Source organism: Mirounga angustirostris, unplaced genomic scaffold, assembly GCF_029215605.1.
Source record: "Mirounga angustirostris isolate CCGP_5_RB_7025 unplaced genomic scaffold, mMirAng1.0.hap1 SCAF_15, whole genome shotgun sequence".
NCBI classification, from domain to species: domain Eukaryota; kingdom Metazoa; phylum Chordata; class Mammalia; order Carnivora; family Phocidae; genus Mirounga; species Mirounga angustirostris.
The window spans coordinates 25,030,024-25,318,381 of NW_026991723.1; the positions used below are offsets into that span (position 1 = coordinate 25,030,024).

General features: G+C 39.1%; 4 protein-coding genes, 2 long non-coding RNA genes, 1 other non-coding gene and 3 pseudogenes across 25 annotated transcripts; 3 read left to right on the forward strand and 7 right to left on the reverse strand.

The window, feature by feature from the left end:
* Positions 1-10,639: 10,639 nt before the first annotated feature.
* On the reverse strand, positions 10,640-93,382 carry KIF27 (kinesin family member 27). 6 transcript variants are annotated; one of them, XM_054509195.2, is made up of 18 exons: positions 93,222-93,382; positions 87,063-87,447; positions 76,549-76,749; positions 72,583-73,541; positions 67,082-67,225; positions 63,417-63,623; positions 57,810-57,979; positions 57,107-57,210; positions 54,864-55,019; positions 51,885-52,090; positions 44,566-44,763; positions 37,224-37,337; positions 33,506-33,682; positions 26,739-26,954; positions 21,563-21,769; positions 19,953-20,151; positions 16,896-17,060; positions 10,640-12,567 (listed from the first exon to the last, which is right to left on the reverse strand). In XM_054509195.2, exons 2-18 carry the CDS (start codon positions 87,358-87,360, stop codon positions 12,083-12,085), a joined length of 4,206 nt encoding a protein of 1,401 aa, XP_054365170.1. In that variant the 5' UTR covers positions 87,361-87,447; positions 93,222-93,382; the 3' UTR covers positions 10,640-12,082. The 6 variants fall into 6 exon arrangements, with proteins under 6 accessions (XP_054365170.1, XP_045738263.1, XP_054365171.1 ...); XM_045882307.3 differs by lacking the exon at positions 93,222-93,382 and adding an exon at positions 92,988-93,068; XM_054509196.2 differs by lacking the exon at positions 87,063-87,447.
* A 164-nt stretch (positions 93,383-93,546) lies between these two features.
* On the reverse strand, positions 93,547-119,253 carry QNG1 (Q-nucleotide N-glycosylase 1). 2 transcript variants are annotated; one of them, XM_045882309.3, is made up of 4 exons: positions 118,348-118,698; positions 117,939-118,198; positions 109,814-110,009; positions 93,547-105,717 (listed from the first exon to the last, which is right to left on the reverse strand). In XM_045882309.3, the coding sequence occupies exons 1-4, from the start codon at positions 118,352-118,354 to the stop codon at positions 105,485-105,487; spliced, it is 696 nt and encodes a 231-aa protein (XP_045738265.1). In that variant the 5' UTR covers positions 118,355-118,698; the 3' UTR covers positions 93,547-105,484. The 2 variants fall into 2 exon arrangements, with proteins under 2 accessions (XP_045738265.1, XP_045738264.1); XM_045882308.3 differs by lacking the exon at positions 118,348-118,698 and adding an exon at positions 118,718-119,253 and having other exon boundaries at positions 93,553-105,717.
* A 24-nt stretch (positions 119,254-119,277) lies between these two features.
* Positions 119,278-124,037, forward strand: LOC129046037 (uncharacterized). Of its 3 annotated transcripts, XR_010407883.1 has the most exons (4): positions 119,278-120,466; positions 121,151-121,267; positions 122,906-123,023; positions 123,194-124,037. It is a non-coding gene; the product is annotated as an uncharacterized LOC129046037 (long non-coding RNA). The 3 variants fall into 3 exon arrangements; XR_010407882.1 differs by having other exon boundaries at positions 119,288-120,466; positions 122,906-124,037; XR_008506703.2 differs by lacking the exon at positions 122,906-123,023 and having other exon boundaries at positions 119,298-120,466.
* Positions 124,038-124,950: 913 nt separating this feature from the next.
* Positions 124,951-131,065, reverse strand: LOC135362637 (uncharacterized). The gene is made up of 2 exons (XR_010407559.1): positions 127,465-131,065; positions 124,951-125,528 (listed from the first exon to the last, which is right to left on the reverse strand). It is a non-coding gene; the product is annotated as an uncharacterized LOC135362637 (long non-coding RNA).
* LOC135362741 (phosphoserine aminotransferase-like) lies at positions 126,539-127,376 on the reverse strand (annotated as a pseudogene).
* A 2,703-nt stretch (positions 131,066-133,768) lies between the features above and the next one.
* HNRNPK (heterogeneous nuclear ribonucleoprotein K) lies at positions 133,769-145,279 on the reverse strand. 9 transcript variants are annotated; one of them, XM_045882317.2, is made up of 17 exons: positions 145,122-145,279; positions 143,045-143,121; positions 142,851-142,935; positions 142,347-142,444; positions 141,626-141,682; positions 140,142-140,185; positions 139,191-139,263; positions 138,569-138,640; positions 137,956-138,069; positions 137,495-137,623; positions 136,589-136,896; positions 136,404-136,458; positions 136,019-136,102; positions 135,732-135,747; positions 135,572-135,654; positions 135,027-135,196; positions 133,769-134,247 (listed from the first exon to the last, which is right to left on the reverse strand). In XM_045882317.2, the coding sequence occupies exons 3-17, from the start codon at positions 142,906-142,908 to the stop codon at positions 134,217-134,219; spliced, it is 1,392 nt and encodes a 463-aa protein (XP_045738273.1). In that variant the 5' UTR covers positions 142,909-142,935; positions 143,045-143,121; positions 145,122-145,279; the 3' UTR covers positions 133,769-134,216. The 9 variants fall into 9 exon arrangements, with proteins under 9 accessions (XP_045738273.1, XP_045738271.1, XP_064435842.1 ...); XM_045882315.2 differs by having other exon boundaries at positions 133,769-134,307; XM_064579772.1 differs by lacking the exon at positions 145,122-145,279 and adding an exon at positions 144,767-144,903.
* A 57-nt stretch (positions 145,280-145,336) lies between these two features.
* On the forward strand, positions 145,337-165,881 carry RMI1 (RecQ mediated genome instability 1). Of its 3 annotated transcripts, none has more exons than XM_064579770.1 (4): positions 145,337-145,617; positions 151,663-151,719; positions 162,405-162,494; positions 163,293-165,881. In XM_064579770.1, the coding sequence occupies exons 1-4, from the start codon at positions 145,530-145,532 to the stop codon at positions 165,215-165,217; spliced, it is 2,160 nt and encodes a 719-aa protein (XP_064435840.1). In that variant the 5' UTR covers positions 145,337-145,529; the 3' UTR covers positions 165,218-165,881. The 3 variants fall into 3 exon arrangements, with proteins under 3 accessions (XP_064435840.1, XP_045738268.1, XP_045738267.1); XM_045882312.3 differs by having other exon boundaries at positions 145,337-145,508; XM_045882311.3 differs by lacking the exon at positions 145,337-145,617 and adding an exon at positions 145,651-146,746.
* Positions 157,088-157,197, reverse strand: LOC123850293 (U6 spliceosomal RNA). The gene has a single exon (XR_006792260.1). It is a non-coding gene; the product is annotated as a U6 spliceosomal RNA (small nuclear RNA).
* A 42,982-nt stretch (positions 165,882-208,863) lies between the features above and the next one.
* On the reverse strand, positions 208,864-209,173 carry LOC123849599 (ATP synthase subunit g, mitochondrial-like; annotated as a pseudogene).
* Positions 209,174-267,667: 58,494 nt separating this feature from the next.
* Positions 267,668-267,734, forward strand: LOC129046072 (U4 spliceosomal RNA; annotated as a pseudogene).
* The last annotated feature ends 20,624 nt before the right edge of the window (positions 267,735-288,358 follow it).

The window sequence follows — 288,358 nt, forward strand, 5'->3', positions numbered from 1 at the left end:
ACATTTATTTTTAAAAAATGAATTGGTAAGTGAAAGGAGGAAATGTTGTATTATTGTTTTTGGTTCAGCCAGCTTAATAGACTGACCATTAATCATCCCACTGTAATACTAAGATTGTAAGTAGAACCTAATTCTTGATTAGCTTTAAAAATACCTTTTTTCAAGAATATTGAATAAATTGAAGCACCAAAAGCTAAACTTTTTCATTGTACCTTCACACTGTCCACTGCAAAATAGAAATGTTCATGCTGCTTTCCTAGTATTTTGACTCAGCTACCTCCTTCCTGCACCCTTACTGTGGTGTTATTTATAGTGTACTATTTATGAAGTCAAATGTCACTACCTTGAATTTAAAAAATGACCTACATGCATATGGAATTATCTTGTGAAAAACTATTTTATACTTTCAAAAATGATTATTTTTAAAAATACCCTTTGGTCTTACATTAGACCAAAAAAAATTTTTTCCTCAGATGCCTTGCAGTGATTAAAATTGATGTTATGTATAGTTACAGATATGTATATAGAGATCAATATCCTGCATATATATATATAAATATATGAGGTTCAGATATATATCCATTATTCACGTATAAATTATTTGTAAACAATTTGTTCTACTTAATGGGTTTTTAACTCTCTTCTGATATCTTGTACACCATTTGTCTATGTCTAAAGGATCTGGAGCAGCAAAAGTAGACTCGTCCAATTGCCATATAATAAATGCAGCAGGCTTTCCATAGCCTTTGGACTCTTTAGTGTGGCCCCTTTCTGATATGAGCTCTCTTCCTATCCTCATTCCCAGCCATCCCCTATACCCAGCACTAATTCAGTCATTCAACAGATACTTATTTGGGGTCCCCAGTGTACTAGCATGCAGTTCCCTGAGTATATGATGTCTCCCACTTCTTAGCCTTTGCAAAGGAGTTTCCTGATCTAAAATGCTATTCCTCCCATTCCTATACCTTCTAAAAGCCAACCTGTCCATTAAGACACAAGGGGCACCTTCCTGGGGAAGCCTTCCCTTAACTCTTAAAGTTAAAAGCCCTTCCTCTATACTCCTATCGTACCCTCTATATTTTTACCAGAGCCATTATATTCTCCTTTATATTGTGAGACCCATTAAAGCAAGAACCTGGCCTGTTTTACTCACTGGTATGTCACTACAGTGCCAGACTCACTGTACACATTCAAATGGGCAAAATGTTATTGTCTGTCTTTTCTCAATGGACTATATGCTCCTTGATGGATGGGTCTGTGATTTAGTCACTTTTGTTTCCTTTAGTATTTAGCACTCGGCACAAGACCTAGCACACAGAAATTTGTTGAATAAATTAGCTCTCTCTGCATTATCATTAATCTTTAAAATATATGCGTTGAGGGGGGTGCCTCAGTGGCTCAGTCGGTAAAGCATCTGCTTCTGGCTCAGGTCATGATCTTGGGGTCCTGGAATCGAGCCCCACATCAGGCTCCCTGCTTGGCGGGGAGCCTGCTTCTCCCTCTCTGCCCCTATCCCTGCTTGTGTGCTCTCTCTCTCAAATAAAATCTTTAAAAAACAAATATATATATGTATACATATATATATGCATTGAAGAATATATACAAAGTATCCTCATGATACAGAGAGACCATGTGCTGAGGATTATTCCTTTTGTGTTTTACTTAAATAGGAAAAGTACATGTGGAAGACCCAAGACTGGAGACCACAAATGCCAAATTACCCAGCTGTGCTCTATGATCTTACCACCCATAACCTAGATTAAAAAAAAAAATGAAATTCTTAAAGGAATAATCTTAAAATAACCAGCTAAAAATTTATCAACAACAGCAACAACAAGTTGGAGTTTCTGCTCATTTAGTCAGTTTGTATGGGTAAACATTACCTACATTCCTTGATTCGTGGTATGGTATATTTCTAACCCAATTTACTATCAATCAAAACCAAATTATTATCAATATACAAAAATCAGTTATATTTCTATCCACTGGCAATGAACAATCTGAAAATGAAATTAAGAAAACAAGTCCACATATAATATCAAAAGGAATAAAATATTAAGGATCAAATTTAACCAAAGAAACATAAGACTTACAACTATAAAACATAGTTGAAAGAAAGTAAACAAGACCTAAAGAAATGGAAAGTCAGCCCATGTCCATGGATTGGAAGACATAATATTGTTGAGATGGCAGTACTCCCCAAATGCAGCTACAGATTCAAAGCAATTCCTATCAAAATTCCAGCAGCCTTTTTTTTTTTTTTTTTGCAGAAATGCATAAGCTGTTCCCAAAATTCATATGGAAACTCAAGGGAACCCCAAATAGCCAAAACAATATTGAAAGAGAACAAAGCTGGTGAATTGACACTTCAAAATTTACTAAATAATTAAAGTAATCAAGACAGTGTGGTATTAGCATAAGGAAAGACATAAGCCAAAGGAAAAGAACCAAGAGTCCAAAAAAAACCCCAAACATTCATGATCAGTTAGTTTTCAACAAAAATGCCAAGACAACTCAATAAGCAAAAAATAGTTTTTCTCAACAAATGGTACTGGGACACCTGGATATTCAGATACAAAAGAATGAAGTTGGATCCCTACCTCACATCATACACAAATATTAATTCAAAATATACCCAAGACATAGCCATAAGAGCTAAAAACTCTAAAACTCTTAGAAGAAACCATACATGTAAATCTACACAATTTTGGATTAGGCAATGGTTTCTTAGATATGACAACTAAATCCCAAACAACCAAAGGAAAAAAAATAAATTGGATTTCATCAAAAGTAAAAACTTTGTAATGCAAAGACCACCATCATGAAAGTGAAGACAACCCACAGAGTCAGAGAAAATATTTGCAAATCATATATTTGATAAGAGACTTATATCTAGAAGATATAAAGAACTCTTACAACTCAACATTGAAAAGACAAGTAATTTTATTTTTTTTAATTTTTTTATTTTTTTTAAAGATTTTACTTATTTATTTGACAGAGAGAGACACAGTGAAAGAAGGAACACAAGCAGGGGGAGTGGGAGAGGGAGAAGCAGGCTTCCCGTAGAGCAGGGAGCTGGATGCGGGGCTCGATCCCAGGACCCTGGGATCATGACCTGAGCCGAAGGCAGACGCTTAATGACTGAGCCACTTAGGTGCCCTGAAAAGACAAATAATTTTAAATGGGCAAAGAATTTGAATGGCCATTTCTCCAAAGATGATGCACAAATGGCCAATAAACACATGAAAAAATACTCAATGTCATTAGTCATTAGGGAAATGTGACCTAAAACTGCAATGAGAGGGGCACCTGGGTGGCTCAGTCAGTTAAGCATCTGCCTTTGGCTCAGGCCATGATTCTGGATTCTGGGGATTAAGCCCCACATCAGGCTCCCTGCTCAGTGGGGAGTCTGCTTCTCCCTCTGACTCTCCCCGGTCTTGTGCTCTCTCTCTTTCACTCTCTTATTCTCAAATAAATAAAATCTTTAAAAAAAAACTGCAATGAGATACTACCTCATCTGCTAGGATGGCTATAATCCAAAAAGAGACAGACAATAACAAATGTTGATGAGCTGACGCTCACACACTCCTGATGGGAATGTAAGATGATATAGCTGCTGTTAAAAGTTAAACAGAATTATCATGTGACCTTGAAATTCCACTCGTAGGCATGTACCCAAGAGAATTGAAAACATTCACACAAAAACTTATACACAGATGTTCATAATAGCCAAAAAGTGGAAATAACCCACATGTCCATCAATTCATGAATGGATAAACAAAATGTGGCATATCCATACAATGGATTGCTATTCAGCCATAAAAAGGAATGATATACTGTTACATGCTGCATTAGTGAATCTTGGAAACATTATCCTAAAAACGAAAAGAAACAAAACAAAATAAAACAAAAAAAGAAAACATTATCCTAAGAAGGCAAACACCAAAGGATACATACTATATGATATCATTGATATGAAATGTCAAGAATAGGCACTGCCAAAGACAGACAGTAGATTGGAAGTTGCCAGGGGATGAGAGAAAGGGGAAATTGGGACTGATTGCTGATAAGGACAGATTTTCTTTTCCAGGGTGGGGGGGTTCATGAAAATGCTCTGGAATTAGTATGATTGCACAACATAGTGGGTATACTAAAAACTACTGAACTGTGCACTTTAAGATGATAAATTTTGGTAAATTTTATGTGAATTATATCTCAATTTAAAAATTTTTTATTAAAAAAAAAGGGGAGGAATGAAGGGGGGTAAATCGGAGGGGGAGACGAACCATGAGAGACTATGGACTCTGAGAAACAAACTGAGGCACATACCGCATGGAGCACTGGGTGTTGTATGCAAACAATGAATCACGGAACACTACATCAAAAACTAATGATGTAATGTATGGTGATTAACATAATAAAAAAATTTTAAGATTTTTATTTATTTATCTGAGAGAGAGAGGGAGAATGCACACAAGCGCACAAGCAGGGGGAGAGGGAGAAGCAGGCTCCCCGCTGAGCAGGGAGCCTGATGTGGGGCTCGATCCCAGGACCCTGAGATCATGACCTAAGCCAAAGGCAGATGCTTAACCATCTGAGCCACCCAGACATCCCAGTGATAGGGCTTTTAGTTCTCGGCTCTATCCTCAGTAATAAGAGGTTAATAGATAACACTAAGCAGGAAGAAAACTTTATTTATAAAATAAATATCTATAGAAATTTTCAATCTGTTGTATATAGATGCCCTTTTTGTTATGTTATCAGAATACAAGTAAGTTAGCAGCTCACCCTTTGCGAGAGGCACAGATTCTTCCCCACGTAAGAGCTAAATCCTAGGGCACTGGCGCTGGCTCTGAAGGGTGTTTTGGTTTGCTGTGGCCTGGCCAGTTAAACTCACACAATCAGGTCCTTATGTCTAGTTTCCCTTCTCTTTACTGGGAGAGAGTAAACTTCGTAATAAAGCTTACTGAGAAGACCTCAGTAACCCTGAAGATAACTCTTCCAGGAGAAGAACCCATTAGTATTCTTCCTTTCTGATTTATTTGTTCACAGTCCACTAGAATACTTCTGATTGTAGGTTCCATTACTCTTGAAGTCTTGGCCTGTTCTTTGATTACTTGGCTGTGCAGATCATGGGTGCTCTGATCTAAATAGAGACAAAATATTCTTTAACACTGACAGATGCTTGCAAACTGAGGGGAATGAGCCTCCCTCAAAATGCCTATGAAGGAAAGACCACCATGGTAATGTCAGATTTCATTCTAATATGTTTCTTGTATATAGTAGCTAGGAATATCAAATACCAAAGAATGAATGACTTTGCTGTTAATTTGATCACATACTTATACATGTCCCCCAAATTAACTTAACTTGAGGGGAAAAATTAAGTTTAAAACATCTTTGTGACTACCAAATGGAAACCATTCTTCTCAGTTTTAAGAAGTTGTTTTCTACAGAATTCATCAATAACTCACAAATGTAATTGTTATTAAAGAAATAAGGAACAAATAGGCAAAAACCGGTGGTTAAAAACCCAGTAAAAACATACTCTTTAGGGGAACCTGTGTGGCTCAGATGGTTAAGTGTCTGCCTTTGGCTGGGGTCATGATCACAGGTCCTGGGATCGAGCCCCATGTCAGGCTCCCAGCGCAGCAGATAGTCTGCTTCTCCCTCTCCCTCTCTCTCCCGCTGCTTATGCTCTCTGTCTCTGTCTCAAACGAATAAATAAAACCTTAAAAAAAACCACCATGCTCTTTAATTCATAACTCAAATAGTCATGAAACATTTCTTATGCCTATAAAATACTCAGCCAAGTCTTTATTTTCTTAGGAGTATAGATTTCACATGAAACTTTTCCAGAGAGTACTATTATTCCCACTGTTGCTAACAAATATAACTAAAACTCAGAATTTGTTTAAAAATATTTTAGGATATATGTATAAAATAAGCAACCACATTTGTGCTAAAATGTTATCCCATTTTGACAGCCAACTCTATGGAAAATCTACTTAAAATTCCATCATAAACATATATGTTTTAGTTTTCAAAGTGTTTTCATGCATTTATTTGATAAAGTAACAGACTATTTGCCTTATAGAAAAATTAGCAATTTCCCTCCCAATTAATTTATTAAATAATTACTTTTAGTTGCATTTGAAAGATTAGATTTTTATATAAAATGCCAGGGAGTGGGGGCACCTGGATGGCTGAGTTGGTTAAGCACCCAACTCTTTTTTTTTTTTTAAAGATTTCTTTGAGAGAAAGAGAGATAGAAAGCACGACTGAGCACAAGCTGGGGGAGGATCAGAGGGAGAAGCAGACTCCCCCACTGAGCAGGGAACCCAGGACCTTGGAATCATGACCTGAGCCAAAGACAGACGCTTAAATGACTGAGCCACCCAGACGCCCCAGCATCCGACTCTTGATCTCAGTTCAGGTCTTGATCTCAGGGCTGTGAGTTTAAGTCCTGCCATGCCCAGTGTAGAACCTACTTGAAAAGAAAGTGGGCGGGGGGGGGGAGGGGGAGGTGCCTGGGTGGCTCAGTCAGTTAAGCATCTGACTCTTGATCTTAGCTCAGGTCATGATCTCAGGGTCTGAGATGGAGCCTCATGTGGGGCTCCAGGCTGGGCATGGAGCCTGCTTAATCTCTCTCCCTCCCCCTCCCCTAAATTAAAAAAAAAAAAAAAGTCCTATAAAATGCAAGCGAGTGACTCATAAATTGCTCCTTTTTTTTTTTTTTAAGGAAAGGCTCGTGTTTCAGAAAAATATAATTATTTAATGTACTCCCATTAAGATTATAACCTGGGTAATTCTGGTTGTGTTGTGGGCATGTTTTACAACTGGTGACACCTGGTGCTAGCTGGGAAAATGTCCAATGAAACAGACAGGCTTAGTTCCATTCCAGGCTTCAACTGGAACAATTCAGATGCTGCCCAACCCCCAGGTGATGGGCATTTCAAAAGGAGATTGGCCTCTCGGTATACAAATATGTTGCCCTGTTCCCGCTCTTTCCATCTAGAATAAAAAAATCCATGCTAGAGAGTAAAAACAAAACTTTGACCATTTTAATACTTATGCATCATTACATAAATCAGCCAAATTCAGATTAACTCCTCACTCCTTTTTATGGTGGACAGTGAAGTACCACTGCAGACAACAAACAAAAATGAATAACATCAATTCAGCCTCTCAGGCAGGCCAATCACTGCTGGTTTGTAATCATGAATGGAAGTCTTTTATCCAGGGGTCTTTCAGTAGAAAAATTCGGGGATATTTTAGCAGAGAGAAAAATTAAGCAAAATGGTTACGTATTGTATAAAGATAAATCCCAGTAAATTTGCCTACAGTGTTCGTTTTGGCATACTATTCATGGCTCTTCAATGGTAAAATCGCTTAAGTTTTATTTTCTTTGGTTTATTTATTGGTTGTTGGAATTTATCCAAAACTACTGTTTCTTGTAATTCTCTCTTGAATAGCTCCACAATTTCCATTCAAATTCTATCTAGGGTGGCTTCTTTTCATATAATTCTGAATTTTAGCAATCATAGGAAAAGGACCCGGTATAAAAACTAAGATGTATATTTTCAAATGGCAAATCCAGTCATAAGTAGGAGTGTTCTTCCGGGTTTAGAGATAGCCAAAGATTGAGGTTAAGTTTTAATGTTGTTGCCAAAGAAATAAAATATATTCTCTCAAAATATTTTTGAAAATCCTTTGCTGGTCTACAGAATGCTTTAAAATAAACCTTCTTATCTTCTGTTCTTATCAGAGCTATTTGAATCCCAGAACATGTGGGAAATGAGAGGTAAGTAAGCCATAACTGTCATATAATTTGTTGTTGGTAATTGGGGAGGAGTGGGGAAGGTCCAAGAAGTGGTTCTTTTAAAAGACCTGTCAGATCAATTAAATTCTAACAGCATTTACCACTTTGGACTTGAACAGTTATACGTCCCTTTGTATATACTGTAGTAAACTTGAAAACACATTAATACAGTATACAAACATTGTTTTTAAAATACATTTCTTTTGTGCTACTTTAATTACACAAGTATTAATTAAAAAATGGAGTTTTAAATTTCCAACAATCATAAATATGAATTTTTAAAAAATGTTTAAATAGTTTTCTACTCTTCTGCATGAATGATCTCGTTCTTTGGTCTATAAGGATCTTGCTCAACAGTCTATGAGATTGTTGTATTTTTCTTTTAAAGTAATGTAGAGATAATTCAGTAGAAGTGTGTGTAATAATTTACTCATAGAACCTAAGAGTTATACATTTAGGTTCAATCATATTATACTGCTAGCATTTCACATACTGGCTGTCCTCTTGATTCATTTTGGAAATTCCTAGGGAAAAAATATTTAATGGAAAAAGAACTATGGAAAATACCAAAAGTCAATATTATAACATCAAGTTTCTCTGAGCTTTCTTTTCATAATTTCTCTTGTTCTAATTACTTCCATGTTGGGGTATTGTTGGAGTCATTATAAAAATCAACTGCCATTCTCGTATTTGGTGCCATGTATGCCCTGCATCCCAACAGCAAGGAAGCAGTCACTCCTAGTGCAGGTGATGAAGGGGTGCATTGTTTGTAGAGGATTTAAAACATCAAAACTTATCAAAAGTCAGTTTGCTTTTTATTGTCAGCATCAAGGTAAACAATGACAGTGACCAAATATTCCTCCCCCTTGGGCAGATGTTTCTACTACTTTGAAAACACTACTGTCCATACAAGCTCAAAAATATTACAAATCCAATGCATTTGAGATGGTTACTGTGGAAGGATCTCATTCCCACCTTCATTTCCAATTGTCGAAAATATAAACGTAGAAGAATGTAGGCAACCTGAGGCCTGTTATAAATTTAAATGTAAAATATACATAATTAATATTTCTTAATATTCCAGCGAAGTTGAGAGAAGAATGGTGGACAAGTGGACACTGAACTTTCAGATACTGAAAGATACTCCAGTGTTTTAAATAGTCACAGATATGTGCCTAAGGAAATAACTGAAAGAGCAAAACATGTCATTCTTGCATTTGGTACATGAGAATTTATGTTGACTATAGAATCAAACTCCCAAAAAGGATCTGACTCCCTAGCAATTCACTCTAAGACTTAGTATAAGACTTCTATTAACTTCTTTCATATAAGACACTTATTCTTTTTTTTTTTTTAAAGATTTTATTTATTTATTTGAGAGAGAGAGCACATGAGAGGGGGGAGGGTCGGGAGGGTCAGAGGGAGAAGCAGACTCCCTGCCAAGCAGGGAGCCCGATGCGGGACTCGATCCAGGGACTCGATCCAGGGACTCGATCCAGGGACTCGATCCAGGGACTCCAGGATCATGACCTGAGCCGAAGGCAGTTGCTTAACCAACTGAGCCACCCAGGCGCCCCTAAGACACTTATTCTTAAATGAGCACTTATCACTCCATTGACCTGAAAAAAACCATTAGCAGAAGAAAACAAACATTAAAGCACAAAATCACCTTCATTGATATTCTTGCCACCCATAGTTCCCATATTTATATAATTCTCCAACCCTGTTATCTTTAACACTCTGAAGTTAGGGAAGGAACCAGTACTTCACAGAGGCAAATATGTTTCCTTCCAAATGCTCCGTTATAAGTGGGGGAAAAAACCCATAATGAACAACAACAAAAAAAACCCACAGACATATTTTATGTGCATACAAAAAGGCAAACAGTGACAAAATGATTAGACTAAGAAAAGCACATGAAACAGAGGAAAATTTATTACTAGTATATGTAAAAAAAATAATTTTACTTGCCTTGAGGGAGGTGCCTTAATTTTTCTTTCCTTTGTGAGGGCACTAAACCAGAATGATAAGAGATTCACTTCCAGAATGTATTTATTATTCAGGACATTATTTATATGTGTGTGTTTCTGTATGTACATGCAATCCATCATAGCCTATGGATATATGTTTAACCCAAAGGAAGAAAAAAATTGTACCTTTCTTATTTAGCAGTCAGTTCACATTTGCATTATCAAATCTAATCACTGTTGATTTGACATAAATTTTCTTGCTTTGTGAGTAGTGCTTTGGCTTTTAGAAAATTTATTTCTATTTCCACAGGTAAAACAAGTATGTGTCAATTTCTTAGGCAAACTAAGAATCCAGGGTTACAATATATTCTCTTTCTAAATTATTACTTAATTTTATAAGGAATTTATAATTAGGACCTTCATTAATAAATATGTATTCATTAATAAATATATCATTGTTGTGCTTTGTTAAGATACTGGCCTTTGCCATATCTATATATAGTATATACACACGCATATTACATATGATATATACTAAGTATGTATCATACAAACTAGAGGCAAAAAGAAGAAACTAGCTTAAAACCAGAATCTGACCCTAAATAGTCTCTGCTAAAAACACATTTTCTGAATTAGTTTGTAAATTCCTTGTCTAAAGCAGTTTCTCATTGGGCCAATGCTTTACACTGTGGTTCAATTCCCAGCTAAGTCCATGGCAGTCTATTTAACCCACAATTTAAATAAATTTCAGTACCATGCTTAAGAGATACAGAAACTATTGACTGATTTAGAAGTTTGTTTTGGTTTGGTTTTCTTCTCCTCTAGGAACTGGTTTTTAGCAATGGGAACCAAGGAACCCTACTCCCTAGGCACTAGAAACCAGAAAAAGGAAACCAGAAGTATTTGAGCACAGAGTGGCAGTTGGGGTCTTAGGTAAGATGGGCAGGGTCAATAACAACAAAGGACAAGGACAAAAGAAAAATATTAGTAGCAGCATCACCTAAGAAAACCTGGAGTCTGCAAGAATTGAGTAGCATCTGTAAGTCAGGGCAGCTTTACTACTGCCCCACCCAAACAGTAGTTAGTTTAAGAAACAACTTTATTTTACAAGTGAAAATTTGGAAAAGTGACAAAAATAATAACACAAGTAACAAAAAGTAACAGAATACCTCTGGTCATTATAAGGGGATGTTTTCTATGATTAAAAAGTATGATGAAAAAGTAAAAACTATTTGTTGGGCAAATCAGTGTTTTAGTTCTTAATTCCAAACTGAAGTTTATATTATATAATAAGATTTAGACTGAAAAAATCTTGAAGAAAAATTTCATTTACATATTTACAGCCCCAATGCAGTCTGGCCTGCCTTTGTGCAAGACCCAAGTAAGCAGGCTTTAGAGAAAAATCTCCGATTAGGCCCATCAGATTGTTAGCTAAAGAGCCTCTGGCAAGACTTCAAGCTTTACAGGCGTACTCCATGTGACCAGATCTCTCTTCCTTGAAACGCTAGAATGCGTTACCATTATTCTGTTTCCCTGTGGCATGGAACCGCATCCTTTTCCCCTAGTCTAGTAGCCTAGGGAGAGACACATTGAATAGACAGGGTAGGGGTGAGATGAAAACTTATATTCCATAAAATTAGCAAACCAACAACATGACATTCTAAAAGCAATCCCAGAAAAAGAGCAGAGAACCGTGTTTAAAAAGTCAAGACTGATCACTCAAGCTCTGTGGACTCTGAGGACCATAAATTAACTTCAACCCATAAATCTAGTTAGTTGCCTTAAACCCACAGACTGCATTTTGGCACAGATTTTCAGCTGTACCAAAAGATATGCAGCAGGTAACTCCCCCTCTCATACAAGCAATATTTAACTGGACCTCTTCAAAATAACAAATATATTTGATAACAGTATTATAAACTTATAAGGTATAATTAATGTATTATAACATACTTCTATATTATATAGCAATATTACTATTCCACTCTTTGTTTTCTTCTTTATAAAATGCCTGGATTTTAAGCAAATTTGTAAGTGGAAATATTTAAATGTTCTATTACTTGACAGTATTAGAATACATGTTCATTTGGTTATAATGGAAATATCTGCAAACAATTAAAACTCCCCAAATACACCGTAGAAGATATACACATCTACAGTATACAAAATGATTCCTTCCTCCTCTTCTTCATCCTGAAGGAAGAGCTAGTGAGCATAAACTTTCATTTCTAACAGGTTAGACAAAGGAATCTTACACCTCTACCAAATTAAAAGTTCTATTATTAAAGGTCTAAGTTTTTAAGTCACTCGGTTTCCTCGCTACTTCAATGGAATCAGCAGTCATAGATCCAACCCCAACTCCAAGACTGGAACGTCGTAATGACAGTTCCAAAGCAGAAATCTGACGTAACTCTTTACGACACAACTTTACAGACGTGACACCATGAAGCTTCCCCACATTTCCCGCTGGCTGGATTTGGGGTGATAGTCGACCGTGAGATTTTGTAAAATGATTTTCATCTATTTCTACTTTATCCTCGTTGTTTAACAAATGCCCACTAGTGGGTGCTAAAGAGCTACAGATAGAAGGTAATTCTGGGCCATCTTCCCAGAGCTTCTGAGGATGTGGTTGTGTTCTTAAACTGCTTGTTGAATTGTCCAAATCTCTTTCTCTTCCACTTAATTTCATACTTTCAGTTCTGGATGCCCATTTTAATTTTTCTGGAACCATGCCTGCTTCTTCAGGGGTCAGAACTCTATCCCCAGCATCATGATCTAAAAATAATACAAAAAGAAAAAAATTAGAGATTTCCTCAAAAACAGGTATTTTGATCATGATATCCTAACATAACTATATTATTATCACTCAATATAAATGATGTCTTTCAGCTTTTTTTCTTCGTTAGGTGACTTAGACAAACAGAAGTTTCACTTACAGGCATTTTGCATGTGAATAACTGAGAACTTTTAATTCAAAGAACAAAGTTGAGAAAACAGTCATCTAGTGATTTTGTTTTTCCCTGGAAATGCAGGAGTGCTTTGGGCCTCTGGTGCCCTTCCACACCTGCCCCCCACTGCCTTGCCACTGGTGAACCATGGTCCACACCTTGGCTAAGTGAAGCCAGCACCGGAGAACACTGGCTCTATGTCTGGGTGATCTTTCGGGATGTGGCGTCGTGTATGTGAAACTCTAGTCTTGGTTAGAACTCCCAGCATGACGGCAGGGTTCTGCTCCTTGAAGGTACTCTGGGGATCCACCATCAAAATGGAGATGACAGCCAACCCCCTCAGTGGGGATACCCTGCTGGAATGCTGGAATGAGTGAAGGAGGGAGTGAAGAGATCAAAGCTTGAGGTCTTTAAATCATAGAATTATCTAATATCAAAATTTACTTGAGAGGAGTCCATATAGGCCCGAGACCTAATATGATGAAAAATGCCAACTTTAACATACATTAGTTAATTAGATTAACTAGTAATTAGTTAGATTAGTACACTTCTAGTCCTATGAATACCAAGTTTAAAAAACAGAAGTTGCACACTGGCAATCCCTAGCCAAATCTGGCCTACAGACACGTTTTATTTAGCCTATGAAATAACATGTGACCCCCAATTTTTTAATTGGAAAGTTTCATATAAAAATATAGATTTCCATTTTTTCTAGAAAAAAAAAGAGAACTGACAATTTCTGCCTGGCCACAGCAGCTGGAGCAGAGCTGGCCCTGCCTGTTTAGACAATTGCTACCTTCCCTCCGCTCACTCTGGCTCCCTGGTTCCTGAAGGCATTTCAGTTTGTGACCCCTGGTTGAAAACATAACTGGTTTTCTAACTTTTAACATACTCTCACAAACAAACCAGCAGAACTAACAAATGACACAGATTCTCACATGGAACTAGCAGACATTCACAAAGTTGACCATAGACAGTGGCTCCCAAACTTTGTCGCACATTAGTCACCGGAAGCTTTTAAGAATTGATGCTCAGGTCCCAGTGTCTGGGGAAGGGAGCCAGGCATCTAATTTTTGAAAGATCATATGCGAAAGAGCGGAGATGGGCTCACTGGAGAAGCTTACTCCCTACCCGACTTGGATATTTCACAGTGGAAAGTTTCCCTCTTCCAGAATTTTCCATTAGGGAACAAACCAGAGAAAGATTAATTCACCTGAGGTCACAGAGTGAGGAAAAGAAGTTAGGATCCCTACTCAACTCTTCTGACTCAAGTATCCTCACAGAGTTTTATAGTGATTTAAATTGATACAAGGATAGAGTTTTAAATATTTAATAAGTACATCGACTGCATGTCCATATAAACTGATTTTATCCTTACATATTTTATCCTCACACCCTAATATATTTGTTAGAAAACAGATTCACTGTAACAGAGGCATGGCTAAGAGGTAACCAAGATATTTTAGTCCAAAGATTAATTTTTCTGCATTTGAAAATGCTAAAAATACTCAAGGTAAATATAAGTGTGGTATGCAGACAATGAAAAGACTACTATCAAAAACTAACGAACTGAATACCAAGACAGTTAAGTTTTAAGATCACTGATTATGAAGTGTATAATACTTTTTAGGGAACTCAGAATTTGATATATGTAAATTGCTATATTTATAAGTCAAAGAAGTCTTGTTTAATGTCATTATATTAGAACAGCATTTTCAGATAGTATATATATCGTACAAGCTATATCTCCAATATGATTCCAACTGTAATTTTTTAAAGCATGGGGACAATAATGAAAAGAATTATGCTAAATGTTAATAGTTGTGGTAGAATTATGGGTGATTTTTTTCCAGCTCTTTTCTATATTTTCAAATTTTTCTACAATGACTATTACTTTTATTACTTTTTATAGATGTTTCTAGGTGGGATTGCAAGTTAGCTGAAATAGTATCTTCAACATTAGTATCAAGACTAGATTTCCTGGGGACACCTGGCTGCCTTAGTCGGTAGAACATGCAACTCTTGATCTCAGGGTTGTGAGTTCGAGGCCCACGCTGGTGGTAGAGTTTACTTAAAAACAAACAAGGCTAGATTCCCAAGTAAGTTGGTCAGACAGGTGTCCTCATTTTACATAACTCCAAGATTACTTAACTTTTTCAGTTTTTTGCATTTGTCTCATTAAAGAGCAGGATGAAGATGCAGGACGAGGATGAAACCTCACCATCCCACACTGGCATTTTAAAAGATGTCTAGTTAACTCGTAATATAAACATGGGCCATTTAAACACTAGATATCTAATTTCGGATGTCTCAAGTTTGAAAGTGGGGTTTTTTTACAGCTAAAATGGTCTTATGCTGATTGTTCTGTTTGCTACTTAACGCCTGTTTACTTTTTAATTTTTTCTAAGTCGTGTTTCAAGTAAAAGGTTCAGCTATATAGTGCGGGCAGTATTTCAAGTATATGTTTTAATTACATTAGCACCTCTGCATTACTACATTGAAAATCAGAAAATTTAGTGTCTCTGGCAGGATCTGTCTGTGTCACATCTCTGTCCTAAGACAAATTTTATCCTAGAATATTAAACCAGGAATCATAAGATGAAGGACCTTAGACCATGTTCTAATTACTGTTGTGTTTGTAAGTTACTTGACCTAACTTTCAATTCTCTTTTCTAAAAATGGCATTAGCAGACACTGACCCACCTTGAGTTTGAGGGTTAAATAGAACTACTTGTGAAAATGTCTATAAATTATAAATATCATAAGTATAAGGTAGCATTAGAACCACTTTTCTAAGATATTACTGTTTTAAACTTCAAAGCTATGTTAATTCTGCTTACATTTTATATTCAGCATGTATCTTTTCATTATGCATACATATAGTTTTCACTAGTCTCTTTACAATTTTGTTCTACCCATCTTTAAATGGTCTTCTTTATAGGTACAGAATAGGTCTGTGCTCCTAAAAGGTTGTAAAGTCAACTTTGCATAAGCCATACTTGACTTAGTAGAAGAATACCTTCTCTAAAGGCAGGCGCCTTTAAATATAAATACATTAGGGCATCTGGGTGGCTCAGTCGGTTACGTAAGTGTGTGCTTTCAGCTCATGTCATGATCCCAGGGTCCTAGGATCGAGCCCCGCTTTGGGTTCCCTGCTCAGCAGGGAGCCTGCTTCTCCCTCTCCCTTTACCCCTCCTCCCTGCTTGTGTTCTCTCTCTCCTTTGCTCTCTCTCTCTCTCAAATAAATAAAATCTTTGAAAAAATGTAAAATATATTATTTTAGAAATATTGATTCTTCTCTAATTGGAAGACTTAAAGAGGGTATATTTTAACCATGGCACTTTCTAGTTTTAGTTATGTCATGTTTTAGGGTGAGGGTCAGGCAGACAACTATTTTTGTTTATAGAGACAAATACAAGTTCAATATCTAATTCTAAATAACCAAATCAAAACATTTGTTTTGTTTCTTACATTCCACTTGGGGGTGAGATCATATGGTATTTGTCTTTCTCTGACTTATTTCACTTAGCATTATACCCTCTAGATCCATCCATGACCTTGCAAATGGCAAGGTTCCGTTCTTTTTATGGCTGAATTAATATTCCATTGTATGTATACACCACATCTTCTTTATCTATTCATCTATCAGACACTTGGGTTGATTCCATAATTTGGCTGTTGTAAATAATGCTACAATAAACATAGGGATGCTCATATCTTTTCGAATTAGTGTTTTCACATTCTTTGGGTAAATACCCTGTAGTGGAATTACTGGATCATATAGTAATCCTGTTTTTAATTTGAGGACCCTCCATACTGTTTTCCACAGTAGCTGCACCAGTTTGCATTCCCACCAACAGTGCACGAGGGTTCCTTTTTCTCCGCATCCCCGCCAACGCTTGTTGTTTCTTGTGTTGTTGGTTTTAGCCATTCTGACAGGTGGGAGGTGATGTCACATTGTGGTTTGATTTGCATTTCCCTGATGATTAGGACTAGACAACTATTTTTGTTTACAGAGACAAATACAAGTCCAATATCTTATTCTAAATAACCGAATCAATTGGGAAAGGCTAAACTATTAAGTCAGGCACAACTTCACCCAATACTAGATACATCAAATACTGTTAGCATGACAAGTAACACTAAAGGTCTTACGTCCAGATGGTATTAGTTGCTGCCGAACTGCTTCCCCTACCAATTCCTTAAGTTTCTTCTTAAGATCTCTGCTGGTTTTCTTATAGAAATAAAGATCTTTTTCCAGCTGCTGGATTTTATCTTCATATGTTTTCAACATTTCCATAAGGCCTTCGCCATCTTGCTCTATGAAACAGAGATTTGCATTTAAGATCGGTTTCAATTAAATGACTAAAAACTATGTTCTAACACAGTCTCCAGATTATGTTTAAAGGGTCAGAAGTATGTTACATGTATCTGTTACCTGAATGGATTTGCTTTCAGCTACAGTTTGGATTCTTCTGCCCTAAGTCACCTTCTCTGCTCAACCCCCTATCAACTACCGCATCTTCATGATTCATAAGCACTTTTTGAGTAACATTAACTAGATTTATCCTTAGAACAGCAGAAATAAGGTGTTTTCTATAAAAAATTCACATTTGGAACTGTATCCATCAGTTGTATCAATATCTTATTTAAAGTTCATATCAGGGGGTGCCTGGGTGGCTCAGTCCATTAAGCGTCTGCCTTCAGCTCAGGTCATGATCCCAGGGTCCTGGGATCGAGCCCCACGTCAGGCTTCCTGCTCAGTGGGGAGTCTGCTTCTCCCTCTCCCTCTGCGGCTCCCCCCCTCTTTGTGCTCATGTGCTCTCTCTCTCTGTCAAATAAATAAATAAAATCTTTTAAAAAAATAAAAAATAAAGTTCACATCAGGAACTGTGGATATATGGAAAGTCATAGGCCCAGGTTTATAGGCCCAAGAAATCTACAGCCAAAAAACCCCAAATCCAAAAACCTGCCAAAAGAGGCTACAGAGATTAAATTACAAAAGAAAACACTCATACAAAAAGAGGGGAAATAGCAATAAATTGTAGCTTATGCTACCATATACCTTAAAGCTTCTAATTAATATTTATAAATGTATAAAACTGTCCCTATTGGGTGTTTTAGAACCAGTAAAACCTAGTTTATTGACCTTCTGCAAATACATACTCTCAGACCTACTCTTTCCTATTGGTATATTTATAAAATGATCCTACTGGGTTTTTTAATTTTTTAAATTTATTTAAATTCAATTAGCCAACATATAGTACATCCTTAGTTTCTGATGTAGTGTTTAGTGATTCATTAGTTGTGTATAACATGATCCTACTGGTTTTAATGTTGTTTTGTTGTAATTGGCTGTTTTTCCTGAAAAATTTGATCTAAGTATATTGGATATTTTATTTTATTTATTTATTTTTAAAGATTTTATTTATTTATTTGACAGAGAGAGAGAGAGAACACAAGTAGGCAGAGCAGCAGGCAGAGGGAGAGGCAGAAGCAGGCTCTCCACTGAGCAGGGAGCCCCTTTTGGGCTCAATCCCAGGATCCTGGGATCATGACCTGAGCCGAAGGCAGACACTTAACTGACTGAGCCACCCAGGCACTTCTGGATATTTTAAATTAACCCATTGTCTTGTATTTAAAAATACTTTAAGGGGTGCCTGGTGGCTCAGTCGGTTAAGCATTGGGCTCTTGATTTTGGCTCAGGTCATGATCTCAGGGTTGTGGGATCAAGCCCCATGTTGGGCTCCATGCTCAGTGGGGAGTCTTCTTGAGATTCTTTCTCTCTCCCTCTCCCCCTCCCCACCATACTGTCTCTCTCTCTAAAATAAATAAATAAATCTTTAAAAAATAAATACTTTAATAACACAGTAAATTAGAATCCCCATAAAGAATATCATATATGTCAACTGAATTTTATACAACATATTCAGTTGAAATTAGAAAATTCATAATCGGGGCGCCTGGGTGGCTCAGTCGGTTGAGCGACTGCCTTCGGCTCAGGTCATGATCCCAGAGTCCTGGGATCGAGTCCCGCATCGGGCTCCCGGCTTGGCGGGGAACCTGCTTCTCCCTCTGACCCTCCCCCCTCTCATGCTGTTTCTCTCTCGCTCGTTCTCTAATAAATAAATAAATAAAATCTAAAAAAAAAAAAAGAGAAAATTCATAATTATTTTCAGCTGTAACTTTGTTATGAAAAACTTATCCCAGGTATAGAAATGATTTTTAAAATGTTCTCATTTGGCTGTAGCATGAGCTTTTGTGGTGCAACGCCAATCACTTGAAAAATACATTAAAAATTCTATGAAAATATCACTTTATAGAGACATAAGGCAGAACTAAAAATAAGGAAAGGAGAGCATGTTTGAATGAAGTGATGTATAGGATCCTGTCAAGGAAATCCTGTCATCAGGCAACTGGTTGTTAATTGACTGGTTATAGAATTAACTTAGAGGCAAATTGCCTCAACACTCAAATTTATATATTTTCTGATTTTCTGCTTACTCAGGTTGTTTCTCCAGCTATAGATTCACAAGAATCAAGACTAAGCAGCTAAGCAGCCTAGATTGAAGCATTCCCAGCACTGCCAGGCAGTGATTTTGTTGCCATAGCAACTCTTTGTGTACTGGCCAAATGCCCAGGTAACATGAGGACCAACTGCTCTGACAGCTCTTTCCACACCAGAGTTGACGGCTGAACTACTGTGCACTGATAACAGTATGTGTCCATCGGTGGTAGACTAATTTTGACCTAAGCTATAACCTTAATGCATAAAATTTACAATCAACGGAAAATTATAACAAGAAATATAACTAGAAATCTGACAGGGCCTATCACTTTACTTATGTGAAGGGAAAGTAATTTAAATATCAAAGTACTCCATCCTTGAGAGAGAGACACTTTTCACCTGTACACCAGGAAGCCAGAAATCCCGCATTTGTACATAAAAAATAGACCAACAACCAACGGGTGGGAGTTCTTACGTGTGGCACTGGGGACAGGCAGAGGGCTGGCATTTCAAGCACCAAGAGCCCTACATCACAGTCAGCTATCCCCACGTGTGGCAACCCAGACACGTAAAGCACAAAACCAAATATAAGTAGGAACTATTTATTCATGCTGGGCTTTTCTGTGATCAGATTCTGTCCTGTGTTCCTCTCCCAGCCCCTCCGACACATCACCTTTCTACAGCTGACCAGAAGGGGCAGGTACCTTGAAAATGATGTAACAGCAGCTGCATTTTTTGCTCATGTTCCTTTTGCTGAAGGGTCAGTCTCCGGTCGCACTGCAATTTCAGATGCTCCAGTGCAGACTCCAATTCACGAACCATATTATCCTGTTCCAGAACCTTCATTTTAATTTCTTCATTCTGTAACTGTAGCTTCCGTTCGGTTTCTCGCAAATTGACCACCTAGCAAAGACATTTTTTGACCTTTTAAGTGTGTCTTAAGATAGCCTAATGTAATAACCTACTTCTCTTAGGCTACAGGAACAACTTCCTTAGTCACCATGGTATAACTAAGCAAATGCTTTCTAACATACCCAACAAAATAACCTAACAGCCTTTTGAGTTTGTTGGGATTCTGAATTGGTAACAACTTCACTTTAAATATAATGTGGCTCTAACTATCACCCCTCCATCAGCTCTTAGACATGGTCGCTGCAATTTAATTTACAATCCTCTAACTCCATTTCTCTAGTCTAAGAAGAGAACGGGAACCTACAGACTCTTGTAACATCTAGCTACCTCCCAGTTTTAACTCCAAAATGGATGTTATAAATAAGTAACAGACTTTTTAAAACTATACAGAGTTCAGTCTCAGATTGTGCATTTAGTCCAATGGGTTCTTCTCGGCACTGCTATGAAGTGAATATACTTCCAGGTATGAGTCACACAACTTGCTAATGTAATGCCCTTCTCTCTAGAAAAATACTTATTTCTACAAAGGGTACCCAGGGCCAGAAAATCCACTGACCTTGGCCCGTGTGGTTTAGGTTAAGAAACCTTTCTCTAAGAACACCAGAAAAGAATTCTATCAAAGCTTCCGACAGCACCACACCATTTTTCTGCCATCCACACATGCAGTGATAGGATGCACTCTTATCAATAATAGTAGCTTACTACCACATTCATTACCCAAGAGGGCTGTGTACAACATTTCCATTAAGTTTTTCATCTATATTTCACTTGTCTAACAGAATTGGGACTTCATTTTAAAACTCCAGTGTTTGATTTTTCATTAATTGTCTGATAGTCCCTTAAACTGAAGATATCTTTCAGAGAGAAGAGTTATTCCTTACTTACCACTTCATAATATAGACCTTAAGAGAAGACATTATTCACGCTTATGCTAAAATTTATTGTTATCTTTGTCACTGAGGCACCAGTTCATCTTCATTTAAATTCCTAGGTATGATGATAAAGAACTGGTACCCCGACCTTATAGCAATGAAGGAAAGGGAGCCCGAACCTGGAAGGCCCTTGATTTTTCATGAATGCTGAGCAGCAACAACCAAATCTTGAAAGTATCCAAGAAATAGTGATTGAGGAATATAACTTGAATCCTTGGGTTTTTAAAACTATTTCAAAAAGCCCTTCTTTCAAAAGGTCCTTCCAACTTTAAGAACCTCCCAAAGGGAGGCGTACATACTTGGAAAGCACACAGCTTTCAGATGACCACATTCAGTAGTGTAAGGAGAAATCATGCTTAAATCTGTAGTTACAACATCAAAGTTTTAGGCTTTTCAATTTCTGAAACGTGACATGTATAAGCATCTTGGCCCCCCTGTATAAGAAAATCCTCTGTCCCTCCGAAACAAACCTTATTGAAATATCTGAAAAGAATAGCTCTAATCTCAACAGGACTCAGGCAAATGAGTTTTTCCAAGACATTTGCTTCACTATGAGAGAGGTTTTGGAGTGAAGCTCTGAGCGAGTTCTGGCGACTCTGGATACTTTCATTCTTGTATTCAATTGCAGCTTCCAAAGCTTCAATCCCTTCTTCAAGTTGGAAAAGAACATGTTCTTCCTAGATATAATATAATAGAAATCATTCATTTCAAATGAAATAATATTACTTGGACTTTGTCATACACTAGGATCTCACTATGCTATCTAAGTCTAATGGACGTTACCATTCGTCTACTAAATTTTAAGAAAATGATGTTTACTGAGTGCTTGCAATGCTACACAGTACAACATGTGTATACACACATATATAAAACATACACTCACTGAATCCTCGCACTAAACCTCATGTACGAAACGTCCCAAGGTCATACAGCAAATGCTGATAACCAAGGAATACACTTGAACAAAGCCTCGCCTCCAGGACCAGCACTATAGCCATGTATCTCCCTCCACAGCTCCTGAAATTCACAGTATGTGTTAGAGAGATCTGGAGACTCCCTGGTGTCCCTTCAGGGATCTATTGAAACAATATACTGCCGGGAGGGAAAGAAGAAATAGATTTAGAATAAATTATTAAGAACTAGTCATCAGAAGAGGGTCTCTAGGGAAAAAAGTATGGCATAAAAAAAGTAGGGAAGATTTAAGGACATGAAACATTTCATAAAATTCCTATGAGATATCATTAAAGAGCAAACAAAGGCATTAAAAATGTCGATGATCTAACATTTTTTTCATAAGCTAGAGGAGATTTTCTTTGTAGGGAGAAAAAAAAAAAAAAACTTGATGAATCCCTGTCAGAAAACCTAGCAGTTCGTTGAACTATCCAAACATCTTGAGAGTGTCCAAATTTCTCGTAAGAAATTATTTCAACCTGGTGAGACTTCGATAGACATTTCTCTATACCTGTATGTGTGGTGGTGGCTACCACAACTTTAGGTTCCTTGAAGGCAGACCATCTTGTCCATACTCATGTCCTTATTGCCTAGTACAGTACATATCACATAGTTTAAAGTCAGTAAGTATCTGCTGAATGGGTTAATGAGGGAAAAGGAGAAAAAAATATTTTCATATGTCTGATTAGATGACCCAAATACTTCTCTCCACTCCTTCCCCCAGCATTTCAAAGGAAAATTATGTTAATATATCTGATCTACCTAAAGAATAGTTAAAGTGACTTCCAGAATTCCTGTTTTGGAATTCAGGGAAAAGGTATGTAATAACCTATTCCAGTGGGAGGTTGAATAATACTTATTTTTAAAAGCTACTTTATATAAAAATCTCCTGAAAGAGCCATTTTGAAAAAAAAATATTTAACAGCCATTTTGTTAGTGCAATCACTAACCATCAAAAATTTGATGATTTGATCATCACTCCATCTGGAAGAAAATAATCACCTTTTTAAGAAAAACAAACTGGGGTACCTGGGTGGCTCAGTTGGTTGGGCAACTGCCTTCGGCTCAGGTCATGATCCCAGGGTCCTGGGATCGAGCCCCACATTGGGCTCCCTGCTCCGTGGGAAACCTGCTTCTCCCTCTCCCACTCCCCCTGCTTGTGTTCCCTCTCTTGCTGTCTCTCTCTTTCTGTCAAATAAATAAATAAAATCTTTAAAAAAAAAAAAAGAAAAACAAACAAAAGGTACATCAGTGAATGGATAAGAGGGACCAGAAAATAAAAGTGGATTATCCAAAGAACATATTTGACTTCTGAATAATGCATACTATGATATTTTACCAAAAACAAATGTGGAAGGAGTTTGCCTTTATATATGTGTGAGAACAATTTGGCAGAAATTTAGTTTCTATAGTTTTGGACCGAAGTTAGGGAAGTACTGCGATAGTATAAGGCAGTATGACTCCAGAACCCTGAAGATGGCCCACTCCAGTGAGGCTGCAGCATGCAAATAATCCTGACGCCCTCTAATCAAGCAACAGCTGCGAGAAGATGAATGGCAATGAGAAACTGGTCCAGCATGAAAAATTTGCCACATGGCAAACAACAGATTATCGAGTTGACTATGCTTTATCAGAGAGCACTGCTTTTCACACATGCACCAGGGGTCTTGTTAAAATGCAGATTTCTCGGGCGCCTGGGTGGCTCAGTCATTAAGCGTCTGCCTTCGGCTCAGTCATGATCCCAGGGTCCTGGGATCGAGTCCCACATCAGGCTCCTTGCTTGGTGGGAAGCCTGCTTCTCCCTCTCCCTCTCCCGCTGCTTGTGTTCCTGCTCTCGCTATCTCTGTCTCTGTCAAATAAATAAATAAAATCTTTAAAAAAAAAAAAGAAGAAGAAGAAAGAAAAGAAAAACTGAGGTGCTAGACTATCCAATTAAAAAAAAAAGAGGCAGATTTCTCATTCAGCAGGTCTGGGTGGGGGGGCCTGAGGCTCTGCATTTCTAACAGGCTCCCAGGTGATAGTTCTGTTGATCCAGAGACCTCACACTGTGAGCAACAAGGACCTAAAGCAGTTTAGGTCATACATCCCTATCAGTAAAACAAACAAGCAAACAAAGCAAAAAATTTTAAGTAAGCACTGCATATATGCATATTTCTCCATAAATTATATGCATGTTCTAACGATAAAACATGAAATCGAAAGTGTAAAAGATGAAATAAACATAGATATAATAGTCTCATATTTTCTTCCTATATCCCACTTACTGAGCAACTGCTCTGTATTATTAGAAAAATGGAGTCGGGAGTATTTTTTTTAAATTTGTTTATGGAGTTTTCCAAAAAAAAGGAAGTATTTGTCTATATTGTTGGGTAATCCTGTACTAGTATAGTGATCTAAAAATCAGTCACTTCCCATTAAGTAGTATGATTATGAAACAGATTTTAATTTATTGTAGAAAGAGAAAATAATCCTAAACTAGTTTAAAGAGATCGAAGCAGCAGACTGTTCCACCTAGATGTTACTGATGTCTTGTGTCACATCAGAATCTCATGTTGCTGATCATCTGCTATTGGCAGATCTATCTGGTAAGAGTAATCTTGGCTTTAAGACAGTGGAGAGAGCAGAGCCCACTGCAGAGTGAACTAAGAAGAACCAATCTTGTGGAAGAAGGCTGCAAGAAACTCACATGGCTAATGGAACCCCACCAGTGGTAGGAGGCTCCCTCATTCCTCAAACCAATCCAGCCTGGCTGCTAAACAGGTATTACGCACGGTTTTCACCACAAACTACATCATGATTTGTAGTTACAGAATTCCACATGAAACAGAAAAGTCAATGTTTCTTGATGATAACGGGCCCTCTACCCTTCTGCAAACATCATTTGCTCATTCACGTCTTCATGCCTTATATAATGGTGTTCTAGCTACAAAGGCCTTCTTTCTTATATCTACCAATATCATGGTTTTCATAATTCAGCTTGAGACTCCAATCCACCAAAGCTGCCTTGATGAATCTTCCCCCCCAAATGACCACTGCATTGTTTTTTATAAATAATGTAACAAGTATAGTTTTAGTATATTATTATAACTTGTTTTTTTAAATGTTCTTCAGGGTTTAGAGTTTTCTTGTATCTGTCTCTTTTCCCCTGGTAGAGTATGAATTTCTCAAAAGAAGCATAATGCTTTTTACTTTTTTTTGTTTCTTCCATAGGGCCTAGTGACAGTCCTGGGCAGGGAAGAATTCCTTAAATACTCCTCTATTTTGCGGTATTTTAGGCTCTCATACCCTCAAATCTACAAGGCCAGGCTCTAATTTAACACCCTCGGGAGGACAGTCTGATTCTGTGATCCTCTGCACAGCACTCAGGCTATGAAATGGGGCAGTGAGACTTATAATGCCACAGAGCCCCCAATCCAGTCAGTCTTCAGTTCCTTTCATCCACACAGTGAACAACAATCTAATTTTATGAAATCCTTGCTCCTGTTCTTTCTTAACCAGCCCCCTTAACTTTCTCTCCCACTTGCTCCATTCTAAAACTATACAAGATTCAGCAAGGTGCATGATTCCCAACTACTCACTTTCTCTTAGCAGTTTTCTCTTGCTTTGGTCATGACAGGACATCCACAATAAATGTTTGCAGAGAAAATTCAGGCTCAAAAATTCATACTTGTCTGATAAAGTAAGGGACGGGATTGCCAACTGATGTAAAATTTTGAAAAAAGACAAAAGTCTGGGGGAATTTGACAATGATAAATGTACTATCTGTTACATAGTTTTAAAAAAGAAAGGTAAGGGCGCCTGGGTGGCTCAGTTGGTTGAGCGACTGCCTTCGGCTCAGGTCATGATCCTGGAATCCCTGGATTGAGTCCCGCATCGGGCTCCCTGCTCAGTGGGGAGTCTGCTTCTCCCTCTGACCCTCTTCCCTCTCGTGCTATCTCTCATTCACTCTCACTTAAGTAAATAAATAAAATTAAAAAAAAAAAAAGAAAGAAAGGTAAGATGAGTCATATGCTCCTCATAAATGAGGACTCAAACTCTGAGGTATTTTTTTTATTTTTATATTGTTTTTATATTTTTTCTTTTTTTCAATTTAAATTCAATTAGCCAACTTATAGTGCATCATTAGTTTCAGATGTAGTGTTCAATAATTTATCAGTAACTGATAAATTATCAAAGGTATTTTTATTGGGATTTGAATTCCATGTATCTACTTGGCTGGAACATGCTCTCAAAGGCTGGGATTTTCTGAAAGAACTAACCGTGAATGCCCTAGCCATCCATAGTATGTGACAGATTACCTACAATTGTTCGAGAAAGAAGCAGAGAGAAGGTAGGTGCTCTCTTTGAAAGAACTGAGGAAGAGTCCCTTCAAATCATCTTCTGTATTCTGTGATGTCAGGTGAGAAACCCCAGCTGAGAAAGGCCCTATTCAAGGGAAGTGTTAGTTTCCCAATTCCTGGCAATGCCAGCAAGGGGCCACGTTCATGGACCTGTGTGTGAGGATATCACAGTTCAGAGTCAAGCATGGCTTATGGCACCTAATAGGAGCCAGGTAAACTCAATACATCGGACAAAGCCTCAAGGAAACAAAGCTTACCAGATTTCTCATTTTTATGTGTAAGTTAACAAAGACAGAGGAAATCATTCAAGTGACCCATCATAGAGCACTTCCAGTTCTAAGGAATACTGACTTACTTCAGGTGATAACACACTACCATTTTTAAGTTTCTCATCCACACTGTTCCTTCGTCTCTGTAGCTGATCCTTTTCTTTCTGGAGGGCTTGAACTCGTTCTGAAATCTTTACTTGGTCCTCAGCTGTGCTGCGTTGAAGCTCTACATTCTTTTCAGACAACTCTTGGTCCAACAAGTTCAGACGAGTTGATATTTTCAAACTATCTGTGTTTAAGACCTAAAAGACACAATCAACCAAACACCCCCAAAACAGTTACTTGAAATCCAGACGGCATATACATTAGAAAAATAGAGAAAATTACTAACTGAATATATTTTTAGCTTCCACATTGTTGTTTTCTCGTGGGGTTTTTGTTGGGGGTGGGGTTCATTTTCTAAAATCTTAGGTTGAATGTCTTTTTTTAAAAAATGGAGATTCAAGGGGCACCTGGGTGGCATAGTCGGTTAAGTGTCTGACTCTTGATTTCGGCTCAGGTCATGATCTCAGGGTGGTGAGATCAAGCCCTGTGTCAGGCTCTGCGCTGGGCGTGAAGCCTGCTTAAGATTCTCTCTCTCCTTCTCCTCTCCCTCCCCCACCCCACTCATACTCTCTCGCAAAAAAAAAAAAAAAAAAAATGGAGATTTGAATGTTGAATTTATTGCCAAGTATTGCTTGGCCACACCAGACTAAAGAATATTGGTTTTGAGAGGTGGTATTTTTCTTTTTTATTATTTCCTAAATTAAACTTTCCTTCCTTGGCCTGGTACATGGTTATATGGCTTGTAACTAACTATATTATAATTTCCCTAAAGATTGAGATTTGGTTTGTTGCTGTTTAAATATATAATTTGTTTCCACCCTTATTTCATTCTGGTCAGAAAATATGGCCACTTAAAGTAATGGAGATCCTCATTATGGTCTAACCTAAGAGAATTTTTATTTTTTTATTTATTTTTTATTTATTTTTGAAAGATTTTATTTATTCATTTGAGACACAGAGATACAGAGAGAGAGAGAGCATGAGCAGTGGGAGAGGCAGAGGGAGAGGGAGAAGCAGACTCCCTGCTGAGCCAGGAGCCCGATGTGGGGCTCGATCCCAGGACCCTGGGATCATGACCTGAGCTGAAGGCAGACGCTTAACCATCTGAACCACCCAGGCGCCCCTAACCTAAGAGAATTTTTAAAATAGTTTTGCATCTAAGTTAATTATATGTATATATATTATATGTATATATATTTTTAAAGCAGCCCCCTACCTCACCCTTTGACCTGAGTCCCACTCCCCAGAAACAATCATCTTCAACGTTTCTAGCCATTTCTCCTGGTGTTAATGTCCATGTTTCTAAATAACATGACCAATTTCAGATATTACCTACGGACTGACTATTATGGAAGACAAAGACTTGGCACCATTATGCCTCCTCTACTTCCCTTCCTCTAGTCTCCCAATATAAGGTATATTGCAATTTTATGTTAAATCAATACTCTGTTGGGGCGCCTGGGTGATTCAGTAGGCTAAGTGTCTGCCTTCGGCTCAGGTCATGATCTCAGTTCCTGGGATGGATCCCTGCATTGGCAGGGAGCCTGCTTCTCTCTCTCACTCTGCCCCTCCCCTGGCTTGTGCTCTATCTCGCTCACTCACTCTCTCAAATAAATGAATAAAATCTTTAAAAATCAATCAATCAATCAATACTCAGTTTGCATGGCTTTGTGACTATTATTCACAGCTGAACTATCTAGTATAAAATGACCCTTTTCCATAGGATATAACTTTTGGTACCATCTACTAATTCTTCCCCCACAGAACGATACAATTCCTCTCAATACTGTTTTTTTCACTTGACCAAACTTAAATCAGGGGGTCTTTTTTTTATTGTTATGTTAATCACCATACATTACATTATTAGTTTTTGATGTAGCGTTCCATGATTCATTGTTTGCATATAACACCCAGTGCTCCATGCAGTACGTGCCCTCTTTAAGACCCATCACCAGGCTAACCCATCCCCCACCCCCCTCTCCTCTAGAACCCTCAGTTTGTTTCTCAGAGTTCAGGGAGTCTTTTTGTTTCATTCTTTTCTGGAAACATTTTGCCTGAAGCCTCCATCCTCCTGCTCCAAACTAGTTGTTCTGGGACCTCCTTTTGGTGTTATCCTGGGAACTTCCATGTTGGATCACACTTTCAGGACCCTGAGTCTTCTTTCTTCATAGCTGATGCCCTCATGTTTATGGAGCACATCCTCTAGTACTTTTCTGAGACAGACTAGGTCAGAAACCATTTTTTCACCTGAAAATGTCCTTATTCTGCTTTCCTATTTATTCAGAATTAGGCTCAAAAGAGAAGTCTTGATTGGAAATCACTTTCCTTCTGAGTTGGAAGACTGCTGCAGGTCTCTTAGTTTCTACTGAAGAAGGTAGAGAAGTCCAATGTCATTCTGATTATTGAGATTTGCAAGCAACTCATCTCTTCTGTCCGGTAGCTTTCGGGATCTTTCTTTCCCCTTAGTGTACTCAAAACTTCACAATGATAAGCTTTTGGCACTCATTTTGCTGGGCCCTTGATGACCTATTTCAATCTAGAGTCTCATGTCCTCAGTGCTGGGAAAATTTTGTATATTGTCTTCGATAATCCCCTCTCCCGTTTTCTCTTTCTGAAATTCTTATTTCTTGGATGTTGGACTTCCTGGATTATAATCTGCCAACCAAAATTTTTTTCTCCTATTTTCTATTTATCCTTTTATTTACTTTCTGGGATATTTCCTTAATGTTCTCCTCCAACCCTTAAAATTTCCAGCAGTTCCCATTTTATGGATAGAGCATCATCTTTCACCACCTTAAGGATATTAAAGTTTTGTTGGAAGTTTTTTCAGCTCCTTCCCCTATCTCTAATGTCTCTGGGCTTCTTTTCTTCTCAGTCTCTTTCATGTTAGTAGCATTCCTGAAATGGCCATCCCGTGTAAGAGTCAGGTATGAAAATGCTGATATGCTGTGTGGTGGGTATGCTTTGTTACCATAGAATATATCTGGGGTCTGGCCACTTAGTTGGGGGTGCCCAAGGATGTTTTTAGGCCTTTTTTCAGGGACTGTTTCAGAAAATCTGCCAATGTCCTGCTGGGAGGTGTAAATCTGGCTGCCAGCATTCTGGGATCCAAGTAGGAGTTAGGAAATGGCTATCTCGGGATTCGTATGTAGACTGGACTTTCATTCATTCCCTGTTGTGAGTATTCTGACTTACCCCAACCCTCTGTTGTACCTGGTTCAACCTTCAGAAAATAAATTATCTAGTCTCAGAGTGGGAAAAGGATGGTTTCCTGATAATTCCCTGTTTTCATCCTTCTGTCTCACTCCTGCTTTCTGAAAATCTTGGTCCGTTCATTTCTGAGTCTTTTTTAAAAAAATTTTTACTTATTTATTTATTTAGACAGAGAGAATGCATGCATGAGCAGGGGGAGGGGCAGAGGAAGAGGGAGAGAGAATCCTAGGCAGACTCTACGCTGAGCGTGGGGCCCCACATAGGGCTCGATCTCACGACTTTGAGATCATGACCTGAGCAGAAACCAAGAGTCAAACGCTTAATGAACTGAGCCACCAGGTGCCTCTCTGAGTCTTTTTTAATTTTATCTATGTGAATTCTATCTCATAAAGCTGTTATTACATTAAAAAAAAAAAAAGGCTAATACTACAGCCATGGCTCTCATTCATGTCCCTCTCAAGGCGCTTGGATTTCAGCCTCTTCTACGTGAGGCAATTCCAGAGACAGAAAGTAGAATAGTGGTTACTTAAGGCTGGGTTGGAGATTGGGGAAGATTGCTTTCCATTTTACATTTTACATTTTACATTTCCTGGTAATCTTTTGTCTTCTGTTGTCTTATCTTTTTTTTTTCCCTTTATGGATATATAGCTTTTTTTGAGTAATAGCTTTATTGAGAGATAATTCACATACCATACAGTTCACCTATTTATTTTATTGATTGATCAAGATTTTATTTTTTAAGTAATCTCTACACCCTGTGTGGGGCTCAAGCTCACAACCCCAAGATCAAGAGTCATATACTCCACCAACAGAGCCAGCCAGGAGCCCCTAAGTCACCTATTTAAAGTGTATAATTCAATGGTTTTTAGTATAGTCACAGAGTTGTGCAACCATCACCACAATCAGTTTTAGAACATTTTCATCGCCCCCCAAAATGAAACCCCATGCCCATTCGCAGTCATTCCTTTCTTCCCCAATCTCCAACCCAGCCTTAAGTAACCACTATTCTACTTTCTGTCTCTGGAATTGCCTCATCTGCACATTGATATAAATGGAGCCATACAATACATGTTCTTTCGTGGCTGGCTTCTTTCCCTTAACACAATGTTTTGGGGTTTATCCATGTGGTAGCATGGATCAGAACTTCATTCCTTTCTATTGCTGAGTAATATTCCACAGTATGGATATACCACTTTCTGTTTATCCGTTTATCAGCTGATGGACATTTGAGTCTCCTGGATGTGTCCTACGAGTGGCATTGCTGAGTGATGCAGTAACTCTGTTTAACCTTTCGAGGACCTGCAAGATAGTTATCCAAGGCAACTGCACCACTTTACAATCCCATAAGTAGTGTATGAAAATTCCAATTCCTTCATATCATCACCAACACTTCTTACCTATTTTTCTGACCACAGCCATCTTAGTAAGTGTAAAGTAGGAGCTCATCTATGTTTTGATTTGCATTTCCCTGCTGGCTAGTGATGTTGAGCATCATTTCATGTTTATTGGCCATTTGTATATCTTCTTTGAGAAATGTCTATTAGATTCTTTGTCTATTTTTAAATTGAGTTGTCTTTTTATTATTGAGTTAAGACTTCTTTATATATTCTAGATACTAGTCCTTTCTCAGGTATATGATTTGCAAATATTTTTCCCCCATTCTGTGGGTTCAACACCCACTTTTTTGATGGGCCTTTGCATAACAAATGTTTTTAATTATGATTAAGACCAATTTATCTAATATTTTTTTGTTGCTTGTGCTTCAGGTGTAATATCAAAGAAACCATTGCTTAACCCAAGGTCACAAAGATTTACACCTTTGTTTTCTTTTAAGAGTTTTATAGTTTTATTTCTATATTTAGGTCTTTGACTTATTTTGAGTTGAAATCATATATGGTATGAAAATAGTTTTTTTTAATATCACGTTCCTTGTCCGAAATGCATAGGATCGAACCTTGTATATTTCTTAAACACTGAAAAAAGATGTAATCTATTTATACTTTGTTCAGAAAAGAACCCAGCAATGTAACAGTCTCAAGTTTCTCTTCTGTTTCATTAAAACGATCTTCAAAGAATCCATTTTGCTTTGCTCTACTGGGGGTTTTATTTATTTGTACTCTCTCCTTATCTCAGTATGTTCTTGCTCCTAAATTTTACATTGTGTTGAAAGTGGAAAACTTCCTTCTTTTTTTTTTGCCTGGATCATGAAGTAAACTTATTTCAGGAAACAGATTTTCCTCCTTATTCCTTTTTCTTTTTTTTTTTTTTCTTTTGTGATACACAACATATAATAAGGGTCCCAGTTTATTTTCTTCTATTTACTCACTTGATATTTTAATTTGTTCATCTCCTTTGCTGTTATTGATGTGTTCTGAGGGATAGCTTTTAAAACTTGACCCTGACAGCCAGCAACTAGGCTGGTTGGAGGGGCTGCACCTACCCCTGTGTCCCACAGCCTGGTGCTAATAGCTATTCAACACGACTGGGGAATGGAGGACAGGGCAGAGGTAAGTACAGGTCTCCATGCTTGCCTACCTGCTATACTCAGGAGGAGAGGGTAAGAACACGCCACCATCATCTCAGATCCTACTGGTCTAGACACTGGCTGAAAGACAGGTCTAATAAAGAGGCAGGTCACTGATCCTCTCTGTTCCATTACTCAGTGTGTCCTTGGCTTGCTGGGTAAAAAGTCCTCTTCAAGTGTGGGGCAAGCCAGCTTCATTTTCAGATGCTGTTGGTGCTATTGTTGAAAATATCTATAGCTACATCCAAAAAAGCTATCTCCTGGTTCTTCTACTCCCACCACAATCATTCCTTTTTCAGAACTTGAAATTAAGGCAAACTCCTTCATAAAATCACTTTTTTTTTTGGCTCACAAAACACGAGTTCTCCAGCAAAAGTTTTTGTAAAGGTCCCCATGTCATTATAATTTGAAAAATGAACAAATCTTCATTACATAAAATCTTTCTTCTAAAGATACCCTGCAAACCCCTAACTTTGGGTAGTAGTAGATCATTTTTAAGTCTATTTTTCCAAATTACCAGTGTTCTCTATACAGCATCAAACAGTACAATTTATTTCTTAAATATCCACCTATGTTATAATAGAGTTTGCCAGAGGAAATGAAGAGTTACGGCTTCATGGTTACAGACTTTCTGTCTGGGGTAATAAAACGGTTTGGAAATAGGATGATGGTTGTGTAATACTGTGCATGTGATTAAGGCCACTGAATCATACACTTAAAAATGGTCAAAATGGCAAGTTTTATGTTACATATATTTTACCATAGTTTTTTAAATGCCAAAAAAAGTTAATAATAAATCATACTTGGCAGAACATTGAACATTTGATGTCAAAATTGCGATAGATTTTAGTGGTGGTCATTAAATAAGCCCTAACATGCAAAATACACTGAAAACCAGAAGAGTTTTTCTTTGGGTTTTGAAGTTCACAGTGGTCTGATTTACTTCTTAGGGGAAAAAATCCTCATTCATTGGCTTACAACCACAATCAAAGAGCATAACAAAGAGAATACCTGACTTGATCTCAACTTCTTATTTTCTAGGTGGCTCTTCTCCTGTAACAGGGCCTCCTTCTTACAAACTATGGCCTCTCGCTTCTTTAAGTCTTCTTCCAGCTCCTCCAATTCTTGGCGTTGGTTCAGGACTTTCTCGACTTCTTCATCTAACCATTTCTTTTGCTCATCCAATTTCTACATTAAAATTCCAAAGAAATGTTACATCATTTGTTTTTCTTCTGCCATAAGACATATATGGTAATAGAACTTCTGATTGGCTAACACACCCTAAATGAACATTTTTAAACTCTCTGGAATACCTTAAGTGAACTTTTTTTTTTTTAAGATTTTATTTATTTGGCAGAGAGAGAGAGAGCACAAGCAGGGGGAGTGGCAGGCAGAGGGAGAAGCAGACTTCCTGCAGAGTGGGGAGCCTGATGTGGGACTCGATCCCAGGACTCTGGGATCATGACCTGAGCTGAAGGCAGATGCTTAACCGACTGAGCCACCCAGGCGCCCTTAAGTGAACTTTTAAAAACTCTCAGTGAAAATAATAAAACAGTGTTCCTGTCTAAACCCACCAAGAAGTGGTTCCAGTTAACATCTTGCTGTGTTTTATAAGGAATTAAGATGTCTTCCCCAAATATGTTGGAGTCTGGGATTTTCTAGGCTGACAAAGAAAGAGCTGACAATTTTCCACATATATATTAAGAGTTAGTTCTGAGAACATGCTGGGATCTTCTCTGACATAGAGGAGCGTACCTTCATCACAGCAGTCAGACTGCTGGCTACCCTACAGTCTGCCTCCACTTCTTGAGCCCTTGATGGACTGCAGAGACTGTCTCTTCTTCCTCTCTATCCCCAGTGCCTGGTATACTTCCTAGCCTGTGACCGGCCTTCAATAAAATGTTAGATGACTAACTGAATGAATGCCTGAATCTGTCAATTAATTAACAAAGTGAATAAATGAATCCATACAGTGGACGGCACATATGATGGAGCATGGGAATGCACTCTGCACTGTAGCCTGTCAACATCAAGTAATTATAAAATAAACGGAGCTGGAAAGATTTCCAAAAGAAGCATCTTAGTATTCTCTTGAATTGAGGACACCCAGAAACAAAGAAAACAAAAATATGAATGGAATATGACTGTCCAAGATGAGCTCTACCAAGCGCCCATCTGCGCTGTGGACATAGTAATGAAGCAACGCCAGCTAACCAACAAGTAATAGGAAAACAAGTCAATACAGTACTATTTCCCAGTTCTTCTCCAGCTTGATAAAAATGGTGCCTAGAAATCTATATTAAAACAATGAGATAGAGTCGGTTGAGCGTCTGCTTTTGGCTCAGGTCATGATCCCAGAGTCCAGGGATGGAGCCCCACGTCAGGCTCCCTGCTCAGCAGGGAGTCTGCTTCTGCCTCTCCCTCTGCTCCTCTCCCCCACCCTGCTCACTCTCTCCCTCTCTCTCTTATTCTTCCTCTCAAATAAATACATAAAATCTTAAAAAAAAAAACCCTAGTTAAAAAAAAAATGAGATAGTGAATACGCATGAGAAAAAGAGAGCAAAATGGCCAAACCAAAGAAGATCCAGAGCTATGCAGTCCTCCATCCAGACCTACATAGCATGGTCCTATAAGCACTATCACATCCAAATAATACTGAAGCCTAAAATAGTAGCTCTACAATCAAAGGAACAGGAAGATATCCCAGAACAACTACAGAAATACTTCAGTTTTGTTATATCCAACTCTACCTTAGAAACTCCATATATGAGACCCTATGAAGTCTACCAATCAGCTGAAACACTCTACAGACACTCCTTGACTGTGAGTGGGGTTTGAAAGATGAGTAACAGATCTTTTGTAAGGTCCGTTCCAATAGGAGGGAAACCCGAAAAACTATGGTTATTGATAATAAATGCTATATACACCTAACTCCTAGGTACTGTGTCAGCAAAAATGGAGGGAGAGATTGGCTCTGTCTGGGAAATGGAAGAAATGTCAGTGCTGGCCTCACAGAGTAAGTAATATTTTAGTAGTGCTTTAAAGAATGCTACGGTAGGAGTACACATAATACAAGTTTTTTAGGGAAACTAATAAATGAGTAGATTTTTCTGCATTTGACATAATAAAGGTTATGATTTGTCTAATTCACTGTATCTTAGTAAGTTTTCTGAAAATTTCTTGATTTGTTTTTTCTCTTTTAATAGCAAAGGTTCCTATCACACAGTTCCAATTTTAAATGCTTTCTTATAAAGGAGCTTCATTACAAATCAATGTCCTATTCTAAGCTCTTTGGATATTCATATGGATTACCTTATAATTTTGTTCTTATTTAGAATCAAATTCTGGAAAGCGGGTTTTTGTTTTGCAGTATTGAAAAACATGAAGTTCTGTTTTTGTTTTATTAATATGTTTAACCCAACATAGTGCAAGCTGTGGGAATCTTTTTGTTATCATATTCATTTAAAATTTAGATCCTTAACATTTTGAAAAACAGGTCTCACTATTCTTTGCATTCCTACCTCTCCTACTCCCCGGCATACCCTTTCTGCCCAGAAATATTATTACCAAGCAGCACAGAATGTCAGAGTGACAGCACTTTAACCAATGTCTAAAACACACTAGTAAAATAAATAACTGGAGGGGTGCCTGAGTGGCTTGGTCGGTTGAGCATCATCTCTGCCTTCGGCTCAGATCATGATCCTAGGGTCCTGGGATCATGCCCCCCCATCGGGCTCCTACATCAGTGGGGAGCCTGCTTCTCCCTCTCCCTGTGCTCTCCTTCCTCTGGTGCTCACTCTCCCTCTCAGGTAAATAAATAAAAAATAATAAATAAATAACTAAATAAATAACTGGGAATACATTCATGTACTAAATTTTACTATTAAGATACATAAAATCTAAGGGCAAATAAATTTTTCAGAATTAAAGTCATGTATTAGCTTTTGAGTGTAATTACAGTTTTCAGTGCTTGTTTTTCTTTCAGTAAGATTTTTAGAATGGCCATTTTGAATTTACATAAAACTAAGAGGTTGTTTCTTTGAAGAGATTAATTTATAGTTTTCTTTCTTTCTTTCTTTCTTTCTTTTTTTTTTTTTTTTAGAGAAAGAGAGAGAGAGAGAGCAGGGGAGGGACGAGGCGGGGGGGAGAGAGAACGAATCCCAAGTAGGCTCCATACTCAGCACAGAGCCTGACATGGGGCTCAATCTCACGACCCTGAGATCATGACCTGAGCCGAAATGAGTCAGATGTTTAACTGACTGAGCCACCCAGGTGCCCCTGGATTTCATTGTTTTAAATGTGGCACTAATACAATAACTTTTTAATTCATCTTATATGGTGCATATATAATTTGGTTATGTAGGAATGGGGGGGCGGGGGCTCTGATTCTTAGACATATATTGTTTCCATGGGAATAAGCCAGCCTTTATTCCCATATCAAGACTGGTTTAGTCCCATGGAAACAATCTAGTGAAAACGGATTTCATGTTTACATTCTACAACATTCAAATAAATCCATTTCTACTGAAATAAGAACACAGCACATTTCTGGAGGAGAGAGTAATTTTTTAATGAGAGAACTGTTTTGGGAGAAATACTAGAAAATTTGTACTCAAGTGGCAAAGTCTAGTGTTTGCAGATTTTATTCAGAGTCCACCACTTTATACCTCTATTTAGACCATCATCAGAGCAAAGAGAAAGCAGGAAACACTGAATAGAACAGACAAACCTGGAGCTGGTCTGTTCTTCCAAACGAATCTTTTCTCTTTTTCATCTTAAATGCATCGAGGTCCTCAGCTCTCAATTTCAGAGCTTCTTCCTGTTCTGTTTTTAACTTTAGTTCCTGCAGAGAACAGAAATTGAAAACACCTTATTGCTTTTACTACCTGGCCATCATTAAATATTTATTTAATATCTTCTTAAATATTTTTGCAAAAAGAAAGAAAATAAGTAGATGAAGGCTGGGGCTATTTGACAAAAAAATAATGTCAGCCCCTCACTGAAGCAAAAATCAGGGTTTATTAACAAAACTAGGGGTTTTTTTCCCCCCTGGTTTGCCAGTGTTACAAATCAGCATAACAGGGATAAGAGTCTGAAAATTACAAATGTGCTTTTCTAGTCTGCCTTTCTGAGCTCATGACCTTTAGTCGGGCTACCCAAGGCACCCATCTGCCATGGGGATATTAGAATTTATGACAGTAGAAATATGAAAAGTATTATTCCGTTTCTGGCATTCAGAAATAGGATTTTGCTGCATGAGAATAGCCTTTCAAGATAGATCATGGTCCTATGAAGAGTATCTTCTAAATTCCTTCCGTTTCCATCCACATCTTAAGAGGCCCCAGGTGCTCTCCTAGGGGTTCAGAGAAGATGCTGCTGTCTACCACCAATGCTTAGCAGGACTAAGGAAGGAGGCCATGAACCAAAGTGGGCTGGTCCACATTACTGTCTCTTACTGGTCCGTGATGAAAGTGTTTAGAAACCTTTAAAACAACTGGACAGAATAATTTTATGTCTGTTGAATATTAATAGTTATAATAATGAAAAGATGGACTTTTTTTTTTAAAGATTTTATTTATTTATTTGACAGAGAGAGACGCAGTGAGAGAGGGAACACAAGCAGGGGGAGTGGGAGAGGGAGAAGCAGGCTTCCCGCTGAGCAGGGAGCCCGATGCGGGGCTCGATCCCAGGACCCTGGGATCATGACCTGAGCCGAAGGCAGACGCTTAATGACTGAGCCACCCAGGCGCCCCTGGCCTTTTATTATATATTTTATTATTTCACTTTACGACTAGTTCATGTTTTACAAAAGTATTGGGCTGTGATGAACTAATAACAAGATTGAAAACTGCACCTTCTCCACAAGTAATTTCAGAAGTACCGATACAAAGAAAGCAGAAGGAAACTCTACCATTTCCAGCCGTGGGAAGGGCAGAAAGGAGAAAAGAGATGGTAAGAAAGATGTGGGTCCCAATTTTCCTGAGATCTGGCCTTGTGAGTTTTGGCCCCGAAATGGGGTGATAAGGTATCACTGAGGACAGAGGGGTAGAAAGCAGACTGCAGTGCAGAGGTCCCACACCCATATGGGACTGCCTGGCCTTGCTGACAGAGCAGGGAAGTACAATCAATTAATTACAGACTCCTTGGCCTCAAGTGAGGTGGATCCTGACAGCCAATGGGAGTCCGTTATCGTGGGGCACTGACCCCAAAACTGAAGATGAGGACAGGCCACTGGGCTAGCAAGCTAGACAGAAGACCTAGTAGCCTCCACGAGGATTTATAATGCCACTGGGAGACGAGATGAAATCAAAGCACCTCCGTGCTCTAAACTGAAAGTGAGACCGGACTACAGGTTATACCAACTCGGGGCTTCATCATCAGGGCCCAACAAAGAAAGGTAGACGAAGGACAGTAGTCACATCCAAAAGACCAACTGAAATTCAGGAGGTCCCTTTCCCTATAACACCATACAATGTAGTAAAAGCTATATACCCAACCATGACATACACTGGACTCAACCTTAGGGAGAGAAGCACAGGGTGGAAGATGGAAGAGGCAAAGAAACTGAATATTCTTACTCAAGAGAGCCGGGAATTACTTAAAGAAAATGGTGAAATTACCAGGACAAGGTCTGAACAGATTGAGCATATGGTTAGTTCCTATATTTCCAGCAATTCTCATGAGATGGGCTGGACAGGGCAAGAGGGGTGGTGGTGTCATAAAGAACATAGGTCTGCTATAGACTAAATAAAGACATTTTCTCTGCTCACCTGCATTGTATTACAAGTGAATTTGACCCCATTATATTGACCCATTAGTTCTTTCATGCTGCCCAGGCTCTGGTCCGTAGTTATAACTTAGCCCCTCTCACAGTCACAGCAACTCCAAGATGCAGAAATAAAGACACCTTATAGTTACTGGGAGCAGACTCTCTGCTATTCCTCTCCCTCCACAAATGCTTTAAAAGTAACCGCAGTAGGTCTCACCCTCTCTGCTACATGTTGCTCCAGACATTATTGCCTTTACTTGTAATATAATCCCTGTTATAATATTAAAGTAACTGTTCACTGGTTATGACACTAGGCTTTTCACATCTATTTAATTATCCCATTTAATCCTCACAATAATCTTATGAGACAGAGACTATTAAAAACTCCCATTTTGTAGATGGGGAAACTGCTATTTAGAGAAGTAAAAAGCTCAAGATCACACGATGGCCCACAATTTTGGGTTCCCGTACCTTTTCTTTATAGCTTATCCACAGACTTCAGTTAAGAACTGCTGCTCTAAGGAGAACCTCTGCAGAAATCCTAGTATTCTCTGGAAATGGTTTAGTCAAATGGAGAATGGACAAACAGGAATGTTAGAAAGTTAGCTCCAAACAGAGGACTGTGAGCAGGTTTTCTATTTTTGCGTGAAGTAGTGGAAACTTCAATATATCTTTGGGGCAGACTGTTTCTTTTTCTGGATACTCGTTCTCCCTTTAAATAGGGTCGTTTCCCTAGAATGAGAGATATGGCTAAAAGAAGCAAAACTGCCCTAGATAAAAATGTAAAAAGTTTAAGTTACAGGCAGATTTGCATTTCAGCACACTATGCACTATGCACTGTTTAGGGAAAAGAAAAAAAAACTCTTGTTTGGAGATTTAGAGAGTGCCATGTTTTGTTGGTTTAAACCATGGTCTATGAGATAAGAACCTGAGACCCAAAGATCACATGACTGAGAGGCAGGCCTAATCCTCACATTGGAGGAAGGACCATAACAAGGATACTAGGTTGTTGGCAGTAGTAAGGAGAAATGAACAGATCCAAGATATTCAGAAGATATCATCTATAGGACTTAGTGGTTCATGGGTAATAAGGAAGAAGACAGAGTCGAGGATGACTGCTAGTTTACCTATCCGAATGGATTGAAAGGTCTGGAAAAGCTCATGGAAAACTATATATTCTCCCTTAAGGGAGTAGGGAGAGGGAATTGTGGGGAGAGAAGTAAGGAAGATCATGAATTCATCTATAAGACAACTGCATGAGGATGTCAGTGGTTGGATACAGGAATCCAGAGCTCGAAGGCAAATCTGGGATTAAGGATTAAATTTGGAAGTTGTCAGAGTTTAACTGTAGCCATGGAAAAAGATGAAGTATCTAAGACAGTACAGAAGAGGCATAAAGCTAGAGCTTTGAGGAATTCTCATATGTGAAGGACTGATAGTGTAGGATGAGTTAGCAAAGACAGAGAACATGCAATCAGAGAAAAAACAAAGGGCAAGGGGAAAATATTTCAAGATGGAGGGAGTGGTGAACTATGTTGGATGCAGCTGAGGTTTTAAGGACTTTAGTGACAGAGAGAGCACTAGTGAATTTCTCCAGAGCGTTGAAGTGGACAGTAAAACCAGGAGCCAAATGCCAGACTGGAGAGGATGAGAGAATGAATGGAAGCACAGGAAACAGAAACAGATGCAGTCAACTTTATAACGAACAAGTTTGGTTATAAAGGGGAGAAGAGAGAAGGAGAAAAGTATTAAGTTTAAAGAGGATAATTTTAAGATGGGAAAAATCGAAGATGTTAAAGAAAATCTAGGAGAAAAGAAAAAGTTGAAAATACTGGAGAAAAAAATTAATTAAACGAGATAAAGCACATAAGCGCTTAGAATAGTACTGACTGAAGATAAATGTTAACTACTGCTATAATAACTATTACATTATTAAGAATGAGTAGCTCAAACGATGGACTCTGAAAAACAAACTGAGGGTTCTAGAGGGGAGGGGGGTGGGAGGATGGGTTAGCCTGGTGATGGGTATTGAGGAGGGCACATTCTGCATGGAGCGCTGGGTGTTATGCACAAACAATGAATCATGGAACACTACATCTAAAACTAATGATGTAATGTATGGGGATTAACATAAGAATAAAAAAATAAAAAAAAAAGAATGAGTAGCTCAAGAAAATTAAGAAAATAATTCTGTTTACAATAACATCTAAAAGAATAAAATATCTGGAAATAAATTTAAGCAAGGAGGTAAAAAGACTGTGCACTGAAAATTAGAAAAGATTGCTGAAAGAGATTAAAGAAGACCTAAAAAAAGGTTACCCATGCCCAGGAGTAGGAAGACAATATTGTCATGATGTCAATACACCCTAAGAACTCTACAGATTCAGTGCAATCCATATCAAAATTCCAATGGCCTTTTTTGCATAAATGGAAAGGCTGATCCTTTAATTCATATGTAATTGCAAGGGACCTCAAATAACCAAAACCATCTTCAAAAAGAACAACAACAAAGTTGAAGGACTTATTTCCCATTTCAAAACTAACTGCAAAACAATGTGGTGCTAGCATAAGGACAGACATACAGACAAATGGAATAGAACTGAGTTTAGATATAAATCCATAAAGCTACAGCCAACTGATCTTTGACAAGGGTACCAAGTCCATTCAATGGGGAAAAAATAATGTCTTTAACAGATGGAACTGGCACAACTAGATTTCCACATGCAAAAGAATGAAGTTGGACCTCTACCTCACACTATAGGTAAAAATTAACTCAAAATCAATTAACAACCTAAATATAAGAGCTAAAACCATAAAACTCTCAGAAGAAAACAAAGGGGTAAATCTTTGTGACTTTACATTTGACAATGAATCTTTAAAAGACACCAAAAGCACAGACAACAAAAGAAAAAATAGATAAATCATAAAAATTTAAATTTTGCTGCATCAAAGAATATTATCAAGAAAGTTTAAAGGGACGCCTGGGTGACTAAGTCGATTAAGCATCTGACTCTTGATCACGGCTCAGGTCATGATCTCAGGGTTGTGAGATCGAGCCCTCTGTTGGGCTCCACACTGGCAGTGGAGCCTGCTTAAGATTCTCTTGGGGCGCCTGGGTGGCTCAGTTGGTTAAGTGTCCAACTCATGGCTTTGGCTCAGGTCATGATATCAGGGTCATGAGATCGAGCCCCACATCAGGCTCTATGCTGAGTGGGGAGTCTGCTTGAAGATTTTCTCTATCCCTCCCCTTCTACCCCTCCCCCCACTCACATGCTCTCTCTCTCTAAAATAAATAAATAAATCTTAAAAAAAAAAAAAAAAGATTCTCTCTCCCTCTCGTTCTGCCCATAATAACTCCCCTAAAAAAAAGTTTAAAGACAACCTACAGAATGGGAAAAATATATGGAAGTCATGTATGTGAGAGAGTTTAATGTCTAGAGTACATAAAGAACTCCTATGATTTAACAATAAAAAGATAATCCATTTAAAAAGTAGACAAAGAACTTGAACAGACATTTCTCCACAGAAGATACTGAAATGGCCAATAAGCACATGAAAAGATGCTCAACATCATTAGTCATTAGGGAAATGGAAATCAAAACCACCATGAGATACCACTTCACACACACTTGGATGACTGTAATAAAAAAGAAAGAGAAAATAACGTGTGTTGGCAAAAATATGGAGAAATTAAAACCCTCATACATTGTTGGGGGGAATGTAAAATGGTGCTGCTCTCTATTGAAAACAGTTGGTAATTCCTGAAGAAATGAAACAGAATTATATGACCCAGCAATTTCACTCCTAGGATTTGAACAGTTAACCTGTAGGCCAATTTTTACCACAGTATTATTTATGGTAGACAAAAGGTGGAAGCAACTGGAGTGTCTACCAACAGATGAATGGATGGACCAAATGTGGTATATACACCCAATGGAATATTACTTGGCCACAAAAAATAATGAAGTTCTGATACATGCTACAACACGGATGAATCTTGAAAATGTTAAAGGAAGTGAAACAAGCCAGACACAGGATAAATATTGTAAGATTCCATTTTTATAAAATAGCTAGAATAGGCAAATTCAGAGAGACAGAAGTAGATCAGAAGTTACCAGGGGCTGGTGGCGGGGGGAGGGGAGGGAGAAACGGGAAATTACTGCCTAATGGTTACAGAGTGTCTGTTTAGAGTGATGAAAAAGTTTTGAAAATAGCTAGTGGTCTCAGTTGTACAACACTGTGAATGTAATCAATGCCACGGAACTGTACAGTTAAACTCGATTAAAGTGGAACATTTTATGTTTATTTTACCAAAATTTACAAAAATAATGTAATATACCCAAACCCACTGAACTGTATATTTTATGTGAGTAAATTGTATGGTATGTCAAGAATACCTCAATATAGCTGTTAAAAAGAAGAATCAGTAACTTGTCTTAAATGCTATTTAACCTTTGTTCCATCACTAAATTCTATGTTTTGTTTTGTTTTGTTTTTTAAGGTCTAAGAATAGACCATATTCCAAAGTTAAAAATCTAGAAATCAATTATGTTTCAAGCTTTCGGTTCAGCTTAACACTTCAATAGAAAAGAGCCTGGTACCTAGTGCCAGGTAAGTGTTTGTGATGGCTATTGTCATGACCTTTATCGTCCTCCTCTTTTCAAAAGAGCCCTGTGAGGTAAGTGTGATTAAGGCCATTTTCGAGGAGAATAAACAGACTCAGAGAGGGTAAGTGATTTTCTCAGTCAACAAGCCAGCCAGGACCTGAGAAAGCTGGGATCTGAACCCACACTAGCCTGGCCCCAGGGCCCAGGTGGACAGCATCAGTTCTTCCCCAGACCAATCCGTTCTACACAACTGCTGGCCAGATTGGTCTCATCATCCTTCTGCTCATTATGAATGAAATGGTACCATTTTACCTTGTGCTTTTTCCCATGCTGCCACACAGACAATGCATGTTGAAGCACTTTGGAAATGGGAAATCCTATCAAATGTTAGATATTTTTTCAAAAGTCAGCTTTATATATTTTTGACAGCCTCAGGTAAAGTTAAGGTCCTAGTTAGAGAAACTGTCTTCACTGTACCTTCTTTCATGAAGTCAAAGCCTTCAAGACAGTACTCAGAATTCAATAAATAGGTTTTACTATGTAGATGAACAAAGCTTTAAGCGAATGAGGACAGCAGCTGAGGACAGGCCAAGGGGAGATACCTCAGAAGCCAAGTGAATTGAGACCTTGGCTTCATCAGCCCTGAGCCATTAACATTTCCTATTAGGCTTAGCAGGAAAGTAGGACAGCATTACTTTGATTTTTTGTTGATCCCGCTTGATCTCTGCATCCAGTTGCTTCCTTTTTTCATTTTCTTCGTGAAGTCTTTTTTGCAGCTGTACTTTTTGATATTTCATGTGATCTACATTCTGCTCTAGTTCATTAGCACGTTTCTCATTTTGGATTGACAGTGATGCCAATTTCTTACTATTTTGTTGCTTCTTCTGTAAGACCTGTGGATCATATGGAATATTTCAAAATGAAAAACTGCATCTCTAACAAATCTCGAGTAAATTTAAACTATTCATTCTATGGCAAAGGTAGACATTTTGCCTAGATTTTTGGCAGGTTCATAATTGCTTTCTACAGGTCTACTTTGACAATTGGGCCATCATAATTTTCACCAGATATCATGAATGATGAGACTCCCTGATATTAACAGCCAAAGAGAACAAAACTAGAATCTTTGCTTTTTTTATTGAGTGTTTTTAAAAATGATAAAAATTAAAATACAAAACTGTACTTCCATTTTATAAGACTTATCTCAGACCCCAAATCTACTGTTCTGCTTCCTAACACCAAATTACCAATTTCTTAATTATTCTTCCAGAAATAATTAACACGCATGCAAATAACTTCATATATATTCTAAATAGACTATTTTTCACTCACTTTTTTTTATTCATCTTAGAGATGTTTTCACAGAAATTTGTTCTATGTGATTGCAAAGTAGTCCACTGTGTTCCTCTTTTACATCCAGCTATAGCCTAAATAATTAATCCCTAAGTTAAGATGATCAGAACTGATACCATTTTCCTTACAGTGACCACTGTTATCATTATCATTTTAATTATCTTAAAGCTTCTCCTCATCTTGCTAAAATTATCGATGAGTAGCATAAAAAATTTGTGAACATTTGCCAAGAGTTTATACTACTAATAGAAAATATCAGGTTTCCAATTTAATCCTGATCAAACAAACATATATTAAACCTGTACTATGTGGGGTGCCTGGGTGGCTCAGTCGTTAAGCGTCTGCCTTCGGCTCAGGTCATGGTCCCAGGGTCCTGGGATCGAGCCCCGCATCAGGCTCCCTGCTCAGCAGGAAGCCTGCTTCTCCCTCTCCCACTCCCCCTGCTTGTGTTCCCTCTCTTTCTGTGTTTCTCTCTGTCAAATAAATAAATAAATAAATAAATAAACAAACAAACAAATCTGTACTATGTGCTTTAGCATTGCACTAAGTACCTCTTACGTGACATAAAAAAGGTGGTCATTTGTAAATTATGCAGACTACAATTATCTCCCTTATCTTGGCAATAAATTGTTGGCAAAAACACATTTTGTTTTCATTAACCTAGGCATTCACAGAGGCGTTGACGCTTAGAGCAGCACTAAAGTGTGGTCTGCGGACCGGTACTGGCCACAGATTTTTGTCAGCCTGTATCACTGAACATACTATTGGGTTCAGCTGACACTGGTTGCGTCAAGACCTTTCTGATGAAGGGAGCTGTGCTCCCATGTGCCTTTCTCTCGTCACAGATGCATAACAACAATCTGCAGACAATGACTGAGCACCACCAGCCTGGAGGCCACAGGACTCTGTAGTTTCCCATTCCTAGATTTGGACACTAGCTTTGCCACTTACTTTTGATAGTAACTGCAATACGGGAGCAAAAATGATAATACTGGCATTTTAGTGTCTTTCCACATAATACTGAAAATCTCAGCAGAAGTACTGATAATCTTATTTAAAAGTGAGATAGGCTGCCATTGTCTTTTGCACTTATTCCACACATGCTCAAGAGTGCACGTTACTGGCAGCAGTAAAGTACTAATGCATTATGTAACTCTCTGTATATATGCAGATGTAAAGAATACAGATTTTAGATTTTTTAAATAAAAGACTTTAAGCTTTCAAAACTTAAAAAAAAATTCACTTTACCAATAAAAACATTAGTATTTCAATACTGTAAAATGGCATGAGATGTTAGAGTACTGAAAACTGTTATTGTCACCTCAACTATGAGACTCTGAGTTACTTAACCTTTCTAAATCTTAGTTTTCTCATTTGTAAAACACAGTAAAAATACTCTCTAAAGGATTAAATAACACATATGAAACATCTGGTATGTAGACACTTAACTGGTAACTACCATCCTCCTCCCCTGCCCTACCACCATCCCCATCCCCGTTGGGTGTGCCTGAATAGGTCAAAAGTACAGACATTTCTAAAACTGCATGGGAATCCTGTGTCAGTCCCCTGCTGTGTGGATGTTTCTTTTGAGCTTAATTATGTTCTGTGTCTTCTTTCCTTTCCTTATCAATCTCCTTAGCAGAAAAGGATATGCAACAAGAAACATGGAAAGCCAAAGACCATGATAATTCTCAAACCCTATTAATAACCTTTCATTTAATCTTTTAATTCAATCATTGTATCTGTGTGAAATATAGAACATATAAAATAACCTTTGCTAATTCAGGCCTTCCTCAAAGCAAAAAAAGTCTCAAATACACAACCTAACCTTACACCTAAGGAACTGGAAAAAGAACAGCAAATAAAGCCTAAAACCAGCAGAAGAAGGGAAATAATAAAGATTAGAGCAGAAATAAATGATATAGAAATTAAAAAAAAAAAAAAAAAAACAACAGTAGATCAGCGAAACTAGGAGCTGGTTCTTTGAAAGAATTAACAAAGTTGATAAACCCCTAGCCAGACTTACCAAGAAGAAAAGAGAAAGGACCCAAATAAATAAAATCACAAATGAAAGAAGGAGAGATCACAACCAACACCACAGAAATATAAACAATTAAAAGAGAATATTATGAAGACTTATATGTCAACAAATTGGGCAATATGAAAGAAATAAATTCCTAGAAACGTGTAAACTACCAAAACTGAAACAGGAAGAAATAGAAAACTTGAACAGACCCATAACCAGCAAGGAATTTGAATCAGGAATCAAAAATCTCCCAACAAACAAGAGTCCAGGGCTGGATGGCTTCCCAGGGGAATTCTACCAACCATTTAAAGAAGAAATAATACCTATTCTTCTAAAACTATTCCAAAAAATAGAAATGGAAGGAAAATTTCCAAACTCATTCTATGAGGCCAGCATTGCCTTGATCCCAAAACCAGACAGAGATCCCACTAAAAAGAATTACAGAGCAATATCCCTGATGAACATGGATGCAAAAATTCTCAACAAGATACTAGCAAATTGAATCCAACAGTACATTAAAAGAATTATTCATCATGATCAAGTGGAATTTATTCCTGGGCTGCAGGGGTGGTTCATTATCTGCAAATCAATCAATCAGTGTGATACACCACATTAATAAAAGAAAGGATAAGAACCATAGAATCTTCTTAATAGATGCAGAAAAAGCATGTGACAAAATACAGCATCCTTTCCTGATAAAAACCCTCAAGAAAGTAGGCATAGAAAGAACATACCTCAACATCATAAAGGCCATACATGAAAGTTACACAGCTAATATCATCCTCAATGGGGAAAAGCTGAGAGCTTTTCTCCTGAGGTCAGGAACACGAGAGAGATTACTCTCACCACTGTCGTTCAACATAGTACTGGAAGTCCTACCCTCAGCTATCAGAAAACAAAAAGAAATAAAAGGCATCCAAATCGGTGAGGAAGAAGTCAAACCTTCACTCTTCACAGATGACATGATACTCTATGTAGAAAACTCGAAAGATTCCACCAAAAAATTTCTAGAACTGAAACATGAATTCATCAAAGCTGCAGGATATAAAATCAATGTACAGAAATCTGTTGCATTTCTATACACCAATAATGAAGAAAAAGAAAGAGAAATCAAGGAATAGACCCAATTTATAATTTCACCAAAAACATTAGATACCTAGGAATAAACCTAACCAAAGAGGTAAAAGATCTGTACTCTGAAAACTATACAACACTTATGAAAGAAATTGAAGAAGACACAAAGAAATGGAAAAACATTCCATGCTCATGGATTGGAAGAGCAAATATTGTTAAAATGTCTATACCACCCAAAGCAATCTACACACTCAATGCAATCCCTATCAAAATACCACCAGCATTTTTCACAGAGCTAGAACAAACAGTCCTAAAATTTGTATGGAACCAGAAAAGACCCCAAATAGCCAAAGTAATGAAAAAGAAAAGCAAAGTGACAGGCATCATGATTCTTCAAGCTCTTTTACAAAGCTGCCATCATCAAGACAGTATGGTACTGGCACAAAAACAGACACATAGATCAATGGAACAGAATAAAGAACCCAGAGATGGACCCATAACTATATGGTCAATTAATCTTTGACAAAGCAGGAAAGAATATCAGTCTCTTCAACAAACGGTGTTGGGAAAACTGGACAACAACATGCAGAAGAATGAAACTGGACCACTTTCTTACACCACACACAAAAATAAATTCAAAAAACAGAAGCCCGGGTGGCTTAGTTGGTTAAGTGACTGCCTTTGGCTCAGGTCACGATCCTGGAGTCCTGGGATCGAGTCAAACATCAGGCTTCCTGCTCAGCGGGGAGTCTGCTTCTCCCTCTGACCTTCCCCCTTCTCATGTTCTCTCTCTCTCATTCTCTCTCTCTCAAATAAATAAAATCTTAAAAAAAAAAAAACAATTAAAAAAATAAATTCAAAATGGATGAAAGACCTAAATGTGAGACAGGAAACCATCATAATCCTGGAGGAGAACACTAACAGTAACCTCTTTGATCTCAGCCACAGCAACTTCTTACTAGACACATCACCAGAGGCAAGAGAAACAAAAGCAAAAATGAACTATTGGGACTTCACCAAAATAAAAAACTTCTGCACAGCAAAGGATGGGAGAAGATATTTGCAAATGACATATCTGATAAAGGGTTAATATAAAAAAAAAAAGGGTTAGTATCCAAAATCTATAAAGAACTTATCAAACTCAACACCCAAAAAAACAAATAATCCAGTTAAGAAATGGGTAGAAGACAAGAACAGACATTTTTCCATGAAAGACATCCAGATGGCTAATAAACACATGAAAAGATGCTCATCATCACTCATCATCAGGGAAATTCAAATCAAAACCACACTGAGATACCACCTTACACCAGTTAGAATGGCAAAAATGGACAGGGAAAGAAACAACAAATGTTGGAGAGGTTGTGGAGAAAGGGGAACCCTCTCACACTGTTGGTGGGAATGCAAGCTGGTGCAGCCACTCTGGAAAACAGTATGGAAGTTCCTCAAAAAGTTAAAAATGGAGCTACTCTACAACCCAGCAATTGCACTACTAGGTATTTACCTAAAGGCTACAAAAATACAGATTCGAAGGGGTACATGCACCCCGATGTTTACAGCAGCATTATCAACAATAGCCAAACTATGGAAAGAGTGTTAAGTGTCCATCAACTGATGAATGGATAAAGAAGATGTGAGATATATATATATTATATATAAAATATTACTCAGCCATCAGAAAGAATGAAATCTTGCCATTTGCAACAATGTGGATGGAACTAGAGGGTATTATGCTAAGCAAAATAAATCAGTCAGAGAAAGACAAATACCATATGATTTCACTCATATGTAGAATTTAAGAAACAAAACAGATGAACATAGGGGAAGGGAAGGAAAAATAAAATAAGATTAAAAAGAGAGAGAGGCAAACTGTAAGAGACTCTTAATGTAGAGAACAAACTAAAGATTGATGGAGAGGAGCAGGGTGGGGGGGAAGGGCTAAATGGGTGTTGGGTATTAAGGAGGGCACTTGTTATGTGAGCACTGGGTGCTGTGTGTAAGTGATGAATCACTAAATTCTACTCCTAAAAGCAATAAAACTCTATATGTTAACTAACTTGAATTTAAATAAAAACTTGGAAAAAAAAATTTACTAAATCCACAAACAAGGCTTAAACCATAGTTGTAGATGATAAACAACCTCCTTAGGAAAACAATCATTTTGGTTATTAATACTGAGTATAAAAATTACAATCAGAACTGAAGGTTGGGATATAAAACTATGAAATTATAAGTAAAATTTCATAATAAACACAAAGGAAAAATCTTAATTGTTTTGTTCTACTAATGTTGTGTTAACATGAGTACTTTGTCAGACATTGCAGTCCCAATTTTACGGGTCGAGAAGTGAAAAAGAACTGATCCCAAGACTCTCTGAGGTGAAGAGCTCAACGGAAACATGTATTCCTGAAATAAGTACTATGAAGGAAAGTAAAATGGGTGACACATACCACTACCATGTTCTCCTCTAAGCAGTTCATATGTTAAGTCATATTATGTTATCTCTGTGTTGACAGGCTATTTAGGTAAAAATTTTAGCGGGGACGGCCAGATGTTTGAGGTGGGATTTAGTGTTTGGTCTGCTCATGTGCAGTGGACACTGACCTTGTTGAGAGAAAATAATTGTGGCACAGTTCCAAAAATAAATAAATCATGCTCTGAACAGGTGAACTACAATTCCACTCTCCCTACAGTGGAAACAATAGGAAAGTAATAGATGATGAATGAAAAAAATGGAGGGGCACCCGAGTAGCTCAGTCGTTAAGTGTCTGCCTTCGGCTCAGGTCATGATCCCAGGGTCTTGGGATGGAGCCCCACATCGGGCTCCCTGTTAACAGGAAGGCTGCTTCTCCCTCTCCCACTCCCCCGTTTGTGTTCCCTCTCTCGCTGTCTCTCTCTGTCAAATAAATAAATAAAATCTTCAAAAAAAAAAAGTTTGTTTAAAAAAAAGAAAAAAATGGAGATAGTATTCTAGCAAATTCATTAGAATCGGACTAACAGAGCACTCCGATCATCCCAAAAGCATCTGAAAATGGCTTCATTATACACAAAATCTCTTGGTAATGGGGTGTTTCTCATAGAATGGCATTTTTAATGGTAGCTATTTCTGAGGCCATAGCTAAATCCAGCATTAGGAAATCAAGAATGAGATGTTAGTAGTCAATTATTAACCTTTCTTAAGGCAATCAGTGATGGTTCCAGAAAATGGTCTGAAATAATTAGCATTTGTTGAGTGTGTCTACAAGGTGCCCTATGCCTACCAGATGTTTTCTATGTATTATTTAATCATCAATCTTTTGTCCTTCAGAAAAGAACACAATTTCTGTGGTTATCTTTATTTCTCACCATGGTTTCTGTTAAAAAGTTTAAAATAGTATACTTTTCGAATGAAGATTATAGGACCCAGATTGAAAGGAGGCAAACTCGCCAGCACACCAGGAAAGAAAAGATGCCATCCAGTTTCTCTTGCTGGTGAAAACCCAATCCTACCTCTTTCCTAGCCAGCTACGAAGCAGTAAGCCTTAAGTAAGTTTGCTCACAATTACATTTTGAGAAAATTACCTGGACTCTTAGCTTTGCGGCATCCATCTTTTTACGGAACTCCTTCTGTAATTTTACCTTCAAAGCAACATCAGAAAGATCTTTGCTTTCTAGCTCTTGTAGCTGCTTCTCTGTTTCAGTTAATTCCACCTTCGCGCGTTCTGCTTCGTGCTCAAGTTTTGTTACTTTCAGAGAATACTGTTTGCTTACAGACTTGGCATCGTTACCTTCACCACAGTAATAAGAGTAATAACAATTATAAATTATGTTTAAAAAAATAAACTAAGTAAAACATCAAAACCCTAAAAATCCTCTATTCTTCAAAATCCAGCTGGGCATGTATCTATTTAAGACCCAGCAGTATGAGCCCCTCTGTCCTCGCCCAACCCCATCAAATACAACTCGACACCTGGCCTCTTACTAATCAGCTGCTTACTGACTGTTGGCACCTGGTGCCAGCCCAGCCCCTCAGAGGCTCATCTTTGTGTGTTAGTGTGACATTTCTGACTTTCTGAATTTGGGGGTTAGCTCTGCTGGCATCAAACTCCAGGTAAGAAAAATATTTGGGGTGACTCTTTGGCTTTTTGCTTACTACACGTTGGCTTCCTGCTATCTGTAATCATGTTTTCTCTACTATGAAAAATTCCCAACATATCTAAAGTAAAAAAATAATATGATGAAGCCCCATCACTGAGATTCGAGAGTTAACAAGATTTTGCCATAGTTGCTTCATCTATGCCTTTCTTCTGTTTTAATTTGCTGAAGAATTGTAAAAACAATCTCAGATGTCATGTCTTTGCACCTACACATACTTCAATAAACATCTATACCACATATGGACATAGCCAAAAATTCTTTCACACCTCACGATAATTAATCCCTACTGACCCTATTCAGACTTCCCCAGTTGTCTCAAAATGTCTTTTACAATTGGTTTATTGTAATCACTATCCAAACAAGGCCCACAATACATCTGATTGTTGTCTCTCATGAATCTTTCATTCTAGAGCTGGCCCCCTCTTTTTCCATTCGGTTGAACTTGTCAAAGATGAATTTTTCAATCATTTTCTTATATTTGGGACATAGAGAAAAACAGAATACAGATATTTCTGTCTCTCTTTTCATCCTAAGCTAAGCTACTGCCCCTAAAAACTTGGTTTTGATTTGTTCTGAGCAGCCAACTTATCCCTGAACTAGACTAGCAAACTCGTGGCAATGGAAAAGTAAGAGTCCAAAGCTCGTGGGATGAATTATCATCAGGGGAAGTGCATTCTACTGTTATAACTGAATATCTCCATTTTTTGATAAAAAGCAATGACTGAACTAAATGCACTTTGAGTTGTCTTCTGGCTCTAAAACTCTCTGATTATCTGAGTAACTTTAAAATACACATGGCTACTATATTTGAATGAATTTAAGACCCCATATATTGTTCAACACATCAGTACTATGTGAGTCACTAAGAAAAAAGGGAGAGTCCCATTTACACCAGTTACATGATAAAATGCCCGGATGCCACGGAGGGTAAGGTGCATCCTGATTGCAGAGATATGAAAATGTGAAAGAATGTGATTAGAAATGATGAAATACAGTGTGGTTGTCACTTATTGTTGGCTTAAATAACTGCTACTTGGGGGAAGACTTCGGTGAGGAGGCTTTGAAAAGCAAGCACACACTGACCCTTTTGCAAGTCACCATCTCTAAGGAAAGCTCCAAACTGCCCTTGGTTCTAACGAGTAAGAAGAGGACCTTCTCTGTGTAAGTTCAAGTATCCTCTACTTTAAGGCAACCAGGATGAGTATCCCGGGCTACAAAAGTGTGCTGATTTAGTGAGAGATCCCATGGTAGCCTCACCGATCGAAAAGAAAATCATTTGTTCCAGAGAGGCACATACCCTTAACTTCCACAGGCAGTATCCCTGATGGAGAAGCTATTTAAGCCCCTAAATCAGTTCCTAGACACTCCTGAGAAGGAATTTACTGGCATCGATCCTGCCTGTGAAGGAGTAGCATGGTCAAGCTCAATTTAACATCTGGGACACCCGGAGCTGGAATGATGCACAGCACATTCATCACTAGGACTGAGGAAGGGAAATGCTTTGGGACAGCAGTTAGGGAGAGGAGGGTGAGAAAAGAGGACAGCCAGCCAGAAAGCAAGCTTGCCAGAAAGAGGAAGGAAGCGGGAAGGCAGAGTGCCCCTCGCTGGCAGAGGAGCTGGGAGCCACCATCATTCATGTAATCTGAGCGTGATTATAGCCTTGGGCTTAAAGAAAAAGAAGGTAATATTTCCTTCAGTTCCCTTAAATGTGACCCACGTTTCACTGGAGGTGAGAATAAGAAATGCTACGGTCTATTATCCCTTCAATTCCTTACTGAATTTCAAAGTAGTCAAAGCTCACACTTTGAGTCTATAAGGGGCAAAACCCCCAAAAGCCTGAGACATGCTTCTCAAGACAAGCCTAATAATGTAGCTAAGGGTGAGGAGAGGATGTGGTGTATACGCCCAACCAGGCAGAATTTGAAACTAAGGGGAAGAGCTAAAAGCTCGGCTCACTAAGAGAGTAGCTCTCAAGGATAAATCCTTACATCTTTAGAGAAATAAAAAGGATCTACATTTGAGATACAAAGTTTATTAATGTTGAAAACAAACTATCCAAAAGAATGAGGACTAATAATATTAAAATGAGTTAGAAAAATATCTGACCTATTCCCAGATAGCGAGTGTAATGTTTCTTAAAAAGTGGCATAAAAGTGCCCCTAGACTTTCAGCACAACACAGGGTTCACAGTGGCAGAACCATTCACAGATGAAATCCCAATGTAACAAAGTTCTTCTGATAACTAACCTCCACCTATTGGCTGTGAAACACACCTTGTTATACGAAGTTCCAAACTACAGTGGACAGAGCTCAGTGTCAAAAGCTAAAATAAATGTTACAACATCAGAAGCCATTTTAGAAGCTTTTCTTTCTCATATAAGCTGGTTCACAGGACAGTATTACCTGTTTTTATTAATTCTTTAATTAGATCTTCCTTCATCTTGATGTTAATTGTAAGTTCTCTCATCTTTTGTTTAGCTTCAGTAAGTATGAGTTCTGAATTCCTCAATTTTTGCAAATTCATATCTTGACTCTCCTGGAGACATTCAATCTTTAAATCTTTAAAGAAAAAGAAGCAAAACTGAGAAATGAAACTACCTGCTTATAAAGTATTCAACAGCGGTGAAGTTAAATAAGAGAAGCAGACAGAGAAACAGTCTAGAGGTAGCAGAGGAAGAGACAAACAGAAAGGAAAAAATACATGGCAATTGGGACTCTAATTTTCTAGCTTATGGTGAGCTTTAGTCATATCCTGTAGGTTCTGATACATAGTATTTCACTGCCCTTAGATATGTGATTTGAGTGTTTCTTTTTTAAGAGGTATAAGATCTCCAGGGTGGGTAGAGGGTTGAAATTTTTCCCCATTAATTTCTACGTTTATTGTAATCTGAGAATGTGGTCTACAGCAGACTGCTCAAAGTGTAGCCCAGCACTGCTGGCTATTGGGATGTGAGTCAACATGTCGCTGTTTTAATTCAGCTAACGTTTTGGGTTTTTTTCACAGCAAGACTTCCTCAGTGAAGAGGTTAGCGTACAGAGTTACATTCTGGCATAAGTTTCTTTTTTTTTTTAAGATTTTATTTATTTATTTGTTAGAGAGAGAGAGTATAAGTAGGGGGAGCTGCAGGCAGAGGGAGAAGCAGGCTCCCCGCCGAGCAAGGAGCCCGATGCGGGACTCGATCCCAGGACCCCGGGATCACGACCCAAGCCGAAGGCAGCCGCTTAACCGACTGAGCCACCCAGGCGTCCCTGGCATAAGTTTCTTACCTGGTTGTAGACCAGTACCAAACAGTTCAAGGATGGCTACTTGAGTAGGCACTATTTATACATTTTAAAATGTGTTTTATTTGTGGTATAGTCAATTTTTGTTAATATTACATGCATAGGCTCTCTAAAACTCTAAAAGATAAGATACTCTCGGGCGCCTGGGTGGCTCAGTTGGTTAAGCGACTGCCTTCGGCTCAGGTCATGATCCTGGAGTCCCGGGATCGAGTCCCGCATCGGGCTCCCTGCTCAGCTGGGGGTCTGCTTCTCCCTCTGACCCTCCTCCCTCTCATGCTCTCTGTTTCTCATTCTCTCTCTCTCAAATAAATAAATAAATAATCTTTGAAAAAAAAAATAAATAAAAGATAAGATACTCTCTATTTTCATAGTGTAGGACTTATCTATCATGTGATTGATATTCCCTATGCTCTTTATGTTTTGACCACTCATAGGCCAAGAGAAACGAGTTAAAAATCACCATAGTTTTGGCAACACAAACATTTTGATGCTGTTTTTGATGATAAAAATTCTCATCCGTTGTACGCTAGAACATTATGAGCACTCAGCAGACTGATTTGGCTCTGATGTGGCATGCATCACTACTGGTGGGCAGGAGCGCCCTTGAAGCAGTAGACACCTCGTAAATTACTTTTTTCAAAAAAAGATTTTATTTATTTATTTGAGAGAGAGCGAGAGCACACAAACAGGGAGGAGGGGCAGAGGTGAGGGAGAAGCAGGCTTCCCGCTGAGCAGGGAGCCCAATGCGGGATCGATCCCAGGACCCTGGGATCATGACCTGAGCTGAAGGCAGATGCTTAACTGACTGAGCCACCCAGGCGTCCCTAGTAAATTAATTAAAATGTATTTTAAAGTAGTCAAGAGTACAATGCAAATATCAACTCAAGTCTGGCTACAAGATCCCCACTCTGAGACATTTAGCCTATAACTCTAGCCAGGACTGATTGTTGGGAAAATTTTTTTATTAAGGAGTAGAGAGTGAAGGACACCTGGGTGGCTCAATTGGTTAAGCGTCTGCCTTCGGCTCAGGTCATGATCCCAGGGTCCTGGGATCAAGCCCCGCATCAGGCTCCCTGTTCAGCAGGGAGTCTGCTTCTTCTTCTCCCTCTGCCAGCCACTCCCCCTGCTTTTGCTTTCTCACTCTCTGACAAATAAATAAATAAAATCTAAAAAAAAAAAAAAAAAAGTGAGAGTGAAAAATTAGAGATAGAACAGAGAACATAAAGGAAGTTCTACCAACCAGGAAAGCACTCCTACCAAGTTCCCATCTTCGAGAATTCCTAGATGCTTCTTAAATTATTGACTAAAGAAAAAGAGAAGTGTCATAAACATTAAATCTAAATTACTTGAGAAAGTCTGTGTACCTTCATTCCCCAAACTTGACTTTTGTGTTTGATCCTGAATATCATTCAATTCAACAAGAGAACAAACAGAGCCTGGCTTTTGAATCCATGAGCGACTTCTACATCTGAAAAAAAAACATCAGGATCAAAGGTAACTTGTCTGTTAGCATTTTCTCCTCTGCCCTCAAATTAGTTCCCCAAAACGGACAGTAATTTTAAAAAAATTACTGCATGGAGCACTGGGTGTTATACGAAAACAATGAATCCATGGATCACTACATCAAAAACTAATGATGTATTGTATGGTGACTAACATAACATAATAAAATTAAATTCAATTAAAAAAAACCCAAATTATTAATTATATAAACAGAATTTTACTAATATTCCTCAAAATAAAAGGATATCTCCCCCAAGATGAACTCAGTGGAAAATTTATGTTTGTTGCCCACTGTGGCAGCAAAATCAAGAAATCCAAAAACACTCTCTCTGAAAATTAAAATCCAACAACTATAAAAGCCCTAAATGCAATATTATTTTTCAATTTTAAGACTGATAACTTTGTTCGATTTTTTTTTCATAACACATTAGCAGACAGTGCATTTAGCAAAAACTACATACTCTTATATTAAATGATAAGGATACATGTTAATGAAAAAAAGACCTACGTCTATATATGTTTATTGCATCACATGTTTATTAAATCAGTCAATATTTAACATACCTAATTTCAGATTTCTCTTGGCCTTCAGATTCTTCGTCATCACTGTTGTCAGAAAATTGGCAGTGGAGGACTTCATCTTGTTCTTCTATGTGACCCAGCAGCATCTGACTTCGTGTTCGAAATCTAGCAACTACTTGATCCAGAGAGTACACAGAAGGACTTGTGTAGACCTTACAAGTGACCACCCAACAAAAAAAGTGATTTTTTTAACATTTATTTTTATCCTATTACTCAAAATGTCTTTAAAGAGACACTTAGATAGTTACACTTAAAACAGCCAATTACTGAAAATATGCAAAAGTCAAAATAAATTTCACCATGCCATTGTGCCCCATGGACACATACATCTTTTAGAATCTACACAGCTCTTACTCCTTCTAGAAGGTTCTCTATCTTCAATTATGCCTTCATGGAAAATAGTATTCAAAAATGAAACCAAAGAGAGGCAGGAGTGAGAAGATCACAGCTCTTAAACATAGCACAGGCATGCCCCAGCCAATGTGAAACCCGCACCCGGTGTGACAAGAGGCAATGACACGTTGTGTACTACCCTGCAGGAAATCCAAATGGATTTACTCACACTTTCCCGGTGGTGGTTAGGGATAGCTGACTTAATGCTCTAAGTGACATAGTTAATATGTATCATGGATAAATAGATTTTCATGGGCTAGCCTGGGAACTTTCTATATTATAATGTGCTTCTATTGGCAATGCACCTTAAGCTCTCAAAAAATGACCCTGGGGGGGGCGTGTGGGTGGTGCAGTCAGTTAAGCATCCGACTCTTGATTTTGGCTCAGGTCATGATCTCAGAGTCGTGGGACCGAGCCCCACATCGGGCTCTGCACTCAGCGGGGAGTCTGCTGGAGATTCTTTCTCTCCCTCTTCCTCTGCCCCTAACCCATGCTTGCTCATGTGCTCTCTCTCTAAAATAATAAAAAATAAATCTTCTTAAAAAATGACCTTGGAAAACAATAACAAAAATTAGAAACTGCCTTTATACATTTATTCTAGTTTTAGTTACCAAATATTTCCTTTTTCACCACCTCTTTGTAACCAGAGTTTTTTCTCAAAAAAGGTAAATAAAATATTAGAGGAAGCATTCAATTTATTACTAGAAATCATTACAAGCTATTAAAATTGTAACATATAGTGGAATATGTATAACACATGGGGTGACAAGATTCAAGTGATGTAGGTCTCTCACATAATCCCTCCCAGAAAAGCCTGCCTGATACTAAAGATTCCTTGATATCTGATTTTCATGGCTCCACAGTTGGCCACCTAGTAAGACCATCTGTCATATCGGTACCACGATGGAGGCAGAGTAAAGTTTTCTAGGCGGACTCCCTATCCTGGGGTATGAGGGAGTGAGGAGGGGAATTACTTACAGAAGAACCAACTCAAGAAGTATTTATCTAGGGCGCCTGGGTGGCTCAGTTGGTTAAGCGACTGCCTTCGGCTCAGGTCATGATCCTGGAGTCCCGGGATCGAGTCCCGCATCGGGCTCCCTGCTCAGCAGGGAGTCTGCTTCTCCCTCTGACCCTCCCCCCTCTCATGCTCTCTCTCTATCTCATTCTCTCTCTCAAATACATAAATAAAATCTTTAAAAAAAAAAAAAAGGAAGTATTTATCTAGGGGCGCCTGGGTGGCTCAGTCATTAAGTGTCTGCCTTCGGCTCAGGTCATGATCCCAGGGTCCTGGGATCGATCCTGCGTCGGGCTCCCTGCTCGGCAGGAGGCCTGCTTCTCCCTTTCCCACTCCCCTGGCTTGTGTTCCCTCTCTCGCTGTGTCTCTCTGTCAAATACATAAATAAAATCTTAAAAAAAAAAAAAAGAATACTTTGGTTGGTTTCCTTAGCATACAATTATGTGAAGTACTGAAAGTGGTATTAGGGATGCCTGGGTGGCTCAGTCGTTTAAGCGTCTGCCTTCAGCTCAGGTAATGATCCCAGGGTCCTGGGATCAATCCCCGGGTCAGGCTCCCTGCTTTTCCCTCTGCTTGCCGCTCCCCCCGCTTGTGCTCTCTCTCTCTCTCTTTCTCTGACAAATAAATAAATAAAATCTTTTTTAAAAAGTGTATTAGTTACCTATTGCTTTTATTTCTGTTTTTATATCAAATTTCATCAAATCTGAAATGCTATCAACTGTAAGACACACCATTATTTTTATTCCATCAAGAAAAAAAGCTGTCAAACCGTGACATGCCATCAATTATAAAACATACCCTGCCATCAAAGATGATAAAATGTGACAAAAAATGTGAGTCTTACAATCAATGAAACATGGCAGATTTTCATCAGCATTTTGATATTATATTATACCTAAGCATTGACTGGGACCACCTCTGTAATTTTTTTCTTTCCAAAGTGCCCTTAGTATGTATAATACTGGCTCTTGGCTTCAAGTATATCATATTTACCATGTTAAGAAAGTAGAAACCTGTTATACCTTTTTATATAAATTTAAATCAAGATTCCATTTTACATTTCATGAGTTTTTGATATCTACTGAGACAGAGGGTTTTTTTTTCCTCTTTTTTCCTATTAATTTGATAAATAATGTGGAAACTTTTTCTTTTATTTACCTGTATACTATTTAGTTGTGAGGGGCAATTTCTTTAGGAATTCTGCATAAGTAGATATGTCCTATAATTCCATTTTGGTGTTTAACTTTTCAGGTTAAGAGATAGTTGAAAACAAATGTGTAACAACAGGAAAAAGTACACAATTTTATGCCCCCAGGATAAATATTATTCAGCTATTAAAAATCATGATGTTATAAAATATTTAGTGACTGTCAAATGTTCATGATATATTGAGAAAAGCCAGTAATGAAAGTACATGCATAAATATAACAAATAATACTTTTAAAAATTAAATAAGAGCTTTTTGCTCTTTCCCTCCAATATGTATAAACAAGCATATAAGAAATATTTCCTAAAAAAAAAAGAAATATTTCCAATGAAGAAAAGAACAGAAATATTTCCTCATAAGAAATGCAGACTATTTGCACTTCAAGAAAATATTAGAGCTAATGAACTCTAAAAGAAATTAGCAGAGCTAGAAAATATCAGCTAGACCTCTGCCAAGGAGGCGAAACTCCAGGGAGAAAATGAAATGGCATTTCAGATGTCCTCTTTGGTGTAATTTGGTTAGGTACGGTATTCAGTACGAAACCCTCGCCTCACTCTTAGAACAATGAACAGTGAGCAGGACAAGGCTGGCCATACAGCGTGTCTTCCCATGCAAGCCTGCCTTCTCACGTCTGCGGCAGCAACCAGTCCAAACAAGAGAGGTGGCCTGGATTCCTGACACACGGTAGGAACAAGAGAACCCTCAAAACTGCTGATTCTATGACTTTTACATCTTCTTCCTTTCCTCTCCTTTTACTGGCTAGCAGGGCTCTTTTGGAGTAGAAGGAACATTTTAAAAACAAAACAAAACAAAGGATTTGCTTATTTGAAACAATAACCACAAAAGTCATTATTCCAGTCATGTCTGTTTCAAGCCTAATCAAACTGCTAGAGGTAAGAACCCCTAAGGGTCTAACCTTTTTCAAGAGCCCACAGAGCTCTATCTCCTCAAAGAGTGTACGTGTGTGTGAATGTCTAGTAAAAAAGAAAAAGAGAGACTTTATACTTTATACTGAAAGTATAAATATGTATGACTTTTGTAATCAGTGGGGAAAAAAAACCCCAGATGTTATTTTTAAAAAATGAAAGAACAGGAGAAACAGAAAATTCTTTCACATTACGAGCCAACAGTAAATAAATTAAATATAGAAGATACATAATCATAAAATTGAATTAAGAGTTATCAAATTTGAACCCTTCTGTCACGTTCCATGAAAATTTACCATGTATTCAACCATAAGGAACATGTCAATAACTCTACAAAGTAAAGCTGAGATTGATAATAACAGTGATTTAAATGTTAAAACCCAACCGCTTAGGATTGAAAGCCACACGGGTAAGGGAGCATCTGTGTTACTCGCTCTGAGGCACCGAGCCTGGGACACAGTAGAGGCACCCCACACGCATGTGCCGGAGACGCAGTGTGCCAGGCAGTTTCAGATTCCTTATCTCACGTAAATCCTCCACACCCCCGACAATGTCTCCCCCAGTCTGACAGATAGGGACCCTGGAGCCCACACGGGTTTAGGCATACGTATAGGCCTATGCACAGAGCTGGTGTTCACACCCAAGCCTGCCACACGGCGCAGCCTCGGACCCCTCTCCTATTGCTCATCCTTTTAACTGTAACCATCATAGAGACCTCAAACAACTCCTTTCCCTTCATAAAATTAATAAATCGAAACCAAAATTCATGAATCTGCTACTTAGTCTTTTCCATTAGAGATTTCCATTCCAATAGAGATACCTTGTTTTTCTTTTTCTTTTTTAAAGATTTTATTTATTTATTTATTTGTCAGAGAGAGAGAGCACAAACAGGGGGAGTGGCAGAGGGAGAAGCAGACTCCCCACTGAGCAGGGAGCCCAACGTGGGACTCGATCCCAGGACCCCAGGATCATGACCTGAGCTGAAGGCAGACACTTAACCAACCCAGCCACCCAGGCGTCCTGAGATTCCTTGTTTTTCAAGAAAAATCCGGGGGGCGCCTGGGTGGCTCAGTTGTTAAGCGTCTGCCTTCGGCTCAGGTCATGATCCCAGGGTCCTGGGATCAAGTCCCACATCGGGCTCCCTGCTCAGCAGGAAGCCTGCTTCTCCCTCTCCCACTCCCCCACTTGTGTTCCTGCTCTCGCTGTCTCTCTCTCTGTCAAATAAATAAATAAAATCTTTAAAAAAAAAAAAAGAAAGAAAAACATTCAACAAATGCAACAGTTGAGGTATAAACGTACCACTGACAAAACACAAATAGAACAACATAAAAAAAAAAAAATGACTTTAAAAAAAGGGCGCCTGGGTGGCTCAGATGGTTGGGCGTCTGCCTTCCGCTCGGCTGGTGATCCCAGGGTCCTGGGATCGAGTCCTGCATCAGGCTCTCTGCTCCTTGGGAGCCTGCTTCTCCCTCTGCCTCTTTCTCTCTGTCTCTCATGAATAAATAAATAAAATCTTAAAAAAAAAAGAAAAGAAAAATCCGTGTGCATGTATTTACCCACCCACACACATATTTATCAACAAAAATTACAATGAAACTTCATATTGATCTTCATAGTCTTGATTATGTCAGCTTGGCATATCGAGTAATAGATAAATATCATTTTGAAAATAATAAAACAGGCCAAATAAATCAAAATAAATACCCTCCAATCTCCTCTCAACCTTGTTGTGGTTAAAGAAAGAAAAAAATTCATGCAAGATATCAGACTAAAGCGCGTTTGAAAATATGATGGCAAAGGATAGCTTTTTCTCCTCGGTATTCGAATACAGACATCATCTTCAACTATTCCTTCCAAATAACTATACATTCTCCTATTTATTAATTTATTATTTAAAAGAAGCATGATGGAAAAAGAAAGAATATGCATAAAAGTCCATGAAATCAAACAGAAAAAAACCCTGCTGAGACCATACAAATACACTGTGATATTATACAGAGTATTTTTTAAATCCCCAAATCAGAAAGAGATCAGTGTTTCGACATTACCTTCCTGGAACCGGGTCTGGCTGGGATATAAATATAATGCCCCAGACGAGTATCAAATGGTACAGTACACGGCCTCTTTGTGGCTGTCCTGGCATCTGGCCCATCTCCACAAGGTTCCGTAGCTGAAGTGGTCATTGACAGGTTAAGTTTTGATAGTTCCTCGCTCAGCTGATCCACAAGAAGTTGTTGTTCTATTATTTTTTCATTCTTTGTAGAAGAGAGATGAACATTTTTAAAATAGAGAACCTCCATATGTGTGTGATGGTTAAAGATAAATTGTGCATTGCCCCAAACCACAACTACCTTAACAGTACCGTAAAACCTCACTTCTCCACAGATTAGTCTTCTGATGTTCACCAGCATCTAGGATCACTCTGAAGGGTAAAAACTCTTGAAAAGGAAGCAACAATAAACAGAGCCTGGGGCGCCTGGGTGGCTCAGTTGGTTGAGCGACTGCCTTCGGCTCAGGTCACGATCCTGGAGTCCCGGGATCGAGTCCCGCATCGGGCTCCCTGCTCGGCAGGGAGTCTGCTTCTCCCTCTGACCCTCCCCTGTCTCATGCTCTCTCTCTCTATCTCATTCTCTCTCTCAATTAAATAAATAAAATATTTAAAAAATAATAATAAAAATAAACAGAGCCTGAAGAGTTAAATATTCAAAGAAAATGTCCCGCACACTGTGATTGGTTGGTTTGCCATCCTGAAGCACTCTGATTGGTTGATCTCTATAAATGGTTGGCCTTTCTGAGGGAAATCCAAGCAGTAACGAGAGAGAAGAAAGTTGCCAAGTGGAGAATGAACTGCAACTGGCAGAGGTGGCACCAAAGGAGATGAGCTGGTCACAGGTACAGTGAAGTGAGAGCCTCTGCTCAGTGCAAAGAAAGCCAAAGCACAAAGAGATAAAAGATAGCTAACTGATAGTCCTGGGAGAAAGAGGAACTTGGAAATCAAAAGCTGAACAAATTGTGCATCAGGAGTCAGTGGGGTGTGTGTGTGTGTGTGTGAGAGAGTGTGTGTGTGTGTGTGCGCGCGCGCGCACACACCTGTGGCTTAGCTTTCTATGTATCCTCTAAAGAAAGTTTTTCAAGTATATCCAATCCAGCAAGCTCTAACATCAATCTTTGTTTTATCAGCACAAAATCATGTAAACAAGAAATTGTCATTCATCTTAATACTTCACATGTACTACAATGTTTAAATAGAAAAAAAAAAAAACCCTAAAGTTTCATCATGCTAATGCTAAGCTATAAAAAGGCAACCTTGGGCGCCTGGGTGGCTCAGTCGGTTAAGCGACTGCCTTCGGCTCAGGTCATGATCCTGGAGTCCCGGGATCGAGTCCCGCATCGGGCTCCCTGCTCGGCAGGGAGTCTGCTTCTCCCTCTGACCCTCTTCCCTCTTGTGCTCTCTCTCTCATTCTCTCTCTCTCTCAAATAAATAAAATCTTTAAAAACAAATAAACAAAAAAAAACCCCCAAAAAATAAAAATAAAAAGCAACCTTATTAAAAATTCATGTATCCAGATAATTAAAATATATGCCAATGGCATATATTGGAGTCTTTATACTGTCTGGGAAAGGGTAAAAATACCAATAATATTAGACTTTATTAAATCAAGAGTGTATGGTATACTCTCCAGGATAACCACCAAAACCATAAAGAGTAAAAGTATAACACCTAAGCTAATGAAGTAAAAATTGAAAAATTAAAAATACACAATTAATCCTAAAGAAGATAAGAAAAGAGAGAAAAAGAACATAGAGCAGGATAAGTAAAAGGACAACGGTGGGATTATAACAAAAATATAAGAGTAATTATATTACATTCCTAAATAAACTAAGTAATCCAATTAAAAGATTATAATTCATCAGAGAGGATTATAAAATTATCTAACTTGCTGCTTACCAAGAAACACAACTAAAATAGACACACAAAAATTGGAGAAAGAGACACCATGTAATATTAACCAAAAGAAAGCTGGTAGGGCTATGTGAATACCCAAATAGACTTTAAGGCAAAAACCATTAGAAGAAATATTAAAAAGGTGAATTCACCAGGATGCTGTAACAATCATGCATTTCTATGTACTTTATAACACAGCTTCAATATGTATAATGCAAAAATTGTCACTACTTCATGGAGAATAAGGAAGACAAATCCAAAATCATAGCAGGAGATTGTAACATCCCTCCAAATTACTGGTATAACAAAAAGACCCCAAGAATAAGTAAAAATATAGATGTGAAGGGGAGCCTGGGTAGTTTAGTCAGTTAAGCGTCCAACTCTTGATTACAGCTCAGGTCATGATCTCAGGGTCGTGAGATCCAGCTGCACCTTAGGCTCTGCACTCAGTGTAGAGTCGGCCTAAGATTCTCTCTCCCTCTCCTTGGCCTCTCCCCCCACTCATGCGTGTGCTCTCTCTCTCTCACTCTCAAGTAAATAAAATCTTTAAAAAAAAAAAAAAAAGAAAATGTCCATCACCAAAAAAGTCCATCAACAGAATAGAAAAATTAATTGCAATATATTCATACAATGAAATCCTATATAGCTATAAACCGTAACAAACTATAGTTACGTTGTGGATGAATTAGAACAAAAAAACATTCAATAAAAGCAACTAGATACTAAAGAATATATATACTGAATGATTACATTTACAAAAATCCAAAATGTAAACTGTAGTGTTCAGGGATACATAGTAAAACCACAAAGCAAAGTAGGGAAAGCATTACTATGAAGTAAGGAAAGTGATTCTCTCTGAGCCGGACGAACCAAGGACTTTTGAGGGGCCGACAGTTTACTATTTCTTTTTTTTTTAATTATTTTTTAAGTTTTTATTTAAATTCCAGTTAGTTAACATACAGTGTAATATTAGTTTCAGGTATACAATATAGTGATTCAACACTTTCATACAACACCCGGTGCTCATCCCAGCAAGTTAGTCCCCACCACGTGTCTAACCCATCCTCCCAGCCCCCTCCTCTCTGGTAACCATCAGTTTGTTTTCTATAGTTAAAAGTCTGTTTCTTGGTTTGCATCTCTCATTCTTTTTTCCCCTATGCTCATTTGTTTTGTTTCCTAAATTCCACCTATGAATGAAATCATATAGTATTTATTTTACAGAGAGGGAGAGAGAGAGAGAATCTCAGCAAACTCCCCACTGAGCACGGAGCCAAGCACGGAGCCCTACACAGGACTAGATCCCACAAGCCCAAGATCACAATCCCAGCCAAAATCAGAAGCCAGACGCTCAATAGACCGAGCCACCTAGATGCCTCAAAAGTTTACTATTTCTTGACCTGGTGGTGGTTACCCAGCTGCTCTCTTTGCGATCCATCACTGCACAGTACCTTCTGTTTTGTATATGTTTTATGTTTTGAAATTATTCTAGAGGGGCGCCTGGGTGGCTCAGATGGTTAAGCATCTGCCTTTGGCTCAGGTCACGATCCCAGGGTCCTGGGATGGAGCCTTGCATCGGGCTCCCTGCTCCGCAGGAAGCCTGCTTCTCCCTCTCCCACTCCCCCTGCTTGTGTTCCCTCTCTGGCTGTGTCTCTCTGTCAAATAAGTAAAATCTTTATAAATAAATAAAATAAATAAATAAAATGCTACTGTTTAGTGAAGTACTATTTCAACTAAATCTACAGCACTAGATACGTTAAGAAACTCTACCTGCAATCTATTCACTTTCTGTGCTTCTTTCAAAGATACCACGTGGCCTTTGTTTTCCTGGATCATCATTTGCACTTGATTCTTTAGCTCCTTCACCTCCAGTTCTCTCTGATTAAATACAACTTCATCAGCAGCCAGCGCACACTGGGAGGAGGGAAAGAAAGCACAAGAGATTCATCATGGAAAATACTCAAGAGAGCCCAGAAAATACCATGAAAACTGGGATTTATTGATGGTTTGATGATGTCTCTTGAAATTTTTCTTATCCCATTCACTTTCAGCTTTTTTCTGTTCTCTAATGTCGAGGACCTATCATGGCTACGACCTAAGAATTAATTACTATATAGAAAATTTTTCCTGGTTTTATTTTAAAACAAAAAAGTTACTCAGTTTCTAGAGTACACTCAGTAAGATTTTTTACAAGTTTGCTAGAACTGCCATGAGATTTTTAATGTGGGTTTTTAAAAATCAGAGGTCACATTTTCCAAACTGACCTACAGAGTTAAGAATGCATTTGGATTTCCAAATAAAAATATTTGCTAATTTTATGCACTTTCACTACGAAGAGATATTTTGAAGATGTCTAAAAATATGGTTAAACAAAGAGTTTTCTTAATTTCTAGTGAATTATGCCTGTTTTCAAATAAACTTGGGATATGCAAATAATACTTTAAAACAATTTTTAAATTAAATAAACAGAAAGAAATTTAACATTTGTCAAGAGTCTATTCTATGCTAGATAGTGACTTGACATTTTAAAAATATCTCACTGAATAGACAGGGTTCCTTTTTCATGAAGAAACTAAGAGATTAAAACCTCTCCCCAAGATGACACAGTGGATAAACCCAACTCCTGATCTTCTACCCCCAGGGCCTATCTGGATCTAAAGCTCATGCTCTTTCTACTAATCTACAGGAAAAGAACAAGTAGCTGATTTGCAAAAACCAGTGTTCACTTTACATAAGATTAAATTCACAGAAAGAGTATGTATGTGACTTCTCAGGCAAAGGCATGGGGGTAGATGGGCCCCAGCACTGAGAACCCACAGATTGAGGCCTGCCTTGATTTTGTCACAGCCTCATAGTAGCACTTAGGGCAAGGCCCTTCTTTTCTCCGCTTGGGATCCTCAAATGATCAAATAAGGAAAGGACGGATGACCCTGATGGTCCTTATGACTCTATATGTTTATAGGACCTATGTGACTTCTTTCATAAAATAAGATACAACTAATTCTCATTGGCTAATATCCTCTTATGGTAAAATTAATTGTGCATTTGAGCTTAAAGTGTAATTGTCTTGGGCGCCTGGGTGGCTCAGTCGGTTGAACATGTGGCTCTTGGTTTCGGCTCAGGTCATGATTTCAGGGTTGTGAGACTGAGCCCCGAGTCAGGCTCTGCACTCAGCGGGGACTCTGCTGGAGATTCTCTTTCTCCCTCCCTTGCTGCCCCCCCCGTCTCTAAAATAAAAATTTTTTTTTAAATGTAATTTGTCTCCCAGTACTGCATACTCAATTATTTTTACATATGCTTTATAAACTACAGTTATTTATTATTTATTTAAAAGTGTTTAACTGTTGAGTAAACTCATGTTCACATACTGTTCTTGTACTCAAAATTTGGAATAGAAAGGCAATGGAGTCCTTTAAGAGGTATTTATTAGGGGATGGAGTGTTCCAATAATTGACTAATAGCAAAAACCAAGGATTCCGACACTACCCGACGGCGTCTAAAAAGAACATGGTAACTTCAAAGTGACCCTTACTTCCCTAGCAACAGTCTGGCAGTAATTCTACCTGCAAGATGGCCCACATCTCATCTTGATTAGGAGTTTTTTTTTTAAAGTACTTACCTGCTTGTGTAATAGGCTCGAGGAAGCAGGGCTGAACGAAAAGAACATCCACGCCTCTCCCTGCACAGAGTTTATCAAGTGGCCTTCACAGTAATTCCTGGCATGTGGCCCTACGTACCACTACTAAGTCCAACCGCTTAGCTGCCGCTGCTACGTAATGTCGGCCCAGGCAGGTGAAAAATAAATGAGGAGACAATAATGCCCTGACATTTATGGAGCCTTACTCCTGGCCAGGCATCCCTCTCAGCGCTTTATGGGAACTAGTGCTTTAATAATCTTCACAGCAACCCTACAAGGTGCTTGTTAGTATTGTTTCTATTTTACAGATGGGGAAACCGAAGCACAGAGAGGTGAAGTATTCGCCCAAGGTCACAGAGCGAGTAAGCAGAGGAGTCGGGATTCGAATCTTGGGGGTTTGGTATACACGTTCTTAACTATTATGTTATTCTGTCTCTCACAGAAAAGAACAGAAAAAGATTAAAAAACAACTTTTTAAAGAGACATACGGGGTGAGGAATGACAGCTGTATTTCTCGATTTGCTACTTAGTGGTATCCAAGATTACTAGTCCTGCAAGACTGCAGACCAAAAAGAAGGAATCCATTTTTTTTAATTTGGAAATACTGAACGTTCTATCTCTCACTTTGAGATTAATAACATACACTAGCACTTTCAAAGTCCTGAGAAGTCTTGGGATTTCTGCAGTCTAGCCAGCATCCTCGAAAACCATCTGCTCATGAATGATACCCTTTTTCACCAAGACTGTTAATATCTTTGGGAAGTCTTAATCTAGAATCCATCATCTAGAGCAAGTTTAATTCAGAGTTTCCAACAGATGGAGAGAAAAAGTTACTATCCACCCCCCATCCTCAACCAGGGGGTTTTATGAGTTTCCACTTTCAGCCACCTTAGGAGCAGGAAGGAAAAGCACTTTCTACTGCCAACTCCTACAGCATCCCAAAGTTCAAGCTTCCCATCAACCATACTCCCCGTTCTGCCAGTTTCTTATACCAAGGAGGAAGGGCCAGACCTGGCTCTATCTACGAAGAAGGTAGGGCAGACTTCTGCTTTTAAAAAAATCCATGATTTTAGAAGTATTACTTTAAATGCTTATATTTAAATATCAGAAGTTCTGAAATAGAACAGCAGTGATCATAGTGTTTCAGTAAAGACCCTTTTGGCGTATCCCTTAGGTCCTTTCAGGGTATCCAGGAGATCAAAACTATTTTCCTAATAACACTAAGACAATATTTGCCCTGTTTACCATGTTGACATTTGCACTGATGGTACATAAGGGTGGGTAAAACTGCTGGCTCCTAGCGTGAAAAAAGGAAGTGTCACCAGACTGTCCTAGGAGTAATGTATTCCTCACTGCCACACACTCACAATACAAACAAATGCCAGTTTCACTTAAGAATATCTTGATGGGGGCGCCTGGGTGGCTCAGTCGGTTAAGCAGCTGCCTTCAGCTCAGATTCATGATCCCAGGGTCCTGGGATCGAGCCCCGGATCGGGCTCCCTGCTCAGTGGGGAGCTTGCTTCTCTCTCTCCCTCTGCCTCTCCCCCTGCTTGTGCTCTCGTGCTCTCAAATAAGTAAATAAATTCTTTAAAAAGAAAAAGAAGGGGCTCCTGGGTGGCTCAGTCGGTTAAGCGTCTGCCTTCGGCTCAGGTCATGATCCCAGGGTCCTGGGATCGAGTCCCACATCGGGCTCCCTGCTCGGCGGGAAGCCTGCTTCTCCCTCTCCCACTCTCCCTACTTGTTCCCTCTCTTGCTGTGTCTCTCTCTGTCAAATAAATAAATAAAATCTTTTAAAAAGAAAAAAGAAAAAGAAAAAAGAATATCTTGATGAAGCAATAAAAATTATTTTATTTATTTATCTCAACATATGACTACTTTTAGTATTCCATGTGACAAAATGGGAGGTATTCCAATGGTAGCTCTGCTGTGTAATGAAGGGTGATGGTTATCTATAGGGAAAAAATTTTGTGCAACTGAGTTGCAAGCTGAACTAGCCACATTTTTCATGGGGAACTATTTTTATTCTAAAATATGACAGATCAACTATGGTTACTCATACCCGGGACTGTGACAAACATTTTCTCAAAAATGAAAACCATCATTTCAAGGAAAACAACAATATTTGTTGCAAATGATAAAATTCAAGTTTCATGCAAAAATTAGAATTTTGGAAAACATTTCTGCTATGAGTTTGACAGCTTCCAATACTTAAAGACCTTGCTGGTAAGATCAGTGGGTAAGATTAGTGAATGTAATTATTTGACACTGTCTAATGATATGTGTCAACATTTAGAAGATCTGCATAATTTAGGAAACAAATATTTTCCAAATGACCAATAAGTGACAATTCAGAATCATGTGATGAAAGATCCATTCAAAGTACAACATATAGATCAATGAATTTTAAGGTATAAATATTAATATAACAAAGACAGTTTCAAATTCTACATGGCAAGTAACCTTGAGGAAATCTCTACTGGTTGAGTTTTGGTATAATAGCAAAGACGAACATCCATAATTATCTGAAAAAGCCATGAAAAGATTCCTCCCTTCCAACTACAAATCTTTATATAGATGGATTATCTTCACGTACTTCAACTACAACATATTCAACAAACTGAATGCTGAAGCAGATGTGAAAATCCACCTGTCTTCTATTAAGCCAGACACATGTAAAGTGTGAAACAGTTCCACTCTTATTAAACTTCTTTTGTTTTGGAAAATAGTTATCTTTCATGGAAAAAAAAAAGTACTTTATTTAACATGTAATCAGGTTATTATTGTTAGCTTTGAGCGAGTTAATCATTTAAATTTTTGTGTTTTAATTTTAATGTGGTAAATATCAATAGATACAATCCCCATAAGCAAAAGCTCTTTAGGGGACCTCAATTTTAAAAATGTAAAGAAACCTTGTGAACAAAAAGTTCAAGAACTGCTGTAATAGAGGTTTCTTTCTAATACATATAGAAAGGTATTGAGGAAAGATTTCTAACTAGAAAGCTATGTTTTTAACTATACGTTTTCCTATTTTCAAAAACTGGCAGAATATCCATTTGCCCACCAGACTCTACCATGTAAGGAGAACTGGATATATCTTGTTTTCCATGATTTCCCAGTGACATAAGATCTTCACATACTGTGTTTGAATGGAAAGTGAGAAACATAATTCTAAACTCAACATACATATATATAATATGAATAAATGTACTTATGTCCCTTAAGTACTGTCAAATAAGATGATTTGTTTGTTCAAAAAATCAACATTCCACACTCAAGGGATGAAGTATTTTTTTCCCTTCAAGAACCACTGACCCAAAGAGGAATAAAGACTCACTAACATACTTCATTTTGTTTCTGAAATTGGGTTTCTCTTCATCCTCTAAATTAATGAGCAGGTCTGCAAGATTCTGCTTCATAAATATAACCAGTTAAGATATTAAAAGAGAAAGGAGAAGGAGCTGAGAAGGGTGTGACTTAAGAGGACAAAGCAGTAGGAAAGGGGAAGAAGAAACTGAGCAAAGGCAAATGAGATTTTACACATAATCCTTCTGAAAAACTTCTGAAATTCCAAAATGACCCTTGCCCAAATAAAAGGAGTCCTTCAACAAGTCATTAACAAAAGGCGTCCACGTACCTGGCATTTCTTCAGCTCTCGCTTCAGCTGGAGAACCGTAACAGGCTGAGGCCCTTCTTCCAGGTTGCCAGTGCCGTGGCTCCCTCGGAAGGAGGTGAAAACCGCCTTCCTCACCTCCTGAGTCATGTTCAACCACTCCTGCAGTTTGTGTTGCTGCTTCTGGTTCAGCCTGACAGCATCCTTTAAGTCCACCAGGAAGGTAAAGGCTTCCTCTACACAATTCTGGTAACTCAGACATTCTCCTTGTAGCTGAGCTACTTGCTCCTCAAGAGAATGGATCCTGTTTTTATCAGGAGTCTCCTCTTGATGGATCTGGCTGGTTTGGCTGATGCTAGCCTGTTGGCTTTGCAAAGCTTCTCGAAGCAACTTGATTTCAAATTCCATTTCGTCCATGCGGTCTGACTCGGGGCTGAAGTTTAAGGTGGGCTTGTTCCTAATGTTGCGGGCTCTGTTGGCATATTTGAGGGAATTTAAGGACTCATCAAAGTCTGAGGAGGATGGGCTGACACAAGTGATCATGACAGTCTTGGCACTGCCTCCCAGGGAATCTTTCAGGAGCCGGGTGATTTTCGCATCCCTATATGGAATATGTGAACTCTTCCGGCGGGGGTCCCCAAGAGCGCTGATGACGTTGCCTAAAGCCAGCAGCCCACTGTTGATCTGAACGGATTCTTTGAACCGTTCACCAGTATTTCCTGTTTTGGTTACTCTTTCGGAGCCAGCCAAGTCCACAAAGTGGAACTTTGAGACAATCTGCCGACGGGAGTACCACGATCCGTCTTCACCGGCCTCCATGTTTTTCTCCACTTGACAAATACTGATTGTAAAAATTGCATGTGATCTACTGGAGTGCTCGTTCATTTGGGTGGTACCTGTATGCCGGGCTGCATTCCCCATCTCCAGGAGACTCATCACCTCATCTGCGCTCTCCACCTGGCATTCTTTGGCCCCAACAATCACTTAAAACAGCAACAGCAAGTTTTTAAACCAAATTTTAATCAAAACCCAGTATAGTTACATTAACCACACAACAGTTAATATTTGCTAAACTGCCCAGGCTAAGAAAAGCTCTTAAAAAGAAAAAAATCAATAGCATTCCAAACAATAGTGATGTCAGCAATATCATGAAGTAATTTTAGATAATCTCCCAAAGGAACTATTTTAATAGACAGCACTCATTTTGATATTTACATTCTAAAAGATGTAATATAGATATATATATCTTTTAAACAATGTGGTTTCTTTGGGGTCCTACTCAATTCTTTAAGATGACTGACAAAAGAAAAACTCTTTATTCCAGTATTTTGACTTGTAGAGTCTAATAGACTTATTTTTTAAAATAGATTAATTAAATTAATTAATTAAGAATTAGTAGATTAATTAAAAGAAATTAGTGTCTTTTGAGTTTTGTTAATATTCAAGCCATCCTTAGGTTTATGGTTTTTGGTATTATGTGGTCATGACCAATGATAAATGACAATTTCAGTATAAATAAAATTGGTTATTCATTTTAAAAACAGGTATGCCCTACGTAATAGCAGAGTACAAGGTAAACAAATGTTAAACAAAATTAAAAAAAAAAGTTTCTATTTCAAGAACAGTAGAATAAGAACTGAAAATAAACCAAAGCTTACTGCCCACATTATTTGTTTATATTCAAACATATTTCAAAAAGCAGTAGGTGGATTTGGGATTTGAATCAGAGCAGTAAAGCTCTTGATTCTGTGCTTGAATTACGGGTCATGTTTCCTCTTTATTCAGATCCTGTTATGTCACTGTCTTCCTGAAAAATAATCATTTTGCTTTCATTATTTCCAACATGACACCTTTTTTAACAACCTAGTACACTTAAAGTTCTAAAGTACCTCCACTACAAACAGGGAATGCTAAAATAGCAGCAATTATAAAATATGACAATGTAACTGTAAGTCAAAGGATAACTTTCATAAAATTCTTCTGTTAGGCTACAGCTTAGCACTACCTACGGTCCTCACACCCAGCTGCAAATCACCTGGAAACTTTGTAAAAGAGAACGTAGCAAGGCCCAGGCCCCATCCAGACAAATTCACCAGAATTTCTGAAAAGTGGGGCCCAGAAGTCAGTATTTCTTAAAAAGCTTCCACAGTGATACATGGTGCAGTATCCGGGTTGGATACCAACCATTGCTTCACACAGAGGATCTAAATAAATATGTCAAACAAATACACTTTGGTTGTGAATGGAATATTATATAAGACATACAGCAATTTGGCTTAAGACAATTTGCTGCATCTTTCCAAAACTTTTGCAGAATTGATATTAGCTATTAAGTTTATCAGGAGTGATAGTGTATACTTCTGCATTTGACTATTTTATAATAAACATGTGTTATTTTTGTATCTTCTTAACCAAAGATAAAAACATTGAATAATTACATTTTATACGATACAGAAGCTCAAAACATTGGCCTGAATTCTGTCCAGAAAAGATAAACTATATTGAACTATCTATGAAGACCATAAACTACCATGTCTGCTTTCTTTCTAAAAAACAAAACAAAAACCAATTTCTCCAAATATCCAGGAATGCCAGGGCTGCCAAGACAGGGCCAATAAGGTCATAAACTTCACTGCCCCCTGCAGGCAGTCTGAGTGATCTTCCTTTCCTAACTGTTAGGAAATTTCCTCAAGGAGTCTGTGACTCCTTTATGTCCAAAAAGGGTTCTACCTAAGTATCTTTTCTAAGAGAGAAACACACCCAAGTCAGTGTTATTAATAATGGTGAAAATGTAGAAACAGCTTAAATGTCCAATAATGGAACATTAATTTTAAAAAGTATAATACATTCAGAAGACAAAAATTACCACGTGACCTGAGTCATCAGTTTGAAAAGTATTTAATGGTGTGTGAAAATGCTCACAATATAAATATTAAGTGAAAAAATAAGATGCAATATTATACACAGGGTTCTAAGTATATTAAAAAAGATTTATATGTGCACAGAAAAAGAAATCTGGAAGGAAACACCAAAAACAGAAGTTGCTCTTTCTGGGTTCTGCGATTAAAGACGATCTTCAACTTTCTTCCTTAAACTTTCCTGTGTTTTCTAAGTGTTCTGTGCTGAACATATTACCCTTTAAATCAGAAAAGCATAAAGTGTTATTCTTTAAAGATTTTTTTTTTTTTTTTGACAGAGAGAGATAGTGAGAGCAGGAACACAAGCAGGGGGAGTGGGAGAGGGAGAAGCAGGCTTCCCATGGAGCAGGGAGCCCAATGTGGAGCTCGATCCCAGGACCCTGGGATCATGACCTGAGCTGAAGGCAGACCCTTAACAATTGAGCCACCCAGGCGCCCCAGAAAGTGTTATTCTTCAAAATATTTGTATTTTGACCCATTCTAGCTTTCTCCCATTTCCAAACAATTGGATATTTAATGAAATTAACAGGTTGTTAGCACAGAAATTCAGACCTTGAGAAGCACAACAAAAGATAGGTAAGTGTCAATATGGAGGAGCAAACACATAAACTGTCCAAATTAAAAAAAAAGAGAGAGAGAGAGAGAGGAGACAATAGATGTGCTGGGACAAAATCAAAGAGGAAGAAAGGAGAATTCTGGAACAACCTGGACAAACACCAAAGGAAGAAGCCATCCCCACTCTGGGGAAAACTGGGGAAAAAAAAAAAACCACGAAAACTAATTTAGCCTATTTCAAAGTCTCAATGGAGATGAACCCAGAGCGGCGGCAATTATAAAAAATAAGTACCTTTAATTACAACTTACTAACTTCATCTTACCAACCTGTCTGAACTATGCTTCACCTGGGTGATTTAACGGATATTGGTAATCAAAAAGCTATTCAATTTTAAAGTAAAAACAAATGCATTTTGCTTCGATGTCTGTTTTAAAGATTCTTTGGAATATATCCAGAAACTGAATTAAATCACATATATTTGCTAATGAAGGCTATCAATTAAGTAGGTTACTTTACCTGTGTTGCCTTTTTCATCTTCTCGGATGTGAAGATCCTTTATAGATGTTTCCAATTCTAGAAGATCTCTTAGGTCTTCCTTATATACTTCTATATAAGACACTTTAATACTAAAGTCAATGCTAGGATTTTCAGAGATGTTTTGAAATATTTCTTGGATAGCTCGAGGGATGATACCCTTTTGTCCTTCCACAACTGAAGCTAAAAATTTAGAGAAAGAAAGCACATGTGAAAATTAAGATATAAGGAAAGCTAAAACACAAAATTTATATTTTCTTATACAGCTATATTACAAATTTTTTAAAACCGTAACTACAAAATTCATGTGTAAAAGTTTCCACAATTTTTAAAAAATAGTTTTAAAAATTTTAAATAAGTGAAAGAATCAATTGAGACTTAAGGTTAAATATGTTAGGCCAATTTAGAAACCTACCCACCATTTGTAGCATTGTTCCATGGAAAATACATTCCAAGCTACAAAAAGCTGCCTTGCAAATGAACCTTAAAAACAGCTTCCAGGTTGAAAATGACCAATGTTTAGATCTTGGGCAGCATTCTGAACATGGAACCTCTATTAACGTGGACTGCCTTTCACCTAATTTAAGATGCAAGACTGCCATCATGTGGCAAGTAAAGGAAGCTGTAGGTTTTTCTAATACAAAGGAAAAAGTGAAGTTTGAAGATTTCCTTTTTTTTTTTTTTTTTTGAGATTTCTTTTATTTATTTTAGAGAGAGAGTGTGTGTGTGCGAGTGGGGAGAGGGGCGGGGGGGCGGGAAGCAGACTCCCTGCTGAGTGTGGAGCCAACACAAGCCTCCATCCCAGGACCCTGAGATCATGATCTGAGCAGAAATCAAGAGTTGGTCACTTAACCGACGGAGCCACCCAGGCGCCCCTGAAGATCCCTTTTGAAGAGTTTCCAGGAACTAGCCAACAGCATTATGTATAAATTACAGTGCAATCGGGCTCCCTGCTCGGCGGGGAGTCTGCTTCTCCCTCTGACGTCCCCTCTCTCATGTGCTCTCTCTCAAATAAATAAATAAAATCTTAAAAAAAAAGAAAAGAATACATTACAGTGCAATATATGCACTGTAGATTAGCCAGACTATAAGGCTGATTTGAAATAGCTCATTCATTTCCTACTTCAACAGATAACAAAGCACAATAATTGAGAAGACTTATCAAAATGCTGAATTTCAAATAATATTTAAAATAAAGCTTCAACATATATTTTAGTAACCTAAATATCACATTTTTCAATGTTATAATTACATTCCTGAGACGCACTGTTTCAGAGAAAGAACTTGTAAAGTTTTATATCTCAACAGCCATTATTTAGCTATTATGTTACTTAGAGAACACACAAGTTTCTAAAGAATGTTATACCTCGTACAAGTCAGTAAATCCAAGGTTCTGAGAAGTAGGAAAATGAATATTAGTAAATAAGCACCATACTGAAAAATAAGAGATTATTATTCTGCCACAGTGCCTAGCACGGTACCCTAGACACTACAAATGTTCGACAAATTATTTAATGGAGAAAAAAAAACAGCATTATTTAAAAATCAAACAGCAGATGACTGACCCAGAATTGGTGTCCTTAACAGCCTGGGAAATAAAAAATGCTACCAATTTCACTAATATACCAAGAAATGTAACTTCAAACAACAAAGTACAATTTTTCACCTATCAGATGACAAAAGAAAAATATTTTGGATTTATAATATCCAGTAAGTGACAAACATATGAGCAAATGGCTTTCATATATTGGTGGGAGGCATCTACAGCCTTTTTGGAGGGTGATTTGTCAGTACCTATGTACATTTTAAATGTGCACTCCCTTTGACTCAATAAATCCACTTTTAGGAATCTGTTTTATACAAATACTAACTCATGGTGCAAAGTTAAAGATACAAAGATACACACTGCAACTTTTTATGATAGTAAAAATCAGAAACAACCTAAATGTCCATTAATAGTGGAAGAACTATGGTCCATTCAAACTGTGGAATATTATATAGGCCAAAAAACGAGGTGAAATTCTATGACCCATATGGGAAGTAATGAAACATTGTCAAATGCAAAAAGGAAGTTATAGAATCACAGGTATAATAACTCAACTCATTAAACAAAACAACAAGAAAAAAAACTACATGTGTATTTCTAAAATGCCTAGAGGGGCACCTGGGTGGCTCAGTCAGTTAAGCGTCTGCCTTCGGCCCAGGTCATGATCCCAGGGTCCTGGAATCGAGCCCCACATCGGGCTCTTTGCTCAGCAGGGAACCTGCTTCTTCTCTCTCCTGCTTGTGCTCTCTCTGTCAAATAAATAAAATCTTAAAAAAATAAAATAAAATAAAATGCCTAGAAAAACGTCTAGAGACAGAGACCCAAATAAACAAAATTACTAATGGAAGGGGAGAAATAAAAACCAACACCACAGATACACAAACAAACATAACAGAATAGTATAAAAACCTATATGACAACAAATTGGACAACTTAGAAGAAATGGATAAATTCCTAGAAACATATAACTGACCAAAATCAAAGCAGGAAGAAATAGAAAATTTGAGCAGACCAATTACTAACAATGAAATTGAATCAGTAATCCAAACACAAAAAACACAAATGCAGGACCAGACGGCTTCACAGGAGAATTCTACCAAACATTTAAAGAAGAGTTAATACCCATTCTTCTCAGGGCACCTGCGTGGCTCAGTCAGTTAAGCATTCAGCTCTTGATTTCAGCTCAGGTTGTGATCTTGGGGTCCTGAGATCAAGCCCCACATCGGGCTCCCCACTCAGCAGAGTCAGCTTGTCTACCTCTCCCTTGCCCCTCCCCCAGCTCTCACTTGCTCTCTAAAATAAATAAATAAATCTTAAAAAAAAAAAGTTAATACCCATTCTTCTCAAACCATTCCAAAAAAAATACAAGAGGAAGGAAATTTTCCAAGTTCATGCTTTGAAGCCAGTATCACCCTGATACCAAAACCAGATAAAGACCCCACAAAAAAAGAGAACTACAGGCTAATATCTCTCATGAATATAGACACAAAAATCCTCAACAAAATATTAGTAAACCAAATCCAATGATATACTAAAAAAATCATACCACAATCAAGTGGGATTTATTCCCACGATACAAGGGTAGTTTAATATTCACAAAATAATCGATGTGATACATCACATCAGTAACAGAAAGGGTAAAACCATATGATCATTTCAATAAATGCAGACAAAGCATTTGACAAAGTACAACATCCATTCATGATAAAAAACCCTCTGCAAAGTAGGTCCAGAGGGAATATATCTCAACACAATAAAGGCCATCTATGAAAAGCCCACAGCCAACATCATAATCAATAGTGAAAAACTGAGATCTTTTCCCCTAAGGTCAGGAATAAGACAAGGATGTCCATTCCCAACACTTTTTTCAACAAAGTAATGGAAGTCCTAGCCTCAGCAATTAGACAACATAAAGAAATAAAAGGTATCCAAATTGGTAAGGAAAAAGTCAAACTCTCACTATCTGCAGGTAACATGATACTATATATAGAAAACCCTAAAGACTCCACCAAAAAACTACTAAAACTGATACATGAATTCAGTAAACTCTTAGGATACAAAATCAATGTTCAGAAATCTGTTGCATTCCTATGCACTAATTATGAAGCAGCAGAAAGAAAATTAAACAACCCCATTTAAAATTGCACCAAAAATAATAAAATACCTAGGAATAAACTTAACCAAAGAGGTGAAAGACCTGTAATCTGAAAACTATAAAACAATGATGAAAGAAATTGAAGATGACACAAAGAAATGGAAAGACACTCCATGCTTATGGATTGGAAGAAGAAATACTGTTAAAATACCCGTATTACCCAAAGCAATCTATACATTTAATGTGAACCCTATCAAAATACCAACAGCATTTTCCACAGAACTAGAACAAAAATTCGAAAATTTGTATGGAACCACAAAAGAGCCTGATGAGCCAAAGCAATCTTGAAAAAGAAAAACAAAACTGGGGATATCACAATTCCAGACTTCAAGTTGTATTACAAACTTCAGCAATCTGGAGAGAAACTGAGAGCTTTCCCCCTAAGGTCAGGAACACGGCAGGGATGTCCACTATCACCATGGCTACTCATAGTACTAGAAGTCCTAGCCTCAGCAATCAGACAACAAAAAGAAATAAAAGGCATCCGAATTGGCAAAGAAGAAGTCAAACTCTCACTCTTTGCAGATGACATGCTACTCTATGTGGAAAACCCAAAAGACTCCACCCCAAAACTGCTAGAACTCACACAGGAATTCAGCAAAGTGGCAGGATATAAAATCAATGCACAGAAATCAGTGGCATTCCTATACACCAACAATGAAAAGAAAGAGAAATTAAGAAGTTGATCCCACATACAGTTGCACCCCAAACCATTAACATACCTAGGAATAAACCTAACCAAAGAGGCAAAGGATCTCTACTCAGAAAACTATAGAATACTCATGAAAGAAATTGAGTAAGACACAAAGAAATGGAAAAACATTCCATGCTCATGGATTGGAAGAGCAAATATTGTTAAAATGTCTATGCTACCCAGAGCAATCTACACATTCAGTGCAATCCCTATCAAAATACCATCAACTTTTTCCATAGACCTGGAACAAATAATCCTAAAATATGTATGGAACCAGAAAAGACCCCCAATAGCCAAAGGGATATTGAAAAAGAAAACCAAAGCTGGTGCCATCACAATTCCAGACTTCAAGATATATTATAAAGCTGTCACCATCAAGATGGTATGGTACTGGCACAAAAACAAACACACAGATCAATGGAACAGAATAGAGAACCCAGAAATGGACCCTGACCTCTATGGTCAACTAATCTTTGACAAAACAAGAAAGAATGTCCAGTGGAAAAAAGACAGTCTCTTCAACAAATGCTGCTGGGAAAATTGGGACAGCCACATGCAGAAGAATGAAACTGGACCATTTCCTTACACCACACACAAAAATAGACTCCAAATGGTTGAAAGACCTAAATGGGAGACAGGAGTCCATCAAAATCCTTGAGGAGAACACAGGTAGCAACCTCTTTGACTTCAGCTGCAGCAACTTCTTCCTAGAAACATCACCAAAGGCAAAGGAAGCAAGGGCAAAAATGAACTATTGGGACTTCCTCAAGATAAAAAGCTTTTGCATAGCAAAGGAAACAAAACAGTCAACAAAACCAAAAACGGACAGAATGGGAGAAGATATTTGCAAATGACATATCAGATAAAGGGCTAGTATCCAAAATCTATAAGGAACTTACCAAACCCAACACCCAAAGAACAAATGATCCAATCAAGAAATGGGCAGAAGACATGAACAGACATTTTTCCAAAGAAGACATCCAAATGGCCAACAGACACATGAAAAAGTGCTCAATATCGCTCGGCATCAGGGAAATCAAAATCAAAATCTCAGTGAGATACCACCTCACACCAGTCAGAATGGCTAAAATTATCAAGTCAGGAAAGGACAGATGTTGGTGGGGATGCGGAGAAAGGGGAACCTTCCTACACTGTTGGTGGGAATGCAAGCTGGTGCAGCCACTCTGGAAAACAGTATGGAGGTTCCTCAAAAAGTTGAAAATAGAGCTACCATATGACCCAGCAATTGCACTACTGGGTATTTACCCCAAAGATACAAATGTAGGGATCTGAAGGGGTACGTGCACCCCAATGTTTATAGCAGCAATGTCCACAAGAGTCAAACTATGGGAATAGCCCAGATGTCCATCAACAGATGAATGGATCAAGAAGATGTGGTATGTGTGTGTACACACACACACACACACACAGGAATATTATGCAGCCATCAAAAAAAAAATGAAATCTTGCCATTTGCAATGACGTGGTTGGAACTAGAGGGTATTATGCTAAGCAAAATAAGTCAATCAGAGATCAAGACAAGTATCATATGATCTCACTGATATGTGGACTTTAAGAACGAAGGCAGAGGTTCATAGGGGAAGAGAGGAAAAAATGAAACAAGATGAAACCAGAGAGGCAGACAAACCATAAGAGACTCTTAATTATAGAAAATAAACTGAGGGTTGCTGGAGGGGAGGAGGGTGGAAGGATGGGGTAACAGGGTGATGGATATTGGGGAGGGTATGTAATTGTATTGTAATGAGCACTGGGTATTAAATAAGACTGATGAATCACAGAAGTGTACCCCTGAAACAAATAATACATTATATGTTAATTAATTGAATTTAAATTAAAAAAAACACTTCAGCAATCAAAACAGTATGGTACTGGCACAAAAACAGACACATATATCAAAAGAACAGAATAGAAAACCCAGAAATAAACCCATACTTATATGGTCAATTAATCTTCGACAAAGGAAGAACTATTATACAATGGGAAAAAGACAATCTCTTCAACAAATGGTGCTGGGAAAACTGGACAGCTACATGCAAAAGAATGAAACTGGAACACCCTCTTTTACTGTACACAAAAACAAATTCAAAATGGATTAAAGACCTAAATGTGGGACCTGAAATCATAAAAATCTTTAAAGAGAGCACAGGCAGTAATCTCTCTGACATCAGCTTTAGCAACATTTTTCTAGATATGTTTCCTGAGGCAAGGGAAACAAAAGCAAAAGTAAACTATTGGGACTACATCAAAATAGAAAGCTTCTGCATGGAGGAGGAAACAATCAACAAAACTAAAAGGCAGCCTACTGAATGGAAGAAGATATTTGCAAATAACACCAATAAAGGGTTAGTATCCAAAATATATAAAGAACTGATACAACTCAACACCCCAAAACAAATAATCCAATTAAAAAAGGGGCAGAAGACATGAATAGACATTTCTCCAAAGAAGACATCCAGGTGGCCAACAGACCCATGAAAAGATGTTCAACATCTCTCATCAGGGAAATACAAATCAAAACTACAATGAGATACTGCCTCACCTGTCAGAATGGCTAAAATCAACAACACAAGAAACAACAGGTGTTGGCGAAGATATGGAGAAAAGGAACCTTCTTGCTCTATTGGTGGGAATGCAAACTGGTGCAGGCACTATGGAAAAGAGTATGGAGGTTCTTCAAAACTTTAAAAATAGAACTACCCTATGGTCCAGTAATTGCACTACTGGGTATTTACCCAAACTATGAGAGCAGCCCAAGTGTCCATCAATACATGAATGGATAAAGATGTAGTACACACACACACATACACACACACACACACCACACACACACACAAGATGGAATTATTCAGCCATAAAAAAAGAATGAAATCTTACTATTTGCAAGGACCCGGACAGAGCTAGAGAGTATAATGCGGAGCAAAATAAGTCAGTCATAGAAAGACAGATACCATAAGATTTCACTCATATGTAGAATTTAAGGAACAAAACAAACAAGCGAAGGAAAAAAGAGAGAGAGAGAGACAAATGAAGAAAGAGTCTCTTAACTATAGAGAATAAACAGATGGTTACCGGAGGGGAGGTGAATGGGGTAATGGGGAAATAGGGATGGGGATTAAAGAGCACACTTATCATGATGAAAAAAAAAGATTAAAAAAAAAAAAAAGAATAGGGTACCTGGGTGGCTCAGTTGGTTGGGCGACTGCCTTTGGCTCAGGCCATGATCCTGGAGTCCCAGGATGGAGTCCCGTATCAGGCTCCCTGCTCGGCAGGGAGTCTGCTTCTCCCTCGGACTCTCCCCCCTCTCATGTGCTCTCTCTCTCTCAAATAAATAAATAAAATCTTAAAAAAAAAAAAGAATAAAAAAAGCTAGGGGAAAAAATCAAAAACTGCTTCTAATGGTGTTATCAAGTATAAAGTATTTTATAGCAGTTAAAATATTTCAGGATAATAGATAAACTTAATAACTTTTTCCCTTAAGGTATTAAAATTGTATGCACGGCCTCTTAATGAAAGCAATATAGCGATAATTAAGTCACCAAGTTCTAACCATTTTATAACTCTTATTAGTATAAAGAACATAGTGAGTCTTAAGGATCATAAAACATTTGCCCATTAAAAAAAAAGCTAAGATCCTAAAAAAAACAAAAACAAAAACAAAAAAACACAACTTATAGTAGAAAAATTGAGTTTTTTATTTTGAGACCTTAAAATAATCTAGTATCTTTAATCTCCTAAATCTTTCATAACAGTGATTCTAAAAATGGTGGTGAGGCGGGTGGGGGGTATTGGGCACTTATGGACCCTCCATTTAATCTTTGCAATCAGGGCTTCCTCAAACCACACAGCCAGCCTCCAACTCTCCCCCACAATCCCTACATGTAATGACAAATGTTTCTCAAAGTCACATATTCCATATTTGAAAAGCATGAAAGTAGAAAATACATTGAGAGTCGTTACACATATACAGAATACTAGCAATAATTGTAGACAATAATAGATATATATGTACAATACTCAAGTTTGCTTTTAGTCGAAAAATACCAATACAGTAAGCATCTCGACAGAGGACCTGACTTCAATCCCAGCTGTCACTAGCCCTCTAACTAAGTCCTTCATTGATCGCTTCATAGCTGGAGCGCCACACTTACAAAGAGAAATGATTTTCAAGTTTCCTTCCAGCTCTACAGGAAATCCTAAGGATTCCACCTTTTCCAAACTAGAATTACAAGCAGGAGAAATTATATCCTAAAATATTTAGTATTTAAAATAGAAATCCGGGGGTGCCTGGGTGGCTCAGTGGGATAAGCGTCTGCCTTCAGCTCAGGTCATGATCCCAGGGTCCTGGGATGGAGCCCCACCTCGGGTTCCCTGCTCAGCAGGGAGTCTGCTTCTCCCTCTGCCCCTCACCCCGCTCATGCTCTCACTCTCAAATAAATAAAATCTTTAAAAATAAAATAAAATAGAAATCTGCACTTACATGTGAGTTGATGGATGTGTTAACTAGATTGGAGGAATCCTTTGACAACATATACATTCATCAAATCATCATGATGTACACTTTAAATATGGTACAATTTTATTTATCAATTGTACCTCAATAAAATGGAACAAATAAAATAAAAATTTGATTTAAAAATGGGGAAAAAAGACACCTTAACCACATAATAAATTCCTCCTATCGCCCTGAAGTTCTGGTTGTAGGACTCTTGATATTTACACGTGGACTATGTTAAAAGATCAAAATCCGGTCATGTTAACTCATTTCTTTCTACTTTAAGTTCTGTTCAAAACAACAAAGGGTTGCCAGAGGCAGGGAGTGGGGGAAATGGGTGAAAGTAGTCAAAACATAAAAGCTTCCAGTTATAAGTTCTGAGGATGTAGTGTACAGCATGGTAACTGTAGTTAACAATACTGCATTGTGTATTTGAAAGTTGCTGAAATATTAGATCTTAAAAGTTCTTGGGCGCCTCGGTGGCTCAGTCAGTTAAGCATCTGCCTTCGGCTAGGGTCATGATCGAGCCCCACATCAGGCTCCCAGCTCAGCGGAGAGTCTGCTTCTCTCTCTGCCCTTCACCCTGCTTGTGCTCTCTCTAGCTCTCTCTCAAATAAATAAATAAATAAATCTTTAAAAAAAAAGTTCTTATCACAAGAAAAAATTTATAACTTGATGTGATTGATGATAACTCAACTTACTGTGGTAATCATTTTGCAATACATACATATATCAAATCATTATATGGAAACCTTGGACTAATACAAAGATATATGTCAATTATATCTCAATAAGACTGGGAAAAAATGGCAAAGGGCTGAACACTAAACACTGTCTTAAACTTGTTTCCTTAACCAAATATAATCATAAATTAAATTGAATGAAAACTTCAATATTTAAAAATAAATCTTTCAGATCTTGCCATTTGCAACGACGTGGATGGAACTGGAGGGTATTATGTTGAGTGAAATAAGTCAAACAGAGAAAGACATGTATCATATGATCTCACTGATATGAGGAATTCTTAATCGCAGGAAACAAACTGAGGGTTGCTGGAGTGGGGGGTGGGGTGGGAGGGATGGGGTGACTGGGTGATAGACACTGGGGAGGGTATGTGCTCTGGTAAGTGCTGTGAATTGTGCAAGACTGTTGACTCTCAGATCTGTACCTCTGAAACAAATAATGCAATATATGTTAAGAAAAAAAAAAGAAGAAGAAGGTAGCGGGAGGGGAAGAATGAAGGGGGGGAAATCGGAGGGGGAGACGAACCATGAGAGACGATGGACTCTGAAAAACAAACTGAGGGTTCTAGAGGGGACGGGGGTGGGGAGATGGGTTAGCCTGGTGGTGGGTATTGAGGAGGGCACATTCTGCATGGAGCACTGGGTGTTATGCACAAACAATGAATCATGGAACACTACATCAAAAACTAATGATGTAATGTATGGGGATTAATATAAGAATAAAAAATAAAGAAATAAATAAAATAATATAAATCTTTCAAAGATGATGATATTACAAACACATCTTCATATTTTAGCTTCATTCCAGTGTCTCAAATAAAAGTCAAAGAATACGCGAATCTTACCAACATGGCCTCCTCCAATGGTGTAGGTCTTCCCGGATCCAGTTTGTCCATAGGCAAAAACAGTTGCATTATAGCCCTCAATGAGTGACAACACTAGTGGTTTTATACATGTATTATAAACTTCACCTTGAGTGGAATTTTTGCCAAAAACAAAATCAAAAGTAAAGACTCTATCTCTCCCAATGACAATTTGCTGGGTGTTTGGAATAACTCTCACACAAGCTTGATGATTATGAAGAACTTCTTTGCACAGCAGAGGTCGGATTCTTACAGCAACTTTTACTGGTATTTCTTCCATAGCAGCTTAGATTTTTACTAAATAACTTTCTACTTAATATTCAGTATCTAGTGTGAGAAATATCCATTTTATGTAAGATCTGGACTCCTGTGTATCAAAATAAAAACAAAACTTAATTATGGACTTCTTTATCCTAATAAACTAAGCATCTTCTAAAACAAAGTCAATTAAAGCAGGTTTTGTTCCATTGAGAGATAGTTACAACAAGTAAATCTGTCTTATAAAAATATACCTATAATTTACAGATGATATGAAATGTCTGGATTTGCTACAAAACAATCTAAGGGGTAGGCGCCATGAGTTGGCAAATGATGAAGCTAAGAGATAAGTGCATAGGATTCCATCATGCCATTCTTTCTGCAGCAGTAATATGTTTCCCAGTTCACTAATCTAAATATTGAATAACTGGGGAGTTAGAAAATTAAGGCAAGGAGATAACTGAGTAATTGTACACATGTGTTGAAAGCAAACCCTTTATTAGATTTTATAGCTATATCTCTTTGCCACAAATATTAGAGATAAATCCAAGAAAACAGTTTTAAGGATTTCTATAATTTTATTTATTTTTTATTTATTTAATTTTTTTTTAAGATTTTATTTATTTATTTGAGAGAGAGAGAATGAGAGAGAGCACATGAGAGTGGGGAGGGTCAGAGGGAGAAGCAGACTCCCTGCCGAGCAGGGAGCCGGATGTGGGACTCGATCCCGGGACTCCAGGATCATGACCTGAGCCGAAGGCAGTCACCTAACCAATTGAGCCACCCAGGCGCCCCAGGATTTCTATAATTTTAAATCATTTCTTTTCAAAAATAATCAGAACTAACTGAAAAACTGCTTTTCCACTCCTCACTTATGTTGTACTTGTTTCTGAAAATCGCTGGTAGAATTAATATATTAAAAATTAAATTGGATTTGCAACGATGTGGATGGAACTAGAGGGTATTATGCTAAGTGAAATAAGTCAATCAGAGAAAGACAAGTATCATATGATCTCACAGATATGTGGAATTTGACAAACAAGGCAGAGGATCATAGGGGAAGGGAAGGAAAAATGAAACAAGACGAAACCAGAGAGGGAGACAAACCATAAGTGAGTCTTACTCTCAGGAAACAAACTGAGGGTTGCTGGAGTGGAGGGGGGTGGGAGAGATGGGGTGGCTGGGTGACGGACACTGGGGAGGGTATGTGCTATGGTGAGCACTGTGAACTGTGTAAGACTGATGAATCACAGACCTGTACCCCTGAAATAAATAATATATGCTAATAAAAAAAAAAAGAAAAAGAAACACAAATCAAGAAAGCCATGCGGGGGGGGGGGGGGGGAACCTAAGTTGGTAGCTATACTTACAATGAACCTGAAAAATAAATTAAGAAAACAATTCCATTTATAGTAGCATCAAAAAGGATAAAATACTTGGAAATAAAAATTTAATGAAAGACATGTAAAACTTATACTCTGAAGACTATAAAATATTGTTAAAGAAAGTAAAGAAGATCTAAATACATCAAAAAACATCTCATGTTCGTGGGTTGAAAGACTTAAAACACTGTTAAGATGACAATATTCCCCAAATTTTTATCTACAGATTCAAATGCAACGCCTATCAGAATCCCAGCTGACTTCTTTGCAAAATTGACAAGCTGATCCTAAAATTCTTTTTTTAAAATATTTTATATATTGATTGATCCTAAAATTCATATGGAAATCCAAGGGACACAGAATAGCTAAAATAATATTGAAAAAGAACAAGGTCAGAGGACACACTTCCCCAAGTCTAAAGACAAGCAACAGGAATCAAGACAGTATGATACTGGTATAAGACAAACTTAAAGATCAATGGAAAAGAACTGAGAATCCAGAAATAAATCCCTATATATTTTTTTAAGATTTTATTTATTTATTTGTCAGAGAGAGGGGAGAGAGAGCACAAGCAGGGGGAGTGGCAGGCAGAGGGAGAAGCAGGCTCCCAGCCAAGCAAGGAGCATGACCTGAGCCAAAGGCAGATGCTTAACCAACTGAGCTACCCAGGTGTCCCAATAAATACTCATATTTATGGGCAAATGATTATTGACAAGAGCGCCAAGACAATTCAGTGGGGGAAAGAACAGGCTTTTCAACAAATGGTTGACACAAACTGGATATCCACGTGCTAAGAATGAAATTGGACTCCTACTTCACATCATATACAAAGTTAACTCAAAATCATTCGCAGACCTAAGTGTAAGAGCTAAAACTCATAAAACTCTTAGAAGAAAACATAGGGGTAACTCTTGGTAACCTTGGGTTTGGCAACGGTTTCTCAGGTATAACACCAAAAGCAAAAGCAATAAGCTTTATAAGGAAGAACAGATGAAATGAATTTGAGCAAATTTAAATCTTTTTTTCCTCAAAGATATGAAAAATGGTTAATAAGCACATGCAAAGATGCTCAACATCATTAGCCAGCAGGGAAATGCAATCAAACCCACAATGAGGTATCACTTAACACCTGTCAGAATGGCTAGAATCAAAAGACAAGAAATAACAAGTGTTAGCAAGAATGTGGAGAAAAAGGAACCCTCAAGCATGATCGGTGGGAATGTGAACTAGTGCAGTCACTCTGGAAAACAGTATGGCGCTTCCTCAAAACATTAAAAATAGAACTACCCTATGATCCACTAATTGCACTACTGGGTATTTTACCCAAAGAATACAAAAACACTAATTCAAAAAGATCTATGTACCACTATGCTTATTAGCATTATTTACAATAGCCAAGATATGGAAGCAACCCAAGTGTCCATCAACAAATTAATGGAGGGCGCATGGGTGGCTCAGTCGGTTAAGCGTCTGCCTTCAGCTCAGGTCATGATCCTGGGCTCCTGGGATCGAGTCCCACATCGGGCTCCCTGCTCTGTGGGAAGCCTGCCTCTCTCTCTCTGTGTGTGTCTCATGAATAAATAAATAAAATCTTTAAAAATAAAAATAAAAATAAATTAATGGATAAAGAAGATGTGGTATATATATGCAATGGAATATTACTCAGCCATAAAAGTGAATGAAATCCTGCCATTTGCAACAACATGGATGAACCTAGAGGGTATTATGTTAAGTGAAATAAGTCAGAGAAAGACAAATACCATATTATTTTTTCCTTTCTTTTTAATGTTTATTTATTTATTTTAAGTAACCTCTACACGCAATGTGGGGCTCGAGTCTCACGTGTGAGACTAAGAACTGCATGCTCAACAGACTGAGCCAGCCAGGTGCCCCCCATATGATTTCCCTTATATGTAGAATCTAAAAACACAAAACAAACAAACAAACAAATAAAAAGCAGAATCAGACCCATAAATACAGAGAACAAACTGATGGTTTGTAGCAGGTAGCAGGTTGTGGGGTGGGCAAAATGGGTGAAGGGCAGTGGGAGATACAGTCTTCCAGTTATGAAATGAATGAGTCACAGGGATAAAAAGCACAGCATAGGGTCAGTGGTATTGCAATAGCATTGTACAATGACAGATCATAGCTGCACTTGGGGTGAGCACGGCATACCATATAGACTTGTCTGTACACCTGAAACTAATGTAACACTGTGTGTTAAATACACCTCAATTTTTAAAAAGATGGATATTAATATTTAAAAAAATTTTTTTAAGACAGATCAAAACAAGTGTTGGTGAGGGGCTCCTGGGTGGCTCAGTCAGTTCAAGTGTTGGTGAGGGGCGCCTGGGTGGCTCAGTCAGTTGGGCGTCTACCTTTGGGTCAAGTCATGATTCCAGAGTCCCGGGATCAAGCCCGCATCGGGCTCCCTACTCATTGGGGAGTCAGCTTCTCCCTCTCACCCTCCTGCCTCTGGTGCTCTCTCTCTCCCACTCTCTCTCTCAAATAAATAAATAAAATTTAAAAAACAAAACAAAACAAGTGTTGGTGAGAACGTATAGAATACGGAAACATCACATACTCCAGATGGAAATGTAAAATGATGCAGCCAGCTTTGGAAAAGAGTCTTCCACAGTATCATTAAGTAGCCTAGTAGACCATTAATAGACTAAAAAAACATTTTCAGCCCTACTTACTATGGAAATGTTAATACATATTTAATATTCACTAGCCTTTAAAAAACTCTGCAGCAGTACTGTGCATTATAATTTTGTGAGTGGACAGTCTGAAAAGGATCACAATAACAAATACATCACTCTAAAAGCCCACTGAGAGTAAAGAAGAAAAAAATCAGCTCCCTTGGGCTGCAAATCCTGAGTCAACATGCTATATTTAATGGCCACAATAAAGAGATGCACCTAACCTTGGCAGTTTTAATCATTCTAACTAAAGTCAGCTGTGAAAAAATATTCATATGTATGATATACCTTTTTTGGATCCTAAAGGACTCTGCAATCACTTGGTACTAGAAACTTTTCCAAATAAACTACAAGGATGCTGTATGAGTTGGTTCTTCCAAGTATCTTTAAACATCTATATTTGAAGTTTTTATTATACAGATTATTTTTTTTATTTATGCTATCACGTTAAAACAAAAGTCATGGTCTTTGTTAAGCCAAACCTATTTCCAACAAAACTGCTAATAAAAGGTGCAATGTAACTGGGATATTTTCACTTTCTTGGTTTTTATAATGGGAAAGTTTTGCTAAAAAGGCAAAAGAAATTCTATCTTTTCTAATAAATAAGGTCCCCTAAATCTGTGGCTTGCCAAAAATTAGTATCCAAGAATTTAAGTATTAAAAAATCCATGGTTGGGGCGCCTGGGTGGCTCAGTCGTTAAGTGTCTGCCTTCCGCTCAGGTCATGATCTCACGGTCCTGGGATCGAGCCCTGCATCGGGCTCCGTGCTTCGCAGGACGCCTGCTTCTCCCCCTCCCACTCCCCCTGCTTGTGTTCCCTCTCTCACTGTGTCTCTGTCAAATAAATAAATAAAATCTTAAAAAAAAAAAATCCATAGCACTTAAACTTTAGATTCTGATCAACTGCAGTCATCAGAAGAATATGTATTATGTCACCAATAAAAGTAAAGAAAGGTGAAATCTGATTGGCTGGCAATATTTAGGCATACTCCATGGAGTTTTGAAATCGGAGAAAAGCAAGAGAATCTTTGATCACTGATGCCATGTCGCTGATCAGAAAGAAGTGTCTCCAAATACGGTTGCCATCCAGTGCCCGTGATTTTTCAGAAGTAGTGGTTGTCTAAAAATTTTGCTCTGCTAATATTTCCGTAAGAAACTTCCCAGCAAATGGACAGTGAATCGCAAAAGTATCTCAGAACAGGTCACAAATGCATAAATAACTAGAGAGAGAATAGAGAACGTCAAGTGGAAAAACAAACATTTGAAAACTTGGAGGGGGCGAAGGGTTATTTAAAAGGTGTTTCAACGAAAGAACCTGGGCACCGTTCTTTCTCAACGAAACCTGCCTCTGAGGGAGGAGACTTTCAGACTTCTACGGCGCTTGGGTTGCACCAAAGTTTCAATATCCGCATGGAAAAGGGAGGCCGGTGACAAAACGAAACCCCCAGGAGGCAGCTGGAAGCACCAGCTCCAGAAACACAGGATCTGACTTAGTGCGGTTCCGTCCGGCGTTCCCGCGCGTCCCTAATCCCCGGGCCCTTCTATCTCACGGGGGACCCCACTTACCCCGGCCGTTCGGCGGGGTTCCGGCACCGACCCCAGCCCCCTGCGGCGCCCTCCTCGGCTTGCAGGCGCCCCAACCGCCCCCACCCCACGAGCCGTCCCGCAGCGGCGCCCGACCCCCTACCCCTGGGCGGCGCCCCCCCTCCGCAACGGCGGGCTGGAGCGCGGGCGCGGCGGGCAGTAGGGCGGGAGGGCGCCGCCCCGCCCCGTGCCCCGCCAGGCCGGCCCTCCACTCACTGCCCAGCTCGAGAAAGCCCCGGTCTCCGGCGGCTAGCCCAGGGCAGGACTACCCAGCTTCGCTCCGCCCGGCCGCCGCCGCCGCCGCCGCCGCAGCTCGGGCCTTTTGTTGTCGCGGGTTCTCCGGGCAACCGGCGAGACCAGTCCCGGACGCGCCCCCTCCCGGCCGGGCGCTCCGCCGCGCCCCAGACCCCGCCCCGACGAGGCCCGTCCCCGGCGAGCCCCGCCCCCACAAGCCCCGCCCCACCGGGCGGGGAGGCCAGCTCCGGGCGTGGCTACAAAGCCAACTCACTGGGACCTCTCGCAGAGTGCGGAACCAAAGTAACCCCCCGCCGGTGTGCAAAATGAATGTGAGAAAGACTCACGTTGTTTCAGTATTTTTGCAGCCAATTCCACTTCTTTTTATTGAAGTAAAGTTCACGTGACATACATCAAACCGTTTTAAGGTGTACATTAGGCATTCACAAAGTTGTGCAACCATCACCTCTGGTTCCAAAACATTTTCATCACCCCAAAAGGAAATCCCCGTGTCAATAAACAGTCACTCCCATTCCCCTCTCCCACAGTCCCTGGCAACCACCAGTCCGCTTTCTCTGTATCGATTTACCTGTTTGGGGCATTTTTGATTCACCAAATCATACAATTTGTGGCCTTTTGTGTCCGGCTTCTTTTGCTAAACAATGTTTTCCTCCTCCACCCATGTTGTAGCATGTATCAGTAATTTTATTCCTTTTTTTGCTGAATAATATCCCATTGTGTGGGCATACCACATTGTATTTATCAGTTCATCACCTGATGGACATGTGAACTGTTTCCACTTTTTGGCTAATATGAATAATGCTGTTAGGAACTTTCACGTACCAGTATTTGTTTAGTATCTGTTCTCAGTTCTTTTGGTATAGACTTAGGAATGGGATTGCCAGGTCATATGATAATTCTATGTTTAACTTTTCCAATCTAGTTTTAAATGCCTTAATGCCTCCCCATTTTTAGAAGCACAATCCAAGCATTTTCTTCCAAGAGATGTTTCTTCTTCTTTTTTTTTAAGTAACTTTCAAAAAGCATCCCTTCTCTCATGAAACTTAGGAATGAAGGTGGGGGAAAAAAGCTACTTAGTTATTAAATTGAATTACAGGTATCCCCTGCTTTTCAAAAGTTCACACTATGCCTCTTGGCTGAAGAACTTACATTACTATCTCTTTTTGCTAAATGGAAGAAATCCAAAGAGGATTTTCGATTTTATGATAAAAGGTGAAAGTCAAAATAAGGTTCAGCGTTTATTTTGCAACCAACCGTTACAGAGGCAGTGGGCACCCCGGGAGAAGAGAGTCGCCTTCAGGGAAACCACACTTAGCACCTGGGCATCAAGCCGCCATAGTTTTGAGTGTGTCTGTGAGCATCTGTGCTTTATCTTGATTTATTTTGTGCATTTGTTAGCAAGATGTGTCCTAAGGTATCAGAGAGGAATTACAACAGGTCATTTTTGGGGTTTGGGAATGGTCAAAATTTTTCCATAAAATTTAATGGTAGTTGCTTCTTCACTTCACACCATTTGGCTTACAAAAGTTTTTGCAGGACCATGCTATTTTCAGGAAGCACCTGGCTCCAGGGGTCCCAAACAGACCAGTTTGGCCACTGGCCGCTGACAAAATCTGAAGGCAGAGAGACAATTGGTGGTGAAACAGGAAAGGAATTTATTTCAGTGAGGCCAACACCGGAAAGATAGCGGACTAGCATCTCAAAGACTGTCCCCAAGGTGCTGAAAATGCTTCCAAGTTGATATAAGGAATATGTGCAGCAAAAGTGATAGGATAGGGCGCCTGGGTGGCTCAGTTGGTTAAGCAACTGCCTTCGGCTCAGGTCATGATCCTGGAGTCCCGGGATCGAGTCCCGCATCAGGCTCCCTGCTCGGCAGGGAGTGTGCTTCTCCCTCTGACCCTCCCCCCTCTCATGCTCTCTCTCCCAAATAAACAAAATCTTAAAAAATAAATAAATAAAATCTTTTTAAAAATAAAATAAAATGCCCAAGATTCAGTTAAAAGTTACCAGGCCTCGGGCGCCTGGGTGGCTCAGTTGGTTAAGCGACTGCCTTCGGCTCAGGTCATGATCCTGGAGTCCCTGGATCGAGTCCCGCATCGGGCTCCCTGCTCGGCGGGGAGCCAGCTTCTCCCTCTGACCCTTCCCCATCTCATGTACTCTCTCTCATTCTCGCTCTCTCAAATAAATAAATAAAATCTTAAAAAAAAAAAAGTGATAGGATATGTGCAGGTGGGCAGTGAAAATCTAATCCACCATTCCTTGGGGTCAATCACACGGGGTCTTGCTGGCTCAGGGCAGTTGTCATTGCTTGAGGGGGTAGGTTTTGTTCCCCTCAGGGGATGCTTTGCCCACAGGATCCTTTGCCTGAGTTAGAGATAAGTTGGAAAGAAGAACTTCATTAGAAAGTTTGAGGTCAATGGGGCACCTGGGTGGCGCAGTCGTTTGGGCTCCGGTCCTGATCTCGGGGTTGTGAGATCGAGCCCCGCATGGGGCTCCATGTCCGGAGCCAGGCTCTGTGCTTCAAGCCCGGAGTCTGCTTAAGACTCTCTCCCTCTGCCCCTCCTCCACCTCGCTCTAAAATAAATAAATAAAAAGAAAAGGAAGAAAGTTTGAGGTCACAATGGAGGTAGTTGAAGTCCACGTTCAAAGCCATGGAGATATTACCTTTAATAGCTGAAACGAGAAAGCGCTGTCCAGAGAGACACAATCTTGCTGAGGAGACCCTTTGGAGCCTACAGCTCCGTTTGAGTTGGTTGGTGCCCAGGCTTCAGAAAAAAAGAATAATATTGTTTATATGAGACCAGGAGAAGAATTATTTGACTGCTCTTGAAAAGAAATAAGTAAGATGGAGGGAGGGGAAGGTGTTGGGAAGAGGCTGAAGCAGAGAGGAGGGAGAAGACGGCTGGTAAGGGAGGTTCAGGAAGAACAGAAATGGCTAACAGGATCCTTAGGCTGTATGCTGAGAGGTGTGCAAAGTGAACCCTTCCTCCCTCTCTCCGGCAAAATCTTCAGTAAAGTCAGCATTGCTAACTGAGGCATTTGTGACCGAGGGTTTTTTGTAGGAACTTAAAGATATGCCAGTCCCCAAGTCCAGTCTAGTGCTGGACAAAACCAGAGACTGGCCCTGTGGACCTGGAAGGCAGAAGATTAGAAGAAAACTGAAGTCTGGCTTGCATGCCAATGGCATTTTGCTTCACTAATAAACCAAGCAATGCAAATTAAAATAATAAACCATTCTCACCTGTAAAGTTGACAGCAACTTTTCATAATGTAACCCACAAGCATTTAGCAAGAGTCACTTTTATACATAATCCCACCTCTTGTCATCTTCCTGAGAAAATAGATACATGGATAAAGAATGACATGCTTGGGGCGCCTGGGTGGCTCAGGTGGTAAAGCGTCTGCCTTTGCCTCAGGTCATGATCCTAGGGTCCTGAATCCGGCTCTCTGCTCAGCGGGAAGTCTGCTTCCCCTCTCCCTCTGCCCTTTCCCCCTTCCCACTTGTTCTGTCTCTCTCAAACAAATAAAATCTTTAAAAAAAAAGAATTGTGTGCACGAATGTTTATTATACTATTTGTAATAGCAAAAACTTGGAAACTACATAAATGTTCAATGAAAGGGATTGATAAATTAATGGTACATTTATAAAATAATATTATCTATTCATTGAAACTCATGTTTACAAAAAATTGGTATAGGAAAATACTTCAAATAAGGATACAAAATAATACCAAGTTTTTTCACCTGAAGAATTGGGATAAAACTCATCCCTACTTCACAGGGTTGTTGTGAGGTTTGAAAGTAGGAATAATTACTCAAAAATTGTTAGGTAGCTAGAATGACAATAATTTTTTCAATTTCGTTCAGGGGAGAAATTCACACGTAAGAACATTAGATAGTAAAAATATTCAACAAAACTCACCAAAATGATAACCATCAGCAATACTGGGTTAAAATCATTTTTATAGTTGAATTAATTAGTCTTGGTTCCAAGGAACAAAAACCAACTCTGGGTTACTTAAAAATAAAAAAAGACTTCGTTGAAAAGTTTATCGTTAGTGTGCTTTATGTTACAAGTAACAGAAACCCCAAATCAGATGATCTTGAATAAGAAAATATATTTCATACAGTTCATATAAGTTGAAGTGAAATGTGAAAAATGTGAAAAAAAATTGTCTTAGAATCAATGAAATGGGACAAATTCCCACATATTCATGGGCTTATTTGAGGGGATCTTTATTCTCTTGCATTGATCAATCCTCCAGTATCCGCAGAGACCATGTTTTATTTATTTTTATGTCCACATTGTTGAGCATAGTCAGTATTTAATAGATAGTAAATATTAAGCTCATTGCAGAGATTCAGTAAGTGTTTACAGAAATTTAAAAAATCAAAACCAGAAAACAAGTAATTTGCTCAATGCTACATGGTTGGTAAGTGGCAGAGGGAAGACTGCAGCCTATGTGTGTTGGATGACAAAGTCAACGCTGCCTCCCGAAAGGCTGAGCTGAGTTGTGGCTTTCTACATAATGCATCGCTCTCCCTCGCTCACTCTCTAACAGTTTATTTGCTCAAATCAGGATCCAAACATGGTCCACATGTAGCATTGGGTTGATATGGCCTTTCATTCTCTCATAATCAGTAACAGTTACCCCCTGTCTTTTTCAAATTTGTGGTTAAATACACATTACATGAAATTTTCCATCTTAACCATTTTTAAGCGTACAGTTCAATAGTGTTGAGGACATTCACACTGTTGTGCAACCAATCTCCAGAACTCTCTTTATTTTGCAAAACTCTATACCCGTTAATCAACAACTCAAGGCTCTCAAGATTCATCCATGTTGTAGCATGTGTCAGAATGTCCTTCCTTTTTAAGGCTGAGTAATATTTCAGTGTATGGATAGACTACATTTTGTTTGTCCACCCATCTTCCATTGGACAATTAAGTTGTTTCCAACTTTTGACTATTGTGAGTAATGCTGCTATGAACAAGGGTGTGTACATATTTCTTCAAGATCCTGCTTTCAATTTTTTTGGATGTATACCCAAAAGCGTCATTGCTGGATCATGTAGTAATTCTATTTCTAATTTTTTGTGGAACTGCCATACTGTTTCCAGAGTGGCTGCGTCAATTTACATTCCCACCAACAGTGCACAAGGGTTCCCTTTTCTCCACACCCATGCCAATTCCCGCCTTTAAAACACACACAGACAAACAAACAAATGATCTATTGAAAAAACAGTGCCCATCTGTCCTTTAGAACATCTCACATTCTTAGATTTGGCAATCGCATCTTTGTGTTGTCATTTCATTTTACCTTGTTCTTGTATTTCCTACATTTCCTGAAAACTAGTAGTTAGATCTAGATTCCTGATTAGATTCAGGTTCAATTTTTCTGCCAAGAATAATTCATACACAGGACTGTGTACTTCCTATTGCAACACACCAGGAGGCACATAGTGTCTGCATATCCCGCTTTCAGTGTTGTTAAAAATTGCAAGTGAGGGGCACCTGGGTGGCTCAGTCGTTAGGCATCTGCCTTTGGCTAGGGTCGTGGTCCTGGGGTCCTGGGATCGAGCCCCACATCAGGCTCCCTGCTCCGCCAGAAGCCTGCTTCTCCCTCTCCCACTCCCCCTGCTTGTGTTCCCTCTCTCACTGTCTCTCTCTCTCTGTCAAATAAATAAATAAAATCTTTTAAAAAAATAAAATAAAAATTACGAGTGAGTTCAGATGCCTCCAGCCTAATCCATCCATTTAAAAATTTCCCCATTAACATTTTACCTAATGGTTTTAACAGACACTGATGATCATTTTCTGGATCTATTATTTTATTAGGGCTTCCAAAATGGTAATGTTCTAATTCTAATATCCTTTTTTGCATTTATTAGCTGGAATTGTTTTATAAGAAGAGCTTTCCCTCTATCGGGTTATCCTGAAAATAGTACAGCAGTTAGGAATGACAGGATGCATGCTTGATTTTTTTTTTCCCTTTCACTGATTGATTTTGAGAATAATGAACTGGTCCCTACCAAGCTCTAAAGTCAACCAATAGGGTTCTTCTTCTGGAGTGGGGGCAGAGTGATTATGAACTCATAGGTTTTATATTTTTTACTTGCCATCCAAAGGCCATTTTCACCACTCCTCAAAGTATTTCTAGACTTCTTATTAAACACCATTGGGAGCTACTGTTTCTTTTCATTTTAACTCAGCCTTCATCAAAGTTACTGAGCCTTAATAATTGAATTCCATTCCCACAACCAAAGAATACTAATTAATTCATCTGCCAACCAATCCTTAGTCTATCCTGAGAACATTAAAATCGAATATTGAAGGAAGGGAGTTACTAGGTTTTTCCCACCTCCAGATAGGAAATTGTATTATTTCTTTCCTTGGATCAATTCAGAATGCAGCCTTACCCTTTTCCTAGCTCTTCCTCGGCAGTTGCCAACTTGAAATGATCCCGATCTGCCGAAGAATTCTGAACATACAAAGGTGTAGAAGACAAGGTTTGGGGCTACCTACCATTCCTCTTCCTTTCTAGAAGCAGACCCCCTCTCTATTTCTTCAAGAACTGCCCCTGCTCCACCTGGTAGGCCAGCCAATCACTTGGCCTTTGCCTCAGGCCACAGGGACCTGGGACCTAAGCCAGGCTTGTCAGCCAAGCCCCGGATTTTTGCTTGTGCTACTGGCAAAGATTTGCATTCTGTGGCCTGGAATCACTAGCTATTAGAGTGATCTCCTCCAACAGAGCAAAAAAGAAATACAAGATGTGGTCTTTGTGCATTTTAATCCCTGGACCATAACTGGGTATGGTGAAGGCCAGCTCTTTCCCTGGACTTATCTGGGTTTTGGGTGGTTTTTTTATCATTACATTTCCTTTTTCATTAAGCTGGTTTCAGTCTGGTTTCTTTCACTTGAAACTAAAATATCCTAGGGGCACCTGGGTGGCTCAATCGTTAAGCGTCTGCCTTCGGCTCAGGTCATGATCCCAGGGTCCTGGGATCAAGTCCCACATCGGGCTCCCTGCCCGGCAGGGAGTCTCCTTCTCCCTCTCCCACTCCCCCTGCTTGTGTTCCTGCTCTCGCTCTCTCTCTCTCTGTCAAATAAATAAAATCTTAAAAAAAAAAAAAAGAAAAGAAACTAAAATATCCTAAACCCAGTGGGATAAATCAAAACAGAAAGGAAAAAGAAAAGAAGGAATGTAGTTTATAGGAAAAAGAGAAACTTCGATGAATGCCACAATAATGTATTTCTTCAAACTTCCAATGACTTGAGTCAGTGAATTTTATACAGGAAAGGAATCTTGCAAATGATTTAGTGTTGCCATGCGTTTATTAATTTTTTATTTTATATTCAATATTCTTGAGTTAGACAAGAGTTATTTTGCCACATTACTTATTCATACCTGTATTAGGGTTCTCCAAAGAAACGGAACCAATAGAATATATAGAGATAAAGATAGACATAGATATATAATCTATATCTATCCATCCATCAATCCATCTAGACAGAGAGAAAGTGAGATTTATTTTAAGGAATTGGCAGGGTGCTGGCAAGCCCAAAACCTGGTGGGCAAGCTAGCAAACTGGATATTCAGATAAGAATTGATGTTATAGTCTTCAGACCAAATTCTGCAGGCCAGGGGTCCCTGGGTGGGTCAGTCAGTTAAGCATCTGACTCTTGATTTTGGCTCAGGTCATGATCTCAGGGTCAGCCCACATTGGGCTTCATGCTGGGTGTACAGCCTGTTTAAGGTTCTCTCTCTCCTTCTCCCTCCCTTCCTCCCCACTCTTCCCCCCCTCCAAGTGCTTGTGCATGCACACACTCTTTCCCTCTAAAAGAAAAAATAAAAAAATAAAAAATAAAAATAAAATCTGCATACCAGCAAGTGGAGAACTGAGGCAGGGTTTCTATGTTTCAGTCTTGAGGTAGAGTTGTTTCTTCTTCTGAAAAACCTGTTTTTGCTCTTAAGGCCTTCAACTGATTGGATGAGGCCCACCCATTTAATAGAGTGTAGCTGCTTTATTCCTCTATTGATTGTAAATGTCAATCACATCTAAAAAATACCTGCACAGCAACATCTAGACTGGTGTTTGACCAAAAACTGGGCACTGTAGCCTAGCCATATAAAATTAACCACCAGTCTCATCCTACCTGATCCTATAAATGGTTTGAGGCATGCATACATTCTACAAAATGATTAAAAAAGGAAATTGTAACCAGAACTAAAAAATCAGAGTTAGATTATCCCATTTCATATGTGAATTAAACAGGCACAGAGATTTTAGCTGATTTGTTCAAAAGTTGATGACAGAACAAGGCAGGGAGCATATAATGATTCCCCTGAGGGGAGCCCAGAACTTTGGATCCTAACTCTAGACATTTTATACTGTGGAGAACTCACAATTCTAGACTTCCTTACTTTGAGAGTCATTACCTCCCATGGTTTGGGAACAAATAAAATAAATGAGCAAATAAAAATGTTGCCCAGGCCATGACAGCCTACTTTGTTTCCAGCCAATACCCAAGCACAAGAAAGGGTTGATGGTGACAATGTTCAACTTTACCTGGACTCTGTATTTCCAGAAAACAGTGACATTAAGAAATCTCTCCAACCTTTTGTTTAATGAAATCCCCCATCCTTTTATGTTCTGGGAAACAGTCTATCCAAAAGGAGCACCCTTCTCTAAGTGACTTAAACAAGACAATATATTAACTCTTTCTCACGTTTCCCTTGTTCACCGGTGACAAGGCCCAACACAGATCCTTCCCCTTTTGCTTAAATCTGCTAACACAGCCAGACACTGCCCCTCTAATCCCTCATTCTTTGTGTTGTTAATGATTAGCTGAGGTTAGAACCGTCTGTCTCCCCGAAACCAGCTAGACAGCGAGATAAGCACTGGGAAATCCCGTTCAGTGAAGTGAGCCTTCTGACTGCAAAACAACCCCACCTGTAAATCCCCTCCCCCCCAACCTGTAACGTGTCTACTCCTCCCTAGAAAAGTCTAAGGCACCACCACCCTGCCAGGAGACTCTAATCTTTGGATCTGGGGTGTTATTCATGGTACAATGTGCGGAACAAGACCAACTTCCTTACTTGAGCAGGTTTTGTCTTTGACAATGGCATCCACCGAATGGCTAAGAATCAACCAAAGTTAAAAAAAAAAAAAAAAAAGGAAAAAGTGACCTAAGTACACTGAGAGAGATGGGTCACAGACTCACAAGGAAAAAGAAGGTGAAGTTGCCTCAAGGCTGATTCCTACATCATCTGCTGTGGTTCATTCAACCTGTACCTCCTCAACCAGATTATTAAAGCATGACCCATTCAGCTTCAGGGGAGGGAGCACGGGGAAGGAGCTCAATAAATGATTTCTGAATGAAATCGAATGAAATCTATTCATTTCTTTAGTGCTAGCCAGGGGGAAGGTAAAGGTTGTGAAAGGAACGAACGCAGCCCTTGGGAAAGCTGGCCCTCACAGCACCCCATGGTATGCTCCTGTTGAACAGTCTCCCAGAATACCAACATCAAGACTGAAAAAGTGAGATGAAATAAGGCTGCTTGATAATGTTGTCCAAGCACAGACAAAAACAAGGCCGTTGGGCCACACACACAGTACCAAACATCCTTCTATCTTGGTGAATGAGTGGCATCTGCTGGACGGCTTCCACTTCTTCCTTGCCCTAGCCCTCTCTTTATAGATGAGATTTACTGAGAGAGCCAAAGGTCCGATTGCCCCTGTTTTCTGACAGCATCCAATCTAGAGAGAGCACTGCATCCTTAGACCCTCCCCCAAATCATCCTCTTACTGAGACACTTCATGCAGTGACAAGTCATTAACCCAACCTGTTTGCTTCGGTGGGAGGGCACTAACTTGGTCCCATGGCCGACTTACTTGAGTTTATAGAGGGAGGCAAATCATCAGGTAGCCACTGAAGAATTTATGAAATATGAAAAAAAAAAAAAGCCAAAATGTTTTTGAACTTGTTACAGAGCAAAAGCTTCATTAAAAGGAATTGAGTCACAAAGGAATAAGAACTAATGTTGCAGGATTTCTTTTCCCTTAGTGCCAGAATTTGTTGGTCCCGCCACTTCGAGGAATGAAGAGGTAGATCAGATGAAGAGTGGTGGGCAGCAAAGCAAAGTTTATTGAGGGTTAATACAGAGCTCCCAAGGATGGAGGGGACCCAAGGAGAGGGAGAGGGGCAGGAAGGCAGCAGGAGGAGGAGTCCCCTGAGAGCGGGTTAAGTTGCAAACTATTCATTTTGATACATTCTACTCCAAGTTACAGAAGACCCACTGAAAATGGTGGCAATCAGGCAATATGTCCATCACCTCAGGAATGAGGTCAGTAGCTGGGACAGGTGCAGCAGGGGAGGGGCGCCGGCTCTGGCTCCACACAAGGGCTACTAACAGCTTCAGGCATCGAGTTCAGACAGAACTCTGCTCAGAGGAGAAGAGGGACCTTCTCCTCTATCTCTTTCTTCAAAGTGAAGAAACCTTTTCCCAGAAGCTTCCCCCGCAGACTTTCCTCCAATGTCACTGGCCAGATTATATACCCATTACTAAAGCAATCACAGGCAGAGGATAGGATTATCAATAAACCTTTCATATTAGGCCGGTCTACCTTTTGAGATGAAGACGGGACCACCTTCCCTGAGTCACATAAGGGAGGGATAAAAACAAAGCACTGCTTATGGTGGTGCTAGTTGTGCAGTGCACAAGGGGGGGGCGGGGGGTACCGGGAAAGGGGGAGGGGTGCGGGCCAGGCACCTTCACATTCAGTCACTGTCATTTGTAAGGTTAGTATGATAAATTTTCAGCAGATGGCAGTAAAGTGCTTGGGGAAAAGGATGCCTTTTCGAATTCACACAAAGTCACGGCTAGCTGACAAGGTTGGTAGCTAACAAAAATCAAGATTATGTTAGAAGGACGGTGGGGCTGAAGGTGGGAAATGAGTGCTTGGTAGGCAACAAAATGTCTGCAACATAAAGCAAATAATCAAATTCACTTAAAACCTTTTTTTTTTTTTTTTTTAAAGTAGGCTCTACACCCAGCGTGGAGCCCAACAGCAGGGCTTAAACTCACAATCCTGAGATCAAGAGTTAGGATGCTTAACCAACTGAGCCACCCAGGCACCCCTCACTGCAAACCTTTTAAAATTATATGTGGTAAATTCTATTTTAATGAAATAATCCATTCCGGGTTTAAGAAAAAATTTTAAAACTTTTATTCAATTTCAGTATAGTTACACTGAAAAAAAAAAAAAAAAAAGGAATATTAGATAGATTTCCTAAACTGAAAATCACTATGTGCAAAACCCACTGTCAATACCAATAAAAAGCTGAAAATAAGCTGTCAAGATTGATTTATACAAAAGCCGCAGCATTCATACAGCTAAGACCCTATCCCCCCATATCAAAGGATCAAGGTATATAAGAAATTAGTACACCCTGAGAAAAGATACCAATTGAACGGATGAAATATTATCACTGATGACTAATCACATTATAAGGCATGATTAATTTTTTTTTTAAGATTTTATTTATTTATTTATTTATTTATTTATTTGACACAGAGAGAGAGAGAGCACAAGCAGGGGAGTGGCAGGCAGAGGCAGAGGGAGAAGCAGGCTCCCTGCAGAGCAGGGCGAGCCTGATGTGGGACTTGATCCCAGAACCCTGGGATCATGACCTGAGCTGAAGGCAGTCACTTAACCAACTGAGCCACCCAGGAGCCCAAGGCATGATTAATTTTAAGAGATGTGAGCTTTAAAGAGAGCATCACAATTCCTTCATTTTTCCTGTCATGTGCCCACAGAAAAGAAAAATACAATCAAAACTCAACAAGCAGACAAAGGACAAAGTTGGGAATGCAGAGTGATGGGTCAGGAAAAATTTTTTAAGTGAGACTGGGTAATCACTTGTCTTGTTGCTGTAACGTCTACTACCTTCTCTTTTTTTTTTTTCCTTTTTTTAAAGATTTTATTTATTTGACTGCGAGAGAGGGAACACAAGCAGGGGGAGTGGGAGAGAGAGCAGCAGACTCCCCACTGAGCAGAGAGCCCCATATGGGGCTTGATCCCAGGACTCTGGGATCATGATCTGAGCCGAAGGCAGACACTTAACCGACTGAGCCACCCAGGCACCCCTACCTTCTCTTAATATTAAGGCGAAACTGTACAAATGATTATGTGATACAAAAATGCAAGTTTACTTTGGATCAATAATATATGCAGCGTGTGTGATGAAAGGGAATTCCCTTCATATCTTCCCGGTGGTCACGGGCGTAGTCCCACAAGTAATAATCCAGAAGAATAGAATTGATCTCTCCGCTAGTTTTTTCACCCTTTTTTTCAATAAGCTTCAGAAGGCAATCCCGGATCAGTTCAACACACCAAAGTGAGCACCCTCTGATTTCCACCTCTTGCCTATCCCCATACGAGAGCATTTCTCCTGCAAGGGGGAAAAAAAACAGAGCAAGTACTAAGCATCAATAACAAAAAATCTACACGGACTTGATTTGGGGTCATTTAAACCACTTCTAAACTCAGGCATTAATTCAAAATTGCACATTCCACAAGGGCAGGGGCCGTGTCTGGCTTGCGTCACTATTCCTGGGAGGTAGCAGAGCACCTTGCACATACGCTCCCCAATAAATAGCTGCTAAATGAACATGGGGTCACCAGAAATTTAAAAATATGACAGCAAGATTATTAAATTCTTGAAAACAAAGGATTTAAAATTGGATTTGATGTCAGAAAAAAAAAAAAAAAACATTGCAAAATTTGGAGGACTCCAAGGGGGCCAAATAAACAATACCTCCCTTTCTCACTTGAAAACTGAACATTGTCTTAGGTACGTCCTAAGTGCATCAAGCAGAACCTAAGAAATCAAAGTTGTTCACCTGAGCAAGGAAGACCACCACTGTTCTTTGGATTCAGGATCCTTTGGTCAAGCCCTCCCTGAATATGTAGCTGAGAGCTTCACAGGCCCCACAAGTCTCTTCAGTGCCCATCTCCGGGGTGTAGCTGATCCTGCAAGATGGGTACTGGCTGTACTTTGCCACTGAGGCTAAAACTGGGCTCATCAACTCAACTGCCTCTAAGGATCAGGGAGACAGAGTAAGGGAATGCCACAGCCAGATGCAAACTGTCGTGAGCTACAGAATGTGTGCTGCCCTGTCTAATGGTAGACCCAGTGTCCCCATATTTCTCCCCCTTTTACAAGTGAAGTCAGAAAGTTTGATTTTTGGGGTGCCTGCCTGGCTCAGTTGGTAGAGCATGGGACTCTTGATTTCAGGGTCGTAGTTTCAAGCCCCATGTTGGGTGTGGAGTCCACTTAAAAAAAAAAAAAAAAAAAAGTCTGATTTTCATGTGAAATCTCCTAATTGTCAAGGTTAGTAAGTAACTAAAAGTGCTTAAAACACTGGTCAGGCCAAACAAAACACACCTGCAGGTTATATTTGGCCTCTGACCACCAATCTGCAGCCTTCCACAGAGCTTCATAGTACCTAGGAGGCCCTGTGATCCACTGAAAAGTAGGACAATGCCCCAGCCCCACTAGGGCCCACTGTCGCACCTGGGATCTTAAATAGCATTACTTACGTCCCCTCCATCCAATAAGTAACTGTAGTATTGAACTGTGTCCTCCAAAAAGTCACATTCAAGCCCTAACTCCTGGTACAGGTGAATGTGGCCCTACTTGTAAATAGCATCTTTGCAGATGTAATCAAGATAAGGTCATACTGGATTAGGGTGGGCCTTAAATACCATGACTGGTGTCAGCCCTAGAATCAGAGTGAAGAATATAAATTTAGCCAAACTGGATTGGCAGTATTTATAACTGGCTAAAAAAATATGCCTTTGGTGAAGAGATGGGTTAAAGATAAAATGGACAGAAAAAAAAAGAATCTAAATTCATATTAAAATAAAGTGAAAAGACTGTATTTACCACCACCACCCCCCAAAAAAAGATAAAATGGATGGAAATCTGGGTAGGTTTTCCAAGGGCTAGCCTGGAGATATTCAGAAGAGGAGAGAGGAAAAAAATATACATATATAAGTGTAACCTATCCTCAAATTTGGAAGAAGTATCACTGAAGGCCAGTTAAGGAAGGTTCTACCCCATCTAGTCAAGTTACCTGGTTCTAGATTTCACTTCAGATAGTTTTTAAAAACTAGTGTGCTATCCTTGTGTGTACTCCTTTACGTTTATAGTTTCTGTTTCTCCTCTAAGTTTGCTAATGAAGTACTTTTTGAAAAAAATCCAACTTTGCTTAAATAAACTAAGAGGCAAAGAAATGAGATCACGCTCTGGGTATAACAGAGGCAGTAACAACAGCTGCAGCTGGACATCTGGAAGAGGGCCTCTGCAGTTGCAATGGATGGCAGAAGAAAATTCAGACCACTCTGTACGGTTGTGCCACATGATCCGTTCTCAGCAGGGTTTCCCCCACAGTAGCAGAGACAATTGGGTGCTATAAACATTCAGAAGGAGGAGGTGCACAAATCATGAAAAGCTGGAAAAAGCTATGTGGAGGAGATAGTATTTGAGCTAAGCTCTCATGGATGTGTAGGAATTGAACTGGAAAAAAAAAGAAAATGTGGGTGAGGGAAACCAGGCAAGAGAATGGTTATGGATAGGAACCAGCAGTGGACAGACCGGCCAAAAAAAGATCAGCTGCATATGGCTACATGGAAAAGAAGCCCCGAATGCTTAAATGTTTGGTATCCAATAATTAATGATCCAGGACATGATCATTACAACGTAAGATAGCTTTATTTTCAAATGAAGAAACAGAGGGATAAAATGGATTGCCCAAGGCAGCATAAAAACTGGTAGAAGCAACCACAGCAATAATTTATATTCTTTATATTCTGTGTTATTCTTATTTTGGGTGATTGAAATCTATTTCACAAGAGAAAATTATTCAGTCATAAAAACTACCTGCTTTGGGGTGCCTAGGTGGCTCAGTCAGTTAGGCGTTTGCCTTTGGCTCAGCCTTTGCCTTTGGCTCAGCCTTTGATCCTGGGGTCCTGGGATCAAGCCCCACACTGAGCCCCACATCGGGCTCCCGGCTCAGTGGGGAGTCAGCTTCTCCCTCTTCCTCTGCCCCTTCCCTTGCTTGTGCATGCACGCTCTCTCTCAAATAAATAAATAAAATCTTAAAAAAACAAGCAAACAACTACTTTCTTCTAAAATTAAAAAAATAGCTGAAAATACTGCATTCAAAAGAGAGAACTTAACGTGAAAATTATATAATTATTTTTCTTATACAAAGACATGTTTAAAAAACAAAAAGCTAGGGCGCCTGGGTGGCTCAGTTGGTTAAGCGACTGCCTTCGGCTCAGGTCACGATCCTGGAGTCCCTGGATCGAGTCCCGCATCGGGCTCCCTGCTCGGCGGGGAGTCTGCTTCTCCCTCTGACCCTCCCCCTCTCATGTGCTCTCTCTCATTCTCTCTCTCAAATAAATAAATAAAATCTTTAAAAAAAAAAACCAAAAAAACCCAAAAAGCTAATCATTAAATTCTACCCCTGAAACCAATATTACACTCTATGTTAACGAATTAGAATTTAAATAAAAACTTTAAAAAAAGCTGATTTTCACACAAACATAATTTTCTATGCTCATTTATTATAACAAGGCTCCCGCTCTTGGGAATCAATAACTGAATCCAATAATGATAAATAAATGAGCCTAGAAAAGCAAATGACTCATGCAAGGTAACCCAGTGGCAGACGTTGGAGCCTCCTGACTTGAAACCCACTGCATGTTACCTATCTCAGGCCACCTTTTATTTCATAGTGTAGTGTGCGCTTCGCTGCTTAATTAACACTCTTCAAATACTACACCTGATGGACCTAGCATCCATCACACACCTTCAGGTAACAGAAACTTCAGTTTCATTTTAAGATGAGGCTCTGAAACTATGACTAAATAGTGTAATTCCCTACATTCTACAGTGTAAACAACAACAAAAAGCAATTTTCGGGGCGCCTGGGTGGCTCAGTCATTAAGTATCTGCCTTCAGCTCAGGTCATGATCCCAGGGTCCTGGGATCGAGCCCCCAGTCGGGCTCCCTGCTCAGCGGGGAGTCTGCTTCTCCCTCTCCCACTCCCCCTGCTTGTGTTCCCTCTCTCTCTGTCAAATAAATAAGTAAATAAAATCTTTAAAAAAAAAGTGATTTTCTCTTACTTCAATTGTCCCTGCATTTTTCTTTACATGTGCCTTTTTTTTTTTAAGATTTTATTTATTTATTTGACAGAGAGAGAGCACAGCAGGAAGAGCGGCAGGCAGAGGAAGGAGAAGCAGGCTCCCCGCTGAGCAGAGAGACTGATGCGGGGCTTGATCCCAGGACCTTGGGACCATGACCTGAACCGAAGGCAGACTCTCAACTGACTGAGCCACCCAGGTGCCCCTTTACATGTGCTTTTAACAATAAACAGTGCTTTTTTTTTTTAAAGGAAAGGAGAACTTCTGTGAAAGAAACAAGACAGAGACTCAATCACAATTCATAGTATAACAAAGAATGTCTTAAGCTGGCAAACCTTTGAGAAGCTTTTCCAGTAGTTCCTTGGAGTAGTACAGCGCTCCGAGGTGAACAAGAACCTGAGGTAATCTATAGTCGGCAAACATGGTGATACTGGAGATGTCTTTAAAGCAGCCGTCTCCTTTCCCCTCTAACACACTCCACGTATCTGCCACGAGGATTTGGGCCCGTTTGTAAAAAGAAATTCTTTTCCCCTGATGAATGAAGAGAATATAAATGTTACCTGGGTATCTGATAGCTTTTATGTATACTATAAAAAAAAGGGCACACATTGAAAACATTTCTCAAGGGTGCAATAATTTTAGTGTTGGTAAGAATTTATGGACCTTTTATAGAAAAAAAAGGGACTCTAATAAATATTAAATTATCTCTTTCACTCCAAATTTACTTCCTATATTTTTCAAGGCACATAAAATACAACTGTGGTAATTGTGGTATTTAGTGTTCTTTTTCAATGACATTACCTCATATATATATTTGTGTCACTATAACCCACCTGCTTATTCTTTTTAATGGCTAGACAGTATTTCTTTGGAAAGCTTCTTAAATTTTTCTGATTGCAACATAATTCGTGAAGAGTATAAAGAAGAAAACAAACATCCCTTAAAAAAAAAAAAGATTTTATTTATTTATTTGACAGAGAGAGACACAGCGAGAGAGGGAACACAAGCAGAGGGAGGGGGAGAGGGAGAAGCAGCCTTCCCACGGAGCAGGGAACCTGACAGCCTGACACAGGGCTCAATCCCAGAATCGTGGGATCATGATCTGAGCCGAAGGCAGACGCTTAATGACTGAGCCACCCAGGCGCCCCGAAACAAACATCCTTAAACTCATCTCTGAAGAGAATCACAACATTCAACTTTTAACTGTTGTCTTTCAGATAATATGATAAATGTATTTCAGAGATAAAGACATAACTGATCAACAGCCAGAATTTATCAAGTCTACCTTTTTGGAAATGGTCAAAATCAGTAATGTAAGCCCACAGAACAAAATAAACTCCCAATTATATTTATACAACAAAGAAACAAATTTAACCAAGCATTACAGGATAGTGGGTTATAATTTAACTCAAAAATTCTCTATAAAATTACAAACGCAGATCAGCATAAACTATGGAAAGACATGGATAATTACAATCTAATCCTAATCCTAATACCAAAGGTAAAAATCTCAAATCATCTTTTATAGCTGCTTGTCTGCTAAAGGAGAAAATCAATATTACTGAGTCCCAAAATTTATTCTGTCCACTTTGGAGAATGTTTTAATAAGTAAATAACATAAGAAATTAAATCCTTCAAGGAAAGGCTCCATGTGAAAATTCCTTAAGATGATAACATAGGTTCCTTTATTTACTAAAACAAACTCCAGTGATACTCTGTCCTAATGAGAAATAACCTAATTTTGCCTAACCTTAAGGTATATCTATTGCAATCAATCCAGAACTACTTTTACTAAGTAAATTGCCTAAAACCACCTTTAAGAAATTCGGTATCTTGTTTTCCAGAGCAAACACATATGCTCATTTTTTTACAGGATGTAAAGTCTATAAATGAGAGTGCTGGGGGGAACAAATCACCATTAAGTATCCCTAGGGGCGCCTGGGTGGCTCAATCAGTTAAGCGTCTGACTGGCTCAGGTCATGATCTCAGGCTCTGTATTCAGCTTCAGTGGGGAGTCTGCTAGTCCCTCTACCCCTCCCCGCATTCGTGCTTGTGCACGCGTGCGTTCTTTTTGTCTCAAATAAATAAAACCCTTAAAAAAAAAAAAGTATCTCTACATCATTTGGGAATAGCCCATATTTCCAAACCTATCAAAATATGACAACCTGGCAATTGTTGGACTGGAAACTACATATGATAACTAGGTTTATATTTAAGTCTAGTGTATTAAAGAGTAAGACATAAAACTTAATATAAAAAATAAATCTGTGCATCAAACACAATTATTACATCATGTTTACTGTAAGAGATAGAAGCTATTATCTCCTATTTTTAATAAGATCCATAGATCAAAGTGGAAAAATACAGGAACCAGACTTACGTAACAAAATCAGTGCTAGCATCTAACAAAACATAAATTGTCACATCATGACCACTGTTTCCATGGTAGCCAACTAGTATATCACAAAGATTAGATTATAATACCCTTGGAAAAAAAACCAAAAGATTCAAGTGAGGAGTCTAAAAATAAATTCAAGTTATCTATCAAACATTTTCTTAACAAGCTGATATGGTTTTAGTAATCAAATGATTTTAGTAATCAAATTCTTCACCTCTAAAATATTAACTGGTATCACTGAAAATACCAGCGAATCCCAAAATAACAATTCCCTAAGTGTTCCATAATATTGCTTGGTGAATAAAATATTTTCAAAATAGTACCTTTATAAAACAATTATTATCACTGAAAAAAAAATCCATGACCATTGAGTTGATTCTCTTCAACAAATGTATCATGAACAAATTAGAAAGGTCAAGAATTACAAATGCTTGGGGCGCCTGGGTGGCTCAGTTGGTTAAGCGACTGCCTTCGGCTCAGGTCATGATCCTGGAGTCCCTGGATCGAGTCCCGCATCGGGCTCCCTGCTCGGCAGGGAGCCTGCTTCTGCCTCTGACCCTCCCCCCTCTCATGTGCTCTCTCTCTCTCATTCTCTCTGTCTCAAAAAAAAAAAAAAAAAAAAAATTAAAAAAAAAAAATCTTTAAAAAGAATTACAAATGCTTGGGGCGCCTGGATGGCTCAGTCGTTAAGCGTCTGCCTTTGGCTGAAGTCATGATCCCAGGGTCCTGGGATCGAGCCCCGCACTGAGCCCTGCATCGAGCTCCCTGCTCCACGGGAAGCCTGCTTCTCCCTCTCCCTCTGCCTGCTTGTGTTCCCTCTCTCACTGTGTTTCTCTGTCAAATAAATAAAATCTTAAAAAAAAAAAAAAGGAATTACAAATGCTTAAGAGTAACATAAAATGTTAGTGATTAAAGTATCAAAAAAGACCACATTTTTAGGGGCACCTCGGTGGCTCAGTCCTTAAGCCTCTGCCTTCAGCTCAGGTCATGATCCCAGGTTCTGGGATCGAGCCCCGCATCGGGCTCCCTGCTCTGCGGGAAGCCTGCTTCTCTCTCTCCCACTCCCCCTGCTTGTGCTCCCTCTCTCGCTGTGTCTCTCTCTGTCAAATAAATAAATAAATAAATAAATAAATAAATAAATAAATAAATAAATAAATAAATAAATAAAATCTTTAAAAAAAAAAAAGACCACGTTTTTCATGCACTTTGTTAGTATGTCACAGTAAAGACAATAGCCTGAGGGAAGCTGATTTATTCATTAGGACTTTTACACTGTTACTATATGCTCTAAATCAGAGCTGCTTTGGAAATGTATCTGAATTTTAAAGCTTCCTGGCTGATTCTGGAGTACAACCAGGTTAGGAAATCACTGATCTAAAATCTGTCCAAATTAAAAGTTTATTAATTTGTTTATAATGTTTAAAAATGAGTGATAATCTAAGTAAATAAATATACATTAAAAACAATTATGACTAGGGCGCCTGGGTGGCTCAGTTGGTTAAGCGACTGCCTTCGGCTCAGGTCATGATCCTGGAGTCCCGGGATTGAGTCCCACATCAGGCTCCCTGCTCAGCGGGGAGTCTGCTTCTCCCTCTGACCCACTCCCCTCTCATGCTCTCTGTCTCTCATTCTCTCTCTCGCAAAAAAAAAAAAAAAAAAATTATGACTATTTTACGCAACTTGTTAAGTATTAAAAAATATAGCAACCAATACTATCACCATGTTAAGAAGGAGCTGGGAAAAGAGCATTCTCCTATGCTGCTGCTGATCATCTTCGTTATCATCTTTCTAGAGAACTGTTAGCATTTTTATGTATCACAAGCCTGAAAATCCAGGCCATGCTCTGACTCAGCAATTCCATTACTATGATTCCATTCATTCTAAGAAAATAATTACAAGTGTTAAACGATTGTGCAGTATTGCTTGTTATCACATAAAACTGAAAACAACATGACATAAAATTCAATTTAAAAAATAAAACTGTGTATCAAACACAATTGTTGGGCAAATAATTATGGGATTGTACATCCCTATAGTGGAATACTACTGTGAAGTCATTAAAAATGGTACTATGAAAACAACTGGGCTGTGAGAGAATTATTATTATTATTGTTTAATGGGGTGCCTGGGTGGCTCAGTAGGTTAAGCATCTGACTCTTGGTTTTGGCTCAGGTCATGATCTTGGGGTCCTGGAACTGAGCCCTGGGTAGGGCTCCCTGCTCAGCAGGGAGTCTGCTTGTCTCCCTCTCTCTGCCCCTACCCTACCTTGTGCTCTCTCTCTCTAAATAAACAAATCTTAAAAAAACAAAAACAAAACACATACACTTGATTTTAACACTTTCTCAATTTCAAAAGCAGTCCTAAAAGGCTCAGAACTCCTCTAGATTTGGAGTTAATTGCCCAAAGTACGTTATGTATATTTTATTTTTAAACAATCTCTACACCCAACATGGGGCTTGAATTTACAACCCCAAGATTATGAGTCGCATGCTCCACTGAATAAACCAGCCAGGCACTCCTTACTATTTACATATCTTTTATTTTATTTATTTATTTATTTATTTTTTAAAGATTTTATTATTTATTTGACAGAGAGAGAGAGAGAGCGAGAGCAGGAACACAAGCAGGGGGAGTGGGAGGGAGAGAAGCAGGCTCCCCGCTGAGCAGGGAGCCCAATGTGGGGCTCGATCCCAGGACCCTGGGATCATGACCTGAGCCAAAGGCAGACGCCTAACGACTGAGCCACCCAGGCACCCCTATTTACATATCTTTTAAATGAATATGTGCTCTGTGCTATGTTAGGAATCATAGGAAATAAGTTGCTTTTGGGTAACACTAATGATAATCTTTTGGAAAAAAATAAATGAAAAAATATAATACTCCTTTAAGAAAGTGTCAGAATCCTTAAGTATGATTTTTGTTACATTTTGGGGATTTTTTTTTTTTTAAGATTTTATTTATTCATTTATTTGAGAGAGTGAGAGAGAGAGCACATGAGAGGGGGGAGGGTCAGAGGGAGAAGCAGGCTCCCCGCCGAGCAGGGAGCCCGATGCGGGACTCGATCCCGGGACTCCAGGATCATGACCTGAGCCGAAGGCAGTCGCTTAACCGACTGAGCCACCCAGGCGCCCCGGGGATTTTTCTTTAAGAATGTTTTTTAGAAAAGAGTACTGATGGGAAACGGTCCAGGTACTAATATTCATTTTAAAATATATCAGCCTTGGGGCGCCTGGGTGGCTCAGTCTTGATCCCAGGGTCCTGGGATCGAGCCCCGCATCGGGCTCCCTGCTCTGAGGGAAGCCTGCTTCTCCCTCTCCCACTCCCCCTGCTTGTGTTCCCTCTCTCGCTGTCTCTTTCTCTGTCAGATAAGTAAATAAAATCTTAAAAAAAAACAAAAAAACCCACAACTGTGCCAGGATATAGATTAATTTTAAGGCTGATTTATTTTATTTATTTATTTATTTATTTATTTATTTTTAAGGATTTTATTTATTTATTTGACAGAGAAAGAGACAGCGAGAGAGGGAACACAAGCAGGGGAAGTGGGAGAGGGAGAAGCAGACTTCCCGCAGAGCAGGGAACCCGATGCGGGGCTCGACCCCAGGACCCTGGGATCAAGACCTGAGCTGAAGGCAGACGCTAACGACTGAGCCACCCAGGCACCCCTCCCGGCACAGTTTTTAAAAAACTGAACTTTTCAGCAAAGTAAATCAAAAGCACTGTGCTGTAATAAAATAGAAAATCAGTAAGTTGCTTACTAAATTGGTATTACCATCTACCAAAAAAGTTTACTCTTCCACAAAAACAAAAACTCAAGACTACTTCAAGACAAACAAACTACATGTCATGAATTTATTCCATCCTGAAGTCATCCTAAATTTACTCTTAGCCCTTCTACTACAACCAATGTTGATTCTGGAATACATGGATTCTTAGCCACATGAATGGCAGTTTCATTTTTTTATACACGAATACACTGAGATGGCCTGAATCATGAACCAAGGAACTTGATCCACAGTTTCTTTAAAAAAGGTTGAGACAAAGATAGGGGTGCCTGGGTGGCTCAGTCGGTTAGGTGTTTGCCTTCGGTTCAGATAGGGTCCTGGGACCCGCATCAGACTCCCTGCTCAGCTTCTCCCTCTGCCCCTCCCACTGCTCATGCTCTCAACCACCACCGTGTGTGTGTGTGTGTGTGTGTGTGTGTGTCTTGCTCTCTAATAAATAAAATCTTTATAAATAAAATCTTTAAAAAAAAAAAGACAAAGATAAATCTCAAAGTAACCTCTGCATCAGCAAAACGGTTAGTCAGAACAAAATGAAATTTAGCAGTGGTCTAGGGTCTCTTTTCTAGGAACTGCCTCTGCCCCACCCACAGCCCCTTCAGCCACACTTCATTGATCATAATCCCTGCCGATTTGATCAGTATTTAGCCAGGAATTTTAGAACGGTACCTGAGAGGGTGTCTACCCCTCCCTCCCGCTCTCTCTCTGGTGGTTGAAGCAATAAGATGCAAAATTCATGAACATCTACTTCATGGAGAAAGCTAGTCTGCGAGAAATACAGAGCCAAGAGAATCAAAGAGTAGTGACTGAATCCTGATGGCACTGAGTCCTTGATCCTCAATGTTCCTATCCCCAAATTCTTCATTTTGCTTAAGGTTTTTTTAGTTTTGTGTCTGTCACTTGCAATTAAAAGAATCTTAACTGAGGCGCCTGGGTGGCTCAGATGGTTAAGCATCTGCCTTCGGCTCAGGTCATGATCTCCTGTTCCTGGGATCAAGCCCCACATCTGGCTCTGCTCAGTGGGAATCTGCTTCTCCCGCTGCCTCTCCCCCTTGCTCATGCTCGCTCTCTCAAATGAATAAATAAAAATAAAATCTTTGAAAAATAAAAGAATCTTAACATTATCAGGCATCTCTCACTTTACAGAATTGAAAAGCTAGCTATTTATTTCCTGACTAAATGATGTAAGATAAACCAGTTAACCTTTCTCTTTAGACTTTGGTTCCTGGTCTACAAACAGGGCAATAATGATCCTTGTCCTTAGGCCCCACAGAGCTCTTCTATGGATCTAATGAGAGTGTACATGCAAACACCTTGTAAATCATAAAGAGCGACTTAAACAATATCATTGGGAATTTTTGTTAGTCGTTGAATTGTGATTTCAAAAGGGTAGCTTTAAAATTTCAATATGATTTAAGCATTCATGAACTTATTCAATAGATTTATATTATGTGATTCCTCTGAAGTTGCTTTCAATTCTTTGCCACAGTTAAAACACACAATGATAGGGCGCCTGGGTGGCTCAGTCGGTTAAGCGACTGCCTTCGGCTCAGGTCATGATCCTGGAGTCCTGGGATCGAGCCCTGCATCGGGCTCCCTGCTCGGCAGGGAGTCTGCTTCTCCCTCTGACCCTTCCCCCTCTCATGTTCTCTCTCTCTCTCTCTCAAATAAATAAATAAAATCTTTAAAAAAAACAACAACACACAATGATAGTGAATTCTAAGAGAATTTTACAAAAACAGAACCCAGGTGTAGAGTGGAAAGGTATACCAAATGTTTACCATTTTAAAAGTACATCTGTTTAAAGAAAAAGAAAATAACACTGTTCAAGTATTCCACGTGTGAAAAAGAAAACACAGTGTGTATGTGTGTGTGTATATATATATATATATATATATATGTGTGTTAGAGCCTCAAAAAATACTTTTTATTAGAGAGGATTTAGAAATACATTCTGATTTTCATCCAATGAAGTAAATTTTTTGAAGTTGTAAAAGGACCTCATTGTCCCTAAATAGCATCATATTGAAGGTTCAGTGTTTTGTAGCTTTGAAACATTTTAAAAGGACAAAGAAAAAAAGAAAAATAAAGGAAATATATTAATTAGAAAACTAAGAAAAGTAATGTCTTTGAAACACTAACAATTTTGTTACTGTTCCTTGTCCACAAGGAAGGAACTTCAAAACTTAAGTTTTTAAATCTCAAAAGGAGTTCTGGAAGTAAAAAAGTTAACTGAGAAGATAATTAAGAATTCTAAAATCCCCAACAGAAGCAGCTCACCTCAAACTGAGTCACATCTCTGTAAGAAGGAAAGCTTTCAACTACCAGGTGCATTAACTTCTGTGCACTTTTTTCACTTTTTCGGACGCAATTCAGAAAAGAGCCTTCGAACTTCTCAAGCAGAATTTTCCCGGTTTCATTAAGAATCCGATGCCTCTCTTCGATCAAAGGCATGGCAACGTCCGTGTCAGAACGGAATATATGCTGAACCTGATCCAGGGTCACTGTGGCATAGTAGGAAGCACTGGTTATAGGTATCCCTTAGGGAAAAAAGAAAATGCAGAGGAACAACGTCATACTTTCATATTCATCAGACCCTTGCTTTTACAACATACAATAATAAGAAAGCAAATGAGTGTTCCAGAAATGCACCAAAAATGGGTGAAGAATTAAAAAATGAGAAGCATACCCTTCATTTTCTATTTTCTCGTCTGTACTTATTCATTCGTTTCTAGCAATTGTTACACTACACCAGATGTATTTTGACTGCATAAAATGTGTTATATCTGTCCCTTTGTTCTTCAGATGTCATCAAAGTGGCGTTCTTTAGAAAGCTTGTATACTTAGCTATGATGGTAAACAGGATCATCTCTCACTAAGGACTTAATGCCAGCTTCTTCTCACACTTGTATTTTAAGCAGGTAAGAACTGCAATGAAGAACTTCAAAGTTCGCCTTATGAACACGTATGCCATTTCCCGACTCGTTCCTCGGGACCCTGCCGGTAAACCGAAACCTCACAGGCCGTTCGCTGGGTCTGACAGGAGAAGGGGCACCAACCTTCGTCGAGGGCTCTGTTGACCGCGGCGCACAGGGACCAGTACCCGCTGTACGTCTTCCCCCTGTACCCCACTAGACATTTGTGCTCGTCGTGCTCCGACCAGAAGGAGAAGTTGAGCGTGTCTGTCACGAACACCCAGTTGACCGCGGCCTCGTCAGCCGCCCTGGGATTCAGCTCGTGAAGGGCCTTCCAGCCCCCCAGGTGCAGCTCGGGCCCCGAGACCTTGGCGAGCAGCAGCTCGGCCACCCTCCGCACGCCTCCGTCGTCGATGAACACATCCCGACTATTCTCTGCAATGAATTTTGCGGACTCCCTGGGAGTTAGGGGCCCGTCCATCCCGTCCTTCCCTTTGGGACTGGTGAACCGCGCTTTCACCCGCGGGCTGGCCAAACTCGCTTCCCTCCCTGGGCGGGGCAAGGGTGCGGGTCCCTCAGCAGCAGTCCCTCCCTACCCAGCGTGGGCTCGCTGCCCTCACAGGGCCCCGCCCTCCCAGAACGGCTCTGAAAGCCAACAGCGCGGGCGACTTCCGGGTTCCCTCCCTCCACCGCGCAGGGCAGCTGAGCGGCGGACGCCGCGGGGCCGCGCGCCCGGCCTGGACCAGAGGCACTTCCGGGAGGGCGGCCCCGCCCACTCTCGCCCGGGCGCGCGCCTGGGACCCGTTTCCGGTTCCGAACGTCCGGAAACTGGCCGGAGGGTCCGGCACCCGCCGGTCCGCAGTTGCGCTCCCTCCCGCCCAGGCGTGCGGCTCCGCCATTTTGTGCACGTTTCCACCCTCCCTCCGGGCACGTGGTACTGCGGCTCGCCGCCGTGGCCCGAGTCGCGATGACTGCACGCGGTGTACGGCGTTGCCCTCCCTCGGCTCCCGCCCCTCCCCTCTACCCAGTGGGCGAAATGTGGGCAAGCTGCCCTTGGCGACGCTCCGCATCCGGGTTCCCGGGCCGCGACGAGCCTGGCGACGCCCATTCCGGTGCGGGGGGCTAAATCGCCCCCGGGCTGTGACACGGATTGGCGGGTCCCCCACAACCCCATCTCCCAGGCAGGCCTCTTGTGCTAAATTACTGGCGCATTCGGAGGCCGTATGGACGTTTAAGATTAGCTGAGACGTCTGGAGAAATGGATGAGGAAACCAATGTATTGTTAAAATTAACATTGTGTGCCTGGAGTTGTGCTTTCGTACTGAATCCCTATTGTCCCGGCCGTGGCAATAGCGGCGGTTGTACTCCTCGTTTTGCAAGAGAAGCTGTATGGTTCAGCGGTTAGACCCTGGTCACAGCAGTGGCCTGGGTTGGGATTCAAACCCTCAAGTCTGGGGCACTTTCTATGAACCAAACCACCAGTGCCAACCATTCTGGTCAGGTAGTGACTATATTAGTGGCCCTAATGAGGAGACATTATTAGAGGAAATAAGTATCACCTTACAGCCCCAAACTTTTTTAAAAAATATTTTTTAATGGGATGAGGAGAGGTACCCTAGTCAATTAGTGATGATCCAAATTTGCCTATTGATGAAATTTTAGTACAGAGATAATGTATTTGTGCTCTTCTTCAGACTTAAATCTCCATGGATAATATGAAATGTTCGTGCCTTTTTGAAAATCAACTATTAAAAATAACAGTAGTCATCTCTAGTTATTGACAGTAAAGAATCTTGGAATTAGAGAATTTTTGGAGGATTTAGAATTTTCAAGTTTGACAACTGTGCCCCCAGAGAAGCAGAACATCTTCATCTCTCCAGTTTCTTCATTTTGGTAAGAAAAAAACTTTTAAGGATTTCATTATGATTTGCTTTTACAGAAGAAGTCACTAGTACATTAATGCGTTGTTGAATAAATGTAAATCTGTTGACTTGGGATTTTTCTGTCTACCCCAGCAGCTCTAAGTCTTTGGAGTCAAATTGATTAGCAAAAGGGGCGCCTGGGTGACTCAGTCGGTTAAGCATCTGCCTTTGGCTCAGGTCATGATCTCGGGGTCCTGGGATCTTGAGCCCCCCATGGGGCTCCCTGCTCAGCAGGAAGTCTGCTTTCCCCTTGCCCTCTGCCCTTCTGCACCGTGTCCCCCCACCCTGCTTGTGCTCGCTGTCCTCTCAAATAAATAAAATCTTTAAAAAAATTGATTAGCAAGAAAATCTGGCAATCTACAAAAGAATTCAGGAGGTTATATAATTTAGGCCATTTTCTCTCACCGAGACTTATTGACAGAAATGAAAAACCAACAACTTAGATTCCTACTTTGTTCAGGATACTGAGTTAGACACTAGGAGTAGTATAAATAAGAAAATAAGCTTCCTTCTTTCAACTTATTGTCGAGATAAAGCATAAATTTTGCGTGGTAGTTGGGTTTATTTTTTAAATATGTGTACAAGCTGTTAGGAATACAAAAAGGGAGTTCTTTACCTACTCAATATTCTTTCCCTCCTTCTTCCTTCCTGACAGAATCCTGATGTTGTTCAGGAATCCCTCTTACCCACAACTGGTGTAGCTCAGCGTCCTGATCTCCAAGAGTGGTCTGGACCGGTCTAAGGGTAATATCACCCTCTTGCAAGGGACTGGGTAAGGATCATGTATGTTCCCTAGTTCACCTCAGTGAATTGCAAAGATAGGTTTGTAGGATGCTTCCAGAAAAGCTTTTCCAGGAGAACTTCCAGAAGAGATTCATGCTCCCTCTGGACATGATTGAGCTTGGATATGAGGTGTGAAATTGTTACCATCCTTTTGATGGCAACCTGTGTATGAGGTCAACACATGGGGGAGGCCAAAAGAATAGTCGAGAAATGGAGCTGGAATAATGGGATTATGTCAGCTCTTAAGTCTCTCCCACTTTTGGATCTCATTATGTGAGTTAGTAAACTTCCTTAAAGTTTAAAGCAATTTTGAGTTGGGTTTTCTGTAACTTGCTATGAAAGCTTCCTGTCTTGCACAGGTGGCAGATACAGACATGGTCTCTGACATCTTATGATTAGTGAGGAAGGCAGACAGTCAAATGGGTAGTATTATACTTTAAGCAACAGAAAACTAGATTATAGTGACTAAATACAAAGGGGGTTGTTTTTCTCATATAATAAACCCATAGCAGATATACCTGTTTGAGAATGTCAGCAAGGAACTAGGCTCCTTGCTTTCTGTGTCACTAGGGATACCTAGTATATGACTTTTGTCTTTATGGTTGTAGGATGACTCTACCCTTATGGGCATTGTGTGCGCAGAAAGAAAGATGAAAATAAAAGGGGCAAAGAGCCAAAGGAACATGCCTGCTGAGTTTTTTTCTTTTGAAAATCTTTGCCAGAAGCTCTACCCTGCAGGCATAGGCTTTTGAAGAGAAGATCCCGATGACCTCTAAATAGTCCCTCAACTTGTATTTTCAGGGTTAACAAAGGGAGGAGGCATGATAAATGGTGTGTCCCTATCACCTTTCCCCCTCCTACACAGTATCCAAAGTAGATTATTCCAGTCAACAAGAAAGCCATCATTCTGAATAGCTAAATTAAATGTCAAGCTTGGCAACGATCACTGCTACATCTGCTATTTTCTGTCATGATAGGCTATGGCAGAAACTTAAAAGAAATAGTGGGTTAAGAGGTATTGTTGAGGAAAAGTTGCAAAAGTTGGCAAGAGCAATGGATGGACAGTAGACATTGCTAGAGAGGAGGCTGTCATTCATATATGCGGAATGAGGAAAGCAGAGAAGTGAAATGGATTTTTGAAGATAGGACATCTCAACTATTTTCATTTCCCCCTGGACTCTCCTAAAGTGATCAATAGACTAAAGCCCCAAGAAGTCTTAGCAGAAAAGAGATACGGTTTGCTATTGTGTAGTAATTTTCCTCTGTTCCTTTTCTCCTTGATTTATCCATTTATAGCATTTAAAATGGACTACTTCCTTGAAATTCACTCTTCGCTTTTGGGCCATTATATTATCCTGGTTTTCTTAGTACCATTGGAAGCTCTTCTCTTCCTCCTCTCTTCTTATTGTGTGTAAAATGTTCCATCTACAGGCTTTGGTTTAGGGACAGAATGGACCCTTTCTGGTGAAAACTCTGGCTCTTAAATAATTTCTGTTTTAAAATATTTAGTTATAACGGAATAAATATATTATCTCCATTATATAGCATTAACATTACTACAGTTCAAAATCAATTAGAATTTTTGAACCATAGTTTGCCTTTAGTGAAATTAATATTTCCTACTTAGGAGAAAGAACTAAATTACATCATAAAAAACAGTGCAGAGCTTCCAGTTTGATGAACCCTTAGAGATTTGGGGAGAATGACATGCTCAGAGAGCATGGAAGCTCCATGCCCCTTCCCAGGTAACTTGCCCTATACATCTCTCTATCTGGTTGGTTCCTGAGTTATATCCTTTTATAATAAACCAGTAATCTGCTTGTTTTCCTTGCTATCTAAAAAACACAACAGAGTTGTGGAACGAACTACACAGTCCTTGAGAGGTTTTCTGAGTTCCATTAATGTTCCTTTATAGGTTATGCATTTAAGTAAATGTCATTGAAGAGGTGATTTGAACGACGTTGAAAATCATCAGTTCCAGGGTGCCTGGGTGGCTCAGTTGGTTAAGCGACTGCCTTCGGCTCAGGTCATGATCCTGGAGTCCCGGGATCGAGTCCCGCATCAGGCTCCCTGCTCAGCAAGGAGTCTGCTTCTCCCTCTGACCCTCCCCCCTCTCATGTGCTCTTTCTCTCTCTCATTCAGTCTCTCAAATAAATAAATAAAATCTTTAAAAAAAAAAAAGAAAATCATCAGTTCCTGCCTGACAGATTCTCTTCCCCACAATCCAAACTTGGTGCGTGCACTGCTTTACAAATGAGATCTTTTTGAACAATCTTGACCTCACCACTTCAGGATATAATGCAAAATGCTGATCTGGTAACCACCTTCTTTCGCTCAAGGTTGCTAGAAGCTGAAGCTGAGCTGTTAGTGGAATGGGTCCTGGAAATTATCAAGCAAGGGGTTGTTGCACAAACAGGCTGAGGAAATTTCCAGAACTGAAATTCAGCTATGTAGAAGAGGAGCAGCAGGCCTTCCAGTTATTGTACTTCTGGCAAAGAGAAGTAGACAGATTGCCCAGTGTATCTTCTATTAAAGAGGATCACACAAGTGTACTTCCCTTACACACTTTGATTTGGAGAATTGGTGCCAGTTGGCAATAGATCACTCAGCTAGACTGTAGTGCAAAAAGTGAGGGAGGGGGACACAACAATCATAAATGTAAAAACCTGCTTTTAAAAAAAGTACAGGGGTGCCTGACTGGCTCAGTCAGTAGAGCACTTGACTCTTGATCTCAGGGTTGTGAGTTCAAGCTCCACGTTGGGTGTAGAGATTACTTTAAAAATAAAATTTTTTTTTTTAAGATTTTATTTATTCATTTGACAGAGATAGATACAGCGAGAGGGAACACAAGCAGGGGGAGTGGGAGAGGGAGAAGCAGGCTTCCTGCAGAGCGAGGAGCCCGATGCGGGGCTTGATCCCAGGACGCTGGGATCATGACCTGAGCCGAAGGCAGACGCTTAACAACTGAGCCACCCAGGCGCCCCTAAAAATAAAATCTTTAAAAAAAAACTACAGGGGCGCCTGGGTGGCTCAGTTGGTTAAGCATCTGCCTTCGGCTCAAGTCATGATACCAGGGTCCTGGGGTTGAGTCCCGCATCTCCCACATCGCCTGCTTCTCCCTCTCCCTCTGCCTACTTGTGCTCTCTGTCAAATAAATTTTAAAAATATTTTTTAAAAAGTACAAAAAGTAAACAGATAGAAAGGAATATTTCTTTTGAAAAGGGGCAGGGATTTATCTGAGGCAGAGATTAAGTGCTGATGTTTTATCTATGAGGTGCCTTCTGAAGACATCAACAGTGAAGGAAAGGAAAAAAGGTTCAGATGGAAAGTAATACAAGGGGACGTGGTACTGTGTTAGCCGCTGCTTCGTGGTGAGCCTCAAAGAGACACAGCTAGTCACAGTGTAGGAGTGTTGTCACAGTTCCATTACACTGGACAGACTATATGGAGAAACTGCCTCAGAGCAGTTTGAGAGGAAATTCTCCTTTCTCTTTCTGTCTCTGTCTCTTTTTAGATATTTTAGGATTTTAATGTCCTTCACATACTCAACATAAAACACTGACAGTGGATAAACAGTAGGGGAAGAGAATCTTCAGCAAAGATCTTCCAGAACTCATAGTATCATTCTGGTCAAACACTATAAAGAGAACCGTCAAATCAACAAAGGATAAGGAAGTTTGACAGAGAATTTTATTTCAATGGCTTAATTAAAAAATAAAGAACCAAACATACAGCCTTCTCTCTTCTACCCATTGGAAGGAAAGCAAAAGTGAATCAGAGAACTGTATCTTTTTTGTTAAGCAGCTTAAAAGGTGGGGTGGAGGTGGGATGGGGACCACAACTGTTGCTAATGTAATGTTATAATGCACAAAGTCAAGGATTCTGAGAACTGTATTACTAGAAATATAAATGCATAAAGATATAAACTATTTGGTATTAAAAACAGACCTTGCTATATAAACACATAGTATGTCACTTATATCTCTTTATGAAAATAACAGGATAAAGAAAGATCCCCAGTTTGCCCTTTAGCCTGGAACCCCTAAATACTCACCACACAGGCAGTGTGGGCCTGAATTAACAGGTGCAGAACCCAGGAGACTCCACTGCTGTCATTTTGGAAAGGATCAAGATTCAGCACCCAGAGGACCCCATTCACCCTCCATGCTGTGTGTTTGTGTGTCTCCAGAAGCAATTAGCTACAATTTGCATAATTAAGTCCACAGACAAGTTTGAATACTGAGATCTACCTAGAAAAAGTAGCACCAAAGACAACATTAAAAAAAAGGAAAGACAATGTAAGCTAGATTTGTTATAAAAGCAAAAGGAAGATTTTTTTTAAATGTTTCCAGTTCAAGTCAGAATTAAGCTGTCTGTTGGGGTGCCTGGTTGGCTCAGAACATGTGACTCTTTTGCGGGGGAGGGACAGAGGTGGAGGGAGAAGGAGGCTCCCCACTGAGCAGGGAGCCTGATGTGGGGCTCTACCCCAGGGCCCCGGGATCATGACCTGAGCCGAAGGCAGATGCCCAACCAACTGAGCCACCCAGGCACCCTGAACATGTGACTCTTGATCCCGGGGCTGTGAACTTGAGCCCCATGTTTGGTGTAGAGATTACTTTAAAAATATAAAATCTTAGGGGCGCTTTGGTGGCTCAGTTGGTTAAGTGTTGGACTCCTGATTTCTGCTCAGGTCATGATCTCGGGATCATGGGATCAAGCCCTTCGTGGGCTCTGCGCTGGGTGTGGAGCCTGCTTAAGATTTTTTTCTCTCCCTCCCCTTCTGCCCCTCCCTGCCCCACTCTTTTTCTCTTAAAAAAAAAATTAATTAATCTTAAAAAAAAAAAGAATTAAGGTGTCTGTTTAGTCCCACCAGCTTTGCAGAGCTGTGAATGTTTTGCTGTTGTTCTTTGAAAAAAGAAGAATCTATAATAAAATGTTCATTCAAGAAAAATTCCGGATTTGTTGTTTTTGTAGCCATTCTCAAGTTACTTTAAATTTTATACATTGTTCACAGGGGCAGAATACATATTGGTTGAGATGTGTTCATAGCTGATGCGTCTCCAAAGATTTTTCATGGATGCTGCCAGATTCTAAACATTTTCTATCTTGTCAGCATTATATAGAGAGGCCGGATGACTCCCACAGGCCCACTCCCTTTCAAGGAGATCAGATAGAGTTCAAGAGCTTTAGCAAGTAATCTTTCTTCCTAAAGCATTATGTCCTTCGGTACTGCCACTGCAGAATGGAATATTTGTCTTGCTTCTATTCTGGGATCCACTGGATATACCTAGAATCCTTGAGAATTATCAATAATATCACAAATCATTTGTGCTTTGATGCAGCTGAGCTTCTCCAATGGCTGCACTGCCTTGTTTTTAATCCACTTCAGGACCCAGCCCATGTCATAGATGCTGAAACACGGAGGTGTGTTGTCTGAGGAGTGGTTTGGGGCCTGTACTTTGTATTCCAGGACCGAAGGGTACTCTCTGAGGGCGAACCCCAGGGGGTCATCACTAGTGATCACGAATGTGGTCCCTGCAGAGCCAACATTCTTCTGAGCACCAGCAAAAATCACACCAAACTAGGAAACATCTGCCAGCTTGGATAGGACTTTGGAGGACACGGGGCCAACCACCATGGCTCCCTTGACATCACAGATAAAGGCAAACTCCCCTCCGTGCACGGTCTCGTTGGCCCACTAATGCCCATAGGAGGCGTCCGGGCTGAGATTCCAGGGGCTTGAATCTGGAATTTTTGCAAAACTCCCAAGTTTAGGGTAGACAATATTCATATCCCCAAACTTCTAGGCTCCTGCTGCCTTAGCTAACTAAGCTCCTGTCATCTTGCATGTAGCACACCTTCTTGTTTTCAGGCCAACTGGGTTTAAGAGTGACAGCAGGGGACTGGCCTTGACACACCTCTGTGCACAAGTCACCTTGTAGTTGTCTGGAACAGCTAACAATTTCTTTCCAAGATTCTCTGTGTTGTTAATCATCTTAGCAAAAGCTGACGGCCTGTGGCTCATTTCAAGAGCAACAGAGCCAACTCCTATTGTAGTCTAATAATTCTTTTTGTATCTCTAAAAACACCAAGCGTTTTTAGACAGCTGGGTGGCCTGGGCCAAACCGACCGCCTGCCCAGGCGTCCGTGGCGGGCCGGGCTAGCTGGTGGGAGGGGGCTGCTCACCCAGCGGCACATCTCTTTCCTTGCTTTGATTACCCTTTGGTCGGAGCTTTCCCCTCCGGAACTGACTCCTCTTTCCTTCCACATGGCATCATCCAGCCGCTGTGGTAGCTGCTCCAGAAGTCAGTTCTCTTCTCTGTGAGGTGTGGCATTTTGTTCAAGTCTGAAAGAGGAGGCAAAAGCGAAAACTTGAGGCATGTTGCTGGTTGCCTCGGATGTTCAGTGGCAGCCTCGAGATAGGGCCCGCAGTCCCCCAGAAAATGACTGATTTATGCCCCAGATGGCCAAACTGGGAAGGCCCAAGTGACGCTGGTTGGCAGCAATGGCTGCTGAGGTGGAGCAAGCAGCTGCTACCCAGACTTTTGTTGTCCTCTCTGAAGTTAGCAAGGCTGCCTGTACAGATAGTGACTGGCTAACTTAAGCAAAGAAACTTTTTGAAAAGCTATGAAAAACCTCTCTGGATAGAAGGAGAGGCTGGGAACAAGACTTCTAAAAGGCAATTGGGCAGTTCTAGAAACTGCCCAAAGGTTTCTTCTACTAGTGCTGCTGAAAAAACAAACAAACAACAAAAACCCACAAACTTACCGCGATCATTGTAACTTGCCTGCAATCATTCTGCTCAAGATTTAAATTCCCAGGACAAATCCTCAGGTTAGGCAAGCCTGGTGCAAATGCTTACTCTCTTGGTGTGAGAAGGACTCTCCCAGGACCAGGATTTCTATCTTGTCAAGTCTACATACAGCTGCGAGAGAAAAACTGCAAAAGCAAAGCTGGGTACTATTGAAGAGGGCAAAGTGAAGCTGTGTCGTTTAACAAAAGGGTCCATTATAATTCACCCCATGGCTATTTTGTTCACATACGTATACTTTAAAACATACTGCCTAACAGAATGCAGCTGTTCTAAAATGAAAAAGTTTCACCCATTCCTCAGAAGGAGGTAACTGTATGTCTCATTACTTACTGCATCAAAATCTAAGCCAAGGATGTCTGGGTGATGTAAATCTCTGCTCCAGCTGCAGCTCAACCATTTTAGATCATGTCCCTAAAAGACAGGCCCAGCCAGGAATTCTTGTGCAAGAGATTCACTAGAGGAAGGCTCTCAGGTGAAAGGAAGCCACGGAAGCAGGGCCTGATCACAGAGTTCTGGAGTCTGAACTGTACACAGAATTGGTGCCAATCTGAAACACAGATAGGAAGAAATGATCTAGATAAAAACCTACCTGATCTACCAAATGAAGACCCCAAGCCCACTGGGGCCACCTCCACCTAAAACTTATGATTTGGTTGTATTTGCCTCACCTTTGCTTTTATGGGGACTTCCAGGGGCTCTCAGATTCCCATATCCCTCTTTCTCCTAAGTTCCCATTCCCAGTGATGGTAGAAAAAAACCACATAAACTTGCCAAGTGAAATGCAAGTTGGTCTTTTCCAGTTTTAAATGGTCTAATTTAAGGGAAATAATTATTCAGTTAAAGGTCAGACCCCTTATTAGGGCTGTTTTTTCTAAAAGGTCTTTCTTTCACTTCCACCTTTCCAAGACCAGCAAGGTTACTGCATTGCTGGGCTATCTACCTTACAACCTCTGCTATGCAGTAACCTTCCCTTTCACCATGGTGACCCCATGGCAAGCCCATTAGCACTCAACTGGTGTCCCTCTTTTGCCATCTAGGAATCAAAGCAAATCCTGTGGAGTGTGTGTGTATGTGTGTGTGTGCATAAAATCTGTGTCCCTCTGTGCCAAAACATGATATGCCTCAATTTCTGCTGTGCTTTACTAGCCCATGTGGTCATAGGATTACTTTGCAGCATTCCAAATAGAAGTGAGGCTTAAGCCTTCTCTGCCTTTAGCTTCCTATTTAACCTACCTGGAGTTCCTGCTCTCACTAATCATCCTCTACTTGTCCAGCCTCAGGATGAACCCTAGGGAGGTCACTGAGGGACCTGGCTGATGCCTTCTATTCTACTCTGTTCCTGCCTAATCTCTCTTCGCTATCAAAATGACTTCTCCCCCTTTTGCTCTGATAAGCAGCTGTTTTATGTCCCCCTCCCAGACCCCCAGATATTTTGTTCTAGGTGAACTGGCCCTTCCCTTCCATGAAGTCCATCCTTAAAGATAGGAAGACTTCACGGAAAAAAGGGGTAAGGGGGATAAGATGACCAAAAGGGTAAAATACTGAAACGATTCTAAAAAGTTTGAAGTTCTGCTGACATACTGTTTGTTTCTCTCACAACTACCGGGCTGGGGGTTACAGGTCTGAGTTTGGGGGAGCAGAGGGAAATGGGTGGAGATATTGAGTGGGAGAACAGGTTCTGGACAGAAAATGAGGTGGCTAGGAAGGCTAAGGCTTGAGGTCACAGGTGTATAGCTGGTGTATCTGTTAACCACAACCCTGTCGGCAAACAGAACTCAAGCCTATAAAACATTTGCATCTTAGATTTTCCAATGTCCTTGACTCAGATTAACTCCCCATTTTAAATATAGACAAATGTAAAGTGCTTAATTTTCTAGGTATTACTTTTTTTCTCTCAGGTCAGATTTCTTCTCTAAGTGCTGAGGCCTGGTTGGGGCAAATGATGACTACCTATGTACACAAGCTGTCTTTACTTTCATCTGCTAAGAGCAGGGGACAGAATTTTGGGTCAAAGCACAGGGATTTTCCTGGTTTTAACTCTACAGTGTATCATTGTGAATGTGTATACATGTATGTACACACACATTGGTTTCTGCTTTTCTAAATACATCTCACAACACTGGTTTTTCTCACTGTTACTGGATTCACTCTCCAAATGAACGATTCCTAACCACTGCATCCTTAGGGTCTACCACTGTACCTGTACACCTGGGTAACTAAGTGAATTAATGAAAAGGTATGATAACATACTTAAGGTTTTTTTATTTATTCAAGAGAGAGTGAGCGCACGAGTGGGGGGCAGGGGGGAGGGCCAGAGGGAGAGGGAGAAGCAGACTTCCCACTGAGCAGGGAGCCCGAAATGGGGCTCAATCCCAGGACCCCAGGATCCAGGACCTGAGCCAAAGGCAGACTCTCAGCCGACTGAGCCACCCAGGTGCCCCCATACTTGTTTCTTACTACATATTGCTGTATTATGTTAGTTTTTAAACTACTGAGTTTGGGGCACCTGGGTAAGCTCAGTCAGTTGAGCACCCACCCCTTGATTTTGGCTCAGGTCACAATCTTGGGGTCATGAGATCAAGCCGTGTGGGGCTCTGCGCTCAATGAGTCTGCTTGTCTCTCTCCTTCCGCTCCTCCCCCTGCCTCTCTCAAATAAAATCTTAAAAAAACAAAACGCACTATTAACTCCAGTTTTGTTAAATAAGCAGATTCCTGGTACCTCCTTCTAGAGATTGTGATTCAAATTGAGGTATGGTCCAGGTGTTTTAATGTTTAACCAGCACCGCTAATTTTTTTTTTTAAAGACTTCATTTGCGGGGTGCCCAGGTGGCTCAGCCATTAGGCGTCTGCCTTTGGCTCAGGTCATGATCCCAGGGTCCTGGGATGGAGCCCAACATTGGGCTCCCTGCTGTGCAAGAAATCTGCTTCTCTCTTTCCCACTCCCCCTGCTTGTGTTCCCTCTCTCTCGCTGTCTCAAAATCTTAAAATTTTTGACAGAGAGATAGAGAGGGAACACAAGCAGGGAGAGTGGGAGAGGAAGCAGCAGGCTCCCTGCCGAACAGGGAGCCCAATGTGGGGCTTGATCCCAAGATCATGACCTGAGCTGAAGGCAAACGCTTAAAGACTGAGCCACCCAGGCATCCCCAGCACCACTGATTTTAAAGGTGGTCCTACGAAGTTTTTTGAGAAACACTTATAAAGCTTTCCGTAAGTTCAGTGGCTCCATAAAGAAACTGAGCCCATTTCATCTGAAACTTGCCAGCAATGAGCAACCCTTGGTGATAAATGGGAGATGTAAAGTCATGATTTAATTTACATTTAGCCAAGATTGAATCCCTTTCCAAAAAACTGATAGCATTAAACACTTATCATTTTCCTCCAGTCTCTATGCATTCCAGTAGAATCAGTTATCAGATTTAGGAGTAAAACACTGGATCATCCAATAAAAATATTTTGTAGTCTCATTTTTTGTATTGAGGGTGAGTGAGCACGAGGGGGAGAGAAGGGAGAATCTGAAGCAGCTTTTGTGCTGAGTGCAGAGCCTGACATGGAGCTCTATCTCCCAACCCAGAGATTATGAGCTGAGCCAAAACCAAGTTTGAACGCTTAACCAACTGAGCCACTCAGGTGCCCCTGCAGTCTCATTTTAAAGGCAAACTTAAAATTTGAATAGCACAGGTTTTAAAGTCTTCATTCCTAAAAAAACTGGTGCAACCTGGTTTTTAACAGGTCTGTTGGCATTCTGGTAATAGCTTTCAAAGTTAAGCTGAACACATTTTAGAACTGCACGTTTAAATGTGAGGCTTCCATAGATCAGCATATGTACTAGTTGCTTCTTATAAAATTGGTTCAACGTTCCATTAGCATGTTTTACTGAGAACTTTCCCACTTAATTTCCAGCCCATATTCAAACACCATTTACAAATAGTGGCAACACAAAAGGCCTTTCCCTTCCCAAGTGGTATACCCAACTCTTCAGTGCCAGATATTCTCGAGTCTATTTAATTTTTAGGTTATGTTCAAGGTCTGAACTTGTTAAAAGGCAAAAATGAAAACCCTTCCAACTAATAATCTACATTCTTACGTGACTAATTTTTGAATGACCAATGACTGCTCTGAAAGCCAGTGTTACATCCAGGGATGCTCTCTGCCAGTAAGACTAAGTTTAACTAAAACGTTGTCACTTTTTCTCTAATGGAAAAGCTCATTTCAAAAGAAGTAGATTATACTACCCTAAACCACTCCAGCTCACCCATACTTAAAATACCCAAGGGGTGTGGCAGTGCAGCCTAATTTCTCCTTTTGGGAAACTATACCACAGTTATCAAAGTTTTAAGTCATGTTGTGACAATTTCACTTACCAAGAGAACACTAAAAAGGGAGTTTCACCAAAATTCTGCCTCAAAGTGAGGTTTGCATGCATGTACTACTTATATTTCAGAAAACTATCTACTTCATCTTCATATTACATGCAAGTCTTTTTCCTAAACTGAAAAAAAAGCAGAATGGCATCAAGTATTTTCCACAGAATTGAGCTGTTATGTTTTCTGGACAGTTGGCGGTTAACAGAAATTTTTGGAACTTGTGAGCCAGGAACCATACTCCCCAGTTGTTACATTTATTGGTCTTTATTTTCAAACATTAAACTAGAGCTATCTTAAAAAACCTAAGAAACCCAAAATTTCTCATAGGTAATGTGAGAGTAGTCTTATTAAAGAATTGGATAATAATTCCAGCTCTCATCATGACTCCCCCTTTAACAAATAAAGAGCTTAGTGATTGGGATTTTGTATTTACCACCCCTACCAGATTTATGCTAGAAACACACTTCACACGAAAAAAAAAATGTAATTTAAGATTACTGTATTTCCTTACAAGAGGAACGTTTGAACAAATTTTACAGGTAGTCATCAACCCTCGTTCAAATTGGGTACACATCAAATCTAGCATTATGGGAGTTTTGTTTATTTGGAAGTGAACTTTTAACTATCAATACAAATGCCAAGATACTACACAAAACATCCACAGGAACTTTTTTCATCGTTTTTTTGAATTGTTCACAAACATTTCCTACATAATCCAACATATAACAGAGAAATGGTACATCTTTTTCCTTCAATTTGCATACAATGGAAAAAAACAAGAATATATATATATTTTACAAAGTTTAACTAATAGACACTAGCAGGCTGACAGTTTGTCTATAGGTGAGAAATTATCTAATAAAAAATAATAAGAATTTATTTAGCATCAGTCCCTTCCATAACCAAGTATTATTCTGATTAATAAAACTTGCTGCCATTAGGCTTCTGGCATATACTTATATCATTACTCAATTTGTAGTATTGCTCCCCACCTTGGTTCTCCATTCACAATCACTAACATAGAAAACTGTTGCAGAGTAGGGGCAAGCATTTGCAAACAAAAAAAATCCCCAGCTTATTATAAGCATTAATGTGTATGACGGAATTTCTTCCCAAGCAATAGACTTTCAAATCATCAAGAAATCACCAGAATGGAATTAGCCAAGATATTTTGCCTATGTCCAAGAAGAGATGCATTTATTTATATCCAACAGAGGAGCTGAAAATCAAACTTAGTGTTTAGTTTGGGGTGGGTTGGGGATCCAGCCATTTGAAAAATGACTGTCTTAAAAAAAAAAAATGACCACCAAAATAGGTTCACTAAATTTATTTTAAAAATCATAAAACGTTTCTTACAAAAGAGCATTACATTCTGCACACTGCTCTGAATAGATGCCAGGGACAATTGGACTATTGTTACTTTTCCTCCCTGTCCCACCCCCCCAAAATGTTACAGTGACCACAAAGCAAAGTGTTCACAATAATTACATGGGGGGAATTTTTTCTTTTAAACCACCAACAATGAACAAAAATTAAAATTCACTCACTCTGCTGTTGTTTCAAAATTTCAATGTTAGTTTTTGCACGCCCTTCCCCCCCCCACCCTGTTTGTAAGGAACTAAAACATTACATCTGGTGAACAGCAAAGATTTCACTACACCTCAAATGCAGAACACCTATGAAGCAGAGGAATGTTGGCTTTTTAAACAGAAGCAGATAAAAAAAAAAAGATGCAGGACTCCTTCAGTTCTTCACTAGTCTTAGAAAAACTTTCCAGAATACTGCTTCACACTATAAAAAAGAAAAAATATCTTGCATTAGAATCCTTCAACATCTGCATACTGCTTCACACTATAAAAGAAAAGAAAAAAAAGTACGAATTAGAATTTTTGTTCGTAACATCTTCATCAACATTAAGACAATTTCAATGCTAAATTAAAATGATAAACATGTCCATTACAATTAGAAATAAGAATTAAAACATTAGCAATTACAAAATTAGAGCAATGTAAAATTCAAGAAAATAATTAATAGTAAATCAGACATTAGTAGAGCAGAATTAGGAAAATGAAATTAAAAGTTGTTAATACTTGGTAGAAAAGACAAAGAAATGCCAGTAAGGTGTGAAATGCTGCATTTTACAGCACCAATCATTTGTCCTGTAGAGGCATGGCCTGTGCCATATGGCAGACTGTGATTTGTTGTCGATTTAGTTATCTAAAAACAACAAAATCACTAGTCTTCCACACAGAACTAGACCAACATCCACTGAATCTTCTATATTTTCTACAGGCTCTGTATAATTTATAACAAGTGGTTTTGGCAGCAGTTTTCACCAGAGAAATGAGAAGTTTGCTTGGTTAAGGCTTCTTCCAGCAAGATTAGTATTGAATGTCTTCGTTTTTAGTAAGAAAGCAGAAGAAAATCAAAGCAAAGCTATTAAGATGTTTAGAAGTTAGGTCCCCAAAAGGTTGAGACACCATGGCTTCTAAAAGAAAAATCAATTGAGAAGAAAAGCTTTTTAAAGTTTTAGTATGGGTATGCTAACATAAAGCTAAATCCAAACTGACCTGTTCTGCAGCAAATACTGTGCATTCTGTATCTGGTCCTGTGTTCCCGTAATGGTAATGATCCGATCTTCAGACCCTTCTAGAGGTTCGTCAATTTTGATCGAAGCTCCTGACTCATGACGGATTTGTTTAATCCGCTGACCACCTTTGCCAATGATAGATCCAGCCAACTGAAAAGATTTTTAAAAACAAGTGTTTATGATATACTTTAAAAATAACCATATTACTGGTATTTTCAATGAATTGTCAAGTATTAACACTGCACAGTTCATTCTAGGATTAAAGATCTCCAACTCAACAAGGTTTGAATTAATTTGATTATTAATTTGAATTCCTTTAATATAAACAAATCAAGAGCTCAGAGCCCTCTGCTTTTAAAGAAGTCAAACCAGAGAAAGACACCTTGCTGAAGTCTGTAAAACACAATTTTAATCCTAAGATTCAGTACTTTAAGACCCTTAAAGCCAGGGAATTTAAAGAAAATGATTTATTAAATGTTCCTTGTAACATTACAAGAACGTAAAAATTTAAAGAATACTACTTACATCTTTGGGAATAGTTACTTGTGTAGTAATAATAGGTCCACCAAGATCACCATATGAGCCACGACCCCCTGCATAGGAATAATCTGATTTAAATAATGAGCATTAAGTTCATTTAGAAAGCATGAAATAATGTTTTGATTTCACAAAGGAAAAAACTTACCATATCCGGAGCCACCCTAAAAATGGAAAGAAAAAATAAAAAATTACTTTGCCTTCAAAACTATTCTTCAGGTATTTTAATATTCCTAAAATCTTAGTTTAGAAAACTAAAGTCCTCCCATATTCTCCCTAGTATGTTTCAGAAGACAATCCTTGGGGGAAGAAACCCTTCAGGTACATAGCACAGGAGCAAAAACATTACACAAGGGGAAAACAAACACTTACTGGCAAGTAGGCAAGCATTTTAAATTGTTACTGATATGAATACAAACACCCCTGATACTCAACCTGTGGTTCATAAGCCATCTGCCATTCTGATGGGCTCCATGTATCTATTGCAGAGTCCCAAGTTTCATCAGCACTGAAACCAACCTGTGTCAGAGACAGAAGTATTAACATAACCTGCAGTTTCAGCCACAGAGCTACCGTTTTTATACGCATTTCTATCTTGCGTCACTAAAATACCTATCATTGGCAGCAATCACATATTGTCCAGAAACAAAAATAGCTAAATAAAGTCTTAATATTCTAGCTAACAACTGAAATGATTTAACTAGTTGTCTAAGAAGTCCATTCAAGCTTCCAATTAACAATCATCTTCAACAAAGTGTCAACTACATGACTTTAGAACCCTACAAGTTCTCATATACGTTGATAAATGAAGAGTTCTTACCATGCCATCGTAGCGGTCTCCAGGTCTTCCTCTTCTGTCATAGGCCATTAGATCTCTGCAAGCATAGTACTTGTTGTTGTCATCTGTTCGCTTACATGTCACACACACCAAATAAAAACCTACCCTATCTACCCATAGAGTGAAGCCTCTTACAAATTAGCAATGTGTGGATGGAAGAAACTTACCCTCCTCTAGGTGGTGGTGGTGGAGGAAGAGGAAGATTCCGAGCTCTGCTACCACCCCGGCCACCTCGTCCAGGAGGAGGTGGAGGAGGTCCCCGACGAGGGCTCATATCGTCATAATCTCTTCTAGATGGAGGCATAGGACGCCCACCCCGACCAGGAGGCATTCTGTCAAAACCACCTCTTCCCCGCATGGGAAATCCCACAGGGCGTCCACGGCGGTCATCAAACATCATTGTAAAACCACCATAATCGTAGGTTTCATCATAAAAATTGGGATCATAAGGCTGTGCACGTCCTTTGATGGGAGACTAAAACAAAAATAGAGCAATGTTACAGACTGAAAAGAACCTTGTTTCATATCAAATGATTAACAAGCCGAATGTTTCAAGTCCTTTATTTCTCCTAGGAGGTACTTGTGACAGGGAAAGGAATGCAGGCAAAGGTTAACAGTAGAAAGAATTTAAAAAAATGGAGAATTTTTGTTGAGTCCTAAACAAAGTTTTAGCAGCCTGCTTTTATTGTTCCATCTCAAGAGACTTGTACAAACCCCATTCATACATTTCACAATGGGGTCTGTAAAGAACAAAGTAACTATCTCAAGAACTGAGGCAATCAGTATCTTGTATAAGAAGTCTGTAACTCATACTGAAGCACAGGTGGGAAGCTGTGCAATGTGGTACTATAGAGGAACTATAGAAACTTCATTTGAAGGACCAAAGGCTATTAAAAATCCTCACCAATGATCAAATGACCTCTCCCCCGGCTCAAATTTTTAAATTGAAGTGATAGCTAAAAAATTAGCTGAAGAGTAAGGACAAATAAAAACCATTTGTCTCAACACTGTGAAACTAAGAATAAAACATCTGTTCCATGGAATTAAATGTAAATAAAATATTCTGAAGATACCTCTGATATAAGATCAAGGATGATCTTGATGCACTCTACAACCCTATCAGGTTTTCCTCCAATAAGAACGACTCTGTCAGTGGAATGAGGACAGCATTCCTGGAAAAGCTTGATTGTTGTCTGTGTGTTCTGTGGTAAGTTTACGAAAAAGGGGAAGCGTTAATCAGAAGGGGAAAAAGAAAATAAAGTTTCTTGGGTTCAGAAAAATTTACATTCACATCCAGGAACCCCCCTCCCATAAAAACCCTGTTAGTAACTCTAGGACTTTGCCATGGTATTGGCGAAAGAACTTGTCCTAGCATGTCCAGGCCTGTTAGATTTTAAAAGTGAACTAGATAAACAGAAGTGGTAAGGAATTTAAGGAGAGAACTCAAAAGGGGGAATGAGAGAAGCCCACTGACCCAGCTCTGTATGAAATACTATTGTCTAGTAATACGGCAAGGAAAACAACTGCTTTTTACCTCTCGAAGTTCTTTGATTTTAGCACCTTTGACCCCAATAATTCCTCCTGCCAGACTCTGATGAATCAACAGTCTCAACTCGCAGTCAAAGTCACTTCCTTTATAGTGCTGGTACTGCAGAGGGAGAATTATAAAATTTTAGTCCCAAATCAAGGAATCCCCAATACACACTTATCTGCTATAAGCATGACAATATACTGTTGCAGTGAGCAACCTGAATTTATATTTCAATAACTTTACCAGTTATGTGCTTATTATCCTCAATAGCCAGGCCCAAAAAGGACATTCTGCACCACCTTAAAAAACTATTTTATTTTCAGGTCCTGCAACACCATACCCACACTGCAGCCATTTAGCATGTCGCTGTTACCACAAAATTATTATTAACATTCAAATAACACCATAATAAAAATGACTGCAAAGCACTTTGCAAATGTAGTTAATTCCCACTGCAGCATGGAGCAGGGTCAACAGTGAGTTGTAAGACCATTCATTTATCATGTTTTTAAGCCTTTTTCTATAGAGACGGGAAAAGTACGCTATGTTAAAAATAAAATTGATCCTATGGGCCAGGCTCCATACTTCAGTGGGGTTCAATGGCACTATGACATACATTTAAGCATTCCACAGCATCAGATTCGAGCGGGAGCTGGCTGGTTGCAGTGGGTGATGGCAACTGCAGGCCCTGAAAGTAGAAAAATAAGAGTAATAGGTTAAGTGTCTAGTGTGATCAGGCTATTGTCGCATATATTGGTAAAGCTACTACAACATATTTCACATCTATAACGTTAAAGAAAAATTGCTTATCTATTCTTAAGAATCAATGTGTAACCTTCTCCTATATACCCAATAAATACATGATTACATAGAATTAAAAAAAAATCCTTGAACTAGATCATAGTCCTTTCCAACAGAGTCCCACAATCAATATTCTAATTAAAAAAAAAACACCTCCCCTATAACCACAGTCCATGAAATACATGCTAAACCCATGTGCATGACCACAGGTAGTTCGTATTTACTCTGGAGTGGCCAGACTACATTAAAAATTTTTTTTTCAGATTACATTTTAAAACAATGTGGAACAGTAACCATATACATTTTGTTATGTAAGACGTTGCTGCTACAAACTGTTATAGCCACTGTCTCTCCACCGCCCCCATTTAGCCCCAATAAAACACTTCAACAATCCCTCCTCAATTGCCAAATACATTAAAAACAAAAAAAGAGCCTACCTCTTCCAAGGTAGGGATGATTTTCTTCAGAATTTCTCCAATTGTTTCAATATCAGCACTGATACTCAATATGCTGTCAAACATCACAAATACCAGATAGTACAAAAAAGGTGGAAAAGAAAAATGAGTTTTGTGTTCATCATCATTAGTCATACAAACTTTTACAGAGAAGTTACATACAATTATTTAATCTCCCCATTTAAAGTAGCCTATTTATAGATTTTTCACATGCATTTTGTTTTATGCCCAATACAGACATGGTAACAATATTAGGAGACTTGCAGAGAGACAGAGAGAATGGGCTCTTGGAAGGGCTCAGATTAAGTGGGCAATAAATTGACCAGAACTGAAGCAGAGTTGAATATTTATGTTCCCCGCCACCACTAAGTTAATTAAGGATACCCTCGCTGTTACATTGGTAAAACTGGCACACCTTCTCTTAGGCAAAAGTGGGGGAATATGCAAGTGGTGAACATTATATTTGGAGTAAGGTTATGGATACCAGTTAGAAATTAGATCACTAATGGGCTCTGCAAGAAAACAAATACAAATGCGAGACAAAACAAAGACAACACAAATGAGAAGTGAAGGAAAGTGAACCAGAGTTAGCATTTCATCAGAAAAAATTATGAACAGGCAATGTTGGGAAGCAAGGTGGGCCACAAAGACAGAGCGAGAGACTATTTTGGTAACAATTTGATTTACAATGCAGCAAATATGCAACACTTGAAGCTGTGCTCCTTCCATCGAAATAAAATTAGTGGATCGTTTGGGTGGGCAACTCACGGTAAAAGTTCAGTGACAAAAAGACTTAATGGGGAAAATAAGACAGAAACTTGAAAAACAATACACCGTCTAAAGGGGATACTATTTAATTATATAAAAGGCAGGTAATAAAATACATTTCTCTCTTTCTAATCAGGCAGTGAGGCATAAACTGTTGGGACATACCGCTCGGGGCCACTGCTGTCTGGGACTGAAACACTGGCATTGTACTGCATTGGTCATTGGCGTTCGTGGATGTTGGCATTGGGCATGGGCATTCAATCAGAAGTTGTCAAGTATGGTACCCGTTTGGCAACGAGCACATTTTTGGGCATAGCCAACCAGGGTTTTCACATGGGCGTTCAGGGGCGGATGGGCCAACGTCATGGTGGGCAACGCAGGGGTAAGTCGATCCAGTACATGGGCAACGGAGATATATGGCCAAAAAAACAAGGAGAGGGAAAAGGGGGAAAAGCAATAAATTTTAATTTAATACAAACTATACTCATACTCTCAATTAATGAAACAAGCTTAAGTTGTTCTGAAGACTAACACAATAATGGACTTCTCTATATCTGACTGTGGCTTAACATTTAAGGACCTTAAATGATGGTACTATTTTTTTTTTTTTTTTTTTTTTTTAAAACAAACGATGTTTCAGTAGCAGGCTGGCTCATGAGGGTAGACACAAAACCTGTCATGACTCAGTTTACTGAAATTCTTGAGGAAATGGGGAAATAACCCAGATAATTATATAGAACATCTGGATTAAGAGGAGAGAGGTTTATAAAAGACAAAACAAAAATTCCCACACCACCAAAAACCCTAACTCTTAAAAAGATCAGGTTTGGTTTCCTGGAGGTTTAAAACGCATTCCTAGATCCTAGCAGGCAAGTAAAATTTTAAACAAAATTTCAAGTTCAGTTTACAAGAGGAACATACAAAGATCTGCGACCAAGAGAGAAATGAAATACTGTCAATAAGTATTCAACACAAAGTTATTATTTGCCTCAACTTTAGCAAGGAAACATTAAAAGAGTATGTACACTATGAGAAAAAAATTTAGTAATTTTGGTGTAGCCAAGTCCTAGAAATATGCTCACTTCTGGTGATACCAACATTTAATGTGTCTAATCACAAGAGTCAACCCACTATAAAATACGAAGACTCAAACAATCTTTGGCATTGACAAATGGTTTCCCAATTAAGTGTCTATTCTTTACCCATATTTAAATCATGCAACCTCAAATTAATCTGTGCTCCATGTGCAAACTGTTAAACAGATGGACGATTAAAAAAAGGAAATAAAAATTTGAGTTTAATCAGCCACCTACAATGGTTTTGATATACTGTAATTGATCCACACACAGTAAATGGTGTAATTAAGGGTTTTTACGCTGTCGTTATTTTCCAATTAAAATGTTATCTTGAAGTGAATAATTTGGTGGGAAGTTATCAGAAAGTGAAGAGGTTTAATACAGACCCACCCCTCCCCAAACTCAATCTGGGCTTTGTTAAATCAGGAATGGCAAACTGAAATCATCTATGTAATCAATTATTACAAATGGCTTGTATCTAGGCTATTAAATGATTTCTATGATGCAAAATCTTTAAATTTCTACACACAAACTGAAGCTGCTCGTTTAGTATTTAAACTCTTTAATACTTACGTCTGTACGGAGGGCCTTAATATTCTTGCCTCCTTTTCCAATCACTGCCCCAGCATTCTGGAGGAGAGAAAAAAACAAGCAGCTTACTTTTCCTTTTCCTATATTAATGCCTTCCTATGTTCTTAAACTGTAGCAAAAAAAAAAAAAAACACCCCCAAACCGTAAAACCTAATCTCTCCTTTTTTTGGTCAGAGAGCTGAAAATCTATCAGAGACCACAAACTCAAATCATCAGGTTAAAAAAAGAAAAATGAGTCTGTGGCTTTAGGGACTAAACATCAAGACAGCTTTGGAATATTCAGCATGCCAAAAAGTACACGGAACATGGAAGTTAAGCACTGATTAATTACAGTTTTCTTCTCAGAAACAATTTAAACATTATCAGGTACCTTCACATTGTGACATGTGGTATTATCAATCAAGTAAGCCGCCAACTAGGGTGTTTTCCCCACAATGTAATCAAGGTATAAACTTTAATCCACCAATGCTTTAAGCATCACCTACACCCTTTCTGCTACTTTGACCTGCAAGGACTAGTTTTATATTAAGTGCTTTTGTTTTATCAAAATAACGTGGCCTATAGATCTGTTTAGAAAGAGCCACACAAATCTTTCTTCAATCTGTAAGGCTTAGAATGCTTCCCAGAGGGCCAAACCAGAACTTATTTTAATTTCTACTCTGGTTAAGAACCACTTTTAAATTTCCAAGAATAAAATTTATACCTTGCTCTGAAGCAAAATGCGTAATTCAACCATCTCATCAGTATTTCTAGATCTTTTAAAAGCTTGTTCCTCTTCCATATCTTCTGCAGGGCGTTTACCTAGAAATTAACAGTTCAGATTTCAAAGAAAGCACCAGTTATCACCAAGAAAAAGTACCTTTAATTGAACTACATTTTAATTTCAACTCGTAGGTCAGAGAAAGCAGCTCCATTCTGTTTGTGGAGATTTGTTGCTAACTCAGTCAAAGCCCGTTCCCTTCCAGTAATACTTTCTAAACACAAAACAATGTGACAAAATGCTTCAAAGGACTAAAATTATAAAATGCAAAGAAAAGGTATTTTTACTGTTTCTATCTTTAAAATCACCAATGCAAATAACAATTACCTGTAGTTCATAAATAAAAGTGAAGAGAAATCTGACAGGGATGTCAGACTAAACAAACAGTTCTAAACGAAATTAACAAAATGGAAAACCCCAAAATTGTAAATTAAAATGTCTTCTCACCAAATTCACCATTGGTTTCGGTGTTGGGGAAGGTTTCCTCTGGCTGTTCAGTTTCCATTTTCTTGTATTAAATGGATACACCAATCTGTTGAAAGATAGAGAGACTGGTACATTTGGTTTACTGGAAAAGTAAGCTTTGTGTCTCGCTAAATAATAAAAAAAGGCAAAGAAATGACTCTGCTTCTAGAACGTACCAGGTATAATATATCCTTGCAGAGCAGAACTGAAGTGTTCTGGGCGGGACCAACTGACACCCTAGTGCTGCAGTAGCCTATAAAAACCAACATAAATCAGTTTTGCTTTTTGGTTGATTACTGAATACTAATGAACAGTGATTTGAATACAAACTCAACAACTTTCTAAAACTGGGTCTTACACTCTCAAATGATCGCCTTAGGAAAAACCAAAAACCGAAGGACCCTATCTGATTTTTTGCAAAAAGAAAACCACGCAATTTTTAGCCACTGGACGGGAGTCCCACCACCGTAACTAATTGTTTTATACAATACAGAAAAGACCAAAGGTCTGTAAGACCTATACATAAGCCCAAGAGCCTTCAATTTTGTCCCTAAAGGTACACATTTACGGATGTATAAAATTAGTTACATTGGGATTTTTAAATTGCGTGTGGGTTTCTTCCCTTTGGTGACTTGAAATGCCATTCTCCGCAATCTCTAAAGTTTACAAATATGAAGGCAAATTCAAGCTATATCCAACAATCCGGTCAATGTACTGAAAAAAGATTAAATCTTAAAACCTCATACAGGAGCAGACCCCAACTACCAATAATACCCGATTATTCAAACAGGGCAAATGAAGCCCTAGAACGCGAATACTGCCACTACAAGAATATTTTAAGTTAGGTTTTAAAAGTCTATAACCTAACAATTACACCTTTAACGCCGGAGTGATGGGACTGCAAACAGCCTTTCACCAGCGCTCGCAGGACTAGCAGAAAGAGGCGACAGTGGCCTCTGGTAGGTAAAAGACGGATACCTAGACAGCCCAGAACTACATTCATGGCTCCCGTTCTTCTGTAACGTTTGTCGATAACCGACTAACTGAAACGCTACCCTCACCGCCCATCACTCAGCTAAATGTCGAGGCATGAAAGATTTAGATAAAGGAACTTAAAGACGGGCTCTACTTGTAAGGAAAGCGTTGCCACGGTTCACCGTTCAGGTCCTTCAGTCACCACTCCTCAAATCGCTAAATATGGGAGCGACCAGCCGAACGCAAACATGCCCCCCCCGCCAGGCCCCGCACGGTACCGGGGATCAGCAACAGCCGAACAACAGGAGTTGAAAAAGCTGAAGGAGAGAGCAGAAGCGCCGCGCCGCTCCTCACCCAGACCCGACAGGAAATGGCGGCCCGCGTAATGGCGACTACGTGCTACTAGGCGGAGCCGAGCGCGGACCCCCCTCCCCCACCCACCACGCGGTCCCGAGATCTCATCCCCCGCACCCTCCCCCCACCGCGGGAGAGACAAAGCAACGGAGGCAGCCTCGACTATTCCATCTCCCCCGCTCAAGCACCCAGCTCGGGCCGGGAGGGCCCAAGTGCGGCGGGACTCACACAAAGACAGCGACGGCGTTCTCCACTGCCCTTGGGTCAAGCCCGCCGGCCGCTTCTGCTTCCTACACAAGGTGCCTAGTTCTGAAGACTAGGAGGACTACGAAACTACAGCTCATCCTACAGGCACACGCCTCGCAATTACCCGAAGCCTCTAGCACCACAACGCGGACTGCGGATATACGCTCAGGGAAATGGCGGAGGTGGGGGGAGGGGAAACCGGGCAACGTTCCCTCTCCGAGAATCGGCCAACCACCAAGCAGCCCCCAAACGCCTCCCTCAAGCGGCAAACTTGATCTCTGACCCTCGCCCCCACGCGCCGTTCGTCCAGCCCCGCTCCTCACCGCGCGAGGCCGCCGTCCCTGTGCCGCCGCGCCGCCTCAGCCGGTCACAGCCAGACAGAGAACGAGCGCAGGCCCCCGCCGCCTTCCCCCGCCTCCCCGCGGTCTACCCCGCCGCCGAGCCCAATTGGTTGCCCGGGGTCTAGCGGTGGCGCGAGGGCAAAGCGATTGGCCCAAGGCCGCGTCAATCAAAGCGCCGAAGGCGGCGACGCCACGCCTCGCGCCGGCGCCTCCCTTCAGATTGTGAGGCCGCTAAGGGCCCGAGAAAAGCCGGGCTTGAAAAAAGTCAACGCAGCCTTTAGGGAGGCCAAACCCATGCCTGGATCTATAATACCCTAGCGCCAAAAACCCCAATTACCTATAGGCCGCAAGAAAGAGGGACGTAGGCAAGACGTCGATGTTGCTGCAGCAGAGAAACAGAGGATAATGGCGTCTGCAGTGCTTTCGCCTGGAGCGCCCTCCTCCTTTCTCGTTCGCGCACTCACTAGCGGCAGAGGGGAGGGAGGGGGGAAAAACCTCTCGCGAGAACTGAAGGCTACCCCGTTCACGCGCACTGGGAGGGGGCGAGGAAGGGGCGTTTTCAGGGCCGAAAAAGTCTTTTAGGTTTGGAGGAGGGGCGTCAGCGCGCGGGAAATCGGGCGGGAAGAGGCAAAAAAGGATTAGGGCGCGCAGCGTGGCGGCTCCTGTTCTTACAGTCGCGCGGCCCAGGGACCGCTGTTGCGCGAGAGGAAGGCGGGACGCCCAGGTCGGTGCTAGGCCCAGAGAAATGCCCCCGTTTCCACAGTCCACAATCGCGTCTCCCTCCCACCCCTCACCCCGCTTCCCGCCCGGCCTGCGGGGCGAGCTGCGCGGCGGTGAGTGCAGCCCGCCGGGGAAACGCGCTGTTTGTAACGGGTCGCCCCGAGTCCGCGGCACAGCTGGCGGTTTGCGGCCCGCCATCCTCCGTTGGCTCCGGCGGGATCCCGGGAAACGCGGCCGGGTCGGCTGGCTTGTGGCGGGCCAGCCTCGGAGTCCCAGAGAACGGTCCCCCTTGCTTCCGACCCTCAGCCAGCGCTCCCTGAAGATCCCAAGTGTCTTCACGGGCGTTCTGAGGAGATTATTCTTTTTTTTCTCTTTTTCTTCTTCTCCCCCACCCCGCCCTCATTTTTGTTAATGGAGCCTATGAGAAGAGTATCTTGTAGTGTTGTCGCTGCAGTTTATCTGTGAAAAATTTTCTGGAAGTATTGCATTCTATCTCTCCAAATGAATGCAAATCGCACAATAAGTTGTAGACGTCCGCGTTCTGTTCATTCAGCTGTTTGAAGCTCCGACCGAGGGAGTCGGTATTCAGCAGTGGTGAAAACAGACCCACAACCTGGTCCTCAAATATTTTGTTACTGTTGTAGCGTGTTCAAGTGTGTACTTGCTTTGTGTTCGGTTACTTCTAAGGCCCTGTGCCAAGCTTTGATGATTTCTTTTGTTAAGGCCCTTCAGGTCACTTCGAATCGGTGACGACCCTGGGAAATCGCCTGGCCTGGTAGTAGCCAGTATCCATATCCTTACTCTTCGACCATCTGGCCTTCACTCACACCCCCAAATATGTGTTGAAGCATAAAGATGTTATAATTTACATATAAAGCCAAGTCCACCATTAGCGGAATACACATATATATATTTTGTAATGATGAATTTGTGCTGATTCATCCTATTGTAACTTGATTTCCCTCTTGAATAATTCGCAAAATGGATGTAACCAGCGTCGTTTATTGTATGATTGCGTTCATCCATTATCTTCTACTTGCCTGATTAGGAAGAAACTCTTGTTTGGGGGAACTGAGGACTTCATGAAGCATGAACATTTACTGGCTAGGAGGATAGTTAAATACTGTTGGAGCATAGTGCCTGGGATTGTGGAGTTTGTAGGTCCCTTTAAATGGTAAAGTAATTTTTTGTGAATGTCCCCCTCCATGAAGAGTGTATCTTCACGAAGAGTCTTGTTAAGAGGTAAAACTTAGTTCACGTTTTGATTCTATGTTACATGGTTCAGGTCTTTATTAAATATTCAACCAAGAATTGATGCATGTATGTAGGGGTTGGGAATACTTGGATTATAGAGATTTAATCTGCTAGTCAGGATTTGCAACATTTAATTGCTGTTTAAAACCTGGGACATTTTACTAACTCTTAAGAGGCACATATAGGGGTACTGTACTACTGCTTTCTTTCAAGCTAGTATTTCTGGTGTAACCATCATTTTCTACCTTGATAAAGGGAACAGAAGGAAAACAAAGTAAACAGCTCTATCTAAGAACTTCCTCCTCCCAGTTTCGCAGTCTTCTGACTGGACCCTAACTGGTGAAAGCTGTTACTGACCTTTTTTAGATGCCAGTACCTGATAGGGTTTTTCTTCTTTCTTCTTTTTCCACGTGTTTCCTCCTTAACCTGTTTTAATTTACTTTTTAGGGTTACTCTTTAAATAACAGGAAAGTCTGTCTTTTCACCGTTTTTTCATCTATTGTTTTCAACTAAACTACTGTATTGTACTTTTGCTTATTCAAGGACTTGCCAACTTGATGGATACATTCAGTGGCTCCTGTCTTGTATAATTAATTTTATGGTCATTTTGAACTCTCAGTGAATTTAGAGCTAGTATTTACTTTACTTTAGATAAGCTAACATAATTGAGATTGTACGCTAGCCAGCTGGATGATTGTATTTATAACTACCATTTCCTGAGTTCCTCACTATGTGGCCTACCTTGTGCTGGCAGTTTTAAAGCTTACTACAGTTCTACGAATAAGTTGTTATCTTTGTTTTACGGATAAGAAAATTAAGACACCGGGCGCCTGGGTGGCTCAGTCCGTTAAGCGTCTGCCTTCCGCTCCTGTCATGATCTCGGGGTCCTGGGATCCAGCCCTGGGTGGGGCTCCCTGCTCAGCCAGTAGCCTGCTTCTCCCTCTCTCTCTGCTGCTCCCCCTGCTTGTGCTTTCTTACTCAAAAAAATAAATAAATAAAATCTTAAAAAAAAAAAAAAGAAAATTAAGACTGAGAAGTTAAAGAACGTGTCCTAAGTCACACAGCAGAGGTGGGATTCAAGCTCCTAAACCTATTCTCTTTCTGTCTTTTCCTTACAGTAGGTTATGGAGGATCCACAAACAGCCCCACTGATAACTTCCTTCTAATTTCAGTCATTAAACACAACTTTTCCCCCTAACTTTCAGAGAATACCTTCTCAAAATTTTGAAGTTATCCCCAGTGAGTTAAGACATACTTTTTAGATGAAGCTAATGTAAACATGGAATGATTCTGATTTCAATATTTGTTAGTGCTTTTAAGTCTCAGCTATTTGTTGAATGCCACATACAATGTCCAAAAGGATGGTACTTCTGCCATTTGTTCAGTTTTTAAAAAATGGAATAGGTGAGGCTGACTGAAAATTAACTTATAAATCCAATATGTCTAAGTCTTTGTGGTGAATGGTAGGATTTTCCTACTTTATTATAATTTCCTGGTCAGTTCCTGCAGTCAAGAACTTAAATGTAGATTATTGTGTTAAGTTTAGTGTGTATAAAATCAGTTTTTTAGAAAGCATTTTTTCATGATTATGAAATTAATGGGGATTAAGATGTATGTAATTTTGTATCTGGCCTTTTTCCTAACAAAATAAAATGTGAACATATTTTCATATTATTAAAAAGGGTTTTAGGAATTTTTTTTTAAAGACTATAACCTTCCATTTCATGGATCCAATTTAGTGTAATTTTCCCCCCCTGTTGTTGAACATTTAGATTGTTTCTCTTTTTTTCCGTACTATATCAACAGTGATAAACATTCTGGCACATAAATCTTTGTCCTCCTTTCTGATTGTTTTCTTAAGATTCGTTTTGGAGAGTCAAAGAAGTGATGGTATGAACATTTCTTAATGTACAATTTAAAAAACATACCTTTCCCTATTTTTTTTTCTTTTCTTGGACAATGATGTTCTTGAGGATCAGGGGCTGTTCATTGTGTATGAGCAGTTGGGAAATGGTGCTCTCCAGCTCACACTTCCCCTCTTCAGTTGTTTCTACCTGCTGTGACTGTGATTGCTCAATTTCTCCAGAAAGAGAGGAAGGAAAACCTTAAGAATTCTCAGGAGTAGATGCAAGAATACAATTTATTAAATTATTCACAGGTTTGGTTATTGAAACCCAGTCTAAACTTCATAATAAATATAGATCCCACATGATAATACTTTTCCACTTAATTAAACGTTTATTTTTTTTAAAGATTTTATTTATTTATTTATCAGAGAGAGAGCGAGAGAGAGAGAGGGTGCACAAGCAGGGAGTGTCAGGCAGAGGGAGAAGCAGGTTCCCCACTGAGCAAGGAGCCCCATGTGGGGACTAGATCTCAGGACCCTGGGATTATGACCTCAGCTGAAGGCAGACACTTAACCGACTGAGCCACCCAGGTGTCCCTCCATTTAATTAAAATTTTAAATAAAATTTTTTTTCTAACCTGTAGGAAAAAATCCTATTATGTATGGAATCCTCTTTTTATTGCATTTGTTATAACATGCAGTTGGTCGGTGGGGGGGGGGGGGACTACATCCATGTCTCTGATCAGTATAGCCTATAATTACTTTGCTTTTAAATGAAGAATTCTGTGTAACAGATGTTCATTTAGCAGTCAGTTTTTTCCCCAAAGTTCTTGACTGTTTTGGTAAAATACTTGAGATTAGCTATATTTGAGTGCTTGGCACAATGTTAAGTATGTCTTATCACATTTACTTGTGTTTTAAATATGTCTTGGTTATCTTTTGGGGTTTTAGTCATTAGAATTTTTTTCTTTGCCTACTTATGGTAACATTATTATAAAATTATAGTATGTCAGCTCGAGAAGTGGAGATTTAAATCCAAGAGGATAGTACTTGGAGAAAATTATTAATTAGGAATGCCACACATTAATAGAACAATTTAGTTGTGGTTCGCTGAGCCGTGTTTCTCAGAATTTGTCCCAACTGTCATTTGAAAGGAGTTTGTCAGTTGTCATGTTAACAATGCTAACAAGGAGGTGCATGTTTGAAGTAAAGGAAAAAAAAATGGATACATGTTTTAAAATATTAGTTTGTAATTTTTAAAAATTTTGAAGTTGTTTTATGTGGTATTTTTGCAGAGTGATAGCAGAGGAAAAGTAGTAATTAACCATGGCACTGTTGTTTTGAAGCTGTTGCAGATAGATGCAGTGGGTAATGTTAAGTTTTTCTTTCACTTGACATTGCAAATGAAATAATTTAGAATGCACTAGATGAGCTTATTATTTAAATGAGATCTGAGAAAAGTCTGTTCATTATAATAGCAGTGTAGTGCTCTTATAGAATCACTTTTTATGATTGTGTTTTGTATGTAAGTGGGTTTTATATGTAAATGAGGGACTGGCTATACTTCCTCTTTTCACAGAAGTCAACAGGGTCTAGCAAAAGGCCTAGGAATGGATATTAGAAGAACTTACATTCTAGTTCTGGGTCTGTTTCTATATAAGATCTTTATGTCTTAATCTTCATGCCTCAGTTTTATTCATCTTAAAAAGATGACAGTACTTTTTCATGTTATTATTTTGAGGTTTAGGTGTAATATTACAGATGTAAAAGTATTTTGAAAAAAGCTAAAAATCTTACAAATAAAAAGTTTTAATTTTTATTTTCAGCAAACCCTTATCTTTATCTCTATTTATACAGCTGTACCTGCTGGGATATAGGATGGGTATCTCTGAAATTCATCCTTGTTCATTTCATTTTCTGTCCAGCCTTGACCTTTTCAACTCACAGCCAGTCAGTCTTTCTTCCTTTCTCATTTGTTCCTTCCTCCTCCTAGAAGTATCCATAGTATTATCTCCTAGTATATAACAGGGTCAGCTAGAAAGTAGCATTTGTATTTATGTGGCTGCATGTCATAATTTTAGGGGTATATACTGTACCCAGAGTGATTTATAGTACAAAACATTCTGCAAACAACTTAATTGTAATTGTGACATTTATGCTTGATAATTAAACAGTTTATAACTCAACTGAAAGTACGCTTTGTCCGAATTTCAGTTTACTTAATGACTGTCATTACATTACTATAACACCTTTGCAAATTATACTAGGTCCATCTGCCAATGTGTTTAAATTTTGTGGAGGATATAGGTAACTTACTGAATGAACACACCTAAGAGCCATGAATCTGGCTTAATTTTTGAGGTTAAAAAAATGACAACAGATGCAATAAAATAGCACTTTGGAATCTTAGGTTATGTAAGTACAATTGACCCTTGAACAGAGCTGGGGTTAGGGATGCTGACCCCCACACTGTCGAAAATCCCCTTAACTTTCGACTCCTCTCTAACTACTAATAGCTTACTATTGACCAGAAGCTTTGCCAATAACATGAGTAGTCAGTTAGCACATATTTTATGTTACAGGTGCTATATACTGTATTTTTTTTTTTTAAAGATTTTATTTATCTGAGATGGAGAGAGAGAGCATGAGGAAGGGGGTAGATGGGGTAGAGCAGAGGGAGAGGGAGAAGCAGGCTCCTCGCTGAGCAGGGAGCCCGTCATGGGGCTGGATCCCAGGACCCTGAGGTCATGACCTTAGCGAAGGCAGACACTTAACTGACAGAGCCACCCAGGCATCCCTATATACTCCTGTATTCTTACAGTAAAGGAAAATGGTAATATTAAGAAAACCATGAGAAAATACATTTACAGTACTATAATTATTGAAAAAATCTGCATAAAAGTGGGTCTGTGCAGTTCAAACCTGTGTTCAAGAGTCAACTGTACAGATCTTTTAGTCTTGAGGGTAAGATGTCACTAAGCTATGGCTTCATGGAATCATGCTTGGAGGTTTTCACATGCTTTTAATTAATTTCATATTTGATGTTATTTTGTTTTAGGTCTATCTTTTAAGCATACAACTGGATTTGGTTTATTCATTTTGAGAATCTCAACAGGTGAGTTAATCTATATTCATTATGATTGCTGATCTATTTAGTTATGTTTCTGCCATTTTATTGTTTCTATTTATAGTAGTGGGCTGTTCCTTTGTGTCTTCTGTTGGATTGTTTTCTTTATTTGTTTTCCTTGGCTAGTTTGGAAATGATTATATTTCTATTCTTTTGATGTTTACCTTCAGTTTTTTAATTGAGATACAATTTATATACAGTAACATTTATGTTTTTCTTGGTGTATAGCTTTGTGTGTTTTAACAAACATAGCCAAATCACTATCACCACCACCATCATGATTTGGAACAGTTTCATCACCCCCTCGCCCCCAATTTCCTTATGTCCCTGTGGTCAGTCCCTCTTATACCTTCAGTCTTGGGCAACCATTGAACTGTTTTTCGTTGCTAATGTTGCTTTTTCTAGAATGTCATGTAAATGGAATTGTGCGGTCTTTGGCTTCTTTCACTTCACATACTGCATTTGACATTTGTCTTAGTATAGTTCAGGCTGCTCTAACAGAATACCATAAACTGGGTGACTTAGAAACAATAGAAATTTACCTCGTGGAGACTGGGAAGTCCAAGATCAAGATGTCAGCAGTTTCAGTGTTTGGTGAAGAGGACCCACTTCTGTGTTCGTGGATGGCCATCTTTCACTGTAACCTCCCTCGGTGAAAGGGGCAAGGTAGCTAGGTGGTGGTGGTGGTGGGGGGGGTCTCTTATAAAAGCCATAATCTCTTTCATGAGAGTTCCATCCTCATGACCTAAAGCCCTACTCCTAATACCATCACACTGGGCATTAGGATTTCAACATATGAATTTTGGGGGGGATACAGTCTGTAGCAACATTCGTCCATGTTTTTGAATCTAATAGTAGTTCATTCCTTTTTATTACTGAATAGTATTCCATTGTAATGAAGTACCATAATTTATTTATCCATTTACCAGTTGAAGGACATGTGGGTTGTTTTCGGTGATTATGAATAAAGCTACTATAAACATTCACAAAAAAGTTTTTTTTTTTTTTTTAAAGATTTTATTTATTTATTTGAGAGAGAGAATGAGAGAGAGAGCACATGAGAGGGGGGAGGGTCAGAGGGAGAAGCAGACTTCCTGCCGAGCAGGGAGCCCGATGTGGGACTCGATTCAGGGACTCCAGGATCATGACCTGAGCCGAAGGCAGTCGCTTAACCAACTGAGCCACCCAGGCGCCCACAAAAAAGTTTTTTAAGTAGTGTAAGTTTTCATTTCTCTTGAGTAATTACCTGGTAATGTGATTGTTGGGTTGTTATGTTAAGCGTATGTTTTTCTAAGAAACTGCATATCTGTTTTCCGAAGTGGCTGTGCCATTTTGTATTCCCACCAGCAATGTATGAAAATTCTGATATTTGGTATTCTCAGTTATTTTTTATTTTAGCTATGCTAATAGATGTGTAGTACCACACTGTGATTTTAATTTTGCATTTCCTTAAGGTCTAATAATATTGAGCATCTTTTAATGTGTTTATTTGCCATCTGCATATCTTCTTCAGTGAAGTGCCTATTCGATGTTTTATTCATGTTAAAATAAGTTAGTTTTCTTATTGAATTTTAAGTATAGATTCTTTATATATTTTGGATATAAGTCTTGTCATTTATTTCTCTCAGTCTGTGGTTTGTTTTGTGTGTGTGTGTGTGTGTGTGTGGCTTTATATTCTTTACAGTGTCAGGGCACCTGGGTGGCTCAGTCGGTTAAACGACTGCCTTCGGCTCAGGTCATGATCCCGGAGTCCCAGGATCGAGTCCCACATCGGGCTCCCTGCTCAGCAGGGAGTCTGCTTCTCCCTCTGATCCTCCCTCCTCTCGTGCTCTCTCATTTTCTCTCAAATAAATAAAATCTTAAAAAAATATATTCTTAAAAAAAATTTTTTTTTTTAAAGATTTTATTTATTTATTTGACAGAGAGAGACACAGCGAGAGAGGGAACACAAGCAGGGGGAGTGGGAGAGGAAGAAGCAGGCTTCCCGCAGAGCAGGGAGCCCGATGCGGGGCTTGATCCCAGGACCCTGGGACCATGACCTGAGCTGAAGGCAGACGCTTAACGCCTGAGCCACCCAAGCTCCCAAAATTTATATTCTTTACAGTGTCTTTCACAGAGCAAAATTTAAAAATTTTGTTAAAGGCCAATTTATTTTCTTTCTTTTTTATAGTTTTTTAGATTATACTTTTGATGTTGTCCCTAGGAAAACTTTTAAGAAACCAAGGTCACAAAGATTTTTCTCTTAACTTTTCTTATAGCTTTTCTGTAGTTTCAGTTTTCACATTTAGGTCTGTGATTCATTTAGTTTTTTTATATAAGATGTGGGGTATTGGTTCTTATTTTTTCATATGACTGTCCAGTTGTTTCAGCACCAGTTGTTCAAAAGACTATCCTGTTTCCATTGACTTGCAACTTTGTAGAAGTTGCATTGAATCTGCGACTTTGTAGAAAATTAGTTGGCTATATTATGCTTGGGTCTATTTCTACACTGTGTTCTCTTTCCATGGGTTTATATGTTAATCCTTTTGCCAATACCTCACTCTCTTGATTATGAAATTTTATACTGTCTTGAAGTCAGATAGTGTCAGTCCTTTAACTTTGTATTTTGTTTTCAAAATTATCTTGACTATTGCAGTTCCTTTGCCTTTCCTTATAAAATTTATTGTTACTTTATTATTTTTTTCCTTACAAATTTTTTGAATCATCTTGTCATTTTTTTTACAAAAAAACCCGATTGCTGGGATTTTGGATAGAATTGTATTAAATCTATAGATCAGCTGGGGAGAACTGAAACCTTAAGAAAGAGTCTTCAACACAGCGGGTCTCTTCATTTTTTTTTCTTCTCTTCATTTGTTTTCGTCATCTTTGATTTCTTTCATCAGTAATTTGTAGTTTTCAGGATAAATATCCTGTATGTATTTTGTTAGATTCATTTTTTCCATTTGACACATTGCAGCTTTCTTGCCCTGGGAACACAAGACAGCGCTTCAGCACTATGCTGGGGGCCATTTGAAACGGTGAAATCGGCAACAAAAAGCACAAAAGTGTGAAAAATATAGCACTAAATAGCATGGAAAAGATGCATCTTGCTAACTCATTTATTAGGCCATGTAGCTATTTTGTAGATTCTTCAGTGCTTTCTTCATAAACATTCATGTTATCTTTATTTTAGAAGTAATTTCTTTTTTTGTTTTTTTCTCCTCTTCACTGTTCTTTCTTATTGTAGAAAACACACAAATTTAACCTCTAAACAACTTTAAGTGTACATTATGATATTGTTAACTATATACATGTTGTTGTACAATAGATCTCTGGAACTTTTTCATCCTGCATGAATGAGATTCTGTATACATTGAACAACAACTCCCCATTTTTTCCTCCCCTCGTATCTGGCAACCACATCTACTTCTGTTTTTATGAGTTTGATTACTTTACATACTCCATGTAAGTAGAATCATGCAGTTTTTTCTTTTGTGATTAGCTTATTTCACTGAGCATAATGTCCTTAAGGTTCATGTTTGTTATAGCCTATGATGTGATTTCTTCCCCCCCCCCCTTTTTTAGGCCAATTAATATTCCTTCTTATCTATGTACCACATTTTCTTTATCCATTTATCTGTTGTTGAACAACTAGGTTGCTTCTACATCTTGTCAATTGTGAATAATGCCATAATAAATATTGGTTTGTAAATACCTCTTGGAGATTCTGTTTTCAATTCTTTTGGATAGGGCGCCTGGGTGGCTCAGTTGGTTGAGCGACTGCCTTCGGCTCAGGTCGTGATCCTGGAGTGCCTGGATCGAGTCCCGCGTCGGGCTCCCTGCTCGGCGGGGAGTCTGCTTCTCCCTCTGACCCTCACCCCTCTCATGCTCTCTCTATCTCATTCTCTCTCTCAAATAAATAAATAAAATCAATTCTTTTGGATATATACCTAGAACTGGGATTGCCGGATCATATGGCAGTTCTATTTTTCATTTTTGAGGTACCTCCATACTGTTTTCCATAGCTGCTGCACCATTTTACAATCCCACCAACAGTGGGTAAGGGTTCCAATTTCTCCACATCTTCACCAACACTTGTTATTTTCTTTGGTTTTGGTTTTGGTTTTGGCTAGTTGCCATTGTAAGGGGTCTGAAGTGATATCTCATTGCAGTTTTGATTTGCATTTCTCATGATGATGATGATGGTGGGCATCTTTTCATATGTTTGTTTGCCCTTGGTATATCTTTGGGAAAATGTATGTTTTTTGCCCATTAAATTTTTTTTTTTAATTATTGAGTTGAGTTCTTTATATATTCTGAATATTAATCCCTTATCAGATTATGGTTTGCAAATGTTTCTCCCATTTCCTGGGTTGCTTTTTCACTCTTTTGTTTCCTTTGCTGAACAGAAGTTTTATTTATTAAAAAAATATTTTTTTTAAGATTTTATTTATTTATTTGAGAGAGAAAGGCAGAGATAGCAAGAGAAAACACTGGCAGGGAGAAGAGGAAGAACCAGGCTCCCCACAGAGCAGGGAGCCAGATGTGGGACTCGATCCCAGGACCCTGGGATCATGACCTGAGCCAAAGGCAGATATTTAACTGACTGAGCCCCCCAGGCAGCCCTGAACAGAAGTTTTAAGTTTGATGTAGTTCTATTTGTCTGTTTTTGCTTTTGTTACTTATTATTTTGGTATCACATCCAAGATACCATTGCCTATTCTAGTGTTATGAAGCTTTTCCTCCTATATTTTCTTCTGGTAGTTTTATAGTTGCAGGTCTTACATTTAGATCTCCATTTTGAGTTAATTTTTGAATATGGTATAAGACAAGGGTACATTTTCATTCTTTTGCATGTGGATATCCAGTTTTCCCAGCACCATTTATTGAAGAGGCCATTCTTTCTCTTTTGTGTTATGTTGGCACCCTTGTCAAAGATCACTGGAGTATATATATATGAGGGCTTGTTTCTGGGCTCTTCATGCTGTTCTATTGGTCTATATATCTTTATGCGTGCTATTTTTTTCTGTTTTAATCTATATACCTTTTATTTCTTTTTCTTGCCTTATTGTACTCACAGAGGCCTCCGGTAAATGTTAAAATGTTGAGAGTAGACCTCTGCTTTATTTATTTATTTATAAAGATTTTATTTATTTGTGAGAGAGAGAGAGAGAGAAAGCACAACCCAGGGGGGGATGGGAGGCAGAGGGAGAAGCAGGCCTCCCGCTGAGCAAGGAGCCTGATGCAGGACTTGATCCCAGGACCCCCAGGATCATGAGCTGAAGGGAGCCGCTTAACTGACTGAGCCACCCAGACGTCCCTGCTTTATTCTTTTGTGTATGTGTGTGTTGTTGTTGTTTTTTAGTTTTTATTTCATAAAAATTTGGAACACTTGGTGAATTTGCATGTCATCCTTGTACAGGAGCCATGCTAATCTTCTCTGTATCCTTCCAATTTTAGTATATGTGCTGCAAAAGTGAGTAGGACATCTGTTTTATTCTTTTTTTAAAAGATTTTATTTATTTAGATAGCGTGCGAGCAGGGGAAGGGACAGAGGGAGAAGGAGAGAGAATCTCAAGCAGACTCTGCGCTGAGCACAGAGCCCAATATGGGGCTAGATCCCACGACCCTGAGATCATAACCTGAGCTGAAATCAAGAGTCGGACACTTAACTGACTGAGCCACTCAGGCACCCCAACATCTGTTTTATTCTTGATCTCAGGGGGAAAGCATTTTGTCTTTCATACCTTTAATTTTTTTTTTAGTATAGTTGATACAATATTATATTAGTTTCAGGTGTGCAACAGTGATTCAGCAAGTTTATGTATTATGCTACGTTCACCACAGGTGTAGCTACCATCTCTCCCAATATATCGCTATTATAATTCATACCTTTAATTTTAAAACATACATACTTTTGTACTATTTTGTTTATTTCTAATGAAATGAAAAACTCAGTAGAGCACATGAAAGGTAAAGTTAATATCTTACCCCCCCAAGTTAAACATCAGTACAAAGAAATCAATGGAAGAAGATTAAAATAAAAAGTTTTATATATATTTAAAAATCAAACTTTAAAGAATTATTTTGAAAAATAGCAGATTTGTTTGTTCCTTTGTTCCCTTTCCCTGAAAGCAACCACTTTCAACTTCTCTAGCAGATTGATTTTTGTATTTACTTCTGTAACTCTGGAAACCATACAGATATTGCTACATCTTGATTTTTCAGTTTTAGGCATTATCTGTTGACTTTTACTATAGAGATGAGAATTTAGCTCTCTCCACCTACCTTTCTCACCCACCCCTACCCTCACACATATCTTTTCCATTTTGCTATTAAATCTGTATAACTATGTTAAAATTTCTGTCAGATAATTTAGAGTGTCTGTTATTACTACACACATTTATTTATTTATTCCTAAAGATTTTATTTATTTATTCATGAGAGAGAGAGAGAGAGAAGCAGAGGGAGAAGCAGTCTCCCAAGGAGCAGGGAGCCCGATGCGGGACTCGATCCCAGGACCCTGGGATCATGACCTGAGCCGAAGGCAGACGCTTAACCGTCTGAGCCACCCAGGCGCCCAACACACATGTTATTTAGAACTAAGCCACGTAGTATACAAATATTGCTTTATCTTTCCTGTACAACATCTTCTTTTCTCTTGTGGCCTTTTTTTGTTTTCTCTACCATTTTTCATCAGATCAACCCCTAACTCTTGTGGTTACTTAAATTTCTCCTCTACATTGGGATACGTTAATGTTCTAACTAACAGAGGTGTAAACCAAGAAAGAGAAAGACATGAGATCCTAGAAATAGTGGTCTCACATGATTTTATCTTCTTTGAAAAATAATTTCTCCTCAGGCCTTCTGAGCTGTTTGCCTTTACATCCTGCAAATACTTCTCACTATAATGCTTTTCCCCTCACTTCTTCCTCTTTCCTGGTTTATTTCTCTATTATGTTAGAGCACATCCTCCATTACAAAAATTGTTTTAGACAATGCTGATCTGAAAATGTTTTTATTTCACTGTCATACTTGATTGATGCTTTGCCTGGGTAGAGGTTTATAGGTTGGAAATAATTTTCATTGGAAATTTGAAGGAATTGTTCATTTACCTTCCAGCTTCTATTGAGAAATCTAAAACCATTTTTTAAATTTTTTATTGTTATGTTAATCACCATACATTACATCATTAGTTTTTGATGTAGTGTTCCATGATTCATTGTTTGTGCATAACACCCAGTGCTCCATGCAGAACGTGCCCTCTTTAATACCCATCACCAGGCTAACCCATCCTCCCACCCCCACCCCTCTAGAACCCTCAGTTTGTTTTTCAGAGTCCATCGTCTCTCATGTAAAACCATTTTCATTCATTGTTTATCATCCTTCTCTGGAAGCTTGCAGCATCTTTATCCCTGCATTCTAAATTTCATAAAGATAATGCCTTGTTGTATGTCTGTTTTATTCATTGTATTGGGTTCTTTCCATCCAGAGGCTCTTATCTTTAAGTTCTGGAAATTTTTCTTTTTTTTAAGATTTTCTTTATTTATCAGAGAGAGCACAAGCAGGGGGAGCGGCAGGCAGAAGGAGAAGCAGGCTCCCCACTGAATAAGGAGCCCGATGTGGGACTTGATCCCAGAACCCTGGGATCATAATATGAGCCGAAGGCAGAGGCTTTAACCGACTGAGCCACCCAGGCATCCCTGGACATTTTTCTTAATTTATTTCTTTGATTATCCCTTCCCCCTCCCTCCTTTGTTTTCTCTCTTTTCTCCTTCTGGAACTCCTAGTCTGTTAGACTAACTGGGCTATTCTTTTTTTTCCCTGTGTGTTTCATTGATTTCTTTGTACTGATGTTTTACTTTTGGAAGAGATTTTCTTAACTTTATCTTCCATTCGTTCTACTGTTTTTCATTTCCACTATCATATTTTAAATTTCTAAGAGTTATTTTTTATCCTATGAATATTTCTTGTTACAGAATCCTGTTCTTACTACACAGACAATAATCTTTCTTAGGATATTAATGATAGCTTTTTTGAAGTTTTTGTCTCTCTTCATAGTCAATGCATTGCATTTTTTGTTTGTTTGTTTGTTTGATGTGCCTTACTGTTAAAAGCTTTTCTCAGATATCTTGTTATAGTTAAGAGGGGAACTAGAAAGCTGGTTGAAACTCTGAGTCTGGATAGTCTCAAATGGGCTGTTTAATTGGAGAACCTCTTGTGTTAATATCCTTAGGTCTTTTCTGTTAAGGTAGTAAGATTGCTTAGAAAAAGATTTTCTTGTCTTCTTTCTAGGAGAGTATAGGCCTAGTCGGTGGTATTTCTGGAAAAGAGAGTAATATGTGTTCAGCATTTAGGAATTAGGAATTTACTTCTTCCCCCTATTTTCAGTAAGTTATTTCCACTTCAGCTGTACTCTGGCATCCCCTAGTCTAGAGATCTTTTTTACCCTCTCTAGGAGCAGTCTCTCTGACTTGGGATAGGGGTGCCATAGTCTTAAATGCCTTAAAGAGTCTTTTGATCAATCTCTACATGGTCAGTTTTCATCACAATGGGCCAGGGACCTTTCCTACCTTTGAAATTTTATATATTTTTTGTATATAATTAAAAATATATATATTCTAATTTTTTTCACTCTAAAGATTCACCAGTTCTGTAATTATAATGACCTTCTTAGCCCTTCCTTTAAAATGTTATTCATGTAAAACAACTATAACTCCTTTAAATTGTAACCATTTGTTAAATTAATAATGTGATCACTTGTTTAGGGTCACAAAGTTTATAAGTGTGAGACAATTTGGCAGTTATACTCTGAATCACTAGACTATATACTGGCTCTCCCATCTATTTTATTTTGTTTTATTTTGCTTTTGTGCATGATAGTCTTTACTTTTAAATGATCATCAGTATACCCAATAATAACATGTAATAACATGTAACCAGTTCTTGAATTCTGTCATATAGCAATTTTGATTAAGAGGAACTAAAAGCAGCCCAAACAATTATACTAGTATGTATGTATGTATGTATTTACTTATTTATTTGAGAGAGAGAGAGAGAGAGAGAGAGCACATGCATGTGTACAAGAGGCAGAGGGGAGAAGGAGAGAGAGAATCGCAAGGAGGCTCCACACTCAACATGGAGCCCAACTCAGGGCTCCGAGATCACCACCTGAGCCAAAATCAAGAATCAGGTGCTCGATTGACTGAGCCATCCAGGTGCCCCTATTGTTCTAACCCTTAGCCAGGAAGGACTATTTTAAGGCTGTCTGCTGCTTAACACAGGTTACAAATAACTATTTACTACTTTCTCATAGATAAAGCCGCTGATCCTCAAGAAAGCTTTATGGGGGAAAACCATGTAATTCCCCCTCCCTTTTTATTTCCAAAAAATTTATTTTACATCTAATAAAGAAAAAGTCACTATTGATGTGTATGTTGCTTGAGTTAAAAGACATAGGGAACCAGACAATGTATGCGTATTAAATTTCTAAGAAATACAAGGTAAAAAAATGAAATCTTTAGGTAAGCTCTTTTTTGGTGTGTGTGTGTTTTTAAAAAATTGAGGTATAATTGATATACAGCATTCTATTACTTTCAGTGGTTCAACATAGTGATTTGATATTTGTATACGTTGTGAAATGATTACCACAATAAGTCCAGTTAACATTCATCACCATATATAGTTAACAGAATTTTTTTTCTTGTGATGAGAACTTTTAAGATTTGCTCTTTTAGCAGTTTGCAAATAAGAAGTACAGTATTATTAACTATAGTTACCATTTACATTAAGATAAGCTTTAAGTTCATACAAAGAAGCTAGATTTATTATTCTCCAAAAAGTAAAAGGACCTCCTATATAATATACAGAAATAATTTACTGCCTTTTCACAAGAATATAATTCAAGCTTTGCTAAAATTTCATATTCTATGAAGGCATCCAAAATTCTAATCCTTGGAACAGGCACTTCTTTCTTCTTCCCCTGTCCATTTATGTGGTAGTCTTTATGGATTTCTGGTTGATGTCTCAAAGGCCAAGAGGTTATCTAGGACTTAATCCCTGTTTTAATGGAATTAGGGCTGGAGGATGGTCATCATCTCTTGAGTCTCCTTCTCCACTTCAGTACTACCCCTGCCATGGGATCCCAGAATCCTAATTTCCTCAGCCTTGGACACTTTTCTCTGTTTGTAGGTTGTACTATTCTATTTCAGCTTGAGCTGCCTTGGCCTGCTTCAGCTTCCATTTATTTTGCATGTGGACCTTGGACACTTTCTGGGCACCCACTTCCCAGCCTGTAGAAGCTGCTGTAAATCCTGTGACTGACTGGCCTTGGTGGTGGGGATGCTGAGGCTAGCTGGATCACTCCCTTGGGTCACCTGACCCAGGTGCCCAAGATATGTGCCTGTGCCAGTGCCTTGTGGGCCATCCTTTCCTATCTTTTTTAATTTTTACAAGTAACTCTATGAGGTTAAGCATATAGACAAGGAAGCACACTCGGACTATATAAATTTCTCATGGTCACTTGCTTCTGTTTAGCTCACTCCAAACCTCATGTTTTTATTATTTTACCTCCACTCTGCCCTGACTGATAATAGGAACCCCCAAAACCATACACCAAACTCTTACACTCCTGCAAATAGACCAGTATTCTTTCTGCAGCTTCGCCTTTTAACCCTTACCGCTTCTTGTCCCAGGGCCATTTCTGAACAGTAGAGGTAACAGTTACTCCACTGAACAACCAGTTCCAAATCCTGTCATCAAATCCTATGTTCCTGTTCCAAATGGTAAGTTTTCTTGTGGTCATATTAAAACTTTTATAAATTTTAAATTATAATATAAATATATTTTCATCTGTGGGAGGAAAAAAAATACTTTTATGAACACAGGGTTAATTAGTGTTTAGTGTTTTGAAACCACTTTTATACTGAGAAAATCAGAAGTATAGGACTGTTGAGATTTATTTAGCCAAACAAATAAGATTCTTTACATCAGTTCAGAATCTATTGTTATTTGTTATATTTTTATCATAGACCACATATTTAAGTACTAGATGGGCAAACACAATGGTAAAAGTTTTAATAGAATATGAATTATAGATGTGAAGAGAACCTTAGTGACTATTGTTTCTTGACTAAATTTTAAGTGATTAGAATCTGATTATTAATATAATAATAACTACCTTTTACCGGCTATCTTTCATAGGTTTGACGTTATGCTTTACAAATGTTAATCATATAATCTTCACAACAACCCTTGACGATAGATTGGTTGTATTGACACTTTACAGATGAAAAAACTGGGTTAGAGAAGTTAAGAGATTTATATTAGGTCACAGAGCTTGTAATTTGACAGTTAGCTTTCAAACCTGAAATATCTGTCTCAAACCTTTTGCTTTTCTCACTGTATCATCTGATGACTTGTGGTATTTGAATTTTGGCCATGCGGAAAGTCAAAGAATTTTAAGATGCTAAAGAGAGAAAAATCTAATGGGTGTGGTTATACCTGTGGGTTGTAGAAAATTGTAGAAACTATATTTAAATGTACTTAATTATCATAATTTTTTTTTGTTTTTTTGTTTTCAGGTAATACATGCATAATAATTTCTTTTATTTTAAAAGAAATGAGTGTAACTAATATTGCATTAAGAGTTGAAACCTGGCTTTTAGCTACATGGCATGTTAAAGTACCTCTAATGTGGCTGGAAGCTTGTATTAACTGGATCCAAGAAGAAAATGATAATGTTAATTTGAGTCAGGCACAAATGAATAAACAAGTGTTTGAGCAATGGCTTCTTACTGATCTGAGAGATTTGGAACATCCTGTTTTACCTGATGGCATTTTAGAAGTTCCAAAAGGAGAACTGAATGGATTTTTCGCTCTGCAGATTAATTCATTGGTTGATGTCAGTCAACCTGCGTATTCCCAGATACAAAAGTTGAGAGGAAAGAATACAACGAATGACCTAATTACAGCTGAAACACAAGTAACCCCAAAACCTTGGGAAGCAAAGCCTTCACGAATGTTGATGCTACAGCTAACTGATGGAATAGTACAAATGCAGGGAATGGAATATCAGTCTATTCCAGCTCTTCATAGTGATCTTCCGCCAGGTACAAAAATTCTGATTTATGGAAACATTTCTTTCCGTCTTGGTGTTCTCTTATTGAAACCAGAAAATGTGAAGGTGTTGGGAGGAGAAGTAGATGCTCTTTTAGAGGAATATGCCCAAGAAAAAGTACTTGCAAGATTAGTTGGGGAACCTGATCCTATAGTTTCAGTCATACCAAATAATCCTAACCAGAGCATCCCTGGAATTACAGATGTTCTAGATCCTGCATTAGGACCTTCTGATGAAGAACTCTTGGCAAGTCTTGATGAAAATGATGAGCTTGTAGCATATAATGACACCTCCTTAGAAAGAAGATGTTTCAGTACAGGTAGTTCCTCAAATACTATTCCCACAAAGCAGTCAAGTTTTGAACCACGACATATTATTTCTCCAAAACCAAAGGAGGAGCCACCAAATCAATCTATGTATTTCACTGATGGGGAATTAGATGACTTTTCACTGGAGGAGGCTTTGCTTTTAGAAGAAACTGTCCAGAAAGAACAAATGAAGACTAAAGAATTACAGCCATTGACTTTGAACAGAACCCCAGATGAAAGTATAGAGAGATTTTCACATAAACCTAATACTCCAGATAATTTTTCTTTGATTTGCAAAAATGGAAACAGTATTTGGAATGAAAAAAATGTGTCTGAACAAATGACTAATGAAGGCAAATCTTTTAGTTGTCCGTCTGCTGGAGAGCAAAGCAGTAGTATTTTTTCAGTTCATAATGTACCCCTTCCCCATGATTTTACAAATAAAGGTGAGGACTCAGAGACAGATAATAAAATAAAACAAACCTTCAGTAGTGCAGATGGACATTCCTTAAATAATAAAATATCAATATCAAATGGAGAGCTGGTAAATTATGTACCAAAAAGGAGTTCACACATTTCTAATGAAAATGATTACCATTTACAGACTTGTTCTTTAAGATCATCAGAGAACAGCGCTAATCTTTCTATTGCCATGGATTTATATTCTCCACCCTTTATCTATTTGTCTGTTCTAATGGCCAGCAAACCAAAGAAAGTTACAACAGTGAAGGTCAAAGCATTTATTGTAACCTTAACTGGAAATCTTTCAAGTTCTGGTGGCATTTGGAGTATAACAGCAAAGATTTCCGATGGTACTGCATATCTAGATGTAGACTTTGTAGATGAAATACTTACTAGTTTGATAGGGTTTTCAGTACCAGAAATGAAACAGTTAAAAAAAGATCCTCTTCAATACCAGAAGTTCCTGGATGGTTTGCAGAAGTGTCAGAGAGATTTAATAGATTTGTGCTGTTTAATGACTATTTCATATAATCCCTCCTTGTCTAAAGCAGTGGTACTGGCATTACAAGATGTTGAAATGGAACACCTTGAGAACCTAAAGAAGCGACTGGATAAATAATTTAATAAAATAGTATTAGAAACAATTAAAAAAAAACCCAAGAAAATATTTAGAACTAAATTTGACCTTTTATGTTTCAAACTTTTTTTTCCTTGTAAAAGGGAAAAAGGAAGTCTTATAACTTACTTCAGTTTAATTTTTAAATGTTTAATCATGTTTGTGTATTTAGGTTTTTTAAATAAATTTTTTTTTATAGTAACAGATGAAAGAATTTGGTGACCCATTGTTGTTTTGTTTTCCACTTGTCATTCCACATAAGATGATTGCTAAAGTATTGTGTTGGTGTTTACTGATGAGTCATATTGTTTGAAGTTAGCAATTATAAATAGGTAGTTGTACTTCTAATATGTTGAGTACCCAAAGAGATTTTTTAATATTATTATACTTAGGAAAAAATCTAAATCCAGTGGATCAGAATGTCAGGCTTTCAGATGCAAAAATGCTTTGTTTTTATTTTGCTGATAGTAAATATTTGTCTGGTATACTTAAGGCAAATATTATGTTAACTAGATACTATTTCAGAGATTATATTGAATGGTTTAATTATTTTCAAGGATAATTTATCTCAAATGGCATATTGAAAACTTGAATATAAGATTCAGTAAATACTTTTTTTGGATTAAAATAAGGTGTTTTGTCCATGTCTTATGTATTATACCCCCCCTTTTTTTTTAAAGATATTATATATTTATGACAGAGAGAGAATACAAACGGGGAGCAGCCGGCAGAGGGAGAGAGAGAAGCAGGCTCCCCACTGAGCAGAAAGCCCGACATGGGGGCTCATGACCTGAGCTGAAGGCACACTTAACCGACTGAGCCACCCAGGCGCCCCCCCATCCCCTTTCTGAATTAGTGCTATATATAAGCCTATCTTTAGTTTTGTTGGGAATACTGAATTTTTTTTTTTTTAATGGAGACTGTTTACCACTTTTCCACTTTGCTGTTAAAAAGTCACATTTGAAAAGTAAAGTTACTTTTATTAATCTTTTGTCTTTAGAAATTTAAAGTGTCTTCAGTTTTTTTTTTTTAAAGTAACCTCTACACCCAATCTGGGGCTTGAATTCCTGACCATGAGATCAGGAGTTGTATGCTCTATGGACTGAGCCAGACAGATGCCCTAAAGTGTCTTAAGTTTTAAAACATTAAACAAATACTTAAGTAAGAAAAAAACATGGTGTTTTGTTTTAATTAAAATAACATAATAGAAAAATACCTAGAAGAGAAATACATATGTACAATTATGATATAGATATAGTAAAAAATATTTTTAAAATCTTTGTCATTGTGTTTGAAGGATGATAATCAGAATTCAAGGCACAACACAGATTTTGCCTCTTCTGTAAACTTGCATAACTCTTTTACTGCAAGAGATCTAAGTGAGATGGCATTATCTTTTGTGATCTTTTTCTTAAATGTTCTGAACATTTACCTCTGTGACTAGTGCTTGAAAGCTGGGATTGGACCTTATTTTCTCTTCATATTCAGTCACTGAAGACTGGGTACATCCTTTTTTTTTTTTTAAGATTTTATTTATTTGACAGAGAGAGAGACAGCCCAGAGACAGAACACAAGCAGGGAGAGCAGAAGAGGGAGAAGCAGGCTTCCCACAGAGCAGGGAGCCTGATGCGGGGCTTGATCCCAGGACTCTGGGATCATGACCTGAGCTGAAGGCAGATGCTTAACCATCTGAGCCACCCAGGTGCCCCTGGGTACAACCTTCTATATTGGTGCTGTGATTCTGGTTCTGGTCTTCTCTGGCCTCGATTATTCCAGTAGGTTTACTTATTGATCTATGACTTATTTTGTCTTGAAACCTTTTCCCATAATTCTGCCTGAATGGTCTTTCTAGAATAAATTTGTTGTTTTCTCTTTGTTAATCTTTAATATTAACCTCCTCCTTGCCCCTTACTTACAGTGTGAAGTACAAACTCTTCATCTAGTGTGTAAGATCTTTTGTGATCTGGCTCTTGCCTTCTTTTTGAGCTTCATCTTGCTCTGTTACTCTCCACCTACCTAGTCTGTCCCTAAATTTAGTCATATCAATTTGTAATGCCCCAAACATGTGGGGAATATACCTCATGTTTTTATACTGAAGCTCATGGTGATCCCCCTCCCTCCCAGATTCATTCATATAGATTTCCAACTCAACTTAAGCTTTAGGTGCCCATTGAAGTATTTCCCTGCCTACTTTCATGTTGTCCTATACATTGTACCGACTAATATTATGTATGTTTTACTGTACTTACTTGCTTCTCTCATTCTACTGTTAAATTTTTGAACAAAATTCAGTAGGGAATTAGGAATTTAAAAAACAAAAACAAAGCTAAAATTAAGAATTTAGTGAATGAGTTTAACATCAGGTGAAATATAACTGTAGGAATAGTGAATTAAGTTTGGTCAGAAGAAAAAAATTCAGAATGATGTATAGAGAATCCAAAGGATGGAAAAGAACCAGAAAAGAGGGGCGCCTGGGTGGCTCAGTCATTAAAGGTCTACCTTCAGCTCAGGTCATGATCCCGGGGTCCTGGGATCAGGCCCCGCATCGGGCTCCCTGCTCCGCGGGAAGCCTGCTTCTCTCTCTCCCACTCCCCCTGCTTGTGTTCCCTCTCTCGCTGTGTCTCTCTCTGTTAAATAAATAAAATCTTTAAAAAAAAAAAAAGAAGAATATAACAGAGAGATGGGCTAACTTTAATGTAACTGTAGTCCCAGAAAGAGAAAAAAGGAATATTTGGAGTTACTGCTTAAGAAATTTCTAAAATGAAAATCATCGAGCTACAGGTTTTGGAAGTCCCACAAACCTTAAACAAAATATATTCAGAAAATTATGCAAATATTACCATTGAAAACTAGAAAAAATAAATGTCTAGGGCAGTGAAAGGAATAAGGCATGGTTCAGAGTACTAAATATGTGGCAACTGACTACTCAATAAAAACAATGGCAATTGGGGCGCCTGGGTGGCTCAGTTGGTTAAGCGACTGCCTTCAGCTCAGGTCATGATCCCAGGGTCCTGGGATCAAGCCCCGCATTGGGCTCCCCGCTCAGCGGGAAGCCTGCTTCTCCCTCTCCCACTCCCCCTGCTTGTGTTCCTGCTCTCGCTATCTCTTTCTCTGTCAAATAAATAAAATAAAAATCTTTAAAAAAAAAAAATAAAAACAATGGCAATCAGAAGACAGTGGAATGGCACCTTCAAAGTGATGGAATAAAATAACTGCTAATCTAGAGTTCTGCATAAAGTAAAAATGTCCTTAATAAGAGTTTGAAAGGTGGGCACCTGGGTGGCTCAGTCGGTTAAGCGACTGCCTTCGGCTCAGGTCATGATCCTGGAGTCCCGGGATCGAGTCCTGCATCGGGCTCCCTGCTCAGTGGGGAGTCTGCTTCTCCCTCTGACCCTCCTCCCTCTCGTGCTCTCTGTCTCTCATTCTCTCTCGCAAATAAATAAATAAAATCTTTTAAAAAAAAAAGTTCGAAAGATAAAATTTCACACAAAAAGTGAGAAATTTTTCCTAATAAACTACACAAAAATGATGTCATTAAGCAGAAGGAAAATGATACTAGATAGAAGCTTGAAGATGCAAGAAGAAATGATGAACAACAGGATAAATATGGGGCTTTAAATTAATAGTGATTTTATTTTTTATTATTTTTTTAAAGATTTTATTTATTTGACAGAGAGAGAGAGAGAGGGAACACAAGCAGGGGGAATGGGAGAGGGAGAAGCAGGCTTCTTGCCGAGCAGGGAGCCCAATGTGGGGCTCAATCCCAGGACCCTGGGATCATCACCTGAGCCAAAGGCAGCCACTTAATGACTGAGCCACCCAGGCGCCCCTAAATTAATAGTGATTTTAAAACAAAAATAATGTCTTCGAGGGTTTAAAAAAATGGAGGATCAAAGTACATGAAAACAGTTGCATGTAAGTTGAGGGGGATAAATGGAAAAGTGTTTTAAGGTCCTTATGTCTAAGGAAAGGTTAAGCTGTCATTTTGAACATTCAGAGTTGCATGGTGTAATATTTAGGGGTGTAATATTTACCACACTGAAAGGTTTGTAAAGTGTATTACTAAATACTAATGGTATGAAATGGAACAACAGGAAAAAAAGGTACTCAACCTAAAAGAAAGCAAAACAGAAAAAAAAGGAAAAGTGACAGGGAAAACAACTGGCGAGGTGGTACATTTTAAATCCAAATGGATCAGAAATTGCAGTAAGTGTAAATGGGGGTAAGATCCTCCAATAAAAGACATTTTCAGATAATGATAAAACCCAGATATATACAAGAGAGACACAAAATGTAAAGATACAGAAAGGTGAAAAGTGAAAGGATGAAGAAAGATATATAAACACTAAACAAAAGAAAGATATTGTGGCTATATTAATAGCAAACAATTTCAGGCAAAAAACTAATTAGTAGTAAAGAGAGACAGTTGATAATGAGAAAAGGACAAATTCACCAGAAATGTTTAGCCATTTTAAATTTATAGAACTCAATGGCTTCTAAATTTATCAGAAAACAAGGAGAAATAGAGAAATGCACAATCCTAGAAGATTACAGTCATAAAAAAATAGCTGATAGGGTTATAGAAAATACAATAGAACTAAGCACCATGTATAGGTTGCTGTACTCAACCAATACATAATGTTTTTTTCATGTACATGTTGGATATTTCAAAAGTTGGCCACATGCTTAATAGAAAGTAAGTTTAAAGTGTCAAAAAATTATTAACGATAGAGTATATTCTCTGACCATAAATAAACTAGGGGGGTTGCCTGGCTGGATCTGTCAGTGGAGCATGCGACTCGTGATCTCAGGCTGTAAGTTTAAGTTCCATGTTGGGCATAAAGCTTAATTAATTAATTAATTAATTAATTTTTAAAGATTTTATTTATTCATGAGAGAGAGAGAGAGGTAGAGGCAGGAGGAGAAGCAGGCTCCCTGCGGAGTAGGGAGCCCGATGGAGGATTTGATCCCAGGACCCCAGGACCATGACAAGCTGAAGGCAGATGCTTAACCGACTGAGCCACCCATGCATCCGGAGCATAAAGCTTACTTTAGGAAAAAAAAAAAAAAGGAAAATAAGCTAGGAAAAAAGATTTTAAAAAATCTCATGTTTAGAAACTATAAAACATACTCCACAGTAATCTTGAATTAAGGAAGAAATCACAATGGAAGTTAGAAAAACTTTTATTACGAAAATAGAACATCAAAGTTTGTGAGGCATGAAGCTGTGCTTAGAGGGGACTTAATATCTTAATTTATTAGAAAGAAATAAGGCTAAAAATGAGTGAAGCATTTATCTCAAGTTATAAAAACTATAAATTAAGCACAAAGAAGGAAGAAAAAACATAAAGAGCTTAATTTATTGGCATAGAAAGCAAACATAATAGGATTAACAAAGTTAAGAATTGCTTCTTTGAGAAGAAAAATCTCCAGCAAGACAAAGAAAAAAGTGTGCCGGCACAAATATCAGAAATGAAATGGAGACCTCCTCACTCACTGCTTCTGCATTCATTAAAAATCTTTTGGGAAGGTATTATAAATAACTTCATGCTGATGCATTTAAAAATTTAGGTGAAGTGGGGCACCTGGGTGGCTCATTTGGTTAATTGTCTGCCTTCAGCTGGGTCATGATCCGGGGTCCTGGGATTGAGCCCCGAGTGGGGCTCCCTGCTCAGCGGGGAGCCTGCTTCTTCCTCTCCATCTGCCTGCTGCTTCCCCTGCTTGTGCTCTCTCTTTCTCTCTCTCTGTCAAATAAATAAAATCTTAACCCAGCAATGCACTACTGGGTATTTACCCCAAAGACACAGATGTAGTGAAAAGAAGGGCCATATGCACCCCAATGTTCATAGCAGTAATGTCCACAATAGCCAAACTGTGGAAAGAGCCAAGATGCCCTTCAACAGATGAATGGATAAAGAAGATGTGGTCCATGTATACGATGGAATATTACTCAGCCATCAGAAAGGATGAATACCCAACTTTTACATCAACATGGATGGGACTGGAGGAGATTATGCTAAGTGAAATAAGTCAAGCAGAGAAAGTCAATTATCATATGGTTTCACTTATTTGTGTAACATAAGGAATAGCATGGAGGACATTAGGAAAAGGAAGGGAAAAATGGGGGGGGGGAATTGGAGGGAGAGATGAACCATGAGAGACTATGGATTCTGAGAAACAAACAGGGTTTTAGAGGGGAGGGGGGGGATTGGTTAGCCCTGTGATGGGTATTAAGGAGGGCATGTACTGCATGGAGCACTGGGTGTTCTATGCAAACAATGGATTGTGGATCACCACATCAAAAACCAATGATGTATGGTGACTAACATAACATAATAAAATTAAAAAAAAAAAAGGAAAAAATAAAATTTAAATTTTTTTTAGATGAAGTGGTCAAATAATAAAAAATATAAGAAGAAAAAATCTAGGGGCGCCTGTCTAGCTCAGTCGGAAGAGCGTGTGACTCTTGATCTCAGGGTTGTGAGTTTGAGCCCCCATGTTGGGTGTAGGATTACTAAAAAAAAAAAAAGAAGGGAAAGGGGAAATCTGAATAGCCCCATATTTGTTAAAGTAGTTGCATCTATTTGATGAGCAGAAATAATAGTCTTTTCAATAAATGGGGTTGGGACAACTGCATAGCCACATGCCAAAGAATGAGCTTGAATCCCTACCTCACACTGTATCCAAAAATTAACTCAAAATGGATCAAATACCTAAATGTAAGAACTATAACTATAAAACACTGGAAGAAAACATAGTTGTAAGTAGTTTTTGTGACCTTAGATGAGGCAGTCATTTCTTAGATATGTCCTGTGAAGTACAAGCAACCAAATAAAAAATAGATAAATTGGACCTTATCAAAATTAAAAAAAAGTCCTTCAAAAAACACTCAAGAAAGTGAAAAGACAGCCTTCAGAATGGGAGAGTGAAAGAATGGAGCAATGGGAGCAAATCACATATTTGTAAGAGACTAGTATCTGGAATATATAAACAATTCTGCAACTCAATAGTAAAAAAAAAAAATGTAAAAACAGGCAAAATATCTGAGTAGATAAAGTTAGCTTTCTAAAGGAGATATACAAATTGCCAGTAAATACATGAGATGATGCTGAACATCATTAGTCATTAGGGAAATACAAGTGAAGCCACAATGAGATACTATTTCATACCCACTAGGATGACTGTGATTGAAAAGACAGACAATGGCAGTTGTTGGCAAGGATGTGGGGAAATTGGAACCCTCATGTTGTGGATGGGACTGTAAAATGGTACAGCCACTTTGGAAAACAGTCTGGCAGTTCCTCAAAAGTTAAATATAGTTACCATATGATTTAGCAATTCCATTCATATCCAAGAAAATTGAAAGCATATGCTCACACAAAAACTTGTAAATGAATGTTCATAACAGCATTAGTTATAATAACTCCCAAATCAAAATAACCCAAATGTCTATCAACTGATGAATGGATAAACAAAATGTGGTGTGTGTGTGTGCATTATATATATATATATATATATATATATATATATATATAATGGAATGTTATTCATCCATAATAAGGAATGAAGTCCTGATACATGAAACAACATGGATGAATCTTGAAAAACATTATTCTAAGTGAAAGAAGCAACACAAAAGACCACATAGTTTATGGTCCCACTTATATGAAATAATCCATAATGGTTAAATCCATAGAGATAGAAAGTAATTGGTGGTTACCAGGGGAAGGAGGGAAGATGATTGGTGAGTAACCGCTAATGGATATGGAGTTTCTTTTTGGGGTGATTTAACTGTTCTAGACTTAGCGGCGATGATTGCATAATTTAATGAAAATACTAAGTGCCACTCAATTTTACATTTTAAAAGGGTGAATTTTATGGTATGTGAAATATATTTTAAAAAGTAACCAAATTGTTATTTAAAATCTTCCCACTAATTCCAGGCCTTGATAGCATCCCCACTGAATTCTTCTAAATATTACCAAGTCTACATAAATTCTTCTGGAGACTGGACAATGAGAGAACATTTCCTAAATTTACCAGGCTGGCATAACTTTGAACATACATTGGAGATTAAAAGAAAGAGTTACCGACCAACCCTTTCATGAGTATAATTTCAAAATACAAGTTCAACCTAAATACAGTGTAGTAAATTAAATATAAAAACATGAAAAGGAGAATACATGACAAAATGGGGTTTTTTCAGGAATGTAAGGATAGTTTAACCAATCAATGTAATTCACATCAAAAGAAAAAAGCTGTAAGTTCATTTCAATAGGTGCAGAAAAAGCATTTGATAAAATTTATGTATTCATAATAAAAATGAAACTAATAAGAACTTATTCTAAGAAAGAGTATCTACATAAAACCTACAGCAGACATCATACTTGAGTTTGGGAATAAGATCAGGATGTCTGCTATTTACTATTTCTATTCAACACTCTTCTGAAAGTCCTAGCTATAGTGAATGGCAAGAAAAAACAAAAAACAAACTTAAGTATTTTTTTTTTTTTAAGATTTTATTTATTTGGCAGAGAGAGACACAGCGAGAGAGGGAACACAAGCAGAGGGAGTGGGAGAGGGAGAAGCAGGCTTCCTGCTGAGCAGGGAGCCTGATGTGGGGCTCGATCCCAGGACCCTGGGATCATGACCTGAGCTGAAGGCAGACACTTAACAACTGAGCCACCCAGGCATCCCCAAACTTAAGTATTCTTGAGAAAGAAATAAACCTTATTTGTAAATGACAGAGTGTGTATGTAGAAGATTAAAATCTGTAAACTATTAGAAGTATTAAGTGTACTTGGCAAGGTTCCTATATATAGAATAATATAAAAAGAGTTGTGTTTAAAAAAAAAAGTTGTGGCGCCCGGGTGGCTCAGTCCTTAAGTGTCTGCCTTTGGCTCAGGTCATGATCGCAGGGTCCTGGGGGATCAAGCCTCGAGAAAGGCTCTCTGCTCAGCAGGGAGTCTGCTTCTCCCTCTACCCCTCCCCCTGCTTGTGCTTGCTCTATCATAAAAAAATCTTAAAAAAATTTTTTAGAAAAGTTGTGTTTTTATATACCAACAACAAAAATGAAAAGAAACTACTATTTATAACAGCATAAAAAAAATCAATCTTTGGAATAGATATAGTGAAATATATGCAAGACTTGTATACTAAAAACTACAAAACACTGAAAAACCCTAAAGATCTGGGTAAATTCAGTTATGAACTGAATACTCAATTGGAACACTTAATATTTTAGAGATGTCAGTTCTCCCCAAATTGATCTATGGATTCAATGCAATATCAAATTCTCAGCAGGATATTTTAGTGTATATCAAGCTGATTCTAAAATTTATATGGAAATGCAAACTCAAGTCATATTACCTCCAAATAGTTTAGCAAGCACTTCCCATAAACAGTTGTAATAAATGTACATAATCAGAATAGCACCATCAAAATCAGGAAATACTGTGTTACTACCGTCTAACTCTCAGACTTCATTCCAGTTTTTTGTTTTTTTTTTAAAGATTTTTTCATTTATTTGAGAGAGAGAGCAAAGTAAGCAAGAACACGAGCAAGAGGGTGAGGCAGGCTCCCTGCTCAGCAGGGATGGTGCAGGGCTCAATCCCAGGACTCTGTGATCATGACCCGGGTGGAAGGGAGACAACCGACTGAGACACACAGGCACCCCAGATGTCATTCCAGTTTTGCCAGATGTTTCAGTAATGGTGTTTTTTTGTTTTTTGGTTTTTTTGTAGCATACAGATCCTTCCCTAGTTAAGCGTCAGATGCAACAAGCCCTGACCAGTACCTTGATTGCAGTCTTATGACCCTAAGCATAGAACCCAGCTAATCTGTGCCTTACTCTTCACCCATAGAAATGGTGGGATAATAAATGTGTGTTGTTTTAAGCCACTAAGTTAATTTGTTATACAGTAGAAAATTAATACTCATCCCTTTCTAATTGATTTTAGTTCTTTTTTTTAAAAGTTTATTTATTTTAGTAATCTCTACACCCAACATGGGGGTTGAACTTACAACCCCAAGATCAAGAGTCACATGCTCTTCCAATTGAGCTGGCCAGGCACCCAGATTTTAGTTGGGTCGTTACTTCCTATCTAGATCCCTCTAGCCCCAGGGTTAAAGCTTCCTGCTTTCTTTGCTCATCTCTGGGTTGCCTCATGATTCCCTCAGGCTTGTCAGCATTTTCAACTCTTTTGTAACTAGTTCTCCATATTAAGTTTTTCTGTTGAATTACCTGCCTTGAGTTCTGTTTTCTTGATTACCTTTGACTAATACATGTGGTTAAGAATTGCTATTCTCTTGGGGTGCCTGGGTGGCTCAGTCGATTTGAGCATCCAACTCTTGATTTTGGCTTAGGTCATGATCTCAGAGTTGTGAAATCAAGCCCTGCTTTGGGGTGGGTGCTGGGTGTGGAGCCTGCTTAAGATACTCTCTTTCTCTCTCTCTCTGCCACCCCCTGCCCTCCCCCCACCCCTGTTTGTGCTCTCACTCTCTCTCAAAAAAAAAAAAGAATTGCTATTCTCTTACCACAATTAAAAATTTAAAAGCAGGGAGGGGAGGGAAGAATATCTATTATCTACATATCTATAGTAGTGGTTTGATAATAGGCAATATTCTTTTAAGTATTACCTCCAGAACACAGCTCCAATATATTTACTCTTCTCCACGTTTGAATCATTCTAACCCTAAGCCATCATTATCTCCTGATCAAGGATGCTCAGGTAATAGGTTTTCTAACAGATGTTCTCTTCCCCTTGCCCCTTGTAATCTGTTCTTCATCAGCCAGTGTGATGAAGCCAAGTAACATGGAAGTGGTTGGAGAGAGAGAGAATTTGAAACATTCTGTGTTGGATATGCTTCATTTAATTCAGAGTTACTGGTATAGACCTGTCTTTATGTAATAGATTAAAATACCTTTTGACTTTGTTGATGAGTGGTGCATTTCAGTTATCTAATGAGTATGAACTATAATATCAATTTATTTCCAAGATCAGCTGTAGCTCAGAGAAGAAATTAAAGTAGAATACAGACTGAACTGTATCCTAAAGAGGTAAAAGAACTAGTTAGGACAACCTGTGATTCTGTTCTACAGTGTTGATTAAGTAATTTTCTTTCTTTCTTTTTTTTTTTAATTTTATTTATTTATTTGACAGAGAGAGGGGGACAGCACAAACAGGGGGAGCAGCAGAGGGAGAGGGAGAAGCAGACTCCCTGCTGAGCAGGGAGCCTGATGTGGGGCTCGATCCCAGGACCCTGAGATCATGACCTGAGCCGAAGGCAGACACTTAACCGACTGAGCCACCCAGGCGCCCATCCTTAAGTAATTTTCAACTAGCTCTTTCTAGGGCTTATTTTGTTACATGTTTGTTGCCGATATGAATCTTTATAAACTCAGAGATACAAGAAATCTTACATTTATTACTTTCTGTGAAAATCTAATTTCTTTTTTTTTTTTTAAAGATTTTATTTATTTATTTGACAGAGAGAGAACGAGAGCAGGAACACAAGCAGGGGGAGTGGGAGAGGGAGAAGCAGGCTTCCCGCTGAGCAGGGAGTCCGATGTGGGACTCGATCCCAGGACCCTGGGATCATGACCTGAGCCGAAGGCAGACACTTAACGACTGAGCCACCCAGGCGCCCGAAAATCTAATTTCTTTCTTTTTTTTTTTTTTTAAAGATTTTATTTATTTATTTGACAGAGAGAGACACAGCGAGAGAGGGAACACAAGCAGGGGGAGTGGGAGAGGGAGAAGCAGGCTTCCTGCTGAGCAGGGAGCCTGATGCGGGGCTCGATCCCAGGACCCTGAGACCATGACCTGAGCCGAAGGCAGATGCTTAACGACTGAGCCACCCAGGCGCCCCGAAAATCTAATTTCTTAAAAAGTAAATTCAGGCTCCCATACAGATATAAAATTGAACACTTTATAGATTTTATTTAACTCAAGCAATGAAGGAACCAGGCAGATGTTATAACTGGTTGAGAGGAAAAGTTTTAAAAAGCACAAATTTATATGTAATAAAGGAATGTTGAAATTAATGTACAAATGGAGGCAAAACTGATTTTTCCACAGTGTAGGAGGAGGGGGAATGCATCTGAACCTCTGTCAGATAAGACAGAATTTGGCAGGTCTATAGACAAGAATTATTTTGCATTGCTATCAATTATCTACAACTTACAGACTTGCAAAATATCTCCTATACAATGATCATTATCATAACAAGGAGGGGTGTTCTCTAGACAAGACAATTTTCTATTGCAGCACACATTTTCTCCTACATCTTTAATTTGACTAAGCCCTGTCCTTGGGCTGGTAGAGAACTCAACCACAGATAATAAATAGTTGGGTTTCCATTCCTTAAATTCATGAGACATTTCCAGAGGGCTTCAGAAAGAGCTGAACACTTGGTGAGGCCCTACTGGTCCCTTACGTGTTTACTGCTGATATATTTATGGCATAAACCCAAATGATTCCTTTTGTGCTATGCTGGGTCCATCCAGGTTTGCCAAGGATTGAAGCTTAGGGCAATATCAATGGTGCAGGAAGATGAAGGATAATGTAGTGGTTTTTTGTTCTCACCAGAATTTTTATTTTTTATTTTTTAAAGATTTTTATTTATTTATTTATTTGACAGAGAGAGACACAGCAAGAGAGGGAACACAAGCAGGGGGAGTGGGAAAGGGAGAAGCAGGCTTCCCGCCGAGCAGGGAGCCCGATGCGGGGCTCGATCCCAGGACCCTGAGATCATGACCTGAGCTGAAGGCAGATGCTTAACGACTGAGCCACCCAGGCGCCCCCTCACCAGAATTTTTAAAGACTTGCTTCTTTTCAGCTTCCCCATAGATTGTGCATTAGGCTGTTTGACCCTTTACTCTGGTTTCTTTAGGTATTTGAGCCCACTGTCAAGTCCAACTTTCCTAGGTGGACCAAGCAGTCATTCCTCTTGAGTCCTGTCATCTATTAGGGCACTGGCAGGAAGGGGGACATGGTCTCATTATTTGGGGTCCTGTACCCCACCATCTGCTTTCCAGGCTCGGAATTCTCCTCCTCCCCTTTCCAATTTCTCATTTTCCTCTTGTACCTCCCTCTAGCTTAATGCCCTGAATGATTCCAGGCACACTCTTAACAAAAACTAGGAAGGGAAGCTGAAGCAAGGGAAAGCTTTCCTGGTTACTCAGGGGATCTAAAAGGGGAAAAATCCAGAGAACAAAAAAAATTTCTTATTTTTTTGTTCTTTTACAAGGTAAACAAATATCTTGCTACCATATTTCCTCATTCATTCACTCAAACATTTAGCATTTATTGAATATTTCCTGTATTAGCAGCTGGAATTATAACAAATTCTTCATCTAGGGATCTTGTAGTCTGGGAGATAGTCAAAGGAGTAATCAGAGTGACAGTGCAATATTTTAAACATACAGTAAGATCATTGTAAGGAAATTTAGCTTTTTAAATTGTTAAAAAGTATAATCACAAATATGAAAAAGTCAGTTTATATCACAGAATCTCTGCTTTCTGGGTAGGTTATAAATAAGTTCAAACCTAATTCCTAAGACCATTTGTCATTTTTAAGAGAAAACCCAAATTCTAGTTTTGTATTAATATAATTTTGGACAAAACTCTCACTTGTTGCAGGTATGAATCTTAACTCCACAAACTTGAGTGTGTGAGATGTCACCTTTTTTTGTGTTCTTAAAATCAAATTAAATTTGACTGTGAACCTAGCAAAGTCAACTACATGGCTGTGTGACTTGTGTAGTGTCACAGGGCTGCCTACCCAGCAGGGCTCCCTCCACACTTGGTTCAATGCTCTGCTGTTGCTGTCTTGAAATTCTTGATAATTTTATATTTGGACTTGTGCTTTGTAACTGAATCCAATAGGACTGCGGAGCATGCACTGGAACAGAGGGGATAGACAGAATATGTGTCTATCTGATGCTGTTCCTTGCTGCCCTGTTGGTGCGTAGCATTTGAGGTGCCCGTGATTTCAGAATTCCAGTGGACACACAACGCCTGAGTCAGCAAGTCTCAAAGGAGTACAAAGAGTGTTGGGTTTCCCTCTGAGTAAGAGGCGAGGTAGGGTGGCTGACAGTTCTAGAGCCCATGCTTTCTTTTTGAACCAGAACTTCCTTGGCAGAAAGAAGACAATGACATATTAAACACAAATAACCTAGGAATGCTATCGTCCTTTCTTACTTGTGTCACTTGCTTGTTTTAGCCAACCACGTACCCTGAAAAAGATGACATAGAAGGAGAGAGAAAGATAGGGCAACCCATAGTTCTTTTTTCCATCAGTTCTTCCTTATTCAGCAGTCAACTGAGGGTAGAGTATTGATTGAATGTGTGCATATGAAATGAAATAAAAACCAGTTGCAGTGTTTCCACTGTTCTGGTAAGAATAAAGTACATATACATCAGTGTGCTACAAAATAAGGATTCTGTAATTTTGGTGATTCCACAGAGGAGTTACATGTTCTTATATTTGCATTTAGAACTGTCCTTGAGGGCGCCTGGGTGGCTCAGCCAGTTAAGCATTTGCCTTCATTCAGGTCATGATCCCAAGGTCCTGGGATTGAGCCCCACGTTGGGGTCTCTGCTTACTGGGGAGCCTGCTCCTCCCCTCGCCGCTCGTGTGCCCTCTCTCGCTATCTCTGTCTCTCTCTCTCAAATAATCTTTAAAAAAAATAAAATAAAAAATAAATAAAAGCAGGTCTTGAAATTCCCCACAAGAAAGGTGCCCTCCTTGTGCCAGGAAGAGAAGTTTGTTATCACCATGAGAATCAACACCAAAATGGACCTGTACAAACAAACCTACTAAAATGACCCTTATCTTCCATTAGTTTCTCCCCTGTATTTCCTAGTCACTGTTCCACAATTTCCTAGCTCCTAGCCCAAGTTCCTGTCTTGTTCCCAACCCACAATTTATTATTTTTTGTTTTAAAAGGTATATAAGCTTTTGGGCCTAACAGCTTTTTGTCCCATAAAGACCTGCTTTTAGGTAGAAAAGGGAATTTAGGGAGTCTTTCCTGCATCTGCTGTTTCTCAGGTGCCTTCAGGTCAAAATAATCAATATGCCAATCAAATCAATCAAACCAATATGCCAATCAAATCAATCAAAATATTCATTTCTTCTTTCAATTATAGACTATTTCTTCTAACTCATTACACAGCAGGCTTATTCGTACTTATAACTTTCCCTTCCATTTCATATCTCCCCATTCCACCTCTTAGCTTTGAGCAGTTATACCTATATTTACCATTATGAGACTGATAGCATTTGTATTCTGTTGAGTAATCAGATTTATGACATCTGTTTTTTTCTAGAAACTTAATATAAAACTTAAAAATCATTAAGCAGTGGTCACATTGTTACAGCTATTTAAGTATGGTCATTGCATGGGTGTATGTAGTATATTGGGATTGCCAATCTTTTTATAGAGCTGGAGTTTAATTGTCTTTCCATTTTTAGGGAAGTTTTTCACCGTTATCTCATCATTAAGTTCTTCCAACTTATTAGGGACAGTATGAAATCTTTTGAATCTTCCTCTTTTCCGAGATACCTCTTTTTTTAATAATAGGCATTTTTAATTTTTTATTTTATTTTTATTTTTTAAAGATTTTATTTATTTATTTGAGAGAGAGAATGAGATAGAGCATGAGAGGGGGGAGGGTCAGAGGGAGAAGCAGACTCCTGCTGAGCAGGGAGCCCGATGCGGGACTCGATCCTGGGACTCCAGGATCACGACCTGAGCCGAAGGCAGTCGCTTAACCAACTGAGCCACCCAGGCGCCCCAACAGGCATTTTTTAAATTAAAGATTTTATTTATTTATCTGTCAGAGATCATGCACAAGCAGGGGGAGGGGCACAGGGAGAAGGAAAAGCAGGCTCCCTGCTGAGCAAGGAGTCCGATGTGGGACTCGATCCCAGGACCCTAGGGTCATGACCCGAGCTGAAGGCAGCCGCTTAACCAACTGAGCCATCCAGACATCCCAGTAATAGGCATTTAGATTCACAGAAAAATTGAGATAGCACAGAGTTTTTAAACATCCTATGCTTAGTTTCCCCTACTATTAACTTATTAGGATGGTACATTTGTTACAATTAATGAATCAGTATTGCTACATTTTTACTAAAGTCCATATTTTATTCAGATTTTTTAAAAAAGATTTTATTTATTTATTTCACAGAGAGAGAGACAGCGAGAGCAGGAACACAAGCAGGGGGAGTGGGAGAGGGAGAAGCAGGCCTCCCGCCGAACAGGAAGCCAGATGCGGGGCTCGATCGCAGGACTCTGGGATCATGACCTGAGCCTAAGGCAGACGCTCAATGACTGAGCCACCCAGGCGCCCCTTATTCAGATATTTTAGCTTTACCTAATGTCTTTTTCTCCTCCAGGATGCCACATTACATTTAGTTGTCATGTCTCCTTAGGCTTTTCTTGGTTTTAACAGTTTCTACCACTTTCCTTGTTTTTGATAACATTGACAATTTTGAGGAGTGCTGATCAAGTATTTTGTCAGATACCCTTCCAGTGGAGTTTTTATAATGTTTTTTCATGATTATACTGAGCCTATGGGTGTTGGGGAGAAAGACCACAGAGGTAAATTGTCATTTTTATCATACCATATTAAGGATACACATTATCAGCATGATTCATCACTGCTCACATTCACCTTGATCATCTGGCTGAGATGGTGTTTGTCAATTTTTCCACTGTAAAGGTATTCTTTCTCTCTCCCTACAGTGTTCCATACTGTATGCTTTGGGAAGAAGTCCACTGTGTGTAACCTACACGTAAGGAGTGGGGATTTACGATCTCTTCCTTGAGAGCAGAGTATCTGCATAAATTTTTAAAAATTCTTCTGCATGAAGATTTATCTCTTCTCCCTCATTAATTTATTCAGTCATATCAATATGGACTTATGGATATTCATTTTATACTGTGGGTTATAATTCAGTATTACTTTATTTTGTTGTTCAAATCGTTCCAATTTTGGCTATTGGGAGCTGTTTCTCTTGGCTCCTGTGTCCCTTTGACACATCCCAATTTTTTTTTTTTTAACACTTCTGTACTTTCTGATACTATGAAATGCTCTAAACTCGTATAGTTCCTGCTCCAGACCTAGGATCAGCCATTTCTCAAAAAGCTGTTTCCTTTTATTAGAGAGTGGTATTAGAAACAAGATTTAGACACTGGATGTTAGATACCTCTTTTCAGAGTCATTGCTTCAATCTACTCAGTATTTTCTAAGCCTGCCTTTCAGCTTTCATCCTAGATTATCTCCCATTTTTCTCCTGACTTGGATCTACTCTTTCTGAGATCTGATTTTATATGCTCTAATTTTTGTGGGAGTACATCCTCAAGTAACTTTCTAAAAACGGGGTATTTGAGGTAAATTTTCTAAGTCTGGCATGTTTTATAAACTTCATATTCTACCTACACTTATACTTTTTTGTTCTTCCAAATTTTTATTTAAATTCTAGTTAGTTAACAAATAGTGTAATATTGGTTTCAGGAATAGAATTTAGTGAGTCATCACTTACATACAACACCCTGTGCTCAGATCACAAGTGCCCTCCTTAATACCCATTGCCCATTTAGCCCATCCCCTCCCACCTCCCTCCCTCCCTCCATCAACCCCCTCAGTTCTCTATCATTAAGAGTCTTTTATGGTTTGCCTCCCCCTCTCTCCTTCTCTTTTTTTCCCCTTCCCACATGTTCATCCGTTTTGTTTCCTAAATTCCACGTATGAGTAAGATCATATGGTATTTGTCTTTCTCTGATGGACTTATTTCACTTAGGATGATATAATGTAGCTACCTTCATGTCACTGCAAATGGCAAGATTTCATTCTTTTTGAATGCTGAATTGTATTCCATTGTAAATATATACCACATCTTCTTTATCGTTCATTAGTCAATGGACTCTTTCCATAGTTTGGCTATGTCGATACTAACCCTTTATCAGATATGTCATTTGCAAATATTTTCTCTCATTCTTTAGGCTGCCTTTTAGTTTTGTTGATTGTTTCCTTTGCATTACAGATTTTTCTCAAAAGTCTAGCAATCCTTGAGTCCATTTACTTGTAAGAATGAGGCAGTAGAAAGATTGACTTTGAACTTTGTATACCTGGGTGGACTTCTAGGACAACAGTGCCCAGTTCAGCTGCCCTAATTCTTCTTAGATGGTCCGATAAATTTCTTTATAGAAAATGGCTTTTTAATTTATTATCTTTTTTTTCCTAGAATATAATCACCTGCCTGATAAATATTTTGCTCTCTGGATTTTGAGAGGAGAGTGGGTGCTTTCTATATGCAAGCTTTAAATAATACCCCTGCTTTCAGACCCCACTCTCACTCCTGTGTCCTTCCTAACTGGAATTTCCTAGTTCTAAGCATTTTGGGTTTCTCTGGGTAAGGTTGATGCTTTCCTCCATGGCCATCTTTTCTGCTCAGAATATATTCTAAGTAGTGGCCCCTCCTGCTCTCTTCATCAGTCATTAATCCTCCGTCCTCTTTCTGTCTCCCAGAAATTTGTTAAAATCACCTGTTTGCTGATGGCTTTCCTTCCTTTCTCTTCAATGTTGTGGATTTTTACCCCAAACATAACTTTTACTGTTATTTAAATAAGGTCTTAGGAAGGACTAATAAAAAGCATACAGCTCGTCATCTTGGAGAGGAACAAGTTAATCTCATTTAAATCTCAGAACGACCCTATACCATTCTATTTTACAGATTTAGAAACATTGGCACAAGCAAGTAAATTATTTAGCGATGGAGTGGGGATTAAATCCCAGGAAATCCACTCCAAAGCTTCCTGTTCTTGTTTTCTTTTTAAATTCACTACAGTGAAATCCTAAGGCATTTAGAAACATCCTAGTAGATAACAAAAATATTGTATTTTGGACTATTTCTTTTAAAAGACCCAGAAGATATCTGGTTAAGTATATGGCTCCTAATTAACTAGTTCGGCAGATGATTCTAAAATGAATCAAGTTACCTCTGCTCTGGATTATTCCACTTTGCATCCTCTTATTCAATCATTAATCGCTATATATTATTTGACTTATTTAGGATCTGTTTTTATCTGTTTTAGGGTTTTTAAAAAAGACTTTATTTATTTTAGAGAGAGTGAGCCAGGGAGCTTGAGTGGGGGGAGCAGCAGAAGGGTAGAGAGAGGGAGGGGGAAAGAATCTCAAGCAGACTGCACTGAGCATGAGCCCATCACTGGGCTTGATCTCAAGACCCTGAGATCATGACCTGAGCTGAAACCAAGAATCGGAGGCTTAATCGACTGTGCCACCCCGGTGCCCCTAAAAATGTTTTTAATCAGAGAAGTGCAATGAAAAAGAACAATATCATTTGGAGAAATAAACAATAATAGGAAAGTGGGGTGATTTAATGTGGCATCATAAAATATGGTTGTTCTTTCATCCTTTTACCTCGAAGGGTTATTTTATTTTATTTTTTTTAATCTATTTGACAGAGAGAGAGAGCAGAAGCAGGGAGGAGTGGCAGAGGGAGAGGGAGAAGCAGGCTCCCTGCTGAGCTGGGAACCCAAGGAAGGACTCAATCCCAGGACTCTGGGATCATGACCTGAGCCAAAGTCAGCCCCTTAACCGATTGAGCCACCCAGGCATCCCTTGAAGAGTTATTCTTAAGGAGCTTCTATAAAATGGAATGAATCAGACAGCCATGCCGATAGCTGGTTAACACTTTCTAGCAAATACTTCTTTGTAAACTCTAGCTGAGACTGTATGTTTGAATATTGTAATCTATATACTGAAAACCAGAAACCTGATTTTGAATTTTCAGTATATATCCTGGCAACTGACCATTGAGTAAAGTCCTTGATTTTCTGTCCAGTTTTGCCATTGAGAATGAACAAGTCATATTTCTTAGAACCTCAGTTTCCTCATTTCTACAGTGAGGAGGCTGGGCCAGATGATCTCTAAGGTCTTATCCTTCCAACAGATTTTGTTTCTATCATCCATCCCTTCTTATTTTATTTTCGGTAGTTCTTAATGTGTCTTTTGATCAATATTTTATAGATATATAATTTATATATGGTCAAATACACAAATTTTAAATATATTGCTTGATGACAACCCAGCTTTCTTGAGATATAATTAACTACCATGAAATTCACCTTTTAACATGTACAATTCAATGGTTTCTATTCTGTTTATAGATTTTGTAACCTTTATCATAATCTACTTTAGAAAATCTCCATTCCCACAAAAAAGAAAACTTGTACCCATTAGCAGCCGCTCCTAGTTCTTTCTCCCTCCTTCCCTCTCAGCCCTTGACAACCACTAATCTACTTTCTATCTTTATGTATTTGTTTATTCTGGATCTTTTATATAAATGGAATCTCACAATATGTAGTCTTTTGTGGCTGGCTTTTTTCATTTAGTATAATGTTTTTAAGGTTCAGACATGTTATAGAAAGAACCAAGAGCTCCTGGGTGGCTCAGTCAGTTAAGCATCTGACTCTTGGTTTTGGTTCAGGTTGTGATCTCATGGTTGTGGGACTGAGTTCTGAATTGGGCTTCGTGCTCAGCTGGGAGTCTGCTTGAAGATTCTCTTCCTCTGCTCCTGTCCCCACTTCCGTGCGTGTGTTCTCTCTCTCTCTCTCAAATAAATAAATAAATCTTAAAAAAAAAAAAAAAGGGGCGCCTGGGATCGAGTCCCACATCGGGCTCCCTGCTCCTTGGGAGCCTGCTTTTCTCTCTCTCTCTGTCTCTCATGAATAAATAAATAAAATCTTTAAAAAAAAAAAAGTACCAATCCTTTATTCCTTTTTGTTGCCAAATAGTGTTCCATTTTATGTATATATTACTTTTTTCTTTACCTGTTCATTAGTTGATGGGCATGTAGGCTGATTCCACCTTTTAGTTATTATGAATCATGCTGCCATGAACATTTATGTAGATATATATTTATATTCTTCTTGGGTAGATACCTAAGATTGCAGGGTCATATGGTAGCTTTGGTTAACATTTTGAGGCATTGCCAAACTATTTTCCAAAGTGGTTGTAACATTTTACATTTCCACTAGTAGTGTATGAAGGTTTCCATTTCTCTACATCTTTGCTAACATTTTTTGTATTTTTGGTTATAGCTATCCTATTATGTGTGAAGTAGTATCTCATTGTTTGATGACTTTTTTTTTTTTAAAGATTTTTTATTTATTTATTTGACAGAGAGAGACGTAGCGAGAGTAGGAACACAAGCAGGGGGAGTGGGAGAGGGAGAAGCAGGCTTCCCGCAGAGCAGGGAGCCCGATGTGGGACTCGATCCCAGGACCCCGGGATCATGACCTGAGCCGAAGGCAGACGCTCAACGACTGAGCCACCCAGGAGCCCTGTTTGATGACTTTTTAAAAAGACTTATTTATTTATTTGAGAGAGAGCACACATGAGCTGGAGGGGCAGAAGGAGAGGGAGAGAGTATCCCAAGCAGACTCTGTGCTGAGCGGGGAGCCCAACATGGGGCTCGAGCTCATGACCCTGATATCATAACCTGAGCTGAAACCAAGAGTGGGACACTCAACCAACTGTGCCACGCAGGTGCCCCTGTTCAGTGATTTTTTACACATCTACACCTTTGTGACTTCCATCCAGATAAGGATATCTGACATTTTCATCGTTCCTGAAAGTGTTTTTACACCTTTTTTTAGTAAACATCAGTTGTCTGTCCCTAGGTAACCACCCTTCTGACTTCTATCGCCATAGATTAGTTTTGCCTGTTCTTGAACTTAACAGAAATGGAATCAAAGAGTATATATGACTTATGCATCAAAGTACATGAATGTTCATAGCAGCATTATTCATAATGGCTAAAAAATGGAAGAAACTTAAATGTCCATTAATTGATGAATGGATAGATGACATATGGTAGATCTATAAAATGGAATACTCTTTGTCCATAAAAGGAAAGATGTACTTACACACACTTTTGTGTATGGCTGCTTTTTACCAATGTAATGATTTTGAGATTTATCCATGTGTGTATCAATAGTGGATACTGTTCCATTGGATACTGGAACAGCATTCCTTTTTATTGCTGAGCAGTATTCCATTGCAAGTAGACCCTTCATAGTTCTTGACAAAATGACACTCAAGAAGCATCTATGCTTGTTTATAAAATCTCTTAGCAATCTAGGAACAGAAGGAATTTACTCAAAGTGATGAAAAGGGTGTATCAGAAGACCTTTGGTAAGTATTATACTGACTAATAAAACTTGCAAAGCATTCTCAATTATGTCAGGGATGGGCCTTAGTTTGAATTGCATTCATGGCTGTTAAGAAACAAACCTCAAAATTTCAGTGGCTTAACAAAATAGAAGTTTATTTCTTGCTAATATATCAGTACAATGTGGATGTTCCTTATTAGCAGTGGGCTGTTCCAGAACTCATTCAGAGACCCAGGCTTTTTCTGTATGTGACTCTGCCAGCCTTTAAGACAGCAGAGTTCTCTGCATTTAGCCACCACAGCAAAAAGAGTAGCGAAGGCATTCTTCTTTCTTAATTAACTTTGCCTAGAAGTGACAAATCTTTTCTGCTTACAAATGCAATTATATCCATGGACTTTTAAATTTAAATTATCAACTAAATTTAAATTTAAATTATAAACCAAAATCATGAGTACATTTAATACTAGCTCAACCAATAGTTCCTTTCTGAAGCTATGTCTTGTAGAATAGAAATCTGAATCAAATACGGTTTTGCTGAGTTTTGAAGAAGAAAATAGAATATTTCAGTTCATGAGTTGGAAGGCAAAGCCAAAGACTGAGCAACACAATTTAACATTATAGTCAGAAGATATCCCATATTATAGTAGCAACATTAAAACTGTGACTATAGCTTCTAAAAGCCTCACAGTTTTTAGACAAGTCTGAAACCTTGAATATAATTCAGTATGAGTTGTTACAGTCATCCTCACTTTATATTTCTTCCCTATTCTTAATGATTAACTATATCCATGGCTCCCAAACTGCGGAGATATGCCAGGCATTCTACTGAACTTACAGGGTGAGAATATTTTACATTTTCAAGATGGACACAATGTCATCTGTGGAGACACCACACAACTATGGTGTTAAGTTCGAGCCTAACTAATAATAAACAGTAATTGTTGGGTATTTCTTTTAACCTATGATGATTAGTCACATTGAGCATCTTTTTTTTTCAAAAATTTTTATTAACATATAATGTATTATTTGTTTCAGGGGTACAGGTCTGTGATGCATCAGTCTTACACAATTCACAGCACTCACCATAGTACTTACCCTCCCCAATGTCCATCACCCAGCCACCCCATCCCTCCCACCCCCCTCCACTCCAGCAACCCTCAGTTTGTTTCCTAAGATAAGAGTCTCTTATGGTTTGTCTCCCTCTCTGGTTTCATCTTGTTTCATTTTTCCCTCCCTTCCCCTATGATACTCTGTCTTGTTTCTCAAATTCCTTATATCAGTGAGATCATATGATAATGTCTTTCTCTGTTTGACTTATTTCGCTCAGCATAATACCCTCCAGTTCCATCCACGTCATTGCAAATGGCAAGATTTCATTCCTTTTGATGGCTGCATAATATTCCATTGTATAAATATACACATCTTCTTTATCCACTCATCTGTTGCTGGACATCTAGGCTCTTTCCATAGGTTGGCTATTGTGGACATTGCAGCTATAAACATTGAGGTGCATGTGCCCCTTCGGATCCCTACATTTGTATCTTTGGGGTAAATATCCAGTAGTGCAATTGCTGGGTTGTAGGGTAGCTCTATTTTCAACTTTTTGAGGAACCTCCATACTGTTTTCCAGAGTGGCTGCACAGCTTGCATTCCCACAGTGTAGGAGGGTTCCCCTTTCTCCGCATCCTCGCCAACATCGGTCCTTTCCTGACTTGTTAATTTTAGCCATTCTGACTGGTGGGAGGTGGCATCATGTTGAGCATCTTTTCTTGTGCCTATTGGCCATTTGTATATCTTCTTCAGAGAAATGGACTTGAATAAAGTCCTTTGTTGATTTTTTGATTTGGGTTTTGTTGTTGTTGAATTGCTGGAGTTTTTTATATATTCTGGATATTAATCTCTTGTCAGACATATGATTTGCAAGTATTTTCTCCCATTTTTATGGGTTGCCTTTTCACTTTGTTGATTGTGTCCTTTGATGAAAAAAGTTTTTAATTTTGATATAATCCAATTTATTTTTTCTTCTGTTGCCTATGTTTCTGGTGTCATATCTAAGAAATCATCTTGAACTCCAATAATGTTTTCTTCTAAGAGGTTACATTTTGGTGTTTGGTCTATTTTGATTTAATTTTTCCATATGGTGTGTATGTTGTATGAGGGTCGAACTTCATTCTTTTGCATGTGAATATCTGGTTTTCTTTCTTTCTTTCTTTCTTTCTTTCTTTCTTTCTTTCTTCCTTCCTTCCTTCCTTCCTTCCTTCCTTTCTTCCTTTCTTCCTTCCTTTCTTCCTTTCTTCCTTTCTTCCTCTTTCTTTCTTTCTTTCTTTCTTTCTTTCTTTCTTTCTTTCTTTCTTTCTTTCTTTCTTTCCTTTCTTTCTTTCTAGATTTTATTTATTTTAGAGAGAGAGAGAGAGAGCATGAGTTGGGGGAGGGGTGAAGGGGGAGGGAGAGGGACAAGCAGACTCTGTGATAAGCACAGAACCCCAGGTGTGGCTCCCTTCCAGGACCCTGAGATCAGGACCTGAGCTGAAACCAAGAGTTGGACTCTTCACCAACTGAGCCATCCAGGCGCCCCATCTGGTTTTCCGAACACTATTTGTTGGAATAGTGCTGAATGGTCTTGGCACTCTTGTCAAAAATCATTTGATTATGTATGCAGGGGTTTGTTTCTGGGCTGTTTATTCTATGCCATTGCTCTACATGTCTGTCTTTATGATAGTATCACACTATTTTGGCTACGGCAGCTTGGTAATAAGTTTTGAAACCAGGAAATGTGAAACCTCTGATTTTGTTATTCTTTTTCAAGATTGTTTTGGCTATTTGGGGTCCTTTGAAATTCCAAATGAATTTTAGGATGGATTTTTCTCTCTCCATAAAAACACCATTGGGATTTTGATAGGATAGTTCTGGAATATTATAAATGTTGACTGCAATTATCACTGTCATTGTTACTATTATTAAGTTTAAAATCAATTTGGTGACCTGGAATTCCTGTATACAGAACTTGGGGGAAAAAAATCACTGAAACAAACAAATAAATAAAATATATGACTTAAGCTCCTGTAAGCTTTTTAAAAACTTAATTTTATTGAAGTATAATGTATGTACAATAAGTTGCATTCTTTTAAAGGACAATTTGATGAGTTTAGATAGTTCTGTGTACCTGTGAAAACACCACATAATCAAGATACTGAACATTTCCATCATCACCCCCCCCCCCCCCCAAATTTGCTCATGCCTGTGTGTAGTCTATCTCTCCTGCTCCTGGCTTCAGGTAATCACTGGTCATTTTATGTCACTATATATTAGTCTGCATTCTCTTGCATTTTATGTAAAAGGCATCATATAATGTGTACTCTTTTTTGTGTCTGGCTTCTTTTACTCAGCATAATGATTTTGAGGTTTATGCATGTTCTTTATCCAGGCATATATCAAGATTTCATGAATTTTTGTTGTGAACATTTTGGAGAATATTCTTCTTGCCTTTTTAATACCTATACCTATGCTGTTTTTAGTAAAACTTATACTATATACACTACTCTGTATTTTGCTTTTCCCACTTAACATGGGACTTTTTATTTTAATGAGTATAGAGTTCCACCATCATTTTAGACAGCTGTATAGTATTCTGCTGCATTTATGCACAGTACACTGAAACTAGCCATTTTGCTGTTGTTAGACCTTTAGGTTGTTTCCACTTTTGCTTTTTATGATTAATCTTACAGTGGACATCATTGTACAAATATAATTATACATTTCTCTAATTATTTCTTTATGATAAACTACAAGGAAAATTGCTGGCTCTTAAAAAAAATAAGTTTTAAAGACATTTGATACTTGTTGCCAAATTGCCTTCTAGCTCTTTTTTGTTTGTTTTACCAGCTTTGTGTCCTTGGGCATGTTACTTAAACTTTTTGAGCATCAGTTTCACCATCCATTATATGGAGATAATGTGAAAATATATTATTTTAAAACCGCACATGGTAATAACTCAGTGGCAGCTATTATTACTGAAAAAAAAAGTTTTTCCAGTTCATGTTCCTTCCTGGAGTGTTTAAGAGCTTGTGGCTTCTCAACCTCTCCAATACTTATATAAGTTATTATCATTAAAAAAATCTTTGCCAATTTGACCAATCTGATCAAAAGAAAAAATACATCTTTTGTGAACTGTCTTTCATGATTATGGTCTTAAATAGTTTTTCAAACATTGGCATGAACAATAGGACACCAAGTTTTTAGAGCGTACTCTTAACAATTAGGAGTGAAAGACAGGTGATTATGCCACAAGTAAATTCAATAAGTTTGGTATCTTCCTTTATATATTTGTGAATTCATGCTGTTGGTATTCATTGTAACTGAAATTCAGGGCATCAGATTGAGTGTATTTAAAGGATTCAATATAAATCAACTTTAAAGATATATTTTGCCATTATTACTGTTCCATAATGGCCTGGCTCTTTATGGAACCTGGATGCTAATGAAATGAAGTAGAGCTGCAGAAGCCCAAATTTATTTAATCTGTGTGTGTGTGTGTCTATGTAAAAGAACTGCAGGGCTAAGATGTTTTTGTTATGTTATATTTCCAGGAAATACACATTGTCAGATTGTCCCTGGTAACTTTACGTTATCAACATCACTAAATGTAATCAAGCTATTTACTCAAGAGCTTTAAAAAATTTTAATATTTAAGTCTGAATGGAGGTAGGGGAAGTAGGAGTAGAAGGTGGAAAGAGAATGGAAAAGAAGTGTATTGAGTGTTTCTGTTTTGGCTTTATCCTTGGTGTTCACAAACTTTCAGAAGGGAGAAGTTCCTGACTCCTCTCTTTCTGTGATGGAATAGAAATGGGCACCTTTTCCATCTTGGGGCACCAAGAAGGGACCTCCTGGCCACTTCATCCTCCCCCACCATCATGTATGTGACAAAAACAAAACAAAACAAAACAAAAACAAAAAGCAATCCTTCTCTTTCCTCCACCATTCTGCAGACTTAAGAAACTGTTCTATTAAAATGCCTTTAGGTCTTAATGTGAATGACAGTAATAAGGCATTCAATTTTCAACTCTTTAATAAGGTTGTTTACTGACTGGTGACCCAGTACTGATAATGGAGCAAATGCTCTTTTGAAAGAGGAAAAGTCTGATTCAGTGTCACAGGGGAGAACTTTGGGCTTTGAAGTGGTAGTATTAGAGCATGTGTCCTTGGCAGTTGTCTCATTTCTTTGAGCCCCATTTTGCCCATATATATATATTATATATATGTTTATTTATGAATTTTACTTAAGAAAGAGATGCATAGCACACAATTTACAAATTATAAGATAGAAAATATTTTTTTTTAAAAAGAAAGATTTTATTTATTTATTTTAGAGAGAGAAAACGAGTTGGCGGGGGAGCAGAGGGTGAGAGAGAAGCAGACTCCCCACTGAGCAGGGAACCCAATGCCTAGGACCCCGGGATCATGACCTGAGCCGGAGGCAGATGCTTAACTGACTGAGCCATGCAGGCACCTCAGAAAATACTCATTTATTGTAAATTCCGTATAGCCAATTGATTCTCACAACATGCTGATTTTTGCCAAATGCATGCATCCATAGCCAACTTCTGGTTGCAACTCAGCTATGATTTGACAGTTTTTTTGCTATTTATAATGTAACAGCTACAGATAGAAATGACACAGTTTTAAGTTTAGCCTGTGTTATTAACATTTTATGCAACATTTCTAAAGTCTAGATAGACAATAAAAACAAAAAGTAAAGACCCGATTTGCCAGTTTCCCTGGTGTAAATATTTCCATTGTGGCTGATTTAAGCTACTGACATGATGGCACTGAATATGGAATTGGGAAGGGATATATAATAGTGCACTATTACATATTATTTCACCAAACAGATAAAATAGATATAAATAACTTCCAAAAACATAAATAATAGTTAAGATAATTAGGAATTAGGAATTGCCGAGCAGGGAGCCTGATGTGGGACTCGATCCCAGGACTCCAGGATCATGACCTGAGCCGAAGGCAGTCGCTTAACCAGCTGAGCCACCCAGGCGCCCTATTTTTAAATATAATTTAACTGTAAATTTATATAAATTAACTTTTTAAAAGATTTTCTTTATTTATTTTAGAGAGACAAAGGGAGAAGGGGAAAGAGCACATGAGCAGAAAGCGGGGCAGAGGGAAAGGGAGAGAATCTCAAGCAGACTCCTTGCTGAGCTCGGAGTGTGACATGGGGCTCAATCTCATGATTCTGAGATCATGACCTCAGCTGAAACCAAGAGTTGGTCCCTTAACCCACTGAGCCATCCAGGTGCCCCTATATAAATTAATTTTTAATAATGGTATGTTAAATAACTGGCTTATAATATTCCTGAAAATTACAGTGAGCTCTTGTGGGCTGGTAGGAACTGGCCATAGCAAACCATTGACTCCTTCTCAGAGGCCTCCATATTCTTGCTCCAATCTGGACTGGTTGATTTCTAGGATTACTGCAGGATTATCCCATTTTAGGATTTCCCTTTTACTATTCCTCTTATTTTCCTTTTTGCTTTATTACTCCCTCATCTTGTTGGAGAACACCTGCAAGTAACTTGCAAAGAAGTTACCTTTATATATGGAGTGGGTAGATTTTCTGAGTCCTTGCATGCTTGCTGACATCCTTATTTTCTCCTCTTATACTTAATTGAAAGTTTGAGTTGAAAATAATTTTCCCTCAAAAGTTTGAAAGGTTTGCCCTGTTGAGTTTTAGAAGCTTGGGCTGCTGATAAGCAATTTGGTGCATACTTTCTCCCACTCTGGAAGATTTTAGGATCTTTTCTTCATCTTGGGGTTCTGAAATTTCGTAGAGATGTGTCTAGGCCTATGTCTCTTTTCATTCATTTTGTAAGATACTTGGTGGGACTTTTCAAAATGAAGATCAATGTCCCTCTTTTTATATAGGATCTTTGATAATCTTCTCTCCTCCATTTTTTCTCTTTTTTTCCTGAAGCCTTATCAATCAAATGTGAGGCTTCTCAGATTGACTCTCTCTTTCTCTCTCTCTCTCTCACACACACACACACATCTCATATTTTTTCTATATTGTCTTTTGTTCTTGATCCTGGGAGATTTTCTCAACCTACCTTCTAACTCTCTACTAAATTTCAGTATAGGCAATCATGTATTTTAATTTCCAAAGCGATTTCTTATTCACAAATTGTTTTCTTCTCACAGCATCCTTTTATTTTATTTTATTTTATTTTATTTTATTTTATTTTATTTTATTTTAGCACCCTTTTATTTTATGGACCCAATATTTTCTGACATCTCCCTGAGGATATGATTATAATTTTAAAAGCTTTCTTCCCCTCCTTGATTGCCTTTGTATTTTCCAAGGCCATTTTTCTTCTTTATTTTGAGTTTTTCCTCATGTTTCTAAACTTGTGAATACTTGATAGTATATTGATTTCCACTTTGTGGGATTAAGAATATAATTGGACAAATGACAAGATATGTATATTTAAGAATATTCACACAGTTTTATTTTTAATAATAATGATAGCCAGCATATATTGAACACTTTTTATGTGCCAGGCATATGTTTATGTGCTCTATATTTTTAAACTCAATTGTCACAACCGTTTGAAGTAGATATTATTATATTCCCATTTTATAGATGAGGAAACAGATCCAGCGAGGTTTAAGCAACTTGCCCGTGATTGCATATTTAGTAGGTGGCAAGATTCTGACTCAGGCTGAGGATCCAGAGTGAGTGTGTGGGGTTTTTGTTTTGTTTTGTTTAGTTTTTAGTAGGCTCCATGACTAGCATGGAGCCCAATGCAGGGTTTGAACTCACCACCCTGAGATCAAGACCTGAGCTGAGATCAAGAGTCAGAAGCTTAACCGACTGAGTCACCCAGGTGCCCCCAGAGTGAGTGTTCTTAACCAATGAGTAATAGCAGTGATATAGTAGAGAAAGATTAGAAATAGTTAGACCTAAATATTAATAGTGTTTATATCTGGGTTGTGTGATTATGAGTACTATTTTTGTGAATTGCCTTTTATTTAAATTAAAAATTTTGGAATAATGGGTACATATAAATTTTAAAATTGCTATTAAATTGAGATAGAAATCACATACCATAAAATTTACCTATACAAACTGTCCAATTCAGTGGTTTTTATACGTTCACAAATTGCATGACCTCACTAACTCTAGAACATTTTTGTCACCCAAAAAAGAAATCCGCTAACCATTAAGCAGTCACTCTTCATTCTCTGTTCTCCCCAGCCCCTGCCAACGAGTTGTCTGCTTTCTATCTTTATGGATTTACCTATTAGGGTAAATAAATAAATGGAATCATATGATATGTGGCCTTTTGTGTTTGGTCTCTCACTTAACATAATTATGTGCCACCCCAGGCAGCTAAAAAATTAAAAATTTAAAAAATTTAAAAATTGCCTCTGCTTTTTTTGATAAGTGCCCATAGGAAAAGGTTGTTAGCCCTGGATGAGCTCTGAGTTAGGTCAAATAGAGGGCGTTCTGAGTGGGGATTTCCAGGGAACCACCAGACAGATTTCTGTGAGTAGGGTTTTGTAGGAGTTCTAACCCCTCTTTTCCTTCAAGTGGCTGCCAGATTGTGGGTCGTTGATTTTCCAGGCTCACTGTGGAGATAGGGAAAGGGGGATGGGAACAAGGCAAGTGCAAATGCCACAAAACTTGCTTTTCTTACTGAGAGCAAGCCATGTTTCTGGAATAAACACTCTGAATGGCTGCAAGCATTTGATTGATTTCCAGAGTTATGAAAAGTTGATTCTGATGATTTTTGCTGGTGTTTTCATTGCCTTTGTGGAGGAGAGAGTTTTCAAGGTCCTTACTCTGCCATTTTTGTTGACATCACTGATTACAGATATTTCAAAATTTATTCTCTTTGTGCAGTTTTTCTTTAATTTTTCACACTGTTCTTGCATTGAGCAAGACATTATTATAATAATAATGGAACTATTATTATTATTATTTTGGTTTAAAACAATACAAATTTGTTCTCTCACAGTTCTGTAGGCTAGAGGTCTGAAATCAAGGTGTTTGCTGGGCCATGCTTTTTATAAAACCTCCAGGGGAGGATGCTTCCTTGCCTCTTGCCTCTTCTAGCTTCTGGAAGAATCCCAGACATTCCTTGATTTATGGAAACATCACTCCAATCTCTGCCTCCATCTTCACATGATGTTCTCCCTGTGTCTCTTTGAGTGAGACATTTTCACTTAAGAAAAAAAGTACTTACTGAATATATAATTTCCAACTCTAGGTTTTACTTTTGTTATATTTTATTTTGTTTTGATTTTTACTAGAGTTTGTGAAGACAGGAAAAGGAATACTTGGGAAAGAACAAAATGACAGTACTGATTATCAGAATCAGAATCAAAAGAATCACTAAGTTTTAATTTTATGTATTAACAGATTTTTTTTTTTTAAAGATTTTATTTATTTGAGAGAGAGAGAATGAGAGACAGAGAGCATGAGAGGGAGGAGGGTCAGAGGGAGAAGCAGACTCCCTGCCGAGCAGGGAGCCCGATGCGGGACTCGATCCTGGGACTCCAGGATCATGACCTGAGCCGAAGGCAGTCGCCTAACCAACTGAGCCACCCAGGCACCCAGATTTTTTTTTTTTTTTTAAGATTTTACCTATTTATTTGACAGAGAGATAGTGAGAGCAGAAACACAAGCCGGGGGAGTGGGAGGAGAAGCAGGCTTCCCGTGGAGCAGGGAGCCCGATGCGGGGCTCGATCCCAGGACCCTGGGATCATGACCTGAGCCGAAGGCAGACGCCCAACGACTGAGCCACCTAGGCACCCCAGTATTAACAGATTTTAATCATTTTTTTCAAATAGAGAAATTAAGGAGAATCAATTAAAATTGTTACTAAAGGATAAGCATCCTATAAAAAACCTGATTTGTAATAAGTGAGGAGTATGTCTCGTGAATTTTATTTGACTAATAATGATAAAACTATAATAAATGTCATTTTGTAAAGTGACTCTGAGTATTTTAGGTGATTTTGTCTATTATGTAATTTAAAATCAGTATGCATCAAATCTCATTCTATTAAGTTCATAATGAATTTTAATCTGTTCTTCGCCAACTCATCTTTTTGGATTATCCATTTTCTCCTTTAATAACTAAATTCTGGGGTGTCTGGATAGCTCAGTCAGTTAAGCATCTGACTCTTGATTTCAGCTCAGGTCTTGATCTCAGGGTTGTGAGTTCAAGCCCATACTAGGAATGGGCCTACTTAAAAAAAAAAAAAAGTAAACAAAAACAAAAAGTTTTTTGTAAGTCCAAAAGGGTTCTGCAGTGGTTTTGAAATTGTTTTCAATGGTGGTTTCTAGCCCTGGCAAGCTAAGATTTAAGAGTTTATGTATAAATATTAACTGTTAAGACAAACAAGGTGCTAACTGAAAAAGATGGCCCAAGTTTCGATCTCAAGAGAAATGAGTGTATGTTAATATGAAGAACTGTAGATGACTGTTCATAACACCTTTATTTGTGATAAGCAGAAACTGGAAACAACCCAAATGATGAAACCTGGTAAAATCATCTATGTCTAGGGCTTTTAAAAGTGGTAGCTCTTCAACAACCTATTCAATTTCTCTAAGGTTTTGGTTTATTTACATTTTCAACCTCTTTTTGAATTAATTCTAATCATTTATATTTTCTGAACAGAAAAAGATCCATTTCATCTAGATTTTCAAATTTCTTATTTTAGAATTCTCTCATAATAGTAATAATAACATTAATCCCACTTCTCCCTATGATTTTCTTATGTTTTTGTTTTTTCTTTTTCTTTTTTTTTTTTTTTAAAGATTTTATTTATTTATTTGACAGAGAGAGACAGCGAGAGAGGGAACACAAGCAGGGGGAGTGGGAGAGGGAGAAGCAGGCTTCCTGCTGAGCAGGGAGCCTGATGCGGGGCTCGATCCCAGGACCCTGGGATCATGACCTGAGTCGAAGGCAGACGCTTAACCGACTGAGCCACCCAGGCGCCCCTGTTTTTTCTTTTTCTTAATCAAACCTATTAAATGTCTATTTAATTATTTTTTTTAAAGATGAACTTTTGTTTTTATTTTCTTGATCTGCTCTATTATTTATTTTTATTTTCCACTTCTGTAAGTTCTACATTTATATTTATTTAGTTCTTTATCTTTTGTATTTTAGATTTGTCTTATTATTTGTTTTCTAGCTTTTAAAATTATATGCCAAATTCACTTATTTTTAAGCTTTTTAATTTTCTTATAACTGTACCTTGAGTATTGTTTTGCTGTATTCCATATGAGATGTAGTATTCTATGTTCTGTATAGTTTTTTCATTGTTCATTTCAAAATTATTTCTATTCAAATTCTTCATATTCATAGTTTTTAATTTTAATTTTTAAAAAATTTTAAAAGATTTATTTATTTATTTGACAGAGAGAGAGAGAGCACAAGCAAGGGGAGCAGCAGAGGGAGAGGGAGAAGATTCTTCCCTGAGCAGGGAGCCTGATGTGGAGCTTGATCCCAGGACCCTGGAATCATGACCTGAGCCGAAGGCAGATCTGAGTGACTGAGTCACCCAGGTGCCCCATATTCATACTTTTTAAAAAAAGGATTTATTTATTTGAGAGAAAGAGAGCTCGAGAGTGAGAGGGGCAGAGGGAGAGGGAGAGAGAATCTTAAGCAGATTCCATGCTGAGTGCAGAGCCCAATATGGGGCTTGATCTCAAGACCCTGAGATCATGACCTGAGCCAAGATCATGACCTGAGCCGAAATCAAGAGTCAGACACTTAACCTACTGAGCCACCCAGGCATCCCATTCATATTCATACTTTTAAAATTATATATTTTATCTATTAGTTTCTGAGATAGATCAATTAAAAGTCTTCAACTATGATTGGGATTTGTCTATTCCCTTATTTTTTTGTTGATTAGGTTTTATTTTTTAAAAGTTATATCACTAAGTACAAAAAGATTGGGGACATCATTTCTTTTTAGGTAGTATTTTCAAATTACTATGCAATAGCCCTTTTTTGTTATGCTTGATGCTTTTTGCTTTGAGTTTTATTTTGTCTGACTTTAATAGTGCTATATCTGGTTTCTCTTTGATAGCATTTTATTCTTTAATCCCTTTAAAACATTTACTTTGAAATATTTTTGGACTTGCAGATAAGTGGTAAAAAGAATTCAAAATATTCCCACACAGTTGACCCTTGAGCAATATAGGTTTGAATGGCATGGGTCCACTTATACGTGAGTTTTTATATAGATGTACAGTACTCTAAATGTATTTTCTCTTCTTTATGATTTTTTAAAAAGATTTTATTCATTTATTTGACAGAGAGAGACACAGCAAGAGAGGGAACACAAGCAGGGGGAGTGGGAGAGGGAGAAGCAGACTCCCCACTGAGCAGGGAGCCTGACACAGGGCTCGATCCCAGGATCCTGGGATCATGACCTGAGCCAAAGGCAGACGCTTAACAGCTGAGTCACCCAGGCCCCTCTTCTTTATGATTTTCTTAATAATATTTTCTTTTCTGTTGCTTACTTTATTATACAAATACAGTATGTATACATGTAATGTACAAAACACATAATGTGTTAATCAACTACTTATGTTATTGGTAAGGCTTCTGGTCAACATAGGCTATTAGTAGTTGAGTCTTGGGGGAGTCAAAAGTTACACACGGGGTGCCTGGGTGGCTCAGTTGGTTAGGCGACTGCCTTCGGCTCAGGTCATGATCCTGGAGTCCGGGGATCGAGTCCCGCATTGGACTCCTTGCTCAGCAGGGGGTCTGCTTCTCCCTCTGACCCTCCCCCCTCTCATGTGCTCTCTCTCTCTCTCATTCTCTCTCTCAAATAAATAAATAAAATCTTTAAAAAAAAAAAAAGTTACACACGGATTTTCAAGTGCACAAGGTTTCAGTGCACCTAGCCCCTGAGCTGTTCAAATGTCAACTGTATACTCTTTACCCAGAATCCGCAAGTGTTAGCATTTTACCATCACTTTATCCTTGTATGTGTGGGATAAAGACAAACACTTTTTTCCCCCTGAAATTTGGAAGAGTAAGTTGTGGACATGCTGCCCTTTTATTGCTAAATAATTTTATATTTATTTCTTAAAAGCAAGGACAAAAAGTACAATTATCAAAATTAGGAAATTAATATTGATATAAAGTTATTCTCTAATCTACAGATTTTATTGAAGTTTCACCAATGTTTCCACTAATGTTATTTGGCAAAGATAATAACTTTTTCTCTGGTGAAGGATCTGGTCCAAGGTCACATGTTGTAGTTAGTTGTCATTTCCATTCCTTTTCATCTTTTTACATGATTTTGTTTTAGGTGTGTCTCCTGTGAGTAGAATATAGCTGGATTAATTTTTTTTAACTCACCCTAAAATTCCTTGAATTTTCTTAAGATAATATAACCCATTCACATTATTGCTATTACTAATTGATTTGGACTTTCCCTGACATCATTTATATTTTCTGCTTATACCCAGAAATACCCTATGCATTTGCAATGATTTTTATACATATACATCAGTGCCCCTCAAAAATTCCAGCACACTGAAATGGTAGCATGCTATATACATTATTCACCAAATTACTTTTGTTGGCTTAACAATATATTTTGGAAGTTATTTCTTACAAAATACACCAATGCCACACACTAGATTTTGGGTGTAATTTGGTCTGTTAGAAGAAAGTGCCTTATTCATTTTTAAGGACTGCATAATATAACCCTTCATGGATACATTCCCTGTTGGTAGACATTAAGTTGTTTCCAATGCTTTTGCTTTATAAGCAATGTGACAATGACTAGTTTTGTTTGTGTGTGTGTCTGCAAACGTGTGCAGATATATCTGTAGAACAAAATACTGTACATGAAATTGTTAGGGCATATGTATTTTCATTTTTAATAGGTGTTGCCCCCAACAACAATGTATGAGATAATTATTTTAAATTATTATTTATTTAAATAATAATTATATTTTATTTTATTAATAATTATTTAAATAATAACGAGGAATTCAAATGGTCTTAAAACTTTTGTTTTAAGTTTTAAGTGTGTGGCATTGATCTATATACCAGCCTGATCATATTTGATCACATTCTGTTTTTTTTTTCCTGTTTTTGTTTGTTTTTGTCTTTATTTTTTTCTTTTTCTTTTTTTCTCTCTTTCCCTTTCTTTTGCCACTGCTTCAGGTCTTTTCTGATTTGTTTAGAGTATATTTTCTGGGAACGTTGTTACCCTGTTAGCATTTTGTTCTCTCATTAATCTATTCTCCTCTGCACAAAATGACAAGATGGAAAAAATCACCTCAACAAAAAGAACAAGAGGTAGTACCGACTGCCAGGGACCTACTCCATATGGAAATTAGTACAATGTCAGATCTAGAGTTCAGAATCATCACTTTAAAGATACTAGCTGCGCTTGAAAAAAGCATGGAAGTTATTAGAGAAACCCTTTCTGGAGAAGTAAAAGAACTAAAATCTAACCAAGTAGAAATCAAAAAGGCTATTAATGAGGTGCTAACTGCTAGGATAAATGAGGCAGAAAAGAGAATCAGTGATATAGAAGACCAAATGATGGAAAATAAAGAAGCTGAGAAAAAGAGAGATAAACAACTACTGGATCACAAGGGCAGAATTCGAGAGATAAGCGATACCATAAGACAAAACAACATTAGAATAATTGGGATCCCAGAAGAAGAAAGAGAGAGAGGGGCAGAAGGTATAATGGAGCAAATTATAGTGGAGAACTTCCCTAATTTGGGGAAGGAAACAGGCATCAGAATCCAGGAAGCACAGAGAACCCCTCTCAAAATCAATAAAAATAGGTCAACACCCCGACATCTAATAGTAAAACTTACAAGTCTCAGAGACAAAGAGAAAATCCTGAAAGCAGCTCGGGAGAAGAGATATGTAACCTACAAGGGTAGAAACATTAGATTGGCAACAGACCTATCCACAGAGACCTGGCAGGCCAGAAAGGACTGGGAGGATATATTCAGAGCACTAAATGAGAAAAATATGCAGCCAAGAATACTCTATCCAGCTAGGCTGTCATTGAAAATTGAAGGAGAGATAAAAAGCTTTCAGGACAAACAAAAACTAAAGAAATTTGCAAACACAAAACCAGCCCTACAAGAAATCTTGAAAGGGGTCCTCTAAGCAAAGAGAGAGCCTGAAAGCAACATAGACCAGAAAGAAACACAGACAATATACAGTAACAGTCACCTTACAGGCAATACAATGGCACTAAATTCCTATCTTTCAATAGTTACCCTGAATGTAAATGGGCTAAATGCCCCAATCAAAAGACACGGGCTATCAGATTGGATTAAAAAACAAGACCCATCGATATGCTGTCTGCAAGGACGCATTTTAGACCCAAAGACACCCCCAGATTTAAAGTGAGGGGGTGAAAAACCATTTACCATGCAAATGGACACCAAAAGAAAGCTGGGGTGGCAATCCTTGTATCAGACAAATTAGATTTTAAACCAAAGACTGTAATAAGAGATGAGGAAGGACATTATATCCTCCTGAAAGGGTCTATCCAACAAGAAGATCTAACAATTGTAAATATCTATGCCCCTAACATGGGAGCAGCCAATTATATAAGGCAATTAATAACAAAAGCAAAGAAACACATCAACAACAATACAATAATAGTGGGGGACTTTAACACCCCCCTCACTGAAATGGACAGATCGTCTAAGCAAAAGATCAACAAGGAAATAAAGACTTTAAATGACACACTGGACCAAATGGACTTCACAGACATATTAAGAACATTCCATCCCAAAGCAACAGAATACGCATTCTTCTCTAGTGCCCATGGAACACTCTCCAGAATAGATCACATCCTAGATCATAAATCAGGTCTCAACCGGTACCAAAAGACTGGGATCATTCCCTGCCTATTTTCAGACCACAGTGCTTTGAAACTAGAACTCAATCACAAGAGGAAAGTCAGAAAGAACTCAAATACATGGAGGGTAAAGAGCATCCTACTAAAGAATGAATGGGTCGACCAGAAAATTAAAGAAGAATTAAAAAAATTCATGGAAACCAATGAAAATGAAAACACAACTATTCAAAATCTTTGGGATGCAGCAAAGGCAGTCCTAAGAGGAAAGTATATAGCAATACAAGCCTTTCTCAAGAAACAAGAAAGGTCTCAAGTACACAACCTAACCCTCCACCGAAAGGAGCTGGAGAAAGAACAGCAAATAAAGCCTAAACCCAGCAGGAGAAGAGAAATAATAAAGATCAGAGCAGAAATCAATGAAATAGAAACCAAAAGAACAGTAGAACAGATCAACGAAACTAGGAGCTGGTTCTTTGAAAGAATTAACAAGATTGATAAACCCCTGGCCAGACTTATCAAAAAGAAAAGAGAAAGGACCCAAATCAACAAAATCATGAATGAAAGAGGAGAGATCACAACCAACACCAAAGAAATACAAACAATTATAAGAACGTATTATGAGCAACTCTATGCCAGCAAACTAGATAGCCTGGAAGAAATGGATGCATTCGTAGAGATGTATCAACTACCAAAACTGAACCAGGAAGAAATAGAAAACCTGAACAGACCTATAACCACTAAGGAAATTGAAGCAGTCATCAAAAATCTCCCAACAAACAAAAGCCCAGGGCCAGATGGCTTCCCAGGGGAATTCTACCAAACATTTCAAGAAGAATTAATACCTATTCTTCTGAAACTGTTCCAAAAAATAGAAATGGAAGGAAAACTTCCAAGCTCATTTTATGAGGCCACCATTACCTTGATCCCAAAAGCAGACAAAGACCCCATCAAAAAGGAGAACTACAGACCAATATCCCTGATGAACATGGATGCAAAAATTCCCACCAAAATACTAGTCAATAGGATCCAACAGTACATTAAAAGGATTATTCACCACAACCAAGTGGGATTTATCCCTGGGCTGCAAGGCTGGTTCAACATTCGCAAATCAATCAACGTGATACAATACATTAACAAAAGAAAGAACAAGAATCATATGATCCTCTCAATAGATGCAGAAAAAGCATTTGACAAAGTACAGCATCCTTTCTTGATCAAAACTCTTCAGAATATAGGGATAGAGGGTACATACCTCAATATCATAAAAGCCATCTATGAAAAACCTACAGCAAATATCATTCTCAATGGGGAAAAACTGAGAGCTTTCCCCCTAAGGTCAGGAACGCGGCAGGGATGTCCACTATCACCACTGCTATTCAACATAGTAGTAGAAGTCCTAGCCACAGCAATCAGACAACAAAAAGAAATAAAAGGCATCCAAATTGGCTAAGAAGAAGTCAAACTCTCACTCCTTGCAGATGATATGATACTTTATGTGGAAAACCCAAAAGACTCCACCCCAAAACTGCTAGAACTCATACAGGAATTCAGTAAAGTGGCAGGATAGAAAATCAATGGAGAGAAGTCAGTGGCATTCCTATACACCAACAACAAGACAGAAGAAAGAGAAATTAAGGAGTCGATCCCATTTACAATTGCACCCAAAACCATAAGATACCTAGGAATAAATCTAACCAAAGAGGCAAAGGATCTGTACTCAGAAAACTATAAAATACTCATGAAAGAAATTGAGGAAGACACAAAGAAATGGAAAAACGTTCCATGCTCATGGATTGGAAGAACAAATATGGTGAAGATGTCAATGCTACCTAGAGCAATCTACACATTCAATGCAATCCCCATCAAAATACCATCCACTTTTTTCAAAGAAATGGAACAAAGAATCCTAAAATTTGTATGGAACCAGAAAAAACCTTGAATAGCCAGAGGAATGTTGAAAAAGAAAAGCAAAGCTGGCGGCATCACAATTCCGGACTTCCAGCTCTATTACAAAGCTGTCATCATCAAGACAGTATGGTAGTGGCACAAAAACAGACACATAGATCAATGGAACAGAATAGAGAGCCCAGAGATGGACCCTCAACTCTATGGTCAACTCATCTTTGACAAAGCAGGAAAGAATGTCCAGTGGAAAAAAGACAGTCTCTTCAACAAATGGTGTTGGGAAAATTGGATAGCCACATGCAGAAGAATGAAACTGGACCATTTCCTTACACCACACACAAAAATAGACTCCAAATGGTTGAAAGACCTCAATGTGAGACAGGAGTCCATCAACATCCTAAAGGAGAACACCGGCAGCAACCTCTTTGACCTCAGCCGAAGCAACTTCTTCCTAGAAACATCGCCAAAGGCAAGGGAAGCAAGGGCAAAAATGAACTATTGGGACTTCATCAAGATAAAAAGCTTTTGCAAAGCAAAGGAAACAGTCAACAAAACCAAAAGACAACTGACAGAATGGGAGAAGATATTTGCAAGTGACACTACAGATAAAGGGCTAGTATCCAAAATCTGTAAAGAACTTCTTAAACTCAACACCCAAAGAACAAATGATCCAATCAAGAAATGGGCAGAAGACATTTTTCCAAAGAAGACATCCAAATGGCCAACAGACACATGAAAAAGAGCTCAATATCGCTCGGCATCAGGGAAATCCAAATCAAAACCTCAATGAGATACCACCTCACACCAGTCAGAATGGCTCAAATTAACAAGTCAGGAAATGACAGATGTTGGCACGGATGCGGAGAAAGGGGAACCCTCCTACACTGTTGGTGGGAATGCAAGCTGGTGCAGCCACTCTGGAAAACAGTATGGAGGTTCCTCAAAAAGTTGAAAATAGAGCTACCATACGATCCAGCAATTGCACTACTGGGTATTTACTCCAAAGATACAAAAGTAGGGATCTGAAAGGGTACGTGCACCCCGATGTTTATAGCAGCAATGCCCACAATAGCCAGACTGTGGAAAGAGCCAAGATGTCCATCGACAGCTGAATGGATAAAGAAGATGTGGTATATATACACAATGGAATATTATGCAGCCATCAAAAAGAATGAGATCTTGCCATTTGCAACGACATGGATGGAACTGGAGGGTGTTATGCTGAGCGAAAGAAGTCAATCAGAGAAAGACATGTATCATATGACCTCACTGATATGAGGAATTCTTAATCTCAGGAAACAAACTGAGGGTTGCTGGAGTGGGGGTGGGGTGGGAGGAATGGGGTGACTGGGTGATAGACACTGAGGAGGGTATGTGCTCTGGTAAGTGCTGTGAATTGTGCAAGACTGTTGAATCTCAGATCTGTACCTCTGAAACAAATAATGCAATATATGTTAAGGAAAAAAAAGTAGAAGAAGAAGATAGCAGGAGGGGAAGAATGAAGGGGGGGAAATTGGAGGGGTAGTCGAACTATGAGAGATGATGGACTCTGAAAAACAAACTGAGGGTTCTAGAGAGAAGGGGGGTGAGGGGATGGGTTAGCCTGGTGATGGGTATTGAGGAGGGCACGTTCTGCATGGAGCACTGGGTGTTATGCACAAACAATGAATCATGGAACACTACATCTAAAACTAATGATGTAATGTATGGGGATTAACATAACAAAAAAAAATCTTCAAAAAATAAATAAATAAATGCATGGTGTCAGCCACAAAAAAAAAAGAAAAAGAAAAAAAGAAAGGGAATTGTAGGTACAGCTTTTGCTGTATATAATATACTATTTTGTATTTTTGGATTATTCTTTAATAATACTTTAGATAATTATAATAATACTGAAGATAGTAATACTTTAGAATTAATTACTTCAGAAAAGTATGCATTAATTTTGAAAACTCCTTTTTTAAACAAAATAAATTAAGTCCTAATAAATATTGTACCTCCCATGACTAATATTTGGTTTCTGTAGCATAAGACATTTGCAATTTTTTTCCCACAATGATTGAGAGACTAGTAATTACAATATAATAAATGGATATGGATGAAAAGGAAAGATGCCTATATTTTGAGTATACTGAGTTTGGGATGTCAGTAGGACAGTAGATGGAAATGTCCACTAGGCAGTTGGAAATGTGCACTGGAGCAAGTCAGGACTGAAGATGGATAGAAAAGATTAATAAAATTCTCAAAAGAGAAAGGGTAGAGAGAAGAGAAGTGGGTAGTGCACACAACCAAAGGGAGTACTTACATTTAGGGTCAGAAAGAGAAAGAGAACCAGAGAATGAGAGGTCGATGTGAGAGTGAACAGCATTATAAAACATCAGGGGAGCAGATCATCTGAAGCAACAGGAATTGTTGGTAGTGGCTTGCTGCAGAGAGTCTGAGGAAGATGGAAAGTGAGAACAGGCTGTTGGATAGGATCCTTCAGTGGTTATCAAGAAGATTTCTTTTGCATGATTAGATGGTGAGGAAATGGAGGCATTGAGAAAGGAACTTGATAGTGAGGGGAAGGAAGGAGGAGCAGGAATGTAGTTCAAGGAGTAACCTGATGAGTGGAGGTGGGCTGTGTGTGTATGTATTTTAAGGTGAGAAGTGCCTCAAAACATTTATTACATTGGCAGGAAGTAGTTACATAAGAAAGAATGAGTATGTAATGAAATCCAGCTCAGAGTGGGGGAATTATTGATGGAGTAAGGCCTCGGAGAATGGATGAGAATGAGGGCCACAAAGGGAGTCTTTCACCTTGAAACAGAGAAGGGTCACCTCTTTTATTTATTTTTTTATTTTTTGATACCAATCACTTTTATTTATTTCAGGACATAAGACGCTATTTTGACTCATGGACGATACTAAGTTATAACCCTGTTTAAATATCTGTAGGATATTTTATTTTGCAAAGATAGTTTCTAAAAATCATAAAATTGGACAGATTAATGATATAACACATATCAAAGAGACTTAAATGTAGGTCGTGGCTCTCATTCATTCAGTCCTACTGTTAAAGTTGTTACAAAGATACATATTTAGAACACCACCCTGCTATTCTTTCTTGGGGAGGCTATATTCAAGTTGACAAGAAGTACCGCAGTATTTATAGGCATAGCTGTTAACAAAGGGATCTTTCCCTGATTTTAGCAAAGAGAAATAGTCAAATTTTATTTCTCATGACCACTGACATGATTTAACTATATCACTTTGGCACATGGTCTTACTATTTCTCCCACTATGGCAAGTTCCAGTTTTCTCAAGTCTTTTGCCTCAACTTTTCTGTAAATTAAGCTTCAATATTATATATTTCAAACCTTCAAACTAAAATGTTATTTTTGTATATACATGTACCAGGTTGATATATTTACATATATCCTTTCCAATTTCAAGCTAAACAAAGACATGCATTTAGAGCTATATTAATGTATCCAAGCAAAGGATAACTCAACTTAATATCAGAAGAAATTGTGACCTTCCATTGTAGTGTTTGATAGAGAAAACATTGATTTTGACACATTATTTTATTCAGATAACAGTCTAGTCACACATGGTCTAAGAACACTCAAATAATAAATCAAATATAATCAGTTGTTAATGATTGGGCTTCAAACATTATAGCCGATTATGCCATGCATGCCTATGATCTTGCTGACACAAAACCACATCCACACGTCAGAGGCCACCAAACCATTCAGCACAGCTTCCTTAACTGTGAGCTGTTTGAAACTGCCAATTTGAGCACCAGTGATGGATTTTTTTTACAGCTCTGAATATCTCTAGGAATCTCAGCAGGAATCGGAGGAACCAGCTCCACCCTAAGATAATGCCAAAATATGGCCAGTCTAGGCTTTTAGTCAAAGCAGCTTTTCCCAGGGGTGGAGGCTTCTCCAGGAGGTTATGGACAGATTGGATCATGGTTCTAGCCTGGAAAATTTGTCACCTGGCACAGGAGGGTCACTTCTCTCTGTGTGACTCTAGGGACGGAAGGGAGGATAGGAAGAGACAAAGGCGTAGTGTTAATGAGGATTCACCTCTACATTATGAATAAAAGAACGAACGTGATCATCTGCAGGGAATAAGACGATGGGATGGAAGGGGTTTTACATTTATAGAACCATCTTGTAAATTTTATAATTAGAAAAGTTGCAGGAGGGTTCTTCTTAATTTAGCAAAGCAGGTGGTATGCAGCAGCATGATGTAATGGAAAGAACATTAACTTTGCAGCCAGAAAGACCTGAGTTTGAGTCTTGGCTTTTGAGACTTAAACAAGTCACCAAACTTACCTTTCTCAGTTTCTTCATAGCAAAATGGGGACAAGAGTACTTACTTTGTCAAGTAGTTATACACATTCCATGATAGGACATGTAAGTTAATTTCCATTCCAACATCCATTTATTCATCTTTTACTGTGTGCCGATATTCCATTATATCTTTATCCTCAAGGAGTTTGAAGTCTAGGAAGGAATTCTTTTCTTCATTCTCATTTGGGACAAGAAAACCCCCCCAAACACCCAACTTTTGCAGAATTGTGAGAGGACTTGCTGACTACTTTCCTGTCTGTATGCTTTCAGATACTAGATCAGATCCCATGTGCAAGTGTTATTCCAGTCTGCCTGGATTTAGCCACTCAGGCTGGGCAAGCCACTTCTCCACGGCAGTGTGCCAGGAATGTGACCCCTTGACCTCTGACCAATGGGCTTGGCAGAGGGAACCCTTTGCAGCTGCCAGTCATGAGGCATGAGGGGCCTTGGACTCCTGACTCCAATAGTGATTCAGCCTGTCTCATCGTCATCTCTGTAATAAACTTGATGTGTGATTTTTTCAGTCTTCTTTTTGTTATTGTTGTTGTTAGCAGCTAAACATAGGGTTGTTTAACATTCAGATAGTCTCCCAGAGGGCAATGGTCCCAGACCCAGGACCTGAGAGCCACTGACCACAGTCACGAACCGTAATGACATTCATCCATTTATTATCTCCATTACTTTTAGGGAGAATAAGTAAAGACATGAGTCCTTGATTAGGGAGATCGGAATTAATTGTGATGATTGGACTTGGAGTGTGAGTCTAGAGAAATGTTAAATTAAATTCTAACAGAAATGCTTCGGCAAAAGGATTATGAATTAAAGCTTTAATATGTGTACTCTAGTTGCTTAAGTGATTGTAACATTTAAGCATTTAAAGGCAGTGAAATTGTTCCAGTGTTATCTGTAATTTGTGATGAAGATCAGCATGTCCAGATCAGATTTGGGTTAATTGGAGCTCATCACCAAGGAAAGGACAAAACATTCTGACCAATACCTGGATTGTATAATAGACCTCGCTCCCTTCTTCAGTCTTTTTCAATGCAGCAGAACATTTAGAAGGATCAGTAAGGATTAGGTCAGCTCCATTTCTAGGATCCTGTAAATATGAATCTTTCAAAGGTGGTGATTGACAGTTCATAGATGTATCTATTTCATACATGTGACTGCTCTGTTCTCCAGGCAGGCCAGTCTGTTTTCTGCAGGGCTGATTTTTGTCCTCGTTGTCAGCATTGCACAAGAATTATCACAGTGTCACAGGCATCAGTGGACTGTTACAGCTGACCTCTGTTAGGCCTTTGAGAAAAGATGGAAAACAAAAACAAAAACAAAGCAAAAATTGACAAGTGCCAACGTACCTTCAGTGGTTAACAACAATTTTCTGTAGACACCTTGTGATTCTGTTAAAATAGAAGCAGACCAGAGAGAGATTAGCTTGCATGGAAGCTAATCTTCCATGATAATGCATGGAAGAAAGGCACGCACTCAGCGCAGGGCCACTGCTCAATAAATGCAAGCTCTTATTACCATTATTACCATTCTCTTTATTATTTGGAATGAATGTCGCCTAATCCCTGCCTTCTCCCACTTTGGTCCTCATGAACACCTGCCCTTTTCCTCTGAGCCTCAGTGATATGAAGGTAAAAAACATTCATTCTAAGGACATGCTGTCCTGATGTTGAAGGTGACAGGACACAGTCAGTGGCCCTGGAAGCCCTCCTCCAGATTCCAGGTAGTTTTGCTGGGTCAGCACAGCCTGCAAACTGGCAGCTAGCTGGAAGATTGAGGTCATGTTCTGCACTGGCCTACACTGGGGAATTGCCATGTACAGCCAACGATGTTCCCTGGCAGTGAGCAGTGAAGAGCAGCCCTAGACCCCACTTCGCAGCATTCTTTTAAATGATGCACTCATCAACCAGCACTCAGATGCTGCACTAACAAGGGAGCCAGTTTTCGGATAGTCAAAGGCATTCTGTCCAAGCATCATTATTCAGGCTAAACTAGAATTGCTATGTATCTGGTTCTGTTCAACTCATTTTATAGATAGAAGAGGAGAATTTGGGACTTCTATAGCTTCTAAATCAACTCTTATTTCAATGCAGATGGCTCCTTGTTCTAAAGAATATCCTTTATATTCTATGCTTCTGACTTGACCGTTCTTTCTTTTTTTGAAACAAGATTTTATTTATTTATTTGAGAGAGCAAGAGAGAGGGAGAGTGAGAGAGAGCGCACAAGCGGGGGTGGGGGTGCAGAAGGAGAGGGAGAAGCAGGCTCCCCACTGAGCAGGGAGCAGGGGACCCTGAGACCATGACCTGAGCAGAAGGCAGACACTTAACCGACTGAGCCACCCACGCGCCCCAACATTTCCAGTAATGACTACTTCTGGTTTTCCAGCCTTTGTAAGGAGAGACGAATAAAGAAGATGGCTGGGAATGGTTGTTGAAGAAGCAGCCAGGCCACAGTGATGAGTGCATGTTAGCTGTTCCTGTTGTTGTTCTTCTAGTTCCTTAGGTGAGAGAGTGGAAGTTATTTCTCCCTCCCCCCTTCTTCAACAAACACTCAGTCACCAAGTTTGGTGATTCCTCCTGCTCGGTTTTTTCCATGCCCACCCCTTCTTTGCCCTTCATACTATTCCTAATGTTCCTGGTTTTTATTATCTCACGCATGCTAGAATACAGCAGTTTTGTTCTGTCCCCTTGATCTCCCATTCCTCTGTGCTGTGCTCCATCTTGCCCTCTAGTAGATGAATCTTCATCAAACACCTCTGTCATGCCACTTTCTTGTCCCAGATCCCTTGATCCCTCCCTATTGTCTAAGGTAGTGATTCTTTTTTTTTTTTTAGACTGGATGACTAAATTTTATTAAAATGTTGTTACCTCAAAATTAGTTTAAATCAGTTATTTAATTGACATGAGACAATTGTTTAAAATAATTACAAAATGTAACCCCAATCCAGAATCAAACTGGAGTTTTTGAGATACTCAATAACTTTACTCTAAAATTAATAGGGAAGAAATTTCTGGAAATATCTAAATTTTGAAAAAGAGGAGAGTTACCCATTTAGATATTAAGGCAGACTACAAAGCCATAGCAAGAAAAACATATGTGATACTGGTGTAAAAATAAATAGATCAATTGAATGGAACAGAGAATTCAGGGACAGACCTTGTCTATATGGGAATTTAATATATGATCAAAGTGGCCCCAGAAATCAATGGGAAAAGGAGAGAGGGTACTGGGAAAACAAGCTCACTAAATGGAGAAAAAGAAAACTGGGACCCTACTTAGTACCATGTTCAAAAGGGGACTGCAGGTACATAAAGTAACTAAATGTGAAAGATAAACCTATAAAATTAAACTAAGATAATCCTGGAGATTTGTGTCCACAGAAAATAGTACTTCTTAAGTAAATCGCCAAAGCAAAAACAAAAGCAGAGGTTGGGGTGGGGGGAGAGAGAGAGAGAGAGAGGGAGAGAGAGAAATTTGATTATATAAAAATTAAGGATTTCTGTCCAATGAATAAAATGTGGACCAAGTAAACAGTCAGATGACAAACTGGGAGAAAGTATTTGTACTGTCAAACTACAAGAAACTCTTGCAAATAAATAAGAAAATAATACTCAAGTAGAAAAAAACGCAAAGGGGAAAGAAGTAGCCATTCACAGAAGAAAGCCAATGACTGTATCAGGTCTATGAACATGTGCTCTAAATCATTAGTAATCAGTAAATGCAAATTAAAACGAAGAATATAATTTTGCACCTATCAGTTTGGCAAACATCAAAAGAGTGGTTAACACAGCCTATGGGAAAATAGGAACCATTATATATTGCTGGAGGGAGTGTGGGGCATAGACTGTTGCAGCTATTCTAGGGAGAAATATGGCAGCTCTTAACCAGATTAGAAATCTGTATACATTATAACCAGAAGCTCCACTTTTGGTTATATGTCCCAGAGAGTTCTCATAGAGGTCTGTAAGGTGGTTGCGTTCAGACATGCTCATCACAGCGTTATTTGTGGGAGTGCGGAGTTGGGCGTCATCCAGATGGTCACCACTGGAGAACGGTTAATCAAACGTCAAGGGCGCAACTCATGGAATCCTGCGCAGTAATTAGAAGCATCTGACCAGTTGTACATAGTCACTGAGTGAGGAAACTTAACTTAAAATAGATAATTTAAAAACAGCCCTGAGTGAGAAAAAAACTGAGGACATGTAAATGAGAATGACGAATGAGAAGGAAAGAATAAATACATAAAATACAACAAGAGCAGGACCTTACATGGACCAACGATGACAACATGTCACAGAGGATAATTAACTCAATCCTCTGCCAACCCACGTCCTTCGCTGAATGCCCACTGCCATCTTCTCTCACCTCACTGACACTGTGGTAATGCCGAGCTTTTGCTGGGCAAAGTCTCATTGAATGGTCCTTGCTTTTGCCTGTACTGTAAAAGGTTAGGATTGCCTTCACTTGCCACCTCTTTTGGGTGGAACTGTCAGGCTGATCCGATTGAATTTATAACCAGATATTTCCTTCTTTTCTGGTCTGTTCCTGAAATATCTGTTTATAACCAGATATTTCCTTCTTTTCTGGTCTGTTCCTGGTCTTATATCTCAGTGTACAACAGAATCATCTGGAAGAATTGTTAAAAATTAGATGTCTCTTAAAAGCAGGTGCTGAGGTTACAAAATAATATATTCTCAAGGCCCACAGTGTAATGGGAAAGACAGGTAAAATAATGATAATCAAGGTTATTGCTGTTTATTTTCTATGCCAATTACTTGGCACATTAAATGTATTGCTTTACAAAAGAACCATTATTAGTTATATTTTCATGTATATATGAGACTTATCTCTTTCAGTAGCTCAGAAATTCCTTGAAGGCAGAGATTATATAATATCACTCTGCTGCTCTCATGAATTCTAAAACATTCAACAAAAAACTTTTTGAGGGCGCCTGGGTGGCTCAGTCGTTAAGCGACTGCCTTTGGCTCAGGTCATGATCCTGGAGTCCCTGGATCGAGTCCCGCATCGGGCTCCCTGCTCGGCAGGGAGTCTGCTTCTCCCTCTGATCCTCCTCCCTCTCATGCTGTCTCTCATTCTCTCTGTCTCAAATAAATAAATAAAATCTTAAAAAAAAAACAACTTTTTGAGTGAATCAGTGGCATACATATAAAATATTCCCTGGGAGCTTAAAAAATATGGGACAGATCCATCAAAAACATTGGAAAACCTTTGAGACATAAGACCGGGTAAAGAAATCCTCTATCAGATTAGATATATAGTTTGAAGCAATAGTGTGCCCCCAGGAATGAGGGGTGTCCTACGATGTAGGACTTTCAAGGCTAAAACCAGGACAGTTATAGGCTCACTGAGATGCATTGGTCACCGTAGGATGTAGTAGAAAGATTTGGAATTAAGGGACCTGGGTTATATTCTAGGTTAAGTTCCTGATCACGGACAAATCTCTTAATGCTGATAGCTCCTTTAGCCATGAGAACATAAGTGTGTCCCTGGAAGCCAAAGCAGCATCCAGCCTGCAGATTCAGAATGAGCATCTCATCTCAACCTACTGGGCTTGTCTTGTTCACTAGTTGGGCCAAGTCAGCATAAGCATACGTTTACAGTAAATATTTGATATAACTTCATTGGAATGTTCCATTATCACAGATTCTCATGGTCTTCTTTTTTTTTTTTTTTTTAAAGATTTTATTTATTTGACAGAGAGAGAAAGACAGCTAGAGAGGAAACACAAGCAGGGGGAGTGGGAGAGGGAGAAGCAGGCTCCTGGCTGAGCAGGGAGCCTGATGCGGGGCTCAATCCCAGGACCCTGGGATCATGACCTGAGCCGAAGGCAGACGCTTAACGACTGAGCCACCCAGGCACCCCTCTCATGGTCTTCTAATAATACTTTATTAGACCAAAAATAGAAATAATATATTTAACAACTTTTTAAAAAATTAAATTTGTTTTATTAAATTCTTATCAAAGAAACTCTGAGTTTTTAATTCTGAAAAACGAAATCCTTACTTTTTATTTTTTTTATTTAAATGCAATTAATTAACTTATAATGTATTATTAGTTTCAGAGGTAGAGCTCAGTGATTCATCAGTCTTATAGAATACCCAGTGCTCATTACAACACGTGCCCATCTTAATGTCTACCACCCAGTTACCCCATGCAACCCTCAGTTTGTTTCCTATGATGAAGAGTCTCTTATGCACTCCTAGACAAACCTTATGTTTTGTCTCCTTTTCTGATTTCATCTTGTTTTATTTTTCCCTCCCTTCCCCTGTGATCCTTTGTTTTGTTTCTTAAATTCTACATATGAGTGAGATCATATGATAATTGTCTTTCTCTGCTTGACTTATTTTGCTTAGCACAATACCCTCTAGTTCCATCCACGTCATTGCAAATGGCAAGATTTCTTTTTTTTTTGATGGCTGAGTAATATTCTATTGTGTATATATACCACATCTTGAGCTAGCTGAAGATAAACAGCAAAATTCATTTTTCTTGTATCAAAGTTAAAACAGAGCTCTCAGTGTTGTGGGGCAGGTAAAGTTCAGGACCTAGTCAGGAACTGTCTACCTTTTCCCATCGTAAATGAGATAGTAACTACTCTGTACCTTCACCTATGAGGACTAAAATCAAGAGTGCAGATAAAGTTCTCAGCAAAGGTCCTGGCTTGAAACCCCAAACATCAAAGCAAATTGATAATACTGGTAATTTGTGTACTTATGTCTGGTAACCAGAAATCTCTGTGTTAGATTAACAAAGTGAAACTTGTCCTCAGATGCTGTTTCACCTGTGAGTGGGGCAGAATTTGTGGATCTTTTGTCATGGCTTAAGTATCTCCAGGTTGAATTATTGGGAAGCTTTTAGTTGAAATAAAATATCGTAGGAGAGCTGGGGGCTGGCCCTAGAGGAATGGAGGAGAGGAGCGGGGAGGGGAAGCAGGCAGCCAGGCCTGACACCTCCCTGCTTGGGGCACCTTCCTCAAGGGCCCTTTGGGGAAGGGGCCCCTCGCACACTCTCTGCCATTTGTCCCAGTCACTTTGACTAGTGGGTCAAATATAAATGACTAGTGATATAACAAAAGTTGCTTGCTCCTTATAAGCCAGAACATGGGAATTAAAACAACAGTTAGATAATTGACTGTGGGTCTTAAGTAGGGGAGGTATATGGTTAGAAAGCTTTATAAATGAATGCTTCCTGACTGGAGTCATTATTTATTTGTTTTTCAAAAAAGATTTTATTTATTTATTTGACAGAGAGACACAGCGAGAGAGGGAGCACAAGCAGGGGGAGTGGGAGAGGGAGAAGCAGGCTTCCCACGGAGCAGGGAGCCTGATGCGGGGCTCGAACCCAGGACGCTGGGATCATGACCTGAGCCAAAGGCAGATGCTTAACTGACTGAGCCACCCAGGCGCCCCTGGAGTCATTATTTTAATGCAGCATATAATTTTCTGGGTTAATCTCAGAATGAGATTTCAGATTAAAGAAAAACACTAAAATAACTTTATAGCAACAGAAAGCCATGTGTTTCAGTACCAAAAAAGAACACAGTATATAATGCTTAAAACTCATACTACTTAGGATTATGGTTATTGCCACCCAGTAAGCATCTTTCCCACGCAGTGTCTCACCCCGCCTGGCAGAGAATTCCCCAGCATGGGAGAGTAACCAGTGGTGGAGACTCTACGGGGAAGGGGGGGATTGTATTCAGGCTCACAACGCACATCCGCTTCAAATGACTCCAGTTGCCCCTTGAACAAGTCCAATCCCTTTCTCCTCCAGGCTCTCTCTCTCCCCTTCTGTTCTGCAAACATAGCTTCGCTGTCTCCTGGCTTAGGGATTTCCCCGTGTGCCCTCTTTAAATTCCTTTCTGTGAAGACCACAAAAATTCACCGCAGATCATTAAAGTGTAGTAGAGGAGATATAACCAAACATGAATTGGAATATAAGAGGTTGGTCACTGATATACCAGACATATGAACAACAGGGGTTCAGAGGAGGGGAGCTCTCCTGGGGGAGTGATGTTGGCACCGGCCCTAAAGGGTGGATTGGATTTTGACTGAGAGCAATGGAAAAGGGTATTCTTGTTAGAAGAACAGCTTGAACAAAGGCGCAGATGTGGCCCTGCCCAGGATCTGATCTTCCCAGGTAAGGAAAGTAGTAGGCTAGGGAGTGGGGGGCTGATCCAGATTCCAGAGGATCTTGAATACCAAACTAAGGGATTTAGGCTTCATTCCATAGGTCAAATTTTGGAGCAGTTCATCCAAGCGGTACTGGGGCTTTTAGTCTTAGAGTGGTTGTCATGAATGGATGGAGAAGGGCAGGGACAGAATGCAGGAAGTCGATGAAGAGGGTCTTCCCATCAGTCTTCAGCCACCTGAAGACTATGTCCTCACATGGCCTTTCCTCGGTGCAGGGGAGTGGGCAAGGTCTTCTGTGCTTTCTCTTATAAGGACTCTCATCTGATCAGATCAGGGACCCATACTTTTGACTTCATTTAACCTTAATTACTTCCTTAGAAGCCCATCTCCCAACATAGCCACATTGTGTGTGAGACCTTTAACAGGTGAATCTTCAGGGCTTACAAATAGTCAGTCCATAATAGTCTCCTATGATAACAATAACTACCATCCATGAAGTGCCTGCTACATTCTAGGATGTGCAAAGTCTCTCCATATATTATTTCATTTAATCCTCATTAAACTATATGAGGTAGATATTTTGTTGTCTATATCTTACAAATGAGGACACTGAGTCTCAGGGAAGATAAATAATTTGTTCATGGCCACATGACCTTTAGGAGTAGAGGCAGGATTTGAAGGACAGATGCCTGACCTGGTGCTCTTGCCTCTTAAAAGACCTACCCCCTGCTCCTCAGTGCTTGCATCTTTGACTGCTGCTTTGTCCTTCCCAACCCATTCTCCAGTCCCGCTGGGCAACCCATTGTTCTTCCCACGTGACAGATTTCCTAAACCCTAGCATTTGTTCATGCTGTTTTCTCAGACAGAAATGTATTTTTCTTCTTCTTTTTATTCATTGTTCAAGTTTCACCTCAAGGGGCAATGGCTCCATGAAACCTTCTTATATATCTTTTCTGTTGAATCATGTATGTGTGAAACCTTCCTATGTATTCTATTCTGTTTCATTTGGACTTGCATTCTACGTACTGTCTAAATGTCTGTATTTCCCTACTCTATTGCCAGATCATAAATATTTGGAGTATTACACAGGTCTGTATTTTCCACCCTGCCCAGCACATAGTCGGTGCTTTAATAAACACTGAGTGAATGTCCAGGTGAGAGGTGATAAAGGCATGAACTAGAGGAGTGACAATGGAAATGTAAAGGAAAGGGTGGATGTGGGACTGAGGGAGGGGTAAGAGGCAAGGATGTCTTGAAGTTGTTTTCAGGAAGAATGGCATTATGATTATAGTAGCCAGGAGAGAGAGCATTAATAGGGGCAGTAGTATTTTTTTTGTGTGTGTGATGCACCTCACAGGGACATTTATTCATGCCACAAAGGAAGCAATACATCTACAAGTGTACAGCAATGCTCCATGTTCCCATCTAAAAGAGCTTGCTGAAATTTACAGCCAGCCTGATATTCCCTCTGATGTGTACTCCCAAGTAAAGCTGGTTAATGATGACCATGAGCAGGTGCAAGGCTCAAAGCTTTCAAAACTTTACTTCCTTTATCAGCACTCCTGATTTTATAAATGACGAAGCCCATCAACCCCAGTCCTACCCAAATCTCCTGGTAAACTTGGCTATAGTAGGGCTCCATAGGGACCCAAGGTTTTTTTGCTTTTGTTTTTGTTTTTTTTTTGAGAGAGCAAGCTTAAGCGTGTGAGTTGGGGTGGGGAGGGGCAGAGGGAGAGAGAGAGAATCTTAAGCAGGCTCTATGCCCAGCACAGAGCCACTTGGGGGGCTGGATCTCATGACCCTGAGATCATGACGTGAGCTGAAATCAAGAGTTGGACACTTAACTGAATGAACCATCCAGGCGCCCTGGGACCCCAGTATTAATAAGGCTGTGAAGCATCTCAGTGCAGGACATCCTCCTCCCTCAGGCTGCCCCAACCTGGATGGCCGATGACTCAGAAAGGTCACTCAGGGCTTGCTTCTCCCCTTCCCCCCTCTCCTCTCGGGCGGTGGAGGCTGTTTAGCAGAAGCTCCCAGAGCTTCTAGCTTCGCTCCATACATAGCCTTGGCCAAGGAGAATCCCAGAAAAACTGAGATGTCACCTCTTCTACTTCTTTGGTGTAGGCAGGGAGGAAAAGGTCCTAATACATCTTGTCATAGTCATCTATAAACAGATATCTCATCTCCATCAGTAGCAGCACCAGCAATTCCTACTGGGAGTGTGGGGTATACAACTTTGTGGAAGGAGATAGCCAAGACTCAGGGTCAGTGAAGTGAGCACATATGCCTAATAACACAACGGCTTGGGTAATGGAAATAAAGGCTTCACATTGGGATGCCTGAGTGGCTCAGTTGGTTAAGCGTCTGCCTTCTGCTCAGGTCATGATCCCAGAGTTCTGGGATCGGGTCCCATGTTGGTCTCCCTGCTCGGCAGGGAGCCTGCTTCTCCCTCTGCCTGCCGCTCCCCCTGCTTGTGCTCTCTCTCCCTCTCTAACAAATAAATAAATAAAATCTTTAAAAACAAATAAAGGCTTCACATTTGTCAATGCCAATACTTAGGTTAGCTCTGCATCTTGGAGAAAAAAGAGTAAGCTAATAGGAAATGCAAAACAGGAGTACATTTTGCAGAATTCTATAAGCAATACCTTCACTGGGTTCAGCATGATTGTACTTTAAGATTTTATGCCCAAAAGGCATTAATTAGGCCTTATGAGTAGAAGAATCAATAAAAGTGGTTTGATAGAAATGGGAGGAGGAGCTATAGCAGATTGCAGCAAGCAGTGGTGGGAGAATTAGGGGATAGGTCTTTTCCAGAAATGTAATCGATTGGACCTCTTTTTCCTGGCAATGTAAAGGGAGGAGGGAGGATTGTGTATATTAATACTGTATTCCTGTGATATGAAGAGAGAAATGGGTAGCAAATTTCCACTGTATCACCGTGTTCACAAGGTCAACATCAAAGGGACTTACATAAATGCTCAGAAATACTTTGTACAGATGAAGGCAGTAGAGCAATAGAACATGGCAGATTTTTAAAAAATAAAGTAAATGGGGGCGCCTGGGTGGCTCAGTCATTAAGCATCTGCCTGCAGCTCAGGTCATGATCCCAGGGTCCTGGGATCGAGCCCTCCATCGGGCTCCCTGCTCGGCGGGTAGCCTGCTTCTCCCTCTCCCACTCCCCCTACTTGTGTTCCCTCTCTTGTGTGTCTCTCTCTGTCAAATGAATAAATAAATAAATCTTAAAAAAAAAAAAAGAGGAAAGTAAATGGAAGGCCTTGTTTCCTAGATCGCATGGTGAGTTGAGTTTTAGCTTTGTGATTTTATAAGGAGGTGTGGATGTTCTTAGGTTAACACATATATCAGTCCCATGTTCAGAAGAAGAGAGCTTTAACTCCTGTATTGGAGAATAATTTGCCATTTTTCCCTCTTCAAAGTGAAATATGAGCTTTCAAAAATATCCTGCCCGGCAGTTGTGATAGCATTTTGATGTGCTTTTATATTTTAATAATTTTCAATGTAGTATATTAATTTTGATTATAAATGTCCCCACACACTTGCCCGCTGGTGGTAATATTATATGTTTACCTTCTCGTTTGTACAGTTTTGGGGGATAATGCATCCTGATAACTTATTAGGATACATGGCTGGAAAATTCTCATTTTAAAGTAGAATAGTTGTTAAGCAACATTAAAATTTAATTAGAACTGTTCACTGCATTTCATTATGAGGTTAGTCTGTAATTACTAAGCAAGTCCTGGTGTTTACTAATACAGAAGTGACAGCACATAATACTGCTAAATTATTGCCACATCGCTAGAGAAGACAATTGGAAAATGAGGAACAGATAGAGGCATTGTTTAAAGAGCCTCAGGAGAAAAAACACAACCCTAGAACATAATCTTTATTTCCTTTAAACTACCTTTTCCCTTGTCCATCTAGGGCAACAAATGCATGTAGACCTCCTCTATCATAGATTAAGTAGCCTACATATAATGCCTCCAGTTGCAATTTTCACATTTTGCACGATACCCTTTTCTTGCAAGAGTAGGTGTGAAGTGGGCCTTGGTAGATACGGTTCTAAACTGCTCAGATGCATTATACATGAGGAGAAAATAAACCTTCAAGTAACTGCCATAAACTGAGGTCTCTAAGAAACTTTATGCTTTTTAAATAATCATAATTTATTCCTCTTTCATTAAGATATAAATATTACATTATGACAGAGTAATGACTTTAGAAAGCTCAATCAAATGTAACCTGATCGTCCACGTCATGACCAGGGATGTGTAGGTTGCAGTTTTCATATATGGGCATATTGAAATTGTTTTTGAATTTTCATTTGTACAGACCTCATAGTCTTGCTGTTAATCTGATTCCCTGCTCCCTTTTCTCCTTATGCCCAAGACCGTCTCTGTACATGCACAGTGAATTGAGGCAACTATTTTGATAATTTGGGTGAAAATTAGTTTTTTTTTTTTAAAGATTTTATTTGAGAGAGAGAGAGTGCAAGCATGAGTTGGTGGGAAGAGCAGAGGGAGAGGGAGAAGCAGACTCCCTGCTGGGCAGGGACCCCATCCCCCCAACGTGGGGCTCGATCCCAGGACCCTGGGATCATGACCTGAGCCAAAGGCAGACACTTAACTGACTGAGCCACCCAGGAGCCCCTGAAAATTAGTTTTAATGAAGACATTCAAATAATGGGTATGATTTGTGTGTGTGTATGTGTGTGTGTAGTTGGTGCTAGATTTGGTCTGGTGGGGAGCACTGAGGTGAGGAGATGAGATAACATCTATGGAATGGATTATCTTATTATTATTATTATTATTATGTTATGTTAATCACCATACATTACATCATTAGTTTTTGATGTAGTGTTCCATGATTCATTGTTTGTGCATAACACCCAGTGCTCCATGCAGAACATGCCCTCTTTAATACCCATTACCAGGCTAACCCATCCTCCCTCCCCCCTCCCCTCTAGAACCCTCAGTTTTTTTTCAAGTCCATCGTATCTCATGGTTTGTCTTCCCCTCCGATTTCCCCCCCTTCATTCTTCCCCTCCTGCTATCTTCTTCTTCTTCTTTTTTTTTTAAACATATAATGTATTATTTATTTCAGAGGTACAGATCTGTGATTCAACAGTCTTGCACAATTCACAGCGCTCACCATAGCACATACCCTCCCCAATGGGAGGGATGGGGTGGCTGGGTGATAGACATTGGGGATGGAATGGATTATCTTGATAAATCACTGAACTGTCCTTTTCTTTTCTTTTTTTTTAAATTTTATTTTATTATGTTATGTTAGTCACCATACATCATTAATTTTTTTTATTCTTATGTTAATCCCCATACATTACATCATTAGTTTTAGATGAAGTGTTCCACGATTCATTGTTTTCATCTAACACCCAGTGCTCCATGCAGTATGTGCCCTCCTTAATACCCATCACCAGGCTAACCCATCCCCCCACCTCCCTCCCCTCTAAAACCCCTGGTTTGTTTCTCAGAGTAACATAGTCTCTCACGGTTTGTCTCTCCCTCCGATTCCCCCCCACTTCATTTTTCCCTTCCTTCTCCTAATGTCCTCCATGCTATTCCTTATGTTCCACAAATAAGTGAAACCATATGATAATTAACTTTCTCTGCTTGACTTATTTCACTTAGCATAATCTCCTCCAGTCCCATCCATGTTGATGTAAAAGTTGGGTATTCATCTTTTCTGATGGCTGAGTAATATTCCATTGTATATATGGACCACATCTTCTTTATCCATTCACCTGTTGAAGGGCATCTTGGCTCTTTCCACAGTTTGGTTATTACGGACATTGCTGCTGTGAACCTTAGGGTGCCTATGGCCCTTCTTTTCACTACATCTGTGTCTTCGGGGTAAATACCCAGGAGTGCAATTGCTGGGTCATAGGGTAGCTCTATTTTTAATTTTTTGAGGCACCTCCACACTGTTTTCCAAAGTGGCTGTACCAACTTGCATTCCCATCAACAGTGTAAGAGGATTCCCCTTTCTCCACAACCTCTCCAACATTTGTTGTTTCTTGCCTTGTCAATTTTTGCCATTTTAACTGGTGTAAGGTGGTATCTCAATGTGGTTTTGATTTGAAGTTCCCTGATGGCTAATGATGATGAACATTTTTTCATGTGTCTCTTAGCCATTTGTATGTCTTCTTTGGAGAAGTGTCTGTTCATGTCTTCTGCTCATTTTTTGACTTGATTATCTGTTTTTTGGGTGTTGAAAAGTTCTTTACAGATCTTGGATACCAGCCCTTTATCTGTAGTGTCATTTGCAAATATCTTCTCCCATTCTGAGGGTTGCCTCTTTGTTTTGTTGACTGTTTCCTTTGCTGTGTAGAAGCTTTTTATCTTGATGAAGTCCCAAAAGTTCATTTTTGCTTTTGTTTCACTAGCCTTTGGAGATGTATCTTGAAAGAAGTTGCTGTGGCCAATGTCAAAGAGGTTACTGCCTATGTTCTTCTCTAGGATTTTGATGGATTCCGGTCTCACCAGACATATAGACCAGTGGAACAGAATAGAGAGCCCAGATATGGACCCTCAACTCTATGGTCAAATAATCTTCGACAAAGCAGGAAAAAATATGCAATGGAAAAAAGACAGTCTCCTCAATAAATGGTGCTGGGAAAATTGGACAGCTATATACAGAAGAATAAAACCTGACCAGTCTCTAACACCATACACAAAGATGAACTGTCCTTTTCATATGCCTTTTCACATGAGAGTGAGAGAGCAGACATTCTTGCCTTGTTTTTGATCTTGGGAAGGGTGGGTAGGGGAGCACCCAGTCTTTCATCCTTAACTATGATGTTAGCTGTAGGTACCTATATTATTTTGTAGGTCTTTGTATCATTTGGCTAGGGGTGCCTTAACGAAGTACTACAGACTTCTTAAAAAAAATTTTTAAAGGATTTTATTTATTTATTTGAGAGAGAGAGTGAGTGAGTGGGGAGAGGGAGAGAGAATCTGAAGTGGATTCCGTGCTGAGCACAGAGCCTAATGTGGGGCTTGATCCCACAACCTCGAAATCACTACCTGAGCCTAAACCAAGAGTTGGCCGCTTAACTGACTGGACCACCCAGGCGCCCCAGTACCACAGACTTTAAACAGAAATTTATTTCTCACAGTTCTAGAAGCTGGAAGATAGAGATCAAGGTGTCAGCTGGTTTGGTTTCTTCTGAGGCCTCTCCTCTTGGCTTGTACTTGGCAACCTTCTCTCCATGTTCTCACTTGCTCTTTCCTCTGTGCACGTATCCCTGGTGTCTCTCTATGTCCAGATTTTCTCTTAAGGGCACCATTAGGATTGGATTAGGGCCCATCCTTGTGGCCTCATCTTAATTTAACCACCTTTATAAAAAGACCCTATCTCCAAATACAGTCAGGGCTTCAACATATGAATTTGGAGGGGACACAATTCAGCCTATAATAGTACCTTTTACCAGATTAAGGAAATTCTATTTCAGTTTATTGAGAGTTTTTGTTATGAATGAGTATTGAATTTCATCAAGTGATTTTTTGGCGTAGATAATAGGATCATGTGGGGTTTTTTCTTTAGACTGTTATCATAATGATAACATTGATTTTTGCATATTGAACCAGTTGTGGTGTATTACTCTCTTTATATATTGCTGGATTTTATTTTGTAATGTTTTATATTTTCACAAAAATACTTATTAGGGTATACTGTTTTCTTTCTTTCTTTTTTTTTTTTTTTAAAGATTTTATTTATTTATCTGACACAGAGAGAGAGAGAACAAGTAGGCAGAGAGACAGGCAGAGGGAGAGGGAGAAGCAGGCTCCCCGCTGAGCAGGGAGCCCAATGCGGGGCTCAATCCCAGGACCCCGGGATCATGACCTGAGCCGAAGGCTGACGCTTAACCAGCTGAGCCACCCAGGTGCCCCATAGGGTATACTGTTTTCTTATAATGTTTTTGTTTGGTTTTGATATCAGGGTAATACCTCATCAATAAACTGAAAAGTATTTCCTCTTCTTAAGGAGGGCACATACTGCATGGGGCACTGGGTGTTAGACGAAAACAATGAATCGTGGATCACTACATCAAAAATTAATGATGTATTGTATGGTGACTAACATAACATAATAAAATAAAATTTAAAAAAAAAGGACAGTTCAGTGATTTATCAAGATGATCCATTTCATCCCCAGTGTCTATCACCCAGGCACCCCATCCCTCCCATTGGGAGGGCCATAGAATTTGTGTTATTTCTTCTTTAATTGTTTGGTAGAATTCATCAGTGAAATACTCTAAGCCTGGAGATTTCTTTTTCAGAAGGTTTGAAATTACTAATTCAATTTCTTTTAATAGTTATAGAATTATTCAGGTTATCTATTTTACCTTGAGTGAGTTTTGGTAGTTTATGGTTTTTGTAGAAGTGCTCATTTCATCTACATTATTGAGTCTGCAGAGTTTGTAGTAATATCCCCCTTTTCATTCCTGATATTTGTAATTTATGAATTCTCTGCTTTTTTCTTTGTTGCTCTTGCTAGATATTTATCAATTTTACTGATCTTTTAAAAAGAACTACCTCTTTGTGTCATTGATTTTCTTTATCATTTCTCTGTTTTTGATTTCATTGATTACTGCTTTTATGTTTATTATTTCCTACCCTGTGCCTACATTGGATTTATTTTTCTCTAGGTGGAAGCTTAGGTTACTAATTAGAGACTTCTTTTTTTTTTTTTTTTTAATTCATTTTTTTATTCTTATGTTAATCCCCATACATTACAACATTAGTTTTAGATGAAGTGTTCCATGATTCATTGTTTGTGCACAACACCCAGTGCTCCATGCAGAATGTGCCCTCCTCAATACCCACCACCAGGCTAACCCATCCTCCCACCCCCCTCCCCTCTAGAACCCTGTTTGTTTTTCAGAGTCCATCATAGAGACTTCTTTCTACTATGAGTATTTAACCCTTTAAATATCTAAGTACTGCTTTAGCTTCATCTCACAGATTTTGATCTTTTTTCATTCAGATGAAAATATTTTTAAATTTAGGACCTCCTCTTTTACCCATGTATTATTTAGAAGTGTACTGTTTCATTTCCAAGTATTTGTAGATTTTACTGTTATCTTTGTTATTGATGTCTAGCTTAATTCCATATTATCAGAGAATACATAATTCAATTCTTTGAAATTTATTAAGGTTTGTTTTATGACCCAGGATATGCTCTGTCTTGGTGAATGTTCAATAAGTATGTGAAAGGAATGTATAATCTGTTGTTGGATGGAGTGTTTTATAAATGTCAATTAGATTTAGTTGTTTGATGTTGTTTACTTCTTTTATTTTCTTGCTAATTTTCTGTCTTCTATTGATTACTGAGAGTAGTATTGAAGTCTCCAACTATAATTTTGGATTTTTCTATTTCTCCTTTCAATTCTTTCAGTTTTTGTTTCATGAAGTGTTATTAGGTGCATACACATTTATGATTGTTTTGTGTTCTTGGTGAATTGATCTTTTTATCATTGTGTAATTTTCTTTGCTCTGAAGTTTACTTTGTTATTAATATAGCTATGCTAGCTTTCTTTTAGTTAGTGTTTGCATGGTATATTCTTTCTATCTTTTTGCTTTATCCTGTCTATATCATTGTATTTGAGGTGAATTTGTTATAGACAGCATATGGTCTCATGTTTTTATTATTTCTAAATCCATTCATATCTATCTGGCAATCTCTGTCTTTTAATTGGCATATTTAGAACATTTACACTTATTGTAATTATTGGTACATTTGGATTTGGGCCTACCATTTTATTATTTGTGTCCTATGTTTTCTCTCTGATTTTTACTTGTCCATTTCCCCTTCCTTTCTTCTTTTGAGCTATTTGAACATATTTTAGTATTCTATTAAATTTATACATTGTGTCTTTGGCTATGTATTTTATGTATATTTTTAGTAATTGATCTCAGAATTATAAAACACATATATAACTTGCCATATCAGACATTATTATAATTTTTGCTTTTGGCTGTCATATGTATTTTAAAGAATTCAAGAAGAGAAGATAATTCTTACTCTTTATTTATCATTTATTTTGCTCTTTCTTCATTCTCAATATTCAAAATTTCTTTTTGGTATCATTTCCCTTTGAGAACTTCTTTTAGCAATTCTTTTAGAGTGGGTCTGTTGGCAATGAATTCTCATACTTTTTCTTATCTGAGGTGTCTTTTTAAAAAAATTATATGTCTTTTGCCAAATTTGGGAAGTTGTTAGCCACTATTTTTTGATTTTTTTTTTAGTCCTGCATTTTTTTTTTCCCTTCTGAGACTCCTATGACATAAATGTTAGAAATTTTGGTATTGTCCCACAGGCCCTGGAGGCTCTATTCATTAAATCTTTAGTATTTTTTTCTATTGTGCAAGTTGGATAATTTCTATTGATCTACCTTCAAGTTTACCAACTCTTTCCTCTGTCACTTACATTTTGTTATTTAGGGCATTCAGTGTGTTTTCAATTTTGGTTTTTGTATTTATTAGTTGTAAAATTTCTATTTGGTTCTCCTTTATATTTTCTATTTCTTTGTTGAAATTTTCTATCTTTCCATCTTTTTAAAGAATGTTTGCCCTTATTTTTTGGAGCACTTTTGTAATAGCTCCTTTAAAGTCTTTCTCAGATAATTCCAATATCTAAGTCATCTTGATGTTGGTGTCTGTCTGTTGATTATGTTTTCTCATGTGAGTTGAGATTTTCCTGATTCTTTGTGTGTCAAATAATTTTGGATTGTATTTTGGAAAATGAGAATGTTATGAGACTCTAGGTCTTGCTTAAATCTTATGAAGAAACTGGATGTTTTTGTTTTAGCTGGCTATTGACACATTTGGGTTTAGGCTGTAAGTTCTGATCTGTCTTCTGTGGGTTATGGTTTCAATATCAATTCTGTTTTCAAAGGCTCTGAAGTGCTATTTGGATCAATCTCATGTGTGTACCATCTAGTGGTCAATCTGGGAGCTGGGCAGTGGTCTAATCCCATGGTTTAGTTCTCAAAGTCTATGATATGTTGCATGTGTAGTTTGGAGGTGAGTCCAGGAGTGTGTAAACAGCTCTGCATGATCACATTCCTGAGATCCTTCCTTTTTCAATCTCATTTTTCCTTTCCAGTTCTCTGCCCTCCTTTTTGTTTTTCTAGTCAGAAATCTGGGGCTTTAGATATCACAGCCTGCCACACAATTCTCATAATTCACCCACATCTGGGGCCAGACAGCAGGAGGACAGAGAGAGAAAAAACCTGACGAGGTTTATCCATCTTCTTGGGACCATAGCTCCTCTGATAGCAGAGAAAAATTTCCATTCTACAGAGTTTCAGGTGTTTGTGGGCCCTGCTGCTGCCTCTGCCACCACCACCACCACCACTGCCACAGTGTGGGATTGCCTGGGGGCTGGGACATGATAGAATGAAAGGCAGCTATGCTCACCACTATACCACCAACGCTGGCTTGGACATGATAGAATGAGATTGAAAAAGATAAAAAGAGAAAAATAGGGGATTTCTCCCACACTCTTTGAGTATTCAAAGTCCCTGGTTTCATTCCTTGAGCCAGTACTAGCGGGGTTTTCCTAGAGATGTACTTGTTTATTCTCTGGTGCTGACTTCTGGTTTTTGGCCTGCCTTGTATCTGGGCTGAGAGGTATTCATGGAAAAGTAGGAACTCTCCTCCTACCAGTTCCCCTACTGGGCTGGTGGCCCTTCAAATTCTGCTCTTCTTTCCCAATCTGCCTGCTACTATTGACTTTTCAGAATCCTCAAATAGCTGCTCCATGCATTCTCTCCAGGTTTTATATATCCATTCTGTGGCAGAGACAGAACGGAGTGAGCTTATTCCATTTTATTCAGAACCAGAACTCTTATATGTAACTTTTCAGTTTGATCTACAAGGTTCCAAGGCAGGTAATTTACTACCACAGCAGTCTTTATGGTAAATATATGAAATACATCGGACCTACTCGTTCTGTTCCAATGGTAATAGAAGCCCTGGCTGTTACAGAAACAACTCAGAAAGGAGATAACACTTACTCCCCCCTCCCCACCCCCACTATATTTGTACTTTGACAATACCTGCCAATGATGCACTTTGTGAGCAGTGTTATGAGTCTTTGGGGACAAATAGATCCCAGGTAAACTTGGGAAGTTGGTCAAAGATGTCATGAAGATCCCAGCCTCTCCTCTCCATAGCCTTTGCCACCCTCAGTGGCCCCTGACATTCACTTCATGCAGAAGGCTTCCTGCATTTTTTAAATTTCTGGAATGGGTAAATTGGGTCCAATCACATGTGTCAACTCTTATGAGTGTGCTATGTTGAGAGTGTTCTGTCTAAGTTCAGAAGGAAACTGTGCTGGGTTGTGTTAGTGATGCCTGTTATGGTCTGTGCAAAAGGGCAGTGGTAGCAGAGGTTCTGTTGTGTTATTTGTTAACCTTCTTCTCCTTCTTACATAAAATCTTCCCGGCAAAAAGATGTGCTATTGTCAGATATATTGTTTTGTGTACATTTAGGATAATTAACTTCCCTGACCTCACATCTTTTCTATTATTATTCCACTCTCTGATTGTGGACTAAAGGCCTGGTCATCTGTTAAAGGGATTTCTAAGACTAGTGAGCAGTTGTAGGAAACTTCTGGGGAGAGGAAATTAGTGGGTGCTGGTGGGAAGACTTCTCTTGACTCCTGTCATGATTCCTTGTACATCCGGTATGGCTAGTCAAGTCCAAGACTCATAACATGTGAGCCTTCCCTGATTGGAAGAGGAGATGGACAGACTCAAAGGACGGGTCAGGCAAATGATGTAGTGTTAGCTATGTCTTAGCATGGTCAGTGGTTGCTGTTTCTTTCTTCTTCCAAAAGTTATTCCATTGAAAAAGACCCATAGCTTGCAAATGCAGCCCGAGGAGTCTCGACCTTTGTGCAGGCAGGGGAAAAGCATCTGACTGCTAAGAGCCTAACTGACATGGCTGTATGTGAGCCAGCTTAGAAGAGTGACTTAAACTTTGGGCTTTGAAATAACACACATTTGGCTTTGAATCTTGGATTACAACTTACCAATTGTGAGGTTGAGAGTAAGCTGCTACTTCTCTGAGCCTCAGTTTTCTCAACTGTAAAATAGGATAATAATGTTTACCCACTTCCCTCTCTGGGTGATTGTAGAGACCAACTGATATAATCTGAAGAAAAAAATGCCTGGCATAGGCAGTAGGTCCTCAGCAAATGTTAGCTTTTTATTATTCTTAGATTGTGTTGTGGGTGTCAAAGAGTCACTGTTCACCTTGGTTCTCCTGTCTACTGGGGTGCAAGCAGGGACAAAATCATGGGCGTGACCTTTCTTGGAGAGGCAAAGGAGTCATCATCATGTTTTTCATGTTGAAACGAAATCAGTCCCTTAAGTCAAATGCTACCAGAGCTAACAATGATCTACTTTTTTAGCAACTGCCATGACATTCAGAACAACTTTTAATTGTCTTTCTCTTTAAAACAAAAAATTCATATAAGCAAATGCTACTATTTCAAGGAAATCCCTCGAGGGATTTTAATTGACATGTGTAAATGTTGTAGTTCAATTTGCATTTAAATAGGCATTCTTAATATTTCTTTTTAAATGGGTTTTATTTCACTCTTACAAAACTAAAAATTGATTTCTTCTTTTTAGCAAAATGGGTGCCTACTAGGGTTCATGGTTAAGCGATGTGGTGCAGCTGTTCTTTTATTTCTCCCACTCAGTGTGCAAATAGCCTTACCAGAGCAGGGCAGAAGTGAACAATAGAAATAATATTTTAAAAAAATGGGCTTCGGCATAGGATTGATCAGTGGTTTAGCAAAGATTGACATCAGTATGACATTCTTTCCATAAATGCACAAGGCTGCACAGAAAAATCCTCCCTATTTACAAGTACAGTCAATCTTCCATCTTTGATTTCTCCTTGATACTACAGTAACTCTCTTAAAATGCACTGCAGGGATGGTCTTTCTTTGCCTTTTTCCCTCTAAACTGGGATGGGAGTGTTCCCTGAAAAAAACTTCGGTAATGGAGTTTGGGAGGTAGAATTCTTATCTGGAATTTATTACCAAAGTAACTCTTGAACAGGTGCTTGGCACATGTTCCCAGGCTCCTATGAAGGGGAATCAAAGTGTGGAGTTTGGAATTTATTGAGGTCCCTTATTCAAGTCTGACTCTACGTCTGCTAATTGTCTGCAGCAGGAAATACTAGGGGCTTGCCCAAATCCATGTTTTCCTTTTCATTCTGGGCACATAGCTAGAATACAGTTCCCTGCCTGCCTTGTAGTTCAGTGTGGTCGCTCTCCTAAGTTTTATCCAAAACTGATATGTCCGACTTCTGGATTTGGTTCATATAAACCTCCCACATGGTCTTTGCTCTTTTCTCCTTCTGGCTGGTTAGAGCTAGGTGACTCTCAGGGCAACTTTGGAAGCCCTGTGTTGAAGATTGCAGTGCCTCCATCAGCTTGGCTCCCCGAACGACTGTTCTGCCAACCTGTTTGCTTGCTCAGTACTGTTTTGTGAGCAAGAAATAAATTTCTATTGAGATTGAGCCATTATACATGTGGGGGGTTATTTGCTATAGCAGTTAACCTATCCTAATATAACTTACTCTTTTCTACAGTTTAAGTTACTGTATATGTTTAAACACGGCTATGAATTCTGTTGACACAGAACCAATACTCCTTCAGGCATCTGGTGTAACAGTCCTCATACATCCCCTTTCTTGGGAATGTGAGGTCTAGAATATTGTCCAGTAATGCTAAAGTAGTTCCTTCTTGGAATGTCAGGCATTCCCATCCCACCAAATCATTTTAAGGACTTTTCTCTTCTTGAAAATAGTCACAATTTATTCAACCACCTATTCATTTTACCACTTGATAAATAAATCACCCATTTGTTTATCTGTTCTCAAAAATGTTCCAGACAAGGAGGACACTTTACAAGATGGATAAAATGCAACAAGATGGCCTAAAAAAACCAGGAGTGAAGTAAGAAAGGAAAATAAGGGTAGAATCAACAAAATGGAGTCAGGAATATAGCTAACATACTTAACAATCATGAACATAGTTGATCTCACTAGCTCCTTCCTCTCTGACATCTTCCTCATGAAGCTGCTCCTGGCTGCTTTCTCTCACCTTCTTCATAAATCCTAATTTCTTGGGAGAACTATTTCTTTAAACATTTCCTGGTGGCCCCAAGTTTCCATCTGTCCCTGTGGGATCTTCAATGGCTTCTTATCCCCTTAGACTTCCTTTAAGCAGTCAGATAATTTGATGTGGGAAGACTTAACTTGGGAAGTCATTTTTCTTTTCTTTTCTTTTTTAAAGGTTTATTTACTTATTTGAGAGATAGAGGGAGAGAGAGCATGAGCATGAGGGGCAGAGGGAGAGGGAGAGAGAATCTCAAGCAGACTCCGCCCTGAGCACAGAGCCCAACGTGGGGCTCGATCTCATGACCCTGAGATTATGACCTGAGCATAAACCAAGAGTTGGATGCTTAACCAACTGTGCCACCAAGGCACCCCAGAAAGTAATTTTTCTTATCGCCTGTGAGGCTTTTTTTCATATACTGTACTTATTTACCATTTACATTTCTTCCATTGTGAGTTTTTAATTCTAATCTATTACTGATTTTTCTATTGGTTTTTTTTTTTAAATTGATGTATAGGATTTGCATGTGAGCAATATTAATCACATTTTAAATATTTATGTTACAACTCTGCCTTTTATCTTGAACGTGATGTATGCAAGTTATATATTTTGAATTTGTTCCCTTTTCTTTATTTAAAAAATTTTATTTTATTTTATTTATTTGACAGAGAGAGAGAATGCGAGAGAGGGAACACAAGCAGGGGGAGTGGGAGAGGGAGAAGCAGACTCCCCACCGAGCAGGGAGCCCGATGCGGGGCTCGATCCCAGGACCCTGGGATCATGACCCGAGCCGAAGGCAGACGCTTAAGGACTGAGCCACCCAGGCGCCCCTCCCTTTTCTTTAAATCCCTATTTTTTTGAGCAGTTATAGTTTAACTGAAAAATTGAGGGGAAGATACAGAGATTTCCCATAACCCTCCTGCTCCCATGCATGCATTGTCTCCCCCATTACCAAAGTGATACACTTACTACATTGATGAATCAACATTGACACATCATTATCATCACAAGTCTGTGGTTTACATTAGGGTTCACTCTTGGTGTTGTACAGTCTATGGCTTTTAACAAATGTGTAATGACATGTATCCATCATTTTATTACCATACAGAGTATTTTCACTGCACTAAAAATCCTCTGTGCTCTGCCTCCTCATCCCACTTCTCCCAAACCCTTGCAACCATTGATCTTTATACTGTCTCCATAGTTTTTCCTTTTCTAGAATGTCATATAGTTGGAATCATACAGTATGTAGCCTTCTCAGATTAGCTTTTTTCACTTATGAATATGCATTTAAGTTTCTTCCATGTCTGTTCATGGCTTGATAGCTCACTTCTTTTAGTCCTGAGTAATATTCTGCTGTCTGGATGTACCAGATTATTTACCCATTCACCTACTGAAGGACATCTTGGTTGCTTCCAAGTTTTGGCAATTATGAATAAAGCTGCTATAAACATCCATGTGCTGATTTTTGTGTGAACATGTTTTCAGCTCTTTTGGGTAAACACCAAGGAGAATGATTGCTGGATCATATGGTAAAAGTATGTTTAGTTTTATAAGAAACTGCCAAACTGTGTTCCAAAGTGACTGCACCATTTTTGCATTTTCTAGCAATGTGTGAGAGTTTCTGTACTCCAATATTTGCCAGGATTTGGTGTTGTCAGTATTCTGGATTTTGTCCATTCTAATAGATATGTAGTGGTATCTCATTGTTTTTTAAGTTTGTGTTTCCCTAATGTCATCTTTTCATATGCTTATTTGTCATCTGTATATTTTCTTTGGTGAGATGTCTGTTAAAGCCTTTGGCCCATTTTTTAATTGGGTTGTTTGTTTTATACTACTGAATTTGAAATGTTCTTTGTATTTTTGGATAAGTCCTTTATCAAATGTATTTTTGCGAATATTTTCTCCAGATTATAGCTTGTCTTTTCATTTTCTTGACATTGTCTTTTGCAGAACAGATGTTTTCAATTTTAATGAAGTCCAGCTTGTCAGTTATTTCTTTCACAGATTGTTGGTGTTGTATCTAAAAAGGCAGCATAGTACCCAAGGTCATCTAGGCTTTCTCCTATGTTATCTTCTAGGAGTTTTATAGTTTTGCATTTTACATTTAGGTTTATGATCTGTTTTAAGTTATTTTTTAAAAAGATTTATTATTTTAGAAAGAGAGAGAGAAAGCACATGTGCATGTGAGCTTGGGAAGGGGCAGAGGGAGAGGGAGAGGGGGGAGAATCTCAAGTAGACTCCCCGCTGAGTATAGAGCCTGTCCAGGGCTCTATCTCAAGACCCTGAGATCATGACCTGAGCTGAAATCAAGAGTTTAACACTTAACTGACTGAGCCACCAGGTGCCCATGATTCTTTTTTTTTTTGCAAGTGAATATCCAATTTTTCCAGCACCATTTGTTGAAAAGTTTATCTCTGCTTCATTGTATTACCTTCTCTCTTTCTCAAAGATCAGTTGACTGTATTTATGTGGGTCTATTTCTGGGCTCTCTATTCTGTTTCATTCATCAATTTGTCTATTCGTTTGCCAATACCACACTGTCTTGATTACTATAGCTTTATAGTAAGTCTTGAAATTGGGTAACGTCAGTTCTCCAGCTTTGCTCTTCTTCTATATTGATTGGCTATTCTGGATCTTTTGCATCTCCACATTAACTTGGAATTATCTTTTGCCCACTGTAGGTAGGGTGTTTTTTCCCCCTCTGGCTTCTTTCAGGACTTCTTCTTTAACTTTGATTTTCTGTAGTTTGATTTGGGCTGAAGTTGGATATTTTCCTTTCCCCAGGGAAGAGGAGATAATACTCCAGGCTAGATTCTGGTTAAATTTCTCCTGAGGGCAGGCCTTGTTGAGATGAGAGGACTCTGGCCTATTTCAAAATGGTTCCTTTTCCCTTCCCCCTACCGGAAGCATGAGGGGATTTCTCTTTGATATTTACTGTGAGAATCTGGTCAAATTCCTGGAGATAGATCTCACAAAACCATGGGGGTACCCCCTATGACTGGGTCCCCTGTTGTTTTACTCTCAGACTTTGCACACTGAGCCTCCAGCAATTTGTCAATTGCAGTTCAGATTTTCTTACTTTGGCACTGTTTCCTTTGATGGTTTCCACTTGTGAGCCTGCTGTTAAGCCATGACTGTGTCTCCAATCTTGGGGACAGTGCTTTGCTCTCTGTCCTCACCTCTCTTGGGGATCTTATAAGAGTTATTATTTTTTCAGTTTGTTCTGCTTTTTATTTGTTGTTAGGATAGAGTAGTGACTTCCAGACTCCTTACATGCAGAGCCAGAAACCAGAAGTCAAGTTATTATTTACACTTCCTAAAAAATTCCTTCACATTTCTTATTTGTACAGGTGATACATTATATATTCCTATAAAAATTAAAAGAGGGGCACCTGGGTGGCTCAGTCGTTAAGCATCTGCCTTCGGCTCAGGTCATGATCCTAGGGTCCTGGGATCGAGCCCCACATCGGGCTCCCTGCTCAGTGGGAAGCCTGCTTCTCCCTCTCCCACTCCCCCTGCTTGTGTTCCCTCTCTTGCTATGTCTCTCTCTGTCAAATAAATAAGTAAAATCTTTAAAAAAAAATTAAAAAATTAAAAAAATAAAAATTAAAAGAATACAATTACATAAGGAAAATATTCCCTTTTAACCTTCCCTCCTGTGTTGTCATTTCATTTCCCTCCTTGGGGAAAAAAAACACTTACGTATTGGGTTGGTGTTTATCCTTTGAGGTATTTAATTTTCTTACACACTTATTTAAATGTTTGTATAGAAATTACATCTGTATATATGCAAAAAGAGAATCATGCTGTATGTATTATCCTGTGACTTACTTTTTCACTTAATGTATTTTTGGAGAACCTTACATGTTGTATATCTAGATCTACCTAAAAAAAATTGCTGCACAATATTCCATTACATTGATATGTTAGAGTTTATTTAACCATCCTTTTCTCTATTGTTACTTATGTTGTTTCTAATTTTTTGTTATTATAAATGGTACTACAAAATATTCTTCATTCTACTTTGAACATTTTGGGAAGCATTTCTGTAAGGTAGATATCTAGAAGAGGAATTATTGGGTATTTTAAACATTTAAAATTTTTTTACAAATCTGATGGGTTAAAAAAATGTCCCTTTGTTGTTCTAACGTACATTTTATTAGTTCCTAGTGAGATTGAGCATTTTTCATATATTTATTGGCCATTTATAACTTTTGGATTCTGTAATATTGATCTTTTGCTTTATGTGTTATAAGTATTTTCTTTGTTTCTTTGTTTATGGTGTCTTTTATGGTTAGGTTTTTCTGTTTTATGAAACCAGATCTGCCAATTTTTCATTTTTTTCACTTTTGGCTTAAGAAAATCTTCCTCGCCAGGGTGCCTGGGTGACTCAGTTGGTTAAGCATCTGCCTTTGGCTCAAGTCATGATCCTGGGATCCTGGGATTAAGCCCCCATCAGGATCCCTGCTCAGCGGGGGGCCTGCTTCTCCCTCTGCCTCTCCTCCTTGCTTGTGCTCTCTCTCTCTTTCTCTCTCTCAAATAAATAAAATCTTTAAAAAAAATTAAAAAAAGAGAAAATCTGCCTTACCATAAGCCTACAAATATATCTTCTTAGTTTTCTTCTGAATAAAAAATGTATAAGTGAGGCAGAAATGGCTAGCTGTTCAGCAAACTCTTTTCCTTTTCCTCCTGAGCACACAGCCAGACTATATCTCAACCTTCCTTGTGATTGGGTGTGGCCATGGTATTGAGATCTGACTAATGGAATGTGGACAGACAAAGTACCATCTTCTGGGACTTACCTGTATGATCTTTTATGCTCTTTTATCTTTTGGTTGGCTGTAATGGATACAACCCTCAGGGAGAAATGGGGAGCTATGTATTGAAGGCAGTGGAACCACAGTATGGAAGGTGCCTGGATCTGAATCACTCCTTGAAGAAGAGCCACTTGATCAAAAACACTTGTTCTGAAATTTTACGTGAATTTCAAGCCACTGAGATTTGGGGATTTATCTGTTACAGCCACTCATTTTCCTTAACTAATATTTATTTGTATATATTTCTAATATGTACTTCTTTAATACACTTGATAAATAACTTGTTGTTATGTTTGGTATGAGATAAGGATCTGAGTTTCCCTTTCCCCACATGGATAGCCAACTTTGGGAGATAATTTGTCTTTTCTCTATCTATATGAAATGTTACCCTTAATCATGTAATTGACTGCACAATATGTAATTTCCAATTTTCAAACAGCTTTGACCTCTAAAAACAGCAGTTTCACAGGAATCAATTTAATATTTGATTCTCTTATCCATATTAGACTTTCTATTCTTGCCCATCAATCTATGTTTCTTTATCAGTAGCATACTGTTTTAATTACTGTAGCTTTATAGTATATTTTACATCAGGTAGGGCAAGATGAACCTAAAATCAGTTGGTCAAGTTCTATAAAAAATCTTGTTGGGATTTTGAGTGGAATTACATTAAATTCATATAGATCAATTTTTTCTGAGAACCAACACCTCTGTAATACCGAATTTGCTCATTTGGGAGTGTGAACATAAATAGGCCAGATAAAACTTGTTCACAAATAATTCATTGCCCACATCTCTGGGGAAGCCACAAGTTTAATGGCCACTGTTTATATCTTTCTAAACTATGGGCATTAAGGGCAATTTACCCACCATAACATCCTAGACTTTAGGCTGTACCCGATCTCCTATGGTTTCTGTAAGGGAGAAAGGGATGCTGTGATACATTTATTTATTAATTTTCTGTAGGTACTATAAAATTAGGACTTTGCCTTCTTTATTCATTGCAGTATCTTCCTGACCTATCACAGACCCTTAATAAATATTTATCAAAAGAAGAAAAGAATGAATATGAGGGTTCAAGCCCTTAATGAAGATGGTGGTTTACATCTAGCATGTGATACATAAGATGTACATCACAGCATAAGGGTGCTTATTTTTCTGGCTCTTACTATGTTTTCATAGCTCTGTCTACTGAGCCATGCTGATTTGTTATGGAAAAATGGTGTATACATGGCAGTGATGATTAAAACATTCACAAGCATAGCCTTAGAATAAATATTGTAACAAGCAGACAAGGTTACTCATTGCAACATTGTTGGCAGTAGCAAAAGATTGGAAGCAGCCTAAATGTAAGTCAATAGAAATGGTTAAAAAATCCAAACAACTATGGCATATTCATACCATGAATAACATACAGCTGTTACAAAAATAAAAACAAAACCAAAAGAAGAACTGATATAGAAACCTCTCCAGGATAAACTGCATTGTTAAGTTAAAAAAAAAAGTGCAGAGCAGACTATATAATATACAACCTTTTGTGGAAAAAAGGGGAAGAAATAAAAATACATATTCGTGTTTGCTTCTAGATGCATAAAGAAACTCTAAGAGGATTAAAAGAAATTAATAAAAGAAATTACCTGTTGGAGCGGTGATAGGAACTGGGGTGAGTGTGACACTTTTCACTGTCTATTTTTATATATTGTTTGATTCTTGAACCATGTGAATATATTCCCACTTGAAATAAAGCATCACATATAAAATATAAATGAGGAAGATAATGATCATGTTTCATCTAAGAAGTTCTATTCATTTGTTGGTACAACAAAGAAATAAAAATTATTTTGGATTTGTACGTAGAGGAATCGTACTTAGAGGAATGGGTGTCTTTGGTATAGCTGTCAGGTGTTTGCGGGAATAGCGCAGAAGGCAGTGGGGGCGGGGGTGGTGGCCACAGCCGCCAGATCAGATGTAGATTTCCCTTGTTGGGCCCTCTCATTTGCTAAGTTGTTCTGTACCGGGCAGTTCAGGTCAAAGTGCTTTTGTTCTTCGTTTCAGACTATAAGGCTCAGTGCACATCAAATCATTTTAGCAAAGCTTCTGTTTTGATGCAGTGTTTGTTTCAGCCTTTCCTCTTGGTCTAAGTTGGATCAACTAAATATCTCTTAATAATTTCAAGGCAAATTGTTTCCAGAAAACTAACGAGTGACTTGCCCACAGCTCACTTATTCACCAAAATAATTAAATTTATTAACAAATATATGGAATTGCAAATATTGAACAGTCTCTTTGCCTTGGCCTGATTCAGTCACCTTCCTCGTTAATTTTAAACATCCTTCCTATGTGGTTGTAAATCATGGTCTTTTAAAATGGAGTTGATAAGGCTTGCTTATGGTGCTTACTTTTTTTTTTTAAACCAGCTTCCTCATTATAAAAGAAAAGGCATATTATTCTTTATGTACTGTATCAAGAGAATTTATATAAATTCAGCCAATATCTTCTAAATCACAGTGAAAGATTTAATTTAAAATCAAAGCTACATAATGTAAATTCAATAATAATTGTAAAAGTATTTTGTGAAGTGCATCATACAAATGAATGATATTGTTATTTTTTTTGGCATGCATTGAAATAGAAAAAATATTTTAAAAAGGTAGAAAATGACATAGAAGATAAATGGGCAATTCAGGTTGGGGAAAATGGATGAAAGTAGTTATAATAAACATAATCAGCTTTCAGCTAGGTAGAAAGGCCCCACAAATATTCACGTTATTAACTGATACTCACCAACCACTTGGTAATCATGCTTCTAATGAGAGTGAGCACTAATGGCTCAAGGAACTGTGAGTCAAATTATGAAGTTTTATTAAAATGTTTTCCCCATTTGTCTTCAATTATTTAGATCCAATCTAATTTTCCTTCAAAATTAAAGTCTGAGGCTCAAGCTAATTTATGTGATTGAACATTTAAAAATAGATGTTTTCTCTACCTGTACGTAACATCACCGAGAAAAGTACTGTATGTTTCCACAGCACTGCTGTTGGAACACAACCATTTCCCCCCTAAACTTATTAAAATCATGTGCAATAGAACAAGCATATCTGAAGCTTTGTCCCTGAACAGCAAAATTTAGAGAGACTCCAAATGACCTTTTCCTCACTCTCCTACCTCACCCACTACTACTCTAATTACTTCTTAGTAGCTGTAGCAAGCTTTCACTTTTACTCTAACCCTTTAGCCATTGGACACAGACAAAGCCAAGAACCAAGGTCAGAGTCTGGGCGAATAAGACATTCAGGGTCCAGAGGAACAATACATATCCAGAATTTTGGATAATTATCACAGAACTGTCCCTAAACCTGGAATCTCAGGGGCCATTCAAGAAATAACCCCTTCCTGGGATCTGGACATTGGCGACTTATTTTATTTTGATGTGCAGCCCCTGAATATCATTTAGCATTGTTCAGGAGCCTGGTACGGCTACTTGTAAAAGGATGTGTGGTGAATAGCTTGCTGTCTTTCCTGGTTGGAGTACCTGACGACCAGCTAGCCTTCCTCACCTTGTCCTTCGTCTTCTACTGTTCCTTTTATCTATGCCTCTGATCTTCTTTCCCTCTCTGTCTTTATTTTTCTATACAAAATTTATCTTTCCTTTAAGGCCCCAGTTGTATATCATCTTACTTGGAGGAAAAAAAATTTGATGTAACTGGTACTTATGAATTTAATAACTTATTAATGGGAGTGCCCCAGGTTAAAGTAGTTATGAGTATTTCAGGTGGAGTGACTTTTTCCTCAAGGGTAAGTTTTATCTCATTTGACTGGACAAAATACAGGTTTTAATTCCTACATATCTACAGTGCTACAGTGTGCAGTGATTTCTTAACTATCTGCATAAGAGTGTTGACCTAATGAATAATTTGAAAATATTTGGTTTTGGAATGCATGATACAATTTTTTTCTCCCAGAAGCTTTTTTTTTTTTTTACTAATTATTTACTAATTATTTTACCTATTATTACTAATTTGGTTTGGACTTGTATTAAAATAAATATTTCTCTAGAATACACACCAAACTGCTTCAAAGGAGAGGCAATTTAGAAATAGCTGGGACACGGGCAGAAGCCAAAGGGAAACGAAAAATGTTCAGAATCAGAAGACTCAAGGGCGCCTGGGTGGCTCAGTTGGTTAAGCGACTGCCTTCGGCTCAGGTCATGATCCTGGAGTCCCGGGATCGAGTCCCGCATCGGGCTCCCTGCTCAGCAGGGAGTCTGCTTCTCCTTCTGACCCTACCCCCTCTCATGTGCTCTCCGTCTCTCTCATTCTCTCTGTCTCAAATAAATAAAATCTTTAAAAAAAAAGAAGACTCAACATTCAGTTAATTATTTGTTGTACCTTGCTATATTCCAAGAAAGATTTTGAGGTGTAATAGTTGTGCCTCATACTGGGAGCATTACGCCTTTTGAGGCCCAAATGCAAGATTCCAGCTCTTTGTCAAGTGTAGCATTTTGCTGTCTGGTAATAACAACAGTAATCATTCCTGACTAACCTGTAGTGTCAAGTACTGTGCTGAATACTTGATATGGTTTATCTTTTTTTTTTTTAAAGATTTTATTTATTTATTTGAGAGAGAGAGTGGGAGAGAGAGCACAAGCAGGGGTAGCAGCAGGTAGAGGGAGAAGCAGGCTCCCCACTGAGCAGGGAGCCCAATGCGGGACTCGATCCCGGGACTCCAGGATCATGACCTGAGCCGAAGGCAGTCGCTTAACCGACTGAGCCACCCAGGCGCCCAATATGGTTTATCTTAATTAATCTTCAGATTACTTGCTGCATCATTTTACAAATGAGGCTCAGAGAAGTTAATTACCTTGCCCAAAGTCACACAGCTAGTACCTGGCAGAAGCACCACTTGGAACCCCGATCCTGTGGTTCTGATGCCAGTGTTCCTAACACCCTCACCCTACTGCCCCTGTTTCTGTTCATGAAGATAGCTGTGCAGCTACGACTGCTTTTTAGAAAAAAACAACTGGGCATTTTTAAAGTGGATCTCAGAACCTGAAATACTGTCTATGCTGAATGTGAAGGGAGTAGGTTTTGTTAACGTCAAATTATCCTAGCTGAGAAAGGGATTGTGTTCATCTTACCAGGACAGTTCTGAGAAAACAAGTGGAACCCCAAACCTTCAATGATTGCCTGGACTCACTAGTTTCAGACCAGTATAAAGTCTTGAGATCCTTTTATAAACACATGGTCTTGGCTTGACCAAAGGACCTGGCTGTGAAACTCCTTACCCAGCATTGCCCCTGCCTGTTTGCCATTACATTCCTTGCCTTGTATTATCCCCTGCTAAATGATTTCCTTCAAATACAGGTCTTTAATCAACCATGGGCTGCGCCCTAGCCCTAGGATGGGAAGTACCACTTGGTGGGCCTTAAAACCCAACCTCTCCCTAGGCTCAGCTGTCCAGATGGTAGACATTGTTTTTGTCCTCTTAGTTCAATGTCCTGGACTTACCTGCTACTCATCCTCCCCAGTTACAGTTGCTGAGAACTCAGTGGTGTTCGAGCCCATCTGTGGTCTTTGGCACAATCCCAACAGTCCAGTCCCTATACCTCTCTTTCCCGGTCTGCTGCCTACCCTCCATCCACCACTCTCCTGGTGGTCAGAATACAGTCAGAATCAAAGATCAATGAATACTGATAAAGTTTTAGCTTTTAGCAGCTAGTAAGTACCAATACTTCCTATAGTGGTGTAGTTTTTGGTAGTTACTCAAAACTGTTAGATTCAATTATATGCAGTTTTGTTTTTTAATGGGGAGGAAAAAAAAAAACAAAAAGAAACCAGAACCTGTAGTAACATGAATCTTCCTAAGCACGCACTCACCTGCCTCGTGGAAATTACTTTGCAGAAACAATGCACAGTATCTAAATCATGTCAGTGCAAATCATTACTTTGTCAAAAAGCGGGGACTTAATGCTTGTGTTATTTTAAAATTGTTTTCAGCCCAAGAATGGCATACCTAATTGCTTTTTAAATACACTTAAAGCATCAAGGATATTGCTGATGGTATTTAAACGCCTTTGGGTGGGCTGCTGTCATTAAGATGCAAGGTTGGCATTTTCTTCTCTAACCTCGAACTTGATGGTTTTAATATCTAGGCTATTAAATTTACACCAGGAAGAATGCTGGCAGATAAATCTTTACCAAAGCAATTTAAGTAAACAACAAAAATAAAAGGTAAAGCATTTAGCTTTCAGATAACATGTTCTCCAAGGACTGTCCTCGATTTTTGTGGCCCTGCACAGACTTCATTTGAGGCTGAAGGTGCCACATTGGAGGTTGAATTTTTGTGGAATCAGCTTCTGAATTCAGCCCTGAAGTGCATGTTTTGGCTTCAAGTGTGGTTTTAATGAATTCCTGAAGAAATTTCAAGGGGAGGTAAAAATCCTAAATTCTCTTCCATTATTTCTTTTTTGAAGGTCAAAAGTTAACTCCTTTGGGGGAAAAAAAAGAAAACAAGATAAAGCTGAATTTACTTGGCTTCATTTAAAAATATTGCTTTGGTCTTCTGCCACCCCCAAAATCCAAGGGTCCTTCATTCAGCTAGTATTTACGGGCTTTCCACTACATTCCCTGCACCAGGAAGTATAGTGGCCATATCCCAGGAAGGCACATCCCTGGGAGCAGCTCTGTACCAGTTTGATGATAACTTAACCTGGAGAAACTCGGGCTGAGACTAACATGTCTTAGGAGAGTTGTGAAAAATAAAAGTACAGTTTTTTTTTTTCTTTTCTGATAGGTATTTCCATATGGATTCTATTTGTAGAGGTTTTTCATTTCTTTCTGGTAAAATATACAACAAAGGAGCCCATGCTGTTTTTAGAGAACTTGCTGGCTTCCTGTTGAGAGAAAGTCTTATGTGAAGTAAAAGCACTCTGCAAGGCTGAGACTATTGGTGACAAACACTGTGTTATTTGTGATAGAAGAAATACGCTATTTCCCCCTCCTCTGGTATGATGTGCATTTATTAGAGCATGTATCAAATAATTTGGTTTTCCAATACATTATCAGGAATTAGTGAGATTGGTTATGGACTTAATTATGCTTTTCTCAAAAATGTTTTTAGTCTGCTCTCAAACATTTTGAAGTGGACCTTTATTATAGTTACCAAATTGTATGACAGCGCATTGTCCTCATCATGTAAGGGTCATAGGTGGAACATAGCAGGGCTGAAATGAAGGGTAATGGAAAAATCCAGTACTTGTGTTTGCTACTTAAATGTCATGGCTGGGTAAATGGATTTCTGTACTTCCCAGGACTCAGCTTCTACTACATTAGCCTGGCAAATTAGAGAGGAGAGGTTGCTCTGCAAATTGGCTTGGCGAACCATGTAGTTCATCTTTTTATTGTGCAAAACAGAAAAAATTGCTTCTAATCAATCCACTTCAACTTTTAGTCTAAAAATTATTTACCATCCCATCAGCTGAAAGTACCTATGAAATGGTCTATTTGAATTAACTGAAGGGAAAAGGTATTGGTATCAATAAGCTGATTACAATTATGGGGGCACAGTCTTACTATGGAAGCAATAAAGAGACTGCATTATTATTGAGGTATCCTTGCCAAATTGATTAATGGTTTTAGGAGAATTAATCTACATTTCAAATATAATTGGACTCTTATTAACTAAATCAGAAATGTACCACTTCATGACTGTGATGTTCAAAAGAGACAGATTTTCCTTCCAAATAGAACATGATTAATTTCGAACTTATTGTAATCTTTGCATTTGATTCACATGATTGATCAATCTCTCTGCTTTGTAACTGCCCTAGGATGCAACATTTGGGGGTGCTTAGGTGAAAGTTTATTAGTCTTAAGTTTTGCAAAGCATAAATTAACAGAAAACTGATGTGAGGTACAGGGAAGTTTCCACTTCGCCAATTATCACACTCAACGATTTAAAAAAGTGAATGAATGAATTACACTTCTAAATAAAGTGTAATAATGAATTTGGGGTAGTGCAAATTACAAGAGTAGACTCTTTTAAGCTGTGCCTTAACACAGCTGGCTTGGGAAAACACCAAGGACCAGGAGGCAGGGCTGCCTATGAGGAGAGACAAGAAAGGATGAGCAGAGGGGCAGAAAAGCAGTCTGACAGCAGGGGATTTGTGAGATTAAGGCAGTCTGTGCTGGGAACTGGGAGATGGTAGCTTGAGAAACCCTGGCCTCTTTTGAGAAGGAACTTCACTCAGGTTTCCAAATCAGCTAAATACTGTTTGGCTTCTCAAAAGTCAAAGATTTCTTATGCAGCAAGAGTCCAAATTTCTGAACAACAACAACAAAATCATAGCAGAGGAGAACAAAAAGTGTTGAAACTCCTCATTTTTTTTTTTAATGAGTTCTAATTCTTCTAACTGGCTAGACCAAAATCATCTAAGTTAAAAAAAATTTTTTTTGAAGAGTTGATTCTTTAAAGAGAAAACTCTCCTCTTTGAGATGAATGTTAATTACACGATGGCTGATTAGGTAATATCTACAGATAATGTCGTGTCTTATTTTGGGTAGAGGTTTAAATTCTAGCCTCCCATTTCAAAAGAATCTCTTTAACCTTTGTAAAAAAGAAAAAAAAAGAGAGCTCCATTGGAGAAGCGTCCCCTTTTGTGTTCTCTCCCTGACATCCCCGCCTGCCTCCAAACAGGGGCTGCTTATGTGCTGGTTTATGCCTACAGAGAGAGAGGAAGGGGCAGCTGGTTTTTGCTTTGATTTGAGCTCCACTCTCCTTTCTCAGTTCCCCTCTCATTACTGGGGCCACATATGTTATTAACACTCAAATAAAGCTTCCTACCTCCTGCAAGCGAGGAGGGTTTAGCTGAAGTGGACTTTGTACATTTGGTGCATATGGGACTGCCTGGGGGGCAGAACCCTATTGCTTTCGTCCTCCACTCTCCCCCCAGACCTTCCTCATTAGAAAACTGAAGGGCTAGTGTTCAGAGGGAGGGAGGGACTCCTGAATGCAGTGCTTCATGCGCTGGACTTAGGGCTCTTGGGCCCCTGGGTCTCTCTGAAGGAGGGCTGCTTAGAGGATTTTGACATGGCGATCCTGCTATTTGCTGGTTAGACCTGAATGTAGGCTTCCAGGCTTTACCTGTCGTCAAGAGCTGTTTATATCTTTTTTTTTTTTTAAAGATTTTTTATTTATTTATTTGACAGAGAGAGACATAGCGAGAGCAGGAACACAAGCAGGGGGAGTGGGAGAGGGAGAAGCAGGCTTCCTGCTGAGCAGGGAGCCGGATGTGGGACTCGATCCCAGGACCCTGGGATCATGACCTGAGCTGAAGGCAGACGCTTAACGACTGAGCCACCCAGGCGCCCTGTTTATATCTTTTGAATTTAGTTTCATGTGACAACCTTTCAGGCCTCTGTTCCCTGATTGCAAAGATGAGAAGGCTGACTAGATGGATGACTTCTTGGGTCCCTTCTAGTGCTAACACTTAATGAAATAATCTTGCAAATACTCCCCACCAATCCATTCAACATATTCAAGAAAACATAATCAAGAATAAAAAGGTCCTAAATTCATATATACTGGAATAGTACATTTTTTTCTTTTTTTTAAAAAATATTTTATTTATTTGACAGAAAGAGACAGTGAGAAAGGGAACACAAGCAGGGGAAGTGGGAGAGGGAGAAGCAGGCTTTCCGCAGAGCGGGGAGCCCCATGAGGGACTCGATCCCAGGACCCTGGGATCATGACCTGAGCCAAAGGCAGATGCTTAACGACTGAGCCACCCAGGTACCCAGTACATTTTTTTCTTTAACATTCTCTTTCTAAGCCTGTGTACACACTGAGTTAAAATTTTATTTGCATCCAATTCAGTCCTGCCCAAAGATCTGGTTATCTCTCATCAAACATTTCAGATTTGAGCAACCCCCAGGGCAAGGATGTACTGAGCATGTTCATAAATAAATTGGTTTCCCACATTAAGAAGTGACTACTCATTCTCATATCCTTGCTCAAATGTTTTGTTTACTGAGAAGTGAGCAGTGGGGTGGATGGGTAGTGATAGTGGTGTGTACAATTTCATGGGAAAATGTGTAAAAATACAAAACAAAGATTTTTGTGCTATTCATCTTCTAAGAGAGACTACAGCTAACTTCTGTTTGTTGTGTGAGTTCCTTCCTTCCTTTTTTTCCAGAACGAAATCTCTGCCAGCAAATGTTTAGGCACCTGCAGAGGTCAGAACCTTGGTGCAGATCATGGAAAAAAGGGCCCGATAATATTTGCCTTGAGAATTAACTCCCCCTCCCACCCCAAGTTCTACTTTATTTTGGACTTATCCTGGGTTAATTAAAAAATCAGAATAGGTAGCAAAATTATTGTCTAGCTCCTTCTCCCACACTCACCCCATCAGGAGGGTGCTAGGTGGTGGGGAGGGCGGTTGGTTTGACATTACAGTTGGCCAAGGAGCACAGAAACTTCATGGGGCACATTGGAAGTGTCTCTTGGCTGGTGTGCTTTGTAAACCTTTAACAAGACCAGAAGCGCTGCGCCCAGGGAAACTGACAGCTTGCTTCCCAGCGCGCCTGCACCGGGCAGGGTCCCCGTAAAACCCTCTGAGGAGGAAGACGGTCTCTGAGCTTGGAAATGCGCTGGGACTGTGCCCTGCGGTTTCGGATTCCTGAGGGCAAAACAACGTCTCGAGTCGTCCACTTAGAGAGCTTCTATTTTCCTGCCCTTCCTGAGCCCAGGTCAACGTGCGAGCTCTGTCTGCTCACGATGCAGGTTACTCTGGGCCGACCCCCCACGGACACTTTCCACCGTGATCTTAAGGCACCGCGGCCTCAAAAGGGAAGTGCCCGGGATGGCATGCACGAGGGGGACCTTTGTACCGTTTCTTCCCACTTTTTCTGATGTTACTGGACAGTGAAGAGGGGAAGAAGGAGGGAGAAGCGTCCGCTGCTAGTCGGGGGCGCGCGCGTGCCGACACTTACCCAGCCTCTCTCATAGATTTAAAAAAAAATGCTTTTGTTTAGCGGATGAAGACATGGTGTGGGGTTGGGTTTGTTGGCTGGGGAGGAAGGGGAGAGAGCTTGTTTAGGAAGCTATGACAGCCTGAGATTGACCGATCGGCGGTTTTTGCGCGTCTTTTTGGAAAGCGGGTTCAGAGCCCTCCTCCTCCCCTTTTTGTTCCGTTGACACGATTTCAGATGTTTTGTGTGTGGTTTTAGAAGAGGAACAAAACCACAACAAAATCCACATATAAAGTATAAGTAAATAAATTATACGGCATATTAAATTTAATTAAACACCGGATAACATTTTTCAAGTTTCACGATGGCAGCACTTGCAGGATTTTAACCTAATATTCATCCTAGCAAAATGCTGGGATGCTTGTTGCGGGGTGTTTAGCTTTTGAAAAACGTTCTTTTTTTCCATTTGGTAGGAAATTTCTCAGTGTTTATGAATGAGCTTAATGCTAGGGGTGGAAAATTCTGGTGAGTTTTAAATAATACACCACTTTATCATATGTTTGGAACCAATTAAAATTTATAGTATACATATATCTATATGTGCATCTATCTATATGAATCAATAAAATCTTTAGAATTGGAGAATATTAGGACTAACAGTGGCCTTTGTCCCCAAAGAGCAGCCCAACTCACTCACTTGACAGATGGCTGATCTCACAAAGCAATTCTTTGTCTTCTTTAGGAGAAGTGGTGCATTTCTGTTCTTTTTGCAGTGGAGTGTTTTCTAAGAATTACTTCATGTCAAATTACTTTGATGACGTGCCAGCAGCATATCGTGTTCAGGTGACTTCAATTGATGCTTTTTGAGTATTTAGACTTAATTTTAACTCCACATTTCTGTTTTCCAAAGAAACACACACACACACATCCCAAGCACAATCCTGGGTCCAGAATTTGCTTACAGGCAGTGTTAACTAAACAGGTGCAGTGAATTTTCTAATTTAAAGGTCCCTTTTATTCCTGTTCTTACCCTGTATCTCAAGACAGGAGACACTGGAGTCGGGTGGGCTGCCGGCTCTTTCCAAATGCCCATGAGGCCTCGTAGAATGTATGGGTTTGTGATGGTGGTGGTGGAAAGGGGCTGTTTACTGAGAGGAAATCCACAGTGAGTGGAAAGATTTTCTGAGGTTTCTCATTTCTCTGCAGTTGCTGAGCAAGCACCCGCTTCCATTTCTGCCTTAGACTCTGGGGGCCACGAAGGGCTTTTTTGGGAAGGGAATCTTTAGTGCATGCACCCATCATGTTTCTCCAGGTATTATAAAGATATGGTAATGCTGAGATTTATACGCATGTCAGGGAAGGTGGTGAGCAGTCAGAATTCCTAAATATGATTACACGTTTAAAATACCACTCAGCTCCTCTTTTAAAAAAAAATGCTTTTATGCTAGTGGATAAAGCTGTGGTATTGTCAAATACCCCTCACTTTCCTGAGCAATCCCTGTAACTGATTGTCAACATTAATAGGAATAATAACGGTACAACGTACTGAGTATATGGTCTGTTCCAGACACGGTACTAAGTACTTTATATGCATTATTTCATTTTATATTTACAACAATCCTATGAAGCTCATCAAGGTAAGAGGTTCAGCAAGGTGAAAAAGTTGCCCCAGATCCCATGGCACTAAGAACCAGAACTGGGAATCAAACTTAAGTGTTTCTGACTCCAGAAACTGAGTTCTCAGTCTTTGTTAAATCACTCAATTCCAGCTTTCATTTACTTGGTCAAATTAGAGCAGTAGCTTTTAGTCCTCAATTGTGTTCTAACACAATTTCTTCTTATTTTGAGATAGCTCCAACATTTGAAGAAAAACAACTTGTTTACATAATAACAGACATTTACTTAGTGTGTAGTTTCCAAAGCCCTGTTCCCACTTGTTTTCACTAATTCTGATGTCCATCCTGCAAGGCAGTGTGTAAAAAAGATGATCCTCGGACTACCAGCATCAGATTTAGAATTTAGAAGCAGGGTGCTAGTTTAAAAAGCAGATTTCTGTATTCCTTATGGACTGGGATAAGAATCTGGGCCGTTGGATGAGATTCGGGAAACTGCCTTTCAATAAGCTCCTCCAGTATATGAATGATTAGAAAGAGAAACAGGAATTTTGGAATCAAACCTTGATTTCTAACCCGGGTTTAGCTCTTTTTAATTGTAGGACTTAGGCAAGCTGTTTATAGGGCTGTAGTGAAGATTAAATTAGATAGTGTGTGTCAAAACAATGATGTTTAAGAGTGCTAATAGTGGGGCACCTGGGTGGCTCAGGTCATGATCCTGGAGTCCCGGGATCGAGTCCCGCATCGGGCTCCCTGCTCGGCAGGGAGTCTGCTTCTCCCTCTGACCTTCCTCCCTCTCATGCTCTCTGTCTCTCATTCTCTCTCTCTCAAATAAATAAATAAAATCTTTAAAAAAAAAAAAGAGTGCTAATAGTGATCAAAGTTAATGCTTTATGAGCACTTACTCTGTGCCACGTGCTGTGCTGAAAACTTTGCACATATCAATTCACTGAAACTCCACAGCACCCACATGAGGGAGGGCTGTCATTATTCCTAATTCACAGAAAGGGAGACAGAAAGCACAGAGATTAAGCTGAGCCAGGATCTGGTGGCAGGGGGTCTGGAACCTAGAGCTTTGCCCTTACCCTCTGTATCTGCTGTCTCTCATAGTAGGTATTTATTGACTATTACTTCCCTTTGGACCATCTTATAAAAACAACAGCAACAAAAGCTGGTAAAAATACTGGATGGGAAAAATAAGAGCTTTTTTTTTTTTTTTAAAGATTTTTATTTATTTATTGAGAGAGAGAATGATAGAGAGAGAGCATGAGTAGGGAAGAGGGTCAGAGGGAGAAGCAGACTCCCTGCTGAGCAGGGAGCCCGATGCGGGACTCGATCCCGGGACTCCAGGATCATGACCTGAGCCGAAGGCAGTCACTTAACCAACTGAGCCACCCAGGCGCCCCAATAAGAGCTTTTTTTTTTGACCCAGAACATGTGAGCACTACATGATACATTTCTCTTTAAGATTGTTTGAACCAGAAGGTGGTGCAGGAGGGCATTGGTAGTGCACGTGCAAAGCTCTTGCTGGAGCTGAGACGGGGCAGGGAGGTTGCCGTCAAGGTGAAACCTGACTAGGGCCTTGGAGGATAAAGAGCCATGACCTAGACACAGATGATTAATAGAAGCTTACTGAAAAATTTGGGCCATCTTCACTTAAGGGTAGAATAACAGTAGTTATGAGGACTTTGCAATCAAAGCAAGATTTAGTCGGGGAGCTATTTATTAGTGGCTACATATAGCACTACACAGTGTAAACGGAATCTAGATGCAGGGGGTATTTCAGAGTGTAGAGGAGAAGTACCTAACTTATAACTAATGGTTGGTTATGTCAAATCAATGAAGACTTCCTGGAGGAGGAAGTCAGATACCCAGAGCTGAATCTGAAAAGATGGGTAAAAACTACATAGAAAAAAAGGGTATCACTGAATCAAATGACAGTGCTTCCCACCTTTCTAGCAAGTGCTGACTCTTGAGAAAAAGGTAACATTTGCAAGGTACCCTGGGGTAGTGCATCCTGTGGTGGCACCCAGGTTGGTACTCTCTGGTTTAAGGGGTGCAAGCCATTCACTGTAACCAGAGTGCCTAGGACAAGGGAGGGAGGTCTGGAGAGCTGGGAATGGGAGAGGTGGGAAACATCATCTCTTCAGGAATTATTTTAATGTATAAAATGAGATCAAGCTCCACTTTAAAGGAAATTAAATTTTTTCTTAGCCAATATTTTTTACAAAGCATTGGGAGACATCTGGCCTCTCCTCTAATAGGAAAGGTGCTGGAAAAACTGTACTCTTGCTCTTTCAGGTGTGTCAGGAAAAGAGGTGTTCACCTCCCTTTGGGTCTAGAGGGGCGGCCGCGTGTTGCCACAATCAGAAGGTGAGAGTCCAGAGGAGCGAGTGCTGATGTGGTTTCCATAGACAGAGACGGCTCTGGTATTCACTTCCTCTGTGGAGGATGCTAAATGTCAGACCTTGCTCCACTGAAAATACCTTTGATCAAACCCTCTTGGGCTTTCTTTCATTTTAAGAGCCACGCATTCTGGGAAGCAGAACGGATACAGATTTAAATATAAATCTCATCTAAAAGCTATTTCAGGAGAACTGTGTAGCAAATATTTCTATTTATTTCCCTATAAGTGTCTCTTCTCTTAGAATCAGAACTTTCAGTTACGTTTTATAGGGACGCTCCATGTGCCCAAAAAAGAACACTGGGGCTTTGGCCACCAGGTAATTTCCTCTGCCTCCCTTCTCCTGCTGGAGATTTATTTTACAAATCTGAGCGGGGAGAGCAGAAGCAGCAGGAGATGCTCTGAGATTTATATTAGAAAGGCTTTAAAAAGGAGACATTTTTGTTTGGGATTTGAGAGCTGTCATTGTTGGGAAAGGGAATCACAGGAATGGGGAGAACAGATATTAGAGATGTTTTACTATGCGTCAGAATTTACTCTCCTTCATTCCTGGGACCTTGAGTCTTTTGGATAAAAACCATCCAGATTTTAATTGCCCCCCTCCCCTTTTTTAAATGAACTGTGTTTCTGAGAATGTGTCTCTATGAAGCACTGAATTACAGGGAGCCAGAGTGTCCTTGAGTTGTATGAGCATAATTTTACTTGAGCTTCGGAAAATCTGCATTTATCAGTCTTTTTGAATTCAATAAGGTCACTGATGAAGTTTAAGAGAGGTGAGTGTGCAAAAGAGAAGGGAAAAGGACATAATCCAGGAGTTTGTAGTAAAGAATGATCCATGGGGACAGTTTTCTGATAGTGGTGAAGTAAGTGAGGGGGGAAGCTTCTAGAGTAACTTTAACTTCTTGCCATTAAGTTAATCTATAAAATGGTAGAAGATAATAAGATGTATTCTATTTTCCTGCTTTAACCAGAAGTTGGTAACAGAGTAGAGATATCTTCTGAGGAATTCAGGACAAAATCTTCATGTCGTGAGGTCATGGGTTGAGAAGGGGAATGAGAAGACTGAACAGAGAGCAAACTTTAAAAAAAATTATGGTAAAATATACGTAACATAAAATTTACCATCCTAACCATTTTTTTAAATCCATCTTAACCATTTTAAGCATACAATTCAGTAGTGTCAAGTATATTCATACTGTTGTGCAACCAATCTCCAGAACTCTTGTCATCTTGCAAAACTGAAATTCTATACCTGTTAACAACTCCTATTGCCCCCTCCCTCCCACTGCTGGTAGCGACCCTTCCACTTTCTGTCTCTATGGATTTGATTACTCCAGGTAACTCATGTGAGTGGAATGATATAGTATTTATCTTTTTGTGATTGGCTTATTTCACTTAACTTAATGTCCTCGAGTTTCATCCATTTATCCATTTGGTAAATAGCATTTATCAAAATTTCCTTCCTTTTTAAGGCTGAATAATATTCCATTGTACACACACCCTGTTTTGTTTATCCATTCATCTGTTGATGGACACTTGGGTTGCCAAATTTGGCTATTGTGAATAATACTGCTACAAGCATCGGTGTACAAATATTTCTTCTAAACTCTGCTTTCAGTTCTTTTGGGTGCATACCCAGATGTGGAACTGCTAGACCATATGGTAACTCTATTTTTAATATTTTGAAGAACTGCCGTATCGTTTTCTACAGTGGCCATACCAGTTTATATTCCCACCAATAGTGCGCAAGGGTACCAATTTTTCCACATCTTTGCCAACACTTGATCTTTTCCTTTCCTTTCCTCTCCTCTCCTTTCCTCTTTCTTTCTTTCTCTCTTTCTTTCCTTCTTTCTTTTCTTTCTTTCTTTCTCTCTCCCTTCCTTCTTTCTTTCTTTCTTTCTCTTTCTTTCTTTCTTTCTCTTTTTCTTTTCTTTCTTTCTCTCTCCCTTCTTTCTTTCTTTCTTTCTTTCTTTCTTTCTTTCTTTTTCTTTCTTTCTTTCTCTCTCCCTTCTTTCTTTCTTTCTTTCTTTCTTTCTTTCTTTCTTTCTTTCTTTCTTTCTTTCTTTCTTTCTTTCTTCCTTCCTTCCTTCCTTCCTTCCTTCCTTCCTTCCTTCCTTCCTTTCTTTCTTTTCTTTCTTTCTCTCTCCTTTCCTTCTTTCTTTCTCTTTCTTTCTTTCTTTCTTTCTTTCTTTCTTTCTTTCTTTCTTTCTTTCTTTCTTTTTTTCTTTCTTTTTTCCTTTTCTTTCAAAATAGTAGCCATTCTAATATATGTGAAGTTGTATGAGTAAGCTGTAGCTGTGAAACACAAATGAGTGGGTTAAAATAACAATCATGGATCATTGTTCATGAATCTGCAGGGTGGCAGCTTGGATTATGATCAGCTGGGTGGTTCTCTGGTCTTGGCTGGGCTCACTCACATGTCTGTGGCCAACAGCTGGATTGGCTGGGGGCTGGCTATTTGAGGGAGGGCCCAGCTGTGTGGCTCATCCCAATCTTTCAGTAGGTGGGCTTGGGCTTGTTCATATGGTGGTAGCAGAATTCAGATAGTGACAGTGGAAACATCAAGAATTCTTGAGGTAGGGCTCAGAAATTGCTCATCACTTACATCACATTCATTGGAAGATATAAGATCCCAGGCTGGATTCACAGGGTAGAGCAACAGATTTTTGGTGGCAGGAGCTGCTATGTCACCTTGCCAAGAGCTGTGGAAACAGGGAGGAGTGAAGAATTGTGGCCATTTTTGCAGTCTACTGCAGGATTCTAGAATTTTGGTGGGAGTAGAGGTGAGAAATTTGCCAGAAGATATTAAGATTCTTATAATAAATGATTGTTTTTGTCTGTCTAGTACAGATATTCCAGAACTCTTTTAAATATTGAAGGTAGGAACTGGGAAGCTATAAATGAATTTGGATTTTTTTCAGATAACCTTGGGATTTAGCCACAAAAGTACCATGTATTAATTCTTAAAAATAAGCTTATAATTTTGGAATAATTTTAGATTTATAGTAAAGTTCCAAGGATGGTACAGAGAGTTCCTGAATGTCCTTTACTCAGCCTCTTCTACTGTTAACATCTTATTACCATGGTACATATGACAAAACTAGGAAACCAACATTGGTACATTACTATTAACTAAAGTCCAGACTTTATTTGGATTTCACCAGTTTTTTTCCTTAATGTTCTTTTTCTGTCCCAGGATACAATCTAGGAAACCACATTTCATTTAGACAGTTATTACTTAAAAAAAAAAAGACTATTTTTAAGCACTTTTTAGATTCACAGCAAAATTGAGGTGAAGGTACAGAGATTTTTTTTGTACATCCCTGCACCCACACATGCATAGCCTTACCTAACGTTATCAGCATCCCCCACCAGAGTAGTACATTTTTTTTTTTTACAATTGATGAAGCTAATTGGCACACCATAATTACCCCAAATCCATGGTTTACACTAGGGTTCACTCTTGGTGATGTACATTCAATGGGTTTGGGCAAATGTATAATGACATGTATCCATCATTATAGTATCCTATGGAAAATTTCACTGCCCTAAAAATCCTCTGTGCTCCACCTATTCATTCCCCCTCCCACTCCCTAACCCTATAATTATAGTTTTATAGTTATAACTCCCTATCTCTATAGTTTTGCCTTTTCCAGAATGTCATATAGTTGGAATCATTCAGCATGTAACCTTTTCCGATTGGCTTCTGTTACTTAGTAATAGGCATTAAGTTTCCTCCACATCTTTTCATGGCTTGATAGGTCATACCTTTTTAATGCTGAATAATAGTCCATTGTCTGAATGTACCATGGTTTATTTGTAAATTCACTTACTGAAGGACATCTTGGTTGCTCCCAAGTTTGGGCAGTTGTAAATAAAGCTGCTATAAATGTCCATGTGCAGGTTTTTGTGTGGAGATAAGTTTTCAACTCCTTTTGGTAATTAGGGAGCGTGATTACTAGATCATATGTTAAGAGTGTGCTTAGTTTTGGGCACTGGGTGGCTCAGTCATTAAGCGTCTGCCTTCGGCTCAGGTCATGATCCCAGAGTTCTGGGATCGAGCCCCACATCGGTCTCTCTGCTCCACGGGAAGCCTGCTTCACCCTCTCCCACTCCCCCTGCTTGTGTTCCCTCTCTCGTTGTCTCTCTTTCTCTGTCAAATACATAAAGAAAATCTTAAAAAAAAAAAAAAGAGTGTGTTTAGTTTTGTGAGAAACTGACAAACTCTTCCAAAGTGGCTTACCACTTTGCATTTCCACCAGCAATGAATGAGAGGTCCTGTTGCTCCCCATCCTCACCAGCCCTTGGTGTTGTCAGTGTTCTGGATTTTGGCCACTGTAATAGCTGTGTAGTGCTATCTCATTGTTGTTCGGCAGTTCCTTAATGACATGTGATGTTGGGCATCTTTTCATATGTTTATTTGCCATCTCTATGTCTTATTTGATGAGGTCTGTTAAGGTCGTTGGCCCATTTTTTTTTCTTAAAGATTTATTTATTTATTTGAGAGAGAGAGAAAAAGAGAAAGTGTGGGAGGGTGGCAGAGAGAGAGGGAGAAGGAAGAAAATCTTAAGCAGACTCCTCGCTGAGTGTGAAGCCCAATGCCAGGCTCGATCTCACGACCCTGAAATCATGACCTGAGAAAAAAACAAGAGTTAGACGCTTAACTGACTGTACCACCCAGGTGCCCCTCGTTGGCCCATTTTTAAATTAGGTTGTTTGTTTTCTTATTGATGTGTTTTAAGAGCTCTTTGTTTATTTTGGATAACAGTCGTTCATTAGATGTGTCTTCTGCAAATATTTTCTCTCATTCTGTGTCTTGTCTTCTTGTTCTCTTGGCCTTATCTTTTATAGAGCAAAATTTTAACATTTCAACCAATTTTAATTTTAACTGGTAAAAAATTCTCAGACTGTGTAGACACATCATAATGAAGCTGTTCTTGATGAAAGACACCTTGGTTGTTCTGTGGGCAGTCCTCCGTCCGAGCTAAGGAACTGGCCACGTCAAACTCGTCAAACTCCACCTCTTGGCTTCCTACTGTGTTATAGCGCTGAATTTTTTCCTCCTTTCCAAGCTTCAGCAAGCCTCCCTCTTTCCTGAGCCTCTTTCAGACTCAGAGCTTCCCTCTCTCAGGGCCCCTCAGGCTGTTTTCTCACACCCCACAGGCCATTTCTCAGCCCACACAACCCCTTTCTCTTAAATGCAGAGAATTCAATGTATGTGGCAGTTGGAGCCCCACTCCACTGGCCCAACGGATTCTTTAGGAGAAGTTGGTGTCCTTGGTTTACACCTGTGAGTCTCGGTGGTGAGGAGGGCTGCAGTAGACAGGTTCTTTCACACTCTACTTGTCTTCCCTGCTCACTTCATTTTTTTTTAAAGATTTATTTATTTATTTGAGAGAGAGAGAGAGCGTGAGAGGGGGGAGGGTCAGAGGGAGAAGCAGACTCCCCACTGAGCAGGGAGCCTGATGCAGGGATCGATCACAGGACCTTAGGATCATGACCTGAGCCGAAGGCAGACGCTTAACGACTGAGCCACCCAGGCGCCCCTTCCCTGCTCACTTTAGTGCTGCTCTTAGCCATGAAAATATGATATATCTTTTGTTAGGTCCAAAAAAAAACCGCCCAGGGTGGCTCAGTGAGTTAAGTGGCCAGCTCTTGATTTTGGCTCAGGTCATGATCTTGGGTCCTAGGATCAAGCCACAATGCCCCCCACCTGGTGGGGCTCCCCGCTCAGTAGGGAGTCTGCTTGAGGATTTTCTCTCTCTCTCTCTCTCTCTCCCTTTGCCCCTCCCCCCACTGGCCATGCTCTCTCTCTTAAAATAAATAAATAAATCTTAAAAAAAACCAAAAAACAAAAAATGAAAAACCCAAATCAACTAACCAAACACAACACTCATTTAGGGAGAGTTGATTACATAATTATCCTTTTTGTCTTTCTACAAATACAACAAACTCGTTCTAGAGACAGATATCAGGCTCCTATTGTACCCCTGGTCTGTTCTATTTTTTCCTGCAGGTCAGTTGGAGACTTTCTGCCTATTTTGACTTCAGGGCCTTCCCCAGAGCCATAACTTTGTCAGGGTTGTGCTGTGCATGCCAGACATGAGCTTTGCGGGAATGGAGCCGACAGAGGGCTGGTCCCAAAGGCCCCACAACTTGTTTTCTTGACCAGTGCCTGATGTCAATCAGCCTCGTGGTCATTTGCTGCCTCCTCGGAAGGTAGAGTGAGGCATGCACAGCTGCCCGACCCCTGGGTGGGATAATGTGCCTGCCTTTCGAGTGAACAAATCAGCAAGGCGAACGCAGAAGTACCTTGTTCCCCCCGAGAGATTTTTTGCCTCCAGAAAGTTATTATCTTCCCGGGTGTACTCAGTGACTCATGACTTGTCAGCACCATTCAAAACATTATTATTTCTGTCCACATGACACAATGCATGTGCTCTTACAGTTCATATTTTCATTGCACGCACACCTAATACTAGCTAGTCAGTGGCCAGTCCCTACGTGCATGCACATCCTGGAGGTGTGCAAGTTGGTTAGACGTGCCTGGATTTACATATTTCTGTAATAAGCAATCCAGTGTTCTCTGGGGTCATGAGAAAATCTCAAATGAAAGCAAATTATCGCTTTGCTCAAAACACAACAGAGATTTACAAAGCAGCCAAAAGAAACCTTTAGAACTCACCATTGAAGTCCTAGGCAATTAACTTTCATGAAAAACTATGTAGGCACACCAATCCTTTTTTCTCCCCCAAATTGGTAAAGCTCTCAAGCCTGGAGGGTTAGGTGTGTCCCAGACCATTTTCCCCTTTGTCTGGATTAAATTTTCTTCCTAAATATTTCATGTTGTCCTCTGTGTTCTGCAAGCCCAGCTGTCTGCTCTCTCGCTCTCTCTTAATTTGTGCAGTTAAACAGCAAGTACCTCAATGTCAAGCTACTTCTATTATTCCTAAGACTTGTTGTCCTTGCTCCCATACCTTAGGAGCTCATTTTCTTTCTTTTCTGTTTGGTTTTTCTCTATTTTCCATTCAACTGGGTTATTCAGCTCAGGATGGCCAGCACACAGGCACAAAACAAGCTGCTAACAAATTTTGCTGAATAAATGCATTGAATCAATGCTCTCTTACTTATTATCTCTCTGCTCGGACTTTTTCTAATTTATTTACTCCTTCAGTGGAAGTCAGGGTACTAGACTGTTTAAAAAAAATACCAGATCCTCTCGATAAAAATTGCCCCCCAAATCTAAGATATTAGAGATTTATAGATGACAATGTATATCGTATTTTTTTATTATGTCAGGTTGTGCAACTTTGTATTTTTGTTTTGTTTTTCAAACATTGCATTTTGCTTTGGAACAATTGTGAGCCTTGTTATTTAAGACACACACAAACATACCCAGTTCAATTTTGGGGGCGGGGGCGGTGAACATACCCAATGGCCTTTAATGTTTTAAAGTACATGCCCAATTTAATCAGTAAAGGACTGAAGTGAGGCCATTATGTTGGGTGAGATCAGATGCAGTTGACCTCAGCATGTCTTCCCTTGGGCCCCAAAGTCCCCAACTGAGTGGGTCAGTCGAGAGAGGCACCTGGAGGTCAGGCATAGGGCTCCCGTGAGGTGTGGTCCTTACCAAGCCTGGTGGGGTCCTTACCAAGCCTGAGAAGCTTGATTCTTATTTTGCCATTGCCCTTTTATCTTCACTCCCCATATTTTATGTATTATCTTCCTTTTATCTTATACTCCTGATCTGTGTGCTTCTGTTTTCATTATGTTTACAAATCAGCTTCTCCTAGTTCTTAATCCAGATGCAGAAACTAGAACCCATATCCGTACCTGAGGACAAAAAGCAGAGCCCAGGGACATTGTAAAATGTTTAGCCTCCAGGATCTAGTGCCCTGAGAAACCCACTTCCTGAGACTTTTTACTTACTTGACAATCTCTTGTGATCAGCATCTTATCGGTTATCTGTGATAATCACAGATTCTCTCTGTGCCTGCTCTTGATGAAGGGATTAGACAGTGTATGAGTTTGAAAATACCAGAGACGAGGTGGCTGAAACAACAGAAATGCGTTTTCTCACAGTTCTGGAGGCTGGGAGTCCGAGATCAAGGTGTTGGCAGATTTGGGTTCTCCTGAGGCCTCTCTCTTTGGCTTGCAGATGGCCACCTTCTCGCGGTGTCCTCACATGAGCTCTTCTGTGTGCACATCCCTGGTGTCTCTGCTGCTTCTTATAAGGGCACTACTCCTATTGGATTAGGGCCTCATTCTTCTAACTTCATTTAACCTTAATTGCCTCTTTAAAGACCTTTTCTCCAAATATAGTCACGTTGCAGGATGAGGTATTCAACATATGAATTTGGGGGAATATAATTTAGTCCATAACAGATAGAATATTGGACAACTGTTAACCAATTTGGGATAGCAGATTCTCTGCTAAAAAAAAACATTTCCATCTCTCTGTTATAAAGTAGCTAAGTGCTTGGGCTTTGTACCTAATCTTTGCACCTGCAGAATGAGGATTACAAAAGTGTCTAGCTTATCTGGTTGTTATGAGGATGGAATGAATTAAAACATGTAATGTGCTTATTAAAGCTGCTAGCATGTAAAAATTGCTCAAGGAATGTTAACTTTTTTTTTTTGGCTTAAAGCTTAGCTAGATCCCTTTGCTCTTATCCCATCTATGACAGCAAACTTCATTAAATTTTTTTATCTACTCAAGTTTTTTTTTTTTTTTTGATTTTATTTATTTATTTGAGAGAGAGAGAGAAAAAAAACATGAGCAGGGGGAAGGGCAGAGAGAGAAGCAGACTCCCGCCGAGCAGAGAGATGGATGTGGGGCTTGATCCCAGGACTCTGGGATCATGACCTGAGCCAAAGGCAGACACTTAACCGACTGAGCCACCAAGCACCCTCTCTACTCAAGGTTTGAACAAGTATAAATCAACATTCTTTTTCTTTTCTTTTTATTTTTTTTTTCAAATTTAATTTAAATTCTAGTTAGTTAACATATAGTGTAATGTTGGTTTCAGGAGTACAAGTTAGTGATTCATCACTTGCATATAACACCCAGTGCTGAACAGAACAAGTGCCCTCCTTAATGCCCATCATCCATTTAGCCCTTTCCCTACCCACCTCCCTCCATCAATCCTCAGTTTGTTCTCTGTAGTTAAAAGTCTCTTATGGTTTGTTTCCCGCTCTCTTTTTTCCCCCTTCCCCTATGTTCCTCTGTTTTGTTTCTTAAATTCCACATATGAGTGAAATCATATGGTATTTGTCTTTCTTTGTTAGCTATTTTTATTATCAAGCTATTTATTTTACCACTTCTGGGGGGCCTGAGTGGTTCAGTTGGTTGAACATCCTACTTTTGGTTTTGGATCAGGTCATGATCTCCGGGTCATGGGATGGATCCCTGCATCAGGCTCTGCTCTCAGTGCAGGGTCTGCTGAAGATTCTTCTGACTCCTTCTCCCTCCCACCTTCCTCTCTCAAATAAATTAAAAAAAAAAAAAAAAAGATCTAATTGCGTCTTCCAAAATTCATATGTTGAAGCCCAACCCTTAATACCTCAAAAAGGTAGGCTGTTAGGGTGGACCCTAATCAAACACAATTAATATCCTTATAAGAAGAGGAAAAGAACTAGGGGCATGTGTGCACAGAGGGACACCTGTGGGAAGAAGCCCAAGGAGATGGCCTTCTGCAAGTCAAGGAAAGAAGCCGGCCAGCAGCTTGATCATGGATTTCTAGTCTCTAGACCTGTGAGAAAATACCTTTCTGTTGTTTAAGCCACCCAGTCTCTGGCATTTTATGGCCACCCAAACAGACTAATACACTCCCTAAAAAGAGTGAGCCTAGTGATATCCAACCTATTTCCTTCTAATATAAGAGAATTAGGAAGGTGCTCTCTTTGCTAGGATGACAGGACCCAAATTAGAGTCACTGCATGAAAAGGAGTGATCTCATGAATATTCAGAGAGAGAATGGTACTGTGAGTTTTAAAAGGGAATCAAGTTCTCTCTCTTTTTTAAAAAATTTTTATTGTTTTGTTAATCACCATACATTACATCATTAGTTTTAGATGTAGTGTTCCATGATTCATTGCTTGTGCATAACACCCAGTGCTCCATGCAGAACGTGCCCTCTTTAATACCCATCACCAGGCTTACCCATCCTCCCACCCCCACCCCTCTAGAACCCTCAGTTTGTTTTTCAGAGTCCATCGTCTCTCATGGTTTGTCTCCCCCTTCGATTCCCCCCCCTTCATTCTTCCCCTCCTGCTATCTTCTTCTTTTTTTTTTCTTAAAATATATAGCATTATTTGTTTCAGAGGTACAGATCTGAGATTCAACAGTCTTGCACAATTCACAGTGCTTACCAGAGCACATACCCTCCCCAGTGTCTATCACCCAGTCACCCCATTCCTCCCACCCACCCCCACTCCAGCAACCCTCAGTTTGTTTCCTGAGATTAAGAATTCCTCATATCAGTGAGGTCATATGATACATGTCTTTCTCTGATTGACTTCTTTCGCTCAGCATAACACCCTCCAGTTCCATCCATGTCGTTGCAAATGGCAAGATCTCATTCTTTTTGATGGCTGCATAATATTCCATTGTATATATATACCACTTCTTCTTTATCCATTCATCTGTCGATGGACATCTTGGCTCGTTCCACAGTTTGGCTATTGTGGACATTGCTGCTATAAACATTGGGGTGCACGTACCCCTTCAGATCTCTACATTTGTATCTTTGGGGTAAATACCCAGTGGTGCTATTGCTGGATCGTATGGTAGCTCTATTTTCAACTTTTTGAGGAACCTCCATACTGTTTTCCAGAGTGGCTGCACCAGCTTGCATTCCCACCAACAGTGTAGGAGGGTTCCCCTTTCTCCGCATCCCCGCCAACATCTGTCGTTTCCTGACTTGTTAATTTTAGCCAGTCTGACTGGTGTGAGGTGATATCTCACTGAAGTTTTGATTTGGATTTCCCTGATGCCGAGCGATGTTGAGCACTTTTTCATGTGTCTGTTGGCCATTTGGATGTCTTCTTTGGAAAAATGTCTGTTCATGTCTTCTGCCCATTTCTTGATTGGATTCCTTGTTCTTTGGGTGTTGAGTTTGATAAGTTCTTTATAGATTTTGGATACTAGCCCTTTATCTGATATGTCATTTGCAAATATCTTCTCCCATTCTGTCGGTTGTCTCTTGGTTTTGTTGACTGTTTCTTTTGCTGTGCAAAAGCTTTTTATCTTGATGAAGTCCCAATAGTTCATTTTTGCCCTTGCTTCCCTTGCGTTTGGTGATGTTTCTAGGAAGAAGTTGCTTCGGCTGAGGTCAAAAAGGTTGCTGCCTGTGTTCTCCTTTAGGATTTTGATGGACTCCTGTCTCCCATTTAGGTTTTTCAACCATTTGGAGTCTATTTTTGTGTGTGGTGTAAGGATATGGTCCAGTTTCATTCTTCTGCATGTGGCTGTCCAATTTTCCTAACACCATTTGTTGAAGAGACTGTCTTTTTTCCATTGGACATTCTCTCCTGCTTTGTCAAAGATTAGTTGACCATAGGGTTGAGGGTCCATTTCTGGGCTCTCTATTCTGTTCCATTGATCTATGTGTCTGTTTTTGTGCCAGTACCATGCTGTCTTGATGATGACAGCTTTGTAATAGAGCTGGAAGTCCGGAATTGTGATGCCGCCAGCTTTGCTTTTCTTTTTCAACATTCCTCTGGCTATTCAAGGTTTTTTCTGGTTCCATACAAATTTTAGGATTCTTTGTTCCATTTCTTTGAAAAAAGTGGATGGTATTTTGATGGGGATTGCATTGAATGTGTAGATTGCTCTAGGTAGCATTGACATCTTCACCATATTTGTTCTTCCAATCCATGAGCATGGAACGTTTTTCCATTTCTTTGTGTCTTCCTCAATTTCTTTCATGAGTATTTTATAGTTTTCTGAGTACAGATCCTTTGCCTCTTTGGTTAGATTTATTCCTAGGTATCTTATGGTTTTGGGTGCAATTGTAAATGGGATCGACTCCTTAATTTCTCTTTCTTCTGTCTTGTTGTTGGTGTATAGGAATGCCACTGACTTCTCTCCATTGATTTTCTATCCTGCCACTTTACTGAATTCCTGTATGAGTTCTAGCAGTTTTGGGGTGGAGTCTTTTGGGTTTTCCACATAAAGTATCATATCATCTGCAAGGAGTGAGAGTTTGACTTCTTCTTAGCCAATTTGGATGCCTTTTATTTCTTTTTGTTGTCTGATTGCTGTGGCTAGGACTTCTACTACTATGTTGAATAGCAGTGGTGATAGTGGACATCCCTGCCGCGTTCCTGACCTTAGGGGGAGAGCTCTCAGTTTTTCCCCATTGAGAATGATCTTCATTGTAGGTTTTTCATAGATGGCTTTTATGATATTGAGGTATGTACCCTCTATCCCTATACTCTGAAGAGTTTGATCAAGAAAAGATGCTGTACTTTGTCAAATGCTTTTTCTGCATCTATTGAGAGGATCATATGATTCTTGTTCTTTCTTTTGTTAATGTATTGTATCACATTGATTGATTTGCGGATGTTGAACCAACCTTTCAGCCCAGGGATAAATCCCACTTGGTCGTGGTGAATAATCCTTTTAATGTACTGTTGGATCCTATTGGCTAGTATTTTGGTGAGAATTTTTGCATCCATGTTCATCAGGGATATTGGTCTGTAGTTCTCCTTTTTGATGGGGTCTTTGTCTGGTTTGGGGATCAAGGTAATGCTGGCCTCATAAAATGAATTTGGAAGTTTTCCTTCCATTTCTATTTTTTGGAACAGTTTCAGAAGAATAGGTATTAATTCTTCTTGAAATGTTTGGTAGAATTCCCCTGGGAAGCCATCTGGCCCTGGGCTTTTGTTTTTTGGGAGATTTTTGAGGACTGCTTCAATTTCCTTAGTGGTTATAGGTCTGTTCAAGTTTTCTATTTCTTCCTGGTTCAGTTTTGGTAGGTGATACATCTCTAGGAATGCATCCATTTCTTCCAGGTTATCTAATTTGCTGGCATAGAGTTGCTCATAATACGTTCTTATAATTGTTTGTATTTCTTTGGTGTTGGTTGTGATCTCTCCTCTTTCATTCATGATTTTGTTGATTTGGGTCCTTTCTCTTTTCTTTTTGATAAGTCTGGCCAGGGGTTTATCAATCTTGTTAATTCTTTCAAAGAACCAGCTCCTAGTTTTGTTGATCTGTTCTACTGTTCTTTTGGTTTCTATTTCATTGATTTCTGCTCTGATCTTTATGATTTCTCTTCTCCTGCTGGGTTTAGGCTTTATTTGCTGTTCTTTCTCCAGTTCCTTTAGGTGTAGAGTTAGGTTGTGAACTTGAGACCTTTCTTGTTTCTTGAGAAAGGCTTGTATTGCTATATACTTTCCTCTTAGGACTGCCTTTGCTGCATCCCAAAAATTTTGAATAGTTGTCTTTTCATTTTCATTGGTTTCCATGGGGAATCAAGTTCTCTTATTGAGGATACTTCTGTCATATATTTTTGTTCTTAGGAGGAGTGTGTTGGATTACTTGCTTGGTAATCCTTCTAAGATGCAGATGTAACTGTGGTAATGAATACCTTATCACGCATTCTCAATATTTTTCAGAACTAAAAATATTTCTTTTGGTTTTGTTTTAAGACAGCTCACTTAAAAATTTGCTTTTTTGGTTCAATATTTCTTATCTTTACAAGTGTGCTTCCAGTGACACAAGATTGGAGGTAAGCAAAGGACACATTGCCTTGAATAGCACAGCTATGAAGTGAGTGCTCCCTGGCTGGTCAGCAGGGACAAAATAACAGGAGCCAAGCCTCCAGCACTCAAGCTGTTCTTGATTTCATAGTGGTGACCAAGTCAGGCTCATGTTCCTACAGTGGCCTCATGACACCGTCTGGAGAGCAAGTAAGGATATGTGCATACACATCATACCACTCCACGCGAATGAGCCTTCCTTATGGAGAATTTATGTCTGATAGTTTTCCCGTTTCTGGAACATGCCAGAAGACTGAACTTCTAACAGACAACTCTAAGTGAGAGGCATGTTTACATTTGAGAAACCTCTATCGTGATGAGAAGAAAATATTGTGTTTGGCAGTGCAACCAGGGAGACAGACTCCTCCACTCAGAATAAAACAAACCTTTGCTTTATTATACTCCCTTTTTTGGTCCCATTGAATTAGGTGTTGCAAACTAGTAGCCCACAGGCCAAATTTGGTTCCCGGATGGGTTCTGTTTGACCTGGTTGGTATTTGCGCAGGTTTTACATTCGAGTGTGTTTAGACAAAGCATGCACTTTCCAATTTGGCACCATGGTCACCATTCCCCGTTGTCTTACGCACCACATGCTGGTTCCCACTCATTTATGTGACTGGCCTGGCTCCTAAATGCATTTAGCTTGCGGCCCTTATTAAATTGTTCCCTGGCCACAGTCAGAGACTTTGCCTCAGTGCAGAAAAAGATTATTTTGTTAAGCTTTTATTGCTTACTGTATATGGATCAGAGAATACTTACATCTGCATCTAAAATATTTGAGGGATTTGAAATACTGCTACCAAGGCAAATGTTACTGTAGTTAGCAGGAAATGGACTCCCAACTCCTTGGCTTCTTCTAAAACCTGAGAAGTGAGTTTGAGTATTATACTTCCCCCATGAGTTCTTCTTAATTCTGAGCCTAGACCTGAGCTCTCCAAAGTGGTAACCACTTTGGGTACTGAGCGCTTGGAATGTGGCTAGTCTGATTTGAGATGTGCCCCTGGGTGCAAAATACATGCTGGGTTTCCAACACTTTGCACCAACATAATGTAAGATAACAGCTCTTAACAGCTTTTTATATTAATACTTTAAAATCACATTTTTGAGATACTGGGTTAAGACTGAATTTCATCTGTTCCTTTTTTATATTTTTATTTTTTTAAAGATTTTTATTTATTTATTTGACAGAGAGAGAGCTTTGCGCAGTGGCAGTATTGTAGCCAATCAGGTTTATCCGAGGCGCGATTATTGCTATTTGACAGAGAGAGACACAGTGAGAGAGGGAACACAAGCAGGGAGAGTGGGAGAGGGAGAAGCAGGCTTCCCGCTGAGCAGGGAGCCCGGGATGTGGGGCTCCATCCCAGGACCCTGGGATCATGACCTGAGCCAAAGGCAGACGCTTAACAACTGAGCCACCCAGGTGCCCCCTTTTTTATCTTTTTAAATGTGGTTACTAGAAAATTTAAGATAGCACATGTGGCTCACATTATATTTTTATTGGACCATGCTAGACTAGAAGCTAACCAAAATGAATTCTTAACTACATCATGTTTATTAACTTCACAGTACCATATGTTGAGTTTAGTTGTAACAGTCCTTCTATAAAACCAATAATGAATAACTATTTACAGTTTCCAAAAGAAGAGCCCTTTCTGGGTTGTGGTATGAAAGATAAACGGCCTTGTTGACGGGGAAGAAGTGAGCCAGGAAGATTTTACATTCAGGCATCAGGTGAACACAACAGAAGAGTTTGGGCTAGAAATTTGCTGTTGCTTTGACGTGTGACATGATTTATCAACTTTGTTACTCATATTTCTCTATCAGGCAGCTCCTAGGCTTCCTTTAATGTATTTGCTCACACACGTGCCCACGCATGCACACATGTCCACACATGTATATGTACGTACACACACACACACAGCTATAGCCAGGAGCCTCTTTTAGGGGTTCTCTTGACATCTAATTAAATTCCTTACCAGTGGGATGTGACCTTGGAATTCTTTTAAAACCCTAGTGGCTGTTAGAAATCATTCATGGACTCTTTCTTTCTAGGTACAAAAATTAAAGAGACAAGAAAGTACTGAAATTAATATTGAATAGTGTATGAGGAGCTCGGAGGCAGATAGGATGCTGGAAAGGGACTAGAAGCTGGAGGAGGGAGACAGAGGAGGTTCTGTCCCTCCCCAGCCCATACCCTCTGGGTTTGTGTCTTCTCCTGTAAAAGGTGGTACCAAAGAGAAGTCATTACAGTTGCTGTGCAGATCTAAGTGGATAGCAAATGTGAGTGCTTTTTAATCTCTTAAGATACCCAAGCAAATTTTTTATTAGGGAATATAAATATTTATTCCATAATCATTATTGTCAACAAACGTTTGAGTCACTAGATGCAAGTTACTGTCCCAAGAGCAGTGCTCTGACTTGGAACAGGCTAAACCAAGAGCTATGTTCATTGCTGCACTTGACCTTGTATCTCCCATGGCCTCCACTGTGGCAGAGAAGGTATCTACTGTTACATATAGGTTTCATTTTACTAGACTGTTAACCCACACTTAACTGTTTAGAAATTTAATTCTGAGATTGGTGAATTTGACCTTGGTCCTGTTGTGCCCAATAAATAGATAATTTAAAAATTGCTTTGCTATCCCTTTTACTAAGATAAGACTTTTTTATTGAAGCTCTAGAGTGTACATCTCTCAAGGACTGAGCATATGTCACTGAGGACTTGAGGAGCTGATTAATTTGCTTAGGGCTTCGAGCACTTGGGTTTGCTCCCCTCTACTCTTTTTTATTGTATGTTCTTCTTTATGCTCTTTTAAAAAAGAAATACCTTTTAGCTCTTTTGATGCTCTGTGCCATCAGAGTAACTTTTCATTATTTCAAAGATCACATTTCTAAAAAATGTAAAAGAAAAACATCAGGTAGGGGGAGAAATGCAGCGTAAAATGTAACTGCCTTCTCCACTCACTGCTGTGTTTCTTTAACTTCTGTTTTAATCGGCCAACTCTATTTCAGTCTCGTTTGTTTCTGAGCAGAAACATAAATCTCAGTGAGAGGAAAGAAGATGGGTAAAAGAGATGAGGTAGAAAATAAGCCTTACTAGGAAAGAGGAGATGTCACTGTGGATAAGGAGATTAAAAGGCAGAGTAAAATGGTAATGTGGGGAGCTGACCAAGAGTCTCTCCTTGATCTAACTCCAGCTGGCTCCTCCGAGCCCCCTTTTCAACAAGGCCTCAACCTTGTCCGATACAAACTACAGACTCTCAACACAAATGATTTTGTCCACCCCGCTGTCCCTCTTCTGATAGCTCACAGCCACATCCCTAGGATGAAGTGCTAAAGTGCCTCCCTGAGAAAGTTCAAGGTGCCAAAAGAATTTATTGTTTGTTCTAGCCAGCATTTGGTATTAACCCCTGACTTCTTTTCTTAGGAGATTTACTAAAAAGGGCTTATAATTTTGAATCCTCCCTCTGTCCCTTTGAGGTGTATACATATATCCTACAACCCGGGAGTGTCCTTTTCAAGGACCTAAGAGCCATACTGTCCTTTAAATGTAATCCTTTAAAATGTAATCACTAGGAAGGATAGGACCTCTGTCTCCCAGTCTCTGTGGGAGGACAGAATCCTAACTTTAGTACTTAGCAGCTAATAGACACAGCTGGGCTAATTGCATCTACACTCACCATCCTTTATAATTTTTCACGACCCTGAGTTCCTGCTTGCCCACCTCTTTACTTCCTCATTCTCCCTTTAAAACTGCCAGTCTGTTCAAACTGAAGTTGAGTTCGGTTCGTGCTGGGCCCTCTTTCCTATTGCAATTGCATATTATTAATTAAAAATCTGTCCTTACCACTTTAACTGGCATCTGGTTTTATTTATCTTAAACAGAATGTGTCTTAAAGTGGTCCCCAATGAGTCCCGCCCTTGTATAATCCCCTCCTCTTGAGTGTATGGAATGTATGATTTGCTTCTAACCATTGGAATATGACAAGGTGATCCAACTGTCACTCCCTTGATTAGGTTGCATTTTGTAATACTCCATCTGAGCAGATGAGAGAGAGTGATCCTCCTGATGATCTTGAAGAAGTGGCCATGTTGTAGGGAATTGTGGGGGGCCTTTAGGAGCTGAGGATGGCCTCTGGCAACTAGCTAGTTGAAGCTAGTAAGAAGCCAAGGTACTCAGGCATATAGCCACAAGGAGATGAATCTTGCCAAAAGCCTCCATGAGTGAACTTGGAAGTGGATTCATCCTAAGTTGAGCCTGCAGGTGAGAATGTAGCCTAGCCAACACCTGGCCTACAGCCTTGGTGAACCTGAGTGGAGGACCTAGTTAATCCTTGACTGATCATGGAAACTGTGAGATAAAAGAATGAGTTTTTTAAAATGCTAAATTTGTGGTAATTTGTTATACTATAGAGAACTAATACAATTACTACATACAATTCTACACTAAGATTATATTTTTACTTTTAAAGATTTTTTATTTTCATTTTTTACTATAAAATTTCAAACATACAGTTGACTTTTTTTTTTTTTTAAGATTTATTTGAGAGAGAGAGAGAGCGCGTGAGCATGGGTGGGAGGGGCAGAAGAGAGTCTTTTTAAAATTTTTATTGTTATGTTAATCACCATACATTACATCATTAGTTTTTGATGTAGTGTTCCATGATTCATTGTTTGTGTATAACACCCAGTGCTCCGTGCAGAACATGCCCTCTTTAATACACATCACCAGGCTGGGGCAGAAGAGAGTCTTAAGCAGACACCACTGTGAGCATGGAGCCCCACACAGGGCTCAATCTCATGACCCTAAGATGGAGACCTGAGCTGAAACTAAGAGTCAGTCGCTTAACCGACTCTGCCACCCAGGCACCCCTGAAAGACTTTTATATGAATACCTGAATACCTACCACTTAGATCTGATTAGCATTTTACTATACTTGCTTTATCACCTATCCTTCTATCTATCAATCTATCTTATTTCTTGGTGCATTTCAAAGTAAAATTTGACATCAGTACACTTTCCTCTAAACACTTCAATATGCATATCATTAACTGGATTCAATATTCCTTAATAGTTTTCTAATATATAATTTACATGCAATGATATGTGTACAAATTTTAGTTGTACATTCATTTGACAAATGCATACACCTGTGTAACCCAAACCCCCATCATGATAATTAGTGAACCTTTCCATCACCCCACAAAGTTCCCTCATGTTTCTTCCCAGTCACTTCCTGTTCCCAGCCCACCCCCCCAGAAGGAACCGTTTTTCTGTATCTCCCACATATTGGTTCCTGTCCTGGAACTTCATGTAAATGGAATCATATAATATGTACTCTCTTGTACAAAGCTTCGTTTATTTAACAGAATGTTTTGCGATTTATCTGAAAAATTGAATGAATAGTTTCTTAAGAGGTTGTTATATAATGAAATTGAAAAACCGTGTCAACTATTTACCCTAAAAAGGGCAGGAAGGTCTAGAGGTTTTGGGGGGCAAATGATTTCAAACTGTTAACAAACATAATTTCTACACAGTTTAAATTATTTCTTAGCATAGATACAGAGAAAAAACTGTTCTGATTGCTTTACCCAATTACTAGAGCCCCAATACAAAAATCAATCAATATAACACTCATAAAAGTAGATAAATGAATTTCACTTTGCAAAAAGCCTGAATACAATATTAGACTGGATCCATTTGCCTAATAAAAAATAATGTATAACCAAATCGAGGTTATCCCAGGATTACAAGGATAGCTTAATATTTAAAAAAGACCTATCAGTATAATGCATTACCTCAATAGTAAACCACAACAAAAAACCAAAACACTTGGTTATCTTGAAAGCTGTGGTGGGAGAGGCGTTTGAGGACTTCTAGTTAAACATGAACGTGGAGCATGTGCTCAAAGAATTCCAAAACTCTACTAAAATAACAGCAAGGGATTGCAAAAGGGTAGAAACTTTAAAGGAGAAAGAAAACTGGCCAGGAGACTGTCGCCGACTAGAGGAGTCAATGCAATCCTGGAGGAAAGAAAATAAATGGAAGAGAAGGGTGGGATGCCAACCAGAAGCAATAGTTTGCACCACCTATGCTCAGAAGAGCTCAAGAATGATAATGGCAGGTACCCCTCAAGGTAAGGATCTGTGTCGGCTGAAAACAAAATGTTTCGCTAAAAGTTTATATCAAATTAGACCTCAGATTCCCTCTTCACCTCCCATAACCAAACAACTCTCCCTCTCTGGCCATGGAAGAAGACTGGAGGTGTATTCTCTGGAGATGTTGAGCCAGAGAGTTGTGGACTACCACAACAACTGCCAGTGATCATTGAAGCAGGGTACTATGTTGAAAACAGGGTAATTAAGTTGAGAACAGTGAGACTCCAGGTTCCCTTTCTGGGTTCCCTTTTAGTGCCCAGGACACTGGTAGCCAGGCTTATGTCCCCTCGGGAAAGTAGAGCATTCATTATTCTCTGGGAAAAATGACCAAGCCAGGAGAAAAGGCCTATAGAAATAGATATTTGTGTTCCCCAATGGCATGGCTGGGTCCATGCCAATTACCCTATGGTGAGGGCCATCATTCTGTAAGCCTTATCCATAAACAAAAATACAAAACTTTTTTTAGAGTAAAAAAATAACTAAGGGGGCGCCTGGGTGGCTCAGTTGGTTAAGCATCTGACTCTTGATTTCAGCTCAGGTCTTGATCTCAGGGTCATGAGTTCAAGTCCCATGTTGGGCTCCATGCTGGGTGTGGAGCCTACTTAAAACAAAACAAAACAAACTAAGAATCATCATACATTTAAGGAAATATCTTAATGTGAAAGTATTTACTATGAAAACAGATGTTAAAACAGAAAGAAAAAGAAACTCAGAGGAAAGAGAAACAAGGCAGAAAGCAGAATAAAACTTCATAAAGACTACAATTAATATTCTCAGAGAGATAAGAAAAGATTGCATTCATGGAATAAATGCAGGATGCTATATAAGAAAGGAAAATTTGGAAACCAAGAAAAACCTTTCAGATATACAGAACATTAAGATGAAATTTTAAAAAATGAATCAAGAAGAGAAAGCTGATTAATCTTCTAGAGAGAAGGAGAAGAAGGCTAAAGAAGAGGAAAAGAAGCAGTGAGAGGTTTCCTTAGAAACCAGGTCTGAGACAACGTGGAAATGCTGGTGCTTTAGTCATAAGCCTAGGGAAGGGAGTGAGGACAAAAGGGATGTGAAACAAGGGTAGTCAAGTGATGTAAAGTGATGCATTACCAGCCTGGTTACCACTTTGTAACATGTCAAAGAAACAAAGCAGGTTGGTTAGTGGTAAGTCCACTCTCCACTCAGCATGTGAGGTTTTTTTCCAGACAGGCTGCAAGGAGCAACCATATTTTGGAGCAATCTATGGGAAAGAGAAGGGAGAGGGAGTTGTTTCTGCCCAGATCCTTCCCATATCTTGCTTCCCATTGGTCAAAGTTTACCCTATGGGAGTTAACTCTTCTGCACATCCTGTTTGTATCACTGTCCCCTTTTTGGAAGCTACCAAAGATGCCATATCTCATGCTGCCCAGTATACTGTTTCATTTAAGTTCTGAAGTGGAGCAAGGAGCCAAACACTCTGACCTGGCTGTGCAGCTGTGGTTAGGGAAGGGCCTGACATTCCCAGGGCAAGTGACCAGTTGGCCTCAAGTAGCAGAACTGGCCAGTGGGGGTAGGCAAGGTGAAGAGGTGGCCAAATGCCTGAGGAGGTGCATCGAATTTATCTAAAATTGAAGAATCGAGATAAATCAAGAAGAAATATGTTTGTTACTTAGAAATAAAGATTTACAAATTGCAATTAAACCTTTAAACTCATAGAGGAAAAATTTAAGTGGAAACTCCTGTAATTTAGGGTTATATAATCCTGTCTAAGTATAACCCCAATGGCATTAAGCCATAAAGGAAATGATGGATAGATTTAAAACTTCTTTTTTTTTTTTTTAAAGATTTTATTTATTTATTGACAGAGAGAGACATAGCGAGAGCAGGAACACAAGTAGGGGGAGCGGGAGAGGGAGAAGCAGGCTTTCTGCCGAGCAGGGAGCCCGATGTGGGACTCGATCCCAGGACCCTGGGATCATGACCTGAGCCGAAGGCAGACGCTTAACGACTGAGCCACCCAGGCGCCCTAAAACTTCTTTTTAACAACAACTAACACCACCTACTCTTTGTTTCTGAAAGAAACAAAGAAACAAGACTGGGTATCAATACATGACAAATAATCAGTATCCTTAAAATATATACAATTCACAAATAAATGATAAGGATGTGAATATCTCAATTAGAAAATGGGAAAAAGTTATAAACATTCAATTCACAAAATAAAATAATACAAATGGCTAGTTCAGAGATGAAGAAATAGCATTCTAATACGTAAGTACAAATTTAAATGAAATACCGTTTTAGCTTATCTTCTTGGTCGGTAATAAAACAAGAAATACCTAGTGTTGGGGAGGGCATTGAGTAAATGTTTATTTATGGGTGGTAGAACTGTAAGTACACAATCTTTCTAGAGAACAATTGGGCAATATGTATTAAAAACCTTAAAATAGGGGCACCTGGGTGGCTCAGTCGTTAGGCGTCTGCCTTCGGCTCAGGTCATGATCCCAGGGTCCTGGGATCGAGCCCCGCATCGGGCTCCTTGCTCAGCGGGAAGCCTGCTTCTCCCTCTCCCACTCCCCCTGCTTGTGTTCCCTCTCTCGCTGTCTCTCTCTCTGTCAAAAAATAAATAAAATCTTAAAAAAAAACCTTAAAATATATGTACCCTTACAGTTTGAAGTCTGACTCAAGGAATTTATCCGAGATTAAGACACAAAAATATATGTATAAATATGTTTGTTTCAGATTTTTTAAAAAAAAGATTTTATTTACTTATTTGAGAGAGAGAGAGAGTACAAGCCGGGGAGAGAGGCAGAGGGAGAGGGAGAAGCAGACTCCCCACTGAGCAGGGAACTCAACGTGGGGCTCGATCCCAGGACTCTGGGATCATGACCTGAGCCGAAGGCAGTTGCTTAACTGAGCCACACAGTTGCCCTTATTTCAGCTTTTATTATAATGCCAACAACACAAAACATAAAAATCCAACAGTAGGTTACTGGTTATATAAATGATAATATATCCAAATATCCGAATACTATGCAGTCATTAAAATTGTGCTTTTCTATTTATAGCCATAGAAAGATATTCATGGTACATTGTTAATTGAAAAAAACCATCATGATATTTTTTTTCTAAACATTTACATTTATTAGATACAAATGAAAGGAAAACTAGAGAAAAAAGAAATTTTACTTGCAAAATATTTGCAAAGGAGTTTATACTTTGGAAGAATTGGCCTGCTGAGTAAAAAATAGGAGAGATGTTTAAAGAAGATCTCCCACAAGGTTGCAGAGAGTCTAATCATGGTGGGAAAAGTTTTCTCACACAATTATATCTGCAAGAAGTATCATATATTAGTAGATGTCACCGTCACAAGAGGCAGGGATAAAGTTATTTTTGTTAGAAATCAGTAATCATGGGAGTTCAGGACACAATAACGCAAAATGTGGTACTTTGACATAGTGAATTTATTAAGCTAAAGGAATTTGAGAAAACAGTAGAAGGAAGGTCACTCTGACCTTTCCTCTGCCTTTGTCCCCTGAAACAGGTCATAAAACCCTCAGGTGAGAGATGCCCTCCCTATACCTGAAGGAAAGGAGCATCCTTATCTCCAAAGACAAAGGGAGGCTCAGAAGAATCTTAACAAAGATTCTGGCTAACTTTTCCCCAGTTTACTATACCGATTCCATACTCCTTAACCCGTCATATTTCTCCTCGACTGTCCACTTCTCATCAAACCTTGCATAAAAATACTCAGGTCTAATTGTTTCTTCAGGTCTTCATTTCCTTATGAAGTTTCCTGTGTCACATAAAACTTATGTTAAATAAATTTGTATGTTTTTCTCCTGTTAATCTCTCTTTTTCAGTTTAATTTTTAGACCCAGCTAGGGACTCAAAGAGGGTCAAGGAAAACTTTTTCCTCCCCTACAGTAACATCTGGGAACGGAATAAAGGTTTCATCTATTTTGGAGACTATTGCTAGATAGTGATTCTGTATTTTTATTTGTTTGTTTCAGAGGTCAAAGTGCTCCCTCCCACTCCCCCACCCCTACCTACTAACTCATGATTGCGGTAGGCAAAAATCGACTTTGCTTTCTCAGGCAGAAAAAAGTGTGGAAGAATATATATATATCACAAGGTAAATATAATTATCTCTGAGAGGTAGGATTACGGGTGATTTTTATTTACATTTTTGTCTTTTGTGTTTGGCTGTATTTTCTATTTTTTCTGCCATAATATTATTGCTTATACAAAAACATTCTGATTATAAAAGCAATATATTCTTTGTTAATATACATATTAACACATATATGAATTAATATATATACATATGAATTAATTAACATTGAAAAGTGTAAGGAAGAACAATTGAAATTGTCTCTAACCACCCAGAAGTATCATTTTGGTGTATTTGATACGTTTGCTACATTTTCTTCCAGTAATTTTTTTCTTTGTTTATTTGAATCTATAATCTGCTTTTTTCCTCTTAGCAAATAAAGTACATGCATATTCCATTGTTATTACTTTTTTCCCATAAAATTTTAATGGCTTCATGGACTTCTACTATATGCATATACTACATTTATTTACCTATTATTGGGCATTTGTGTTACTTCCAACTTGGGGCTCTTAAATAATTTTAGTTCATAATGAACAGCTTCATTACATAAATCATTGTAGGCATTTTAGATTATTTCCTTAGCTCCTTGGAAATAGAATTACAGTATAAAAAGTGGGAATGCTTTTAAGACTCTTTATTTATGTTGTCAGACTGGCTTCTAGAAAGGTCGAGAATCAAAACCATCCACCCGCACACAGTCTGGACACTTAGGACTGAAACTAACTATCCCCTATACAGTTTAGTGTCTATATTAATGTGACTTTGCTCTTCCCCTTTCTTCATTAGCATGATTTTACTATTCCAAGAGATTCTTGCCCAGAAAGACTCATCAACTGAAAGGCCCGTCATCTCTTCAGTGGAAAGGACCCCTAAGCTTCTTTGAATCCTTGCTTCAAAATGCCTCACCTTGCTGTTTCCACCAATCCTGGACTGTTGTATCATGATCCTCACTCAGTTCTAATCATGCCCGAACCCAATCAAAGCTTTAAACATAATTTTCAGTAAATTCCAACCTGGCCATCTCATATCCTAGACACGAAGTTGTGCAGAGCTGGTGTTCTCCTTTATCTCATCAGGCAGTTCATTCAGCGTTGTCTTAATGTGACCAAGACCAAGCTCATTCTGATCACCACACAACAGGCCATTAAGTCAAGGGGCAAGATGTTGGGGTAGGAAAGTGACTTTATTCGGAAAGCCAGCAAACCAAGGAGATGGTGAACTATTGTCCCAAAGAACTGTCTCCCCTCAGCAAGAACTTGGAACTGTGTTAGGAAGAGGAGGAATCAGGACGGGGTTGGAGTCAAAAGCTGACTGACATCTGTGGATCTGAAGAAGGTCATGTAACTTCTTTGTCCTTTGTCAGTTGATCTTTGCATACAGGAATCTGGCTGTGTTGTTCCTGTAAATCTTAAACATAGCATAGTCATCTCTGTATGTACTTCCTTATCTCCTCGGGTGAGGTAGGTTTCAGGTGAAAACAGTTTTTGCAAATCTTAGCTGTAACAGGCAGAGCTAAGCAGAAGTTTCTAAGCTATAGGTCACAGCAGCAAGGGAAATAGAAGCAATATGGAGTCAGACATGCGAAGTTTCTCTCTGTTACATTAGCAATTTATGCTGATGACAGTCTACGCATTTTGCAGGGTATAAAAACCCATGTAAGGAAATCAGTTTTGCATCAACAGATCCAAAGGGATAATACAATCAGATGTTAATGAATCAAGCAGCCAGGCCCATCAGTGACAACCTTATAGATGTATGTTACTAACTGTAAAGAAGGATTACTGGTAGGAATACCATACATCCTTTTTACCAGGGATCTTTGGTTTATACCTATTGTCCTAGTAAAATTATTAATAGTACTCCTTTCCCTCTTAGATTGTCCTGGTTTAGGGTATGCATTCTGAGGAGTTCTTTACTGTCAGGTAGGGACTATTCATCAGACTTCATTATGACTCTATTAATCTAGTCCTAATACCTAATACCTAATTAATAATCTAGTCCTAATTACCTAATATTTTATTACCAAGAAATATAGCCCTTAGTTACTAATTGCCTGTAGGACCAGGCCCTGGGCTGCAGGTTTCTTATGCATTTTTTATCTCATGTAATTCTCACAAGAGTCTTCTGAGTTAAGACTATCATTATTCCCATTTTATAGACCTACTCAGAATCAAAATCCCTAGACAATATCAGACTTCTGTACTTTTGAAAGCTCCTGGGTAATTCCAATGCATCCGTCCCTGATTGGGAATTCTAGAACCATTGTGCCTGTTGATTTGGGAGAGGGGATGATGTGTGTGACACAGACATCCTGCCCACTAGGGGCTTAGAGCTAGTGAGGCCAGTGTATACATGCCCAGTAAAGGTTATCAAAAGACGAAACTAAAACAATTTAGTAACAAGTTTGATGTCTTTATTTAAGGGGAAACAACTCATGGATCAAGGAAATACAGTGCCTCACAAGCAGTGGAACACTCTTCCCAAGGGACTTGGGGCAAAAGCAAGTTTTACAGTGTTGGAAGCAGCAACTCGGATATGGGGTCTGATTGATTAGGTCAGGGGTTTCCTTATAAGTCTAGCAGGTCCTGTTTTCTAGGGTAAGAGAAGCTAGCTAGAGCTGAGTGTGAGAGTTGTGATTGGTGTATTATAGGTTTCCTTTGCAGGTGTTTTCTGTAAGTGCCGGCTGATTTAGGTTTAGATTTGTGACTTGGGCTGGGCCAGTAGGGTGGCCTCCATTTTGTGGGTCCTGATATGAGAATTAACTGTATCAGGTAAAAAACACTAATGAAATTGACTTTTCAAGTACAGCCATGCGTGGTGTCTGAGAGTTGTATTATTTATATGAAAATGGAAGGCAGGAATTTCTGCTGTTTGGGATGGAGAAGACTTTGGTTATAAACTTTTTGGTTTGATTTTTAAAACTTCTCTTACTTCATAGGTCTTAACAGAAGAATTGTGGAAAAAGGAAAGTATTTTAAAATATTCAAACCCAGATCCACTTTGATTTGGATCTCTTCTGGTGGAGCAAGGCTTTCACATGTTCTTGGGAGGAAAGAATTCAAAAATTGGATCTTAATGGAACTGGCTGTACGGAGAGAGGAGAGAGTGGGTACAATGAATGAAATGTTTGTGTAGATAGCAATGAAGTATTTACCTATAGGAGCATGCGGTTTGTATGCACTCTTCCACAATTTACTTGGTACTTGAAAGGAAAAATGTTGCCATGGCAACATTATAACAAACAAGACAGAATTGCATACAGATGAATCACGACTTCATATGCAAGACAAAGAAGCAAATGGTGGCCTATTAGGGCTGGCTCCATAAAGCTTAAAAATTACAGAAAAATTTTAATGAGACTTTCTTATTGTTTCTCATAAAAAAATGAGGGAAGTACACAGGAGGGTAGAGGCTGTGGATTATATTTATTTCCATAATATTACTGCATGGGGGCACAGATCTGTTGCCTCAGTCCAACCTGTGGGCATCCCAACCTTTTTGACAGGACGGATGGGGGTTGAGATTGGTTTCTTTCGTATGTGTAGTCAAGGAGTTCACACGTACACACACAGACAAGATGAACATGACAAGAAGCTGTCTTCTTACCAGGTTGAAAGTGCCAGGTATATAATTCCCTTCAGGCCGTGAGGAAGAGAGTAACATGCCTGTTCAAATGGGTCCAAGAGCACTGTGGTGATCCTTCCTAAAGGGTAGGAAAGCTTGAGAAATGTCTTGCTTGAGGGCACAAATTTGAGTGTTTGTGATTCTTTGGAATCTTCTTTGAGTTCAGTGAGGAGACACCATGTGCAGGCCCCACAGTCATGTACTAATATACTCTAAATTCATTGGTTTGGGTTATGATTAGATGTCATCCCTTGCTTCAAGTAGGCTATGTTCTGGGGCTAGGAAATCATTGTGTTGTGGCTTCTTTTTTGATAAAATACCATTCTTTGCTACAAAGATCTGAGTGTTGGTAGGCTGCTCTTGGCTGTGAGTCTTAACCTTAGTGATTCCCATACTTGAGCCTGCTTCAAAATCACCTGGAGGGCTTGCCAAAATACAGACCGCTGAGCCTGCTCCTATAATTTTTGAATTTGCACTTCTGACAAGATTTCAAGTGATGCTGATGGTGTTGGTGTAGGGCCTACAGTTTGAGAACCACTGGTTTACCCCAAAGTCACCTGATAGAGAGTATGGGATTATTGGTTTTATGGTTTCTTTCTCCCTTCCCACTAAGTGGCTGGGCAGTAATTCTGGAGGTCTTAAGTGGAGAAAGCCGAAGCTGAGACTTCATTGCTTGAGGTAGATTTGACCAAGAGATTAAGAAAAGGATCCTCTTTAATCAGTTCCTAGGCCATGCAAGAGGGACTATTTTCTGTATTTTTCTGTGATGGAGGAATGTTGAGAATAGAGATGTCAGAATGTGCTACTTAGAGAACAGTTCTTGACCAGCAACAGGGACATCAAAGGAAAGCTTATTAGAAATGCAAAATTTTAGACTCTACCTCAGACCTGCTGAATCAGAATTAGCATTTAACAAGCTCCCCAGGTGATTTATATGCACATGAATTTGAGAAGCACTGGTGTGAGAGACAGATTACCAACACTGGGATCAAGATGCCTGACTTTTAGCCCAAGTTCTGCCTCTACCCAGCTTTATAGCCCTCTACGCAGCTCTATAGCCTCTAAAGGCTTCAGTGGGTGGGCTAGGGGTGGGTTAGTGACCTACAAGTTTCCTGCCAGCTCTGGAGTACTATAATTGTGCATCACAACCTGGCAGGCCTGGACTTGCTCTGCCATTTCAGAAGGCTTCTGAGAAGTGTGGACCCCAGGGCCTCTGAGGTCACAGTCTTCTTTCCCTCTTCTGTCTCCCCTGTGAGCTGGTGTGAACCTAGGTAGGGGGACAACACTGTCATGTGCCAAGGACATGACCTCATCCCATGTACCTGAATTCCTGGGAGCCCAGTGTATAATCTCTTATTATGAATTAAACTGTGAGCAATCTGGGGAAAGTGCATCCAGTCTGACAGCACTGTCTAATAAGAAAGCCCTTGTCCTGAGTAGCCTTTAGGAAAACAGGTGCATGGGCCTCTGTGCCTTGGCTGCACTCCGGTAGGTCACATGATGACAATACGTACCTTTCATACAGAAAACCTCCCCAAACTAGTAAAATGCTGTCTTTAAGGAATCTGGAGGTTTCTGCCATAGCCAAGTGTTAAAATAAAACCACATGCATTTTCAGATTTGAAACATGAGCGGAAAGGATGTCTGGTGGTCCAAATTAAGAAACAGGATTTCATATGGGAATGTTCAATTTGTTTGATAGGATAAACTGTTTTTAAAGACTTCAGGCATGTCAGTTTTCATATAAGCCATATTTTCTTAAGGCCAGCTCTGTGGATGGTACACTTACCCTCCCAGTGCTCCCAGGGATTGCATTTTATATTCCTTAAATCATCCATCATCCTGACTTTTTCTTAATTTAAGCCCACTTTCTCCCAAATCTGGTCCAATGATTTAAATATTTTTTGGCTATGAGATGTTCCCTTTTGCTATTGGAGGAGTTTGATTTTTAAATGAGATTTCTTTTGGTTGTCACTGAGAAAAACTTTTGGTCCCTTTTTTGACTTGGTCAAATATTGATGACAGGCGATTTGACCATGCATGACCCAAACATTTCACTTCCCTTCAAGAGCAGGCATTTTTCCCTGTTCTTTTGTCCTCTGCCAGTTTGGTTTTCTACAGTCAAAAGATCTTTGTTTATAATTCTTGATTTGCATCCTTTGCCAGGTAGGTGTGAGGTATATCAAAGCACTTTGCTGGGAGAAATGCTGGCCTGGAATGGAGGTTATTGAGGGAGGAAATGCTGCAAAAACAATGGAGTTGGGTTTTCTGTGGACTGGCTCAGGGTTAGAGGTGAAGGGAAAACATATCCTTGATTGAAATTCTCTTATCCTGGAGCCTCAATGGTTTGTCCCCACAGCCATCTTTTGGGGTGGGAGCTGGAATTATGAGAAGAGAGCCATCTCTGCAGCCAGAATCCTGACCCCATCATTTTCATTCTGTCAGAGGAGCAGCAACTTCTGTTAAAACAATGTCTAATTTGTAGGGGAAGAGAAAAATTTCCTTCTGCCTTCCAAGATTCTTCCAGCTGGTTTAGGAATTAAATTGGCATGAGACAGAAGAATAGGAGAAAAAAACTCCAAAGTTTTAGTACTTGCACACAGAGGCCCAGTAATGAAATTGAGACCCAAAGAAATGACCAAGGCAGGGAGTTTTTATACGTTTTAGGCAAAGAGACAATAAATTTGTGAGGAATTAACAGGATAAAGAAAACAAATATTTGGGAGCTTTAATTAATAAGAAAAATCTTTAAAAGATTTTATTTATTTATTTTTGAGAGAGAGAGAGCATAAGTGGGGGGACAGGGGGAGAGGGGCAAAGGGAGAAGCAGGCTTCCCACTGAGCAGGGAGCCCGATGTGGGGCTCCATCCCAGGACTCTGGGATCATGACCTGAGCCGAAGGCAGATGCTTAACTGACTGAGCCACCCAGGTGCCCCTTATTAAGAAATTCTAAGTGGAATTTGAGCTGAAGTAGTAGAATAGTAAAAAGTAACAAGGTTTGTTGCCATGGATTTCTGGGCTTTAGAGTCTCTATCTCTGGGGATATTGTGTCTTTTTACTTCTTAGTACAGGGAAGATACTGCTCATATGGGAGATTTATATCCTGCTTTCAGGGGGAGAGAGGAGGGTCTGAGCATCCTTGCACCAGCTGTTTCCTAAGTGGCTTCAATTCAAAATAATCAATATGCCATTGGCACATTTTTGGGCAGCCTGCCCTACAGATTCTAACAGTGATTTTGTATGTTGGAAAGGAGATTTTTGTTGTTGCCTGCTCTTTTTATGTCAGCACTGTGTATAAGTCTTTCTTGTAAAGAAAACTAGGATAGTCTTGCATGAAAGCTTGGAGGTTATGCAAAATTTATTGCAGCTTTGTTTGGAATAACAGGACCCTGGAAACACCTCAAATACACAGCAATATGGAAGTGCTTAGATAAATTATGGCATATCCATACCAGGAAATATGCAGCCTTAAAAATATATTGGGTAAACAAAACAAGAATGCAAGGCATATCTCTTTATATTAGTATGACATACCTCCAAAATATAAAGTTAAGGGTGAAAAAGTAAGAACCACGAGATGGTGAGAACAGGTGTCTGGTGAGCATTTGGAGGGAAGGGGCAGTATGTGCTTAATTACCTGAATATATGTATATACACAGGTTTATAGACATAGAAATCTCTGGAAGGATGCAAAAGAAACTGATAGCACAGGTTGCCTCTATGGGAGAGATAAGCTTGGGAGACAGACTCCATTTCCACAGGATACTTTTTTTTCCCTCTTTGAAATGTTTTACTTTGTGCATTATGGATTTTTTTTTTTTTTTAAGATTTTATTTATTTATGTGAGAGAGAGAGAATGAGAGAGAGGGCATGAGAGCGGGGAGGCTCAGAGGGAGAAGCAGACTCTCTGCTGAGCAGGGAGCCTGATGTGGGACTCGATCCTGGGACTCCAGGGTCAAGACCTGAGCTGAAGGCAGTCGCTTAACCAACTGAGCCACCCAGGCGCCCGTGCATTACGGATTTAAATAAACAGCCAAATAACCAAATTCAGAGATAAGCAAATAACCATGCAGAGGAAAAGCAATGTGCAGCATAGCTGCAGCCTGGGGGTGTTGAGGAGGAGGTGCGCCCCAGCTGGCCCTCTAGCTGGCTGTAGAGCCACAGAGACACCACGCTCCCATCCCCGAACACCATGCACCTCGCTCCCCAGGCTAGCGGGCTCCATGGGGACCAGAGCTTTGCCTTTTAAGTTCTCTCCGATGGCCATGTGGCGGAAGGTTGCTAATTTGACTAAGGTTTCGGGGATGGGGTGACGAAAGCCTCGCAGAGGCGCGCTCTGCCAAATGTCTTCTTCTGTCCCACTCCATGACGGCCCTCAAGCCATGCATTTTCCATTTATGAAAACACTGGGGTGGATTTAGTTTTTGCTTTGGGAAACACAAAACCACACAAAGAGTGTGTGTGTGTGTATGTTCTTTCAAAATAGTGGGGCATTTGAAACCAGTGCTGCAGCTGCAGGGACTGTTTCAATCTCAAGCATTTCGTTTTCTGAAAGGCTTTAAAAAGATGCTGAAGAGAAATCCCTGCCACTTTTGGAAATGGAGGACTTTGAAAGCCTGGATTTGTCTGCCCTTTGTAAAAAATCGATTCCTCTTGGGCAGAACTTCCTGACCTTTTTACGTCAGGGTGCACAGAAAATGACATTATCTGAAGAGCGTTTGGACTAAAACTGGAGGGAATTTGAGAGCATCTCAAAGAGATGCCTCATAGAGATGCTTAGTTAAAAAATTAGTGTTTTTTTATGTGGTAGAATTATGATAAGAATATATACATAAAATATGAGAGAAGATATTATATATTTTTAAAACTTTCAAATAAAATCTATTCAAAAATTTAAATAAAAAAATTGAACTTGTTTTGGGCGCCTGGGTGGCTCAGTCGTTAAGCGTCTGCCTTCGGCTCAGGTCATGATCCCAGGGTCCTGGGATCGAGCCCTGCATCGGGCTCCCTGCTCTGCGGGGAGCCTGCTTCTCCCTCTCTCACTCCCCCAGCTTGTGTTCCCTCTCTCACTGTGTCTCTCTCTGTCACATAAATAAATAAATAAATCTTAAAAAAAAAAAATTGAACTTGCTTCAACGAATATAACTTTTTCTTTTTTTAAAAAAGATTATTTGAGAGAGCAAGAGCACGCACGTGAGCCTGCACGCACACACGAACATGGCACAGGGGCAGAGGGAGAGGGGGAAGCAGACTCCTGGATGAGCAGGGAGCCCCATATGGGGCTCGATTCCAGGACCCTGAGATCATGACCTGAGCTGAAGGCAGGTGCTTAACAACTGAGCCACACAGGGGCTCCTAACTTTTTCTTTCATTATGGAAAAATTTCAAACGTATATAACTAAAGAGAATAATATATTACCAACTCCCCTCCACATATCTAGGACCTAGACTAAACATCAACACTTTGCTTTTCAGTTTTCATCCATTCCATCCCCCCCTCCTTTTTAAAAGCACACTCCAGACCTAATTTTATTTTATCTGAAAATACTTCAGTATAAATCTCTAACAGATGGGACTTAAAATAATAACCATGATACCATTATCACTTCCAATAAGTTAAAAACAATTTCTCAGTATTATCTGATACCCAGTTCAGGTTCATTTTTCTTCATTTGTTTCAAAAATGTCTTTTTATTGTTGATCTGTTTGAGTCAAGATCAGAACAAAGTTTGCAATTGATTAATATGTCTTTTAGATGTCCTTGCATCTATAACACAGATGTCGCTTGTTTGGTATTTATGAAATTTTGTTTATTCACAAATTACAACCTCTCTATTTTCAAAAATACTTTCATTGAGATATTTCACATGATGTGGTGGGCTAAAAAATGATCCCTCCTATCCCCACCAAAGTATCAGATCCTAATTCCTGGAACCTGTAACTGTTACTTTATATGGAAACAGGGATTTTACAGATGTAATGAAGTTAAGGTTCTTGAGATGGAGAGATTATCCTGGATTTATCAGAGTGGGAACTGAATGCAGTCATATGGAGCCTTATAAAGATGAGGCAGAGGGAGATTGGACACATACTAATGGCTATGTGAAGATGGCACAGAGAGATTTGAAGATGCTGGCCTATGGGAGCGATGCAGACACTAGCCAAGGAAAGCTAGAAGCTAGAAGCCACCAGAAGCTGGAAGAGGCAGTGAATAGATTTTTCCTAAATCCTCCAGAGGGCTCTATTGACACCTTGATTTTGGCTCAGTGATCCTGATTTTGGATTTCTGGCCTCCAGAATGGTGAGAGAATAAATTTTTGTTGTTTTAAGCCACAAAGTTTGTAGTAATTTGCTTCAACACCCACAGGGAACTAATACACTTGCTAAACAATTCACCCATTTGAAATATACAATTCGATAGTTTTTAGCATATGCACAGAGTTGTATACCCATCATCACAATCAATTCTGGACTATTTCACCACTCCTCAAAGAAATCCTATACCCATTGGCTTTCACCCCCATTATCTTCATTTCTCCTAGCCTTAGGCAACTATTTTTTTTTTTTAAGATTTTATTTATTTATTTGAGAGAGAGAGAGAGACAATGAGAGAGGGAACACAAGCAGGGGGAGTGGGAGAGGAAGAAGCAGACTCCCCTCCGAGCAGGGAGCCGAAGTGGGGCTCGATCCCAGGACCCTGGGATCATGACCTGAGCTGAAGGCAGCCGCTTAATGACTGAGCCCCCCAGGTGCCCTGCCTTAGGCAACTATTAATCTACCTTTTGTCTCCATAGATTCGCCTATTATAGACATTTCATATAAATGGAATCATACAATATGTGGTCTTTGTATCAGGTTTCTTTCACTTAGCTTAATGTTTTCAAGGTTCATCCATGTTGTAGCATGTAGCAGTACTTCATTAATTTTTTAAAAGGTTTATTTATTTTAGACAGATAGAGATAAAGATGGAACATGCGCACGTGTGCCTGAGCAGGGGGGAGAGGCAGAGGGAGAGGAAGAGAATCTCAAGCCGACTCCCCACCGAGCGCTGAACCTGGGAGGCTCCATTTCACAACCCTGAGATCATGACCTGAGCTGAAACCGAGAATCAGACGCTCAATTGACTGAGCCATCCAGGCACCCCACTTCATTACTTTTTATGGCTGAAAAAACCCATAACTTTGTAATATCAATTTATAAGCTTAAAATGTCTGTGAGAAAATCCTGATCAAGCCTTTTTTTAAAATGGCAATCTTTTCAAAAATATAGGTAGTCACTATTGAAACTTTGTACAAGCCAGTAATTAATAATGTTTAATTTATTTTTATAGCCATTCCACAATTTACCATGGTTGAAATTCTACTTAAAGAATGTAACATTCTTTCCTCTCATTGACAAATGTGGTGTTGGAGTTTCTTGTGATAATGCGAGTGGATTTCAAGTCCAATAGAAGTTTTTCATAGCAAGTGTTTCAAGATCATGATGAAGCTGTTACTGCTTGGACACCACTAAAAGGGAATAGTGGCCTTAAATGGGTGTTAAGTACAGGATAGATGTGAAGACAAACATGAGAGCCACAGCTGATGCTGGTGTGCCAGCAGCCTCAGCCCAGCTTTCTGAGACCTGCTGCATGTGTGCCCTGCTCCTTCCCTAGCAGCTGCAATAGTCCTTGATCGTGGCAGAGGTGGGTTGCAGTGGGCTGCTAAAATACCAGATGGTTATTCCCTTGGTCTCTCTCATCTTGTCATGGTGGAACAAAAAGTCAGGGTGTCCCTTGTGTCCCTCATTGTGCTCATACCATCAGAACCCACTCCCCTGGGGCTGATTTTCGAGGACCTAGACCAGATTGCTCCAAGTCAGAGGTGTCCAGCAGCGTACTGTGACCCATTCATGGTTCACACTTCAGCACACCTGTTGTAAAGCATGGCCATGAGCATTTGAGGCCAGTATGTGATGGGAAATGGCAGGAGGGCCCATAGAGTCACCTCTGGTTTTTCAGTCTTGGTGAATT

Excerpts from the sequence above, each read along its gene's own strand:
- KIF27 (XM_054509195.2), bottom strand. The coding sequence starts at position 87,360 with ATGGAAGAAATACCAGTAAAAGTTGCTGTAAGAATCCGACCTCTGCTG. Across the intron at positions 63,624-67,081 it reads AGAAAGTGAATAGATTGCAG|AATGAAAAAATAATAGAACA; the intron begins GTAGAGTTTCTT and ends TCTTCTACAAAG. Across the intron at positions 55,020-57,106 it reads GTCAAGTTTGGGGAATGAAG|ATTTAAAGATTGAATGTCTC; the intron begins GTACACAGACTT and ends TTTTCTTTAAAG.
- RMI1 (XM_064579770.1), top strand. The coding sequence starts at position 145,530 with ATGCCCCCGTTTCCACAGTCCACAATCGCGTCTCCCTCCCACCCCTCA. Across the intron at positions 145,618-151,662 it reads GCGGGGCGAGCTGCGCGGCG|GTCTATCTTTTAAGCATACA; the intron begins GTGAGTGCAGCC and ends ATTTTGTTTTAG. Across the intron at positions 151,720-162,404 it reads CATTTTGAGAATCTCAACAG|GGCCATTTCTGAACAGTAGA; the intron begins GTGAGTTAATCT and ends TTCTTGTCCCAG.
- HNRNPK (XM_045882315.2), bottom strand. The coding sequence starts at position 142,908 with ATGGAAACTGAACAGCCAGAGGAAACCTTCCCCAACACCGAAACCAAT. Across the intron at positions 135,197-135,571 it reads AAGTAACTATTCCCAAAGAT|TTGGCTGGATCTATCATTGG; the intron begins GTAAGTAGTATT and ends AAATCTTTTCAG. Across the intron at positions 134,308-135,026 it reads CAGTATTTGCTGCAGAACAG|TGTGAAGCAGTATGCAGATG; the intron begins GTCAGTTTGGAT and ends TTTCTTTTATAG.
- QNG1 (XM_045882308.3), bottom strand. The coding sequence starts at position 119,054 with ATGGACGGGCCCCTAACTCCCAGGGAGTCCGCAAAATTCATTGCAGAG. Across the intron at positions 110,010-117,938 it reads GAGATGTGACTCAGTTTGAG|GGGAAAAGAATTTCTTTTTA; the intron begins GTGAGCTGCTTC and ends TTCATTCATCAG. Across the intron at positions 105,718-109,813 it reads ACTGGAAAAGCTTCTCAAAG|GAGAAATGCTCTCGTATGGG; the intron begins GTTTGCCAGCTT and ends TCCCCCTTGCAG.